Source organism: Gossypium arboreum, chromosome 3 (assembly GCF_025698485.1).
Source record: "Gossypium arboreum isolate Shixiya-1 chromosome 3, ASM2569848v2, whole genome shotgun sequence".
Lineage (NCBI taxonomy): Eukaryota > Viridiplantae > Streptophyta > Magnoliopsida > Malvales > Malvaceae > Gossypium > Gossypium arboreum.
The window spans coordinates 138233029-138503363 of record NC_069072.1 but is presented as its reverse complement, the minus strand read 5'-3'; the positions used below and the strand labels follow the sequence as shown (position 1 = coordinate 138503363).

Here is a 270335-nt window from a genome sequence, read left to right as displayed (position 1 = left end):
CTTGTCACTCTCTATTGGCAGGCTAAAGCATTTAAGATACTTTGAGATTTCAAGAACTTACATATGTAGATTACCAAAGACATCAGCCAGCTCTACCATTTGCAGACATTCAAGATTATTTGGTTTTCAAGGGTGCTTGCCTGAAGGGACGGAACTACTTGTTCCAGTTACTAACCAATTTGGTCTGATCTGGTTGAACTATGTAACGTGACATCCAATCATCCATGTCGTAATAAACTGACCAACCTGTGAAGCACAAGCATTGGTGGTGTGAGTTCCATAGTCAAATCAGGGGTGGTGATGTCCCATTATCTTCAAACATCAATTCATCACAGAGAGGCTAAATTTCAGTATCCTAACAGGCTAAATCCCAAAGTTCTCAAACCTTCATTTTCAATGGCCTGTCTTAAACCAAAGTTTGTAGTAGCCTTTAACAGGAACAATGGAAGCCTTCTTTGCTGCTTATAAGAATGTACAAATCTCCATAGCTTGATGTTCCTTTTCTCTTATGTACATAGCTTGATGTTCCGTTTCTCTTACAGCTTCTTGTGTAATGTATATAATTTCAAACATATGTGCATCTCCTTGAATTGAAATGATAAACAAGAAGAAACTTCTCTTGGTAAAGCCTTCAATATAGTTTTCCCAACAGCCCAAGCTCATGAGAAAAAAGAAGAAAAATGTTATCTGGTTTGTAACATGGATTTAGTCGATCTCGAACAGGTTTCCATTTCTTTTTTAAGTTTATCCTAATTGTGAATATAACTGACACTAAGCCAATCAATGGATCGCTGATAAGTATATTTAGATTAGGCACACATATCATGTCTTGTTCATTTCTTCTGGAGATGATGGGGCTTACATACTTCATAATTGATCAATCAAGAAAAGACATGAAAGAATCGTACAGGTATTAAATATGACATTTACTCTGTATATGTATTATATTGCAGATTGGGTAAAAGTTAAGGGACCAATTTTGATATTAACCTTAAATCTTATATAAAGGTACGGAAATACGAAATTACTTGTCTCTTTTCACATTTAACACCAATTTTTTGCATCACTAGCCTTTCTACGAAAGCATTCTTCACAGCCACACACGACAGTCGTCAGCGTGCTCAGCTCAGCTTCCCGGACCTCCTCTATACTCAAGTCTTCAAAGTTTTCTCAGAAGCCAGACATAAGCTAGTGAAGCCGAACCACAAAACAAAAGCGAAAAACGCTCCGGTTCCTATTGCCGGCCGTCGGACAGGTCTGTAGTTTTCTTACCTTATGGCGATGTGTGTGGAAGACGGGATCAGTAGTTTTCCTGATCATATTCTTTTTCATATTTTGTCTTTCCTTCCCATTAAAGAAGCAGTTCGAACCTCTATTATTTCAACCAAGTGGAGATACCTCTTTGCGTCAATTTCTACCATTAAATTTGATGGTTATTTAATGCGTGGTTTGACTGACAGAAATGTTGACAGCTTCAAGAACTTTGTTGATAGGTTATTGAAATTCCCCGATCAGGTAAGTTTAGATTGCTTTAGGCTAAATGATATTGTTTCATGGAATGATAAAGATCATAATTTTGATGTTTCTGGCTGGATATGTGCTGCATTGTGCCGTGGTGTTAAGGAAATTGATTTGGACTTAAAGAATCTTGGGGATACTTTACCAGCTCTTTTATTCACTTGCCACTCACTGGTGACACTGAAATTGGATGCAGTAGGTTCTGAGATTAAGGTGCCATCTGACGTTTGTTTAGGGAATCTGAAGACTTTGCAACTTAGAAACTCGGTACTTTTCGGTGATTCCATTCATAGGTTAATTTCCAATTGCCATGTCTTAGAAGATTTGGCTTTTATTGAATGTGGTTTTGATAATATAAGTGAGGTCAATATCCAAAGTCCTTCGCTTAAGAGATTGGTTTTAGAGTTTGATGTGACAGAAGGCAGATATTTCAATTATGTGGTGGTGATTAATGCTCCCAATCTTGTTTATTTTCAATATCATGCCGCAGTAGCTAAAAGTTATACTTTGAGTACCATGAAGTCCCTAGAAAAAGCCGATATTAGCATCTATCAGTTTGATTCCATTGATTGTGAAACAAGTGCAACTCATCTTATTCAAGGAATTTGCAATGTATGGTCTCTAAGTTTAACCATTGATGAAGTGGTTAGTAAACTTAGTATTCATGTGTTTGTTTTTCCTTTTAACATTATATAATATAACTTCATATGATAGCTCCAAGTTTATGTGTGTGCAGATTTTCAGAACAAGTCGACTTCCTATATTTCACAACCTTATTGAATTCAAATATCTTGGTGTTGGTTTTAATGGGAGAGAAACTTGGCTTGTGGAGTTTCTACATTGTGTGCCTAATCTAAAGACACTTACCCTCAATTTTCCGGTATGAAGTCTTTGTCATTGTTTTAGTGTCAGTTACATCCACAATTACAAAAAACTTTAAAAAAATAGAAAGCATATTCGAGATCACCTAAATTCATGGTACAAACCAAATAACTTTTCTTCTTTTTTCATGAGTTTAGGATGATGCGGGAACTCGATGGAAGGCTTTGCGTATGAAAGTTCCTTCTTGTTTGTCATTTCACCTCAAGGAGATTGAAATTTCATACTTTGACACACATATGATTGAAATGGTTAGTTTTTTCTTGGATAATGCAATGGTTCTGGAAAAGCTCATAATAAGTATGGCTGCCCTGACTTGGAGACAGAAATGTGAAGCGCAGAACAAATTATTGCAGTTACTAAAGCGTTCAAAGAAATCTCTAATTGTGATTTTGTAGTACTGTTTTATATTATGGTTAGAACTTATCAGTGTCTGGTTTGGTTTTGTATAGATGTCTTGTTTGTGATATATATTTCACTAATGGCAATACAGTATATCTGATGGTTGGTTTATATCCATGTGTGTATGTATATTTATGTAGCTTTTGAAATTGATATCTTAACCATTGAGGAACCAGCTAGTTAACTTTGTTTTTCATGTCAGTGTATTGAGTATTGAATATCTTAACATTGTATAATAGTTTCAAGCTTTTGTATACAACTTCTCCAAACGAGTCTCGATCCAGTGCTTGCATGTCATAACCTTTTCGAATTGGAATTTCATAATGAGGGTGCTGATTGGAGAGGAACTTGGCTTGTGGAGTTTCTACATTGCGATCTGGTATGAAGTCTTGTTCAAGTATTTGTATTCGTTGCAATTTACATTCACAATAAAAAGAAATCGAAAATATGTTCACAAACCAGATAACATTTCTCTTCTTGTTTACCATCGAGTTTAGGCTGTTACGAAAACCAGATTACTTGCCTCTGCATGTCTAAGTTCTGTGGTCATATGTAAGTGTCCTAATTTGATCTCCATTCCAATATATGGCATATCAGAAAATCTATTGTTCAAAAGCCATATTCTTTTCCAAAAGTACATTAACTGCATGTTTCTTTTCGAACCATTTCTTACCTGCATGTGATTTTGTGATAAACAAAGTGAAACAACACTGCATGTGATTTCCATTTATGCATGGTTTAACAAATGTTTCGATTTCTGGAACTACATGTTCCAGTGACTAACCAATTTGGTCTGTGCTGAGACTCGGCATCGGGTGACTTCCATGTCGTAATAAACTGATCAACCTGTTAAACACAAGCATTGGTGGTGTGAGTTCCATGGTCAAATCAGGGGTGGTGATGTCCCATTGTCTTCAAACATCAGTTCATCACAGAGAGGCTTAATTCCAGTATTATAACTGGCTAAATCCCAAAGTTCTCAAACCTCCATCTTCAATGGCCTGTCTTGAACCAAAGTAAGAATGAATGTACAAATCTCCATAGCTTGATGTTCCTTTCACAGCTTCTTGTGTAATGTATATCATTTCAAGCATATGTGTATCTCCTTGAATTGAGATGATAAACAAGAAGAAACTTCTCATGGTAAAGCCTTCAATCGACTTTTCCTAACAGCCTACACTCATGAGAAAAAAGAGGAGAAATGTTATCTGATCTGTAACTCGGATTTAGGTGATATCTAACATGTTTTTCATTTCTTTTTAAGTTTATTGTAATTGTAAATGCAACTGGCACTAAAACAATCAATTGCTTGCAACAAATACGGGTACTTGAACAAAACTTAATACTAGACCGACGATTAGTGTCTTTAGATTAGACACATTTATTATCTTGTTCATTTCTTTTGGAGCGGCTTACGTCACGGGCCAGTTGTGATCATTGTATAAAATGCGTCTCATGGAGGTCAATCGGTTAGATAAAGTTTAAAATTGTTACAATTTAGAGTTTTGTAGATATACTACGGCCCTCTCAAAAATATAAGTAGGTCACCCAATATTTAAGATTTTTGTAATTTTCCCTTTGTAAATATACTATAGCCCTCTAAAAATATAAATAGGTTCCTCCAATATTTTAATAGTATTAAAATATAATTTAAAAATTATTCTAAATAAAAATAAAAGGAAAATTTTCTTGAATAAGTTAAATTATTCATGATAACTTTTAAATAATATTTTTATTAAATAATAATTTAATATTTATTTAATATTTTACTTAAAATAATAACATGTTATAAGTAATATAATAATAATATATATAAAGAAAAGAAAAGATGAATATATTTTTATCATTGTTTTTCTTTATATTCGTGCCTAGCTTTCCCATCATTTTTCCACCAAATTTTAACTATAAGCTATGTTTTTTTTCAAATTTTTCAAGATTTTGAATATTTAAACCTTGTTTTTTATATATATGTACTAATAGTTTTTATTTTATTTTATCAAGTGTATTAAAAGATGTCATTAAAGGATATTGATATAAGCTTATAAAATTAAGTGAAATATGTATGTTTTTAGATCGAAAATAATTAAGAGACGATTTCTAGTTTGTTCGAAGTGTAAAAACGAAACAAAAGTAGCTAGATGATGTTATAGTAAGTTTCGGCCAAAGTGAAGGAGAGAAAGAAAACCATAGTTACTTTGTTATTTAAAATTATATCAAATGATAGCTTATAAAACAATGAGTATTCTGGTGAAAACGAAATAAAAAATGGTTAACTGAGTCGAAAGTTATATGAATTTCGGACCAAGAAACTTAAGATCTCAACTTGATAAACCATGTATATTCAAGCTGGTCATCAGTAGTTAATTTACTATATCTAACTATATTAGTTTTATTTTTATGAATTTTGAATGATTTAATTAGTATTTAAAAGATTATGTTTCGAATTGAAAACTATGATTTCAATTATAAAATTAGTAAATTCTTAATTTTGATTTTAAATTGAATTTGAATATTATGATTTGAATGGTTGAGCAAGCACAAATATGAGTATGTTTGATTAAACGTAAATATTGTATATTACCAATTTATGATTTTATATTTTACGGTACATCATTCACCATGTTATCTTTAAAAAAAAAATTTTCTGGCTTTGTCTTTGTAGCTAATCTTTGAAAAATGAAATTAATAGCCTAATGATTTAAACAAAAATTTATAACTTAAATGATAACTTTTGAATAATTTAGGGATCATTTTTAATTTTTAAAATTAAATGACTAAAATATTAATTTATTAATAACTTAATGACCGTGGTGTAATTTGCCTAAAAGAAACTAAAAAGGAAAATAAACAGCAAAACAAATGTACGGGACAGCAAAATATCCCCCACCAAAAGTAAGAACAGATCCATTGACCAATAAAATACCCTAAACCATCCACCTGCTCCCAATTTGTTTATTTTTTTCATTTTCACCTAATAATGGAAGGCGGTGGACCACCACAGGCGGCGGACACTGAGATGGCGGAGCAACCCAACCCACAAAACCACCAGCAACAGCCGCCACAAATGGCAATTGGGTTGGAGAATATCCCGGCAACTCTTAGCCATGGCGGGAGGTTTATTCAGTATAATATATTCGGTAACATTTTTGAGGTCACTGCTAAATATAAACCTCCTATTATGCCCATTGGTAAAGGAGCCTATGGTATCGTATGGTAAACTCAGCTTTCTGATTTCACCTTAGTTATTTGATTGGGTTTTGTTAATTAATGAAATTATGATTTAAATTTTTTTCCCGATTTTTTTGGGTAGTTCTGCGTTGAATTCCGAGACAAATGAACAAGTGGCGTTGAAGAAGATAGCGAATGCTTTTGATAACAAAATTGATGCTAAGAGAACTCTTCGTGAGATCAAATTGCTTCGTCACATGGATCATGAAAACGTCAGTGAGTGGAAATTGCCCCCCTTTTTTTTAAAAAGAAAGGATTTAATTCGATACATTTGTTATTAATCCTTTCTGTATTTGGTGTTTATATTTCCCTCCTTTTTGGCTGTGTTTTGGCTGTTTTAACGTTGTTGATTGATGGCTATGTTACTCAAATTTAGGTGTGGATGTGGATATGGGTGCATTTGTTTTTTAGCTAAAGTTTTTCATATATTTGAAGTATCATAACCTGTTTTGGTTTACATTTTGAGGTGTTGAATATGTGCCCGACATAGGTACTTTAGCGAAAAACCAAAGATTTGAAGAATCATAGGTTTATTAAGTTAACTTTAACTCGAGAGTTCAACAGGTTAGAGTTAATAACGTCTCATAATGACGAATGAGCTATGCGCAGGTGTTATTTCATATGAAAGTAGCTTATTTAATTCGTTAGTCTCATTCGTTTCTGCTTTGCATGGACATAACTAATACTTTTTCTATAATTATCAAATACACTCAATGTGCATCATGTTAGTTGTGAACGATTCAAGAGGGGAATTGCAATGATGAGTATTAGTTTATGCTGTTTTACCGCATTTGCAAACCTTGAATGAAGAACAGGGATTTAAGAGCTTTTCTATGTTACCTTAGCAGTTGGGTTATATTTAACATTAAAAAGCTTCAAAGCCCTTAAATTGTATTACCAAGTTGTAACAGTGTTGTTTGATCTTACAGTGGTTACATTAATCTGATTATTATGTATAAATAGGATCCATGTAGGTAAACATATCATGGAGGCCGAATTGCATTTTGCCCCCTCTACTAAAAAAATGAGTAAAATAGTCTTTGTATGTTAGGTTAAATAGCAAACTAGACCTTCTGTTAAAATTCCATCCATTTCTGTTGTTAAAAATTGGTATTTGTATGTTAACATGAGTTACACGTGGCATGCCATGTGTCACTGTCTGGTTATACCATCAACCGTGTCAGTTTTAACAATATATAAATGATTGAAATTTTTAATAGAAAGGACCAATTTGCTCTTTGTTCTAAGGTACATGGATTAATTTGCCCAATCTGACTCCTAGTACAAAATCTCTATGGTACTTTTACCGATCCATGTATAAGTCTTCTTTGGGCAAAACTTGATTGTTCAATTGTTCAGGCTGATGAACACTCTTGTCAGATTTGTGTTTGCTAATGCCAATGTTAGTGCTAGCAGTTTTTGTTTGAACGTCAGCTTTCCCATCTAAACCTTGAAATTATATGATTATAACTTTTTATTTCTTTGTACCAATTCTTTTTTCTGTAGTGATGAATACACAGAAACAAGTATTATATTTAGAGAGAGACACACATAGGAGTGCAATCTCGATTTTGTTATAGTTTTGAGTTAGTCTCATTTGGATTTTTCATTGCAGGTAGTTGCAATCAGGGATATAATCCCGCCACCAAAGAGAGAATGCTTTAATGATGTTTATATTGCATATGAGCTGATGGATACTGACTTGCATCAGATAATCCGTTCTAATCAAGCTTTATCAGAAGAGCATTGTCAGGTTCGAATGTAATCATTCAGTTGCTTTTTATGTTAAGAATTATATTCCTTAAATCACTAGTTTATATTGTATGTGATGTCTATATTGCATATGAGAAGTTTGAAGTGTTATGAAGTTGTGTAGATTCTGCCTTGTTCTGAGGAACAATGACCTTGGTTTTAGATCGGAATGATTACTGAAATTGAAATGATAACAAAAAACAAAAACGAAGACATGTAGTTTTCGACCCCTTTATTTTCTTAGGTCTCTAGTTTAAGGCACCAAAGGCTTTGTACATAGGATTACGGTTGATTCAAACAATTTCGAAGGAAAGCATTGCAAAAAGTAAAGCAACCTTCTTTCTATTAAATGATAATTTTATTTATTTGTAATACGAAGTTCTAGTAATTTTAATCTTATCAAAATTTGAACTTGAATAATGAACAAATGGCTAAAAGCAACACCATTTCTAACATAACTGTCTCTAACTAATGGCCTCTTTTTTGTGTTCTGCAGTATTTTCTTTATCAAATCTTACGCGGGCTGAAGTATATACATTCTGCAAATGTTCTGCACAGGGACTTGAAACCTAGCAACCTTCTCTTGAATGCTAATTGTGACTTGAAAATATGTGATTTTGGACTGGCTCGTGTCACCTCCGAAAGTGATTTTATGACAGAATATGTTGTCACAAGATGGTATCGTGCACCGGAACTGTTGCTAAACTCTTCAGATTATACTGCAGCTATTGATGTATGGTCAGTAGGTTGCATTTTTATGGAATTGATGGATCGGAAGCCATTATTTCCTGGACGAGATCATGTGCATCAGCTGCGATTGCTTATTGAGGTAAATTCTTTTTATCCTCCAACCAGTATAAAATTTTCTGAAATTCAAGCAAATAAGTTGCTAAGTAGGTTCACACGATAAACTAATAAAATGCTTGTAACGTTTCACCATGAATGATTGACTCTTTGCGTGCAGCTGATTGGCACCCCATCAGAGGCTGAGTTGGGGTTTTTGAATGCAAATGCCAGGAGATACATCCAGCAACTTCCTCTTTATCACCGACAATCTTTCACCGAAAAGTTTCCAACCGTCCACCCTTTAGCTATTGATCTTGTTGAAAAGATGTTGACATTTGATCCTAGACTAAGGATTACCGGTGAGTTCTTATACTTCTTTTTCAATTCTCTTATGAAAGTTCGCCAATGCATGCAAAATAGTCACCTTTTTTTAAGTTAATTTTTTCTTGCCTCTAGCTTATTCCATCTTGCAATTCTTTTCACTCTTGAGTTGGGAATCAGGTAAAAGTACCATGAGGCTCTTCTATTCAAAAAAGGGGTAAATTAGTCACTGTATGTTAGATCAAAGAGTAAATTGGTCATTTCTATTAAAAATTGCATCTTTTGTACTGTTAAAAACTAAGTTGACTGACGGAATAACCAGATGTGACTTGACGGAATAATCAGATATAGACATGTGGTGTGCCACATGTACCTTATGTTGGCGTACATGAACCAGTTTTTAACTGTAGAAATAGATGAAATTTTTAATAAAAAGACTAGTTTGCTCTTTGATCTAATGTATAAGGGCTAATTTGCTCATTTTTTGAGTAGAGGAAGAAAAATGCAATCTGGGTCCTACTATAGGGGCCTCCATAGTAATTTTACCTTGGAACTCATGTACCATGCTTCTGTATATGTTGCAGTTGAGGATGCATTAGCTCATCCTTACCTATCATCGCTGCATGACCTAAGCGATGAGCCTGTCTGCATGACCCCATTTAACTTCGACTTCGAGCAACATGCATTAACCGAGGAACAGATGAAGGAGCTAATATATCGGGAAGCGCTTGCATTCAACCCGGAATATGTGCAACCGTGATGATTTACATGCCATCTATTCTTCAATCGGTGTGGTTAAAAATGCTTTATGATTGGCTCCTTCCTGTATATATGTTCCATCCATGACGGGATGAAATCTTGAAGGGAGGATAACTTTAATTATTGGCAGAATGCGGGAAACTAAAACAGTTCTGTTGGTGTTTTGTAATGGCTCTCTTGATTTCTTTTGTTGTTTAATCCGAGCGCTGGATATGTATTTAATATGAATATATTTAATTCTTTTAAAGGCTTTTTGTTTACTTGAAGGATCTTTGGAAAATTATACCTTTTACCCTTGTCGAAAATTAATAATTTAATTTAATTATTTTTAATATGAAATTTGTTTCTATTTGCTCTATGGACGTTTGAATCTGAGTAAGTTTTATGGTTGAACATTTGGATCAAATTAGAAAAATAAATGTAAATTATATTTAAAGATATTAAACTATTAATAAGTTTATATTTTGGTCATTTAATTTTATAAAATTACGAAATAATCATTAAGTTATTTGAAAGTTTTATTCAAGTCATTGAACTATTTGAAAGTTTTATTTAAATCACTTGTTAAGTTTTTTTTTCCTTAAAAGTTCGATTAATAAGTTTCAAGTGACGAATCAAAGACCGATATGGTGGATTAGTATCCATCAACGAATGGAAAAATATACTTTAGATCTAAGTTGATCTAACAATTAATGTTAAAAATTAGAGGAAAAAATTGTTTGAATTTTAATTTGCAGCTTGGTGATATTCAAAATTATTTCATAAAAAAAATTAGGTTAGAAAAGAGAAGGGAATGAAAACCTTCGAATGGTGCAAGCAGTGTAAACAGGGAATGCCATGGTGAATTATACAAAAACTTTCGAATAGTTCAGCGATAATTTTGTAACTTTCAGAAGTCAAGTGATAAAAACGTAAATTTGTTAATAGTTTTAGTGACTTTGGATATTCTTTACCCAAAAATAAAAGCCTCAAACTCAACCGACAACATCACCAGCAACCGCCACAGCAAATAGCTGTTGGGTTGGAGAATTCTGCGGTAATTCTTAGACACGGTAATAGGTTTCTTGGGTTTGATATATACGGTAACATATTTGAGGTCACTGCTAAGTATAAACCTCCTCTTGAACCCATTGGTATGGAGGGCTATGGCATTGTATGGTAAACTCTTCTTCTGGTTCTGTGTTGAATTCCGAGACAAATGAAGAAGTGGCATTGAAGAAGCTAGCGAATGCATTTGATAACCTAATTTATGCAAAGAGAATTCTTCGTGAGATCAAGATGCTTCTTCAAATGGACCATGAAAACGTGTGGATAAACACACACCAACACTCTCCCTCTCTAAGCCCTCCTAGTATCATCTTCTTCCTCTCCTCCACTACTAAAGCGCTGTTAGGATCAGTATTTGATTATAACTTGTCCTTTCTTTGTCCTGATTCTTTTTTCTCTAGTGATGGATACACAAAAACCTTGAGAGAGACACATGTAGAGAGAGCAATATCTCTTTTGTTATCATTCTGAGTTAGTCTCATTTGCATCTTTCATTACAGGTAATTGCGATCAGGGATATAATCCCACCACCCAGGATAGAATGCTTTAATGATGTTTATATTGCTTATGAGCTGATGGACATTGACCTGCATCAGGTAATCCATTCTAGCCAAGCTTTATCAGAAGAGCATTGTCAGGTTCGAATGTAGACATTTGGTTGCTTTTTATGAAGTTGTGTATACTCTGCCTGGTTCTGAGGAACAGTGACCTTAGTTTATGCTGGATATTTTGTGTTTCTTCCGTATTTCCTCTATCAAATTTTACGTGGGCTGAAGTATATACACTCTGCAAATGTTCTTCACAGGGACTTGAAGCCTAGCAACCTTCTCTTGAATGCTAATTGTGACCTGAAAATATGTGATTATGGAATGGCTCGTGTCACCTCCGAAAGTTGTTTTATGACAGAACATGTTGGTACAAGATGGCATCGTGCACCTGAAACTGTTGCTGAACTCTTCAATTATAGTGCAGCGGTTGATGTATGGTCAGTGGGTTGCATTTTTATGGAACTGATGGATCGGAAGCCATTATTTCCTGGAGGAGATGATGTGCATCAGCTGCGATTGCTTTTGGAGGTAAACTCTTTTTATCCTCCAACTAGTATGAAACTATCTTAAAAACATATAAGTTGCTAAGTAGGGTCACATGAGTATTTTAGAGAAAAGAAAATAGACGTAATTTCAAATTTAACCCTTTATATTTGCAACTTTTATTAATTTGACCCTTATTCTTTTTTTATAGTTAAATTTGATCATCAAATTTTAAATAAAATTATTATATAAAAAACAAATATAATAAATGCCTAATAAGATAAATGTTAAAAAAAAAAAAAACTAAATTCAACTCAAAACATCCTGTTCGATGGGCCCATGCTACCCTTCACCTCACATTTTCCGAGCTTTTCTTTTTAGGTTTATTTGAAAGATTTTTTTAAAAATATTGTAAGGACTAAATTAAATTAATCAATTTATTATTGAATAGATCAATTTAACCTCTATACTATTAAAAAAATAGAATAAATTTAAATTGTAATAAAATTAACATTTACTATATAAAAATATTTTCAAAAATATTTTTCAATTACAGTTCAATTCAAAACAAAATATTTTATCTACAGAACTATAAAAACCTCAAAAATATTAATGATGTTAAACAATAAATATTAACTCTATTCTAATTTAATATTATTTGATTTTTTAATAATTCAAGGACTAAATTGATTCATTTAATAATAGAGATACTAATTTCATCAAATTCTTATAATTGAGAGACCTCTTAAATACAATTACCCTTTTATTAATAACAAAGGGATAATATCCAATCCCATACTTCTCAATAATTAATCATTTAACGACAAACGTCAACCATAAGACAATATAAACTCGGACATACGAACACTCAATACACATACACACATACATGCATACCATTAAGTCTTCAGACAGGACCTCATCAGCTTGTTGAGCTCTTCTTTTTCTTATCATAAGACAATATAAACTCAGACTTACGAACACTCAATACACATACATACATACATACATACATACCATTAAGTCTTCAGACAAGACCTCATCAGCTTGTTGAGCTCTTATTTTTTGTTGATTTGCTCTTCTTTTTCTTCTTTCTTCTAGATTTTGACTTCAATATTCTTGATCCTTTCTCTTCATCATCGCTACTCGAAGATTCTGAGGACGATGATGAATCAGAGTCAGAAGAGGAGGAGGAACTTGAGCTACAGTCCCAAGACTTCACTTTTGACCGCTGCATAACCTGAGGCTTAATCGGTTAAACTGAAAAATGAATGGTTTAATTGATACCATAAAAATAGAGAAGCGTGGAGCGGATTAAAAAAACTAGTCGAATCTGGTAAAAATTGGTTAAAAAACTATTTGAACTGGATTTAAATTAACTTAAATATTTAATTATGTTTTTCAACTACAAAATGAATGTTTTTTTTCATTATTATTTATTTGTGTATATTAAATTTTAAATTTTTTGTAATTTTTATTTTGTAAATAATTGAATCAGAAATTATACAAATTGAACTGAAAACTAATGGTTTAATTGGTTTGACAATCGATTTAATTATTAAAACATTGGTAATACTTTGATGCTAATATTTAAATATGGACACACGACCGAATATTTTATGCACGTTTACTCCGAATTTTCATTTTTCTTGAAGTATTAATGTCTAAAACTAGCATAATATCCATATTCGAGACACGAGGATACAATCCTCTTTAAAGAAAAAATAACATACACAAATATATGCCATATCCAACACTCATTACAAAATCAGAGCTTTTACATGTCTATCAATAAAATAAATCAATCAAAACCCAAAAAGGTAAACAAGTGAGAATAACCGTAATAAAAATTAAATAAGCTTAAAAATGTTATAAGTTTCTATACTTTTCAACAATTTGAAATTTAGTTCTTAGATTTTTATTTTCAGGAATTAAATTTCTCTACTTTCCAGATTTTAAAAATTAGGTTTAATTGTTCACATTGCTAAACTTTCTTTTGTTAAATTCTAGTTAATTACGATATTTTTTAATTATATGGCTACCAATTGAGGGTTTTAAAAAATAATCAAAATGCAAATTTAACTCAAAAGTTTTGTAGTGTTACAAACTAGATTTGAATTTTGAAATTTAAAAATAGAGAAAATAAATTTTGGAAATAAAAGTATAAAGAGCTAAATTGCAAATATTTAAAAAATACAGGGAATTATGAAATATTTTAACCTTGAAAATACATAAAAGGAAGAGAAATTGTTTGAAAATATGGAAAAGGTACAAACCATGGCATCTTCCATGTCTTCAGGTTCAGCAGAAGAGCCATGCTTTGGTCTTTGCATAGCTTTGTAAGCTTGGTTTTTCTCCATTTTCAGATTTTAGAAACACCAAATAAACAATTTGCTTAGCCACACAAGGGAAGAAGAAGAAGAAGAAGAAGAAGAAGAAGAAGAAGAAGTGAAATTGATTCAAGGGAGACCTTTTTTAGAAATGATATTTATGGAACATAGAAAATTATAGTTCACTCATTTTTTTAATAGCTATCTACAATATTCAACAAGTATGGACCATACACCACTTAATCAGAAAATATATATTTCGCTTAATCAGAAAATATACATTTCGTTCCCTAGCTAAAACCCAAATAAATAAGGATAAATGATGACCAATTTTCATAAGTTTTTATTTTGGCCATTCGGAAAATTTTCTATCATTTGAGGCACTCTCATTACTATTTGTTTTCATTTTAGTCACTTTATGATATTTATGTTAACAGAAGCCGAGACTATCCTAGTGACTAAAATGAAAACAAATAGTAAGAGGAGTGTCTAAAATGATAAAAAAAAGTAAATTGAGTGTCTAAAATGAAAACTTATAAATTGGGTGACCATTTGTGTAGTTTACCTAATAAATAAATAATAAATAATAAATAATTTTTATTCACTCTATTTTAGGCATAATGATAAATTTAGACTTTAATGCTTACATATTTTGTTCATTTGTCTTTATTTTTTGAGTTAAATTTGACCATTAACTTTTAAAAAAGACTTAAAATCGCTATTTTTAACGAAAATGGCGACTAAAACATTAATTTCTTTTAACAATGTTGGCATGACAATCCACCTGATAGTCCACGTGTACTTCGTGCTGACATGACACTATTTTATTTTATATGCACATCAAATAATTTAAATTAAAATATTCAAAAAATAAACAAAAATTCAAATTTCAAAAATATAAAATTTTAAAAGTTAACATGAAATACACGTGAATCGTCATGTTTAAAAATTTAATGTTTTAATTAGTATTATTAAAAAGAATAATTTAACTCTTTTTAAAATATGTATTTTTATTTATTATAAAAATTTACGATTATTAAATATATTTAATAAAGATAATATCTAAATTGATATAATGAAAATAGTATTGGATTAATTCAAAATCATACATAAATTTAAAATACAAATAAATTTCAATAGTTGTGGATGCTACGGGATGTTGAAAGGTTTTTCATTCATTGGACCGACCATAAATGAAATTTATTGCAATACTGACAAATTGAAGAAAATATGAAAGTGATAACATTATTGATTTTATATATACGTGTATGATTTAAATTTATTGTATTTCTGTGGATTGAGTTTTAATTTAATTAGTATGAGTATTATTATTAATGTAAGAGAATATAGATTTAGATGCATTGAAAAATATTAAAAAATTATTATATTACATTACAATTATATAATTTAGAAGTATATTTTACTTTTTGTATATTTAATTTTGGAGAAAAATAGGTAATTTTAAACTATTTCACTTTTTAAAAAATATTGATTTATCATATTTCAAAATAATGTTAAAAACAAAAAGTTAGAGTAAAGCTTCAAAGTTTTTAAAAAAAATAGAGATAAATGGTGAATTTTATGCTCCTAATTCTTTAAATTCATATTTCTATACTTAGGAAAGCATTTATGAGCAAAATGAGTGAAAATCGGAAAATCGGAGTAAGTTTCAAGAGCCACACTGGCTGTGGAAATAACGAATCGCGCTCCAAACAGCTGAAAAACGCAATTTTTAGGTTTTTCAAGTATTCTAGGACCTATATATAACACAAATAAGAAGATGTCATAGAATACTCAAGAAAATAACTCGAAAAATATCATTGAATCCGATTCTGAAATATATTTCCATCAAGATTAAAGACTCCCTTTTGATTTCTTTGAAGATTATTAGCATTTTCTTTGTTTCTTGTGGTTATTTTTTTCGCTAGATCAAAATCAACAACAAACAAAGCTGAAGAGAAATAAAAACCAATAGCGCAAAATGATGCCAGACCAGTCTGTGAACAGAAACCAGGACACGAAAACAACACTGCACACAAGACCCCCCTAAACTCAACAGACTCATCCAATAACATGCTACCAGACTGTTAAGAAACTGCTCAAAAACACCCCTCCACACCCACAAAACAAACAACAAAATAAAACACAAACAATTCACCTACAAAACAGCCAGGAAAGAAAAACGCACAAATTACCACCAAGCCTTGAACATTTTCTGCCTTTTCAGACCAGCGGCCGCCAATGCAAAAGCCATCGCATTACCATGCTTATCCACTCTAGAAAAAGAAACATTACCAATAATAGACACCCTTGACTCGATATCCTTGAAAATAGAGACCATCGACCATGGTCTCGAACATTTGTTCTCGAACCAGCAGAACAAGTTCGAAGAGCCAACTTCAATGGATAAAGAACACGAGCCCTTCCACCCCATCTCTATAAAGACTTCCAATTCTAAACAAACCGCCCCCACCTCCGCTGCACTTGACTCTCTCGCTGCACATGGACCAGAAAACACAGCCCTAACCACCCCTTTCGAGTTTCTCAACACCCCACCGCACCCGACATCCCCCTCACTTTCCACACCACTCACGTTAAATTTAACCCCTCCAAAGCACGGAGGACACCAAAAGCTACCACCAGACCCGAATTTCTTACCACCACTCCAACTTCTAACAGGACAGACCCACTAAATTTTCTCATCCACTTTCAATTCATCATACACCGCTCTAATCCACATCAAAGCCCGGATTTTCATAAGAAATACCAAATTGGACATTTTAGGCCATCTTTTTTCAAACACCAGCTCATTCCTTGCAAGCCACACCGACCAGCATGCTGCAAACACCGAAATAAGCCATAAACTCTTGACAACTTCTTTATACGAGACATTATTACAAAAAAAGAAAAAGTCCGAGAAATCGACAAATGGTCTCCACTTCACCTCCCACAATTCCAAAATGTTTCTTCAAAACCCCGCAATGAAATTACAATTGAACAGAAGATGTTCCAAAGACTCTATTTCTCTCTCGCACCACGGGCACCTATTCCCCAATTGACCAAACTTCACCTCACTTTTGCCAAGAAACTATTTTGTGGGAATATGATCAATTGATACCATCCATAAGAAACTTTTTACTTTAGGCGGCACTTTTAAATTCCAAATCCTGTCGAAAGCAAACCGAAAAATTGCCGTTTCTGCACATATCAACAACTCTGATAATTTCCTCACTAAGAACTCCCCTTGCTTATCGTGAACCCAAATTAACCGATCCTCCACCTCGGGGATCAACACTATACAACTGACTGCTTCCATTAATTGAGAAACCATGATAACCTCCCTATCCAAAAGACGACGGAAAAAGAAAATAGCCCAATCGACTCTTTAAACCCATTGGACTTTGAAAAATCCTTAACAAAGCAAAACCACTCTTATTCAAAGATAATCAAAACAACCTTGGAAATTCCACTCTCAGCGGCTTATCACCACACCATATATCCTCCCAAAAAATTATTGAATTCTTGTTTCCTACAAACCAGCGAAAAGACTCATTCCCCACCCACTTAGCCACTTTCGAGTCTTTCGCATTCTCTATAATGCCCCTCCATACCACTGACATGTCATTAAAATTGTTCGTTCTAAATCGCCAATTTTGAACAGTAGTACCATACTTTGCTACAATGATCCTTCTCCATAACACTTCTTTGTCCATCGCGAATCTCCAGATTCATTTGGCCATAAGAGACTTGTTTTTAACCCTTAAATCCACCACACCTGCACCCTCTTAACCTTAGGCATACAAATCTGTTTCCACTTAACCTTTGCCAACTTCCGCCGACCCCCAGCACTACCCCACAAAAAAATTCGTCTAATTTTATCAATTTTATTAATCACTGTGACCGGTGCTTGAAATAACGACATAAAATAAATAGACAAATACGAAAGCACAGAATTAATGAGCACCACTCTACCAGCCCAAGAAAGCGACCTACTATTCCATCCCGATAACTTCCTCTCCACTCTATCCACAATACCGTTCCAAGATGAGATATTTTTAGGATCCGCACCTAAAGGAATGCCCAGATAATTGAATGGAAAAACTCTAATCTTACATTTACAAACGGCAGCCATTCGACTCAAAAATTCCTCATCCACACCAAAACCAACCAAATAAGACTTCCCAAAATTAATGCTTAAACCAGAAAATAACTCAAAACATCGAAGAATATACTTCGAATTTCGAACCACTGCCTCCTCCGCCTTGAGGAATAAAATAGTATCATCTGCAACTGAAGATGGAAAATCGACCAGGAAGAATGTCCTTAACCCCCTCAATCATCCCCAATTCCTCCACCTTCTTGAACAACAAGTGCAAAACTTCCTTAACCAGAATAAATAAAAACGGGGACAAATGATCCCCTTGTCGAAGACCTCTATGCAATCTGAACTCATTAGTAACCGTTCCATTAACTAGCATCACAGCCCTCGTCAAAGACACACACTCCACCATCCAGCCCGTCCAACTCTCACCGAAACCCATCTTCAACAAGATTAGTTCCAGAAAATCCCACCTCACGCAATCGTAAGCTTTAGCAAAATCCAGCTTAAACAACAAGTATTCCTTCGCTCCACCTTTACGCCTAATCGAGTGAATCAACTCATTAGCAATCAAAATGCCATAAAAAATTTACCTACCCCGAATAAAGGCACACTGCGAGTCACTGACCACCTCCCCAATGACAACACATACTCTTCTAGCTAGTACCTTAGCGACAATTTTATACAGTGAACTCACCAAACAAATCGGTCTAAATTCTGAAATATCCTGCGGATTATCATTTTTAGGTATCAACACAATAAAAGACGAATTAATACTCTTTTCCAATTTACCGGAATTAAAAAACTTAACCATCATCTCAAATAAATCCTCCTTAACAACCTCCCAACATTTTCTAAAAAAACATAAATTGAATCCGTCCGGACCCGGTGCTTTGTTTTCATCGTAGCTCCACACCGCCTCCTTAATCTCCTCCATTGAGAAGGGTTTCTCCAAGCTCGTGACATCAATATCCCTCAGCCTTTTAAAATTAAAATCCAAATCCATACTCCACTTCCTCGAGTGACAGCTAAAATGATTTCTAAAAAAGTTAAACATTTTTGCCTTCAAAGCCTTTGGATCACTAAGCCACTCGTTTCCAATTTTCATACCATGACAGTCTTTCTTTTAGCTTTAAACTTAACTGCTCTATGAAAAAAAGCTATGTTTGAATCTCCCACCTTCAGCCATGTCATTCTCGATTTTTGCCTCTAAATAGACTCCTTGAATCTACTAAACACTCCCAATTCAAGATTCAAACTCTTCAACTCTTCCAATTCCAACTTAGAAAGATCTCTAACATCGCTACACTCATCCAAGCACCTAATTCTAGCTTTGATTTCATTAAACCTTCTATCTAAGGTATATCTTTCTTCCCCATTCCATTTTCTAAGGACACCTTTGAGTTTCTTCAATTTTCCAGACACCTTACCATTCAAATAACCCATCGAACCCCATTTATTTCTGATAATACTCATACATTTCTTATTTTGAACCCACGCATTAAAAAACTTAAATGGTCTTGGACCCCAATCGGTAGAGCCATGCGATAATAAAATTGGGATGTGATCCGAAACAGAATGATTTAAACCCTGCTGCTGAAAATCTTTAATCTTTTCTAACCAAACTTCGTCCACCAAAAATCTATCCAGTCGACTCTTCTTATTATCCGGACCATGCCAAGTGAATTTTCTTCCCAACAGAGGCAAATCTACCAGATTACATTTATCAATGAAGTTCAGAAAATCTTTCGACCCTCTTAATAAACCCACACAATTGCTTCTTTCACTTTTGTTCCTAATTGCATTAAAATCTCCCCCACAACCCAAAATTTTATGGACCTCTCTTTAACCTCTAATATTTCTTCCCAAAAAATTTTCTACTCACTCAACAGATTAGGAGCATACACATTAATCAAAACCCCTTCCCACCCCTCCACACACCATTTCCCTTCTAACACAATAAATCGATTAGAGCGATATTCCTTTTTCATTATAAAACTCGATTTATCCCATATTGTAATAAGACTTCTCGAACGACCCACTGCAGCAACAAAACGAAAATTAAAATTATCATCTCCCCAAATTCTTCTAACAAAAACCTCTGACACGTCTACAAGCTTAGTTTCTTGTAAAAAATACACATTCACCCCTTGTATTTTGACTAATCTGTTAATCGCCTCAACTTTTCCATTAGTACCCAAACCCCTAATATTCCACGATACAATTTTCATAAAACCAATATAAATTCAACCACACTATTCTTCAGAACAACACAAATACTCACCTGAATTGTAAGTGAATGCCTCTAACCTAGATCTCCTTTACTGTTGCCCCTCAAGTCTCATCAATAACATCTCATTCATGTCCTTACACCTTGAGCCCCAATTTGTTCCCTACTTCCCAGGTTTGCTTTGCCTCTCTAAGGATAACCTTTTTCCTATTGCTCAAATTCGAATCAGACAAAGAAAGATTCACCACTTTATCTTCGCTCACAAACGCAATACTGCTCTTATCCTTTCTCCTACTTCGATCTCTTCTTTGAATTTTTTTGGAGGACAGCACCCCGTCTTGAATAGAGCGCATAGACCTGATTCTTTTTTTAAACTGTTTCTTTTTCCTCCTGCTTCTAATTGTGTTATAAAATTCCTTTTCTAACTCCTGACAAAAGCCTCAGTCCTCTATTTCAGGAATTACTGAATTAAAATTTTCACCTTGGGGACTCTGATCTACAACAGGTAAAATTTCCCCACCCAAAGGATGCCCATCTGACCTAGGTAAGTCCACCCTTTGCTCAACAATTGCTAACCATCTTGACCCTCACTTAGACCTAAATCCGACGCCAAGCCCATATTGGCAATATCGTCGCAAGCCCGATCCATACCATTGTGTAGCCTGCTAACACCCAATTCAACTTCAGCTTCTAATGTCATGCTGGCTTCTTCAATATTTAATTCCCCCACAGCCCCTGACATGTATTTTCCACACTTACATTTTCAATGATGTTATCTATTAATGATACCGACGAAACGATTCGGGTTCCATCCCGTCCCTTCTCCAGCACCGAGCCAAACTTTGGTTCCAACTCCGATACACTCTCCTCAACCACCATCTGATTCCCATCCTTCTTCAAAACATAATTTTTTATATCATCCAACCAGCCTAACTCCCTAACACTTACTGGAAACCTAACATCACCCATCTCCAATAAAACCATCTCATCAATCTTCTTTGCCGCGAAATAGAAATAAGCATTTCCATTTTCTCAAAGTTATTTGATCCTAACAAGTTTTCTCCCATCGATACCAAATTACCCCACTTTCCAGCTATCCTTTTGAGTATCTCATAGTTCCAGCAGTGCATCGGGACCCCAGAAACCTCAATCCATGTAATTCTTTCTGAAAACACCAATCTTTCGGACTAAGGTTCGATATTTATAAAGAACTCTTTCAAGTACGACCACTCTCTCTGCTTCAATATTTCCCACAATTCTTCATCTTGAATCTCTAAGAGAAAATAATTCCCTTGAATTCTCTTCACACAAATCTCACCAAGGCCCATTCGTGCAACTCTATTAGCTAAGCTCTTCAGTTCACAAAACGATGCCACTTCCCCCACCAAGCATTTTTGAAACTTCCATAGCAGCTCATCCTCTACATGACCTTGAACTACTTCTGCCATTTTCAAACCCGCCGCGCCCGAGCTATCACCTAAACAACTATCGAGCAAATTCCGTCTCCTCGTATCTTCTAATTTTTCTTTGCCTACCTTCCCTCTTCCTATATACTCCACCCTTTCCTGAATAATACCTTCAGAATTCAAAGGGTTATGCTGCTTGGAAACCCTTCTCCAAATCGTCCTCCTGCCTTTGAACCTCGCAAACTTCACCCATATTCTATTCCCAAGGAACACAAAGCCATTCAATCTCGAAATCGCCCTACTAGCATCCGAATAGTTGTCATATCGCACAAAACCAAATCTCATACCCCCTTTGCTTTTTTTCTCCGGGATGAAAGCATCTACCACCTTTCCATGGTAGCTAAACAGAGCTCACAACCCTTTCCAATGCATGGACGCCGAAATATTGGACACAAACACGGTTACCTGGAAACCTTCAGAAGCCATGTTGACGCCACGTTTGGTTACTTTGATCGATGATCTCTCAAATAATGAGGTATATCCCTCACCCTTTCTTTTTCTTCTAAAAACTCTTCTGTTTCTTGTGGTTATACTGCCTTTGAGTTGTTTTTATTTACTATCATAAACTAATTTTCTAAATACCTAGGGGGATGAACCTTAGGATGAATTCTGTTATTTGATTTCTATTTTTACGCAATAAATACTTGGATCTTGTTCTCAATTATGTGTGCTTAATTCTTGATTTAATATTTCTAGGCTATTAATCCATGTTTGCTGTGCTTAAATCAAAGGAGGAATGGATCCTGTTTGAGAGCAGATCTAACATAATTGAGTGGAGATGCATGCAATCTTAGAAATAGGACAACATAAATATATCAGATTAGAGTCAAATCTAACAGGGGGATTCATAAATCGATTTAATGCGACAATAAGGGTTTTAATTAGAAAGAAATTTCAATGAATTAATCTAGAGTCAGTTGCTCTTAGTCTTGAAGAGAGATATTAACATAATTTTAGGGATTTCTACGGATCAAGATACTAAGTGAAGAAATTGCGTAATATAGATTGATAATGATAAATGAAGTTTAGGTGGATTCTTTCCTGGGTTTTATCTCGCTTTTTGATTGTTAATCGTTTATTTTCTTGATTTGTTCTTTGCTGTGTTCTTTAGTTAATTAATTTAGATAATTTTAGTTTTAATCAATCAATTCAATTTGTTGGTTAAATAATAGAAAAAATGGTAATTTCTAGTACTTTTAGTCCTCGTAGGAATGATATCTTTACTCACCGTAGCTATACTATTAATTGATAGGTGTAATTGCCTTAGTAAGATTTTTAGTTGGTTTTGTTGGAACATTTTCAAATATTTATAGTGTTTCAATAACTATAAATGAATGGGTGTAATTAATAAAAAGATTATATTATTTTATTTTTTGAAAAGAATTATAACTATTTAAATAATATTATTTGAATAGTTATATTTTTTGATTAAATAAATAATTATGTATTTATTTTAAAGACGTTAGAAAGACACCTATTGATGAAAGATGTCTCTATGAAGAGACATGAAAATTCCTATAAATAGGAATGAGATTTCATTTGAAAATCATACCAACAAATTCTAATATTCTTTCTTTTCTTCCTTCATTTTCTAATATTATTAGATTATTTTATAAAGTATTACTGCAGAAATCCTTTATAGAAATTGAGTTCCTTGTCATACATTGCTTAGTATGTAGTGGGTTATTCTCGTCAGTGCAAAACGCAAATAGCCATTGGCTTCATTGCATCCTCGAGGTTAATTTGCTTGAAACTCGTTTGCACACCGAAGATAGGTGGGGGCGAATATAACCTTAAAGATAGTGGCTTGATACATGCCTTGGAGCCTTATCCTATTTCTTCTTCTGTTCGAGTTCCGTTCGTGTGTTCAAGATTTTTCTCACCGGAGATTTGTACTAATAGGTTTACGACATATCAACTCTTTCCAAAATTTGATATAACAAACACATATGTCATGTCTTGTCAACTTTCTATTTGCAAATACCACTTATAAAAAAAAAAAGTAGTTAATGGATATATTTAATGACTGTTGTTTACATTAAGACTAAAATTTTAAAATTCAAAAAATATAGCAATTAAGAATCATCCTATTGGAAAACATAGATTAAATCTATAATTTTATGCACAGTACAAGACTAATATCATAATTTAACGAATCCTATTTAATGCTACCATTGGACCACAAGTATAATTTCAATTTTGAAATAAAAAGATTAAATTTGATCATATTAAAGTACAAAGAATGAATCACAATTTTTTTATATTACATATATAATAACATTGAAACACAAATCTCAACTGAACTAGAATCAAGCTTCGGCATAATAAAGCTACCAAATTATTTATTCATTTATTCTCATAATGGAAGTGCATGACATAGTTAATAATAAGACATCAGACAAATAGTGCTTCTTCCATGAAGGAAACACCGATTCATTTATTCATTTATTCGCAACACCCACAAATCTTGAAGCTTCCATGGAGTTGTGGGGTTTTTCTGAATTCAAGAGCTGAGAGGTTCTTCTTTGGTCTCATATTGGATGTTGTAGTAATTAGTACCGGTGAAAGTGTTACCAATAACATCAGTTGTGACAACGGTCCCATTATAAAGAGTGTCTTTTTGAGTGAATACGAAGGGAACATCACACATGCCATGGCTCATCATTAGATACACCGTCACCTTAGTCATCGGTTTCACATAAACTTGGTGGTTAACTTCCATCATGGTGGCCGTCGTAGTGGTCTCTCCCCACTCGATTCCTGTTTCGTATTCGGAAGATATTTCGACACCCGTTTCGCTGATGAATGGAACCCTGACTTGGAAGGAGACTTTGGCTTCAAGACCAAGAGTAAAATGAGCTAGCCAAGTACTGGTGCTGGTCTCTGTATAAGAAAGTTTCACATCGAATGTGTTGGCTTGATTGGTCCTGTTGGTGGCGGAATTCTTGGCCACAAGAACGACCTGTTCGTTATAGACCCGAGCATTTTCGGTGTCGTATCGGAAATTATAAATCGTCCTTGACAACACAGGCTCTTGAACACGTAGGTAGGCTTCTCCAGTAGTAGAAGGGACGGCTGCATTAAGGCAACTGGTCTTTCCCTCGTCTGTGAGGCGCTTGCAGAACATTTTGTTGCCTAAGTTGAGCAGAGCTATGGTCTTGTTATCGACTTTGAATGCACGAAACAGAGTGTCCTTATCGGTGCCTTCAGTGTCATCAGAATCCGCCCAAATCCAATTCGGGCTACGTCTCCAGAACTAATCGGAAGAAACCGGCTTGAACCGGATGTCTCCATTCTTCATATAAAAAACCTCCATTGGCACAGATCCAGCACCAACATCCCCACTCGAGAATTCTAAATATGGGTGACCCTCGATCTCGGTAAGACAAAGGAACATATCATTGCTTCCTTCGAAAGCAACGTACCGAGGCAGAATCACCAATCACTCCCAATCAATAACTTCGAAGATATCATACTGATTAGCTGCAACATGACTGTTGTTTGCCAACACGCCACGACTGAGTTCCGATGTAGCCAACGGCCATAAGCATAAATAGCAACCAGATTGAACATGGACAAATCGATAATTTTTGTATACGGAGTCTTCCAAGATAGGCTTGAACAATGTGCACGACTTCTTGGACTGGTCTTCTTCCGGTTTCTTGGCGGTTATAGTAATCCAATACTCTTCCATTGGGTTTCCGGTGATGGAAGGATTACGAGTTCGCTCCAAGTATTTGTTGTTGGTACAGCTCCTTATGTGCACCAGCCCATCTTTAGCAATCTCCACTTCGAATTTTGCATTTGCGCTCACGACCGTTGGTTCGGTGAACTCGGCGTACCCGTTGTAGTTTCCGTTGTCGTGCTTGTAGCCAAGGTATGTTTCGGCATCGGGGGATTTGAGTACGATGAACCTTGGCAATGACATTTTGAATAACAAAGTTAACTCTCTCAATCTAGTGCGTATGCTTTGGTTTACATTAAACGTCAAGGGCTTTGCTTTTTATAGATAAAACTTGTTGGTCTTTCATTTTGGTAATAATGCATCCAAATCTATTCCCCACTGACCACCTTTTTTTAAGTCCATTACAACTCATTAATTATTATTTTAATTTTTGTCTTTTCTAAGACATGTTTTTATTAAATTCACATTTTAAGTAATAATTTTGCATATGATAAATGTTTAGTAAAAATAATTTAATTTAATTAAAAATAATCGAATCTTTATGCATTAAAATGTCCAATCAATTCAGCAAGGAAGACTAATTGAAGTTTTATTGCATTTCTAAAAGTAAATAAAAAAAATTCTAAAATAGGGACTAAATTCCTAGAATTAAAAATATAGAGATTAAATTTTAAATTTGAAAAGAGTAGAGACTTATTGTATAACATCTCGCCCGATGAAGCCCTAGTACTCGAGTGTTATTTTGGAAGTAAGAATTTCGGAAGGTAGAGTTTCGAATAGGTTCAGAGTAAGTTAGGTGTTGGATTTACTTTAGAAGTTGGAGTTTATGGGTATGCCCCTGGGTGAAGCCCTTGTTAGGCGAACAAGTCAAAAGGAAGTAGAGTAGTGCGGTTCAATTCGCCCAAACGATGCTTTTGTCGGAAAGATTGGGCGAACAATTAACATTGGAGCATTGAGTGAAGACGTCTCCGAAAGTGAGAAATTTCTAAGAGAGGAACTTATTAAAGTGTTAAGGAATATTTGAGTAATAGGGATAATGTCAAAAGGCATTGTGTGATCGAGTTTGGCTAGAAATGGTGTTGGTTATGTTCTAACAAGATTGTTAGGAACGAACGATGGACTTGACCTGGGAATGTTCATTTATACTCATAATGGTAGATTGCGGAACACATTTCCTTACAGTTGTAAACCACTCATATGGCAGATAGAATAGAATTGTGACATGTGATGTGTCGTAAACTAACTAAAAATTTGACTAAGGCAAGTGCATCTATCAATTAATAGTATAACTATGGTGAGTAAATATATCATTCTATAAGGCCTAAAAGTACTAGTAATTACTGTCTTTCTATTATTTAATCGATAAATTGGAGTGATTGATTAAAAACTAAGATTAACTAATTAAATAAACTAAAGAATGCAATAAATAATAAATGAGAAAAATAATTGAGTAAACAACCAAGAAGAAAAACAATACCCAGGAAAGAATTCACCTAGATTTCATCTGTCATTATCAATCTAAATTACGCAATTTCTTCAATTAGTATCTTGATTCGTAGAAATTCTTAAATTATGCTAATATCTCTTTTGAGAGTAAGAGCAACTGACTCTAAGTTGATTAATTGAAATTTCTTTCTAATTAAAACTTCTATTGTCGCATTAACTCGACCTATGGATCCCCATATTAGATTTGACTCTAATTCAGTAGATTTATGTTGTCCTATTTATAGGATTGTATGCAACTCTACTTAATTATACTAGATCTACTCTTAAACAGGATCTATTCCTCCTCTGATTTAAGCACATCAAATATGGATCAACAGTCTAGAAATATTAAACCAAGAATTAAGCACACATAATTGAGAATAAGATCTAAGTATTTATTGTGTAAAATAAAAAATCAAAAGACAGAATTTATCATAGGATTCATCATCCCTAGGTATTTAGAAAATTAGTTCATGCTTGCAAATAAAAATATCTCAAAGACATTATAAACAAAAGAAATAAAGAAACTCATGATAATCTCCAAAGAAATCAAATAGGAACCTTCAATCTTGACGAAAATCTATTTCAGAATTGGCTTCAATGGTGGTTTTTGAGTTGTTTTCTTGAGTATTTTATGAAGCTCACTCCTATCTTCTTATTTTTATCTTATATATGTTTTAGAATGCCCAAAAAACCTAAAAAATCGTGTTTTTCCACTATTTAGGGTGCAATCCCATGTAAACGACATGACCTGCCACATGGTTGTGTAACAGCCTATGTGTGACAACCCGAATTAGGGCCTAATCGGAATAGTGGTTTCGTGACCACAAATCTGATATAGAAATAATTTTTTTATAATTATTTTGAGGTTTATGATATGATTTCATGATTGAGTGAAAATTTCGTGATGAAATTCTATGCATTAAGTGCTTAAGTTGAGATTAGGGACTAAATCGAATAATTTGCAAAACTTGTGTTCTAGAAGTTTTTAGTATGAATTTGCTTTGGAATATTAATTGGGAGGTCTTAAATAGAAATTTGACCAATTTCTAAGTTTATGGACAAAAATTGGACATGGATGGAATTTTGGGAAAGTTTAGTAGTAAGGGCATTTTGGTCATTTGTATTGAAATAAAATGGGAAAAATAACACAAAATTGGTCATCTTCTCAATTAGTTGCTGCCGAATTTTGCTCTCCTCCATAGCTAGGGTTTCTTCAATTTTCAAGATTCATAGTAAGTGATTTCAAGCCCTGTTTTTAATGATTTTTATGTTTTTGAAATCCCGGTAGCTCAATTTAGCTTATGTTAGCAATAATTCAACCTAGGGTTCATATTTGGAAAAATACCCATAGGTGAAATTTGTGTATTTTGGTGTTTTATGTTAGAATATGAGGTTTTAAATTATGTTAGACAACTTGTGCTACTCGGTTTTGAGTGAAAACGAGTAAAAGGGCTTAATCGGTAAAAATACCTAATGTTCATAAGTACATGTTAGAGTGAGAATTTGATGTTTTTATAGAAGAGAAAAATGTTTAGCATGTCATAAAACATAAGAATAAGGGCTGAAATTAAATTTCCGAGCCTAGGGGTAAAATCATAATTTTGTAAAAGTTAGGGGGCAAAAACGTAATTTTTCCATAATGTGATTTTTGGATTGAAATAAATAGTATGAGTGTTAAATGAGCTAAATGTGTTGTTATAGATCAAGAAAGACGTGGAATCGATCGTGATCGGGGAAAAGAAAAGCTTTCGAACTAAATCATAACATTTCTAAAGTTTTCACCTAGGTAAGTTCGTACATGAATAATTTATCGATTTTTTTATGTTATTTTATGTTGTTATCATATGAATTGGTGACTGTCCATAGAATGATTAAAAGATGGAAACTTGCAAATTTAATTAGATTATGAATAAGTGTTAACGGTGAAAAAGGAAAGATTTTTCGGTTGAACCTTCGGAACAGGAACAATACGAATGACCCATTGTGAATACACGTGTGTAGTACTAAGTGCAGGCTACTACGTGTACCATACTGTTAAGTCGCATGTGTAGTACTAAGTGCAGGCTACTATGCGTACTCAATGACTTCGATCACGTGTGTAGTACTAAGTGTAGGCTACTATGTGTATCAGATGGTGAGGTCACGTGTGTAACTAAGTGCAGGCTACTATGCATCTCAGATATCTTCGACTATAAGTGTGGAAAGGGGAAATATGTGTAAACAATGGTATATTTGTTATTTTTCCGTTGAGTTCAACGGGGAAAATCGATAAAGTGGTAATATGTGAAAGTTATTATAAGGTGGATATGTGCAAATTTATGTTTATGAAAAGTTAGGAGCTATGTGCTCGATAATTGAGTGAATTCTGGTATAACAAAAAGGACTAGGTGAAATTATGCAAGAGTGAATGTTAGAAATAAAACAGTGTTGGACAGCAGTAGTTACATGATTTTAAAAATTTACCAAAAATCGTGGAAGTTGAATAAAAATGAGAATGATATATGAAAATAAAGCTTAATGAGTCTATTTTCACATAAAAGAAACGGGGAGCAAAAGAATTCTATATTGTGTGATATTTGAATTCTTGTGAAACAGGGTCTGAATGAATTTGAGATCCCATGTTCTGACTTTAGGAATTCACCATAAATTGTAAAAAAATTATTAAGAGTCATAATTTACATGCATGGATTCCTTATTGAGTCTATTTTAAAGGGAAATAAATGGTATGGTCGTTGGAATTCTGTACATGGAGAAATTTGGTTCGTAGTGCACAGGGGTCAGAGTAGTTGTACCCTGAAACAGGGGAGACTTTAACTAATAAACTGTACTAATTGACCCGACCAAAAATTTTAGAAAAAAAATTAGTAAGTAGATATATGAATCTAGTTTCAGGGAAAATTTATGGAATTAGATTTCGAGTTTTTTAGCTCGAGATATGATTTTTTTAAACCGGGACTCCAGAAAATAGCCTGTCCTGAATATGTGATTATATACTAGTATGATTGTTTTACTTTGATAAATTGAATATTAATTTCGTACTTACTTACTAAACTATATGCTTACCTTCTTTTCTTTTTCTTGTCTTATATAATTACTAAGTCAGCTCGAGATTTGGAGATCGTTGGAGACCCATCCACGCTATCAATACTTTTTGGTATTTTGTAAACACTATTTTGGAATTATGGCATGTATAGAGGGTTGAATCATTTTGTTATGTGTCATAATTAATTTTTTTTAAAATATTACTTTTCAAAATTTGATAATTTACTTGTACTTATGTATATCTGTTAATGTTATCTATTTATGTTCAAGCTAGAGGAATTAATTACGTAAGATCAGGTAAATGGGTAAATTCATGTTTTCGTGATCTGTAATATTTCGTACCATGTTCCGGCTTAAAACATGGGTAAGGGGTGTTACACTGTGTGGGTCATATGGCCGTGTGGAAGGGGTCAGCCCGTGTGACTCCTGTAACTTGCTCCGATTTTGGGGTTTTCGCTCAGTTCTCGCTCCTTTTGCTCCCAAATGCTCTCCTAAATATAAAAATATGAATTTAAAGGATTAGGAGCATAAAACTCACCATTTAAATCGAATAAGCATCCAAAATCGCATTAAGAAAGGAATTAAAACATGGTAATTTTAACACTTATCAAATATCCCAACATTTAAGCATTCGCTTGTCCTCAAGCAAAATCCTCAACCCACAATCAAGTTAACCTCCCACAATTTATTGTTTTTACCAATAATGTTTTAGATTTTAGGACAACCCATAGATAATCATGCATTGAAAATTCAATCAAAATGACACTAGAGAACACAAGCAATCGAAGCAGTGATTTTTAAAGCATAAAAACATAGGCACCTCCCTTATCTCAATGTTTGTTTGTTTTTTTTTTTTTAGAAAACATAGACTAAGATATGTTCAATGTTTGTTTTTCTTTTTATCATTTGGATCACATTATAATGAAATCTTATTGCAATTATCATTTGGATCACCCAATGATGAAATATTAAACATTATAAGAAACAAAAGATTGAGTTAAATTTTCTTTTCGATTTGGTTGACACTTTTTTAACATAATTTTACTCTATTTATTTGATGAAAATTTACAATATGAATTCCATTTGCTAGAATAATAAATTCAATTGCTTTTTAAAAAATTAAATTATTAACCCAAGATTTAATAGTACTAACTTGACTCTTTTAATGTCTAAGTTAATCTTCTTTCCCATTAGTTATATTTCCATGTTAGTCATAAATTAACTCATTTTTCAACTTTAAAAAGTTAATCTTAACTTATTTAGTTTAAATCTCAACTCTAATTTTTCATTCAAGATAAATTAAGGCTATCAAATTGTTAGAATTAAGTGACCCAAATTCTTATTTAAATAAAATACGATGGAAAATAAAATAAAAGTAAAATCCATATAGAACTAGACTTCTTTTATTTTATTTTAGAATAAGGTTTTTTAAACCTTATTAAACTCCATCTATTTTATATTGATTAGGATAAGGTGTTTCAATCCTACTAGAATATGGCTTTACAAGCCTATAAATAGACATAGTCTATTCCTCTTGTATTGATTCAATTTTTCGACATAGTGAATTTTCTTCTCCTCTGCCCGTGGTTTTTTTCCCGTAAGGGTTTCCACGTAAAATTTGTGTATTCTTTATTTTTATTTTTTTATTTTTTATTTTATTTTTTTCACAAATTGGTATCAGAGCTTCCGGGTTATTCATTTCGATCACGGTAATGGCGTCTTTGAAGTATGAAATTTCGCTGTTGGATCGCAACACCAGATTTGTGTTGTGGCAAATTAAGATGCAAGCAGTTCTTGCACAGATGGATCTAGAGGATGCCCTGCTAGGGATAGATAAGATACCTTCGACATTAACAGATGAAGAGAAGAAGCGTAAGGATCGAAAGGCGTTAACACAATTACATTTGCATTTGTCCAACGAAATTTTGTAGGATGTGATAAAAGAGAAGACTATCGCTGCATTATAGAAGAGGCTAGAACAAACATGTATGTCGAAAACTTAACAGTGTTTAAAGAAATTCTCTAAACTTGGAGGCCATGGAGGTTCAGTATGATAAGGAAGATCTAGGGTTGATTCTACTTTGTTCGTTGCCCCCGTCTTATTCAACCTTTAGAGACACGATTTTATATAGCCGTGAGTCTCTCACAGTTGATGAGGTTTATGATTCTTTAACCTCGTATGATAAGATGAAGCATCTTGTGGTTAAACCCAACTCTCAGGGAGAGGGTCTCATTGTTCGTGGGAGACAAGATTAGAATGCTGATGATGATCGTGGTAGGACACAGGAACAGAATCCTCGTGGTAAATCTAAAGGTAGATCGAAGTCTTCAAACAGAGGTAAAACTTGTAACTTCTGCAAGAAGAAAGGGCACATTAAATCTGAGTGCTATAAGCTATAAAATAAGATTAAAAGGGAGGCTGCGAATCAAAAGCGAAAACAACCAGAAAATTCCGGTGAAGCTGATGTTGTAGAAGATTACAGCGATGGTGAACTTCTAGTTGCTTCTATTAATGATTCTAAAGTAAGCGAGGAATGGATACTTGATTCAGGCTGCACCTTCCACATGAGTCACAATCAGGATTGGTTTACAACTTACGAAATAGTATCTGAAGGTGTTGTTTTGATGGGAAATAATGCTTCGTGTAAAATCGCAGGTGTTGGAACAGTTAAAGTTAAGATGTTTGATGGAGTTGTCAGAACATTTAGTGAGGTACGACATGTTCCAGAATTGAAGAGAAATTTAATTTCGTTGAGTAGTCTTGATTCAAAAGGGTACAGATATACAACTAAAAGTGGGATTTTAAAGATTTCCAAAGGTTCCCTTGTTGTGATGAAAGGGCAAAGAAAAACTTCCAAGTTATATGTTTTGCAGGGTTCTACTCTTACTGGTGATGCAGCTGTCGCTTCCTCTTCCTTGTCAGATGATGATATTACTAAACTTTGGCATATGCGCCTCGGGCATATGAGTGAGAATAGCATGGTAGAATTGAGCAAAAGAGGACTTCTTGATGGGCAAGGAATTTGCAAACTAAATTTCTGTGAACACTGTGTTTTTGGGAAGCAAAAGAGAGTTCGATTCACTAGAGGAATCCATAACACGAAGGGAATATTGGAGTATATTCATTCTGATCTGTGGGGGCCATCCAGAGTGCCTTCGAGAGGTGGAGCTAATTATATGCTAACCTTTATTGATGATTTTTTCAGAAAAGTTTGGGCGTTCTTCCTAAAACAGAAAACCGATGTGTTTTCTGCATTTAAGTCTTGGAAAATTATGATTGAAAAACAGACGGGAAAACATATAAAATACCTCCGCACAGATAATGGCTTAGAGTTCTGTTCTGATGAGTTTAATAGATTGTACAAGTCAGATGGGATCATGAGACACTTGACATTTCGTCATACTCCACAGCAAAACGGCGTTGCAGAACGAATGAACAGAACGATCATGGAGAAGGTTCGATGTATGTTGTCAAATGCCAACTTATCGAAGTCATTTTGGGCAGAAGCAGCGTCTACTACATGTAACACTCCTTACCCGAGACTGTTGCCAGAATCGAGCACGAGGCATTACTAAACTTATTCTATCCCTTAAATAGGTTTAAATTGTTTATTTAAGCATTTCGGAATGTGCTGCCATTCTGCGTCGTGAGTCGCCTAAAATTCATATCTTGAGTTCAAACTCGAAATTAAGATCCGTAAATTTTTCCTGAAACTAGACTCATATATCTATCTACTAATCTTTTTCATAGATTTTTGACTTGGCCAATTAGTACAGTTTATTAGTTAAAGTTTCCCCTGTTTCAAAACTCGACTGCACTAACCTCTTGTTACTACGAACCATGTTTCTTCCTGTAAAAATTCATATCACTAAGCCGTTTGTTTCTTTTAAAACTAGACTCAACAAGGATTATAACCATATAAATTATACCTTCTAATTAGTTTTTACAATTTATGGTGAATTTCCAAAGTTGAAACAGGGTTCCAGAAATCGCTCTGACCTTGTTTCACTAAAACTCAGATATATCATGAAATATAATACCTTTACCTATTTTTCTTATTCCATAAGAAAATAGACATAATAAAATTTAATTTCATATATTATTCATCTTCAAACTATGTTTATACAATTTTAGTGATTTTTCAAAGTTACGTCATTGCTGTTACTTGAATCTGTTTTAGGTTACTTTCACATTTTCATAATTTTCATGTGATAATCACCATTCAATCATACATATTAATAAACATGCATATCATCGGCCATTTTTATTAGCTAATCACCAGCAAGTATTTACACATCATTCATTGTTCATATTATACCAAAAGTGGCTAAGTTTCTATACATGCCATACACAAAACAAAACGTCTAATTATACCGAGTTATTTCTTTGATAGTGTGATCGGCCTCCGACGTTTCCTTCGATCCCGAGTGGCTAGATAAGTACTATAAGAAGAAGAAAATAAAGAGATTAAGCACTAGGCTTAGTAAGCTTACAAGCAAATAAATCACAACATTCAACATAATGGATAATTATGCATAATATCATCTAACATCATAAATTTCTTTACTTCTCAATTTCTATCTTCTTCTTTATTCCCTTACCTTCTTTCTTACGACCTTTCCTTTTCATAAGTATAATCTACTTTTCCTTTGCTGTTAATTCACTATAATTTAACTCGTATCCTGACCCGTTGAACCACTCGGAATACTAAGGATACTAGGGTCGTTCTGCTATCAATATCTCGCCAATGCCATGTCTTTGACATGGACTTACATGAATTATTCTGTCTCCAATGCCATATATAATATGGACTTACATGGCTCAATCCTGTCTCCAAAGCCATATTTCTCATATGGACTTACATGGCTCATTTAGTTCGTCTGTCAACCCTAATATCCTAACATTCCTAGGGTTCAACCGGCTTTCTAACACTTTTCCTCTGTCACTTCACCTTAAATTCGACTTTAAATATTTTCATAACATAAATATATAAATGCTGGAAATTGACATAATAATGTAAAATAAAAGAATATTGCATTTATTTACTGTAAACTTACCTCGATACAAAATGTGACTAAACTTTACAATTTAGTCCTTTACTTTTTCTTTTCCCCGATCTACTCTCGAATTTCACTCTTCTTGATCTATAATAGCAAATTTAGCTTATTTAATATCAAAATTTATCAAAACAACCCTTTACTCAAACTTTGGCAAAATTACATTTTTGCCCCTAAACTTTCACATATTTGCACTTTTGCCCCAAGGCTCGTAAATTAAAATTCATCCTATTTTCTTATGTTTTATGACATGCTGATCATTTTTCCCTTCTATGGCAACATCAAATTCACACACTAACATGTACTTATGACTATTAGGTATTTTTACCGATTAAGCCTTTTTACTCGTTTTCACTTAAAACCAAGTAGGACAAGTTGTCTAACATAATTTAAAACCTCATATTCCATCATAAAACATCAAAATACACAAATTTCACCTATGGGTATTTTTCCAAATTTGATTCCTAACTTAAATTATTGCTAGCATAAGCTTTATCGAGCTAGGGACTTCAAAACGTAAAGATTATTAAAAGCGGGCTTGGAATCACTTACTATGAAGCTTGAAAGTTGAAGAAACCCCAGCTATGGAGAGAGGTAAGGTTCTGCTGGTAACTTGAAGAAGATGATACAATTTTATCATCTTTTTTACCTTTTTATTAATGTTAATAACCAAATGACCAAAATGCCCCTCCTTACTAAACTTTCAAAAATTCCTTCCATGTCCTAATTTTGTCCATGAACTTAAAATTGGTCAAATTACCATTTAAGATCTCCTAATTAATATTCCAAAATAATTTCATACTAAAAACTTCTAGAATGCAAGTTTTGCAAATTATTCGATTTAGTCCCTAACCTCAATTTAAGCACTTTATGCATAGAATTTTATCCCGAAATTTTCACACAATCATGTAATCATACCATGAACCTCAAAATAATAATAAAATATTTTTTATTTTATTTATTTTTTTTACCCTGAATTTGTGGTTTCGTAACCACTGTTCCGTTTAGGCCCTATTTCGGAATGTTACACTACATGTTTTTTAATCAACCGATCTCCATTCGTTGCCATTGAAAAAAAGACTCCACAAGAGGTATGGTCTGGTAATCCTGCTAATTATTCTAATTTAAAGATTTTTGGGTGTCCTGCGTATGCTCATGTTGATAATGGAAAATTGGAACCGAGATCCATTAAATGCAATTTTCTTGGTTATAAAGCTGGTGTAAAAAGGTATAAGTTATGGTGTCCTGAAAATAGAAAAGTTGTGATTAATAGAGATGTTGTTTTTGATGAAACTGCTATGCTACCTAACTTATCTCTTAAAGACTCTTCCAATAAAGAAAATCAAAAGCAGGTGGAGTATCAGATTAATACAGAGTCAACTCCTCAAGCCAGAACAAAAATTGAGAATAGAGTTGCTTCTTCACCACAATACTCTATCGCCAAAAGCAGAACTAGAAGAGAAATTAAACCTCCAACGACGTATGTCGAGGCTAATCTGGTTACTTATGCTTTAAATGTGGCTGAAGATATAGATGCGAATCAAGAGCCATCTAATTATTCTAAGGCAGTTAGCTGTGAAGACTCAGAAAAGTGGATGTTTGCTATGCAAGAAGAGATGGAATCACTCTACAAAAATAGAACATGGGACCTTGTGAAACTTCCTAAAGGTAAAAAGGCTGTTCGTTGTAAATGGGTGTTTAAAAGGAAAGAAGGGACTCTAGGAGTTGAAGAACCCAGATATAAAGCAAGGCTTGTTACAAAGGGTTACAGTCAAATTCCAGGAGTGGACTTCACAGATGTGTTCTCTCCAGTTGTTAAGCATAGTTCAACTCGAGCTTTGCTTGGTATTGTGGCCATGCATGATTTGGAGCTTGAGCAGATAGATGTAAAAACTGCATTTCTGCATGGAGAACTTGAGAAGGATATTTACATGCAACAACCAGAGGGTTTTATAGTCTCAGAAAAAGAGGACTATGTTTGCTTGCTGAAAAGTCCCTTTACGGTTTGAAACAGTCACTAAGACAGTGGTACAAGAGGTTTGATTCCTTTATGACTTCTCATGATTTCAAAAGAAGTAGTTTTGACAGTTGTGTTTACTTTAAGAAAAACAGTGATGGTTCTTTTGTGTATCTACTTCTTTATGTTGATGGCATGTTGATAGCAGCAAAAGATAAATGAGAGATAATAAATGTCAAAACCCAACTAAGTAAAGAATTTGAGATGAAAGATTTAGGACCAGTAAAGAAGATACTTGGAATGGAGATTCTCAAAGATAGAAAAACAAGTAAATTGTACCTAAGTCAGAAGGGGTACATTGAGAAAGTTCTTTGCAGGTTCAATATGCAGAGTGCTAAGCCTGTTAGTACTCCTTTAGCGGCCCATTTCAGACTTTCGTCAGTTTTGTCTCTACAATCAGATGATGAGATTGAGTACATGTCACATGTTCCATACTCTAGTGCAGTGGGATCTCTCATGTATGCTATGGTTTGTTCACGTCCAGATTTATCATATGCACTCAGTGTAGTTAGCAGGTACATGGCGAATCTTGGTAAAGAACACTGAAAAGCAGTTTAGTGGATTCTAAGATACTTACGAGGTACTACTGATGTTTGCTTACAGTTTGGAAGAACTAAAGATGGAGTCATAATGTATGTTAATGCTGATTTCGCTGGAGACCTTGATAAAAGAAGATCTCTCACAGGTTATGTCTTTACAATCGGAGGTTGTGCAATCAGTTGGAAAGCCACTTTGCGATCTCTGATCATTGTCTACCACCAAGTTGAGTACATGGTGATTACTAAGGCTTGTAAAGAAGCTATTTGGTTGAAGGGACTCTTTAGTGAACTCAATGAAGACCTTCAAATCAGCACAGTATTTTGTGACAGTCAGAGTGCCATCTTTCTTACAAAAGATCAAATGTTTCATGAGAGAACAAAACACATTGATGTTCGATATCATTTTGTTCGTGATATTATTGCTCGTGGTGATATTGTTGTGAGCAAATTAGTACTCATGAAAATCCTGCAGATATGATGACTAAGTCACTTCCTATAACCAAGTTTGAGCATTGCTTAGACTTGGTTGGTGCTCATTGTTGAAGTTAAACCCTTAAGGGGTTTTATGGAAGAGGTGGAGAACTTGTTTATTGAAAGTTCGCGATGAAGAACTTGTTTATTGAGAATTTGTGTCAAGGTGGAGATTGTTAGAATTAAGTGACCCAAATTCTTATTTAAATAAAATACGATGGAAAATAAAATAAAAATAAAATCCATATAGAACTAGACTTCTTTTATTTTATTTTAGAATAAGGTTTTTTAAACCTTATTAAACTCCATCTATTTTATATTGATTAGGATAAGGTGTTTCAATCATACTAGAATATGGCTTTACAAGCCTATAAATAGACATAGTTTATTCCTCTTGTATTGATTCAATTTTTCGACATAGTGAATTTTCTTCTCCTCTACCCGTGGTTTTTTTTCCCGTAAAGGTTTTCACGTAAAATTTGTGTGTTCTTTATTTTTATTTTTTTATTTTTTATTTTATTTTTTTCACACAAATTAATGCAACTTTCACATTATATGTAGGTGGTGAGGAGAAACAGGTGCCTCGTTAAAAAACCACTCTTTATATGTATTCGAGTGGAAATGTAATTTTTTATGATTTCATTGTGAACGTGGTTTATATGTCTCGTACCTAAAATCACATGGACTCCTTTGCAGTCCATCGTAAATCACAAATTAAAAAATACGTCGACACATGGAAAAACACCTGTTTGTTGCACGTTTAGCGATAGGAGTTGAAATCAATAAAAATAAATTTCTTATTTAATAATATAAATATTTATAGATAACAATGAGTAAGATTAGCTTTACAGGGATTAGTTATTGACTTGAATCCGTCAATTATCGCAAGAACTAAAATAAATGTGTTTCCTTTGTGAAAGTCTATGTATGAGTGTGTGCATCTACTAAATTAAATGAATGCGTAGTTTCTTTTAATTATACATTCAATCCTATGATAAATTGATCATAATTGCATGATATTCTATGATAAATTAGTTATAATTATTGACGAACCTTCAATAATTAAACTCTTTCAACATTCTCGATAATTAAGATAAACACCATTGATTACTTCCTTTATCGATAAATAATCCTACAAGAAATGGCTAAGATTCAATTTACCAATAGCATGAGACTCAATTCTTGTCGGCAAATACACAAACAAGATTCGTTGAGACAAAATCATATATCCACATAATAATTAATTTCATACTAATTTCATCTTTGGCCCAAAAACAAGCAAATAATAGAATACCACAAAGAGAAAGCGTACCTACAAAAAAAAAAACTAATTTGTGTAATGGGCACGTGCTTTCTTAAACTACCCATAAAAATTATATTCTGGCTTTTCTATAGAGAATATCCACCAATAACTTCCATAGAATGAATAATTGGTCCGAATACTAAAAACAACAATGCTTTTGAATAAGCATGGGTAATCAAATGAAATAAAGCGGCTTGATAAGACCCCGTATACCTAGAGCTAACATCATATAACCCAGTTGTGATATTGTAGAATAGGCTAAACCCCTCTCAATATATTTTTGAGTAAGGGCTAAAGTAACCCCTAACAATACCGTTATTATACTTATAAAAGATTTTAGATTCATTAAGTAAGGTACAATTATAAAAAGAGGAAGAATACGGGCTACAAGAAAAATTTCCACAGCTACCATAGTGGCAGCATGTATAAGAGCCAAAATAGGAGTAGACCCCTCCATGGCATCAAGTAACCATACATGAAGAGGAAATTGCGCAGATTTAGCAACTGTGCCGGCAAATAATAAAGAGACATATAGAGTAACAAATAAAAAATAGACCTCATTATTATAAATCAAATTATTAAATATTTTGAACATATCATGAAATTCGAAACTTTTCATTATCCAATAAAAACATAAAATTCCTAATAATAAACCAAAATTACCTATCTTATTAGTTACAAACGCTTTTTCACAAAAGCGTTTGCCGTAGCGGGTCATATAATCCAAAATCCTATTAAGAGATAAAGAACACATTCGAACTAATTCCCAAAAAATATAAATTTGTATAAAATTCGAATGACATACACAACCGTGCTATTCGCCACAAGAATTAGAATCAATTGAACAATTAAATTCTAATTCTAATTGATAAGAAATGTATGTCATCTAATATGGGTTCTATATTCAAAGAAACAGGCTTGATTCGAAGCACGCCGTCATTGTTGACGAAAAGCTCCATTGTCATATTTGGGTCGCTAATATTACTTGATGAAAACTGCAAAAAGGGGTGACGCTCCATGTGATGAAGACGAAGATAGTGAGTGTTATATCCTTTGAATGCCACATACCTTGGCAAATCCAACAGCGACTCCCTGTTGATGATTGTGAAGATGTCATCGGAACTAGTGTTGTTGTTGGCCAACACGCAACCACTGGTACTTAGGCATAAACGGCATTTTGAGTGGACATGCATAATGCGGACAGTATCTGTAGTTGCAGTGCCCATCAGTATAAGCTTGAACAATGTGCAGGAGTCCCTGGATTGGTCTTCCTCCGGCTTTTTAGCAGTTGCAGCAATCCAGTATTGGCGTCCTCCGTCGGATTATTTCGGACTCCTTCCCAGTATTTGTTGTTACGACAGCTCCTTATGTGCACCAAGCCATGTCCAGCAGCCGCCTCCTCCACCTCAGATTTTGCATATGAACTTGTTGCTTGAGTTTCTGATGAAAATTTGAGATACCCATCACCCGCTCCATTTCCATCGATAATGCCCAAATATTCCTTGTTGGATTTCAGCACTATAAACCTTGGCGCAGCAAATGACATTTTGTTCTCTCTCTGTTTTTTTCACTCTTATGCTTATGCTTATTCTTTACATGAGCTTCGCTACTTATAAACAGAACTTAATAGATAGCCCTGAGTTAATTACTATGATTCTTATGCGTTTGAACGCAAAACGAAAAAGGTGGTGGCAGTGGGAAGAGACAATAGTCATTCACAATATTATATTAAAATTTGTGTAGGATAAGTTGAATGAATCACATCAAACTGCTTCATCAATGGGTAAAAAAACTTGTAAATAAATACTATTATATTTATTTAAATTAATTTCAACACGCATCATCATAATTTAATTCAATAAATTTTCTTAAGATATAATTAAAATAATTTTTATATTATATTAATGCATAAAATTATATATTTAAATAAAAATATAAATCAAACTTTAAACTTACCTTAAAAATTAAATCTTAATACCAACTTTCTCTATTTTAATATATTTCTTTTTAGTTGTACGTGAATATTAATTAAAATGTTGTATTTACAATTAGATATTAACTTAGAACTTATAAGAAATATAAAATTAATTTGGTCTTAATGCATGATTTAATTTTAGAACTTTCGTAAGTTCTTATGAGACTCAAAAATTGACCATGATGCATATTTGGGTAAAAAATGGGGCGTTACATTAAGTCTCAAGACCATTCCATTGGGCATTAGACATCGTATGATTGCTAAACTCAACTCCTACATTGAATCAAATCAGAGGCATGTTGATAGACTCTAAGCAAAGGCCAAAATGGTAAAGAAAGTTATTGACAGGCAGAAGGTTCTGCATGCCGATTTCCTGGCTGTCTCGGAGATATCTATTGCTGAGGAGGAGAGATGAGGATGCTCTTGAGGGGGAGTTTTTCCGATGATAGTATGTTGATTTTTTTTTTTAGATTTATTTTGGATGACTATAAATCTTTAAATGCTGCTTGATCTTGATGCTACTATTGATGAAGAAATTTTTTTAATGGGTGATTACTGTTATTGCATTATCTTGTTTCTTTAGCTTTCTTCGTTATAATTATTGTTAATTGATTATTGATGCACATTCAGCACTAAGCATTAATGGTTAATTTAGTTAATATAGTGTAACCTTTAATCTTATATTGTTAGTTAAAAGATAGTGTATCGTTGGAAGCACCAAAAATAACCTATCCCTATAAAATAACGAAAAGAATAGTATAAGGGAAGTAGAGTTAAATCCTCAGGGACTGAATTTGCACAACTTTTTGTTCCTCAAGATCCCAAGCACAGTCATGCCCAAGAAAAACGGCATACCTAAAGAAAATAAAAATAAAAAACAGAATTAAAAATATGGACAAATTGAGATTGTATAAGTTGAAATTGAAATTGTAAAAATAAACAGGATTGAGAGAAGGGATTCTTCGATTTGAGGGGTTCCAGCCTTCAATTATCTCGATCCTCCTTAGGTTCAATCCTAGGCTTTAGGTAGTCCTTCTCATGATAGAATAAGCCAGTTATGGGCCAAAACACGTCCACAAAATCATTTAAGACATTGCCCAATTATTTTGTTTGAAAAGATTTACAGCTCCAAATAAGACAAATTACATTACCTATTATACCTCCTGTCGATGTGCTAGAGAAAGTGGCTACTTCCTTTGGCACTTCAACAGTCACTTAAAAGCATTGTATGTTACTGATAGGTCACTAGATGAACATTTTATAAGTTGTCATAATGGTATATAATAAGGGAGAACTCAGTCATAGTACTTTAATGGAATGACTCCATAACTAAATAATGTTGTAATTAATAGACAAAGAGTTTGATTAGTGCTAAAAGTAACATATTTTAACTTCATTCTTAATGCATTTTTGGGTGATTAGTTTATGTTAATTGTGAATTTTATGCTCATAATCCTTTAAATTCATATTTTGATGCTTAATAGAGCACTTGGGAGCAAAAAGAGCGAAAAACGAGCGACAATTAGAAAACCAGAGCAAGATACAGGAGCCACACAGGTTGGACCATTCCACACAATCATGTGATCCACACGGCCATGTGGTAGGCTGTGTCGATTTCATAATATTTCACACCGAACTTTGAAAAAATGTGATTTAGGTTTTTAGGCATTCTAAAACGTATATATGACAAAAATAAAAAGATAGAGGGGAGCAGTCATAAAATATTGAAGAAGACAACTTGAAAAACACTGTTGAAGCCGACTCTGAAGCAGATTTCCGTTAAGATTGAAGATTCCTAATTAATTTCTTAGGAAGTCATCATGAGCTTCTTTAGTTCTTTTGGTTATACTGTCTCTAAGATGTTTTTATTTTTGTTAATCTTTTAGAAATTATTTTTATTATACTAGTCATTTTTTATAATAATTAAAATTTTTTAAAAATATAAATTATATATTCATGTAATTACAAATTGTGCTATCAAAACATGACATAGTGAATTACAATGTAATTACACTCTATCAGTCAAACACGTCGAGAGAATTACAATTCTTTGTAATTACTACGGTATTAATGACACATTCACTCAATTACTCTACTCTGTCCAAATAGACCCTTTAATGAACAATTAATTGCTCTCAATACTCTATATAAAACCTATATAATTCTATATAAGAGTTTCGAGACTTGGATAACATACTTGAGATCAATCACAATCCAATCTCTTGTTAAACAATAATGAAAATAGCAAGATGCAATATACTAATAAGGGCCAATATAAATTGAATTGTTTGGAGATATGTCTTCAATGTTCTCGATCCAATTTGCAGAATTCAAGAGATTTGATATGTAAGATCCAATTTGATCCAATTCTTAAGATGTGTTTCTCCAAATGGATTGATCTTCATTGATGGACTTTAATACTTTCAAAATATTAGTATTTGTACAGGCCCAAATTTGCCCGGCCCAGACCCAACAAGCCCAAATAAAAAACAAAACGAAACCAAATCCCTAATTAAAGCCCAAACCCTAAACAGGCCCAAAACTAAACCCTTGCCCACTACAAAGCCTAAATCAGAAACAAAACAAAAAAAAAACCTAGCGACTTGGCGCATGACCTTCAACCGCCAGACAGACCCACAGACATCTTGCCACGCATGCACTGCAAGGCACAAGAAAACAACAGCAAATAGAAACAAAAAACAACGGAATAGTAAAAAAGAGGGCTTGTATTTTTTATTTTGGATTATTGTTCGGCTATAAAGCCATTCCTTTCATTTTTGTAAAAGAGGAGAGAAAAAACGATTGTTGAATACACATACAAAGTAATCAAAGAGAAGAAGTAGATATTTCAAGGTGGTTCTTCGATTCATACTCTTTTTTTGGGGTTTTATTATCATTTTTTGCTTTTGTAGATAAAATTTTTAGTAAAATACAAAAGAGGAGAAAATTTACCTACGTTTTGGGGGTTTCAGACTGGTGCCATGGCGGAGGCGGAGGCGTCAAATGCCGATGAATGCCGAAATCGGCTAAGACCGAGACGCAGTGGCCATCGTCTCTCTCTCTCTCTCTTCTCCCTTTCTTTTTCCCTTTTTCAATCTGATGAAATATTTAGGACTTAGGGTTTTTTTTCTTATTAATTGACAACATGAAATGGTGTAGTTTATAGCATGCATTGGTAGCCTTGAAACAACACCGTTTCAGCCTATTCAACCCGATCCGGCTCTTGGCCTTGGGATCCGTGCGCTTCTGGCGGAGAGGGGATAATTGCGTGATAAGCCCTCTTTTTTTGCACGGCCATTCAATTGCGCATTGCTAGTTTTACTTAATTTTAGGAATCTAGCCTTTTAATTTGGGTATGTTTGCACTCTGGTCCGTGTCTCAGTGTTGTGTCTTGGGACTTGGGTTATTTTTTGTTCTAGTCCCTGTACACTTTCACGCATCGCGCATTGGTCCTCATTTTATTATCAGCAGTTTATTTCATTTGTAATTTATCCTTTTTATTTTAATGTGATTTCCATTAGGTTTTTTTAGATTCATTTCATGTTTTTTTATTTCATTCGTGTTTATTTATTTGTATTAATCGTATTATTTGTATCCTTTGCTTACTTATTTATTGTAATTTTGGTAATCGTATTTTCACATTTTGTATACTATTTTATATAAATGTTTTTTATATATATACACTATTATATTGATATATATATACATACTTTATAATAAAGTTAATTTTATTTCATTTCATGCATACTATTAATCTCATATTATTTTATACATATAATTCCTTTTAAATTTATTCTTATATTTTATTACATAATCCTACATAATATATCTTTTAAATTATTATTATGTAAGTATATATATTTATTGATAACTATATTTAATCTATACACATTATTAGATTCACGATTTTATACCTATAGTCTTCTTTGTACAATGAGTTTGAGGTTTTTTAATCATGTTATTTCAATATTTATATGATATTTCTTTAAATATTCTAGATATATTTGTACATGTACATTTTTAATTAAAGTTTGTAATCTATAATGTTTATTATTTTAAAGTGCTTAATATTATATATATGTGTTGAGCTATTTATATATTTTTAATCACCATTTTGTAGTTCATTTTTATACCATATTATTTAAAATATTTATATAACACTTGTTCAAATGTTTCATGTATATTTGTTTATGTATAATAAATAATTTAATCCTATATACATATTTAGTCCCATGCTAATTTATTTTACAAATTCTTTTAAATTTATCTATATATATTTTTTATGTATATGAGTCATTTTTTTAGAACATATTTTATTACATATTGTTTTGATTTAAAGTCTCATATTTAAATACTATTTTTATATGTATATATATTTGTCAACATTAAATGGATACATCATCTTCAAAATGTTTATGCCCATTTTTGACTCAAATTTCCTCTTCCATAATCTTTATTTTAATAATTATTTATATGTTTGTAGTTTTGTCCATATTTTTTTGCGTATCATGTGTGTTTTGTTGTTTTTATTGTTTTATAAGTTATTACATTATATTTTCGATTGGTGCTTGGTGTTGCTATCTTAATCTTCTTTTATTCATCTCGGTTTAAGAACTTGTTAGAGCTTTTACTTTGATTCGTTTCTTTAGTTATACCTCTAGCATTCACAATCTTGATTGTTAATGTGTGGATGTGAGCTTAATATTATTTTACGCATGTTAATTTTGCTTTTATTTGTTTACTCATTTTTATACTATTTTTGTTCATTAATAAAGTTTGCTACCCATGCATATTATTTCATGTTTATAACTTCGACTTTCACTCGCAATTGACTCGTTGAGATTTTAAACTTATTAATCCAAACTAAGTATTCCGTTTTATTTCAAGTCGAATTAGTGCGTTTTAATCTAGTTTTATAACTATTCATTCAAAAATTCTTTAAAAAGAAGGCAATGTTCGATGTTTGGCAATTCAGGGAATCGTGCCCTATCGTGCTGGGTTGCAATTTCTCGTTTGTTCAAAATAATCGAATATCCCTTTAGAATTTCACTCATGTTCCCTAAATTCTAAAATAAGGCAATGTTCGATGTTTAGAAATTCGAGGAATTGTACCCTACTGTGTTGGGTTTCGATTTTTTCGTTGGACTAAATAATTGGGCATCCTTTTGTGATTTCGACGTATAAACTTTTGGAAGTCGAAATTTATTGTGTTTTCGAGGGTATAAAGGATCGTGTCTTATCGTGCTGGATGTGATGCTGCATGCCTTTGAAACGAGAAAATTTTGACAAGCAACTTGAACCATTCAAATGCTTCAAAAGGAACCACATCTCAAAAACTCTTTTAGATCTCAGACATAAGGGCAATATTTAATCATTTTGTACCAATTTTGGGAGTAATGAGGGTGCTAATCCTTCCTCATATGTAACCGACTCCCGAACCCGTTTTCTCAAATTTCGTAGACCAAAATCGTTGTTTTAGTAAACCAAAATGTTTTATTAAAATGACCAAACTCCTTGGTGATCCAATCACACCTAAACAAAAAAGGATTGGTGGCGACTCCATTTTCGTTTTTTTAAAGTCGATCCCTGTTTTTTCTAAACTTTTAAAAATGGTTTCGACAGTATTGATTATATCTCAAAATTTTAGTTTTAAAAATTGCCAACTTTAAATAAGGGCAAGTAAGTTGTTTGTGGTAGCGATTGACCAAAGCATGTACTTCCATCAGCCACTTCAAAAAACTTACCTCAACTTAGTTAAAGGTAAATTCTCAGTTTTGATTTATGGGGTTTGATCATCGATGCATGATATCCTATGATAAATTGGTTATAGTTGTTGACGAACTCCTAACAATTAATCTCTTCTTACCTTCTCGATAACCAAGATGAATACCATTGATTACTTCCTGTGTCGATAAATAGTCCTATAACAAACGAATAAGATTCAATTTACCAATAGCATTAAAATATAAAGAGACTCAATTCTAGTAAACAAACACACAAACAGGGTTCATTCAAACCAAATCACATGTCCACATAATAATTAATTTCATACTTCGACATGCACAATCATGCTATTCGTCATAAGTACTAGAATCAACTGAACAACTAAATTCTAATTGATAAGACAAATATGTCAAGCTATCTAACATGAGTTCTATATTGATAGAAATAAAGTTTTCCTAAAATTCTAGTCCCCAACAACGATGCTAAAAACTTGATGATCATGAAACTAACTAAAAAGTTGACTAAGGCAAGTGCACCTATCAATTAATAGTATAACTATGGTGGGTAAATATATCGTTCCCAAGAGAGTTACAAATACTAGTAGTTACTGTCTTTCTATTATTTAACCGAATAATTCGAATGATCAATTGAAAAATAAAATTAACTAATGTAATTAACTAATGAATGCCACAAAAAATTACGAAAATAATTGAATAACAACAAAGAAATGAAACAATACTCAGGTAAGAATCAGCCTATATTTTATTTGCCACTATCAAATCAAATTACACAATTTCTTTACTTAGTAGCTTGATCCGTGGAAATGCCTAAATTATGCAAATGTCTCTTTCGAGCATAAGAGCATCAGACTCTAGGTTGTTTAATTGAAATTTCTTTCTAATTAAAACCCCTATTATCACATTAAGTCGTGCTGTGGATTCCCCTATTAGATTTGACTCTAATCCGGTAGATTTATGTCGTCCTATTTCTAGGATTGCATGCAACTTCACTCAATTACCCAAGATCTAATCTTAAACAAGGTCTATTCAACTACCGATTTAAGTACATTGAACATGGATCAATACTTTAGAAATATTAAACCAAGCATTTAGTACACATAATTGAGAATAAGAAACTAATTATTTATTATGTAAAATAAAAATCAAACGACAGAATCCATCATAAGGTTCATCTCCCCTGGGTATTTAGAAATTAGTTCATCCTCGAAAATAGAAACATACAAGATACAGTACTATAACCAAAAGAAATAAAGAAACTCATAATAACTTTCTAAGAAATTAACTTGGAATCTTCAATCTTCACGGAAATCTGCTTCTAAATCGAGTTCAATGATATTTTTCGAGTTGTTTTCTTGAATATTCTCTGACAACTCCCCTCCTATCTTTTTGTTTTTCTTTCATATATATATATATGTCTTAAAATGCCTGAAAAACCTAAAAATCACGATTTTTATTGTTCGGTGCACAATCCTGTGAAATCGACATGGCCTACTACACGCTCGTGTGGTCTGGCTGTGTGAAATGGTTCAGCCGATGTAGCTCCCGTAGCTTACTCCGATGCTCCGGTTTTCGCTCTTTTTGCTCCAAAGTGCTTTATTAAGTATAAAAACATGAATTTAAAGGATTCAGAGTATAAAATACACAATTAACATTAAATAATCACCTAAAAATACGTTAAAATGTGATTAAAACATGTTATTTTTAGCACTTATCATCAACAAACTTGGATATTTATAATTAAAGCAAAAATATATAAATAACAAATAATATAGAAAAATTAAAAATAAATTAGATCCCACGAATTTAAAAAAATCAAAATATCGAAAATTGTTTGATTAAAAAAAGAGTTTAACAACCCATGAAAAAACAAACATAAAAAACAAAATAATATTAAACTTGGCTATTTGTGATTCTAAACTTTTAAAGCATGCATATAAAAAAGTACCCCTAATGAATTCAAGAGCCAATCCTGTCACATTCGCATTATTATTTTCGTATTATACGGTATGTGTTTGCTTTTAGGTATGAGACACAAAAAACCACGTTCAGAATGAAATCATAAAATAGTTATACCTAACCTTTAGTTGTGTCTTCCATAAAAAATATATATCACAAACCCTAAACATATTTCAAATTTAAAGTAATTCTCTATATTTTAATATTAAATAAAGTACTAATCACGGGAGTTAGATGAGATAATAAGGATCTCTCCTACCTTAACCAGTGCTTGAGGGTTCGATCCTCATCCTAGGTATGGAGCAGGTTTAAAACTCATGACCAATATCTACCCCTTAATGGACCTACAAAATGCATAAGATTAATTAGTTATTAAACTCACTCCGATATTAAATAAAGTGCCAACAATGAGTATCTTGATTACATTACTTTCCAAAAACGATTTTTCTTTTTCAATTTTGTAATTTTCGTGGCATATCATATTAGCAAGTATCATGGTACTTTATTACTATAATGTATTCGTCTTATTCTATTGTTGTTTAATAGGGATTGATATAGATCTTCTAATGTTAGCAAGTCTCGAAATAATCTTTATTATTGAGAGATTTTTTTAAGTTATTGTACTGAGATTAATATTTCTCACTAAGTTAGACTCTACATATATAGCGAAACTGAGTTGGGTAAATAACTCTTTTATATTATGTTTGTTTACAATTCTTATTGAGTGGTGTAGGAGTACCCACCCTTTTATCACTCTTTCACACACTTGGCTTGATTCTTAACAACTTTTACAGACTAAAAATAATGAATTGTTTGTGTGAGCATAAGTTTACAAGCATAGCGAATACATCATAAGTTTGATTATATAGAAATTCTAGTATCATGTTTTAAGGTTTATTGTCTCTTTCTACTAAACTTGGCCACCACTTTTTTGGTTTTGTGTTCAAATACATAATAATCATAATAAACTAAGGACATAGCTATTATTTGGATGTTTTTATTTTCAAGCATGAACTAATTTTCTAAATACCTAGGGGAGATGAACTATATGATGGATTCTGTTGTTTGATTTTTTTTTACGTAATAAATACTTAGTGTCTTATTCTCAATTATGTGTACTTAATTCTTGGTTTGATATTTCTAAATCATTAATCTATGTTCGATGTGCTTAAATCGATCGTTGAGTAGACTCTATTTAAAAGTAGATATTGCTTAATTGAGTGGAGTTGCATGCAATCCTAGAAATAGGATGACATAAATCTATTGAATTAGAGTCAAATCTAATTGGAGAATCTGTAGTAAGAATTAATGAGATAATAGGGGTTTTAATTAGAATTTTTTTAAATTAATCAACCTAAATTCAATTGTTATTATGCTCAAAAAAGATATTTACATAATTTAGAGATTTCTACGGATTAAGGTGCTAAGTAAAGAAATTGCATAATTTCAATTGATAGTGACAGATGAAATCTAGACAGATTCTTTCCTGAATATTGTTTTGCTTCTTGGTTGTTACTCAATTATTTTCGTGATTTATTCTTTGTCGCGTTTGTTAGTAGTTAAATTAGTTAACTCTAGTTTTAATCAATCACTTAAATTATTCAGTTAAATAATAGAAAACAATAATTACTAGTACTTGTAGTTCTCCTAGGAACAATATCTTTACTCACCATAGTTACACTATTAATTAATAGGTGCACTTGTCTTAGTCAAAATTTTAGTTAATTTCGTGATACATCACTTGCCATGAAGTTGTTCTATTGATTTCACTTAGAATCTATGGAAGAAATTTGAAGTTTAAAGCTTGAAAGGATAGGAAATGAAGGAAAGGGACTAAAATGAAAGAAAAATGAAACTTGCTATAGAAAGGGATGAAGGTGGTGTGAATGAGAAAGAAAGAAAAACAATGATGGAGGATAATGCCAAATGATGGTGAAATGAGTTTTGTAGATCTATCCAAAAAATATCGACTAAATTTTTATATTTTAAATTACTAATAAAAAAAATCAAGTCATCATCGTCCAAACAAGTGAACCACATTGCAATTTATTTTCATCCACAAACTCATGTACCCATTTGGGTTAAATTGCTCTTCAAGTCCTTCCTATTTTTTCATCTAATTAATCTAGTTATTTCTTATTTCTAATTTTTACACTATTACCCAATACTTCTCACACTTTTACAATTTAGTTCATACCTTAAATTAATTTCTCTTTATTTAAAAATCCTTTTAATTTCTTATGACATCCAACTACCTTCTCCATTAATAATAAAAATCTTATTTTATCTACTTCAAAAGTTCTAACACTTGCACAATCCGAAATGATACTATTCTCATTTGGGGTATTAAAGATATTATATGTATGATATACATTAGGATTACTTATTATAATTGTTGAAGAAGTTGATATTTTTCATTGGGCTAAACTTTGTAAATGTAGGAAACCAAATTAAATAAACAACTTCGTTTTATTGTTTCTCTTAGTATAAATTTAGCGAATACATAATAAGTTTGATTATATAGAAATTCTAAAATCAGGTTTATTGTCTCTTTCCACTAAACTTGCCACCGCTTTTTTGGTTTTGTGTTCAAACACAGGCTAGCTATTAAGTTCTGTCTATAAATAGTGAAGCTCATGTAAAGAATAAGCACATAGAAAGAGAGAGAGAGATCAAATTAATCGATAGTTAGAAATTGCTGCTGCCTAAAAATAAAAACAAAATGTCTTTCGCTGCGCCAAGGTTTATAGTGCTGAAATCCAAGGAGGAATATTTGGGCATTGTCGATGGAAATGGAGCGGACGATGGGTATCTCAAATTTTCATCGGCAACACAAGCAAAAAGCGCGTATGCAAAATTTGAGGTGGAGGAGGCGGCTTCCGGACATGGCTTGGTGCACATAAGGAGCTGCCGAAACAACAAATACTGGGAACGAGTCCAAAAGAATCCGACGGGTGGAAATTCAGACTGCCTATACTGGATTGCTGCAACTGCCAAAACGCGGGAGGAAGACCAATCCAAGGGCTCCTGCACATTGTTCAAGTTTATCCCTGTGGACACTGCAGCAAATACTGTCCGAATTATGCATGTCCAGTCAAAATGCCCTTTATTCCTAGGTACTAACCGCTACGTGTTGGCGAGCAACCACTTTTCCGACGGTAGTTCGGATGATACCTTCACAATCATCAACAGGGAGACGCTGGATTTGCCAAGGTATCTGGCATTCAAAGGAGATAATGCTCAATATCTTCGTCTTCGTCACATGAACGGTCACCCATATTTGCAGTTTTCATCTAGTGATATTAGCGACCCAAATGTGGCAATGGAGCTTTCCGTTAAAAATGACGGAATGCTCCTGATCAAGCCCGTTTCTTCCGATAAATATTGGAGGGACAGCATGGGTTGGATTTGGGTAGATTCCACCAACACCAGTGATCGAAACACTTGGTTCCGCCACTTTAAAGTTAACGACAACACGATAGCTCTCAGCACCCTTCGCAACAATGACTTTTGTAAGCGCCTCACAGCCGATGGAAAGGATGATTGCCTTGATGCATGCATCCCCACCATTACCCAAGAAGCCCGACTTTTGGTGGAAGAGCCAGTCATGGAAAGGCATATTCAGGGTATCAAATATGACCTTGATAATCGGAGGGTGCTTGAGGAGACTGTCATGGTTATGTGCGCGAATACTCACAAAAACAATACCTCCCATTCACAGTTTTATGAAGTGAAATTTTCTCTTCAAAATACTGCCACTCGCACTTGGAAGGATAATCTTTCACTCAAGCCAGGACTGAAAGCCACCTTTGATGTCCAACTTCCATTATTGGTTGATGGGAAGACTAAACTATCAACGGAACTTCATGCAGGATACGAGTTTGGAAAGACCTATACCAATACCTCTAAAATGGAATTCACCCACAAAGCTGAGGTGTCTCCCATGAGTAAGATGACCGCAAATCTGGTTTCAACACTTGGTAAGTACGATATTCCCTTCACCTACATGCAAAAGGACACTCTTTATAATGGGAAAACTGTCAAATATGATGCGCAAGACGGCACTTACACCGGTTCTAATTTCTACAACACCAGACTCGAAATCAAAGAAGTGCCGCTCAGCTCTTGAATTTCAGAGCAACTATACAATATTTACTATAGATGATAGTGCTTGTTTGTTTGTTATCCGTGTGTGTACTAAATTAAATAAGACTGTGTGTGTAGAATTCTGAGTTTGGTCAAATAGGTGTACTCTTTTTCCACTTTTTGTATGTATACATATAAAGAGTGGTTTTTTAATGAGGCACCTTTAAAAATAATGTGTTTCCTTTGTGAAAGTCTATGTATGAGTGTGTGCATCTACGAAATTAAATAATGTTTGTATTTCCTTCGTACAGGCAGGTGTGTGTTCATCTACTAAATTAAATGAATGCGTATTGTAGTTTCTTTCAATTATACATTCAATCCTATGATAAATTAATTATAGTTGCATGATATTCTACGATAAATTAGTTATAATTGTTAACGAACCGCCAATAATTAAACTCTTTTAATATTTTCGATAATCAAGATGAATACCATTGATTACTTTATCGATAAATAATCGTACAAGAAATTACTAAAATTCAATTTGCCAATAGCATGAGACTCAATTCTTGTCAGCAAATACACAAACAAGATTCATTGAGACAAAATCATATATCCACATAATAATTAATTTCATATTAATTTCATCTTTGGACCAAAAACAAGCAAAGAGTGGAATACCACAAAGAGAAAGTGTACCTACAAAAAAAATAATTTGTGTAATGGGCACGTGCTTTCTTAAACCGCCCATAAAAATCATATTCTGCTTTTCAATGGAGAATATCCATCAATAACTTCCATGAAATGAATAATCGGTCCGAATACTAAAAACAACAATGCTTTCGAATAATCATGGGTAATCAAATGAAATAAAACGGCTCGATAATACCCCATACCTAGAGCTAATTACATTATATAACCCAGTTGGGACATTGTAGAATAAGCTAAACTCCTCTCAATATCTTTTTGAGCAAGGGCCAAAGTAGCCCCTAACAATTCCGTTATTATACTTATTAAAGATTTTAGATTCATTATGTAAAGTATAACTATAAAAAGAGGAAGAATGCGGGCTAGAAGAAAAATTTCCATAGCTACCATAGTGGCAGCATGTATAAGAGCCGAAATTGGAGTAGACCCCTCCATGACATCAAGTAACCATACATGAAGAGGAAATTGCACAGATCTAGCAACTGTGCCGATAAATAATAAAGAGGCACATAGAGTAACAAATAAAAAATGGACCTCATTATTATAAATCAAATAATTAAATATTTCGAATAAATCTTAAAATTCGAAACTTCCCGTTATCCAATAAAAACATAAAATTCCTAATAATAAACCAAAATTGCCTATCCGATTAGTTACAAATGCTTTTTCACAAGCGTTTACCGTAGCGTATCATATAATCCAAAATCCTATTAATAGATAAGAACACATTCCAACTAATTCCCAAAAAATATAAATTTGTATCAAATTCGAACAGACATACACAACCATACTATTTGCCACAAGTATTAGAATCAATTGAACAATTAAATTCTAATTGATAAGACATATATATCAAGCTATCTAATATGAGTTCTATATTCAACAAATCTGAATATTTATAGTACAAATATCAAAGAATATTAAAAAAATTAAAAATAATATAGAACCCACAAACTTAAAAAACCAAAGCAAGGAAAATTGTAACACCCCTAACCCGTATCCGCTGCCAGAACAGGGTTTCGGAGCATTACTACCATTTACAGATCACTAAAAAAAAAAATTTAAATACTTACCGATTCAATGCATCATATAAATTTATATATTACCATTCAATCAACAGTTTGACAGTTGTATAAGCATCAAACAGCAACATTGTTAGTATACTTGCACATATCTCATATAAATTCAACACTGATATACCTATTTTCTCGACATATCGCACTTGAGTTTAATAATAGTCTCAATTACATAATTTCCTTGTATCAACATATCAAAGATAATCATATATGTACATGTCATGAAACATATCATGCTCTTACCGTTTCTTCATAAGCATATATCATTCATTTCATTATATCAATATTTCATGCTCCATCATTTCCATATATTTTATGTATATTTATTCGGTAATAGTTTATATCAAACTTAACATAAATTATATTTCATGTACTTATACTTATTTCGTTTATCTATCTTCATAATTATTTCATATAACCATTAGTCATCGATACATATTACACGAATATCAATTGTTCAACAGATGCTAGGCGTCTCCCATCCACGGTCTTATTTATCTTTGACATGATGCCATAGTGTCTTTCAACTATGGTCTTACTCATTTTCTGTCATGTTGCCATGGTATCTTTCAACCATGGTCTTGTTCATTTCATATCATGTTGCCATGGTATCTTTCAACCATGGTCTTACACATTTCATATCAGGTTGCCATGGTATCTTTCAACCATGGTCTTACACATTTTATATCGGGAGCACACTCCATGAACCTCATCCTTGCAGCGGGATTACCGGTCGGGCTAAATCCCCTGCAACATAAACTCATAGAGTATTGTCGGGATTACCAGTCCAGGCTAAATCCCCTACAACGACAATTACTCTAATGAGCTTGGATCTGAATTACCAGTCCAGGCTAAATTCAGACCCTAATTCGGATTACCCGTCCGGGCTAAATCCATTTTACACATATTCTTCGGGAGGGCTATATCAGGATAGGATCTCCCGTCAAGCTAGATCCTTTTACCGTCAATTCCTTTTAGAGATCCATCGAATTTTCCTTTCATTCAACCGGATTTCTTCCCATTTTATCAAATATATCAATGTTTTATAAATTTTTATACAATGAACATTCAAATCATATTCACATCAATAACATACAACCTCAAGCATTTCAGAATATAATTCAAGTTACACGAACTTACCTCATTGATTGCTCGTGTTTATTATTTCATTATTCGATATATTTTCTTTTCCATGATCAAGTCTCGTATTTGTGTCGTCCGGATCTTTATAAATAAATTTGATCATCATTTTCATTCATTTCATATTCTAATACATTTAATTAATGCTCTAGGCAAAATTACCATTTGCCCCTAAACTTTAATTAATGACGATTTCATCCTTAGGGACAGGAAAGTAAAATTCTTGCAATTTAATCCTTATTTCTAACTATTATTCTCATATATATTGATAACAGTCCATGAATTCTATAAAATATCAAAATTTTCCATAATTTCAACACTTTTCAATTTAATCCTAAAACATGTTTTCCCCGATCTTGAACTAAATTGATAATTTCGTTAAATTTTTGTAATTTAAATAATAAAATAATCTATTTCATGCAATTTAGTCATTTCGACATTTTTACAAAATTGCCCATAAAATTTTACTTTTATTCAATTTAGTCCCTGAGCCTAAAACATGCAAATTAGCCATGCTAGATGAATATTCATACATATTTTCCTCCTCCTCCTCTCCATTCCACATCCTTAATTTATATAACATACAACAAGTAACATTATCAATAATTTCACTATTTACTTATATGTACATTCAAAACTGTCCATTTGCGTCATAGTCACTAAATTATTTATATATTAAGATACAGAACTCGAAATTAAGATCCGTTAATTTTTCCTGAAACTAGACTCACATTTATTCTTATCATAAAATTTTCAGAATTTTGGTTTAGCCAATTAGTACATTTTATTCATTAAATTCACCCCTGTTCTGCTGTCTGACAATTCTGACCCTTCTTCACTAAAATTAGTTATCTCCTTTTACAGAATTCAAATGATGTTCTAGTTTGTTTCTAATAAAACTAGACTCATTCAGGATTCTATAAATATAAATTTAAGCCTCTAATTATTTTTCTTCATTTTTTATTATTTTTCAAAGTCTGAACAGGGAACCTGAATTCATTCTGACCTTGTCTCACAAAATTCATTATATATCAAAATTTACAAATTCATTTCTTACACTGTTTCTTCTATGAGAAACTAGACTCATTAAGATTTAATTCAATATTTTTTTCATCTTCTAATTCAATTTATAAAATTTATGGTGATTTTTCAAAGTTAGACTACTGCTGCTGTCCATAACTGTTTTAGTGCAAGATATTAATTACCATGTTATAACACCCTTATTTTCTTTTTCTACACCATTTCTCATCACTTTCTCTTATTTTCTCTTCACTAACATATCAAGAACATAGGACCTTATGTAATAAAACTCTACTATAACATTATTTCCATGATTTATCAACAATAACAAACTTAAAAACATATTGAAATCTTGATGTACTTACCTTATTCTCTTGATACCAATCTTTAACTTGATTCTCTCTCTCCTCCAGCTTCTATTTCTTGAATCCAACTTGATATTCTAACTCCCCATGTTCTCCTTAACATTTTCTCTCTTGGTAGCTATGGAAATTCATTTGATTTTTGGGTGAAAATGGTGAATTTTTGGTAAAAGACCAAATTGTAAAGAAAGTAAAACTTTCTTTCTTCCTCTCTTTCTCTCACGTTAGTTTGCATGGAAAGGAAAGATGATGAAAATTCTTCATCTTTCTTTCCTTATATACTAAATAAATAATAATAAAATAATATTAAATATCTCATAAAATATTAATAAAATAATATTTATCTAATTAATTAATTTAAAATATCATTAACATAATCATTACATCCTAGAATTCTCTCTCTTACTAATTGACCATTTTGCCCTTCATGATCTTTTAGAATTTCATCCTTGAGTCATCATTTAATTTGGTAAAATTGCAATTTAGTCCCTCATAGTTCTTCACTTATTCAATTTGGTCCCAATTCATCCATTTTCCTTAGTTTCTAGATCATTCTACCCTTAAAATATTTACACTATTGGTCCTTCAACTTTTTCATATTTACACTTTAACCCTTTAAGTCTTGAGTATTTACTCTTAGGCAACAAAACTTTTCTAACTTTTACAATTTAGTCCTTTCCTGAATCAAGATATCATAATTTACTTCCCAATGTTGCCATAACTCAAAACTTCCCTTTTTATCACTTTATTTCCTTATTTTATTATATCAAGGATAATATATTACTGTAAAGATTTTCAAGGTATTACAAAAATTGTTTGATTAACAAAAGAGTTTAGCAGCTCTTAAATTGAATTAAAGGACGTCTAGACCAATAAGTATTTTAGAGGCTTTTGCACTGGCAATAGTAGGGGTTAAGCATTCGGATGCCTTTAAAGCATGGTGGTGAGAGTGTTGAAGAGAATGTGAGTATTGGTCTTTGTTTGATTAGTTGTTCTATTTCTGCTACTATGTATTCAGTTAAGGAAATTTTGCAAAGTTGCTTTTATTAGCTTTGGTACTACAGTTTATTATATGCTACAAGTTTTTGAGACTGGAATGGCTTGGATCCTCCATGGCCTTTTTCTGTATTTGTTAATGATTGAGAAAAAAAAAAGTAATTCAGAGGATGAAAACTCTTAATAATGATAGGTTGGTATTGGCTTGAGCTTTTAACTTGTGGAACTAAAGTACATCAGTTCGACTATATATGTCCTCATGTAATTTGAAAATGTTAAAATTTTATATTTTTAAGTAGAAATTTAGTGGGATTTGTGCTGACATGGATAGTCAGGACGAAATCAGAAAAGTTTTTGAGCGGGCGAAATTAGATTATAATTTTTATCGTTTTAATAGCTTGTATCTTTTATTGTACATTTCTTTATAGAACTAATTATGAAGTTCAGTAAATATAACAAATTTAATTAATCAATATGAGTTATTAAATTAAATTAATTATTTTATCATGAGTTATTAAATTCAAGTAATCAATTTATAAGTTTGTGAGGTTCGAATTCATAGTAGAATGTTTAATTAGGGTTTATTGAATTGATATATTTAATCCTAGTAATTGAAGATTATTTTCATTTATTAAAACATAAAAAAAATTGATGTGGAATTTAATTATCTTATTGAAATAATATTTTAATAAGATAATTTTATTTAATAAATTATAATTAATATGTTTGCTTGTATAAAATAATTATAATTTTACTTGAAATTTTGACAATATGCTCTTTTAGAGAACTAATTTAATAAAGAATATACTTCATAACTATGGTTGTTGCTTTTATAAGTGGAAAATTATTATAAATGGTTAAAATAAAATATTAAAAATCGATTTTACTAGAAAGTTGGTTGTTATAGTGAAATGTATTTTTTTTTTTGTAAATTAAAATAGCTTTAAGCGACATTGTTAAGAAAACGCATCAGTTCCTTTTACAACCAATATAATTTGCTTGAACTAAATCCCGTACCGAATAAGATGGTTCTTCAAACAGTTGGACCTGTGTGAAACTTGTAGCCGTAACTTTAACCATATGGTCGGCAACTATATTATGAGCTTTTGGAATATGACGTATACAAATCTTCCAACTTAAATGTATCATTCAATGAATAGAGCATAGTTACAACATCTTATTATCAGTTGAACCCCATGTGATGGCCTGGGTTCAAGTCGTGCTAGTCGCGTTTGTTGTTCAGGCATTACCTTGTCATTAGCTCTCCACCCTACACGAGTGAACCGCTCCAAACCTCCACCATCTTCTCTATTTTGTTGAAATTTTACATCAATAATTGATGTGTTGAGCATCAACTCACTATTTAGATCTAGTAAATAAAATGCGACTCTTCCAACAATTGATCAAAATTACTTGCGTTCACATGATAAAATTTGATCTAAAACAGGTTAGTCTCTACTATTCAACATACCCACTGTGTTAGTGTGGGTTGGTCTCTTGCCAAGCAGTGAACTCCACTATATTTCGAGCTATTATTAATACATACGTATGTGTAAAAAGAAGGACCCTTCTCCATATTTGAGAGCTCTGCATATGAGAGAGCTCCATCATGTGTTAGTGTGGCTTTATTGCTTGAAAACTCATTGCTTCCATGGAAGTAAATTTCTTTTAACTGGATTGCCTCGAAGTTCATATTTTGCTGATTGAGTTTCAAAACAACACACTCTGGACACTATATTTAGAGTATTTGAGCACACCACACACAAATCTCTTTATTTATTCACATATCAAAAGTACATGATATTTACATGATAAAAATAAAAGTGCACAACACACATTGGCTTCCATGAAAGAAGCACAGTTTTATTTAGTTTCGTACATACACACACCCTGCCTGACTCAGATCCTGTCGTGCCTTCCCCGTAGCAGTAGTTGCTTAAACGGAAGAGCTGAGTGATTCTTCTTTGGTTTGAAAGTTGAGACTGTAGTAATTAGAACCGGTGTAAGTGCCGCCTTGCACTTCAGATATGACAACGTTGCCATTATAAAGAGTGTCCTTTTGCATGTACGTGAACGGAACATCACATGTACCATTTATTGCAGTCAGATTCACTGTCACCTTAGTCATCGGAGGCACAACAACTTTGTGTACAACATCCATCACAGAAGTCACTGTCTTGGTATCTTGCCATTCAAATCCTGTCTGAATTTCGCCAGATAACTCAATGCTCCCCTCAAAAATTTTGGGAAGGCCGAATTTCATGGTAGCTTTTGTCCCTACCTTTAGTGATACATTAGCCTTCCAAGTACGAGTGTGGGTGTCTGTGTAAGAAAGTTTCAGGTCTAAAGATTCGGATTTCCGGGTATAGTTACTAGCAGAATTCATCGCAATCACAAGTTTGCTTTCGTCGTAGATCCTGCAATTATCAAGATCATACTTGATATTATAAATTTTCCTTTCCAAAACAGGCACTTCCACTAGAAGCTGGACTTCCTTTGTAATAGAGGAGACATCTGCGTTAAGGCAATTAGTCTTTCCCTCCTTACTAAGGCTCTTGCAGTAGTTATTGTTGCCCATATTGCGAAGAGCTATTGTCTGGTCGTTAACTTTGAAGGGTCGAAACAAGGTGTCCTTGTTGTTGCTGGTAGTGTCATCAGAATCCGCCCAAATCCAATTCGGACTCCGCCGCCAAAACTTATTGGAACCAGCAGGCTTGATGCGAATGCTTCCATCATTATTCATGAAAACCTCCATGGTCACACCCGCATCACCAATATCACCAGATGAAAATTGCAAATACGGATGACCCTCGATCTGACGAAGACAAAGATACTGGCCATTGTTTCCTTTGAATGCCACATGCCTTGGCAAAAAGACGAGCGTTTCCCAATCAATGATTGTGAACATATCACGGGAATACTCATCGAGGTGTTCGGACGTGAAGAGGTTGGGAGTTTCACGTATTACCCATAAATATTTTCTCGATTGCACATGCACAATTTGGACTTCATTTGCTGCATCATCTACAGAGATAAGCTTGAACAATGTGCATGACTTCTTGGATCGGTCTTCCTCCGGCTTCTTGGCGGTCGCGGTGATTCTGGTTTCATCGGAAACCAAATATTTGTTGTTGTGACTGCTCCTTATGTGCACTAAGCCATCTATGCCACCGCGTTGAGCAATCTCAACCTCAAATTTTGCATATGGGCTCGCAACCCGAGTTTCAGAAAATTTGAGATACCCATCTTTATAATCTCCCTTTTCATGGTCAAAGCCCAAGTATTTGTTATTCTGATGGGATTTGATCACGATAAACCTTGGCGACGCAAATGGCTTATTCGCAAGCAACTCCCAGTCAATGACAGTGAAGAGATCACAGGAATTACCATCGAAAACTTTGTAGTTTGCCAACACACAGTTATTAAACGTTGGAGAATCTACCCACCATAAGCATAAATAGCAACCTGACTGCACATGCATAATTCGGATCTTATTTGTTGCAGTGTCCACCGGGATAAGTTTGAACAACGTGCACGACTCCTCGGATCGGCCTTCCACCGGCTTGTCGGCTGCTGCAGAAATCCAATACTGCTCTGTTGAGTTTCCAGTGATGGAAACATTTTTGACTCGTTTGCAGTATTTTTTGTTGTGGCAGCTCTTTATGTGCACCAACCCATCTTCCCCACCGCATTTGGCCCTTTCCACCTCAAATTTTGTGTATGGACTGAAAGCCAAAGTTTCCGAAAATTTGAGATACCCATTACAATCGTAACTCTCATGCATATAGCTCAAATATTTGTTCCTCGCCTCACATTTGAGCACCATAAACCTTGGCGACGCAAATGGCTTATTCGCAAGCGACCAGTCGATGACTGTGAAGAGATCACAGGAATTACCATCGAAAACTTTGTAGTTTGCCAACACACAGTTATTAAACGTTGGAGAATCTACCCACCATAAGCATAAATAGCAACCTGATTGCACATGCATAATTCGGATCTTATTTGTTGCAGTGTCCACTGGGATAAGCTTGAACAACGTGCACGACTCCTCGGATCGGCCTTCCTCCGGTTTGTCTGCTGCTGCAGAAATCCAATACTGCTCTTTTGAGTTTCCAGTGATGGAAACATTTTTGACTCGTTTGCAGTATTTGTTGTTCTGGCAGCTCTTTATGTGCACCAACCCATCTTCCCCACTGCATTTGGCCCTCTCCACCTCAAATTTTGTGTATGGACTGCAAGCCAAAGTTTCCGAAAATCTGAGATACCCATGACAATCGTAACTCTCATGCATATAGCTCAAATATTTGTTCCTCGCCTCACATTTGAGCACCATAAACCTTGGCCATGCAATTGCCATTTTCACTACACCTCTCTCTTTCTCTCTTTTTTAATCTAAACTTGAGCTGATAGATGAGTCCCTACCAATTAGCTTCTATTTTGTTTCTTTCTTGCTTATGCTTACCACAACCTTCTAGACCTCACAATTTATAACTAAAATTTTGTTGCTATAATTTATCACATTCTTTCCCGCATGTTCAAGCAAAGTACCAAAGGAGAGACCAATAACATCTTTTCAAAGTAAAAACTATAAAGTAAAAGTGAATTCTGGCATAGCAAAGTAGTCAAGTAAAAACAAATAAAATAATTTTTGTTCCTAAACTTGACAACTAGGTTGTTTTGGTTCTTAAATTTGGATTTGTCAAGATTTGATGATGTGACTTGTGTTATTGGAACAAGTTTAGGTTAGACAGATTGAGAACCATTGAAATAATGGTCCGAAAAAAGGGATTGGACGAATTAACTCGAAAACTACTTAAAATTGATTAAAATAAAAAACCGAGACAAAAAGCAACAATTGAACAAGTTGAATTGATTTAATACTTTTTTTATTTTTTAAAAGTTTATGAATTTTTAAATAATTAATTAATTATTGTTGGTCCAGCAATTGAATCGATTGAACTGACTGAATCAAGAATCATTGATTTGACCTATTCAACCATCAATCTCGTTATTAAAACATTAAATGTGAATTCTATGACATAACGATGTAGAATGCAATCCATAAACATAATATTACATCTATGTTACTGTGCTTTAATTGAGATAGTGTTGCTGATTTGGGAGAGCATATATCCGAGTGATTACGCTTTGATTGTTATTGATGTAATAGCCATTTTCAAGGAGTTAGTTTGTATGCACTTTCACGCTATATTAGCAAGCTGAAATTGATATATGTTTTGTGGCTTATCTAGGTTTTGTAAGAGAGCTTATTGAGTACATTCTAATTTGTTCATTGATGAATTATTTTTTGTGAGAGAGTGCAGACTATTATTGTAAACATTGTTGAAGTGTTTATTACACAAATTCTTTAAGTACAAATGTGAGATCTCTATACTTGGGGAGTGATAGAGTGTGAACCCCTTGTTGTATTGAGCATTAAAGATAATGAAATCACTTGCTAAATTAAGCTCTATAAACGTAAAGAAACCGAACTGGATAAATAAACCTTTGTATTATTTAAGTTTTTATTTTCACAATCATAGTGACCGCTGCAATATAATACTTCCATTGTAATTTTCATTTTGAGCAAATAGATACTTAAGATAGCAACATACGAGTTATAATTACTCATATTCTTCTCTATTAAATCGGTAAAAATAAACTAAAATAATAACAATTAAAGCAAAGTAAATCAAGTATTGAAATATTTTCTTTGAACTAATAAAATGCTATATTTATAACATTAATAAAATGTTAATAGGAAGGAATTTATGGAATCCAACATTTTCTTTCTTTAATTTATCCATTTCTTTGGGCATGATTAAGCAAAGGACAAAAGGGGCAGACAACATAATTTATTCACTAAAGAAAAATGTAATTACAAGACATTACATCTTTTTTAAAGTAAAAATTACATATTCTCACTTGTAAACTAAGTTTAAGTGACTCCCATGACATAACTAAAGTAATTCCGCAAGGAAAATTGGTCGGGTAAATTGAAGCATTAAAAATTTAAATGTTGAAGAATTCGTATTCAATTAGATTGTTTAAAATTAAGTATAAAGATTTTTTTATAAATATAATTTTAAATCATTTAAAGGTAAAAGTATTTAAAAATAATATTGAAAAGAAATAAAATAAAATAAAAATAATAAAAAATATTCTACATTAAATGATAAGTAGCTCTTTATCTATTTATAATTTTCACAATTTATAACTAAAATTTTGTTTCTATAATTTATCACATTCTTTCCCGCATGTTCAAGCAAAGTACCAAAGGAGAGACCAATAAGAAAATGCAATCCATAAACACAACATCTTTTCAAAGTAAAAACTATAAAGTAAAAGTGAATTCTGGCATAGCAAAGTAGTCAAGTAAAAACAAATTAATAAAATAATTTTTGTTCCCTAAACTGGTAACTAGGTCTACTTTGTTTTTAAATTTGGATTTTATCAAGATTGGATGATGTGATTTGTGTTATTGAAACAAGTCTATTTGAGAACTGATTGAAATAATGGTCTGAAAAAAAGGGATTAGACGAATTAACTCGAAAACTACTTAAAATTGATTAAAATAAAAAATCGAGACAAAAAGCAACAATTGAACAAGTTGAACTAATTTAATACTTTTTTTTATTTTTAAAAAGTTTATAAATTTTTAAATAAATAAATAATTATTATTGGTCCAGCAATTGAATCGATCGAACTATTGAATCAGGAATCATTGATTTGACCTGTTCAACCATTGATCCTGTCATTAAAACACTAAATGTGAATTCTATGTTATTGTGCTTTGATTGAGAGAGTGTTGCTGATTTTGGAGAGCATATCTCCGAGTGATTGTTCTTTGATTGTTATTGATGTAATAGTCATTTTCAAGGAGTTATTTTGTATGCACTTAAATGCTATGTTAGTAAGCTGAAATTAATATATGCTTTGTGGTTTGTCTGGGTTTTGTAAAAGAGCTTATTAAGTACATTCTAATTTGTTCATTGATGAATTGTTCTTGTGATAGAGTGCAAACTATTATTGTAAACATTGTTGAAGTGTTTCGTATCCAAGTTCTCAGGGGGGATTTGGAGTTGAGTGTTATCATCTTTAGGTACAAATCTGAGATCTCTATATTTAAGAAGTGATAGAGTGTGAATCACTTGTTGTATTGAGCATTAAAGATAGTGAAATTACTCACTAAGTTAAGCTCCGCAGACGTAGAGAAACCGAACTACATAAATAAACCTTCGTGTTCTTTGAATTTTTATTTTCACAATCGTAGTCACAACTGCAGTATAGTAATTCCAGTGTAATTTTACATTTTAACCAAATAGGATAGCAACATATACAAGTTATAATTGCTGATATTATTCTTGTAAAAATCTATCGAATCTTCAAAATAATTGTTTATAATATTAATAAATTGTTAATAGGAAGGAATTTATGGAATCCAACATTTTCTTTCTTTAGTTTATCCATTTCTTTGGGCATGATTAAGCAAAGGACAAAAGGGGCAGATAACAAAATTTATTCACTAAAGAAAAATGTAATTCCAAGACATTACATCTTTTTTAAAGTAAAAATGACATATTCTTACTTGTAAACTAAGTTTAAGTGATTCACATGACATAACAAAAGTAATTTCTCAAGGAAAATTGGTTGGATAAATGAAAATTAAGTATTCAAAATTAAATGTTGAAAAATTAGTATTGAATATTAGATTATAAAATCAGTTTGGTGTATTATTTAAAATTAAGTACGAAATATAATTATATTTTTTATAAATGTAATTTTTAAAATTTTGAAGTTAAAAGTATTTAAAAATAATATTGAAAAGAAATAAAATAATTTAAAAATATTCTACATGATAAATAGCTCTTTATCTATTTATAATTTTTCATGCTTTTTCATTGAAAAATTAAATCTGTTTTTTATTATGGTTTATCATACATGTATAAAAATAAAATCAATCAAAATATTAATTTTTTGTTGATTTGATTTTCAACAAGTTCTCAAATAATCTCTAAATTAAAGTAATTAAGTAAAACATATCTAAAGTACGGTGTGCAAAAAAATTTCTAAACCAAAAAAATTGAAGTGAACTGAATTGAGAAAAGCGAACTTTTTCGATTTATTCAGTTTTCATGTTCGGTTTAATTGATTTATTTGGTTGGTTTTTATTTTGACATTTTTTAAACCGATTAAGGCCATAACCCATAAGACCAAAAGTCCATAACCCATTTACGTACCTAAATTCAAATTTAAATTGATCCAAATACTCATTAAAACTTAATATTTTTAAAAGCCTAAACCCATTAATATTTAAAACTCAATTTTTGTATGATGTTCATTTTAAAAAAATTATTTAATATATAAAAAACCTAAATTGATAGGTACTGGTTAAGAATATAGTAGAAGACATGGAAATTGTATATTAGTCATGTAAGAAAATTAATATTTTTTAATTCATTAAAATTATTTGATTTAATTTTAATATTTTTAATTCAAATACTCATTTACTCTTCCTAGAGCTCCAGTAAGTTGAAAGTCCACTTGTAATTTTAAAAACTACAGAGCCAGAATATATGGCACTTTCAAGGGTTGTTAAAGAGGCTGTTTGGCTTATTGGATTGTCAAAAGATTTGGGAGTAATTCAAAGTCACATAAATCTTTATCGTGACAGTCAGTGTGCTATTCACTTGACGAAAATTGTGTTTGCCATTCAAGAACTAAACACATTGACATATCGCTTTGTGCAAGAAATCTTTGAAAAAGGAAATATTTTACTTCAAAAGATTGCAACAACTGAAACTCTTGCAAATATGATTACCAAAGTGGTAACAATAATCACTGCTTAAACTTGATTAATATCCTGCATGTTTAAACACTTACGGATGAATCACCTCTCAAGAGTACATTTAGAGGCACTATTAAAGATGACTTCATCAGAGATGAGGAAGGGAAGACACTGAAAGTTTAGTGAAATATATAACTCGCCAAAGATGGAGATTTTTTGTGTTTGGTTGATTTTACTAAGCCACCTCTTACCCTCTATATAATAGGGGAGGGTATAGGGGCAAAACCAAAAATTACCTAAGGATGGAATTAAATTGTATATTTTTACGATAATAAAAAGTTATAATTTCACTATTTTAATAGTCTATATATTTATAATTTTATAGGATTAAATCTAATTTTTATCAATTTGAGGGGTCAAAATGTAATTTTATCATTACTAATTTAAAATTTTATAAATTATAAAAGAGCCTAAATGAAAAAAAAAATCATTTTAGGAAGAACCGAGGCCAATGGCAGAACTAAGGTTAGGCCATTTATAATTTATAAAATTTTAAATTAGTAATAATAAAATTACACATTGGCCTCTCCAAAATGATAAAAATTTGATTTAATTCTTTAAAAACAATTTAATTTCAACCAAAAAAATTTTTCTAACTCCACCACAGTCGGGGCCCCAATCATCCTCTATCTTTGCCATTGAGAGGAAGTGATAAAATTTAAACTCGTGCCATCAAGTATCAAACAAAAACTTTAATCATTGTTCCAATTAAATCTTAGCGAAATTGACCAAACTATTGTAATCAAGGCAACAAATCTTCGCCATCGAATATTAACTCAAGATTGGTCATTATATATTATTTGACTTGCTTTAATATTCATAGTTTGAACTTCAGCTCTAAAATTTATAAGATCTTAAGTTAATATATTATAAAATTATAGGTTGGCCTTTAGAAATATTAGAATTTTGAATCAATCTTTCTGAAAATCATAAAATATAAATGAAAAATATATAGATTAAAAATTTATTTGCTGAATGTTATTGGTTTTATTGTGTCAACTAATTTTGGATTTAATATTTTTTGTTCTTAAAGGCATGGCAGTAGCTGGCATTGTTTGTAATTGGCTTTATATTAATAAATTCTCTCCATTCCTGAAAAGGGAAAAAAATTTATAAAAGTGAATGAGACAAAAAATGATTGTTAAATAGATGATTTAAACGATTGTTAAATAAAATCATTCATTAAATGAGTCTCTAGAAAGTAAAATTGATAAATCTGAATTGTATTAACAAATATAATTTGTTGATTTCTTTCCTTGCCTTACTCTCTTTTATAATTTGTTTGTTAAACTATCTTGTTTCAACTTTTGTTTAAACATCAGTTGGGACATCGAATTGAGATAAGGAAAAAAGGAAAAAATCAAAACTTTTTCAATTGGTACCGGAATAAATTTCAAGAGATGTTTGAAAGTGATCCTATGTTTAATTTGCAACCATGGATACGAATGTAGTTCAGTTTACTCAATCCCCCTTACTTCTTGGTACAAAAAATGATTCATATTGAAAGGTTCGTATGAGGACTTTCATCACATTCATTAATGAAGCAACTTAGGAAGTTATTGGAGATTGATGTACTCGACCCTTTGTGGCAATTGCTAGTGGCACCACACGTCTTAAAAAAGAAACAAATACGCTATCGAAGAAAAAAAAAGCTACTCACGAAAATTCACAAGCTCTAAATGACATTTTCAGTGGTGTTAACTTGGATAAACTTAAAGTCATTTCTATGTGTGAATTTGCTAAGGATGCATGAACAATCATACAAAATCAACATAAAGGAAATGATGCTATGCGAACGTCAAAATTTCAGATTTTAACGAGCGTGTTTTATCAATCATGCGTAGCTGCACTCTTCGAAAGCTGTTGAACTTTGACAATTAGCTGGATTAGATTTTTCTAATATACTATTTTAAGTCTGATTGCTATTTAAAGCTATTTAAAACTAAACCTTGAAGCTGCGAAGCAACTAAATTTAAAGAAATTGCAGGCAAGTTTTATGAATTTTTAGAATATTTAATATTTATTAATATAATATATTTAACATTTATTAGTATAAAATATTTTTTTTTATAAAATTTTAGCCGACAATTTTATTACTAAATTTTTCGTTTCTTCTCTGTAATTCTTTCTTCCTTACCGTCGAAATTCCAACATACTCTAACGATATTTTTGTTAAGGGTCTTATGGGTCATTACTGATCCAGCTTGGAGCCAAAGTTCGCTGAAGTTTTTGCGGTCTGTGAAGCTCTTTCTTGGTTGAAGGCTCTTTGTATGGATGGTATCATGATTGAGAGCGACAACCTCCAAGCGATTTTGAAGCGAGTTGATGACGATGTCTCTGGTTTCAATGTTTATTTCGGTTCTTGCATCTGATCAATTCCATAATTTTTTCTTTTGTTGGACGCGACAGGAAGCAAGGCAGCTCATATGTTTATGAGAGTAGCCTTATCTTATGAAAATAGAAGATGTTTGGATCAAAGTGTAGAAGGTAAGTCGGTCGGCTTAAGACTTAGTTTTTATCCTCTCTTTTTATCAGTTCATGTTCTTAATTCGCCTAATGAAGTTATTTCCCCATAAAAAAAGAATTTTATTATTATTATACATATATAATAAAATTGAAACACAAATCTAAACTGAACTAGAATCAAGCTTTGGCATGATACCAAATTATTTATTCATTTATTCTCATAATTGAAGTACATGACATAGTTAATAATAAGATAAACAGACAAATAACAGAAAAATAGTGCTTCTACCATGAAGGAAACACCAATTTATTTAGTTTAATTTATAAAGTACGCCACACACAAATCTTCAAGTTTCCATGGAATTGTGGGGTTTTTCTCAATTCAAGAGGTGAGAGGTTCTTCTTTGGTATCATATTGGATATTGTAGTAATTAGCACCAGTGTAAGTGTTACCAATGACATCAGTTGTGACAACGTTCCCATTATAAAGAGTATCTCTTTGAGTGAATACGAAGGGAACATCACACACGCCATGGGACATCAATAGATACACCGTCACCTTAGTCATCGGTGGCACTTGAACTTGGTGGTTAACTTCCATCATGGTGACTGTCGTCTTGGTCTCTCCCCACTCGATTCCTGTTTCGTATTTGGAAGATATTTCGACTCCCGCTTTACCGATTAATGGAACCCCTACTTGGAAGGTGGCTTTGGTTTCAAGGCCTAACGTAAAATAAGCTAGCCAAGTACTGGTACTGGTCTCCGTATAAGAAAGTTTCACATCGAGTGTGCTGGCTTGAGTGGTACGGTTAATGGCAGAATTATTCGCCACAACACGGACTATTTCGTTATAGACTCGAGCATTTTCAATATCGTATCGGAGATTATAAATCTGCCTTGACAACACAGGCTCTTGAACCATTAAGAAGGCTTCTCTTGTTATAGAAGGGACGGCTGCATTAAGGCAATTCGTCTTTCCCTCGGTCGTGAGGCGCTTGCAGAAATTATTGTTGCCCAAGTTGAGCAGAGCTATGGTCTTGCTGTCGACTTTGAAGGCACTAAACAAAGTGTCCTTATTGGTTCCTTCAGTGTCATTAGAATCCGCCCAAATCCAATTCGGGCTACGCCTCCAGAACCGATCGGAAGAAAGCGGCATGATCCGGATGTCTCCATTCTTCATATAAAAAACTTCCATTGGCACAGATCCAGCACCGACATCCGCACCCGAGAATTCTAAATATGGGTGACCCTCGACCTGGGTAAGACGAAGGAACATATCATTGTTTCCTTTGAAAGCAACGTACCGGGGCAGAATCACCAACGACTCCCAATCAATAACTTCGAAGATATCATCGCCATTAACCGCAACATGATTCTTGTTTGCCAACACTCCACGACCGAGTTCCGATGTAGCCAATGGCCATAAGTATAAATAGCATCCAGATTGAACATGGACAAATCGACAATTTTCATATACAGGGTCTTCAAAGATAGGCTTGAACAATGTGCATGACTCCTTGGATTGGTCTTCTTGCGGCTTATCGGCGGTTATAGTAATCCAATACTCCTCATTTGGTTTTCCGGTGATGGAAGGATTATGAGTTCGCTTCAAGTACTTGTTGGTGGTACAGCTCCTTATGTGCACCAGCCCATCTTTAGCAAACTCCACTTCGAATTTTGCATTTGGGCTCACGACCTTTGTTTCGGTGAACTCGGCGTACCCCTTGTACTCTCCCAACTAATTAATTAATATTTTAATTTGTGTGATTATGCCTCTTTGCTAAGACATGTTTTTAATGTGTACCAAAAACATTAACCATTATTCAATTTAGAACCATATTTTTTTAAAAATTTTAGAAATGCAATAAAACTTTATTTCAATATATATATAATATATGTTAAATTAATATGAATGCTTAAATGCTTTGAAATTTATAATATATGAATTAATAATGTATTAAAACTTATTTAAATATAAAATATTCTAAATTGGATTATATTATGAAATATATGATGGATTACACAAATTAACAAGTTTTGAGAGGTATAATTTTTACTCAACTTCTTGTTGTTATTATAAACATTGATAATGGCGGCAGAACAATTGCAAAGTAATAAGAAAAGAAAAATAAGAACACACTGATTTTATATAGAAAATTTTTTTGGAAAAAACCACGGCTAAAGAAGAAGAAATTCACTAATGGTGAAAATCAAACAAGGAATTTCGACTACATATATTTAAGGGTTGAAAAACCCTGTTCTAATCAAAATTAAATAGAAGAAGTATAATTGTATACAGATTTAACTTGTGCGGTATGGCCCATACCGCGAGAATCCCTCGGTCCTTCATTTCCACAACCCTTGGGGATTAAGATTACACAATCTTTTAATACTTTTCTTTTGTAGTCCATTCAAAAAGTGAAATTATTATTTAATATTTTAATAGTGGTTTTTTAAATTTTACAAGTGAAATTAAAAAAAATTATCATGCCTTTTATTTATTTTTTAGTTTTTAAAATATTTTTTTAGAATAAATAATAATTTGGTAAATAATTAAAATTGAAAAGGACAGGGAAAGAAAAAAATTCAAAGTTGAAACAGTGTATTCCACGTGGGGTTTCTCCATCAATCAATGACTCGCGATTGCTTTTACTTTGGGATAAACTAACTTTTAATCTTTGAATTTGATATTTTTTTAATGTAGTCCTTAACTTTTTGGTTTACTTTAGTTTTAGAATTTGATAAATTTTTTAATTTTAGGTCATGTGATGACATTATAATATGATATTTTACTATGTTATCACTTAAAAATATATTTTTCTTTCTGTTTTAGGAATTTTTATCTGTTCTTGTAACACGTTTTTTTAGTCTTGTTTATACAAGTAACTTTAGTTTTACAAGTGATTTTATGAATGATCTTGTTGTCGTCCTCTCTAATTTGGTAAATGCTCTAATCTTTTTTAAATTTTTACTCGCCGCTTTGGATCATCCATCGTTGATTTTTTTATCGCATTAAGTGCTTGCAATCACTCTATATATGTCGTGCTTGAATTGTGATAAAGCCAATTGTCAACAGGTCGGGTCATGATACTGAGGCTAAAGTCTTTGTTGTGTTATTTAAGCTTGTCTTTCACTATCTACGATGAGTGTTTGTTATTTTTTTCTTTAAATTATATGATTCCCTTTATTAATTAATAAACTTACCTTTAAATATATATGCTTTTCTATAAAGATTAGATAATAACATCACTCCATTTTAGAATACAAAATCACGGATCAAATTTGTGAAATTCTAGTATTAATGTAGACAACAAAAAAAAATCAGAGATTAGGTTGAGATATTATTTAATTTGCTGGCAGGTAATTTGTAGGAGGCAGAAAGAAAAATCAAAATAGAAACAGTGAGTATTCCGCAAGAGTGATCAGTGACGATTTGGATTAGATCTCAATTAAAACGCCTATATTACATTTCACGTGTTGTGTAAAAATAATGCTTTTAGATCGATAGTTAAATAAATTAAATTATCGGTTCATTTGATATGGTAGGATTTTCGATTCATTATCAATTTTTAGAAAAGAAAATTCAAAATGGAAACAGTGAGTATCGAGTGATCAATGATGCGTTTTTCCAACTGCTTTTGCTTTTCCTGAGTGATCATCTTGCTGCTTTCTCCTACTTTTCTACCATATTTCTCTTCTGCTTTACCCAAACTCTGTTGAATCTCACCTTCTTTCATGTATTCTTCTGTTTTTGATACCGACACCGCCTCGAGATTATTACGTAGAAAATTTTTTTGGGAAAAATCACGGCTAGAGAAATTGAATAATACAAAAAAAGTTTCGACTACATTTAAGGGTTAAAAAATCTTATTTTAATTAAAGTCTATTACAAGAAATATAATTTTATATGGATTTAATTTATATGGTATGGTTCATATTGCTGGGATCAACCCTCGATCCTTCACCTTCTCAATTTTTGGGGATTCAAATCACATAATCTTTAATATTTTTCTTTTTAACATTAGTATTAGTAGTTTTTTTTCTACTCTAAATTATTCAAGTAATTAATGAAAAAATGTAATGCTTTTAAAATGGATTGATGATTCAACTAGTTAAATTGTAAGTTTAATCAATTTGACTTATATTTGTTTAATTTAAATTTAATTAAAATATTATAGAATTATAAAATTGATTTAACTAATTTTTAAAATTAATTTAATCGGTCGACCTACGTCACACATCAACTGGTTTTTTTTGTCTTTTTGGATCAATTTTTTATTTTACCGATTTGGTTTTGAAAATACTTTGGTAAACATTTTAGACAGATGGAATGACATCTGTTCTAAGGAGAAAGAATTGTATGAAACAAAGATATTATCCCTTTCTAATAGTTTTATGCTACATCAGTATTCTTATCTTAAATTTGAGAATTTTAATTTGGATTTTATTTTTTTAGGATGAAAATGCTGAAATTTAAGATAAAAATATTAATGTAACATGAGACTATTGAAAAAAGAATACAAATGACATGGCGTTACTGTTTTATACCATCTTTTTCTATTTTCTAAGTTGAGTGTTTTGATTGATGAGTGTTACGTACAAATGATGTTTGTATTTGCGTTTGTACAAGTGTTACTTTTTTCTTTTTCTTTTTTTTGTTCAGTGTACAAGTGTTACTTGAACTAAGAAATGTTTGCATGAATGAAATTTGAAAAGTTTTGTTTTTTATGGCCAGAAAAAAGACAAACATGTTTTATAGTTTATCTTAAAAAACCATCAAACAATTGAAGAAAAACATAGCACACGCCCAGCATCATCAGTAAATAAATATAAAAAATATTGGTAAAAGATGCATATTGAGTAAATTAATTATTAAATATTAAATATTAAAATAATATAGTATAAATATTTTTAAAAATTTAAAAATTAATAGGACGAGTCTAAAATAGATTTGGATTAATCTTTAGCAAATATAGATGGGTTTGAGTAAAATTTTAAGTTTATATTTCGAGTTGAACTAAACTTAAACAAATATGAAGTATAATAATATTATACTTACACTCAACTTAATTTAACCCATGAACACATTTAACCGTGTGCTATATTTTTCTTGAATTGTTTGATGGTTTTTGTAAAATAAATTATAAAATATGTTTGTTCTTTTTCTATATATCTTCAGTTTTCAGTCGTGCAAACATTTCATAATACAAGTAACACTTGTACAAACACAAACACAATCAACACTTCCTAGTCTCACACATACACGTAACACTCATCAATCAACCACCCAACTTACAGCAGATGGCATTCCATCAGTATAAAATGTTCATCAAAGAGGATACTTTTCGATATTTTCAAAATTAAATCGATAAAATTGAGAATTGATAAAAGTATTAATTAGACAAGATAAAAAATTATTTTATCTATAATGTGTGAATCAATACAAATTGATAAATAGTTTTTAAAATTAATTAAATTATGTTTTATAGTTTTATAATATTTTAATTAAATTTGAATTAAATGAATAAATCGAATTGATTGAGTCTATAATTTGATTAGTTCAATTATTGATCTGTTTGAAAAACAATACATTTTTATCTTTAATGACTTGAATAATTTAGAGTAAATAACAAGGAAAAGGAATAGAACAAAATTGAATAAAAATTATACCTCTCAAAACTTGTTCCATCATATATTTCATAATATAATAATATATAATCCGATTTACAATATTTTTATATTTAAATAAGTTTTAATACTTTATTAATTCATATATTATAGAATTTCAAAGCATTTAAGCATTCATATTTATTTAACATATATTATATTTTTTTGAAATAAAGTTTGATTGCATTTCTTAATTAAATAAAATTTTAAAATAATAATTGAATCATCGTTAAAGATTGGATGTATTAGGATTAAGTAGACACCCATAGAGGTCAACACATATCCTATTATAGGGTCAACACGTGTTTCCTGAACAGGAGTTCTCCTGCATGGTGATGCTAAGCCATGCAGGCAAACTATAGATCAATGAGCTATACTTTGCTAGCCGGGTTGTGGGTTGGTATACGAACCGGGTCGATTTGATAATTAAGTAGAGGTGAATACCATAACAATTTGTCTCCTACTTGGTCGAAGAAGAATTACAAAATGACCCTTTTGAGATCTGGTATGTGCGTGACATGGGGACTTTGAATGAAGCTTGTTAGGTACACCTCTTGTATAAAACTTGTCGATTACGCTTTGCCGCTCAATAACTTGCTGATATATAGTTCATCTGCATGGGTTTGTACCACCATACAAGTGAATTTATATTAAAAAAACACGTGTTGATCTTATAATAGGATACGTATTAACTTGTATGGGGTCTACTTAATATTAATATGTCAAATTATGGAACTATGGCATATAAATAATAAATTGGCTTTAAGAATAAGACATACAGAAACACTAGTATAAACGTTGGAATCGTTCAATATCCCATTGAATATTCATGGTTCACCTACATTTCAATCATTTGGGAGATACCAAATAATGTACCATTTACTTTTTTATAATTTGGATCACACAATAATGAAATTTATTGAAATATTAAATGATAGAAGAAAATCATATCCATTATATTAGTCAATGGATGATTGCAAGGGAGTCTCTCGTTGTGAATTTGACATGGCAATTACAATGACACATAGGCATACACCGTGGAAAAAAGTTTAAGTTAAAATATGTCATAAGTTATTATATTTGTCATGTATTTGGAATTTAGTCCATATTAGTTAATGGATGGTTGTAAGGGAATATTTCAAATTTCGAAATTCAAGTCCAATTGTTAATAATTTTGTTTCGTTAATTTTATTTGTGTGACATTTCAAAATATCAAAAATACTCATTTAGAAGCAATGTATTTAATTAAAATAATCTAAACAGAGTTAACAATTGAAGTTGAATTTTGAAATTTAAAAATATAGATTAAATTCCTAGAAATAAACATACAAAGACTAAATTTCAAATTTGAAAAGAGTACAGAAACCTATGATATAATTTAACCAAAAGTTTACATTGCGGAGAAAGAGGTCAATTCTAGATGTAATATAGACAAATATGATGTAATACCCTACACCTGGCCTAAACATGATGTAACACCCTACACCTGGCCTAAACGTTATGGTCGAATCTTGAGGAATTACAATAACTTATTAAAAAGTTGAAATCATATTCTTGTAGTAAAACAATGTTATCTTTGATAAATTGTTTTTTTTTCCAGTTTTAGGGAAAATTTTTGTTAAAACCATTTATTTTCAGATTAAATGAACACTTTATTTTGCAGCGGAGTTTTCTAAGTTATAAAGCTTTGAAAATCGTGGTTTGATTTGTAAACAAATAGTTTTGCATATAAAAATATTGTTGGGGATTTAGGCACACTTTATCCAGATGAAGTATGAACTTCAACCTGAACTTAAACAACAATGTAATATATCCGGATGAAGAATGAAGAAATAAGAGCTGAGTCTTGAGCAACAAGGCTCGTAGCTTGTGGAAGAAACAAACAGATTTTGCAAAGGAAAACAAGAACAGAAATGAAAGCAAAAAATGGAGCATAAATTGAATGAAATTCAATATTTTTCATTAAGAAGAAACATTGGCATATAGCCATTACATATATCAGTCATTGACTGATCAAAACGAGACAAACATCACCTAATGCTTACCTAATACCACTAGTTACATGGAAACTAGAAAAAAATAACTTGTACACATAAACAAAGCTTATTTATCAGCTCAATCACCACTTAATTACATCAATCATGAATCTAACATAGTTCTAAATGAACTAGAATTCATTACACCAACTAAGGTAACAAAAAAAAAAAACAAAATGGAACTAGATGGCAGTAACTGCACTCGATCTTACTGCTCCTCGATGGCTTGGTGTGCATAGCCAACCTCTTGATGCTACATGCTGACCAATCTTCAACACTCCTCCTTGGTTAGCATGTTGCATACTCCCATTTGCTTTCTTAGTTTGATAAACCTTGACACTCTAAGGGCTTTTGTGGAGATATCAGCAACTTGTTCCTCTGAATTGCAATAAATCAACTCCACCTCTCGAGCTTGTTCTATCTCCCTTACCACATGTAGCTTGATGCTAAAATGTTTGGTTCTACCATGGAAGACAGGATTCTTTGCAATTACAACAGCAAGCATGTTATCACAATAGATCTCTGTTGCTTCCCTTTGATGTAGGTTCATATCAGCAAGGATTTTCCTTAGCCAAATGGCTTGGTTAACTGCTCCAGCAACACCATATATTCAGCTTCTGCTGTTGATTGAGGCACCACATTTTGCTTCTTCAAACTCCAGCAAAACATTGCTGAACCAAGTGTAAATGCATAACCTGAAGTGCTTTTCATGTCATCCTTTAAACCAGCCCAGTCACTGTCAGTGTAGCCTATCAGCTTCAGATCTTCACTTCTGCTAAATTGTAATCCATAGCTCAAGGTGCCTTTGATGTACCTGAGCACCCTTTTTACTGCTCGAAAATGCTCTTCATTACAACAGTGCATGAACCTTGAGAGTAAACTTACAGCAAACATGATATCTGGTCTAGTTGCTGTCAAATACAATAAGCAGCCAACTAAACTCCTATAGGCAGGCTCACTGACCTGTTCATGATCTCCTTGACTCGATGGCTTCATTCCAACAGCCATAGGTGTGCTTGTTGGCTTGCAATTCTCCATAAAGAATTTTCTTAGAATTTTTGCAGCAAATGTCTTCTGTCCCAAGAAGATTCCACTGTGAGTTAGTTGCACCTCCATTCCAAGAAAGTAAGTCATTTGCCCCAAATCTGACATTTCAAACATGTCTTTTATTTTGGCCTTGAAATCAGCCAGTATGTTCTGGTCTCCTCCTGTCACTAAGAGGTCATCAATATAAAGGGACACAATGAGCTGTGTTTCAGCTTGTTCCTTTTTAACATAGAGTGTTGGCTAACTCATGCTTCTTTGAAATCCCAAGCTGAGCAGGTAGCCATCGATTCTGTTATACCAGGCATTTGGTACCTGTTTTAAGCCATACAAGGCTTTCTTGAGCCTGTAGACCATGTCTTCCTTGTCTATCACTATGAAGCCTTGAGGTTACTCAACATAGATCTCTTCTTCAAGAAAGCTATTAAGAAAAGCAGACTTCACATCAAGCTGGTGGATTTTCCACTCCATCTGAGCTGCTAAGGCAACTAATAGCCTGATGGTGTCTAACGTGGCTACTGGTACAAAGGTTTCCAAGTAGTCCAGGCCATACTTTTGGCTAAAACCCTTCACAACTAGCCTAGCCTTCAACTTGTTCAAGCTGCCATCTGTATTGTATTTGGCTCGATAGACCCATTTCACTCCAATGACCTTCCTGTTGGTTGGTCTTTCAACCAATTCCCACGTTTGGTTCTTTTCAATCATGGTCATCTCATCAACCATTGCTTGTTTCCAACCTTCATGTGCTTCAGCATCTTCAAAGTAGCTTGGTTCTTCTTGTGCAACATGAGCCCTCTCATAAATCTCAGCCAGGGTCATTGTACCCCTGACTGGTTCATCATCAATAACCATATCAGGAACATTTTGATCAGATTCAAGCTTATCTGCCATGAGTTCTTCAGAAATATCCTCAGGTTCATTTGTTTCTCAGTTCCAGCATACTTTTTCATCAAAGATCACATCTATGCTTACATGGACTTTGTTTGTTGAAGGATCTAGGATCCTATAGCCTTTCTTGACCATGCTGTATCCCACTAAAATGCCAGCTTGAGAATTTTTGGACAGTTTGTCCCTTTTTACAGCTGGTATAAGGCTGTAGCATAGGCAACCAAACACTTTTAGATGAGCCAAAGATGGCTTGAACCTAAACTAGGCCTCAAATGGAGTTTTGTGAGTCAAGGCTTTAGTTGGAAGCCTGTTTTGAAGGTACACAACAGTGTTGACTGCTTCAGCCCACATAGTCTTGGGCAAATTCTTTTAAAATAGGAGACATCTAGCCATATCCATCAGACTTCTATTTTTCCTTTCACTCATCCCATTCTGCTGAGGTGTATAAACATTGGTGAGCTAATGTTTGACACTAGTATCATTGCAAAGAGCTTGGAACTGAGCTGAGGTATACTCAGCTCCATTATCTGACCTGATGGTCTTCAATTTGCAGCCTGTTTCTGTTTCAGCTGTAGCTTTAAACTTCAAGAATACTTGAGCTACCTCAGACTTGTGCTTCAAAAAGAAAATCCAACAATATATGGTACTATCATTAATGAAAAGAATGAAATACCTATTGCCATTGAGTGATTCAATTTTCATGAGGCCACATACATCAGTGTGCACCAGTTCCAACTTGTTTGATGCTCTCCAAGTTGTGTTTGCAGAAAATAGGAGTCTGGCTTGCTTTCCCATTTGACAGACTTCACAAACATCTTCATTTTGAACTGACTTGGTAAAGTTTTCAACCATCTCCTTACTGACCATTTGAGCCATCGATCTAAAGTTGGCATGACCAAGTCTTTGATGCCAAAGCTTGGAATATTCTGTGGAGGCAACACAGGCTAAGTGTGAGTCACCTGACCAGTTGACTTCAAAATATTTATCAGTCATACTGACTGTCATGAGGCTTGTTCCATTTGAATCAGCAATTTGGCACTCCTGGCCCTTAAACACAACTGAGTAGCCCTTTTCAAGCAGTTGAGCAATGCTGAAAAGGTTCCTGTCAATCTCAGGTGCCAGCAGCACATTTTTTATGATTTTATCACCTGTGGAAGTACATATTAGCACATCCCCTTTTTCCTTCAGCCTTAATAAACTGACCATTCCCAACTTTTACTTTGGTTTTGCAACTTCTGTCCAAAGTCTTAAAAATAGTTGCATCTAGTGACATGTGATTAGTACAACCACTGTCCAACAGCCATCTGTTTGGGCCCTTGCTCTGACCAGGTAAGCATGATACAGCAAAGACCTGTTCTTCATGGTCACTGCTGTCTTCAGCCATTCGAGCTTCAACATCCTTGTGTTGTACTTGGTTTTGCCCAGGTCTGCCTTTTTCTTTGCAGACCTTTTAAACATGGCCCTTTTTCTTGCAATATTGACACAAGGCATCTGGTCTAAACCAACATTTGGCCTCTAGATGACCAGGCCTTTTACAAAATCTACAAAGTTGATCTCCTCTTCTTGCAGCATCAGGCTTAGGCCTACTTCTCCAGTTCTTCTTGCCTTTATAGGCTGAGGTGCTCGATGTAACGCCCTCACGCCCGAAACCGTCACTGGAGTCAAGCTCGAGGTGTTACTAAACTTATCTTACCTTTTAAACAACTCTAAACCACTTATTTTAATTTTTGGAATAAACTATTTTTCTGCATCATGGTTACTTAAAAATTCATTTCTCGAGTTTCAAAACTCAAAATTAAGATCCGTAAATTTTTCATGAAACTAGACTCATATATCTATCTAGTAATTTTTTTCTAGAATTTTTGACTTAGCCAATTAGTACAGTTTATTAGTTAAAGTTACCCTTATTTTAGAATTTGACTGCACTGGCCTCTACTTACTACGAACCACTTTTCTCTTTGTAAAAAAATCATATGACTATACCGTTTCTTTCTATTAAAACTAGATTCAATAAGGATTCTATCCATATAAAGTAAACCACCTAATTATTTTTGTAAAATTTATGGTGAATTTATAAAGTTGAAACAGGGGATCTAGAAATCGCTCTAGCCCTATTTCACTAAAACTCAGATATCTTATAAAATACAAAACCTTTACCTGTTTTGCTTATCCATATGAAAATAGACACAATGAGCTTTAATTTCATATATTATTCACCATCAACCCATGTCTCTACAATTCCTTGTGATTTTTCAAAATCACGTTATTTCTGATACTTGAATCTGTTTTTAAGTTACTTTCACATTTTTCTTAGTTTTCATGTGATAGTTACTACTTATTCATACATACTATTAAACATGTATATCATCAGCCCTTCTATTAGTTAATCACTAGCAAGTATTTACACATCATTCATTGATCATATCATATCAAAAGAAACCAAGTTCCTATACATGCCATACACAAAACAAAATGTCTAACTATACCAATGTGATTTCTTCGATAGTATGATCGGTCTCTGACGTTTCCTTCGATCCCCGAGTGGCTTGATAAGAACTATAAGAAAAAGAAAATGAAGAGAGTAAGCACTAGGCTTAGTAAGCTTACAAGAAAATAAATTACAACATTCAACATAATGAACAATTATACATAATGTCACCTAGCCTCATAAACTTTCTTTACTTCTCATTTTCTACCTTCTTCTTTACTCATTTACCTTCTTTCTTACCTGACCTTTCACTATTCATAAATATAATCTACCTTCCCTTTTGCCGATAATTCATTGTAATTTAACGTGTACAATGACCCATTGAACCACTCGAAATACTAAGGATACTAGGGTCGTTCCTGTCTATCAATATCCTGCCAATGCCATGTCTTCGACATGGACTTACATGAATTATTCCTGTCTCCAATGCCATATATATATATATATATATATATATATATATTATGGGCTTACATGGCTCATTCCTATCTCCAAAGCCATATATTTGATATGGGCTTACATGGCTCATTTCTATCCTGTCCTGTCCTGTCAACCCCAATATCCTAACATTCCTAAGGTTCAAACGGGGCTTCCTAATGCTTTTTCTCTGTCACTTCGCCTTTAATTCGACTTTAAATATTCTCAAGAAAAATAAGTATATAAATGCTGGAAATTGACAATAATAATTTAAAATAAAAGAATATTGCATTTATTTACTGTAAACTTACCTCGTATGCAAAAATAGCTACTTTTACCATTTCGTCCACAACTTGGTATTTTCCCCATTTTAGCCCGAATTTCAGTTTTCCTTGCTTTATCATTTAAAATATAGTCTAATTAGGACTCACATTATTCAAATTGACCCAAAATCATATTTTGGAAAAATTACAGTTTTGCCCCTAAACTTTTACATATTTATACTTTTGCCCCAAAGCTCGTAAATTAAACTTCAGCCAATTTTCTTATGTTTTATGACATGCTGATCATTTTCCCTTCTATGGCAGCATCAAATTTACACTCTAACATGCACTTATGACTATTAGGTATTTTTACCGATTAAGTCATTTTACTCGTTTTTGCTTAAAACCGAGTAGTACAAGTTGTCTAACATAATTTAAAACCTCATATTCTATCATAAAACACCAAAATACACAAATTTCACCTATGGGTATTTTTTCAAATATGAACCCTAGGTTGAATTATTGCTAGCATAAGCTTAATCGAGCTACCGGGACTCCAAAAACGTAAAAATCATTAAAAACAAGGCTAGAACGGACTTACAATCGAGCTTGGAAGCTTGAAAAACCCTAGCCATGGTTTATCCTTGCTATATTCGGCCATGGGGTTGAAGATGAGCAAAATTGGCTTTTAATTTTGTATTTTAATTCATTTTACCCCTAAATGACCAAAATGCCCTTACTACTAAACTTTCCAAAATTCCATCCATGTCCAATTTTGTCCATAGACTTAGAAATTGGTAAAATTACTCTTTAAGGACCTCTAATTAATAATCTAATTCAATTTTATGCAAAATACTTCTAGAACACAAGTTTTGCAATTTATTCAATTTAGTCCCTAATTTCAAATTAAGCACTTTATGCATAGAATTTCTTTACGAAATTTGCACACAATCATGCAAACATATCATAGACCTCAAAATAATAATAAAACAATTTTTTCTACCTCAGATTTGTGGTTTCGCAACCACTGTTCCGTTTAGGCCTTATTTCGGGATGTTACATTTCTCCCCCCCTTTAGGGATTTTCGTCCCCGAAAATCTTACCTGTGAAGAGATTTGGGTACTGTTTTTGCATAGCCTCTTCGAGTTCCCATGTAGCCTCGTCTACCCCATGTCTATTCCATAGTACTTTCACAAGTGCAATACTTTTGTTCCTTAATTGCTTTACCTCTCGAGCTAGAATCTTTACCGGTTCTTCACCGTAAGTTATGTCTGGTTGAATCTCAACCTCTGTCTGAGAAATCACATGTGACGGATCTGAACGATAACAACGTAGCATAGACACATGAAATGCATTATGAATCTTCTCTAACTCAATCGGCAAAGCTAACCGATATGCTAATGGTCCGACTCTCTCAATCACTTCAAACGGTCCAATAAAACGTGGACTTAGTTTGCCTTTCTTGCCAAATCTGAGAACTTTCTTCCACAGGGATACTTTCAAAAAAAAACTTTGTCACCAACTTGATACTCAATCTCTTTTTTCTTCAAATCTGCATACGACTTTTGTCTGTCTGAGGCTGTTTTCAAGCAATCTCTGATGATTTTTACTTTCTCTTCTATTTCCTTAACTAGATCAACCTCAGAATCGATTTTCCTTAAGCTCATCCAATACAAAGGTGTGCGACATTTACGTCCATACAAAGCTTCATAAGGTGCCATCTTCAAACTCGACTGATAACTATTATTGTAGGCAAACTCTACTAATGGTAAATATTTTTTCCCAATTGCCTTGAAATTCCAAAGACACAAAGATCTAAGCATATCTTCAAGTACCGAATAACTCTCTCTGACTGACCGTCGGTTTGAGGATGGAAAGTTGTACTAAAACTCAACTTTGTGCCTAAAGCCTTCTGTAATTTCTTCCAAAATCGTGAAGTAAATCTTGGATCTCTGTCTAAAATGATCGATAATGGTACCCCGTGTAGTCTGACTATCTCTGAAATATACAACTCAGCCAACTTGTCAAGTGAATAATCCATACGAACTGGGATAAAATGAGCCGACTTCGTTAACTTAACAATCACAACCCATACTGCATCTTTCTTTCTCGGTGTAAACGGCAATCCTATCACAAAATTCATAGTAACTCAATCCCATTTCCACTCAGGGACTAGCACAGGCTGCAATAAACCCGAAGGTACCTGATGTTCGGCCTTTACCTACTGACAGATCAAACATCTAGAAACAAACTCTGAAATGTCCCTTTTTACTCCTACCCACCAGTACATTTTCTTCAAATCATTATACATCTTTGTACACCTGGATGAATAGACAAAGAACTACTATGTGCTTCCTGTAAGATCTTTCGAATAAGCTCATCATTCTTCAGTACGCATACCCTGTCTCGGAACATCAAACAACTGCCAGAACTGATCTGAAAATCTGACTCTATATCCGACTTACACCGATCTCTTTTGGCTAACAACTCACTGTCATTTTTTTGAGCTTCACAAATTTCTTCAAGAAACATCGGTTTAGCTCTCAACTCAGCTAAGATAAAACCATCATCTGATAAGGCTAGACTAGTGTTCAAAGCTCTTAATGCAAATAAAGATTTCCTACTCAAATCATCAGCAACAACATTTTCCTTACCTGGTTGATAATTGAGCACTAACGCATAATCTTTAATCAACTCTAACCATCTTCTTTGCCTTAAATTCAAATCTTTTTGAGTAATCAAATATTTCAAACTTTTGTGATCAGTGAATATGTGGCACTTCTCACTGTACAAATAATGTCTCCAAATCTTCAGCGCAAAAACAATGGCAGCTAGCTCTAAATTATGTGTCGGATAGTTCTTCTCATGTGGCTTTAGTTGTCTAGAGGCATAAGCAATTACCTTCCCTTCCTGTATAAGTACACAACCAAGTCCATTCATGGACGCATCATTGTAAATCACAAACTCCTTACCGGTTCTAGTTGCATTAAACAGAGCTTTAGTCAACAATGCTTTTAACTTGTCAAAACTCGTTGACACTTCTCATCCATTCAAACTTGACATCCTTTCGCAGCAATCTTGTCAGCGGGGTAGCTATCATGGAAAATCCCTCTACAAATCGCCTATAATATCCGGCAAGACCAAGAAAACTTCTAACTTCTGATACATTTCTAGGAGGCTTCAAATCAACAATGGCTAAAATCTTGCTCGGATCAACCTTAATACCTTCACCTAAAACAATATGTCCAAGAAAACCAACTTCTCATAACCAGAACTCACTTTTGCTGAACTTGGCATACAACTGATTATCTTTCAGAATCTGTAAAACTGTTCTCAAATGCTCTGCATGCTCAGTCTCATCATGAGAATAAATCAAGATATCATCAATGAACACAACTACAAACTTATCCAAGTACGGTCTGAAAATCTGGTTCATTAAGTCCATAAAAATGGCAGGAGCATTAGTCAAGCCAAATGGCATCACAAGGAACTCATAATGACCATACCTAGTCCGGAAAGCAGTCTTCAAGACATCTGACTCTTTGACTCGCAACTGATAGTATTTGGATCTCAAATCTATCTTGAAAAAACACAGTAGCTCCCTTCAATTGATCAAACAGATCATCGATTCTAGGCAATGGATACTTGTTCTTTACTGTTACCTTGTTAAGTTGCCGATAATTTATACACAATCTCATCGATCTGTCATATTACCTTGTTTCAATTTCAGGAATTCCTTTCTCTTCTAGTCAATAAACCTCTGATTGATGTACTTTTTACGAAATTCCTCCTGACAGAAATCCCAAGTGACCCTCTCATTTGGTACAACTGATACAAGTGTCTTCCACCAGTAATAGGCTGAGTCTCTAAGAAGTGATACTACACATTTCATACATTCCTCGGGTGTACAAGATAATTCATCAAAGACTCTGATAGTATTTTCTAACCAAAATTCTGCTCTTTCTGCATCATCATCTTTTATTGCTCGGAACTCTTCTGCCCCTTGTTTCCTGATTCTATCAACTGGTGGCTTTTCTCTTATCACTGTACCTATGACTGGGGGAGCTTGAGCTACATGGGTAGCCTGAGAATCATGAGGGGGTGGAGGTCTAAGCTGCGGATTCGCATTTAACGAACTCGGCAAACAAATCATTCAAAGCTTAGAAGAGAGCTTCTCGAGTCACTCCTCCCTGATTAACTGTTACTGGCCTATTCTCAGATGGCGCTACCCCTTCCGCGAGAGCAAGCACATTACTTTCTACATCATCATCACCAGCTCGCTCGGGATCCATTATAATAAAACAAAATATTAAAAAATTGTCAGGAGCCGTCACACTATCAAAATACAGGTATGGCATGTATAGCTAGACTTTTACTCACACTAACTGTTCCGAGAACCGACTAAACCTACTCTGATACCAATAAATGTAACGCCCCCACGCCCGAAACCGTCACCGGAGTCAAGCTCGAGGTGTTACTAAACTTATCTTACCTTTTAAACAACTCTAAACCACTTATTTTAATTTTCGGAATAAACTATTTTTCTGCATCATGGTTACTTAAAAATTCATTTCTCGAGTTTTAAAACTCAAAATTAAGATCCATAAATTTTTCATGAAACTAGACTCATATATCTACTAATTTTTTTCTAGAATTTTTGACTTAGCCAATTAGTACAGTTTATTAGTTAAAGTTACCCCTGTTTTAGAATTCGACTGCACTGGCCTCTACTTACTACGAACCACTTTTCTCTTTGTAAAAAAATCATATGACTATAGCGTTTCTTTCTATTAAAACTAGATTCAATAAGGATTCTAGCCATATAAATTACACCACCTAATTATTTTTGTAAAATTTATGGTGAATTTCTAAAGTTGAAACAGGGGATCCAGAAATCGCTCTGGCCCTATTTCACTAAAACTCAGATATCTTATAAAATACAAAACCTTTACCTGTTTTGCTTATCCATATGAACATAGACACAATGAGATTTAATTTCATATATTATTCACCATCAACCCATGTCTCTACAATTCCTTGTGATTTTTCAAAATCACGTTATTTCTTATACTTGAATCTGTTTTTAAGTTACTTTCACATTTTTCTTAGTTTTCATGTGATAGTTACTACTTATTCATACATACTATTAAACATGTATATCATTAGCCCTTCTATTAGTTAATCACTAGCAAGTATTTACACATCATTCATTGATCATATTATATCAAACGAAACCAAGTTCCTATACATGCCATACACAAAACGAAATGTCTAACTATACCAATGTGATTTCTTCGATAGTATGATCGGTCTCTGACGTTTCCTTCGATCCCCGGGTGGCTTGATAAGAACTATAAGAAAAAGAAAATGAAGAGAGTAAGCACTAGGCTTAGTAAGCTTACAAGCAAATAAATTACAACATTCAACATAATGAATAATTATACATAATGTCACCTAGCCTCATAAACTTTCTTTACTTCTTATTTTCTACCTTCTTCTTTACTCATTTACCTTCTTTCTTACCTGACCTTTCACTATTCATAAATATAATCTACCTTCCCTTTTGCTGATAATTCACTGTAATTTAACGTGTACAATGACCCATTGAACCACTCGAAATACTAAGGATACTAGGGTCGTTCCTGTCTATCAATATCCTGCCAATACCATGTCTTCAACATGGACTTACATGAATTATTCCTGTCTCCAATGCCATATATATATATATATATATATATATATATTATAGGCTTACATGGCTCATTCCTGTCTCCAAAGCCATATATTTGATATGGACTTACATGGCTCATTTCTGTCCTGTCCTGTCCTGTCAACCCCAATATCCTAACATTCCTAAGGTTCAAACGGGGCTTCCTAATGCTTTTTCTCTGTCACTTTGCCTTTAATTCGACTTTAAATATTCTCAAGAAAAATAAGTATATAAATGCTGGAAATTGAAAATAATAATGTAAAATAAAAGAATATTGCATTTATTTACTGTAAACTTACCTCGTATGCAAAAATAGCTACTTTTACCATTTCGTCCACAACTTGGTATTTTCTCCATTTTAGCCCGAATTTCAGTTTTCCTTGCTCTATCATTTAAAATATATTCTAATTAGGACTCACATTATTCAAATTGACCCAAAATCATATTTTGGAAAAATTACAGTTTTGCCCCTAAACTTTCACATATTTACACTTTTACCCCAAAGCTCGTAAATTAAACTTCAGCCAATTTTCTTATGTTTTGTGACATGCTGATCATTTTTTCCTTCTATGGCAGCATCAAATTCACACTCTAACATGCACTTATGACTATTAGGTATTTTTACCGATTAAGTCATTTTACTCGTTTTTGCTTAAAACCGAGTAGTACAAGTTGTCTAACATAATTTAAAACCTCATATTCTATCATAAAACACCAAAATACACAAATTTCACCTATGGCTATTTTTCCAAATATGAACCCTAGGTTGAATTATTGCTAGCATAAGCTTAATCGATCTACCGGGACTCCAAAAACGTAAAAATCATTAAAAACGAGAAAAGAACGGGCTTACAATCGAGCTTGGAAGCTTGAAAAACCCTAGCCATGGTTTCTCCTTGCTATATTCGGCCATGGGGTTGAAGATGAGCAAAATTGGCTTTTAATTTTGTATTTTAATTCATTTTACCCCTAAATGACCAAAATGCCCTTACTACTAAACTTTCCAAAAACTCCATCCATGTCCAATTTTTGTCCATAGACTTAGAAATTGGTAAAATTACTCTTTAAGGACCTCTAATTAGTAATCTAATTCAATTTTATGCAAAATACTTCTAGAACACAAGTTTTGCAATTTATTCAATTTAGTCCCTAATTTCAAATTAAGCACTTTATGCATAGAATTTCTTCACGAAATTTTCACACAATCATGCAAACATATCATAGACCTCAAAATAATAATAAAATAAATTTTTTTACCTCGAATTTGTGGTTTCGCAACCACTGTTCCGTTTAGGCCTTATTTCGGGATGTTACACTCGAGGCTGCTTTGGCCTTGGCTTGGAAAGCACCCTCCTGGTGCTCTTCTATCCTGCTGGCTCTCCTTTGCTCCTGAGCATAGAGGGAATTAATGAGTTCAGTTAGGGTGATACTTGCAAGATCTTTCGAATCCTCCAAGGATGAGATTTTTGCCTCATATCTTTCAGGCAATGTTGAGAGCGCCTTCTTCATAATCCTTGCCTCGCTAAACTGTTCTCCTAGCAAACTTATGTTGTTCACAATAGCCATGATTCTATCTGAGTAATGCTTCACTGTCTCTTCCTCCTTCATCTTCAAATTTTCAAAATCTCTTCTTAAGTTCAACAATTGCTGCTGCCTTGTCCCCTCTGTGCCTTGAAACTCCTCCTTAAGCTTGTCCCAGGCCTACTTTGGAGTCTCACAGGCCATGATTCTGGTAAAATAAACATCAGACACACAGTTCTAAATACAAGACATGACCTTATGCCTTTTGGTCCACTCATCTGCGTGTTGCCTGATTTGAGCCACTGTGGGATTTGCTCTGAGTGGAGCTGGCTCTGCATCCGATTTCACAACTTCCCACAGATCGAAGGCCTGTAAGTAAGCCCTCATCTTGACAACCCATATGTGGAACCCTTCACCATTAAAGACTGGTGGTGCTGTAGGAGGAAAGCCTGATGAATCCATTCAGTTTAAGATTCAACTACAATAGGTCCTCTAAGATGAAAGCTCTAGATACCAATTGTTGGGGATTTAGGCACACTTTATCCAGATGAAGTATGAACTTCAGTCTGAACTTAAACAACAATGTAATATATCCGGATGAAGAATGAAGAAATAAGAGCTGAGTCTTGAGCAACAAGGCTCGTAGCTTGTGGAAGAAACAAACAAATTTTGCAAAGGAAAACAAGAACAGAAATGAAAGCAAAAAATGGAGCATAAATTGAATGAAATTCAATATTTTTCATTAAGAAGAAACATTGGCATATAGCCATTACATATATCAGTCATTGACTGATCAAAACAAGACAAACATCACCTCAATCACCACCTAATTACATCAATCATGAATCTAACATAGTTCTAAATGAACTAGAATTCATTACACCAACTAAGGTAACAAAATGGAACAAAATGGAACTAGATGGCAGTAGCTGCACTCGGTCTTACTGCTCCTCGATGGCTTGGTGTGCATAGGCATCCTCTTGATGCTGCATGCTGACCAATCTTCAACAAATATAATAATAGTTAACCCGGAAAAGCAAGTCAAAGACGAGAAGTAAAATCGAAAACGATTTACAGTACAAAAGTCTGAACAGTCGAATATTAACACAGTCTTTAATTTTAACCAATTTCATATTATAACACAATGAGTAGATTTGTAAACAAATAGATTTTTCTAATAATACTGTTTTAAATTTGATTGCTTCACTTTTTGATTCGCCGGATAGTGTCATACGGAATAAGGTGTTAATGACGATGTGGAGTATTTGGTTCTTTCGAAACAGGTTTTGTTAGAAGAATGAGTCTATATCGGCTGCTGTTGTTTTATCTTTCGACATATCCAATCTGCAGGATTGGTTGAGTGCAGAATCGGTGTTTGATATAGCTCAATGTGTTGCTGGTCACCTGCCTAATGTTACTGGCCGTCGCCTGAGCAGTGGTGGCCGACGGTAGATGAAGCCGCCTGAGAATCGACTGAAACGCAACGTTGATGCAGCAAGTTTTGGGCGGATCAGTTGACTAGCTTTGTAGCAGTGGTGAGGGACTCTAACGACGTTTTTGTTAAGGGTAATACGGGTCATTACTGAGCCAGCTTGGAGCCAAAGTTTGCTGAAGATTTTGCGGTCTGTGAAGCTCTTTCTTGATTGAAGGCTCGGTATCATGATTGTGAGCGACAACCTCCAAGCGATTTCAGCTCTGAAGCGGGTTGATGACGATGCCTCTGGTTTCAGTATGTTTATTTCAGCTCTTGCATCTCAGTTTCATAATTTTTCTTTTTGTTGGACGAGACAGGAAGCAAGGCAGCTCATATATTTATGAGAGTAGTCTTATCTTATGCGACCCACTCTGAATGGAAAAGTCATCCTTCCAATCATTCCTTTATTTTAAACCATGATTTTATGTTTAATTTAGACCATGAAAGTAGAAGATGTTTGGACCGAGAGTACAAGGTAAGCCAGTTGGCTTAGAACTTAGTTTTTATCCTCTCTTTTATCAATTGCTGTTATTAATTTAGCATCATGAAATTATTTCTCCGTAAAAAAAGATTATTATTTTTTATATTACATATATAATAACATTGAAACACAAATCTAAGCCCAACCAGAATCAATAAGCTTTGGCATAATAAAGCTACCAAATTATATTTATTCACTTATTCTCATAATGAAAGTAATTGACATAGTTAATAATGAGATCACAGACAACTAGTGCTTCTTACATGAAGGGAACACCAATTTATTTAGTTTAATTTAATTAAGTATGCAACATACACAAATCTTCAAGCTTCCATGGAGTTGTGGGGTTTTTCTCAATTCAAGTGGTGAGAGGTTCTTCTTTGGTATCATATTGGATGTTGTAGTAATTAGCACCAGTGAAAGTGTTACCAGTGACATCAGTTGTGACAACGGTCCCATTATAAAGAGTGTCTTTTTGAGTGAATACGAAGGGAACATCACACGTGCCATGCGTCATCGATAGATACACCGTCACCTTAGTCATCGGTGGCACATGAGCTTGGTGGTTAACTTCCATCACGGTGGTCGTTGTCTTTGTCTCTCCCCACTCGATTCCTGCTTCGAGTTTGGCAGATATTTCGACACCCGCTTTACCGATTAATGGAACCCCTACTTCGAAGGTTGCTTTGGTTTCAAGGCCTAACGTAAAATGAGCTAGCCAAGTACTGGTATTGGTCTCTGTATAAGAAAGTTTCACATCGAGTGTGTTGGCTTGAGTGGTACGGTTAGTGGCAGAATTCTCGGCCAGAACAAGGACTTTCTTGTTATAGACTCGAGCATTTTCAATATCGTATCGGAGATTATAAATCTGGCTTGACAACACAGGCTCTTGAACCATTAAGAAGGCCTCTCTGGTAATAGAAGGGACTGCTGCATTAAGGCAATTTGTCTTTCCCTCGATCGTGAGGCGCTTGCAGAACTTATTATTGCCCAAGTTGAGCAGAGCTATTGTCTTGTTGTCGACTTTGAAGGCACGAAACCGAGTGTCCTTATCGGTGCCTTTAGTGTCATTAGAATCCACCCAAATCCAATTCGGGCTACGCCTCCAGAACTTATCGGAAGAAACTGGCTTGAACCGGATGTCTCCATTCTTCATATAAAAAACCTCCATTGGCACAGATCCAGCACCAACATCCGCACTCGAGAATTCTAAATATGGGTGACCATCGACCTGGGTAAGACGAAGGAACATATCATTGTTTCCTTTGAAAGCAACGTACCGAGGCAGAATCACCAACGACTCCCAGTCAATAACTTTGAAGATATCATTGCCATTATCCGCAACATTTTTGTTGTTTGCCAACACGCCACGACTGAGTTCCGATTTAGCCAATGGCCATAAGCATAAATAGCATCCAGATTGAACATGGACAAATCGAAAATTTTTATATACAGAGTCTTTCAAGATAGGCTCGAACAATGTGCATGACTCCTTGGATCGGTCTTCTTCCGGTTTATCCGCGGTTATAGTAATCCAATACTCCTCATCTGGTTTTCTGGTGATGGAAGGATTATGAGTTCGCTCTAAGTATTTGTTGTTGGTACAGCTCCTTATGTGCACCAGCCCATCTTTTGCAAACTCCACTTCGAATTTTGCATTTGCGCTTACGACCGTTGGTTCGGTGAACTCGGCGTATCCGTTGTACTTTCCTTTGTCGTGCTTGTAGCCAAGGTATGTTTCTGCACCGGGGGATTTGAGCACGATGAATCTTGGCACTGACATTTTCAATAACAAAGTAACTCTCTCAATCCTGTGCTTATGCTTTGGTATACATTAAACCTCAAGGGCTAAGCTTTTTATAGAAAAAACTTATTGCTCTTTTTTAGTAGTTCTTTTTAAGATTTTTTCTTACAACTTCGTGCCAATTAACATTACAGCCCACTTGTTCTTATTGATGTAACCTACGTTTCAATAATTTTGGTACACATTATAAATGGAGTAGGAGATGACTATTACAGGGTTTAAACTAATCTTTTAAGATGTGAATTTAACCACTACTCTCTTATATTTGATATGTATAAACGTTGGAATTTATCAATATCGTACTGAATATTTCTGATTCACCTCCATTTGAATATTTTAATAATGATTGATTGGTTCTTAGCTCAATTGACATATTGGTATCAATGTAAAAAGATGTGAGTTTGAGTGTCTTAAAACACATTATCCTTCTATTTATAAGTTGGAGATTAAATTTCAATTTTAAAAGAAATACTAGAGACACATTAAACTTATATATTTTTTATTATTTTTTAAAGAATGAATCATCATACGAAATCTAAAGGATTCACATGAAACTGCTGAAAACCAAAACAAAGGTTGATACGGAACATTAAAAGGGAGTATACGCATAGCTCCGCCATTCCCCCTTGTCAATGCTTAACAATCATTGTTCATTTGTTTGGAATTCCATTGTTAGAATTTGAAAAAATCTTCAAAACAGTAGAATAATATTTGTTACGTAGTAGTAAATAGAAGAGGAACGAGATTTTTTTAATTGGGTAGCTTATGAGCTTTTGTAAGCTTGTATAATACCCGTAAATGTTTATTTATTATGTTGTTTACTTATAATGTTCATATTGAATGTTAATATGGATTGAAATTGTGTCTATTTTAATCGTAGTTGCTTCGGCAATGAATGCAATACACAATAGCTAAAAATTCAATGATCGGGTCGGGTATAGGGTATTACACCTACATAACTTTATCTCATTATGTAAAAATGGATACTCTTAGTCACGTCATGTTATCACCTAAAAAGTTTTTTTTTACAAAAAAAATAAATTTTAAATGATTATATGATGCAATATCAAAGTGCTACGACATCACATAGATCTAAACTGAAAAAATTTACCAAATTTCAAAACTAATATGAAGAAAGAAATGAATGATTAAATTAAAAAATAATAAACTTTTATCCAAAAGAAAAAGCAATAAATTGAATATAATAGAGAATTTCATGACTTGCTTGATATATGCAATTGGTATGAAATTGAGCTGGAACATGTTGAATTACATATTACATTGATTATTGTTTTCTGAAATTAGCATGTTAAAGCATAAATTGAATGGAATAATGAATTGGAATTTGGTTACCCTATTAGCTGTTCAGACTATATCGGATATAGTTGGCATGCCATAAGGATAGAGTATTGAGTAAAGCCACCATTTTCGGGCAATCCGGGTGGTAAACATTATGTATTGAGTCATTGTTTTCGGGCAACACGGGGTAACAAATTAATAGAGTTGAGAAAACTATTATTGTTAAGCAATCAGGGGTGATATTATATTTTGATATAGTGTCGTCGTTGTCAAGTAACCTGAGGTGATAGATCCGCGTAACCATATCGAGTTTGTGTCTAGTTAATATAAAAGAATTGATTAAATGATAATGAAATGAAATGTTGTTGCAATATGAATTGTGATATTATTCGGTTGAGTTCAGAATGAGCCTTGGGGGCCGAATATGTATGAAAGAGCTATGAAGAGTTCAAGAGAATAGGAACTTATGAATTAAATGCTAATAAATTGAATGTTATATGAGAAAATAGTATAAAGAATCATTATGTTAAAACGAATATGAGCTTAGACATATGAAATGAATATAAATTTTCATCAGTTGGACTATGATTTGAATGTATGCATTGCATGAATTTATTTTATATTGATTTGAATTGTAGAATTACCATTGAGAAATTTTCTCATAATAGGATAAAAATCCCGGATAAACCACTCATCCCCTGATTTACTCCCAAAACTCACTACTCAACAACTTCCACAGAATTTCAACTCAACCGAAACTCTCATCATTAACAGCAAAAATAATCTCCCACGCTCACACAGAGCGTGAGATTCGAACTGTAGACTTTCAGCATACCAACACATCCCTTAACCACCAGACCAGCAAGCCCATTCTAATAATGTCTTACAAATATTTTAATATAAGTCCGCCGAAGAAGTATAAGGCTTAAGTCAAAAAAAATACCCAAAATTTACCAAAGATAAAGCTTGAACTTGGGACCTCTCACACACACTTAAAATACCCAACCATTGAAGCAAATTCCTAATTGTATCGCATTTTCACAAAAGCTGAGATAAGAATTGTTGGGCATTACAACATTGCACTCCTAATGGGAGAACACAAGTTCGAACCTTAAAGAGGAATTATTGATAAAGGCAACCACGAATCTTTTACATGGACCAAAAAACATACATGAAAGATACAAAAAAATATATCCATAATGATTACGAAATAGAATAGGCTTACATAACTTTACATTGTTATGTAAAATCTAGTAAAACGCTAAAGATGATGGAAAAAGCAAAAGAGAGTTTTCTCAACTTGGTTCATCAAATTTTTTGGTCCATATTAGTGCTTGAATTTGACAAATTTCCTTAATTTTAGTCTATGGAATGATGTGATATTCTTAGTTGCATCATGTTATCACCCAATTTTTTACAAAAAAAAAATTATTATTTTTAGATAATAAGAGATAATATAAATGCCACATCTTCACATTAATATAAACTGGAATGAAAAAGATTCCAAAAAGTACTGTGTAGAAAAGAAATTTAAAAAAGTTACCTTTTATCCAAAAGCAAAAGCAATAGCAATGAGGCGTCATTGATCGATGGTGGAACACACTTTTCCAGCTTTGGATTTTGTTCTTTCTTATGGTCCCTAGAAATTAGGTGATGGAGCCCTTTTTATTTTTTTTCCCTCCCACTTTCGATATTCTATTCATATAATAATAATGATGATAGGATATTAATTCAAAATTAGATGATATGCGGTAGTCATTTTTATTTAAAAGTTCACTTTACTTTCAACAATGTTTAAATTTATTATTTTATTCTTCCTAATCCCTATGGTTTCCAATTGTATTATAATATCAAACATTTAAATATCTTAATATAATTAAACATGATTTTTCTTCAAAATTATTGATACATGAAATATTTTAAATTTTAAGTATAATGATACGCGATACTTAAATAATTTAATATAATAATAAATGATATTTAAATTAATTTTAATTTTAATTAGTTAATATAAATAACAATTTTGATAATTTCACTTCAAAATCTACCAGTCATATACTAAAAATACTTAAATCTTAATTATTATTTTTGAGTAGAAAAACACTTTTGATTGTAATTTGGTATTTCTTTTGGGATGAAAAATACCTTTAATACCTTTTGGGATTGTAATGTTTTGATTACCAAAGGTTAAATAGTTACGATATAATGATTAATGTTATAGATTTGTTACATTTTGGTCACTGAATCATTAACTACCTTTAATGGTTTAACGACAAGTTTGATGTGGCATATGATATGATCACTAGCATTATCAATTTGTTGCATTTTAGTCATTGATTCTTTAATTGCCATAAAAGTGTAATGACAAACTAATATTGCATTTTATATAATCATTTGAGATGAAAACTTCAGTATAAATTGCTCAACTTCTATCTATTTGTGTAATTTACCTTAAAAAATTTTCAACTTAACCTAAACTTCTCATCTCAATGACCAAAATGTAACCAATTGGAAATGTTAGTAACCATATCTTCAACATAAAAACTTTAATTATAAATTTACTCTAATGAAAGAAATTTAGGGGCATACCCCACTTCAAACTTTTTTGTTTCCTTAACATCTATTAGTAAATATTATAATTTTGTAGATTTAAATATGGATTTTCCTCAATTAAAGTTGTACTTTTAAACCTAGATTGTCCACAAATAAAACAAAACTCAATTCTTAGATCCAACCTTTTTTTTTTCATTTTATTTATTGTTTATAACTTACATTTCTTTTTGGCTAAAAAAACATTTATTTGTAAATCCTTCAATGATTCGTTTGTTTCCAACAAGAAAAAGCTTAGGAACTTGATACACATGCTTCCCTAAGGCAAGAATAGCACCAAGTTTTTATCTTTAAATAGCTATGCCCTTGTGGTTTAGGGCAAATCAAAGCATAAGCACAAGAGTGAAAAAAGCCATCGAGAGAGACACTTTGTTCGTGAAAATGACATTGCCAAGGTTCATCGTTCTCAAAACCCTCCGTGCCCCAACATACCTCGGCTACAAACACGACAATGGCAACTTCAATGGCTATGCCGAGTTCACCGAACTCAAGGTTGTGAGCGCAAATGCGAAATTCGAAGTGGAGTTCGCTAAAGATGGGCTGGTGCATATAAGGAGCTGTACCAACAACAAATATTTGGAACGAACTCATAATCTTTCCATCACCAAAAGACCAAATGAGGAGTATTGGATTACTATAACCGCCGATAAGCCGGAAGAAGACCGATCTAAGGAGTCATGCACATTGTTCAAGGCTATCATGGAAGACTCCGTAAATAAAAATTATCGATTTGTCCATGTTCAATCTGGACACTATTTATGCTTATGGTCATTGGATACATCAGAACTCGGTCGTGGCGTGTTGGCAAACCACAATCAAGTTGCGGCTAATCGCGATCATATCTTCAAAGTTATTGATTGGGAGACGTTGGTGATTCTGCCCCGCTACGTTGCTTTCAAAGGAAACAATAATAGGTTCCTTCGTCTTACAGAAGTTGAGGGTCAATCGTCATTAGAATTCTCGAGTAAGGATGTTGGTGGTCACTCTGTGACAATGAAGGTTTTCTATATGAAGAATGGTGACATCCGGATCAAGCTGGTTTCTTCCGATATGTTCTGGAGGAGTAGACAGAATAATATTCAGGCAGATTCTGATGACAGTGTAGGTAACGATAAGGACACTCATTTTCGTGCCTTCAAAGTCGACAGCAAGACCATAGCTCTGCTCAACGTCGGCAACGAAAAGTTCTGCAACTGCGAGCGCGACATAACCAGGGTAATGACCGATTTCCTTGCTGCAACCGACACTTCTATTACTAAAGAAGCCTACCTACGTGTTATAGAGCCTGTGTTGTCAAGGACGATTTATAATGTCCGATACGACACAGAAAATGCTCGGGTCTATAACGAAAAGGTCCTTGTTGTGGCCCAGAATTCCGCCACTAACCGTACCACCCAAGCCAACACACTCGATGTGAAACTTTCCTATAGTGAGACCAATACCAGTACTTGGCTAGCTCCTTTTACACTAGATCTCGAAACCAAAGCTACATTCCAAGTCGGGGTTCCATTCATCGGTGAAACGGGTGTCGAAATATCTCTCAAATACGAAACAGGAATCGAGTGGGGAAAGACCAAGACGACGACCACCGACATGGAAGTTACGCTCCAAGTTAGTGTGCCGCCCATGACTAAGGTGACGGTGTATCTTAAGATGACTAATGGCACGTGCGATGTTCCCTTCGTGTTCACTCAAAAAGATACTCTTTATAATGGGACTTTCGCTACTACTAATGTCCTAGGTAACACTTTCACCGGTACTAATTATTACAACATCCAATATGATAGCAAAGAAGAACCCCTCACCTCTAAACCCCCCAACTCTAGAAATTGTGAAATAATTTAAAATGAAAATTTTAAAATGAAAATTTTAAAAATATATTGTAAAAATTTTTATTTTAAAGTTTTAATATAAACTATTATTCGCACTCATTTTTTTTAGTTTTATTTTTATTTTAAAAATTATGTAGCAACGTTTTATTTTTTTTAATTTTTATTTTAAATTATGTCATATAACATTTTACATGACATTTAATGATTAAGTTAATGGTTTCAATAATAGAAGGATACCATCAATAGTTTGGGGATATAATTATAAAGTTTTGAAGTTTGTGGACTAATTTAGAATGAAAATCATAATTGGAAGATTTCTAGTACAATTAATTCTAACTCTTAAAGAATTTTGTGTTTTTGCTATGTTTTGATTTTTTTTAATTTGCAATTTTGGTCCCACGTAACTAGAGTTGATCATGGGTCAAGTCGGGTCAGTGCAAAAAAAAATCAAGCCCGTTTTTTAGGCTTAGGTCCAACCCGGCTCGAAAATGAGTTTAAAATAACGATATTCTATTCATATAAAAATATCGATAATAGGATATGAAAGTCATTTTTTTTATTAAAAAGTTTACTTTTAAGAGCCTTTTATTTCAACAATGTTTAAATTTATTATTTTATTCTTCCTAATTCCTATGGTTTCCAATTGAATTATAATATCAAACATTTAAGTAATTTAACATGAAATATTTTAAAATTTTAAATATAATTGTAGGCGGTATTTAAATATTTTTATGAATTTGGTTAACTTCTGACGTCAATAGATTATATTTCTAAGGTCGGAAACAATTTATATAAATTTCCAACGTTAGAGACCAAGTGACAAATAGGTTACATGTTCATGATTCTCAATTAGTTGATTAGCTATTTAATGGCCATTTGATGTTGAGTACGTATTTTAATCATGTACTTGTATGTGTTTTGTATCTTTGAGTAGAGAGAGTGGATAAAGGAAGCTTAGCAAAGGAGAAAGAAGAGATTCTAAAGTTGAAGCATTGAAGAGGACATTCATATTTTTTATTACCATTGAAGAGTAAGTTCACTTGGAATATATTATACTTATTGATTCTTAAGTTAATATAAACCCTAATATAATTTATATTCATGACACAGCCATTTCTCTTCGTTATCAGAATATAACAACCAATAAGTGAGCAAAAAATACGATGAGGATTAGTGACTATTAGACACCTCAAATTAGTCGATCCTGCTGAGCAAATAGCCATGTTGAAGAGTTTAAAGCAACCAAAAAAGAATGATGTCGAGTGGCTCGATGCTATAACGATCCATATTCTCTTGTTATTCAGCTAATCCTTGTACTAACTAAGGTGAAGTTGCCAATGGAGATATAAGATAGCTCCATGCACCCAACTGATCACCCGAATCATCTCAGATCATTCCATTAACTTTGGAATTAATGCCTCTAACCCAATCTAGTGTTGTATCTTCCCCACACAATTTTATAACCCCCCATTTCAAGAGCTGCAAAGTAGCATCCAAAACTTCAACAAGCTTAATGTCCAAAACACAAAATTCGAAAGAAACACTATGAGAATATATAAGACAATTCCACTAATGACCTTAGAAGTCAAGTACTCTAAACTTTAAACTTTATAACCTTTAAAACCACTCTGCTTTATTTTTCACTCTCCCTAAACCAATACCCCAATTTTAGCATCAGAGGGTTCCTCAAAGTACAAACTCTAATTCCTTTTACCCATTTTCTCATTTTGCAAAACAATTAAAACATTAACACGATTTATCGTCACAAACCGACTTTAATATGGACATATCCAAGATATAATGCATAAGGAAATTGAATATTAAATATTTCGCTCATTTTGAAGTGTATTTACCAATAACTAATTGACGAATATGATACGATTTTTGTAAATATTGGCTGTTGTGCCATCATGGCAAATTTATACTCACTAATAATTGTTGGGTGCAATAGTAAAGCACATTGCACTCTTAAGGAGAAAACACAAATTAAAACTTTAAAAATAGAATTATAGGTAGGGACAACCACGAATCCTTAATATGGTTCGAAAAACATATATAAAAGATACAAAAAATAAATATTCATAGTGACTACAAAATAGAATAGGCTTGTACAACTTTACCTCGTTACGTAAAATCTAGTATAATACTAATGATAATGGAAAAAGTAAAAGAGAGAAGGCATCATTTAGTCATTGAACTCAAGTTTTCTTGACTTGGTTCATCAATATTTTTGGTTTATGTTTGTGTTTGAATTTGTTAATTTTTTTCAATTTTGGTGTATGTGATAACATGATACAATATAAGTGCTACATCCTCAAATTAACTTAAACTGGAGTGGAAAATAGATTCTAAAAGTAATGTGAACAAAAGAAATTTGAAGATTAAATTTAAAAAAGTTACCTTTTATCCAAAAGCAAAAGCAATAGCAATGAGACGTCATTGACTGATGAAGGAACGCACTTTTCCAACTTTGGATTTTGTTCTTTCTCATGGTCCTTAGAAATTAGGTGATGGAGCATTTTTATTTTATTTTTTTCCTTCCACTTGGATTAATCCACATTAACGGGGTATGTATTTTAATTTTACAAGATTAAAAATTATTTTTTAATAAATAGATTACATAGTTATTCTAATGCCTCGAACCATTTTTCTTCTTTTGCAAAATAATTGAAACGTTAACACAATCTATTGTCACAAACCAACCTTAACAGTGACATTATCAATGTATGATGCATAAGGAATTTTTTTTTTTTTTGCTCAATAATAGTAGAACACTATCATAGAACAGAAAATAACATACAAAAATATCTCATAAACACCACCTATCCCCAATCAGCCAAAAAGAACCACTCATAAAACAGAGCCTATCAAAAACACCAAACAAAAATGAAATTCCCTCCAAAAAATCTCTCTCTGATCAACAGACACAACAACCAAACAATGATAGACCACCCAAACAATGAAATACCCTCTAGACTCATACCAAAACACTCCCCAATTCTCAAACATTCTAAAGAAAACTAAACCCAGCTCACCACCAAGCCTTAAACAAACAAGGCCTACGCATACCAACAGTTGCTAGTGATTCAGCCATTTCATTCCCGTTTATATTAGCAATAGAAAATGATATCTTTCCAACACAGGCAATCCTCCTTTCTAAGTCTGCAAATATAGCTCGTTTCGACCAAGGTCTCCTTGTTTTATCCAGAACCCAGTTAAAAACCAACCTCGAGCCCATTTCAACAATTAAAGAGCCTCCCTTCCAATCTAACTCAGAAAAAATGTCCAACGCTGTAATGACAGCTCCTAATTCAGATGTGACAGCATCACAAGCGTCACAAGGGCCCGAGAATATATCTCTAACACTACCTACCGCCTCATCACGCCTCCACAGCCCGAAGCACCCTCAGAAGCAGTTCCACTAACGTTAAATAATAGCCACCCATGTGGAGGAGAACACCAACCTCTCGAGCCAGATACATAAGGAAATTGAATATTAAATATGTTCATTCATTTTGCATTGTATTTATTAATGATTAATTGACGGATATAATATGATCTTTGCACATATTGAATGTTATGCTAGTATAACAAATTTATATCTATGAACAAGTGTTCAGTGCAATAATAAGATACATTACACTTCCGATGAAGGAATACAAGTTTGAACATTGCTGAAAATACATTAAATTAAAAATATATTTTAATTTGGTTATGTAAAAATTTAAAGATTAAATTCAAAAATATATTTTATCCAAAAGCAAAAGTAGTAGTAATAATAAAATATATGATTATGATAAGATTATGAAAAGGATATTGATTCAAAATTAGCGGATATGCGGTAGTCAATTTTATTAAAAGTTCACTTTAAGACTCTTTTTTCCAACAATGTTTAAATTTATTGTTTTATTCTTCCTAATTCCTATGGTTTCCAATTGTATTATAATACCAAACATTTAAATAATTTAATATAATTAAACATAAAATATTTTAAAATTTTAAATACAATGGTACGTGATATTTAAATAATTTAATATAATAATATATGAATTTTAAATAATTTTTAAATAGTTAATCTAAATAACAATTTTGATATTTTCACCTCAAAATCGACGAGTCATATATTAAAAATACTTAAATCCTAATAACATTAATTCTAATTACTATTTTATAGTAATTGATTTTTCATGAAGGAATACATAATGGTTACCATAAGATAAAATAGGATCATATTGGGAGAACGGATTTATCCCAAAAAGATTAAAGATATCTTATGACAATAACACACTTATAACAAGGTCATTGGATGAGCACTGGTTATGTAGCTTTCATAATACTATGTAATAAAGGAGAGCTCTGACACGATATTATAGTGGAATGACTTCGTAATTAAATAAGTTTATAATTAATAGGTAAAAAGTTTGAACTTAATTATCAATTGTTTGAGCCCTAATTACATATGTCAAATCGATTCCTCCGCTAGCTTGTTGAAACTAGAAATGAATTGCTTGTAGAATCAAATGAACAAAAATGGATAGATTTGATAAAATTAAAGAAATGGGTCACATTCGCAAATGAATGTGTTTTCTTCTGAGTATAGAAATTATTTGAGAATTAATTTAAATTTTTCAAATTATTATTTAATTAAATAATTGAAGTTTGAAAATAAAATTAAAATAATTAGTCATTGTGGATCTATTGAATATGGAAATTAAATATATTTCCTTGGAGATTCTTTTACGATAAAGTTGGCATGACTTTAACAAAATTAGAATTGGATTGAGAAAATTATTTAATTGGAAATTAATTTATCTAATTAAATTAATTAATTAATAATATTTATTTTGAAAAATAGAAAAAATTTATTGGGTTAGATTAAATTATAAAGTGTTGTTTTAAAAGTCTAAAAAGCACATATAATTGGACCCAATACAAAAGAGGCTTGAATCCCCTCATAATACATATGAAGGGTGACACACTCTAGTAAAATTTACTGGGGTTGTCACCCCACCTCTTTTAGTTCAACTAGAAGACTAGTTTTTCTATTAAATAAATAGTATTTATACACTACTAATTAAACCAGATTCTCCTATCTCTCCCTATAAATAGATAGTACTAGTAGAGCTATTTACAATAGTTCACATAAGTTTTCAATTTTTTTTATTCTGTAAGAAAATAGTGAGAATTTATTTTCTAAGTATAAATTTTATTTTCTGGGAATAATAATTCTGTCAGTTTCTATTTAGAGAGAATTATTTTCCTACTGAAAGTAATAAATCATTTTTTATTCTGTGTTTGGTTCGTGATTATTTGAGCCCACACTTGAAACAATTTATGGTACAAGAATAGCGAAGAAGGTCATTCGGTTGAAAGTTGGGAATGTCTAAGATCCTGTTCGCATAAAGCATAGATACTTTTTAGGAAAGAAGTATTATCACAAACCGACTCAATTTTTAAAATTTTAAATTTTTTATTATGACAAAAAATCGATTTTTAAGTAGGATTTTTTCAACAATTGATATCAGAGCCAAGTTGTGTTATGTTTATAGTATAAATCGGTACTGAATTTTCTCTCTTTTTTATGTTTGGTTAATTTTTTATAATATGTGGCATTCTTATAAATATATGCATGTTTTGGGTTATATATGTGAATGAATGTATTTTATTTTTATATATATTTGAAAAGAAATTTTGTCAAAATTATAATTCCTAGAATTTTGATTGGATGTAATTTCAAGTTTTAATAAATTTTGGGAAATTTAATTATATCATAGACTATCATCTCCATGTAGATCTTATTTTATTTATTTTAGAAAATTTAATGTGAATCGGAAACGGACTTAAGGTTTACATAACCAAATTTTTTGGTGAATCCCAAGAACTGAGACTCATCCAGAATTGATTGAGACAGCACGAACCCAACCCAGCCAACAAACAAAAGACCAGAAAAGGACCAACCGGTAGCGGTCTAACGATAGTGGCTAGCAATAGCTCGATGGTAATCGACGACGATGGTCGATGACGCCTGACGGTGGAAATGGCGACAGAACAACGATGACGACATTGATGTCAACTATGGCAATGACAGAAATTCATGGTGGTGATAGTGATTCAACAGTAGATCCCTTCAATGCTTTTCAAGTTATTTGTGTTTTTGGGAAAACCTAAAAACCAGGATATTTGGCTTTCACTCAAAAGACCCAAAGTATATTTTAAGGTAATAGTTGTAATTTTTATTTTCTATTTTTTTAGGATGTAATCATGAAAATTTAGGTTGGTCAGAGTCATTTAATTTTATGCTTTTCTATGATAGTATGATAATATTTAAATTGACTGAAGAGTATGTTCATCCATATATATGATAAGCATATCATATAGTTTGGAAAAAGAATGTCACGTGACATTTTAATAATTCGTGAACAAAACTAGAAACAAAAATCTTGCATGTTTTTATAAGTTTAAGTGGGAAAAGGTCTCTAAACAAGACCTACGGCCTCCACTAATGGTCTCTTGTGATGGCATGACAATTTGTTGGCCCTAAGGTAGGTATTGTCATGTGGATTTCATTTAGAATATTTCCTTAAAAGAGATAACTATCTTGTGATAGCATATGATAATTTGTAAGCCTTGAGGTAGGTATTGTAATGTGGAATTCACTGAAGAAATTTGCTTTTCTTTTTTTATAGAAGAAAACTAATCATATATGATACTCATTGAGATTGTCCCAAGATAACTCATTCGCAGCACATGGAATGATAAGTGTTAAGTTGGTGATTATATATTCAAAATCATTATGCTTAAGTTAGAAAGATGGACAAACAAGAAACGATTATTAGTACATGTGAATACCTAAGAGATTAGGTTCATGTATTAATTAGATGGAAATCTATGTTCTTACTAGTTGATTTAGATTGCCCCAAGGTGACTTAATTTCATGAGTGTAGAAACTATCATTGCAACGACTTACAAATGTTTTCATGGTTTAATGTAAGACACATACATCACCTTATCGCATATCGTTTGTTGCAAAAGGTTTTAATATTTTCTTAATATAAAGATATTAATGAATGGATGTTTTATTTTTAGTTCGAAAAGGGCACCTACTCTCTTACTAAATATACCCACTAAGAACAAACTAAATGGAAATAATTATAATGAATGAAAAAGGAACCTCATGATATGAAAAAGGAACCTTATGATTGTCCTAAGCTATGCGAAACTCAAAACAGTTATTGATATAAATGTGTTGGAAAAAATCCGATTCAAAAATGATTTTCCTGCACAGCAAAAAAATAAAATTTTGAAAATCGAGTTGGTTTGTGATATTTATAGCAATACAATTTTTCCCAAAATCGTACCTATGCTTTGAGCAAGATGGATCCTAAATGTTTCTGGCTTTTAACCAAACGGTCTTCTCCGCTATTCTCGTATCACGAACTACTTCGAGTGTGGGCTCGAACAATTACGAATCAAATACAAAACTATAATTTTTTTTTTACTTTCAAAAGGAAAGTAAAACTTTTTCACTACTTTCTGGCAGAAAAGCAATATTGAAAACTTAAGTGAAACTTGAGTTTCTCTTATTGTTGTGGTGTGTCTAAAGTCCTACCAGTGCCATCTATTTATAGTGAGAGATGGAAGAATCCTAGAACATAAAAAATATTTATTTATTAGAAAAACAAGTTCCTTTATACTACTAGGGAAAATGGGCGACAAACCCAGCTAAAAATACAAGGGTTGTCGTTCCCATGTACACATTGTGAGGGGATTTGGGACTCTCCTTTATTGAGTCTAATTATATGTGCTTCCTAAACTTTGAACATAGCAATTTATAATTTAAACCAACCCAATACATATTTTTTTTATTTAATAAAATATATATTATTTATTAAATTAATTTAAGTAAATAGATTTTCCAATTAAATAATTCTCTAAATTCAATTTTAATTCATTGAAATCATAACAACTTTATTGTAAAAGAATTTATGAAAAATATATTTCATTTTCTACATTCAATGGATTTCACAATGACCAATTAATTTAATTCTATTTTTGAACTTCAATTATTTAATTTAAATAATAATTTGAAAAACTTAAATTAATTCTCAAATCATTTCTATATTTAGTGAAAAACCACATTCATTTCTGAATGTAACCCATTTATCTAAGTTTAACATTTCTGTCCATTTTTATTCATTTGATTCAACATGCAATTTATTTATGGTTTTAAAGAGCTAGCGGGAGGACTGATTGGCCATATGTAATTAGGGATTAAATGATTTATAATTAAGTTCTAGTTTTTTGCCTATTAATTATAAACTCATTTAGTCACGAAGTTATTCCACTATAGTATCGTGACTGAGCTCTCCCTCATGACATACCATTATGAAAGCTACTCGATCAGTGCTAGTCCAATGACTTTGTCATAAGCGTGTTACCCTCATAGGACGTCCTTAATCGCTTTGAGATAAGTTTGTTCCCTCAATATGATCCTATTTTATCTCATAGTAACCATTACATCTTCCTTCATGAAAATTCAATTACTATCAAATAGTAATTAAGTCATTCATCACAAAAATGAACAACATATGGTCGTGTTTACTTTTCATCTATCATGTAATGCCATTAAGAGGAAATTATTTACCCATTTCTTGGGCTATAAATTCCACTATTGTGAATTATGCTACATACTGTAAAAGTCATATACCCAATGCACCAGCTTTTAGTTCCTTATATATTTGAACTTAAGCTTTTACTTACATCAAAGTATATAAGTCATGCATGCACAGTCCATCATCCACTCAAGATTAAGGTATGCCACACCATGAATGTCACCATTGAATCAATACATAAACAGGTTTAGGATCTATTCTATTTAGGTCATGTTCGATGTATTATCTGTCCAGTCAATCACAACTATGTGTCTATCTTCTAGGAGTCATTCGCTCTAATACTCAAGACAAATCACCTCCTCAATTGGACTTGATAGATAACATATTAGTCTTGTAATCGGGTACTCATTTCCAATTAGATTAAGGACATGTTTAGGTTCATTTACTAATATAAGTTGTCGTTCGGTGTTACAAGCCGGCTACATAATATCGCTTAGTATTAGTTAAACATTAGATAACCAGTAAGCTAATATTTGCTTCCATTTTGCTTTGCATACAAAAAACCATTGAGGACAATATGAAAAGGGTATTAATTTAATTCATGAATAATTTTTATTAAACCAATCTATTCGAAAAAATTACAAGTATATGAATGAATATACTACACTTAGGGCACCAGATCAAAAAAATGCCCATTGGCTACTCATGCTGAGGCCAGAAATCATTGGGAGAACTCTGATGAAATAGTTCGTTACTATATATTGGCAAGCGTAATCAACACCTTTTATAAGCAACTAGAAAGTTGTAAGACTGCCAAAGCGATTCTATACAAAATATAAGACATGTTTGGTGGTCAAGCTATCTTGGTTCTATAGTTGGCTATAACTAGTTTGATAAATGCTTAGCAGAAATTCAGCACTTCAATCAAAGACCATGTGATTACTCTTATGAGTTACTTTGTGGAGGCATGTCACGAGATTATTGAATGATGTGCAAGTGTACTCAATCGTCAAAAAGTAATAAAGTAGTGAGTAAAAGAGTTATCGTCTCAACAGGAATTGTATATTTAAGTTAATAGTTGCAAAATTAACAATTAGCAAGTTGGTGATTAAAAACAATGATAGTGAAATGAGTTAACTAACTAGTTTAATTAAAATTAACTAATTGCGAAGATATAAACACGGAATATAAGATAGAAAATACTAACTCAAATTTTAATCACAATGGCATGAAAAGCTAAAGTAATTACTTCCCCGTTAACTTAAGATTATTAAAAACAATGTTAAAGGATATTATAGTGGTCCCGTGGCAAATTGGTGATTTACTAACCAAATATTACATGTAGTAAGCTGATCGTGAATGTCTAACCTTTTAGTTCCTTTTACACATGTCTATGTCTAATTAACTTAAGGTTACATATTCAAGCATCATACCTAAAGGTTATGCAAGGTAACAATATTTATCGATATAATTACTAATTTGATTATTAAGAAACCAAACATGCATCATTCAAATAATGTGTCCATTAATTATCATCTTTTCAAATCAATAGATTAATTCATAAACTTACCCAGGTTATTGATGCATAAGCAAACATGATCGTGATAATACTTAAATGAGTAACACAACCAAATGTACAGAGGATTAATAAGTAAACTAAAGAACCATAATTAATCTAACCTCAACAAAATTAAGTCATAATAATTAAATTAAATGCAAAAGAACAAGTTGAAATCATGTTTATCAACACTGGACAAAATAAAATATTAAAGGAAGGAAAACTATAAAGCCAATTTTTGTGGTTTTTCGTGGTAATGCTCATGTTGCTCCTCCTCCTCTCTTATCCTTTGTGTTTCTACTAGGCACAAATGCTTCCAAGATTATCAAAATTAAAGACTCTCAATGTCTCTGAAATGCTCTCTCAACTCTATGTTGTGTGGAACTCAATTGTGTTATGAGATGTTTGTCCTTCTCCTCAAGCATTTGCTCTTATTTATACTAGTGAGCACCCCTTCTCCCTTTACTATTTTTGGCATCTCACCCTTGATTTTCTCCTTTTAGGTAGACAATTTTCTTGATTTAAGAGAGAGAGTGGACGATTTGCTTGATTCAAGGGAGAAGGTGGACGATTTTGCTTGATTTGTGGAGAAGAGTTGCTTGATTTTCTCCATGGATAGTTAGTGGTTGCAAGATTCTCTCTATGGCTGATTTGGTGGTTGTAGTAGGTAGAGACTATGTCCCATGGTCAGTTTGGGCTCCCTTCTCCAACACGGTTTAGGCCATCTTTGATATGTAGACTTGGTCTTCATGAATGGTTTGAAGCCTTCTTGGATGCTTTGGGCCTTTTGGACATCCAGGCTTGTAATTCCACTTAGCATTAGGTCAAGAGAAAGCTATGGAGTCCAATCATGCTGTATTGGGGCATCTAAAGTGCATTTTTCTATGCTTGACCCCGTTGGTCCAAGACTGCAGCAATATTGCGGCATTGCACATCAATATGTGAATTTCAAGTCTTCATTTCTTCCTAATGCACCAACCACCTTCGAAGATAAAGAAATCACATATTTAGCATAGAAATCAACCAAGGTAACAAATTTGTCCTAGTATTACTCAACAGACAGAAATATAGTAAAAATTCAAAATTTGCTATCACCCACGCATCATTTACATGAATTATCAGTCTAAAAGTACCAAAGATAACTCTATATTCTAGAGTTATCAAGATCGTTAATAATGAGGCCAATCTAGACTAGAACACGTAAACAAAGATGGTATTGAAAAGCTTGTCCAGGGGCTTTGTAGACTTTAGGGTCGCATACAACTTGGGAACAAGAATTTGACGCTTACACAATTTATGAATGAGTTACAATCTTATGAGTTGATGTTGAATGGGGTCAACCAGTTCGAAAAGAATAAGCAAACTTAGTGGTTGCTTCTTCCTCTAAAGAGAAGGGAAAGCATGCTAAGAGAAACAAGGTTAAGTCTTATAAGCCACCAAAAGTGGAAAAGAATAGAGCCAATAAACCTAAAGACTTATCTAAGTTTAAGTGTTTCTTTTGCAACAAGAAAGGGCACTTCAAGGTTAATTGCAAAGAGTGGAAGGATTACTTAGCCACTAGGGGCAAAGCTATAGAACTCTTTATTATAGAAATTTTTATGTGTTATCAATTACATTTGTCCATGGCCATGTATCATCCATCAAGGTTAGAGAGCTTCTCCCTTCAATTTTTGTTAAATTTTTCACTCTCCCTAAACTGTTGCCAATTTAAGCATCAAAGGGTTCCTCAAAGTACAAACTCTAATGCCTCTAACCTATTTTCTCCTTTTACGAAAGAATTGAAACATTAACACAATCTATTGTCACAAACTGACCTTAAGATTGACATGTCCAAGGTATAATGCATAAGGAAGTCGAATATTAAATATTTCATTCATTTTGCAGTGTATTTATCAATGACTAATTGGCAGATATGATATGATCTTTGCAAATATTGGTTCTTATACCATTATGGAAAATTTATACCCACTAACAAGTATTGGGTGCGATGGTAAAGTATTGCACTTCCAATGGGAGAACACAAATTCGAACCTTGAAGATAGAATTGTTGATAAGAACAACCACGAATCTTTAACATAGACAAAAAAACATATATGAAAGATACAACTTTATCTTGTTATGTAAAATCTAGTATAATGCTAATGATATTGGAAAAAAGCAAAAGAGAAAAGGGTTTCATTAATCTTAAAGTAATGTGAACAAAATAAATTTATAAGATTAAATTTTAAAAAGTTAGGTTTTATCCCAAACCAAAAGCAAAAGCAAGAGCAAAAGTAGTAGTAAAAAAATATATATGGATATGCGCTAGTCATTTTTATTAAAAGTTTTACTTTAAGACTCTTTTCTTTCAACCATGCTTAAATTTATTATTTTATTCTTCCTAATTCCTATGGTTTACAGTTACAACCATAATATCAAACATTTAAATATTTTAATATAACTAAACATGAATTATTTGTAAAATTATTTATACATGAAATATTTTAAAATTTTAAATATAACTATAAGCGATATTTAAATAATTTAATATAATAATATATGAATTTTTAATTAATTTAAATTTTAAATATTTTTAAATAGTTAATATAATTAACAATTCGATAATTTCACTTCAAAAACGACTAGTCATATACTAAAATACTAAAATCTTAATTATTATTTTTGAGTAGAAAAGCTCTTTTAATTACAATTTGGTATTTCTTTTTCGATGAAAAGTACCTTTAGTATTTTTTGGGATTGTAATGTTTTGATTACCGAACGTCAAATAGTTACAATATGATCACTAACGTTGTCTATTTGTTACATTTTAGTCGCTGAACCATTAACTATCTTTAATGGTTTAACGTCAAGCTGATGTGGCATACGATATGATCACTAGCATTATCAATTTATTACATCTTAATCATTGAGCCATTAATTGTCATTAAAAGATGTAATGGAAAGCTAATGTCACATTTTATATCATTATTTCATATGAAAGTTTTAGTATAGATTGCACAACTTCCATCTATTTGTGCAATTTACCCTAAAATTTATTCTAACTTGACACAAACTTCTCATCCAACCAGAAAAAGCTTAGGAACTTGATACACATGCTTCCCTAAGGCAAGAAAAGCACCAAGTTTTTATCTTTAAATAGCTAAGCCCTTGAGGATTAGGGTAAATCAAAGCATAAGCACAAGAGTGAAAAAGGCCATCGAGAGAGATACTTCGTTTGTGAAAATGACATTGCCAAGGTTCATCGTTCTCAAAGCCCCCGATGCTGAAAACTACCTCCGCTACAAACCCCGCAATGGCACCTACAAGGGCTACGCCGAGTTCACCGCAACGACGGTTGTGAGCGCAAATGCGAAATTCGAAGTGGAGTTCGCTAAAAATGGGCTGGTGCACATAAGGAGCTGCACCAAAAACAAATATTTGAAACGAACTCACACCGGAGGACCAAATGAGGGGTATTGGATAACTATAACCGCCGATCAACCGGAAGAAGACCAATCCAAGGAGTCTTGCACATTGTTCGAGCCTATCTTGGAAGACTCTTTACATGGAAATTATCGATTTGTCCATGTTCAATCTGGACATTATTTATGCTTATGGCCATTGGCTACATCGGAACTCCATCGTGGCGTGTTGGCAAACCACAATCGTGTTGCAGATAATCAGAATGATATCTTCAAAGTTATTGATTGGGAGTCGTTAGTGATTCTGCCTCGGTACGTTGCTTTCAAAGGAAACAATAATAAGTTCCTTCGTCTTACTGAAGTTGGGGATCAACCGTCATTAGAATTCTCGGGTAAGGATGTTGGTGGTGACTCTGTGACAATGAAGGTTGTCCATAGGAAGAATGGTGACATCCGGATCAAGACGGTTTCTTCCGATAGGGTCTGGAGGAGTAGCCCGAATCGTGTTTTGCTGGATTCTGATGAAACTAAAGGTGACGATCAGAACACTCATTTTCGTGCCTTCAAAGTCGACAGCAAGACCATAGCTCTGCGCAACGTCGGTAACCGTTTGTTCTGCAACTGCAAGCGCGACATAAACAGGGAAACGACCGATATCCTTGCTGCAACCGACCCTTCGATTACTAAAGAAACCTACCTACGTGTTCTAGAACCTGTATTGTCAAGGACGATTTATAATTTCCGATACAACACAAAAAATGCTAGGATCTATAAAGAAAAGGTCCTTGTTGTGGCCCAGAATTCCGCCACTAACCGTACCACTCAAGCCAGCACACTCGATGTGAAACTTTCCTATAGTATGACCAATACCAGTACTTGGCTAGCTCATTTTACACTAGGTCTTGAAACCAAAGCCACCTTCCAAGTCGGGGTTCCATTCATCGGTGAAACGGGTGTCGAAATATCTCTCGAATACGAAACAGGAATCGAGTGGGGAAAGACCAAGACGATGACCACCGACATGACAGTTACGCACCAAGTTCGTGTGCCGCCCATGACTAAGGTGACGGTGTATCTAAAAATGACCAATGGCACGTGCGATGTTCCCTTCGTGTTCACTCAAAAAGACACTCTTCATAATGGGACCTTCGTTACAACTGATGTCCTAGGTAACAGTTTCACGGGTACTAATTATTACAACATCCAATATGATAGCAAAGAAGAACCCCTCACCTCATGAACCCCCCACCTCTGAACCCCTCACCTCTGGAAATTCTTATTTTGTGAAATAATTTAAAATAAAAATTAAAAAAATATTTTTATTATATTTATTTTAAAGTTTTAATATGTTAGAGTATGTAGATGTGATTAGGCAAGTGCAAGCTGTTAGTCTGTTATCAAGACTGGTATTTCGTTATAGGTTGTTAGCAGAAGTTAGCCTATGTCTCTCATGTATATAAACCTCATCTTTGTAGTGATACAAACGGATTAGTAATATAAAATACTATTTCAATTAAATTCTCTTTTATTTCTCTTAGTTTTTCATTTAATAGAACTACTAACATAATATAAACTATCATTCGCACTTTTTTTTTTTAGTTTTAGTTTTTTATTTTAGAAATTATGAAGCAATATTTTATTTTTCTTTAAAATTTTCATTTCAAATTACATCATATAACATTTTACATGACATTTAATGATTAAGTTAATGGTTTCAATAATAGAAGGATACCGTCAATAGTTTGAGATATAATTATAGAGTTTTGAAGTTTGAGGATTAATTTAGAATGAAAATCATAATCGGAGGATTTCTAGTACAATTAATTCTAATTCTTAAAGGATTTTGTGTTTTTGCTATGTTTTGATGGTTTTCTTAATTTGCAATTTTGGTCCTACGTAATTAGAGTTTATCATGGGTCACGTCAGGCTAGTGCAAAAAAATCAAACCCCTTTTTTATGCTTAGGTCCAACCTGGCTCGAAAATGAGTTTAAAATTTTATTCAAGCCCAGCCCGGATAAAAAATGCTAAACTCAAGTTCGGCCCACATTAATTTTTTAGATTATTTTTATATAAAAATAAATTTTAAAAATATAATAAATCAAATAGACCAAAAACATTAAAATAAATATTTTCCAGAAATTGAAAATACAGATAAAAATCTTTATACTTAAATAACATTAACATAGTTGTAACTTAACAAACAAATACCTCTAGAATAATATCAAAATTAACAATACAACAAGAGTTATATAATATCCAAATAATAACAATAAAATAATGGCAATATAACAGTGAAATTTTCTCAAAACAACATAATTGTAACAAAAAAACAACATAATAGCAATAAACAACAGCAAACATCAACAGAATTTCTTTTGTCAAATTTGGGTTAGGCCTGGCCAAAAAAGTCTTGCTTGAGGCCCTGCTGATTTTCTAATTGTCCAAGCCATTTTTCGGGCTTATATTTTTGCCTAATTCTTTTTACTTTTTAGATAGACCTTCAAGCTTGAACGGATAACTCGATCCATGATTAGGTTTATACGTCATAGGTATAAGATTCTTTCGCCGCTTAATTAATCTTTTTTTGACTTAAAATTAAAACAATCTTATTTGCTTGCTGTAAGAACCTTGACCCTTTAAATGGTATAATATTCTTTTAAGCCTTAACCCTTTATTTAATGAAAGAATTACATTTTTGGTCCATCCCAAATATTAATAAGTCAATTAGTTGTTTTAACACAATTTTTAGATTTAACTCCAATCTTTTTTAATTATAAGATTAAAATAAAAAAAATTAAAACCCAAAGGGAATTAATTGAAATTTTACAAAATTTAAGTACAGGGCCCTGCTACCCCTAATTCACCTCTGGTTGGAGAGAAACATGCATTAAGCTATCAAATATAAATGTTAGTACCAACAGCTTTAAACAAACAAGTGATTAAGAGGTAAAAGAATCAAACTTTAGGTAAAATGTTAATATAAAAACTCATTTTATTTAAACTTAATTAGAAAGTAGATAAATATTAGTATAAAATTTATTATTTATTATTTTTAAATGATAATATAAAGTGTTGAGGCAGTTTTGAGAGTAGTTACCTCCATTGTTACAACTATGTTGGTAATTGCTCAGGTTTCATAACTTATTTTATTTGTTGGCATGACCAAAATGTTTTAACTATTTTAGTGCATCTTTTTGAAGATTTTGTGCAGCCAATCTCATTATTATAATTGGAGATGAGATTGGGTCAAGCAAGATTAATTTTTAAGGATTGTAAGATGATCTACTTATCGTATATATTGAAATACGCAATCTAAGAATATATTAGCTAATTTTATGAAGGTTTATTTCAATACTTTGTATCCTTATATTATGGGTATTTGATTTGATGAGATTAGTATAGATAGGATAAATGGTTACTTTGTGTACTTAGGTTCGTACTCTAAATATGGAAGGACTGTTCAACCTTGAAATAAGTAATTGTGTAGGAGCTGTTATGAGAGCAATTACAACTACACTTGACACTACTCAGAAATTATAACTTGTCTTATTTGGAGTTGACAATAATTTTAATCAAATCAATTGGGCCATGACTTAGATGATTTTTTGAACTTGTGTTAACCCATACTTAAAGATCCATTTTATGGAGCAATAAATCTAGAACAACCTAATTTTTAATGGCACCAAAAAGACAGTTTTAAAATCTCATTTTTGTAAATTAAGTCTTAATATTTACAAGACTAATATAGAAATATATTAAAGTTTTGTCTAGTAATTTTTCCAAATTGATAGCTAACTAGGGTATAAAGACTAAATTATAAAAATTTAATCGTTGTAAATTTTTAATTGACCAAAAACTTAGAGACTAAAATTTAAATTAGTCAAAAGTTCAAAATGATAATTAAACCATTTTGAGTAAGTGTTAGTGGAACTGGATGATATGTGTATTATTAAAATGATTATTAATTAATTAAAGTTAAATAAATAAATTAAAACATCAACATGTTATAAAAACCAATTTTGGTGGAAGGAAAGAGAAAATTATCTTCATCTTCCGCCTACAACCCGTCCACCTCCACAGAAGAGAAAAACAAAAGCTTCCAAAAGGTTATCAATTTTCGACCATTAGGTATTGTAATTAAATATTTTTTTTATAATTTTTATGTTTTTAAAGTCACGGGAGCTTTATTTAGCTAACACATGTATCAATTTGTAAAACTGTTAAAGTTTTAAAAGTTGTCATTGTTAATTTCTTAAAGAAATTGGTGTTAAATTGATAGATTTTAAGCTTAAATTGTAAAAATGATTAGAGTATAAAATTTAATTGATAGTTTTGAGCATAAGAACTACAGTGAATAATTTTTAAAATTTTATAAAACTAATAATTTTGAACATAAGGACTAAAGTGAATAATTTATGTTCCCTATTGTCGAATCACTCTCTTTTTTCTTATTAGTAACTATGTCATGAACTCTTTATTATGAAAATAAATTAATAAAAAATAAATTGGCGTCAAGTATTTATGTGAGTTTGTTTGAGATTTGGGTTTTAATGTTATTGCATAAGTAAAATAAAAAAAAAAGTTATTACATAATCTGAACTTGAACCATAAAACAGATATAAAAGATACAAAAAAATATATCCGCAGTTATTACGAAATAGCATAAGCTTACTATAACAACCCGAATTTTAGTGATATTAGAAAATGCAGTTTTAGTATCCTGTTTCCGTAAATCGAGTCCATAGATTAGAAAATGAATTAAGTACTTAAATTGCAATTAACCTGAGGTCTAAAACAAGAATTAGACCATTTAAAAAATGTGATAGTGCAGGGTTGGATTAGCCATGTCATTAGCTTAATTAAATTAAGATTTAATTAATTTAAAACATGTTTAATTAAAACTAATTAATTAGGTGATACGCCTTCAAAAAAAGGGGCCGAAAGTGTTGGAGCCTGTTTTTTACTTCCCTATTGCCCCAAGAAAGTAGGTGATAGAGCCTGTTTTTGACCTCCACTTGGATTAATTATTTGCCAAATTAATGAGGTATGTGTCTTAATTTCACCAGATTAAACATTAAAACACTATTTTATAGTAGATGTGTCATGTGAGTCATATTTTAATGTTAAATAATAATTTTATTTTTTAAAGAAAAAAAAAAGACTAGGCTGGTGGCATGACTTCTATTATGTTTTTCTTTTCTGCAAAAAGTTTCTCCCACTTTCGATATTCTATTCATATAAAAATAACGATAATAAGATATTAAAGTCATTTTTATTAAAATAAATTTATTATTTTATTCTTCCTAATTCCTATGGTTTCCAACTGTATTATAATATCAAACATTTAAATAATTTAACATGAAATAATCAGGCACCAAAAAGAAATGAGGTCGAGTAGCTCGATGCTATAACGATTCATTATCTCTTGTTATTCAGCTAATCCTTGTACTAACTAAGGTGAAGTTGGCAATGGAGATATAAGATAGTTCCATGGACCCAACCGATCACCCGAATCATCTCAGATCATTCAATTAACTCAGAAATGTCTCTGACTCAATCTAGTGTTGTATCTTCCCCACACAATTTTATAACCCATTTCAAGAGTTGCAAAGTAGCATCCAAAACCAAACCACAAAATTCGAAAGAAACACTATGAGAATATGTAAGACAATTCCACATAATGACCTTAGAAAGTCAAGTACTCTAAACATTAAACTCTATAACATTTAAAACCACTTTGCTATAAATTTCACTCTTCCTAAACCAATACCAATTTAAGCATAGGAGGTTCCTCAAATTACGAACTCTAATGCCTCTAACCCATTTTCTCATTTTGTAAAACAATTAAAACATTAATACGATTTATCGTCACAAACCAACTTTTAACATGGACATATTCAAGGTATAATGCATAAGGAAATTGAATATTAAATATTTCGTTCATTTTGAAGTGTATTTACCAATAACTAATTGACGAATATGATATGATTTTTACAAATATTGGCTGTTTGTGCCATTATGATTTTTATCCTAAAGCAAAAGCAACACGTCATTGACTGATGAAAGACCCCCCTTTATTTATCATGATGATTACTTATAATATTAATATTCAACGTTAAAATAAATTGAAATTATGTCTATTTTAATTGTAATTACTTCAATAATAAATATAATATATTATAGTTCAAATTCGGTAATTAAGTCGAGTATAAGGTGTTACACCTACATAACTATTCATAATAAATAAATTATATAATTATTGTATAGTATGTGTCATTAAAGTCATACTTTAATACTAAATAATAATTTTATTTTTCAAATAATAATAATAATAATAATAAGACTAGGCTCGTGGCGTAACTTTTCTGCAAAAGATTCTCCCACTTTCGATATTCTATTCATATAATAATAATAACAGTAATAGGAAATTAATTCAAAATTGGCGAATATGCAGTAGTCATTTTTATTAAAAGTTCACTTTAAGACTCCTTTTTCCAACAATGTTTAAATTTATTACTTTATTCTTCCTAATTCCTATGGTTTCCAATTGTACTATAATATCAAACATTTAAATAATTTAATATAATTAAACATAAAGTATTTTACAATTTTAAATATAATGCTACGTGATATTTAAATATTTATTATATGAATTTTAAATAATTTTTCAATAATTAATATAATTAACAATTTTGATATTTTTACTTTAAAATTGACTAGTCATATACTAAAAATACTTAAATCCTAATTATTATTTTTAAGTAGAAAATCACTTTTAATTACAATTTGGTATTTTTTTCGATGGAAAGTACTTTTAGTATCTTTTAGGATTGTAATGTTTTAATTACGAACGTCAAATAGTTACAATATGATCACTAATATTGTCAGTTTGTTATATTTTAGTTGCTGAGTCATTAATTATTTTTAAGATGTGGCATACGAGATGATCACTAGCATTATTAATTTATTACATTTTAGTCATTGAACCATTAATTACCATAAAGATGTAATGGAAAATTAATGTGACATTTTATATCATTATTTCACATGAAAATTTTAGTATAGATTACACAACTTCTATACGTGCAATTTACCCTAAAATTTATTCAACTTGACACAAACTTCTCATCCAACCAGAAAAAGCTTAGGAACTTGATACACATGCTTCCCTAAGGCAAGAAAAGCACCAAGTTTTTATCTTTAAATAGCAAAGCCCTTGAGGTTCAGGGTAAATCAAAGCATAAGCACAAGAGTGAAAAAGGCCATCGAGAGAGATACTTCTTTTGTGAAAATGACATTGCCAAGGTTCATCGTTCTCAAAGCCCCCGATGCTGAAAAGTACCTCCGCTACAGACCCGGCAATGGCATCTACAAGGGCTACGCCACGTTCACCGAAAAGATGGCTGTGAGCGCAGATGCGAAATTCGAAGTGGAGTTCGCTAAAAATGGGCTGGTGCACATAAGGAGCTGCACCAAAAACAAATATTTGAAACGAACTCATAACCCTTCCATCACCAGAAGAGAAGATGAGGAGTACTGGATTACTATAACCGCCGATAAGCCGGAAGAAGACACAAAAAAGGAGTCATGCACATTGTTCAAGCCTATCTTGGAAGACTCTTTACATGGAAATTATCGATTTGTCCATGTTCAATCTGGACACTATTTATGCTTATGGCCATTGGCTACAGGGTATCTCAACCGTGGCGTGTTGGCAAACCCCAATCGTGCTGCAGATAATCAGAATGATATCTTCGAAGTTATTGATTGGGAGTCGTTGGTGATTCTGCCTAAGTTCGTTGCTTTCAAAGGAAAAAATAATATGTTCCTTGGTCTTACTGAAGCTGGGGAACAGCGTTTAAAATTCTCGTGCGGGGATGTTGGTGATCACCATGTGACAATGGAGGTTTTCTATAGGAACAATGGTGACATCCGGATCAAGCCGGTTTCTTCCGATAGGTTCTGGAGGAGTAGCCCGAATCGTATTCGGGTGGATTCTGATGAAAACAAATGTAAGGATAAGGACACTCATTTTCGTGCCTTCAAAGTCGACGGTAAGACCATAGCTCTCCGCAACGTCGGCAACGAAAAGTTCTGCGACTTGAAGGAAACGTCCGGTGACCTTGCTGCAACCGTCCCTTCGATTACTAAAGAAACCTACCTATGTGTTCTAGAGCCTGTGTTGTCCAGGACAATTTATAACCTCCGATACGACACAGAAAATGCTCGGGTCTATAATGAAAAGGTCCTTGTTGTGGCCCAGAATTCCGCCACTAACCGTACCACCCAAGCCAAGACACTCGATGTGAAACTTTCCTATAGTGAGACCAATACCAGTACTTGGCTAGCTCATTTTACACTAGGTCTTGAAACCAAAGCCACCTTCCAAGTCGGGGTTCCATTCATCGGTGAAACAGGTGTCGAAATATCTTCCAAATACGAAACAGGAATCAAGTGGGGAAAGACCAAGACGATGACCACCGACAAGGAAGTTACGCACCAAGTTAGTGTGCCGCCCATGACTAAGGTGACGGTGTATCTTAAGATGACCTATGGCACGTGCGACGTTCCCTTCGTGTTCACTCAAAAAGACACTCTTTATAATGGGACCTTCGTTGTAACAGATGTCCTAGGTAACACTTTCACTGGTACTAATTATTACAACATCCAATGTGATAGCAAAGAAGAACCCCTCACCTCTGGAAATCGGAACATCAACGTATTTTGTGAAATATGTAAAATAAAAATTTAAAAAATTATTGTAAAAATTTTCATTTTAAAGTTTTAATATAAACTATCATTCCCGCTCATTTTTTTAGTTTTATTTTTTATTTTAGAAATTATGCAGCAACATTTTACTTTTTTTTAATTTTCATTTCAAATTATATTACATAACATTTTACATGATATTTAATGATTAAGTTACTGGTTTCAATAATAGAAGGATACTGCCAATAGTTTGGGGATATAATTATAGAATTTTGAAAGTTTGAGGATTAATTTAGAATGAAAATCATAATTGGAGGATTTCTAGTACAATTAATTCTAATTCTTAAAGGATTTTGTGTTTTTGCTATGTTTTGATGTTTTTTTAATTTTCAATTTTGGTCCTACGTAATTAGAGTTTATCATGGGTCAAGTCGGGCTAGTGCAAAAAAGTCAATCCCGTTTTTTGGGCTTAGGTCCAACCCGGCTCAAAAATGAGTTTAAAATTTTATCTAAACCTAGCCCGAATAAAAAATGCTAAACTCAGTTTCGACCAAAGATTAATTTTTTAGATTATTTTATATAAAAATAAATTTAAAAAATATAATAAAACAAATAGACTAAAATATTAAAATAAATATTTTCTAACAAATTAAAAATATAGATAAAAATATTTATACTTAAATAACACTAATATAGTTGCAACTTAACGAAAAAATACTTCTAAAATAATAGCAAAATTAATAATAAAATAAGAGTTATATAATATTCAAACTATAATAAAAAAATAGTAGCAATAAACAAAAAAACAACATATAGCAATAAACAACAACAAACAGCAGCAGAATTTTTTTTGTCAAATTTGGGCCAAGTTCAGACAAAAAAAGTATTGCCTAAGACTCGGCCTGTTTTCCAAACAAACTTTACTTTTTTGTCCAAACCTATTTTTTAAACTTACATTTTTGCCTTCGGACAGACCTTCGAGCTTGAACGAGTGACCCGACCCGACTTATGATCAAGTCCATACATAATAGGTATAAAAATCTTTCCCCACTTAATTAATATTTTATTACTAATCTTTTTTCGACTTAAATTAAAACATTATTATTTACTTGCTATGAGAACCTTAAATGGTATAATACTGTTTTAAGCCTTAACCCTTTATTTAATGAAAGAATTACATTTTGGTCCATCCCAAATATTAATAAGTGAATTAAATTAATAAGTTGTTTTAACACAATTTTAGATTTAACCCCAATTTTTTAATTATAAGATTAAAATAAAACTTTTAAAACCCAAGGGGAATTAATTGAAATTTTACAAAATTTAAGTACAGGGCCCTGCTACCCCTAATTCACCTCTGGTTGGAGAGAAACTTGCATTAAGCTATCAAATATAAATGTCAGTACCAACAGCTTAAAGAAACAAGTGATTAAGAGGTAAAACAATCAAACATTTTAATTCAAACAATCAAACTCTAGGTAAGATGTTAGTATAAAAACTTATTTTATTTAAACTTAATTAGAAAGTAAATAAATATTAATATAAAAATAATACTTATTATTTTTAAATGATAATACAAAGTGTTAAGGTAAAAACAAATTCGAACCTTGAAGATGGAATTATTAGTAAGGGCAACCACAAATCTTTAACATAGACCAAAAGACATATATATATATATATGAAAGATACAAAAAATATATCCTTAATGATTAAGAGATAGAATAGGCTTACACAACTTTACCTCATTATGTAAACTCTAGTATAACGCTAATGATAATGAGAAAAGTAAAAGGAGCTTTCTCCTCTTGGTTCATCAAATGTTTTGATCTATATTAGTGCTTGAACTTGATAAATTTTTTCAATTTTAATATATGCGATGATGTGATATTCTTAGTTGCGTTATGTTATCACCTACTTTTTTTTATAAAAATTATTATTTTTTAAAGTGACAGCATGATACAATATAAATATTACATTTTCACATTAATCTAAATTGGAATGAAAAAGATTCCAAAAGGATGTGTAGAAAAGAAATTTAAAAAAATTACCTTTTATCCAAAAGCAAAAGCAAAAGCAATGGAATGAGGCGTCATTGATCGATGGTGGAACACACGTATCCAGCTTTGGATTTTGTTCTTTCTTATGGTCCCTAGAAATTAGGTGATGAGCCTTTTTTATTTTTTTTTCCTTCCACTTGGATTAATTATTTGCCACACTAACGGGGTATATGTGTTTTAATTTCACAAGATTAAAAATTATCATTTTTTTGTAAAACACTGTTATAAAATTTTAAAAATAGACATGATGATGTTTTAATTTCACTTACAAAATTAAAATAATTTCGTTAATATCTATGCTATATAAATCTCAATTTAATTATTAAATTATTTTTATTTTAATAAAATATAAATAATAAATTAAGGTTATTTTATCTTTTTATACAAAAATTGAAAAAATATATATATTTATAATAAGATTTGAATTCAAGACATCAAATGTATAATATCTCAATTTTATCATTTCAATCAAAATAATATTTATTTTTATATCAATTCATAATAAATTAAATTATTGTTATGAAATAATCAAAAGAAAGAACAAACTACAGAGAAAATATTAATACAAGTTTTGATTCATCTATTTATAGACCTTCTAATGTAATACCATCCCTTAAATTACAAAGAAAAAATAGAGGTTTAATTATAATATAAAACACTACCATAATAAAGTAATATTTATAACAATTACATAATTATTACACTAATATAATACATGTGTGTCATAATTTAATATTAAATAGTATTTTCCTATTTTAAAGAAAAAAAAAGACTACGCTCGTGGCATAACTTTTATGTTTTTCTTTTTGGGATAAATATTAAAACTACATATGAACTATGATTTAATGTGAAATTATATACACGAACTTTGTTTTTGTTCAATTTTATAAATAAAATTTTGATTTGATCCCATTCTTGTAAATTATTAGCACAATTATTAATATAACATCATTTTATATTTATATATTGCATACATAAATAATTATATTTATCTAATATTAAAATAAATTAATGTATTTATTTCTTCAAATATATATGATTAAATCAAAATTAAAATTTTAAATATGCAATTGAGTTACAATTAAAATTTCACATATATAATTACATCAAATTAAATTTCATATATAATATTATACATATAATTTTCAAATTTATCCTTTTCATTTTCTGCAAAAGATTCTCACAAATTTTAATTTGATGTTTCTGATTATTTTAATTGTACGTCTCCTCCCACTTTCAATATTCTATTAGTATAATAATGATGAATTAAATTTTTATAAGTAATTTAACCAAAATTATGTTTAATTAGAATTTAGAGACTAAACTATAAGGTCCAATCATTATAAATTAGAAAATAAATTAAGTACTTAAATTACAATTAATCTGAGGTCTAAAACAACAATTAGACCATTTAAAAAATGTGATAGTAGACGGTTGGATTAGCCATGTCATTAGCTTAATTAAATTAAGATTTAATTAATTTAAAACACGTTTAATTAAAACTAATTAATTAGGTGATAGAGCCTGTTTTTTACTTCCCTATGGCCCCAAGAAATTAGGTGATAGAGCCTGCTTTTGACTTCCACTTGGATTAATTATTTGCCAAATAAATTACATAATTATTGCACTAATATAGTATGTGTGTCATGTTAGTCATATTCTAATATTAAATAATAATTTTATTTTTTAAATAATAAAAAAAAAAGACTAGGCTTGTGGCATGACTTTTCTGCAAATAGATTTCTCCCACTTTCGACATTCTATTCATATAATAATAATAACAGTATAGTCAATTTTTATTAAAAAGTTCACTTTTAAGACCAACAATGTTTAAATTTATTATTTTATTCTTCCTAATTCCTATGGTTTCCAATTGTATTATAATATGAAACATTTAAATAATTTAATATAATTAAACATAAAGTATTTTACAATGTTAAATATAATGCTACGTGATATTTAAATAATTAATATATGAATTTTAATTAATTTTTAAATAGTTAATATAAATAACAAATTTGATATTTTTACTTCAAAATCGATTGAGTCATATATTAAAATATTTAAATCCTAATAATTCTAATTTTGATTACTATTTCATAGTAATTGATTTTTAGTGGAGGAATGATATAGTAGTTACTATGAGATAAAATAAAATTATATTGGGAGAATGGATTATCCCAAAGATATTAAAGATATCCTATGAGGGTAACACACTTATTATAAGGTCATTGGACGAGCACTAATTAAGTAGCTTTTATTATAATTTGTAACAAAGTAGAGCTCAAACACAATATTGTAGTGGAATGACTTCGTAACTAAGTAAGTTTACAATCAATAGGAAAAAAGCTGGAACTTAATTATAAATTGTTTGAGCCCTAATTATATATGTCAAATCGGTTCCTCTGCTAGCTCGTTGAAACTAGAAACGAATTGCATGTAGAATCAAATGACAAAAAATGAATAGAAATGATAGAGTTAGAGAAATGGGTCACATTCGCAAATGAATGTGTTTTCTCACTGAGTAATTAGAAATGATTTGAGAATTAATTTATGTCTTTCGAATATTATTTAATTAAATAATTGAAGTTCGAAAATGAAATTAAACTAATTAGTAATTGTGGATCCATTGAATATGAAAATTAAATATATTTCCTTAGAGATTCTTTTACGATAAAGTTAGCATGACTTTAACAAAATTATAACTGGATTGAGAAAACTATTTATTTGAAAAACTAATTCATCTAATTAAATTAATTAATAAATAATATTTATTTTAGGTTAGATTAAATTATAAAGTGTTGCTTTAAAAGTATAATAAATACATATAATTTGATCCAATACAGGAGATGTCCGAATTTCCCTCATAATACATGTGAGGGGTGACACACTCTAGTAAAATTTACTGGGGTTGTCGCCCCACCTCTTTTAGTTCAACTAGAAGACTAGTTTTTCTATTGAATAAATAGTTTTTATGTAATACTAATTCAACCAGGATTCTCCTATCTATCTCTGTAAATAGATAGTACTAATAGAGCTATTTACAACAGTTCACATAAGTTTTTAATATTTTTATTCTGTAAGAAAATAGTAAGAATTTATTTTCTAAGTATAAATTTTGTTTTCTGGGAATTATAATTCTGTCAGTTTCTATTTAGAAAGAATTACTTTCCTACTGAAAGTAATAAATCATTTTTGGTTCCGTGTTTGGTTCGTGACTATTTGAGCCCACACTCGAAACAATTTATAGTACAAGAATAGCGGAGAAGGTCATTCGGTTGAAAGCTGGGAATGTCTAGGATCCAGTTAGCATAAAGCACAATTCCTTTTTAGGAAAGAATTATTTCTACAAATGTCAATCCCAAATATAATAAGTCAATTTGTAACAGTTTATTTTTTAGTGGTGTCAAAAACAGTGATTTTAGGACCACAACTCCAACGTACCGGTTCGTAAATATTAAATAAATAATATTTACGAGGTCATTAATGTCGTATTAAAATTTGATTATAAAATTTTAACGTTTAGTTAGTTAATTAAGTAAAATGGACTAAATCGTAAAAAATGTGAAAGTAGAATTCCATTAATTAAAAGGGTTAAATGTCAATTAAAGGGTAAGGTAAGGCATCTAAATGGTACCATTTAGGAGGTTAATGGACGGTTTTGAGACTTTATTAGTTCAATTTTAAGTGAAATTTTAAAAGGGCAATTAGGTAATTTATTAAATAAACTTTAATTACATTGAAATTAAATATGAAACATATCATCTTTCATCTTCATCATCCCTTTTGCCAAAAAACCCTAGAGCAGAAAAGAGAAAAATTTATTAGCATTGCTCCATTATTTGGTAAGAGTTTTGCTACCGGTTTTTAGTAATTTTTATGTTTTTGAGTTCGTATTAGTTTAATATAACTAGCCCAAGGATCAATTCATAGAACTGTTAAGCTTGATAAATTTTTCCATTGAAGATTTGAGTTGTTCTTGATTGATTATGGAGGATTTTGAAGCTTTGTTATTAAATTTGATTATTTTGTAAGTGATTTTGATGATTTTGATGTTTAGGGATTAAATTGCTAAAGTGATAAAACTGAAGGATTTGATGTGAAATGGGCCGTAATGAGAGCTATTAACTTTCTGTTGGTATGGGTTCTTAATAAAAATGGGTAAATTGCATGATTAAGGCCTAGGGACTAAATTAAATAAAAATAAAAAGTTAAGGGTAATTTTGTAAATTGTCAAAAAGGACCCAATTTCATAAATAGCCTGAGTTTCTGTTGATTTAGTTAATTGAATGAAATTATTATTTTATATCAAGAACGTGTTGAAAATCGAGGAAAGGAGAAAATAGCTAATTAGTCCCTGCACTTCCGTTGTTGCTACAAATCAATCTAGTAAGTTCATTAAGTTAAAGTTTAATACATTTTTCTTGATTGCTTGTTATATATGTATATATGTATGTATATATATATTAAATCGTTGAGAGTTCATGATGCACATGTAATGAATCATTGAGAACCTATTGTACAGGCCAATTTTAGGCCCAAAACCCATACCCATTAACCTAAACAACCAAGCCCACTAAGCCTAACCCATTAGCTAACCCTAAAGCCCAGTACTAAACCCACCAAACCTACCCTCCGACTCAAGATTTAGAAACCCGAACCCTCTTGCCCATACCGTCGACACTCCCACCACTAGCTCCACCACGCCCTGCCACTACTGTTCGCCCATGCCTGCAAGAAACACACTAAAAGAAAACAATATTAGATTAATAGTGACAAATGGTTATAAAAACCAAAGGGTAATACTTTGTAAAGGGTTGGAGTTTTTGAGAATACAGAGAGTTCAAAAAAAATTTTCGATTAAAGAAACAACAACCTCTAATATTCACAAGCAAGATAGTTTGAGATTCAAACAAGCTCGAAAAATGTATAATATCGGAAGGAAAACAAAAGCAAACGAAAAGGTTATCTTTTATTTTTTTCGATTTTCATATATTACATTTTTATTTCTTTACTATTAGTGAAAATATAAAACATATATATTGAAACTAAAAAATAAAAAGGAATAAAAATAGAACTTTTACCTTCCTACCATCATGCGTGGTGGCAGCCACGCCAATGGACCTCCGTGGCCGTCCAAGTGATCAACCCCCACTGACGAGCCCTCTCCTCTCCCCTCTCCCTCTCCTTTCTCCCTCTCCTTTTCTCTCTTTTTTTTTCTTTCTTCCCCTTCAAATGATTTATTTTTCAGGTTTTTAGGCTATTTATAGCCCAGTAAAACGGTACCGTTTTGGTACCCAGATTTAAACAAAAGAACGACGCCGTTTTGATGCGGGTCGGGTCGACCCGACCCGTCCGGCCAGGGTCCGCGTGTTTTTGAAGCGGAAGGGCTAATTGCGCGATCGGCCCTTCCGCATTTTTGCTATTTTACGATCAGGTTTTTAATATTTTAATTTGGCCCCAGAGTTTTTGCCCGTTCATCAATTTAGACCTCCGTCTTTGCGCGTTTTGGTAATAGAGAATATTGCATTTTTGGTCCTCGTTGTTTTCACGCGTGTCCATTTTAGTCCTTTATTTCTTTATCCCTTTTTAAATTCGCCCTGAAATTCTGTTCTTATTCCGATTTAATCCTTTTTCGTTTATTTTCCCTTTTTTTTACATATTACTAATATTGTTACTATTATTTTTATTAATATATTAATTTTTTAAAGTATTATTATTATTAATGGTTGTTGTTTCTAGTTTTAGCATTATTATCAATATTGATATATGTATATTATATATGTATATATTCATACATTTATATGGTACTATTTCAATTACTTTATTTTAATATTATTGTTATATCGTATTTGTTTTTATATATTTCATTATTATTTTTGTGTTATTATTAATATTATTAGATGTTGTTTATTCCTAATATGTATATTACGTAAATATCTTAGTATCATACTATATATATTTTTATACATGTTATGTATATAAATTTTCTATATTATATGTTATACATATTTTTTATATTATTAGTTATATTTTGATATACTATTTTATGTGTGTTTCTATATTATATCATATATTTCTAATCTGTTATTTATATATATGCATGTATGTACTTACGAAATATGCTAATGGTTTTCTCTTTCATGTTATTATTTCTAATGTATGTGTATATTTCTATATTTATATATTATACATATATATTTTTAATGTTCTTTATTGTATACTTCTTTACTATTCATACATTTGTATGTATGTGTATATATCTTTTATATTATTAGTTATGTATTCTTTACTATTTCATGTATATTATTATATATGTACATTGTATATGTTCATATTAAATATATTATGTATATATGTATATTTCTCACGCACGTTACGTACATACTTTTAATATCGCTTTTTATATATACGTATATTTATTGTTTTCTCGTATCTTATACTATTATTACATTTAATCTTGTATGTATTATTGTTGTTTTCTTATGTTCTTGTCACACTCGTTGTTCGCCTCAATATATTTCTAGATCCTTTAATTATCTTTATTTCGCATCAATTTGCTTAGCATTATTTCGAAAATCTTATTCTTGTTTTTAAATAAGCGAGGCAATATATCGATGTGACATTAGGCCGCGAGTTTCATCGCTATGTTGGATGGAATTTTTAGGCCCGTGTTAACACGGTATATCCTTCTCAAAATAAAAAATTGAAAGTTTTCGTCTTTTGAATTGGATCACAATTGAATATTACTTTGAACTCATATTTTGAAAATCAAGACAACACTTGTTTAGGAGATACCAATTTTTAGGCGTCGCGAGGGTGCTAATACCTTCCTCGCGCGTAACCGACTCCCGAACCCTAATTTTTCTCTGATTTTTAACGTGGACCTCAACTCGGCCTTTTTCCTCGTTTTTAAAGAGATCTAATAGGTGTCCGATCACACCTATGAAAAAGGTTCGGTGGCGACTCCCTGTTTATTTTAAAAGTCAAACGTCAAATTTCAAACTTTTTTTTCAATAAATCGCCACAATTTAGCGACCCGAATCCATAATTTTTTTTACGTTGCTACACCTATTTACGAATGGATATAACACTGATTGATGTTAAGACTCCTGAACAGGTAAACATAAGATCGAGCTCCTCTGATATGCAAAAAAAAAAGGGTGTGGTGTATGTAGATTTGGATTAGCTGGAGATGGGATGATAATTCATGTTTATTCATGTTTACCTAATTATATCGATCTCCAGCATTTGTTGCGGACTATCGAGTTTTATTTAGGTTTATCTGGTGTGTTTACGGGGGCAGTCGTTAGCCGATGTAGTCGTTGAGAGCACCAAATATATCCTATCTCCTGCAAAATAATGAAAAAGAACAGTAAAGAGGAAGTAGGGTCGAATCCTCAGGGACCGGATTGCACGAATGCTTGTTTCTCGAAATCCTAGGCAAAATCGTAACCAAGAAAACTTGCGTTCCTAAAAAAAGTAAAAAAAATAGATTTTTAAAGTTTTGATCTGAGAGTGAAATAAAATAAAAATGAAATTAAAAGTTAAATTGAAATTTCAAAAATTAAAAGTAAAAATAAAGTTGAGAAGAAGATTTCTTATGGTGGATTTCTAGCCTCCGGTTGTCTCGATTCGCCCTGGATTCAATCAATGGCTTTTAAGTGACCCTTCTCAAGCAAAGTAAGCCAGTTATAGTGGAAGAGGACACCTACGACCACCAGCTCCAAGAATTTAGACTTAAGATTTGGCGGAACCTGACTCTAGCCAATAATTGCTTTTGTGGGACTATCTTCTGCTAGATCATCACTTCCCAATGACGAATACCAATCAATTTTGTCTCTTGAACTCGTCAACCTCTGACGTAGAAAGCCAACGAACTGACTGTGCAACCTTCCCCAAACGTACAAAGCGTTCGTTCATTGCATAAGTTGAAAAGATCACCTATTATCATTAGCCTTCATGCTAGGCACTTAGTGCCGAGACGTATTATTGGTTGGATTACTCCTATGAGCGTTTGGCGTGATTCGGATATGTGGACGGAAATTTAAATGTTGGAGTTTAGCAGAGAGTTTATTCATTAACTTATTTTTTGAGTTAATTGTTATTCTAGTAAGATTTAATTTATAGTAAGGAACTTATTAAGCTTCATAAAGCTTACTTGTGTATTTGATCTCTTGTAGATACCGTTTTTGTGGATAATCAAGCGATCAGATCATCTTAAAGACTCATATTATCTCGAGAACTCTTTGGTAGATTTTGTGATCATTTTGGCTTATATGACATGTAATAAGGCCATGTACATGTTAAAGTTGCTTCTTAATCACGTGTGATATTTTGTTGTGCTTGATGTTATGAAATGGTAAAAATCATATTGAATAATGGTAATTTGTATGGTTGGTGTGTGAATGATGATTTGTAGGTGTAATATATATGATAGTGGTTTGGAATGGATAACACTTTGTGACTTCAAGAATGACACCTTGTTTGGGTATTGGGTGATTAAATTTGGTATGTTTTGGTTGCTTTTATTTGTGGGTACTTCGTTGTGAACATGCTAAATGAATTAGTATGGGTACCTATGCATAGAGTTGAAAATCAAGCTTGAAATTGGTCATTTTTTGGTACACACGACCTAGGACATGGGCTGTCACATGGCCATGTGATGCACACGGGCAAGCCACGCGGGTGTGTGCCCAGGGCATGTTGAAAAGCAGTATAAGTGCAGTTCTCACACGACATGCGACACAGCCATGTAATCTAAATCAGAGAGTTATACGGTTCATACACACAGACGTGTGAGAGGTTGTACATGAGCATGTGGGATGGCTACACGGCCATGTCTGAAGGCACTCAGTCTAAGCTCTGTCACACTGCCTAGACACACAGCTGTGTAACCCTATTTGAGAAATTTTTACTTTTGTCCCAAATTTTCTATATTTACTCGAATTGGTCCCTAATTGTTTCTAAATTATTTTTAAGGTCTCAGAAGCTCGATTAAGATCCATAAATGTGTGATTGGTGTGTTTAAAACTATAGGTTTTGAAAAACTATAATTGCAAAAATAGTATGTGACATCATGATGTCAAACATTTCTCGTCGCAACGAGGGTTGGACTCCAAGCTACAATGCGACTATAAACCTCGTCGGGAAGCTAGCATGTCACATTGTGACAAGAAGCTATCTCACGTCATGGCATCAACCCTATAATTTGAATTATTCAGAATTCAATACCAATTTGATCTCGGATTAACTTATGAGCTTTCGTAAGCTTGTATAATACCCGGAAATGTTTATTTATCATGTTGTTTACTTATAATGTTAATATTGAATGTTAAAATGGATTGAAATTGTGTCTATTTTGATCGTAGTTGCTTCGGCAACGAATGCGATACACTATAACTCAGACTCAGTGATCAAGTCGGGTATAGGGTGTTACACCTACATAACTTTACCTCGTTATGTAAAAATGTAATACTTTTAGTCACGTCATGTTATCACCTAAAAAGTTTTTTACAAAAATATATAATTTTTAAATGATTATATGACCCAATATTAAAGTGCTACGACATCACATAGATCTAAATTGAAAAATTTACTAAATTTCAAAACTAATGTGAAGAAAGAAATGAATGATCAAATTATAAAAAAAAAGACTTTTATCCAAAAGCAAAAGCAATAGCAATTTCAACTTTGGAATTTTTTACTTCCCTATGGCCCCGAGAAATTAGGTGATAGAGCCTGTTTTTGACTTCCACTTGGATTAATTATTTGCCAACTTAATGAGGTATGTGTTTTAATTTCACAAGATTAAACATTATCATTTTTTGTAAAACATTATTTTAAAATTTTAAAATAAATGTTTTAATTTCACTTATAAAATTAAAAACAAAACACCTTTAATATCTATATTATATATAAAGATTTAATTAAGTTTATGTCATTTATAATTAATTCTCAATTAAATGCTTAAATTATCAATATTTTAATAAAATATAAATAGTTAATTGAAGGTTATTTTTATCCTTTGAACACAATAAAATTTGAAATCAACACATCAAGTCAATTCAGCCAACATAGTAGGTGTGTCATTTGAGTCATATTTTAATGTTAAATAATAATTTTATTTTTTAAAGAAAAAAAAAGACTAGGCTCGTGGCATGACTTTTATTATGTTTTTCTTTTCTGCAAAAAGTTTCTCCCACTTTCGACATTCTATTCATATAAAAATAACGATAATAGGATATTAAAGTCATTTTTATTAAAATAAATTTATTATTTTATTCTTCCCAATTCCTATGGTTTCCAATTGAATTATAATATCAAACATTTAAATAATTTAACATGAAATAATTAGACACCAAAAAAGAATGATGTCAAGTGGCTCGATGCTATAACGATCCATTATCTCCTGTTATTCAGCTAATTCTTGTACTAACTAAGGTAGAGTTGGCAATGGATATATAGGATAGCTCCATGGACCCAACCGATCACCCGAATCATCTCAAATCATTCCATTAACTCAGAAATGTCTCTGACCCAATCTAGTGTTGTACCTTCCCCACACAATTTTATAACCCATTTCAAGAGCTGCAAAGTCGCATCCAAAACCTCAACAAGCTTAATGTCCAAAACATAAAATTCGAAAGAAACACTATGAGAATATATAAGACAGTTCCACATAATGACCTTAGAAGTTAAGTACTCTAAACCTTAAACTCTATAACTTTTAAAACCATGCTTTGCTATATATCTCACTCTCTCTAAACCAATACCAATTTTAGCATAGGAGGTTCCTCAAATTACAAACTTTAATGCCTCTAACTCATTTTCTCATTTTGCAAAACAATTAAAACATTAACACGATTTATCGTCACAAACCGACTTTAACATGGACATTTCCAAGGTATAGTGCATGAGGAAATTGAATATTAAATATTTCGTTCATTTTGAAGTGTATCTACCAATAACTAATTGACGAATATGATATGATTTTTACAAATATTGGCTGTTTGTGCCATTATGACAAATTTATACCCACTAGTAATTGTTGGATGCAATAGTAAAATACGTTGCACTCTCAAGGAGAGAATAAAAGTTAAAACCTTAAAAATAGAATTATTAGTAGGGACAACCACGAATCATTAACATGGATCGAAAAACATATATGAAAGATACAAAAAATATATATCTATAGTGATTATAAAATAGAATAGGCTTGCAAAACTTTATCTCGTTACGTAAAATTTAGTATAATACTAATGATAATGAAAAAAGCAAAAGAGAGAAGGCAACATTTAGTCATTGAACTCAGGTTTTCTTAACTTGGTTCATCAATTTTTTAATTTACATTAGTACTTAAATTTAACAATTTTTTTAATTTTGATCTATATAAAATATGATACTTTTAATTGAATCATGTTATCACCTAAATATTTTTACAAAATAGATGATCACATGATACAATATAAGTGCTATATCCTCAAATTAATCTAAACTGGAATGGAAAAAGATTCTAAAAGCAATGTGAACAAAAGAAATTTAAAGATTAAATTTAAGAAAGTTACCTTTATCCAAAAGCAAAAGCAACACGTCATTGACTAAGGAGTCCCTTTATTTATCATGATGATTACTTATAATGTTCATATTGAATGTTAAAATCGATTGAAATTATGTCTATTTTAATTGTAATTAATTCGACAACAAATGCAATATATTATAGTTCGAATTTAGTAATCGAGTCAAGTATAAAATGTTATACTTATATAACTATTCATAATAAATAAATTACGTAATTATTATAGTAATTATTATATTAATATAGTATGTGTCATTAAAGTCATATTTTAATACTAAATAATAATTTTATTTTTCAAATAATAATAATAATAAGACTATGCTCGTGGCATGACTTTTCTGCAAAAGATTCTCCCACTTTCGATATTCTACTCATATAATAACAATAACAGTAATAGGAAATTAATTCAAAATTGGCGGATATGCGGTAGTCATTTTTATCAAAAAGTTCACTTTTAAGACTCCTTTTTCCAACAATGTTTAAATTTATTATTTTATTCTTCCAAATTCCCATGGTTTCCAATTGTATTATAATATCAAACATTTAAATAATTTAATATAATTTAACATAAAGTATTTTACAATTTTAAATATAATGCTACGTGATATTTTAAATTATTAATATATGAATTTTAAATAATTTTTCAATAATTAATATAATTAACAATTTTGATATTTTCACTTCAAAATTGATTAGTCATATACTAAAATACTTAAATCCTAATTATTATTTTTAGTAGAAAAGTATTTTAATTACAATTTGGTATTTTTTTCTATGAAAAATATTTTAGTATCTTTTAGGATTGTAATATTTTGATTGCGAATATCAAATAGTTACAATATAATCATTAACATTGTCGATTTGTTACATTTTGATAGCTGAGTCATTAACTATTTTTAATGATTTAACGACAAGTTGATGTAACATACGATATGATCACTAATATTATCAATTTATTACATTTTAATTATTAAACCATTAATTGCCATAAAAATATAATGAAAAGCTAATGTCACATTTTATATCATTATTTAATATAAAAATTTTAGTAGAGACTGCACAACTTCTATTTGTGCAATTACCCTAAAATTTATTCAACCTGACAACAAACTTCTCATCCAACCAGAAAAAGCTTCCCTAAGGCAAGAAAAGCACCAAGTTTTTATCTTTAAATAGCAAAGCCCTTGACGTTTAAAGCATAAGCACAAGAGTGAAAAAAGCCATCGAGAGAGATACTTTGTTTGTGAAAATGACATTGCCAAGATTCATCGTTCTCAAAGCCCCCGATGCCGAAAACTACCTCTGCTACAGACCCCGCAATTGCACCTACAGGGGCTACGCCGAGTTCACCGAAACGACGGTTGTGAGCCCAAATGCGAAATTCGAAGTGGAGTTCGCTAAAAATGGGCTGGTGCACATAAGGAGCTGTACCATAAACAAATATTTGAAAGGAATTCATAAACCTTCCAGCACCGGAAGTCCAAATGAGGAGTATTGGATTACTATAACCGCCGATAAGCCGGAAGAAGACCGATCCAAGGAGTCATGCACATTGTTCAAGCCTATCGACTCCTTAGATGGAAAATATCGATTTGTCCATGTTCAATCTGGAAACTATATATGCTTATGGCCATTGGCTACATCGGACCTCCGTCGTGGCGTGTTGGCAAACCACAATCATGTTGCAGATAATTCTCAGAATGCTTTCGAAGTTATTGATTGGGAGTCGTTGGTGATTCTGCCTCGGTACGTTGCTTTCAAAGGAAACAATAATATGTTCCTTCGTCTTACTGAAGCTGGGGATCCACGGTCTTTAAAACTCTCGTGTGAGGATGTTGGTGATCACTGTGTGACAATGGAGGTTTTTTATATGAAGAATGGAGACATCCGGTTCAAGCCGCTTTCTTTCAATAAGTTCTGGAGGTGGAAGAGTACTGGCCAGAATCGTATTTTGGTGGATTCTAATGAAGCTACAGCCAACGATAACGATAAGAACACTCATTTTCGTGCCTTCAAAGTCGACGGTAAGACCATAGCTCTGCGCAACGTCGGCAGCGGAAAGTTCTGCAACTTCAAGGGCATCGTAGGCAAGGAAACGACCGGTGACCTTGCTGCAACCATCCCTTCGATTACTAAAGAAACCTACCTATGTGTTCTAGAGCCTGTGTTGTCAAGGACAATTTATAACCTCCGATACGACACAGAAAATGCTCGGGTCTATAACAAAAAGGTCCTTGTTGTGGCCCAGAATTCCGCCACTAACCGTACCACTCAAGCCAACACACTCGATGTGAAACTTTCCTATACTGAGACCAATACCAGTACTTGGCTAGCTCATTTTACACTAGGTCTTGAAACCAAAGCCACCTTCCAAGTCGGGGTTCCATTCATCGGTGAAAGGGGTACTGTCGAAATAGCTCCCAAATACGAAACAGGAATCGAGTGGGGAAAGACCAAGACGATGACCACCGACATGACAGTTACGCACCAAGTTCGTGTGCCGCCCATGACTAAGGTGACGGTGTATCTAAAAATGACCAATGGCACGTGCGATGTTCCCTTCGTGTTCATTCAAAAAGACACTCTTTATAATGGGACCTTCGTTACAACTGATGTCCTAGGTAACACTTTCACCGGTACTAATTATTACAACATCCATTATGATAGCAAAGAAGAACCCCTCACCTCTGAACCCCCACCTTTGTACCCCCACCTCTGAACCCCCACCTCTGGGAATCAGAACATCACCTTATTTTTTCAAAATGAAAATTTTAAAAATATATTGTAAAAATTTTCATTTTAATATATTGTAAAAATTTTCATTTTAAAGTTTTAATATAAACTATCATTCGCGCTCCTTTTTTTTTTAGTTCTTGTTTTTATTTTAGAAATTATGCAGCAATACTTTATTATTCTTTAAAATTTTCACTTCAAATTACATTATATTACATTTTACATTACATTTAATGATTAAGTTAATGGTTTCAATAATAGAAGGATATTGTCAATAGTTTCGGGATATAATTATAGAGTTTTGAAGTTTGAGGATTAATTTAGAATAAAAATCATAATTGGAGGATTTCTAGTATAATTAATTCTAATTCTTAAAGGATTTTATGTTTTTGCTAAGTTTTGATGTTTTTAATTTGCAATTTTGGTCCTACCTAATTAGAGTTGATCATGGGTCACGTCAGGCTAATGCAAAAAAATCAAGCTCGTTTTTTAGTCTTAGGTCCAACCTGGCTCGAAAATGAGTTTAAAATTTTGTTCAAGCCCAGCTCAGATAAAAAATGCTAAAGTCAAGTTTGACCCGCATTAATTTTTTTAGATTATTTTTATATAAAAATTAAAAATATAATAAATCAAATAGACTAAAAATATTAAAATAAATATTTTCCAACAAATTAAAAATGTAGATAAAGAATCTTTATACTTAAATAACACTAACATAGTTGTAACTTAAAAACAAATACATCTAGAATAGAAAAATTAACAATAAAACAATAGTTATTTAATATCCTAATAACAACAACAAAATAGTAGTAATATAATACTGAAATATTCGCAAAACAACATAATAGTAACAAAAAAAACAACATAATAGCAGTAAACAACAGCAAACAGCAACATAATTTTTTTTTGTCAAATTTGGGCTAGGTCTGAGCCGAAAAAGTCTTGCTTGAGGCCTGGCTGATTTTCTAATTGTCCAAGCCCATTTTTTAATCATGGAGCAATAAATCTGGAACAACCAAATTTTTAATGGCACCAAAAAGACGGTTTCAAAATATCATTTTCGTAAATTAAGTCTTAATATGTACAAGACTAATATAGAAATATATTAAAGTTTTGTCTAGTAATTTTTCCGAATTGATAGCTAACTAGAGTATAAGGACTAAATCATAAAAATTTAATCATTGTAAATTTTTAATTGACCAAAAGGTTAGAGACCAAAATTTCAATTAGTCAAAAGTTCAAAATGATAATTAAACCATTTTGAGTAAGTGTTAGTGGATGTGGATGACATGTTTATTATTAAAATGGTTATTAATTAATTAAATTTAAATAAATAAATTAAAAATAAACATGTTATAAAAACCAATTTTGGTGGAAGGAAAGAGAAAATTCTCTTCATCTTCCACCTACAAACCGTCCACCTCCACAAAAGAGAAAAACAAAAGCTTCCAAGGGTTATCAATTTTCGACCATTAGGTATTGTAATTAAATCTTTTTTTATAATTTTTATGCTTTTAAAGTTATGGGAGCTTTATTTAGTTAGTTCATGTACTAATTTGTAAAACTGTTAAAGTTTTGAAAGTTGTCATTGTTGATTCTTAAAGAAATAGGTTTTAAATTGATAGATTTTAAGCTTAGATTGTGAAAAATGATTAGATTGTAAAGTTTAATTGATAGTTTTGAACATAAGGACTAAAGCGAATAATTTTTAAAATTGTTATAAAATTGTGGTATGAATAGAAAGTAGTGGGTCCCTAAGGGATGTAACTGGAATCAGTTTTAAAATTAAAATTCAAAATTGAAAGATATTGTTATTACGATTTTAGGGACTAAATTGAATAAAATATAAATTTTTAGGGTTTCAAAAATGAGATTATATAGGTTCATACATGGCATAATATATAAATGTTTGGTATTGATGAATTGAATGGAATACTGTATAGATCAAGAATTGGATCAAATCAGAGATAATTGAGGAAAAGTCAAAATTGTAGATTAGTCCCTGAAGTTCAACTTGTTTGGTGTTTTGATCTGGTAAGTTCATATGAAACTTACTACTTTATTTTATGTCATGTTGAATTATATTCTGTTTCATTTATGTGTTAGATTGAAGTGAACTAATGAATTTGGCACTAATGACTCGAAATGGACTGAATTGTAAATTCATATTAATATTGGTTATATGTAAACAAAATAAGGTGTAAATGAGATTGTCGTTGATAATGTCATTTATGCGGAAATGATGCCCGAGTGAATTTAGTAAAATGTTAGGATACGTATGGCATGCCATTAGGTTTATATATACAATTAATTAGGGATTTTACATGTTATCATGAGATCTAACATTTGTTGCAGATTCTCGAATTATATGTATTGTAGGTTTAGTCCGGATGGGTAACCTTAACATAATATCAGCTTGTGTGAGCAATCTGGTTATAATGCCAACTTGTATGAGTAACCCTGAAATATTGTCAGCTTGGGTGAGCATTATATTCTCATGTATCCGAGTCTGTTCTACTATAGTTCCATCAGGCGATATTCAATTAATTGGAAAAGGAATTTAAATAATGAATTGAAAATGAAAGGGTATTGATGATACTTGACATATAGGTTCCTATATAATTTTGTTTTAAATGTTGATAGTATTTACGATTAAAAAACATAACTAACGAATTCGATTTGTGGTGATATTGTATGTAGAGATATATCTTAATGTGCCAAGGAAAGTTAAATTGGTTTCCAATTAGAATAATTATGTATGCCTTATTGATCAAGGTATGCTTAAGTTTCCAATGGAACTTACTAAGCATATTATATGCTTACCTTGTTTATTTTTCATTTTCTTTGTAGATTGTCACTTTGCGAAACACGTCAAATCGGATTATCTCGAAACTCACACTATCCTCATTTCGGTGGCTTTTTGGTCACTTTGAGTCTAGTACTGTGGGATGTACTTTTTGTAAATAATATAAACTACTTAAAAGTTGGGTTGTATTTTGTCTTATTTATTCAAAAATAGTTATATTAGTCTCTGTATGTTATATCAAAGAGTAAATTAGTCTTTCGATTAAAAATTCTATCTATTTTTACTATTAAAAATTAGTCTTATACGTCAAACGTCGCACACCATATGTAACTATCTAATTATTTTTTAATCACGCTAGTTTTCAATAGTAAAAATGGATGAAATTTTTAACAGAAAGAACCCAATTTACTCTTTCATCTAACGTACAAGAACTAATTTGTTATTTTTTTTAATAAATGAGGTAAAATGCAATCTAACTCTTAATATAAGAACTTTTATGATACTTTTACCTTTATACAGAAACATTATATCGATACTTTATATTATAAATAACACTAAAACTCTCCATTTATTTCCTCCTGTCGATTTTAAGATAATTTGATTAATTGTTGGTACATTTTTATTAATTTGTGACAGCCTTTGTAATGAATGTATTCATTTTTATATATGTGGAATTGAGTGAAATCGAGTTAAAAATTTTGAATTAATTGAGTAGGTGAGTGTTATTTTATTATTTAAAATTAAATTTTTTAAATAGAGTTGGGTGAAATAAAATTTAAGTTGAGTTGAGTTCAAATATATTTGTTCGAGTTGAATTATTTTTAAAATTTAAAAAAATCAAATTAAAACATTGTTGACAATATGGCCAAATTAAGCATAAATTTGAAAAATATATATTTAAAAATTTCTTTCAAAAACAAATAATAGGCTTTAGTATGACAAACTTGATTTAGTAATTTACTTGTTTAAGGACTCGAATTTATCATTATGAATATTTGATAGATTTTTAGAAAATTGTACATATTATTTTTTTGAATTTTTGAAGTTTTTCTATTTTTTTAAGGCAGACTTGCTCGTTTTGAAATTAACAAAAGATTTGAAGAGGTTTTACACCAATTTAATAATTAATTTTTTATTATATAAATTAAAAATTTAACTCAATTTAAACTAGAACAATTAAATTACTTATTCAAATTTATTTAAAAACCAAATAACTCAATTCCATCCGCTCAAAAAAATTCTCGAATGGAGTAAAATTTTGCTTCAATTATGTTGTGGATTCTCGGGAAAAAAATGCACATATTACATGCAGATGCAGATACAAATTCAGCCCATCCATAGATAAGTCCCCAATCTCTTGTCACTTTCACAATCAAATCCCATACATGCACCCATGCCTAGACCAATATGGCTATCGTGATCTTCATGGAAGATTATCAAATTTACGTTTGTTGTTTTCCTCTCTTGTGGTCCGAACAATTATCAAATTATTATTTTGATTTTTTATTTAATACACTATTTTTATTATATTTTATAAAATAACACACATTATATATATTTATGATAAAAGCAAATCACTACCACACATTATTAACAAGTAATGTAAGTATGAGTTTGGATGGACGGTACAATGCGATGCGGTGCGTTTAACTTACTTTTTGTCTCACATTACAAGATTACTATAATATATAATCTCACCGCTATCGCTATTTTTACAATAACAGCAAATAAATACACCGTCTGTCTAAACCCAGCCTAGGTATAGGGTAAATGTTGGGTTCATTGGCACCATTATATACTTTCAGTGAGTTTATCCAACTTTCCATCCGTATAGGCAATTAAAGTGTGGGAAATTAATGTTACAAAATTGTTAATAATTTTATATTTTGGTCACTTAATTTTAAAACATTATAAAATGGTCATTGAGTTATTTAAAAGTTTTAATTTAAGTCACTTGACTATTAAAATCATTGTTGCGTGGCCTTCTTTATTCACATTGCATGTATCAATCAAAATTTCTTCTTCCCCTTCTCTTTTATAGTTTTTTTGTCATGAAACGACGTTGAATGTTACAAATTACGAACCAAAATTCAAACAGCTTTTTCCTTTAATCTCCTAGACTGATCATTAGAACACTAGAATATGAATATATTCTTCTACTCGTCGATGGACACTAATCTGTTGTATTAATCGTCAAATCCATTGTATTAATCGTCAAATCGTTGCTAGAAACTCGCTAACTGAATTTTTTTGAAAAAAAAAACCCTAATAGACCAGTGATTAAATAAAAACTTTTAAATAGTTCAATAATTATTTTTAACTTTTAAAGTTGAGTAACCAAAAAATAAACTTACTAATAATTTAATGACATTAAGATAATTTACCCTTAAAATATTTAAAAAGCAAAAAGATTTTTTTTTCTAATGGCTCTAATTTTCTGGCACAAATTTCAAGAAAAACAGCTTAGAAGAGTAAGTTCTTGTGTATAAATAGGCTAAGCTCATGAGATTTTAATAAACCAAAAGCATAGCCTTAAAAACACGTAAGAAAATGTCATTGCCAAGGTTCATCGTGATCAAATCCATCAATGCCAACGCGTGCCTTGCCTTCAAACAAGACGATCCCTATGAAGGCTATGCCGAATTCTCAGAATCAATGGTTACGGGCCCAAATGCAAAATTCGAAGTGGAGTCAGCTAAAGGTGGACTGGTTCACATAAGGAACTGTATTAACATGAAATACTTAGAACGAACTGAAGAGGGTTCCATCTCTGGTAAAGCAGATGAGCGGTATTGGATCACTGCAACAGCCGAGAAGAAAGAAGAGGACCAGTCCAGAGAATGGTGCACCTTGTTCCAGCCACTGGAAGAAGACTCGGTGAATAAAACTTACCGGTTCATGCATGTTCAATCAGGCTGCTATTTACGCCTACGCCAAACCTATTCCTCGGATATTACTGCCGGGGTGTTGGCGACCAGCACGAAGATCGATGCTAATGGCAACGATGTATTCAAAGTTATCGATTGGGACACGTTGGTGATTCTACCTCGGTACATTGCGTTCAAAGGAAACAATGACATGTTCTTGCGCCTTGCCGAGATCGATGGTCACCCGTATTTACAGTTTTTAGGAGAGGATATTGGTGAGGCGGCTGTGGCAATGGAGGTTTTCTATACTCCCAATGGCGACATTAGGATCAAACCGGTTTGTTCCGATAAATATTGGAAGCGTAAACCGGATTGGATTTGGGTTGATTCTGATGATACTAAAGGTAACGATAAGGACACGTTGTTTCATCCCTTTAAAGTTGATGGTAAGACAATAGCTCTTCTCAGTTTAGGCAACAACATGTTCTGTAAGCGTTTCACAAGTGAAGGGAGGACGAGCTGTCTCAGTGCACGCATCCCTTCTGTTACCAAAGAGGCTTACCTAAATGTGGTGGAGCCTGTGTTGTCGAGAAAGATCGAAAATCTCCGATACGATACCGAGAACGCTAGGGTGTATGATGAAAAGGTCCAAATTGTGGCCAAAAATTCAGCTAGCAACCATACTAAACAATCCAACACAATGGACGTGAAACTTACCTATACAGACACCACCACTAGTACTTGGAATTCTCATTTTTCACTAGGTCTTGAAGCTAAAGCTAGTTTCGAATTCGGCATCCCGCTGATCGCGGAAGGGAGTGTTGAGGTATCTACTAATGTTGAAACCGGGATTCAATGGGGAGAGACCAAGACAACGACGACCGTCATGGAAGTTAACCATCAAGTTCATGTGCCCCCGATGACTAAGGTGACAGTGTATCTATTGATGACCAGAGGCAAGTGTGATGTTAACTTCATGTTCACTCAAAAAGACACTCTTTTCAATGGGACCGTCGTCAAAACTGATATCGTAGGAAACACTTACGTCGGTTCTAATTACTACAACGTCCAATATGATACCAAAGAAGAACCACTCACCTCTTGAACGCTATTCCTAGTAAGGCCATGAAAATAACAAGCGAGGAGCTTGAAGACTTGTTCAATTAAGCTGAATAAATTTGTGTTTCCTTTTGTCGAAGCACTCTCTGTTTTCTTATTAGTAACTATGTCATGTACTCTTTATTATGGAAAAAATTTAATAATAAAATAAATTGGCATTATTATGTCAAGTATTTATGTAAGTTTGTTTGAGATTTGAGTTTTTGGTTTTATATATATAATACTTAAAATTATTTATAGTCTTTTACCTAACTCTTAAATAAGAGGATAAAGACGTTTCAATACACTCGAACTTAAGTCCTCTTACACTGACAACAATATCGATGTCAACCGAATTAAAACTCAATCAACTTAAAATTTGAGTTTTTAAATTAAATCTTCTTATCACTCGACTGTACATGCCAATTTTGCCAACCCAAACCCAACAAATTACTACCCATTACAAACAAACTAATACCCACTAACCCACTAACCCAATATTACCAGCCCAATACCTAACCCTAAGCCCAAAACAACCCAAGACCCAAATCAGAAAAACACCCAACAACCCTAACCCCTATTCCCACTTGTGCCGAACCTACCCCCACCTGCCTTCTGACACCAGCACTGGCCACCTGCTCCACCGTGCCCATCCCCTGCAAGATGAAAGGAAGCACGCAAACAGCAAATTTAGAAAAAATAGACAGTGAAAACAGGCTATAAAAGCCATGAAACAAAATGTAAAAAGGGTTCTTTTTTTTCCTTTCATTCGGCAGTAAGAAAAAACACAAAAATAAGAAGTAAAACATTCAATTTCAGAGTCAACATAGTGATTCAATCAGCGTTTAAATATAGAAATAGCATCCAGGCAAACAAAAACACCAAGATCGAAGGATTAAAAGCTTAAAAAACCCTAAGGTGATTTTTTTTTTTTTTCTATTTTAAGTTCGATTTTAAGCCTTTTTTTTACTTGTATATATATTAAAACATATAAAAACTAAATAAAAAGTAAAAATAAAGAAAAAGAGGCAACTTTTTACCTTCTCCGGCCACCGTGCACGGTGGTCGGCGCCGGCGCCGGCGAGCCTTCGGTGACCGAACGGTGGCCGGCTTCCCCCACCGGAAATCGCCCCATGCTCCCCCTCTCCTTTTTTTTTTCCTTTCCCCTCTTAAAGTGATTTTTTTTCAGGATTTTAGGCTATTTATAGCCTACCAAAATGGCACCGTTTTGGTGCCCAAATTAAGCCAAAAACGGCACCGTTTTGGACCCCGGTCAGGTTGACCCGACCCGCTCCGAACAGGATCCGCGAGTTTTTTAAGGGAGGGGTTATTTGCGCGTTTAACCCCTCTGCTTTTTAAACGTTTTGCAATTAAGTCTTGCGTTACTTCTAATTTGGCCCTGAAATTTTGCACGGTTTTCAATTCAGTCCAGTTCAAAACGGTACGTTTTAGAGGCGCAGATTTATTGCGCTTTTGAACCCTCCAAGTTACGCGCATGTTATAATTTCGTCCTTTTCTTTAGTTTTTATTTCAAATTGGCCCCAAAATTTAATTTTTAATTCAATTTCATCCTTTTTTTTACCTTTTTTTGTTACTCTACTTTAATTTATTATTATTATTATTATTATTATTATTATTATTATTATTATTATTATTATTATTATTATTATTATTATTATTATTACTTCTAATGTGCCCATATTATGTATTGTACTATGTATATATATATATATATATATATATATTTATATGTTACGTACTTTTAATATTATATTTATATATATTATTATGTATATTTTTAATATGTATGTATTTGTGAAGTATTATCAATAGTTTTTATTATTATTAGTTTCAAAATGTATATATTGTGTTTATATTTTAATACTACGCTATTATGTTTTTGTATTATGTATGTATATTTTAAATATTATATATGGAGTATTTCTAATGTTATTTATATATACGTACGTATTTTTATCGCATAAATATTTTTATTTATCACTTCTAATGTATATATATATCGCATATGTTTTATATCGTATATTTCCCTTATTTATTTTTTATTAGTTATATGTTTTTTATTATTTCATGTACATATCTTTATATCATCTTTATTATTATTAATCTTAATACATGTTTTTATATGTATATATTATGTATATTTTAATATTATATTATATGTACGTACTCATATTATAGTGTTTTTAGTTACATATTTTTGTACTATATTATTTTATTAGTTTTGCTATTATTAGTATTAGTTTTAGTTTTAATAAATATTCTAATATGTATATATATATACTTTAGTATCATAATTATATACTTTTATACGGTCTTATGTACATATATTTACACGCATATTTTCTTTTATATACATTTTAATATCATATATGTATATGCTTTTTACTATATTAGTTAGTCTTTTTCCTATTCTATATATATATATGTCAAATACTATGTATAGTATATTTATGACTCTATTACTATATATATAGTATATTTATGACTCTATTACTATATATATTCTATGTACACACTTTTAATATTATTATTATGTATATATATTCGTTGTTTTTATTTCATGTTTAATATTATCATTATTTACGTTTAATATCGCATGCATGATTATTGTTTTTAATATTAGTATCATATTTATTATTTGTTTTAATATATACCTGGCACTTTTATTTATTTCTATTTCATATCAATTTGCTTTGCATTATTTCGAAAATCTTATTCCTGTTTTCCGATTAATTTCAATGCATAAGGCAACATATCGGTTTAACACCAAGTCGTCAATTTCATCGCTATGTTGGGTAAACATCAATCGGCTCGTGTTAAAACGGTATATCCTTCTAAAAAAAAATCAAAAAGATTGAAAATTCTTGTCTTTTCAAACGGATCACGATTAAATCTTATATTGAACTCGTATTTTTGAAAATCAAGACAACACATGTTTATAAGATACCAATTTTGGGCGTCGCGAGGGTGCTAATACCTTCCTCGCGCGTAACCGACTCCCGAACCCTAATTTTTCTCTGGATTTTAACGTAGACCAAAACTCAGCCTTTTATTTGTTTTAATAAGAGATCTAATAGGTGTCCGATCACACCTAGGAAAAAGGATCGGTGGCGACTCCCTGTTTATTTCAAAAATCAAACGTCAAATTTTAAACTTTTTTCAATAAATCGACACAATTAGCGACCAAGTTAAGCAAAATTTTTTACGTCGCTACATCGACTATTTTAGATTAAAAAAATAAACGAAATGTATTACAATAATATTAAATGATAAAAGGGAAAGAACAGAATATCCACATTTGTCAAGTAGACATTGTTGTCATCTCCATATTCTGGCAAACAAGATATTATTAAAGTCATATCCATATTGGTAGATGAATGCGACAACTAGACATTAAAAGTTGCACCCATATGGGTCCATCAATTAGCACATTTTATGAATATGAACGACCCTGAATGTTGCAATCTCCAAATCATGATCTTAACAAATGGCATCAAATTGTAAATTTTATGTTAGTGTATTAAACTATAAATATTTTAATACAATTTTTTTTATCTTTAGCCCCAAATTTTTTAATTTTATTGTTGAATTCGCCTTGCATATACATGTTTATCTGAATACAAATGTACATATATATTTGTAATTTGTATTTAGTGAGATTTGAACCCATGTATTAATATATATAGGAATTGAATGCTAGATCAAATGGTACCCCAGTTCCCGTTCAACTCCTATATAGATTATAGCAGGGAGATCTTGTCAAATGCAAATTGTGATTTTACTATGGGTGCAAACACTCCCACTTCATGAACTTGAAGAGGCTCAATCTAAAAGTAGGAGACAAATTCTAAAAACAAAATTGAGTATAGACATCTCAAATCCAATATCGTTATTGAAAGAATCTGTTGTTCCTCAACGGATGACACTTTGAAGGCTTCTATTAAAGCTGCAAAATTTCTCATATATTGTGATATGGTGATTTAGTAGCAGGTGGCCTTGCACAATTGAGCTTAGGCGAAGACTATAGTAACTATCGGGTGGAAGGTGTTCTCCTTTCTGTGGCTCTACAAGTGGATGAATTTGACATAATGTATACAAGTAAAGGGTTAAATTATTGAATTTTTTTTTAAAATTAAGATCAAATTAACAGAATACATAAACATTTAATGATTAAATTTGCTATTGTGCCATTAAAAAAAGACCCATCAGTATTCCATTAATGATTTAATGAAAGAGTGACCAAAAATTCCAATGTTGATAATATTGGTAACGAAGTGGAAAATTTTCAAAGTTAAGTAATCAAAACAAAAACACGCTAATATCTAAATTACCATCGATTCAATTTACCCTAAATATTACTACTAACACAAAAAGAAATCAAAATTATAATAAAAAATAAAGAAAATTTACTATAATATCTCTCATACCCCCGAAGTCTTCAACATTCAAAGCACCATTTTCCTTTAGTTTCTGTTCTTTTTTATTTTACATGAGAAAATTTTATAAATTCAACATATCATCATTCACTCAATTTTAAAAAAATACCCAAATTGAACAACAAATCACACAAATTAATCTATTAAATGGCTTTCTTCCCATCTTAGCAGGCATAGAAACAGTAGAATCCACACTCAAATTCCCCAACGATTGCAATGTTTGATGCTTATCTAACCCCCTTTGTGACCTTGAATCCTTGCCCGAAAACAATGACGACCCTTTACTCCATTTGAACGATCCGACCATCCCTTGCGTTAACGGGAATGAAAGTCGCCTCTTCGATTCGTTCTCGGGTGTCCCCATGAACCTCTCTTTCATGTTTCCAAGAAAAAAAAGAGAAAGTATTATGTTATTGGTGGGATGAAAAAATAATTAAGCACTAAAAGTACTTTTGGAGAGGAAAACCTAAAAATTTTATCTTTTCTTTTTCTGAACACTTTTAAAAAGTCAAAAATTTCAGCTAAAAGCAGTTTGTTTAGCACAACTTTTATTTTAAAAATACTTTTAGAGTCAGAAGTATTTTTTTAAGCACTACTAAACAAGGCATTAGTAATTTACTTGTTTAAGGACTCGAATTTATCATTCTGAACATTTTGTAGATTTTTTAGAAAATTGTGTATATTATATTTTTTTTGAATTTTTAAAGTTTTTCTATTTTTTTAAGGGACGACTTGTTCGTTTACTAAATTAATAAAGAATTGAAGGGATTTTTAAACCAATTTAATAATCAATTTTTATTAAATAAATTAAAATTTTAACTTGATTTAAACTCGAACAATTAAATTATTTATTAAAATTTATTTAAAACCAAATAACTCAATTCCATCTACTAAAAAAATTTTCGAATTGAGTAAAATTTTGCTTCAATTATGATGTGGATTCCCGGGAAAAAAATGCACATATTACATGCAGATGCAGATACAAATTCAGCCCATCCATAGATAAATATTGAGGCCATGATTTAGAGATAAGTCCCCAATCTCTTGTCACTTTCACAATCAAATCCCATACATGCACCCATGCCTGGACCAATATGGCTATCGTGATCTTCATGGAAGATTATCAAATTTACGTTTGTTGTTTTCCTCTCTTGTGGTCCAAACAATTATTGAATTATTATTTTGATTTTTTATTTAATACACTATTTTTATTAAATTTTATAAAATAACTCACATTATATATATTTATGATAAAAGCAAATCACTACCACACATTATTAACAAGTAATGTAAGTATGAGTTTGGATGGACGGTGCAATGCGATGCGATGCATTTAACTTACTTTTATCTTACATTACAAGATCACTATAATATCTAATCTCACTGCTATCGTTGTTTTTACACTAACAACAAATAAATACACCGTTTGTCGAACCTAGCATAAGTATGGGGTAAATGTTGGGTTCATTGCCACCGTTATATACTTTCAGTTAGTTTATCCAACTTTCCATCCGTATAAGCAATTAAAGCGTGGGAAAATTATATTTAATGTTACTAAATTGTTAATAATTTGATATTTTGGTCACTTAAGTTTAAAAAAAATAAAATGGTCACTGAGTTATTCGAAAGTTTTAATATAAGTCACTTTGACCGTTAAAATTATTGTTGTGTGGCCTTCTTTATTCACATTGCATTATCGATCGAAAGTTCTTCTTCTCCTTCTCTTTTATAGTTTTTTTTCATGAAACGACTTTGAATGTCACAAATTTACGAACCAAAATCCAAACAGCTTTCTTCTTTAATCTCCTACACTGATCATTAGACATTAGAATCTGAATATGTTCTTCTACTCGTTGATGGGCACTAATCTATTGTATTAATCGTCAAATCCATTGTATTAATCGTCAAATCGTTGCTAGAAACTCGCTAACTGGATTTTTTTGAAAAAAAAACCCTAATAGACCAATGATTAAATAAAAACTTTTAAATAGTTCAATAATTATTTTGTAACTTTTTAAAGTTGAGTAACCAAAAAATAAACTTACTAATAATTTAATGACATTAAGATAATTTACCCTTAAAATATTTAAAAAGCAAAAAGATTTTTTTTTTTCTAATGGCTCTAATTTTCTGGCACAAATTTCAAGAAAAACAGCTTAGAAGAGTAAGTTCTTGTGTATAAATAGGCTAAGCTCATGAGATTTTAATAAACCATAAGCATAGCCTTAAAAACACGTAAGAAAATGTCATTGCCAAGGTTCATCGTGATCAAATCCATCAATGCCAACGCGTGCCTTGCCTTCAAACAAGACGATCCCTATGAAGGCTATGCCGAATTCTCAGAATCAATGGTTACGGGCCCAAATGCAAAATTCGAAGTGGAGTCAGCTAAAGGTGGACTGGTTCACATAAGGAACTGTATTAACATGAAATACTTAGAACGAACCGAAGAGGGTTCCATCTCTGGTAAAGCAGATGAGCGGTATTGGATCACTGCAACAGCCGAGAAGAAAGAAGAGGACCAATCCAGAGAATGGTGCACCTTGTTCCAGCCACTGGAAGAAGACTCGGTGAATAAAACTTACCGGTTCATGCATGTTCAATCAAGCTGCTATTTACGCCTACGCCAAACCTATTCCTCGGATATTACTGCCGGGGTGTTGGCGACCAGCACGAAGATCGATGCTAATGGCAACGATGTATTCAAAGTTATCGATTGGGACACGTTGGTGATTCTACCTCGGTACATTGCGTTCAAAGGAAACAATGACATGTTCTTGCGTCTTGCCGAGATCGATGGTCACCCGTATTTACAGTTTTTAGGAGAGGATATTGGTGAGGCGGCTGTGGCAATGGAGGTTTTCTATACTCCCAATGGTGACATTAGGATCAAACCGGTTTGTTCCGATAAATATTGAAGCGTAAACCGGATTGGATTTGGGTTGATTCTGATGACACTAAAGGTAACGATAAGGACACGTTGTTTCATCCCTTTAAAGTTGATGGTAAGACAATAGCTCTTCTCAGTTTAGGCAACAACATGTTCTGTAAGCGTTTCACAGGTGAAGGGAGGACGAGCTGTCTTAGTGCACGCATCCCTTCTGTTACCAAAGAGGCTTACCTAAATGTGGTGGAGCCTGTGTTGTCGAGAAAGATCGAAAATCTCCGATACGATACCGAGAACGCTAGGGTGTATGATGAAAAGGTCCAAATTGTGGCCAAAAATTCAGCTAGCAACCATACTAAACAATCCAACACAATGGACGTGAAACTTACCTATACAGACACCACCACTAGTACTTGGAATTCTCATTTTTCACTAGGTCTTGAAGCTAAAGCTAGTTTCGATTCGGCATCCCGCTGATCGCGGAAGGGAGTGTTGAGGTATCTACTAATGTTGAAACCGGGATTCAATGGGGAGAGACCAAGACAACGACGACCGTCATGGAAGTTAACCATCAAGTTCATGTGCCCCCGATGACTAAGGTGACAGTGTATCTATTGATGACCAGAGGCAAGTGTGATGTTAACTTCATGTTCACTCAAAAAGACACTCTTTTCAATGGGACCGTCGTCAAAACTGATATCGTAGGAAACACTTACGTCGGTTCTAATTACTACAACGTCCAATATGATACCAAAGAAGAACCACTCACCTCTTGAACGCTATTCCTACCTAGTAAGGCCATGAAAATAACAAGCGAGGAGCTTGAAGACTTGTTCAATTAAGCTAAATAAATATGTGTTTCCTTTTGTCGAAGCACTCTCTTTTTTCTTATTAGTAACTATGTCATGTACTCTTTATTATGGAAAAAAATTAATAATAAAATAAATTGGCATTATTATGTCAAGTATTTATGTGAGTTTGTTTGAGATTTGAGTTTTATATATATATATAATACTTAAAAATTACTTATAGTCTTTTTCCCAACTCTTAAATAAGAGGATAAGACCATTTCAGCATACTTAAACCCAAATCCTTTTATACTGACAACAATATCGATGTCAATTTAAAATTTGAGTTTTTAGATTAAATCTTCTTTATCACTCGACTATTTTAGATTAAAAAATAAATGAAATGTATTGCAATAATATTAAATGATAAAAGGGAAAGAACAAAATATCCACATTTGTCAAGTAGACATTATTGTCATCTCCATATTTTGGCGAACAAGATATTAAAGTCATATTCATATTGGTAGATGAATGCAACAACTAGACATTAAAGTTGCACCCATATGGGTCCATGAATAGCACATTTTATGAATATGAACAACCCTGAATGTTGCAATCTCCAAATCATGATCTTAATAAATGGGATCAAATTGTAAAATTTTATGTTAGTGTATTAAACTATAAATATTTTAATACAATTTTTTTTATCTTTAGCCCCAAATTTTTTATTTTATTGCTGATTCGCTTTTGCATACAAATGTATATATATATGTTTATCTGAAAATAAATGTACATATATATTTGTAATTTGTATGTAGTGAGATTTGAACCCATGTATTAATATATATATATAGGAGTTGAATGCTAGATCAAATGGTACCCAAGTTCCCCGTTCAACTCCTATATAGATTATAGCAGGGAGATCTTGTCAAATGCAAATTGTGATTTTACTATGGGCCAGACACTCCCACTTCATGAACTTGAAGAGGCTCAATCTAAAAGTAGGAGACAAATTCTAAAAACGAAATTGAGTATAGACATCTCGAATCCAATACTGTTATTGAAAGAATCTGTTGTTCCTCAACGGATGACACTTTGAAGGCTTTTATTAGAGCTACAAAATTTCTCATATATTGTGATATGGTGATTTAGTAGCTCGTGGCCTTGCACAAATGAGCTTGAACGAAGACTATAGTAATTATCAGGTAGAAGATGTTCCCCTTTCTGTGGCTCCACAAGTGGATGAACTTGACATGATGTATAAAAATTAAGGGTTAAATTTATTGAATTTTTTAAAATTAAGATCAAATTAACAGAATACAAAAACATTTAATGATTAAATTTGCTATTGTGCCATTAAAAAAAGACCCATCAGTATTCCATTAATGATTTAATGGAAGAGTGACCAAAAATTTCAATGTTGATAAAATTGGTAACGAAGTTGAAAATTTTTAAAGTTAAGTTATTAAAACAAAAACACGCTAATATCTAAATTACCATCGATGCAATTTACCCTAAATATTACTACTAACAAAAAAAATCAAAATTATAATAAAAAATAAAGAAAATTTACTATAATATCTCTCCATACCCCCAAAGTCTTCAACATTCAAAGCACCATTTTCCTTTAGTTTCTGTTCTTTTTTATTTTACATGAGAAAATTTTATAAATTCAACATATCATCATTCACTCAATTTTAAAAAAATACCCAAATTGAACATCAAATCACACAAATCTATTAAATGGCTTTCTTCCCATCGTAGCAGGCATAGAAACAGTAGAATCCACACTCAAATTCCCCAACGATTGCAAAGTTTGATGCTTATCTAACCCCCTTTGTGACCTTGAATCCTTGCCCGAAAACAACGACGACCCTTTACTCCATTTGAACGATCCGACTATCCCTTGCGTTAACGGGAATGAAAGTCGCCTCTTCGATTCGTTCCCGGGTGTCCCCATGAACCTCTCTTTCATGTTGCCATTGGCTCTCGCTTTGGCTTTAGCTGACACTGTTGGTGTCATGTAGTTTGGGACCGAAAACGGTGGGCAACTCGTGAGGCTGTCGTCGTCTTTGAGTGGTAAGTTTGATGGTGAATTGATTATGGTAGGTCGGGGTCGTGAATGCTTTGAGTTTAATAACCCTGAGTTGGTTGCTTGCAGCACAAGTTTACTTGGAGGTGTTGGTGTTTGCATTGGCCTTGTGGTGGGGAGAATGGTGGACCTTGTCGATTTCGGTGTAGGGATGTCAATGATGTTATCGAATGTGAACTGACTGGATTGTGGCCTCGGACTAGGCTTTAATTCGGAGTTTGGCCTTGGTGTAAATTGGAAGGTCTTTGTGGCTTGGTTTTCGGGTAAATCGGTTGGTGCTAATCGACGTTCTAACCAGTTCCACCACCATGGGAATACACCGGACCGAATGTTGGGTACACCTGTGTGAGGTGATTTCATTGCATCTTTCCATAGCTGCAAATGAACATGTAAAATATACGAACTTTACAACATTCCCGAATCCAGGTCGAACTTAAAACTGGACCAGACTAGTGAAAATAGAGTACCTGGTGAGAATATGCATACGCCATGGCCCTTTCTCTTTTGATGACTGCCTCCACCTTTCTCTGCATTCTTGCCTCGATTTCTTCCTTTGTCTGCAAGCTATCATCCCAGTTTTCATTCCCTGTCTCGGACTAATCCGACATCCAACTTAAGTTACTCGTTGTAATACCGATATATTGAGCAAATATGTACAAAACAAACCGAATATACGATCTCATAGGAAGAGGGCAACCAAGGCCGATCACAGTCAGTTTTACAGTTCATTTCACTTTCTTAACACAAATAAATACCTGTATAAAAGCTTTCAGTGACACGAACGGTTGGATTTCAGGGCCATCTCGATATTTAACAAGCTTTAACTTACTTAAAACAAAACAACACTAAATGCATGCAATCATACACAAAAACTTAATACCTGGCCAAAGGTCAATTTGCCGATGTCGGCCTCCTTGTCGTTCTTAAACTGAGCTTGACGTCGTGCTTGATTTTCTAACATTTGGATCCGGCGTGACTGAATCTGAGACTGAACTCGAACCAAAAGCTGCATATATTTCATGGCCGTAATAGTTTGACGTTTCACATTGTGACCTCTCACAACTCCTTGAAGCCTTACGAGGCCTTTCAAAGCTCTAAAACTTCTCCTTGCCTGTATTACAAGTTTCTAGATAATCAAGTTCAGATATCAAACATCGGTAAAAAACATATCAACGGAAGGGGAAAGTGACTACATATGCACCAGACTTGCATAACAAGTAACTTCGCACATCGGCATTCATTGTAAAGTCCTTAAAAACGAGATATCTTTAACAGAAACTGCCGAATTTTTAGCATTGTTTGCAATGTCAGAGCAGTTGTCTCCGTGAATCCGGACTCGGAAATTTTAGTTATTAATAAGAATAAAGGACCTTACCATGTAACCCCGATAGGCTGCTTGAATCTTTGTAGCTGAAGCATGATGGTTCCTTAACGTTGGTTCCAGTCTAGGACGAACAAGCCTAGGAGGTCCTGCTCTCGGCGAAGCAGCTCTTGGAGGTGGAGGCAGAAACGGAGAAGCAGCTCTAGGTGAATTGGCTCGTGGAGAAGAAGCAGTCTTCGGAGAAGCAGCCCTTGGTGAGGCAATCCTTTGAGAACGAACACGAGGAGACGCAGCCCTAGGAAGCATGAAAGGTGGTGTTCTAAGTTGATCCGGTGGTGTTGAAGGCCGGAACGATAGTTTCCGATCTCTTTCAGCCTCCCCGAGAATTTTCTCGATACTACTCGGTTCCCTAAACAGGGGAATGAAGGAATTAGCTTCTCCATGCTTGTAATTTGCTTGACCTTTCTTCTTCCTTTCTTTACCGCCCTTTTTGTCCGATTCCTAAAACGATTCATCGAAACAAAACAAACCGTAAATATTCCGATTTTACGACATACATGCTGCACAACAATCTATTAGGACATAAATCTTAATAGGTCACATACATAACAAAACCGACTTCAACCTTAAAAACATCGAAATACCGACTTACAATATCTAGCTTCCCCTTCGAATTCGATACGAAAACTCTTTTGATTGCAGAAAACCAACTTCTTTTCTTTCCCATACTGCCAGCATTACTGAAACCGAAGAACGAAAACTCTGCAGGGCCAAATTCAATGCACCCGAAATATATCGATACCGTCGATCTGTATACACACAAGACACAATCATAAACCTTTTAAGACAAAGAATTCAAGTTCTCAACCATGAAACATGATGGAAATGCAGGTAAGAACGACCCGAACCCAAAAAAAGAGAGATGTACCTTACAAAAAGAACCCACTCTTCTTTTCTAGCCTCCCTCACCTTTCTTACACAACATACTTAATGTTCTAAATAAATTTTGTTACAAGTTCCTAGCCTGTTTTTCATTTTCTACTTTTGAAGGGCTTCGAAAAAATTTTTATACCAACTTTATTTTCTTTCACTTTGGCCCCCAACTTTCAGCTTTTGATGGATTTATTAATAATTATAGCATTAAAATTGAAAGGGGAAATGATTAAAGGGGGTTGGGTTAGTGTTTGATGAAATGATGAGGATGATTATAATAATAATAATTAATATAATGAAATAGAGTAAAAAAGAGAGAATAAAAGGAGGTGGTTGGCCAATTTCTCACTCAATGTATTGTTCAACTACTTTTAGAAGGGCTTTACTTCATTTGGAAGACTATCTTGTAGTTGATAGCAACTATAACCGTTAAGTTTGGTACTCTTTCCCTCTTCTTTATTATTATTATTATTATTATTATTATTATTATTATTGTGGATTTTTCTTATGATAATTATTATGGAATATTGGATGGATACTAATTTTTATGGGTTTTTTCTTATAAAAAATAGGTTGGAATATTTCATAAGTCCTTGTACTCTTTAAAATTTTAAAATTTAGTCATTGTATTTTTATTTTTAAGAATTTAGTCCCCTTATGTTTCCTATTTCAAAATTCAGGTCCAATTATTAACATTGTTAATTCTTTTTCTTTTTTTGGTTAAATTTGTTGGTTTGCCATTTTGAAATTTAAAAAAATACTCCCTTGGTAGCAATGTTAACTAGGAGCAAAGCTAGAAATTTTGTTTAGGGGGCTGAGATAAGATTATAAAATTTAGGAGGATCAAAGCTAAAAAAGTTGTACTAAAAAAGTTTAAATTGAATCCTTAATTTTTTTGAAAGGACTAAAATTATAATTTTTTTTCATTTAATCAAAGAGATTAAAATCAAATCTTTTAATTTGGGAGGGCCTAAAAAGCAATTTGACCATTTAGCCAATGGGTCAAGGCACTTACATGCCCACCTTGGATACAACCCTGTATGTGACTACAAAAATAAAATTGTAATGAATCTGAATTTAATAAAATAGTATTATTAACCGTTGAATCTAAATTTTAAAATCTAAAAAATAAAATAACTAAGTTCTAAATTTTTGAAGAGTATAGAAACTTATGACATATTTTAACTTTATATTAATTAATTGTGTTACTATTATTAATTATTATATTTTTAATAGTTAAATAATTATTCATACATAAATTCTTTTTAACTATATTGAGGGAAGGTCGATTCCTTCTAAAAAAATTTTCAAAGTGTCGTCCATCGAAAGTCGATGGACTCCTCAACGGATTGGTATTATCTTCAAGTTAGGTTGATGTTTTGTCTCCCAACTTAATGAAGAGCTTGAGTGGCTAAATTATCTAAAGAGACGACGACTTCAAAAGTGAGAATAAATGTCACCTTCCAAAAGAAATGTAAACATTTACTTATAGGAAGATTCAAATCTTATCATAATTTATTTATAAAAATATAAAAAAACTCCTCAAAATAATATAATTTATTTTATTTTAATAAAATTAAAAAAAACAAACACTAATAAGTATAGGTCCACATCTTGACTAAAATGTGGCAACCAACTAAATGAGTGGCTTTTAAATATAGTTAGACATATAGAGATATAGATATGTACAATTGTTTGCCCTTCTTCTTCTTTTCTTTTACCTTATAATATTTTTATTTTTTTATGAAGTTTTTAATATTAATTTTATTATAAGTTTTTATTTATTTTATTTTTATATAACATAACCTCTTCTCATCTCTTAAGTAGAAGTGTAATGCACTTCAACGTATTCAAATCAACGCTCTCCCGCACTAACAACAATATTAATATCAATCAAACTAACACCCAATCGATTTTTATGAAATTATTTAAAAGCTTTTATCAATAATAAATACATTAATATAATTATTGCTATAATAATATATTTTAATTGTAGGTAACAACTAAGAAGCAATGATCTTATATCCCATACACTAAAAATGATAAATAAAGAGTGAAGTTAAAATTAAATAAGGTTGTTGATAATAATGATTGATACAATGTTGTAAAAAGCCTTGTATAGCTCAATTGTATTTAGATTTTATAATTCCTATATTTTAATTTAATAAATAATTAATTAATATTATGTTTTTTACATATTTATATTTTTTATTAAATTAGTTTTTAATTGATAATTTTTTATTTTTTAAATTTAGATTCTTTTAATTAATGACGTAACATGATGTTAAAAGTGTTATATCATCGTACTTTAATAAAAATTTAAATTTAAAAATTAAATTGAGAAAAATATCAATTTTCAAAATTTTTACAACTTACTAAATTCAGGACTAAATATTAGTTTATTCTATGTCTAAATCTAATGGCATCAATTCGACGGTCCCTTTCTTGTGAGCAGGAGCGTGTTCAGCACCTGCCATTCATTGCGGTGGGGCTAGGCATTACATTTGTCTTGTAATAAGAAAAGGGAATGGTGGAGTGTGGTGGTCTCATTATCATGGGTGAGGATGCGGGACCAGATTGGATCAACATAGTCGTAAAATGATGAAGAATATAATTATAAATTATAATTAAATATATTAAAATTTTAAATTGTACCAATTCAATCTTAATTCGACTGATGTGGGTATTATTATCAATATACGAAGACGTGAATTCGAGTGTACTGAAATACATTGTCCTCTTATTTATAAGTTGGGAAATAATTATACGTAATTTTAGGTATTGGTATTTAAATATTTAATATAAAATATTGCAAAGGGTTAATTACGTTAAATATCCTCCAAATTATAAACTAAATTCTAAATTAGTTTTCAAATTTTAAAATATTCTAATTAAATTCTCAATGTATTAATATTGTATCAATCAGATCCTTATATCAATCTATCAGTAATCTAAGCGTTAAATGTTAGCTCAATTTTGACATGAAGCAATTTTAAAACACGTGAATTAAATCTAAATTATACATTGATTAGTACACGTGTTTACAATTTGAGTCATGTATTTTGAATATATTCTACAATAAATGCAAATTGCATTTAATGCCTAAATTGATTGGTAGACTAATACAAAAATCTAATTGATACAATATTAATTTTTAATAACTAAATTGAAATGTTTTAAAATTTAAAGATCAAATTTAAAATTTAAGTGATAATTTGAGGGTTGAGTAAATTAACCCTAATACAAAATACATGAATATAATATGAATAATAAATATGCAAAGAGCACGTAAGAGTAGTGTGCAAAACAATTTACGTGGCACAAGACATGTTTGTAAATTATGTGTCAGACATCGCTCAACATTCCCACCAGTATGTTAGGATCTCCAAAGAAATATTAAAAATAATATTTGGATAAACCTCGTGTTTGCCTAATAATTAAGATGTTTATCATATTAGATATGATCTGATTTCAAGTTATATTAATCGTGTTACTATTTTTATAACTCACCAAAAAAATAATATTTGGATTTACCATTTTAACTTATTTTTAAAAAAAATTAAATAGTCATCGAATGTATTATATAAAAAATTTTAATAATTATTTTAATAGTATTTAATTTTTAAAAGAATAAAAACATATTTTTATGGAATAAAGTAATATTTAGTTTTAAATTTGGTAATTTTTAATTTGATCTTTAAATTTTTTTGTTTTGCATCGCTTTTAAAAATTGATATTTTTTTAATTTGGTCCTTAAACTTTGATTCTATTCAAGAGTGACGATATGGCACTCTAAGATTGCGTGATGTCTTCACTTAAAAATATAAAATATATATCAAATCAAAAAATTATTAGGAAATTATAATTTTAAAAATAGGTGATGACAATGCCATGTCATTGTACAACGAAATCCAAATTAAGTTTAACAAAACATGTTAAATTCAAATGATTAAAATATGTTATTAGTCTCATACTTTGACAAAATTTGAGATTTCATCTCTATACTTAAAAATTAGAAATTAAGTCCCTCGCTTTTTATTTAAAATCTTAGTCTAATCATTAAAATTATAATTATTTTTGTCAAAATTTGTTACTTTAGCATATAGATTAAGTTATCTCTATATAACACGGCATATAATTAACAGAAAATAAACATGTTAAGTTGACAAATTTTAATAAAAACTACCCATTACAAGAATGACCGGACTAGAGTTTTTAAATTTAAAAGTAAGAGGATTAAATTTTTAACTTTTAAAATACAGGATTAAATCTTAAATTTTATAAAATAGAATGACTAATAACATATTTTAACCATATTCAAAAAATTACCAAATTGAAAGAAAAACATCATATTATTTTTAAAAGAAAATATTGAAAACGTGTGGATTAATTAAAAATAGTGACGTGATAGATGTAGGGTGAAGTGTCTTTAAATCATTATACGAAAGTGGTATCCTAATATAGATTCTGATTACATCATGAAACATATATTTTTTCCCTTTTATTACAATAAATATGGGGACACCATTATAATAGAAAGATATAATGTTGTTGTCATGCCACAACATAGGACGACAACTACATATTGTTTTGTTTTGTTTTTCTATTAATAATATCTATTTTTAAATGAGATTTTAAGATTTTGATTGTTTAAATAAATTCATGTCTCAATTAATACTATTTTTGTTGTAATTAATAGCAAATTACATTAATAGTTATTTAACTATAAAAGTTACAAAATAGTCATTTAATAAAAAATTTATCGTCAAATTATGAAAAGTTATAAATTGGTCTCTCAACTTCTCTTTTTTGTCACCAATTGATTAACGTAAAAATGGGAAACACATAAAAATTTAATATAGTTGGGTGATCAAAAACGATAAAATTGAATAGTTAAGTGACAATTTTGTAACTTTTCATAATTAAGTGACCAAAAACAGCATAATTGGGTGACAAAAATTAAACTAGTCCACAACTTGCCTCACTCAAAAAAGTTAAATTGTTCAAAAAATAAAAGTGTAGGGACTAGTTTTAATAAATGATAAACATAGAAAAGCTACGTTAAAAGTAATAGAGAAGGGAGGAAAACAGAGGGAGAAGCAGAAGAGAATGGAAAATAAAGAAAAAAAGAAGGAAAGTTAAAAGAACATAAAAGAAAAAATTAAATTGCTCAAAACAAAAAAAAAATAGAGACCGGTTGTATAAATTAACCTAATTTTTTTGTTTGAAATGATGATTTAACGTGCCACATCAACTTACCGTTACATCATTAACGGTAACTAATTACGACTCAGTGACTAAAATGTTACAACGCGATAACGTAAGTAACTAAAACGTAACATTTTAAACATAAATGACTAAAATTTAACTATTTTAGTAGTTTACCCTTTTTTTTTAATTCATATATTCTTTGTTTATCTCTTTAATGAGATATATACCATAGGCCTAATTATGGTATAATTGCAAGGGCGGTCTAATTATAGTTTTAGACCTTTTAAATATGTTTAAATTGAGATATAAATTCTTTACTTTGATTTTTCATATTGATCATACAATCAAAGTCACATAAAAATTCAATCAATCATGTTCGATCAATAATTAAATGCTTAAAGATTGTTTAACAACCTGGACCTACTAATAATATTATAAAAATATAGGATCAAATCTCAAATTTTAACATAATAAAAGTACTAAAACCAATAAAAATTTTACTTATTTAAGGTTGAGTTGTATAAAAGAATTTAAAAAGAAAACAAGATTTATAGTTTTTAAAAACAATAATCCTAAAGAATTATTTTATTTCTTCAAAAAATATTTTATAATAAATAAATATCATTACAAAAGAGTTAGAAGAGAAAACATGATGAAGCTAGTTGTCAAAGTGTTTGTAATAATAATAATAATAATAATAATAATGGGTACATGATATAGATTAAGCAACTACTATCCTTCATTTACAATTTTTAGCATATGGTTTTGTTTAGAGTGGCGTATAAGCAATTTGAGTGATCCAAAAGTATAATTATTTTATTATGTACTTGTTTAAATCGAGTTACTCGTATCGGTATTGGATGAATCTAAATAAAAATTTTGTAATTTGAATTATCTCGATTTGAATTGTTATTTAATAATAAAAATATTTATTCGATTACTAATATAATATTATGCATTAATTTTGAATATTAATTTAGGCAATTGAGTTGGTCAGTTACTATAATATGATATATGGATAAGTCTATTTGATTCAATGATCAATACGTAAATTCATCAAAATATTTAATCCAAAAAGTTAGTATATAAATTCGACTCTTTCTCGAAGAGTCGTATATTCTTCTTATTGATCAACGATGATTATAATATTAGACAATCTCGTCATATATTTAATCCCGCCCAGATATGAATGCAAGCGACATAGTTGTATCTTCAACATAGCTACATGTCTTTTCGGAAGACGATTGAGTCCCCCCATCTTTTGTTCTATTCTCAAGTCCCTGAACTTATGAAGTCTCGTTTCTGTAGTTGGTCAATTTGTTAACATATCACTGAGCCAGTTTTTATTAACATAGTGACACCAAGCCATTATTGCGGGCCGCGCTACCGAATCAGCGGCATTATTTTTTATACCAACAATTAAGAATTGTTTTCCTTTACTTGCTGCATCAAAAACTACATTACAAGCTTTTGATAAAAAAACAAGCGATTCTAATAAGATTAACTTGAAAATCAAGTTTGGACCAAATCAGCACGAAGAAATTTCCCTCTACTCATATCAATTTCAACCGACCCAGCTCTCAATCTAATCAGTCCGGTCCAAACAATGCATATCAATTTCAAAGGCTACATTATGTACTCTCTACACCTAATCTATATTTGGACGTGTTGTTTTTGTTCTTGTCTTGATTGGTTAAGCGAATCCTAGCCCTGTAAACAGTCTTTCCCTCTACACATCATTAACATTAAAAAGCAATGAAGACTGGAAGATCGACAAAGACCCAGATTGGAAATTGATCAAATACATCAAAAAATCTATGAGATTTCACTAACATTCAAGTTGTCCTTAAAAAAAAGCAACACTAATCACCACTTTCAGCATAGTTTTGCTGCAAAGAAAGGAGACCGGTTTCTTCTTGTTTCTTCTCTGGTTTCTGCTTCAGAAGAAAGATATCACCGACGGCTTGGATGGAGCTTTAACTAGACGACTCCCCGAACCACTCGGACCTTCCTTACTTCTGGAATCATCAGGCAAACTAGCTTTTGTCAAAGCATCTGTGGGTTACTTGAAGACACCTTTCTCCTCTTTAAGCCATCATTGCCACTCGATAAAAGGGTCGAATCCTCGTATGTTATCCTTGAAACAGCTTCCTTTGGCTTCTGGAAATTTGATTTAACGAGGGCTTCTTCTATTTTATTTTCCTTTTCTGCAGGAGTGCGTTGTTGCAAGGCCTCCAGCATTGATTAATCTACGCTCACCGTAGCATGTGTAGACTTCATAGATTTCATCTCATCAAATGCAGCAAGGATGTCCATCTCTCTTTTCGAATCCAACGTTCAGTTCTCCAAAGATTTCATCGCATCACCCATTCCTTGAGATTTCCTTTTCTGTTTCTCTTTCTCCACTTCCTCATCTTCAGCACGCCAAGGTTCAAAATTTATTCTTGCACCCAATTCAGCAACATAATTTTTATCTTGCGGATCAGTCTTTATCGTCATCTCAGCAGGGCACTTGGTGCATTTGAAATAAAACCTATGCATTCGGATTCCCTTATATGTCTCGCCGATAACATCTTCTTTGCGGAAATTGAACTTAGTGCCTTCACATATATAATTTCCGCATGTATTACAACGTATGCTCATCGGAAGCATCGACCGAACCTTCATCTATTGATTCTTCGGCTGCTGAGCCCTCGGAAGCTTCGACAGATCGAGGTCCGGCGAGTATTATTTGTTATTTTTTAAATTTAAATCCAAAATATATTTAAATTCAAAATATACCTACATAAAAATTATATATTTTATCAAAAACCTAACTAGTATGGGCTGAATAATCAACTTGGACTTCGTTAATTGGGTGGGTCATTTGCTTAAACTCGAAAGTTCACTCGAAATTTGAAAAAATTTAGGTAAAAAAATTAGGCCCATTTAAAATATAAGTCTAACTCAAGCTTAAACATTCAAGGTCTGAGCTCAACCTGTTGTTTACGTTTGTAATATTTTATATTATGTAATTTATAATACGTAAAAATTAAATTTATATTAAAATGCTGCTATAATATAAATATTAGAATGTTATAAGATGACTATACTTAAATTTTTAATAAATAATAAATAAAATTATTAATATTAAATTAAAATAATATAAATATATTTTTAAAAATTAATATTAATGGGCCTAAAATGAGTTTGAGTTAACCATTTGTAAATACAGACAAATTTAAGCAAAATTTTAAACTCATTTTTTACAGTTAGACTAGACTTTGGTAAGTATAAAATATCTTAATGTCATGTTCAAACTCGATCCAGTCTAATCTATAAACATCTCTTATCCAAATAAGTACAATTAACATTGAAATATTTTCATGAATTGATTTGAACTAGAAATTGTTGTTTACGTGATAAAAATTTTTTAAATTTAATTATAAAATATCAATATTTAAAAACAAAATAGACAAAAATTAAAGCAAATTGTTATGACAATATTGTCATAAAATAATTTAAATCCACATAATACTAGAAACTTTTCAACAACATTTTAAATTAGTGATAAGAGTTTATATCTTTGGATAATAAAATAAAATAAAATGTTAGAATACAAAATTTACATTTTGATCATTTAATTTCAAGAAGTTACAAAATGGTCATTGAACTATTTAAAAATTTTCATTTAAGTCATTAGGTTTTTAAAATCGTTGTTGTATGGTCTTCTTTATTCGCATCGCCTGTACCAATCGAGATATCTCATTCTCATTCTCCTTCTCTTCTACACAAAGTTATTTGAACCATACTAGATTGATCGATTGGACCAAGAACTGATCAAGGTATCAATCCAGAGAAGGGCATTAAACTGGCTGACTTGGGAAGTTAAACCAAAATTTTAATATATATTTTTATTTTTAATGAATTTTTAATATATTATTTAATCAAACTAGATGGGCTGGTCGAATTAGTCTGATTGGTTGAATTGGAAAACAGATGGTCTGATCAGTTTGACCACTGGTCTAACTCTAAAAGCCTTGCTTTTACAGTTCATTTTTTTTTAATGAAACAACTTTGAACACCACAAATATTGGAACCAAAATTCAAATAGCTTTGTTTTCTGATCTCCGAAATTGATCGCTAGATCGACTTGAATTTGGGGTACGTTCTTTTACTTGTCGTTGAGTACTGATCCATCATACCAATTATCAAATCGTCACTTAGAGCTCGTTAATCGCGCTTAACGACCCAATGACTTAAATAAAAACTTTTGATAGTTCAATAACTTAAAAGAAACCTATTTAATAACTATTTTAAAACTTTTTAACTTTAAGTGATCAAAACATAAATTTATTCATAATTTAGTACAAACTGTTTAAAACTATCCGTAATCTCACACCAACCCTTCAATAAAAAGATAAATACGTTTCAACATGTTTAAACTCATATTCTCTTGCATAAACAAAAATACTAATACAAATTATTGATTATCGAATCAAATTAAACTTAATATGGAGATCAAGATTACAAGCTTTTGATGTTGCACTAATCGAGTTCTCTGAGTTTCTTCAACAAAAACAAAACTAATGGTGTTTATGCTTAGTTTACTTTGAAGTAATTTTCTTCTTTCTATCACAGAAAAAAAATAGTGAAATGGAAAAAGAAAAAAGTCAAAAAGGAAGATTTAACGATCCTCCATAGCCATAGCCATGGCCATAGCCATAGCCTGCTGACATACTAGGCTTTTAGAGGGTGAAAAAGACATTAGTGGGGTTTTGTTTTCACCTTTAATTGAAATCATTTTCCCCACTTGGATGTAAATTCAAACACCGATTTATGTTTGAGTAAAATTAAGAAAATTATAAATATTTGGATAAAATTTATTATAATAAGTTGGTGTGTATGCGATGAAATTGAAGACTTATACATGAAAATAAAATTAGGTAAAAAAGTTAAAAATTTGAAATTTGACCCGTTGAACGGTTTATAGAATGTAAATTTAAAAATTATTGTTACTCAAAACCAATTAGAGTTTTATTTTTATTTAATATATAATTATTTTAAATTTTTATTATATAAAAATAAATATTTTATATTTAAAATGTAAAGATAATTTAAACGTTTTTGAATTTTTTTAGAAATATTTATGAAAGAATACTTTAAAATTTTGTTAAATAATATTTAAAAGCCTTAAAACAAAGCTCATTTTGTCAAAATAAATCTAAAAATTCAAAACAAAAAATTAATATAAAAAACCGAGACACGAATCGAATTATGATTGATGGTTCAAAATTTCAAAAAATTCGATCAAGCTGAACTATTATCACCTCTACATGATAATTACGTATTATGTAGGGGTAGCATCAAGGAGGGCAAACAAGTGCCTTGGCACCCCTATAATGGGTTGTTAGACCAAATTAGAAAAAGCTACCAAGTTCCGAAACTAGAGTGAACAAAAAAAAAGTTTAGATACTAAAATAGACTTAGTTGCTAAGTTTAAAGTAGCGATGTTCATAGGATGTTCATAGGCTGGGATGAGATAAATTTAGGCTTGGTTCCAAATAAAGGTTTTAGGCCTGAACCTGACTCGTTCAAACTCATCCAAATGACCCTTTTTTGTTCAAATAATAATAATTTAATTAAATTTAAATTTAATTATAGAATATATAATTATTTGTGTAAACTATTTTTATTAATTATATATAGTAAAATGTATTGAGTTGGATTAGACCGACCCAAAGTTGAAAAATATAAACTCAAACCTAATCCATAAACATTTCTAGGAACAAAAATCATATTAATACTAGATTTATAAATCATGCAAAAAAAATCAAAATCATTAGGTTCTAATTGATAAGGTTTGATTTTATTTAATCAAATTTGGGTCAAATCTATACTTCTATTCTAATGTTTTAGATTCTTATTTAAATTAAGATTCTTATTGATTTAATGTCACCTTTTATTCGAGTCTCAACTCAATGAAAAAATTACCAAAAGCTCCTTATTTATACAAAGCAATAAATATTATTTCAAAGATAATTTTATCTTTTCATATAAAATCTAGAAAATAATCGTACATGATAAAATTCAATCCAAAACAAATTAACGCTAATATTATGAGCTAATTATGAATTTGCATCAAATTGACTTTAAAACTCAAATTAAATACTAAAATGTTAACACTATTATCTTCATATACCAAAATGTATAACTCTTATCAATTGTATATTTTTACGATAGAAAAATATAATTTTACCATTTTAATAACTTATATCTTTATAATTTTTAAAAGATTAAGTCAATTTTTTATCACTTTTGAAGGGTAAAGTACAATTTTATCATTACTAATTTAAAATTTTATAAACTATAAACAACCTAAATAAAAGAAAAATCATTTTAGGAGGTCGGAGCTGCTAACCCTTGGATTCGCCATTAAATTTTAATATGCCAACAAGGGTTTAAACTCTGCTCATTTCATATTTTTGTTCTAAAAAAGGTTTTAGATAATATATTGAAGGACCAATCTAATTTTATTTAGCATGTAAATATATAGTAAAAAATGGGATAAAGCAATTTAGTCCTCAGACTTGAACTTGACAAATTTAATCACCTTGGTTCTTAAACATTTTTTTATCGACGGTAGTTTTAAAATTTGATTTTTTTTTAATTTAGTTCATAAAATTAGATTTTGTTAAAATATGATGATATGCCATTTTAAGATTGTACTACATCATCATTTTGATTTTTATTAGGCTTTATATAATTTTTTAAAATTTATAAATGATTACATGACACAATTTTATAGTGTCACGTCATCACATTTTCACATAACCCAAATTCATGGATTAAATTAAAAAATTATCAAATTTCGAAATTAATATAAAAATATAAAAACTAAATTAAAATTTTTAACAAGTTCTGTTAAATATGACTCCTATTTTCGGTCAAATTTGAAAAATAATCTTTCAGTTAAACTCTATTTATTTGTTTTAATCAAACACTGATTAATTTAGATTATTTTATTATTATTTGACCTATGAGTTTAGAGAATTTTGTGTTTACGTTTTTAGGGTTTTTTATTTTCGGGTTTTCGGGGTTTAGTCTTTATCTTCATCTTTTATACTATTTGTTCTTTTGCTATTATAGTTAAATTATCTTTGCCCGTGGTTTTTTATCCTCTTTTGAAGGGTTTTTTTACGTTAAATTTGTGTGTTCAATTTCTTAATTTATTTTACTATTTTTCTTGTTCGTTGCTTAATCGGGTCGATCCTAACAAGTTCAAAATAAAATTTCTTAATTTTCTAATTTATAACAACTTCAAATCAATTTAAAGTCTATTCTATCTTCTTTTAACAATGGCAAACATTTTCAAAGCTTAGGTTTGAAGAAGCAAAGGAACCAAATTAGAAACAAAGAATAGGTCTTTCTATTCGAATGTAGACTTTTTATTTTTTCTCACATTAGAATCATTGAAAAGTTTATACATGCATTGACAATTCATAGTTTTGTGGAACAAAATCATACCCAATTTTGAACACTTCTATATTAGGGAAAATAGTCAAATATTAATTCAAATTTAATTATTAAATCGAGCCCGATCTCAAATGACTTATATTATTAATCGAACTAAATTTATATATTAATATTCAAATCAAATAGTTCATTAGTCCAATCAAGATTTTACATTAAGTTTTAATTATAACTGGTTTTAGATTATAGTTTTTCTCATTTAGGTATTTAAATTTTTTGATAAAAATAATACTTAAACTATCAATTTTATTTCATTTTACTTAATAAGTGTACAACAGACAATAAAAACATGCCACATGTCATGGTCATATTGGTTGGTATCGTATTTTGGTAAAATAAAGTATATTTGTGACAAGAATAGGTTTTTAATTTGATTGATAAACCTCAAGAGTATAATATATTCCTAAATAGAAAAATATATAATATATTCTTAAAAGATAATATCTCGTAATAATATTTTAATAAATTGTTAGTCCAAGTATCACTTTTGACAAAAAGTCATAATGATAACCCGCATAGCAATCCACTTATACTTGATTGATATGACACTATTTATCTTATATATCACATCAATAACTAATTTTAAAAATATACAAATATTTAAAATATTCAAAATTATAAAAATTCATAAAAATTTTAAAATTAACTTCAATGTTTAAAATTTTAATAAAACAAATAAATACACACATAAAACGTGACAAGATTCTAGAATTTACCCATAATTTGTATTTTTCTTTATATTGTATAAATAAAACAAATAAGATTCCTAAAATTGTCCACCGTTTGATTTTCATTGGGTTAATTTAACTTTTAGTCCTTAAACTTGATAACTAGGTCAATTTTGATACTTAGATTTCTTTTTTGTCTACTTTGGTGTAACTAAGACTATTTTGGTCCCAAAATTTGGCAAATGTAAAAGTTTTATAATGAGTTATTTTGATTTTTTTTTTAAATTTAGGTGATGATGTGATACGATATCAAATTTTCACGTCATAAAATTTTAATGGAATCCAAATTTAGAGATTAAAATGAATCTAATTGTCAAATTCATGTAACAAAATAAACAAAAAAAATGAAATAGGACTTATTTGTTAGTGAAATTAAAAATAAGTCGTGAGTCGGGGTGTTCATTGGTTAAAACCGAATTAATCAATCGAACTGGTCTAATTCAGTTAATCGGTCGGTGGCAGAATTTAGTTCAATAGAGGGTCAATTAATAATTTTTTAAAATTTTAGTTATCGGTAATTTTTTTTAATTATGATCCTCAATCTTTCAAATTTAGTTAATTTGTTGTCTTGAGATGAAAAAATCATTGAACTATTAAAATTCTAAAGATTCTTAAGAATATGAAATTTTAAATTTCTATGTTTTTTTTAAATTTTTATGAAATACACGAAAATCATCACATAAGTTATCAAGTCAGTGCAATTAAAATTTTAACAGTTTACTGAATTGGTTGATCCAAAAAAAAATGACTAAATCTAAAACATTCAGGGCCAAAGTGATTTAAAAAAAAAAGAATTAGGACCAAAATGATAAAAAGATAAACAGTAAGGACTAAATTTATAGTTTTATTTATTATTGTTTTTTTGGATAAACAACCCATTAATCAAAGTAAACTATTATCTCTTTTAGTCTCTTTCTTTCATTACATGCGAAGGCTGCTTTTCAAAGCTTTACAACTTTTAAATTCGCGGCACCAAATTACCCCTCAATTTTATCAAAACCACAAAATAAACATGCACAAACTCACTTTAATTATAGAAAGAACGGAAGTGCAATTCCGTCACTAAAAATATCCAATAACCATAATTTTTTCCAGTTAAAGGCCAAGTCCAAAAGTCTCCATCTTTGACTCTTTAAATTTTTTTCTTTTTAACAAAATTACAAATCAAAGAACCCTAATATTAAACCCTTTTAAATTTTAATCAAAATGTTGAATAAAGTGTTTTTAATTTAGTTTTGTAATAGTGATTACTGAAAAAATTAGCAAAGAGGAAATTTTTTTTAGGGATCAAATATTTTTATGATGATTGAAACGGCGGTGGTGGTTGATTATTTGGTGCCGTCGTGGTGGGAGGTCAAAGTGGCGGTCGCGGCGTCGGTGTTCGTGATCGTTTCTTATTGGTTTTTTGCATTACAAGGCAAAGATGGTGACGGCGGTGATCGATCGCAGGTTTCGGAGAGTTCTGCTGAAGGAATTCTTGACGATAAAGAGAAGGTCAATTCTTTGACTTTTTAAAGAAAGAAGTATTTTCTTTGAAGGTTTTGTTTTTGTGAATTCTATTTTCTATGAATTATGTTTTGATGTAGATGATGACATTGAATGTAGGAAAATCCGAGCTTTTTCTTTTTGGGTTTAATTTTTTCTTCATTTATTAACAATTATATCTCTATTTTTAAGGGTAAGTTTTTAAGTGTTTTTATTTTGGTTACCAATGGCAGTTAGTCAACGTCAATTTAGTTACTTATTTCTTAATTTTGTTAGTTTTAGTTTTCAGTAAAGTTTTGTGAATTTTGTTTTCTTCATTAATAAGAATTGAACTTGCTTCCTTTCTTTCTTTCGTTAAAATATGTCAGTGTAAGTTTTAAGCCCTTCATGCTATTGGTTTCTTTAACTGATGAGTCTAACACAAGTTCAATTCATGTTTCTTATTTGATGATAATTTTTGTAGCAATTTTTTTCTTTATTAATGGATAATATATGTGTAACTTGTTTTCAGTTTAAAAAGGTTCTTTTTCTGTGAATTTTGATTTGAGTTTTCTTTTTAGTCTTATTCCTATTTATATAGAATTTTATAGACTTTTGTAGGCAATATGATCTTCAGTAGAGTACATATGTCCAGTGTGATGTATAACTTACTTAGTTTCTTCTGTGTTGTCTATTAATTATTGCTGGTAAAATTCACATGAAGTATCGATGTCTGTCACTGTCAATTGATAGTCTTTTCTATCTGTGTCAGAATTCTCCTCCATTACTTGGTTAGCCATATTTACAGTTCACTACCTGTCTCTGTGCAATACCGAAGAAGAGTAGGGGTCACTTGTTTTTGCATGTGACTTCTCTAAGCAAGTTTGGCTGAAAGTTTGGTTGACTTCATCTTTTGATAGAACTTCCACAAGTTGGGATTTCCTTTGATGGAGGGCAAAACAGTCTCTATGCTTTAGTATTACATGGTTTATCTGATACTTTCTGTGTACATGTGTGTGTGTTAAATGCATTGCTAAAGCTGTTATAGTACTCAATCCCATCTCTGAAAACATGAATATTGTCAATCTTATTTTATTGCAGTACAAAATGGAGCATGCGCTCTTTTCATGGAGTAATTTTTCACTTCTTTGACATGCAGTTGTGCACTTATTTTGTAGATAGTCCAGTTGAAAGGAGATGTCCAAACTAATTCTCGATATCTAATCAAGGTACTTTGGGAATTTATTTCATGTGATGCAACTTGTTCCGAACCCAAAATGAGATTGCTTCTGCTCTGTTTTTAAGGTGGAATTGCTGGCAGCTAAGAATCTTATTGGTGCTAACTTGAATGGCACTTCAGATCCTTATGCTATCATTACTTGTGGTTCTGAAAAGAGATTCAGGTTAGATGTTTATGTATTTTCTTTTCTTTTTTCATTACAAGTTTCTGAAGGTTGATGAATTCAAGCTATTTTAGCACTACTGGTTATCTGAGATTAAGTTTTTTTATGATTACAAATAAGCAATATAAGTGGCATGCATGAGAAGCACTTGCGGGGGAAGGGAGCATTACCTTTCTTTTTGTCCTTATCATATTATTAGTTATTACCATGTCACCTTGTACTTTGGTTTTTGGTTTATTTTGTCTTTAGTACTTTTATGTTTGCTCCTTAGTAGTTACCTGTTCGTGAGGACTTTTGAACTTATTTGTTAAGTTCTCCTTTCAACATTGTTGTTTGTTCACGATTTTAGGTCTATAGTTGCATTTTTGGTTCTTTGAGGGAAAACTGTCTATGGTATTTGAGGTTATTGTTAAAACTAAAAGGGCAAATGGGCAATTACTGTTCTGGGGGTCTTTAAACACTTATATCATATGGCTTCATGATCATTCTTTCAAGTTGCAGTGCTTTTATGTTTGTAGTGTTTATATGGATTTTTTCTGTTTAGTAGGTTATGAATAAGACTATAAGAGTGTAGGTTTTTTGCCAAATGATATTCCATGGCATTTTTTCTTGTAGACTGACATTATTGCTACTATAGGAGCTCTTAAAAAGCATATATAATAGTTCTAAATAAACAAAACAACTGATCTTCAAACAAAAATGAAAATGGACTTTAGTGCTTAACAATAGTTCGCATTTGGGAACAAATTCTGCATTATACATGTGTACATTATTTTCCTGGTTCATGTTGAGTTGATGAAATTTCAACCGCGGTTAATGAAAATCCCTCTGATATTTCCAGGCTTAATAACAAAGAAAATGCTTATGACGTAAAACTAGTGAAAGAGTTAAGTACTGATGTATAAAGGATGGTGTTGTTTCGTGTTTACCCGTTGGTCTCAGGGATTATGATATTGGTAGTATAGTACAATATGGTTCCATATATATGATACATCCATGAGTCCTTTTTTTTAAAGTTTTCATGATAGATGTACAATATCTCCATTTTGTCACATACCTAAGAATTTAATTGTCTTGCTGTTGCAGTTCGATGGTTCCTGGTTCAAGAAACCCCATGTGGGGAGAGGAGTTCGATTTCTCTGTAGATGAGCTTCCCGTACAGGTTTACAACATAATTTATTCTCATTTTAGACTTGTATTTGGAGATTTTCCATTTTGCTTCTTCTAGGAACATTATGGTATATACACCCTGTGGATCCAATTTTGTAATCCGGAGCAGCATTATAGTATTCTTCCTGCTTTGATGTATATTTTGTCATTCCTGAGGTAAACTGAGAGTTCTCTTGGACTACCAGATGCATAGCAGCTTTTGAACTATGGTTTCAACCTATATATTTATGATGGTTTGAATGATTTTTCTTCCAAGTTTTAGAGAGAAAGGTTTTTGTTAAGAAAATGTACTTTTCATCCTTTAGATTCTTTGATGTTCATTTTATGTGGGTGTTCCCTTGCTTAGTCTCAAACTAGTGATGAGAAACACTTTTTTTGTGTCTTTCTCTATGTGTAATGCCTTTTAACCTTTATATTTTCTGTACGGGGCTTTTATATAATGAATATCAACCATGCTTTAGAATAAATTGTTCAAAATTCTTTAAGCATCAAGGCTTTATTTTCAATTGGACTTATACTTTGATCCTTGGCTGTACAAATTTTACATTTTGTTGCTTCTACAAAGTTGCTGCTGCAAATTGTGATTATATCTTTGCTTTCCAAAGTCATGTAACCAGAATGTTCCTAATAATATAACTGTCAGTATTCCTCTCCTGATTCTTGGCATTGTCATCAAAAGGAATTTTATTTGCAATAATTTGAATACTGACTTGCATAATTATTGAAAAAAAGAGAAGTGAGATAGTGTAATTCAATTAAGGATGTATGTGGAAGAGAAAAATAAATGGAGACACTTGTGTTAACAGTTTTTATTTTCTTGTGTGGCATGGTTTGTCTAATAGAATCCTTCTTACTCATGCAGATAAATGTGACAATATATGACTGGGATATAATTTGGAAGAGTGCTGTTCTTGGTTCAGTTACAATTCCGGTTGACACTGAAGGTCAAAGTAATGCAGTATGGCATACCTTAGATAGCACATCTGGACAGGTTATATTTTATTCCCAAGTTTCATATTTATCATTTTCTTCTGGCTCCTGTACAATCTTTCTTCTTGTAATTATCATATAAGGCTTCACTGCTTTTCAGGTCTGTCTACATATCAAAACTATAAAACTCCCCGTGAATTCCAGGTATATTATTCATCTTTCAGTATATATATAAACACATCTTAAAATGAAATATTTGTGTTAAGCTGCTTGTTCTATGTTGGCCGCACATAATGATAAATACTGGTGGAATTATTTTTATTCTCTCAATATGTCATTGAATAACTGGAGAGCTTTTACTAACAGGGGTATGAATGGATATGCTGGAGCTAATACTCGAAGAAGGATTTCTTCAGATAAACAAGGACCTACTGTGGTTCATCAAAAGCCAGGGCCTTTACAAACAATATTTAAGCTCCTTCCAGATGAGGCAAGTTTCTTAGATTGTATTTGTAAGTTTTATTTATAAATAAATTGGGCATGATATGGTTGTACTAACAAATAGGAGTTCTAGGTAATCCCTTTTAATCACTTCAGGCCTTGGGTTATCTAACAGGCATTTTCTTTCAGGTTGTGGAGCATAGTTACTCATGTGCACTTGAGAGATCATTCTTGTACCATGGTCGTATGTATGTCTCTGCATGGCACATTTGTTTCCATTCTAATGTGTTCTCAAAACAAATGAAGGTTAGGTTGTAATTTTGGTTAATAATTTACCAAGGTTTAGCCTGTTGAATTTCAGTAACCCTGTCAAAATATATGCTGAATTAATGGCAATTTTACCTACAGTAGAATCCAGAGACATGTAAACTTTCACATTAAAATCTCCCCATCTTCCTTTTCTAAAGGCAAAAACAATTGAACTATATAAAGATAGTAAAAGAAATAGATTTGACACCTTCTATGGCATTATAAACCGAAAAGAGATGTTCAGTGTTTCAAATCTTAACAATCCTTTTTTTACATGACAGGTGGTGATACCATTTGGGGATATAGATGAGGTAAACTTTGTTCTTCTGATAAGTTAGTTAAAGTTAGTTCTGTGATATTAAAAAAAATTATTTTATAAATGTTACATGAATTGACTTGACCATGGTGGAGATTATTTTTTTTAATTTGTTTATGCTTATAATTTTCATTTGGTTTATGCAGATTCGTAGAAGTCAGCATGCATTCATTAATCCTGCAATAACAATTATTCTTCGCATGGGTGCTGGTGGGCATGGTGTACCTCCATTGGGGAGCTCTGATGGTTAGCAACTATATTCTTTTTACTAAATTCTTGGAGGCTGGTGGGATTTATATTTTTTAATATCTTGAACTAAAAGAGGATTGTACCTCAGTGATTTTATTTTTCTCCATCAACATGACATGAAGATCATTGTTGACAATTATTCTTTAATTTTTTTTCTTTTCCTAGTTTGGTGTGATTTATTGATGCCTGCTTGAGTTTACAAAATGTGAGGTTTTTGGCTGCTTTATGGGGATAAATTTTGGCCAATGTACTGGCATTTAGCTGATTTCATTTTTCATGTTGGCTCTCCCTACTTTTAGATTGCACTGCATTAAAGTTTTATGCATAATTGAGCTCAAAAAATAGTTCATGGAGGGAAAATTATTATGGCTTATTCATAGGTGTTTATTTGTTTCATACGTGTTTCTCCTTAGTTAATGGGCTGAAAGGTTTTTTGACTGTGGAAACAAGAATGTATTTGTTGAACAGAAGAGGAGTAGAGGGAAGCATCAAGACATGTTTCACTTGTGCATAGCATGATAGATATACTATTCTCTAGCAATCCAATGATTTCATATTCTGAATAATCACTCTTCTTTATCATTTAAAATTATGCTCACTTATGGTCATTTGTACGGGTTTGTGTCTTACACGCTAGCGCCTTTTGCTTGCTCCATTCAGTTATGCATTCAGAGATCTTTCCTTTAAAGATCTCTATTATTAATTGGGAAGAGTTAGTTCACTTTACAAGAGTGAGAGCCTGGTCTTAGCATGAAACCAGTAAAAGAGTGTTTATAATTTTTCCTTTGTCTATTTCAGGTAGAGTCAGGTATAAATTTGCATCATTTTGGAACCGGAACCATGCATTAAGAGCATTACAGCGCGCATCAAAGAACTACCATACAATGTTGGAAGCTGAAAAGAAGGTTTTCTTGCCTTTGCTCTATGATTTGTGAATTAACTTTTGTTGAACTGTAGTCTTGATTATTATTATTTTGATATGATCAGAGGAATTAGTTTTCTTCACATCCATAGAAACAGCAAAATTTGGTAGCTGAAAGCTTTTCTTACTGCCAAAGAAGGGGTATTTACTTTCCATTTAGTATTAATTTTGCTAGAATCTTGTTGACATTGTCTGGGAGCTGGTAAAGATGACAGGATATTGGAAAATGTTAGTGCAGTAAATAGTTATTTCTTGGCCAAGTAGTAGGAAAATGTTGGATTATACATTGAGTTGGATTAAAAATGTAAAGAAGCAAGAACATATTGGGAATAAGTGGATGGAAAGATTGTGAAAGCTGAATTGTATAAGATTTCCTTTTCTAAATGATGAAGTATAGTTTTTCGGGGGCACTCTTTGAACCTGTGAGGTGCTCAATGATGTATTTCAACTACTCAGGAGTCTGGAATAGGAAGTGATATGGTTGGACCAATGAGAATGTGATGGGTGAATACATTTGTCTGTGAACTCAAATATAATGAAAGCTTATTTGTTGTTGCTATTGCTATTTGCTTTTGTGGTAACAAATTTATGTTTAAAGTAAAAGCTAGAGAAATGATGTATGGATATAAACTAAAACTATGTGAAGGTTTGAACTTCCAAGTAACTTAGAGATTGCTGAACTTTCAAAAAAATATATTTTTAACTGATTATTTTTTGGTTGAATTAGTTTATTGTAATGATTATTGGAGCGCTACACGGAAAGATCCTTTTTGTAGGGCATACCTATATAGGTGTAGCAATTTCTTCAAGGTATTTCATTATTTAGCTTAGCAAATATAAAATGTTGTGTAGATAATTGTCAGTGATGCATATACTGGTAGGACAAAACTGAGACCATTTGATTTATAATAATGCCTTTGTTTCAAATATCCTTGCTTGTATTTATGTGTAAATTTTGTCCTTTTAAATTGATTTGGGGAATTTTTATTTGATTTATTTTGTCCGTATGTAGGAAATAGCAGAATCAGCATTGCGTGCACACAGCAGCTCTATTAGAGGTAGTAGAAGGCAAGCTACGGCTCCCAAAGATAATGCATCTAAACCTGAAAAATCACAAGCTTTTATCAAAGAAGAAGTTCTTGTTGGTATCTACAATGTATGCATCTTATAGTTTCCAGCCTTTTCCGGTTTTATTATGTTGTGAATTTGTATTTTTATGATTCTTGAATGTTTCTTGCAGGATGTATTTCCGTGCACTGCAGAGCAGTTTTATAATTTGTTATTAAGTGATGACTCTAGTTTTACTAATGAGTATCGTGCAGTACGGAAGGATACAAATCTTTCGGTAAGCTAAGATCATTTAGTAGTTCCCCATGCTTATTCTATTGAAAATGTCTTGAAAGTTTGTACCAACTCTCCTCTGTTATTTTCAGATGGGACAGTGGCACCCTGCTGATGAATATGACGGCCTAGTGAGAGAGATAACATTCAGAACCATTTGTAACAGTCCCATGTGTCCTCCAGACACTGCCATGACAGAGTACCAGCATTCCATTTTATCACCCGATAAGAAAAAGCTTGTATGATTTCGTTCTTATTCATTCCGTCAATTCTTATTTAATGATCTCAGTCTCTCAGTTAAAAATTCATTTCCTGTGATACTTTGGCCTATTTTTTATGTTGGTTTTATGTTTGTTTCATTTAATTGAATTTAGTCAATTTTGTCTCTTCTTGTAGGTTTTTGAAACTGTACAACAGGCACACGATGTTCCATTCGGCAGCTACTTCGAGGTAAGTATTAGCTGGATATTTATGTTTTCAGTTCCGGTGGCAGTTCTAAGTTCGAACTTCTAGGAAGAGCAATTTGCTTATGATTTTTATGTCCCGCTTTTGTAATTACCAGATGTATTGGACATCGTTTTATTTATGTGCTGTACCAGGTACATTGCAGATGGTGTGTGGAGACCAATGGCGAAAATTCGTCCATTCTAGATGTCAGAGTGGGTAGGTTTTCTGTTGGCTTTTCATCTCTTGAAAACGTTTTCTAATACAAAGATCCATTGGTCCTTGCACCACACAATAGGGTAGCCCTCTCCCATCCTGCAAAATCCACCCGTCATTGCGAAGGGTTCAAACCGAGACTTCCAGATCAGTCTTAAGTTCTAGCTTCTAGGGTGTCCCCTTGGATACATCTCTTGACAAATATTTCCGGCAGCATTAGCTCTTCTCCTAGTCGAACTCTTTTTCGAAGACTGTCTTTCAATTTATACCGATATGAAATTTAGTTGGCTAATGCGACAGACAATGGTGAAAGTAAAGAACATCCAAAGCACATCCTTTCCCATTAAAGTAACTTAGTTTTCACTTTTTTTTTCATTTTCTTCCATCTGAACATCACTGAATTTTATCGACGGCATTGTCTCAATTTTTGCAGGTGCACATTTCAAGAAATGGTGTGTGATGCAATCGAAAATTAGATCAGGCGCTATCAACGAGGTTGGTATATCTTGAACTATGCTCTTTGCTGATCACGATCACGAATCCCATTCTTCCAAAAACTTTTTTTTTTCATCATTCTCTTAAACATTAAAGGTCAAAATTTTAACCATTTTCCGGCTTTCCATCCAGTACAAGAAAGAGGTAGAGGTGATGTTAGACGTCGCCCGCTCTTATATCAAATCACATACAACCGGTGGTGAGACCAATAACTCATCATCCTCACCCCCAGTTACACAACAAGGTATCAGCTAGCTAATAAACTCTTTGATTTTATTGTATAATTCCTTTTTTCTTTAATACAAGTAATGTAAGAATTATATGTAGAGGTACCAAGGTTTTTGCAATGACCTTGGGTGTATAATGTAACTTAACCCTTCTTTTTCTTTAAGGTTCTTGTAATGCAGTTTTAACTATAATGGTGGGCTAATGTCAACCTTAATTTTCACTGTCAGTGAATATATACACACTGTTTCTTCCTTATTTAATTTATATGTAAATGAAAAAAAGTTACCAAAATTGTGTTCTTTTCTTAGGATGTGATATGTAATATGCTGCTTAAACTCTATGTTTTTAGGGATGGTAACAAGACTAATATATATGTCTGATTTCGAAATTTTATATAATATTTTATAATATATTAATTTTGCAAAATTAAATTAATATATACTATAAATCTTATTATAAAATATTATAGAACTAAATTTTATAAAAAGGGTTAACATAATAATACCTTGTAATTGTTTTCATACTTGAATTTATTTGAAATTGCTTTCACATTAAGATTTGAAATTTTAAATTTTCAAAAAATTTCAGAGATTAATTTAGACAAAAAAAAATTTCAAATTCAATGTAAGAGCAATTTAAAATTTCAGTAACATTGATGAGTAAGAAATTGGGTTGAGATCCCAGAGCTGCTAATTAGTAAAACAATAAAAGTGCATAAAATTGAACTACTAATTATGTTTCATCAATATACATGTGAAACCCACAAGTTTCCAATAATACAGATGTGTTCGCCGGAGCTATGAGGCAATCAAGGATATCTGAAACAATCACCCCAAAATTCCTAACTTTTATAAAAGTTTATAACTCCGTCACGACGGTGCAATACCATTTCCGATTACACAATTCTCAAATATCATAGACTATACCAATTCCGCCTACCATCATCATCCTATCTATGTCACAAAGTTTGGCTGTGAAAATGAAAGCTTCAATTGAATTGTGAGATAACCTTGTCAAATTTTGGAGATGTGGTCTTTATCGGAGCCCAAATATCGGCTCCATTGCTGCGAGCAAGTCCTACAGTACACGAGATCGGCGCAAGGCATAAACCTCGGTTTCTCAAGTTATACTGATCATCACCCTGGAAAGAGAAAGAAAATTTTAAATCGAATCCAAAATCGGAACTTTCGAACTACTATCACTGACCCTAGCTTGTATGTCTCTAGTGTGTCGGATACTTTTATATCTCTGTGTTACATATTTTTAATGTCTCTGTGTGTAACGGAGTCCATTTAATGCTAACCTGTAAACTATTTGTTGGCATGGTTTGGAGATACGGAGCACTCAACACCTGAAACCATCCGAAAAGAACAGAAAAACCGAGATTTTTTTTTAGCTAAAATTGCCATTTGTACGGAAAACGGTTTTCTGCATATCGTAAACATCTCCAATGACATGAGCGATCATAAGTACTCGAAAATTGGCCTTCAAGAAAACTAAATAATTGAACAACGGATAATACAAGTAAACGTAGGCAAGAAAAACAGACCTTAACTTGTTCGTGAAGAAATCGTATGTATCCCTTTGCCTCGAGTAGGACGGAAGCTGTATCCGTCTGCAACGAACCAAACATTACTTCACAGTTATGGCAAACTGACAACTCCATTAAAGGCCTTAATAAACACTAAAAGGAACAAATATAGCATCAATAATCGGATTATTTGTGGATTCAGAATATTAGACTCAACTTTCTGACTCAATTTTCCCCAGAAACAACTGACAGAAGTCACCATAAATGTAAACAAATTAATTGCCAACGCACCTTTCCGTATGGCGAAACAAGTTGCTGCAGAGCGGCAATCCGTTCACTGACCTGATCTTTTTTCTCCTATTCCCGGAAACAGCAAAATAAGATTAATATCAGTAACAAATACATAGAGATTATATATAAACACAAGCACACGATATTTCTAACTACAAAATGAATGCCGAAGATATATAAAACTGAGAACAGACAGAACTAAAAACCTTTGTGGCCTTCTGCCGTTTCGATGCCAAAGACGTAAACCCAGTATGATCAACAGAAAAAGGGCTCCGTTTGTTTTCCATCATCGTTCCAATATCAATCACTTCTTCACTAGTTAAAAACAAGAAAAATAAAATCACCCAACCGAAATAATAACACACGACAAACAAACTTAGCTATCTCACAAATCCGATTTTATTCATCAACGTCGAAAAACACCACAAAACATTCATTACAAATAGTATAATATCAAATAATCAAACGCTTTTCGACTTCAAAACTAAAAGCACGATACTAATTCGACATGAAAGCTCAAAAATAACTAAAAGGACAATCTTAAAAGGCAAAAACAAAAAATACCCAAAGATTAGAATCCAGCAAAGCTCAAAAATAGTGTACGTTCCTTTTGCCTTGTACATTGCATATATATATATATATATATACACACACATACATACATATATATATTATGGCAAAAGGCCATGCGTGTTGATATTATTAGTTGACCATCAATGGAACATATATTTTAATCAAAGAAACTACATTGTTTCGACTCTTTACTCGTGTCAGACACCCCTATCCGACAATATTTGTCATATTTGGACATGAAAACGAGAATATAAACCCTACTTCCGAATGCTCATATGCAACACTCACACTTAAATCCGAGTAATATATACCAAAACAAGCATCAACATGGAAATACAAACAATTTATGTATAAGAAATTAGCAGATAATTATCCATTTACATTAATTTAATCACAACAACGTAATTTAAAACCAAAAAAAAAAACAATATCAACATATTTAATTATATTAATTTGTAGCCTTACAAACAGACAACCTGTTGCAAGAATCAATGAACAACACAACAACCTACAGACATTAAAAATTGAAAAAAAAGGACAAAAATTAAGTTAAATTAAAATATTTCATGGAATAAAAGAATAAGTCTATATATATACACTATCATCTTGATTAATCAAATTGGATGGTGGATGAAGCTCCAAATTTCAGTCTAATATACATAATATAAAATAAACTTAATTTCAAGGACCCTTTTTTACTAAAACAAGTATGCAAATTTGCATTTCTAATCCTTCTAGTTCCTTCAATTTAATTCCAAATAATAACGTAATGAAACAAACCCATGATAGGAAATACAAATAAGAGATAAAGCAACTCACCAAGAACATAAAGCCTGCATTTGCAAAGCAACTCAAAGCACAAAATCTCAAAGTTCTTTATACTATAAATTGAGAAGCTTTGAAAGCAAAAAAAAAAAAAAACCTTTTTTTTTTTTTTGAAGTGAAAGCCAAAGATTAAGGCTTTATGATTCAGTTTTTCAACAAAAACCCAAAGCCCAAAAGGCAAATTTTTTTGTTTTTCTTCACCATAGCATTAAAAACACCAAACTTTTTTTTTTAGTTAAATATTGAAACTTTTTATAGTATTGAAAGAAGTTGAAAACTTTAATGAAGAATTTTTTTTTTCCTTAAACCCCAAAATAGATGAAGGCTCAAAGAAGTTGAGAGAGTATCTATATGGAAAGGGAAAGGCTTTGGTTTTTTTTTTTTTAAGGTTTTTAAAGCAATAACTTATAAATATTATGAGAAAAAAAAAGAAAATGAAAAATATGTGAATTGATTTGTTCTTTCTTAATATTTGACAGCTAATATCCAACCATTTAAAGAGCCCAACAAATTAATTTTCTTTCTTATAATTTATGAAAATTATTAAAATAATATTCGATAATCACATTAAAAATCGAATTAAGCATTTAAAAATAAGATTTTAATAAATATCATTTTTATCTCTCCATCCAATAAATATTTTTATTGAATTTATTTCAAATTTGGCAGTTTTCATTAACTTATTGCTATATTTTTCTAATTTTATTTTAACTAATAAATTAAAATTACACGAAAAAGGGATACTGTTGTGTTTCTAATTTGGCGGGAAATCGTTGTCTGAAAATGAGGGTAGTTTTGGAAACACGGGTGAGTTTGAAAATCACTTTCTCCCGTATCCACAATATTCGCTCTAACTCGCACTCTTCTGTCAAGATTTTACACGTGGCTGTCTTATTCAAGGGACGTGAGGTTCAGTAGTTGAGTGAGAAGAGTGGGGAAAATGTTTACAAAAAAAGTCCACAAAAGAGATTAGATGGGGTGGGACCCACACGGTTTTGATATTTAAAAGAAGTCATCTGTTTTCCTCATAAATCCAAGCCTATTCAGTACTTTTCCTCAGTACTTTGGTTCTTCCTATTTTAGCAAACCAAAAAAAGTGAATTTTAAATTAAATTAAATTATATTATATTATATTATATTACTATTTTTAAATATTTACTATTTATATATATAAATATATCTTAATTATATATATAAATATTTTTGTATCTAACTATAAAATTTAAAATTATTAATTAAGTTTAAAATAGATGATTAAATTTTTATTATTAAATATAATTATAAAAATAAAATATTAAAACTTTGTATTAATTGTTATTGGTCGGTACATGATTATATTGGCTAAAATAGACTAAACTCGGAACACAACAAAATGATCAAAATATATTAAAATTTTTTATCAAAATAAAACCATAAATACTTGGTATCGATTTAAGACAAAACGATGTCTCTCAACCGAATACTGATTGGCATAATTTAAACATATTATATATTTATATGATTAATTTTGTATAAATTATGTCACTTTTATATTGTATCCAAATTTGATAGTTGTATATCGGGAAAGTCTTTAAATTATGCATACACTTTAATTTAGTGTGAAATTTAATTTGTGAATTTTAATTTAATTTTAAAAAGTTGTACGCATTTATAAAAAAAATCAACTTATTTTTATATTAAATCAATATAAGTATCTGTTTATGTCATATGTAAATTGAAGCAAATTATATTTTTATGTATAATATTACACATTTAATCAAAATTAATTTATAATTTTAAAATTTATCTATTGTATATTTTATTATTTTTGTAAAGTTTGTATTGCAATTTTACATAATATTATATAGTTGATAATTGTTTTATTATTTCTAAATATACTCTAATTTTATTGTAAAAATTTTAAAAAATTCATGATAGAATGGTAGATATTATTTCTAATAATATATATATATATATACTTAATATTTCAAAGTGTACAATTTATTGCCTTTTTATTATGTAAACTCAATCAATTAGTAAAATAACAATTTTCAATAAAAGAAGTAATACTATTTTACAGGCCGAATAAATTTTTAAGGGTCCGAATGAAATTTTAATTTTTATAGTCATATCTTTATATTTTTAAATAATTAAATCAAATTTTATAATTTTAAGAAAATTAAAGTAAAATTTTATTTTTACTAATTTAAAATTTTAAAAAAAATCAAAGGTCTAAATAAAAATTTTCCATTTTAGGGGCAAACAGGTCCTGCCAGCCCCTATATCCGCCTATGCTATTTTAGCTCAATTTTCTTTAATTATGTCAAAACCGACATGATTATTTATAAGAATTAAATTAAAGATAATCGAATGAATTTTTAAAATTAATATCAAAACATAACATGATTATTTATGTGAAATAAATTAAAGATAATGACAATGGTGTGTAAAATTCATGCAATAGTGGCAAATCACTTTTTTTAATAATTAAACTAAACATGTGCAAATGTTTTTTTTCCTTAATTTTTCCTCTACTTTTATAAGCATTAGATTTTTGAGGTATAGGGTAGGTCCATAATTGAGATTATGTTGACAACATGTGATTTTTGGTCCAATAATTTATGTTCTAAAATTCAATCAAATGCCCAATGGTATAGCTTAGACAAAAAGTTCTAGGTTTCAAAATAGATTTTATCAGAGTAAATACATAAATTGTGATGAAAAAATCATAATCTTAAAAGTTATTTTGTCCTGATCGATATAAATTGAAATGGACTCGCCCTTCCATAGTTAACACAATACTTCTAAATTCGTATACCCGAATGAAAAAGATGGAACTTAAAATGATTGCTCTTCTTGTAAAAGTCGGGAAATAATATGAAAGAAACTCGGGTAAACCATATTAGGTTCAAATCTCAGGAAAGATTTGAGGGGTCACAGATGGTCCAACTTAAAATCCAATCTCCTAGATAGACTATCGCACTATTGTAATTTAGTAAAACAATGAATTTTTAGAGAGCAAGAACGAAAGAAAAGAAAGAACTGAGTTCTATTATTTTTTGTGTTGTAAAAAATGAGTAGAATAACCTGCTATTTATATTGTTTTTAGAACGGACAAAATGATAAAATAACAGTGTCAATTTCTAAAAATAGTAGAGGATTTTTCTGATTAATTAGACCCAACTATGAAAGTTTTTGTACCAAGAGTTTTGAATTGTATTTTATCTTTTTTACTCAAAAAATGAGCACGAGGCACACATGGCACGCCACATGTCACTTTTTGGTTATTTCGTTAGCTACGCCAATTTTTAACTATACAAATGGATGAAATTAACAAAAAATGACAAATTTACTCTTTGATCCAATGTAAATGGGCTAATTTGCTCATCTTTTAAGTAAAAAGAGCAAAAATGCAATCTAACTTCTAATACAAGAACCTCTATGATACTTTTACTCAAACTATATCATATGAAATATTTAGGGGTGAGCATTAGTCGATTAAATAAATTGATACAATTTATTTGTACAATTTATAAATTAATTTCGTATAAATGATTTTTGAAAATTTTAATTCTAACTCATTTAACACTCGCAATGAAATACACTAATGTCTTAAAATTATATAATACAAATTATTAATAAAAAATAACTTAAAAAATATTATGATATATAATAAAATTAGTACAAAATAAGTGCATGCACTACCAAATCTAAAATTATTTGATGAGAAACATAAGTTGGCTTATATATTTAAATTTAATTTTATCATTAAAATATTGAAAATGCTTTTAGTATTTAAATTAAAATTATATTATTCTATACTTTAAATGGAATTTATTTTGTTTTTCCCACCTAAAATAATTTTGTATAATTAATGAAATGAGAAAAAACTGAAAAGAGAGTGATTATTTATGAGCAGTAATGATTTTGTAATTTTTCAAAAGGACAGGTAAGGGAGTTGGTGGAACATAGACTAAAATAAAGCATGATTCAATGTTTTTATCGGTCTAATGTGAAATTATTTCTGCTTTTATGATATGAGGTCACCAGTGTTCCTAATTTTCTTTTTTAAATGTTAATTTTAATATGATATTATCAAGGGATTTTCAATTTTTTTTAGAAATTTTAAAAGTGTTGCGGATTGATTTTTAACTCGATCGATATGAATATTGTTGTCAATATAAGATGATGTGGGTACGAGTGCGCTGAAACGCATTATCCTCCTATTAATGTGTTAGTGAGGAGTTGTAGGTAGTTTTAAGCATTGTGTAAAAGAAAACATATATGATCAGAACCTACAGTGAAATTATGTAAAGAAGTTATAGATTTAGTCTTTGTGCTTTTATTTGATCAATTGAGTCTTAACTCGATTGGTATAAGTATTGTTATCAATATAAGAGAACGTGAGTTTGAATGCGCTGAAACGCATTAGCCTCCTATTAATAGATTGGTGAAGGGTTATGGGTAGTTTTAGGCATTATATAAAAGAAAACAGATATGGTCAAAACTTATAATGAGATTGTGTAAAAAAGTTATAGATTTAGTCGTCGTGTTTTTATTTGATCACTTTTAATCTTATACTTTTCGAATTTGTTACTATTGGTCTTTATACTTTTGAAATTTAGTCTGACCCAAATAGTAACAATTAAATTCATTTCGTTAAATTCAGTTACTAATGTTGTAGTATGTGTATAGTTAAATATTTAGTCTGTTTTTTTTTAATTAAATCATTCTAAGTCTCTATATTTTTCAAGTTTTGAAATTTCAATTTTGACACAAATGATAGTTATTAATCCATCAATTGAATTTTTAGTGAGTAATAAGTAGAAATGAAAAGCTGACATGACATTACACATAAAATAATATGTTTGGCACATCATATTTTAAAAATAGCAGAACTTTATTTGATGACTTTAATGGCAACTATTTGGTCAAGACTGAAATTTTAAAATCCGAAAGATACAGAACCCACAATTCTTACAACGTACAGGGGCTAATGGTAGAATTTAACCCTTTTTCAATAAGTTTGATATTGTTTTTGATTGAGATTTTATCTCTCGAGAGTAATTGAGGATACCTGAAAAATAGTCAAGTTCAATCGAGTGAAAGCGTCTCGTTGGGATGAATCGTGTGTGATACACGATTACCTACCAAAGAATATAAGCATTTACATTTGGTAAAGTTTGAACTCATGCCCTATAATGTACTATGTTATCATGTAGGCAACTTAAATTTTGAGTATATTTAAAATGTCAATTCGAATAAGACATAGAGCATGTAGGGTACTTACGGGCAACTTAAAATCTAAACAATATTTTAGAGTATAGAATTATGGGAAGTATGCTACCACTTGGGCAACTTTCGTTGATCTCACCATCAATTTAGGTATTAAATATCAAATTAGATTTAATATAAAGCATATTTAAAATACATAGATTAATTTATAAATGTGTGTGTATTTATTGCATAAACAACTTGAATTTGAAGTATGTAAAAAAAATAAAATTTTTCAAGTTCATTTTCTTGTTTATGTTCGGATTTGTAGCTACTTTTAATAACAATATTGTCTTCAGTATTTTGAACCTATACAGTTTATATAATGTTATTAAGGCACGTGTTTAGACAATGTTATTTGGATAGGCATGTGTAGATCCGCCTATTTTAAACCTGTATATTTTAAATAAATATCTCAATCCTCTTATCAATAATTCTGATTTCACTCTTGATTAGAACACGACCAGGCTATTATTTGGATTATTTATTATTTGTTTATGTGCATTATATTATCTTAGAGTTCTTGATCAGGGATGAGTAAAATCTGATTCAATTCAAAAATTTCGATAAGAAATTCAAATTTTGCAATTAAATAGTTCGAGTTATTTGTATAAACTCGAATAAAAATTAAAATTTCCAGTTTAACTTGAATATAACTACACTTATCTGAAAATTTGAAAAAGAAATGGTAAAACTACGTCGTTTTTAATAAATGTTTACCTTTTCTAAAGTTAAAAATCAAAACCATTTACCATTAAGTTAAAAAGCAAAACCAATATATTGTTTATGTAATTAAATAATCTTGTATTTTGCCTACCAGCTAAATAATCGTTTCATGTAAACACAACAGTGAGTATAAATAATAGGATTTGTTAACTCGACTCCAATAGACTCAAAATTTTTTGACTCGATTTGATTCAATTCAAAAAAATTTCAAATTGAGTTCGATTGCTAAAATATGATTTGTCAACTCGACAAACTCGAAATTCTTTTATTCGATTTGATTCGACTCAATCGAATACTCACTCCTATTCTCGCCGTCACTAATATGTACAATTGAATAATATTTTATTTAATTTATATTACAAAATTATTATGAGATTTATAATAATTTATGTAATTAAATAATGAGTTATATATATAAATCAACAAAACTGGGTTAGAATTTGGATAACCTTATAAATTTTGTTAGAATTTATTTTAGGAGTGAAAATTGATTTATAAATTTTTAAGGAGTCAAAATATAATTTTATCATCATATTAATTTATTATTGTTAAATTTTCAAAGGACTAAATTAAAATTTTATCATATTTGAAGAGGATAGAAGGCGATTTTACTATTATATTAACTTATAATTTCAAAATTTTAGATGAATTTTTTACCATTTTGGGGTCAACTCTTGTTTATCCCCTTAGTGTTTGTCCCTATTATGTAACAATGGTGTCGTGAGTTCATTTTCAATTTAAATATATGAATTAATTATACTAAACATATTAAATTATAGTTTGAATTTTAAATATTAACTTTGATCTAATATATAACATATTAGATGACGTCACCTATTAAGTTTAGACATGTCACATATACTATATTATCAAATGATGTATATGCCACATGTAACAATATATCTAGTCTATATCATCCAATTTTAGTAGCATTATAAAAATGAACTAAAATTGAATGACGTGACCTATTAGATTTAGATACGTGACACATGCTACATCATTGAACGGTGTATATATCACATAGAACAACATATTTAGCTCATATTAATTGATTTTAAAGGAATTATAAAATAAATTAAAATTTGTGGCTAAATCCAAATTCAAGTACAAATTTAAAGCCAAAAAAACTATATATACTAAGAATATTTAACATATTTTCTGGATAAAAAAGTACCAAATTAACATAAACCAGAAAAAAAAATTCACATCGACCCAAATTACAAAAAAATTCCAGAAATTATCCTAGACTGATATTTATTAGGGAAAGAAAATAGGAACACAATACGACGTCGTTTGAATGGAAGTGGTTAGCAATAGTATGTAGTAGCCGACTCCCATAGACGGAGCGGGCAAGTTTTCAGTAGCTGATTTGCAAGTAAAAAAGGTTCAGCCAACGGCAGCACAGATCGCCCGATACGACGTAGGTTTCTCAATCCGATCAGTAATTTTTTTTTGTCTTCTTCATAAAGTTCCATCTTTTAGTTCTCAAGAAATTAAAAACCCAAACTTTTTTTTTTTTTGCGTTTAATAATTTTTTTAGTTTTATAGTAATTTAGCTCGAATCAAGTAGCTTTCAATTTATTTATTTTTAATTTCCTTTTATCCAATTTGATTGAAAGATTGATTATTTATTTTGTTTGAAGTCATATGCATATAATTGTATCTGCTTAATGTAAATTACGAATGAAGTTCAGTTGCTATTAAAAAACAATGTGCTTGAATTGATTCTGACATTGGGTTTTTGCAATTTTTTCTTTTAATTATCTAAGCATCCAATGGCGGCAGCTGTGGAAACTTCACCAGTTTTAGAGATTTTAGGTACTTAATAACTATGCTTCTTTTCAGAATTGGGTTAAATCGCTATTTGAGGTTTGAATTTGACAGTTTTTCCCACAGGGTCTGAACTTTCTTTTGTCCAAGTTAGGCCTTGAACTAGGCAACTATTCTCATGTGGGAGTTTGGACTTCTTTTGGTCCAAGTTAGTCCCTGAACTTGTACAAAAAAAAAAATTCAGGTCCTAGGAAAGAGCCACCGAAAGTATTTAACCCTTTAGAATTTATTCTCTGTATATAATTTGCTAATTTTTCTATTATTTTTATTGAATATTTGTAGTTCGAGAACCGGATGGATATTCTATCTGGAATGGACCTCCATTCAAGAATAATAATCAACCTGGGATTAAGCTTGAAAAAGTTCCTTGCAGTAATGCTAAGTATAGTGAGGATGGTTCAAGGATTATGGTGACAAAAACTGACTCTGCTATTGGTATTTATGATTCCAACACTTTGAAAGAGATAAGATGTTTTCAAATCCCCAATGTAGTCGCTTCGGCCTTGTCTCCTTGTGGGGCTTATCTGCAAACCTTTCAGAAATCTACTACGCCGCAGGAAAAGAATGTGGTCTTATGGAGCATAGAGACCGGGGATCCTGTTTATGAGCAGTTCCAGAAAAACATGACAAAAGCTACATGGTACCATATATGAACATATACATATATTGGTTGCACACATTACATTATTTTAAGTGTACTTACTTGTAAATCTGTGTCTCAGGCCATCAATCCAATTCAGCTCCGATGAAGCTGTTGCATGCCGGCTTGCTACAAATGAAATACAGTTTTTCGATGCTGCTGATTTCTCTAAAGGAATTTCGCATCGGCTAAGAGTTCCTGGGGTGGCTGCAGTGGAGCTTTCCAGAGCTCCTGGGTCCCATGTGGCAGCATTTGTTCCAGAATCTAAGGTCGGTGTTTCTTTCACTTCCGTTGGTTTCTTATAATGAAAGAAAGCGCCTGAGAAGTGTCTAGGACTGGTATCATCTTGTCCCGGATTAGTAATGTTCTGATGATTTGTTAACATGATGTGTCTTGAACTTGAACATCGACTTGTCTCATTTGTGGAAGTGAAGGAACATGTCGAAGTTAGTTAAAAGAGTATAATAAATACTATATGATTTGATTGTATAGATTCAGGGTATTTCTTTTGCGAGACTTGAATAAAATGTGGACTTTTTTGTGTTTACATGCTAAGGATGTTAGATACTGATAACTGATGAGAAACGAGTAATGCAGCTTTAGTAAAGCATGTCTTCAAGAGCTAGTATGTAGGAAGTGTTCACATATAAAAGTGCCTTGAAGTTCTGGGACTGATATTTTTTGTGTTGTAAATTGGAAATGATTTAATTACCTCCTGATTGTAGATGTACGTGACACGGGAGCCTAACTTTTTACACTTTCGATAAATCTGGGTTTTGTTTTTCTGTTTTGTAGGGGAGTCCAGCTAGTGTCCAGATATATGCGTGTGCAAAAGAGTTGCAGAGCCAACCTCTAGCTAGACGAAGCTTTTTTCGATGTTCTACTGTGCAGTTACATTGGAACCATGGTTCAACCGGACTTCTAGTTGTGGTTCAATCTGATGTTGATAAGACTAACCAGAGCTATTACGGAGAGTCGAAGTTGCACTACCTTACAACTGATGGAGCCTTTGAAGGACTTGTTCCCCTTCGTATGTTCTTGCTTAAACTTCTGCTTTTTTTCCCCTTCTTCACCATGTACAATTTATTGACTGTGTTACCTATATTGGCAGGTAAGGAGGGGCCTATTCATGATGTTCAATGGTCATATTCTGGGAAAGAGTTTGCTGTTGTTTATGGATGTATCCTTTTCTCGTCATAGAAGACATGACCGGGTGTTCAACTCTTGGTTGATGATTGGATTTTGATTTTTATCAGGGCTACATTTAGCTAGTGTGTTTATGAAATGTAATGGGATTTGGAGTGATATAGCATGCACTTTTGATACCCCGAGGTAGGCTATTTATGAATAGATCCTCTAGTGTAGTACATACAAATCATATTTATGAATTATTTAAGGGTAATTTACACTAGTAGTCACCCAACTATTAATAAATTTCTTTTTCAGTCACCCAACTATTCAATTTTTTGTTTTTTGATCGCCAGTTGGCTAACGTAAAAATGGAAACACCCAAAAATCCAAGTTAGTTGGGTGACCAAAACATAAAAGATTTAAATAGTTAGGTGACCATTTTATAACTTTTCATAATTGGGTGACCAGAAAAGAAATTTACTAATAACTTTTCATAGTTGGTGACAAAAAAAACTAACAGTTGGGTGACTACTAGTGTAGTTCACCCATTATTTAATTTGTTACATATAATGTGTTGACATGTAAAACAAGGGTATCCGTATATAGTGTATGGTAACAAGGGTTAGCGTTTCACTTCATTCTTTGATGAATCCTTTCTGCAACTGTGCCCCTTGACATACTTTCAGTTATGCCTGCTAGTGCAACAGTATTTGACAAGAAGTGCAAACCAGTACATGAGCTAGGATCTGGTCCTTACAATACCGTTCGATGGAATCCGAAGGGGAAATGTATCCTTTTGTAAATAATTCATAATATTCTTCCTATTTACCTTGTCTCATGAGCTTTAATTAACTGTTCATTGTACTTTTTGACTATACATATTTGTAGCCTTAAGTCTATGATATACAGTACTGTGTTTGGCCGGTTTCGGTAACTTGCCTGGCGATATGGTATGTATACACTTTATTTGCTGTATGTATTCACCTGGTGGAGTCAAGTTTGGTATTTGGGTGGTTCCTGTGGATTTGTTTCTCCGAGTCAGTTGACCCTTTTTCTTGGAGGGTCTTTGGCTTATATCTGCCTTCTGATATTTACATTTTGGTCCTTATGTTCTATTCTCCACTTTTTCTTTTCGCTTTGAGCTAGTTTGTCTTTGTTTTTTTTTCCCTCGTTTCCTTCTAAGGAAGGGACAATCTTTTGGGTTTTGTTTTTTCTTCTCATTAGGCCTCTTCTCAATGAATTGTCCTGCCTCCCTCGTTCTTGATGGAGCTAAAGTTTAGTTTTATGCTTCAGGCATTTTGGGATATTGTAGACAAAAAGCAGCTTGGAACAACTAGGGCCGAATGCTCGGTAACAAATGAGTGGTCTGCGGATGGATGCTATTTCATGACTGCTACAACAGCTCCCAGACTCCAAGTCGACAATTGGTATGTTGATTGTTGATGTTTTCTTATAATGAGGATTTAGCTGTTTGCGGCTGCGAGTTGGTTCATTGGCTGAATTAGAGACCGAGTTGTTCTCTTTTAAAAACCAAATAGACTAGTTAACCTCAGTATTTCAATGACTACGGAGATACTGTTGTTAAATGAAAAAGTACTAACATCCGTGCTATTATGTCTCCGTATTTTATATGAATAGAATGATCTATGTTCTTTCCTCTCTTTAGAAACCATATATAGACGATAGTGATATCGTATCTACCATTTGACCCAAGTCAAGAGTAACCATTATTTACCAAATAGTTTATTTACTAATTTCCGATTTTCTTGTTTTTGAAGTGTTAAAATTTTTAACTACAATGGATCGTTGCTCTTCAAGAAGATGTTTAACAAGTTGTTCCAGGTGAGCATCGTGATTATTTAGTGCTCTTTTCATGAATTGGTTTTGTATGCACTTTTCATTACTTGATATTCATCATGCAGGCTGATTGGAAGCCGGAGTCACCAGATAAGTTCGGTGAAATTGCTGAACTTATAAAGTCTGTTGGTTCTGTGAAGATTGAAGAAACCAAATCACAAGGTTCTATTTCATCAAATTCTCTAATGTATTTTAATTCGACATTGGATTGAGTTCGGACCATACTTGTACTTGAGTCCAATTAACTTAGATTTGATTATTAAATTCTCATTTGTAGATGTGTTGATGTTGTTTTACTCCTTTTCCAGGACAAGGGTCAACCACCAAAAAGCCTGCATCGGCTAACCCTCCTGCACAGAAGCCTGCTGCTTATCGTCCTCCACATGCTAAGAATGCAGCGGCAGTTCAGGCAGAGGTACTTCTCTGACAAGTCTTTAAGATAACGATTTGAATGAAATGCAACGTATAAACAAAAAACTAAATGATGAGTTCACTAAACAGTAAAAACACTATTAGCGAGACACTATCAATACAGTATAATACAATGACCCTCTAGTTGAGGATTAGTTACAGTGTCACCCTGCAAACAAATACTTTTTGGATTGTATAACCTATATTATTCCGATTTTTCATTTTTCCTTGGAGTATCCATGTTTGATCTGTATTGGACCGTGATACGAAAATATGACCTCTGAGGCTTCTCATTCTAGCCAACTTGCCTTCTGAAATATCTTCGATATGATATTCCTATGTTTTCAATTTCTTTTTGTAAGTCCAAAAAAAAGAAAAATCTTTTCGTAATCCTGACTGTCTCTATCATTGTGTAATTGCAGTTGTTCGGAGGGAGTTCTACAGGGTGAGTTTTCTTTCATTATAAATTCCGTGTCTAACATCCATGCCGGTCTTTGATTTCCGCATTTTCCGATTCTCACATGTGTGCTCTAATAATGTAGAGAAATGAGCAAGAATGCACTCAAAAACAAGAAGAAGAGGGAGAAACAGAAGGAGAAAAAGGCCGCCGAGGCGGCAGCGGCATCTGGTGCTACATGAAAAATTTGCAGTTTTAGCCTAATTACCAATCAAACTATTTAGACCTTGATGCTTTGCAGTCACCATTTACCAGTTTTGATATGTAGCATTCGTTTCTGTTTTCCTATTTTTTCTATGGGAAAGAGAGAACTGAGTACACATATATTGTTGTTTATGCGCTAGACATAACAATTTTTCACTTATCATAATTGTTTTTAAGATGTTATATATTTATTAAAAATTGACACATTGATAATTCGAGTTATATAAATTTGACATGTTCACAATGGGTTGAATCTCATTGTTCATACCTGGACATATTATTCCAAGCAACTAATGTTGAAACAAGGTCGGACAATGATATTTACAACAATACTAAAGCTTAATGTTTATCCTTTTAATTTAAGAACATATCATGGTATTATTAAAGAATAAAATAATTATTTTAGTTAAAAATTTTATTTATTTTTACTGTCAAAAGTTAATGTAAACGACAAAATAACCAGACAACTTATACATGATATTTTATATGTATTTCATATTAATATATATAGACCAATTTTACCGATAAAAATAGATAGATGTTTAATAGAAAGACTAGTTTGTTTCTTAATTTAATGCACAATGATTGAATTGCTCATTTTTTAGTAGAAGAGGTAAAATACAATCTAACTCTTAGTATAAAGATATCTATGATGCTTTTACTAACATCCCATTTATGTTCTGCAGCAAACCTTTCAGCTTTTGTCTGCATTTTCACTGTATTTCCATGATCCTTTCCCTGCCATTCATGTTGAAGGTACAAATCTATCCCTGGAAGACCTGAGAAACAAAGATAACAGTTAATACTGGTAGCAAAGGGTTGCTATTTTTTGGGAGCAAAAGAGAAAATTTCTATTTATTTGTAAAGTACAAATCAATAAACCAAAGAAATGACCAACGAAGTGTTGGGGATAACGTAAGGCACATTCAGGGGCGAAGCCGGGGGTGGCATGGCCCTGGTCCCCCTAAAATGTAAAATTGTTATTTAGGCCTTTAAAATTTTTAAAAAATTTTAAATTAGTAAAAGTAAAATTGCACTTTAGCTCCTCTAAAATTATAAAAATTTAATTTAATCCTTTATAAATTATAAAGATATAAACTATAAAAAATTAAAATTTCATCCGCCCCTAAAAAATTGTTCTGGCTTCGCCCCTGGGCACATTGCACTTCTTAGGAGAGAAACACAAATTCAATAACATTGTTGGGAGGGGAAACTACGAACTCTGAATATGAATCATACAAAACAGAAAAAAACAGCCAACAAAATGGGGTTGTACCTTGATGAGGGAAGAACTTCGCAAAACACACTGCTCCAGTATGGCGTACGATAACAGGTCTGAATGAAAGGGCTGCTACCATCAGCCACGGAGATTTGAACTGTATGCATGAATTTCAGGATTTAACCTACAGCTCCATCAATGCATAAGGAAAACAGGTATGAATGGGGTGGATGGAAACATTAATTGCTAGAGATAGCTATTTTGCCACTAAGGTTTGAAGCTGAATGCACGAATTGCAGGTTTCATATGAACTTTACAAAAGATTATAACCAAATAAACCAGCACTAAATTTTACAAAGCTCCAAATCCGAGAATACAACTCCAAGAATATATGTGGCTACTATATAAACCCAATAGTGTAAATTTTAAACTCTACTGCCAGTATATTATAAAATATCCTTTTTTTAATGGTTCCTAAGAGGTATGTTAATGACAAATTATTTTGTTTATCTGCATTTACTCAAACTGTTTTTTTCGAACAACAGAGAGGATATTACGTCCTCTATTGTGTCTAATCTCCTCTATAGGACATCATAATTCGAGATGCAAAAAGGCTTCATCTAAAGATATAGTTTAAGTTGGTATGCATCTTCATAAAGGTGTATTTGAGGGTAACAAGAGTTTACCTTTGAGTTGAAAGATCTGCAGGTGATTTGCAAAAGAAATAGTTGACATTTGGCTTCTTTGGTCTTTACTTATCTTCAAGAGCCAACTCTTTGTGTTCTATTTCTAAGTATGGGATATGTGCAATTTTGGGCCAGTCCCAACCATTCTTCTCTTCCAGGCGTCCTTGTAAACCAGGGCATCTTTTGATTACCAGACTTTGGAGTGTAAGGTAATGTATGCCTGATGGTAGCGATTGCAACATTGGGCAACTCACGATACTTAATTCCTCAAGAGAACCAAGGGACACCAAACCGGAAATGTCCCTCAGTCGTTCACACTCCATAACATCAAATCTCTGAAGGGAAGTCAGTGATCTCAGGTCCAAAGACAATGACATCAGTCTATCACAGTACAGAATACTCAAATGTTTAAGAGAGGAAGGTGCTTGGTTATTCTCAAATAGATGATCCAAATTATCACAATCGTAAAATGTCAGTTTCTCGATAGAGAAGTTTTTAAAGTAACAGGTTAAAAACTTGAGCTTGAATTTTTCTACCACCAAAGAGCAAAGCGATGGTAGATGGACTACTGAGTGCAGTAGCATCTCATTGCTGTCACAAAGAGCTAAGCTTCTAAGATTGGGTATAACTGGCAACACAGTCAACCTATGACATCCTTTGACCACAAGTTTGTCAAGGCAGGGGAAAACTTCAAGTGACAGGGGACCAGAAGATCCTTCTATACTCGGCCATTCCTTCAAGTTAGGCATATCATATATTTCAAGCTGTTCCAGGCAAGGGAATCCTCCATCCCCATAAAATTCAAGGCCTATTAACTGCACTTCAGACATTCCTTTCAAATAGAGAAACTTAAGGGAAGGTAGCTGTCCAAGCGGTGGAAGTGTTTGACAACTGCAACTGATTAATGAAATACTCGACAGATCCCGAAGACCCCAGTTCATCCATGATGGAAACCTGGAACCTTTGTATCCTTTTAAACAAAAATCCCTTAGGTTCAGGGGTGGGTAGAGGTATTCTAGTATTTTGGCAGACATTTGAGCACTCATAACACCACTGTGGCCCCAAGATAATTCCAATGAGTGAATGCTTACTTTCTTAAACAGCTCTGCGCCTTGTGCTTCTGCCTCCTTAGTCACATTTTCAAGATTCTTAATCTCTAGTCTCTCTTTAAGGTCCAGCTCACTCAATTCATTTAATTTAGCACTATCAGATTGCTTTCCAAGAACGAATGTTGGCAGCTTCTCAAGAAGCCTCAACTTTTCAATCCCTGAGGGAAGATAAGTCAAAGAGCAGCATGATGAAACACCGAGATTTACCAGACTTGTCAACTGGGGGACAGTTTTGGGCAACTCTTCAAGGTTGTAACACTCAGAGAGTTCCAATGTCTGCAAATACTTCAAGTTAATGATGGTTTCTGGTATCTTTCTTATATATGTGCGAGATGCATCGAGGTACCTCAAGTGTTTTAAAGCCCCAAGAGAAACAGGCAACTCAGAAATGCCGCTTTGGCTAAAGTCCAACACGTGCAGGTGGCTAAGTCTAGAGAATATCGTATCAGGGATACTGTCAAATTTACTCGATATGAAAAGCAAAGTCCGCAGGTCTTCTTTATTACTCAAATATCTTAGTTGTGTTGACGGCTCAGATTCAAATACCAAGGAGCAATGATGAAATTCTTTAGAAACAAATTTCGAACTTTCAGGTCCCACAACTGAGCATGTAGTCAAACTAACAGTCAATACAAAATCATACACTACATCATGCATTCTGCAAAACATGTTGCCAGATTCATCTCTTACAATGTCCTCAAAAAATAAGCGTTGCAACAAATTCATAAAGCAGTCCTCCGCTATGTCCTCAAAAAATGAGCCACTTGTTTGCAGAAAACCCTCAGATTTCCACAACTGCAACAATTTTTCCTTACTGATCCAACATTCTCTTGGGAATATTGAACAATACGCGAAGCATAGTTTCTGATTGGATGGTAAAAGATCATAGCTGAGGCGCAGAACTGGCAAAATATTAGAAGTATAACTATACTTTTGCAGCGCCAGTAAAGCAAGAGTAGCAGCAGATAACCAATCGCCCATTTCTCCATTATAGGGCAACAAAGCACCAAGTACTTTGACAGCAAGAGGCAACCCCCCACAATGCGCAACAAGAATCTTGCTAATTTGTAACAATTCAATATTCTGTTTTTCCTCTTTTTCTTCCCTGGGTAACAATGCCACCTTCCAAAGCATATCCAAACAATCTGCATCATGCAAAGGCTGCAAGTAATACAAAGGCATGCTACCTAAACTATCTGCAACTTCAACTGAGCGAGTCGTGATTAAAACAGTGGATCCAGGAGAACCCACATTGAATGAGTTTATTAACATGAACCATAGATCCATCTCCTCAATACACAAATTATCAAGCACAACCAAAAATCTCTTCCTCAGCAGTTCCCTTCTAACACCATTCCTCAAGTCAACCAAGGTCGTAAATTTTTTAGAGCAAATTGCTTCCCCAATCCTTTCAACATTGAAACGAAGACCATTTCCAAGAGAAACCCAATATTTGAACCTGAAATTACGCCCTAGTGCCTCATCATTGTAAACCAGACGAGCTAGTGTTGTTTTTCCCACTCCTCCAGCGCCTACAATGGATACCGCCCGACATATCTCCTTGGCCTCGCTCAATAATAAACTAATCACCTTATCCCTATCCGTATCCCTACCCACAATTTCAAGTTCTAGACCTAAAGAACTAGTTCCAGATCCAGAATTCAATCGAAAATAAAGATCTGGTCCCCAATTACTTTCCAGTGGCCAATTGCCTTCTCCGGCGAGTGTGGCCAACTTCTGGAGCACATTCGCTATCGGACGCCGGTCTCCAGTTTTAGTGAAGAAACCAAAACAACAGCTCATTAGTTTTTGATTCCTTACCTTGCGTATTTGCTGTTCATAGTCATCCAACAGATAACTCAATCGGTAAGCTAAACGTTTGACTTCAGTCAACCACAGTTTGATTTCCTCCGCCATTTCGAACCGCTGCTCCGCCACTGTAGTTAAGTCTTTGACTGCCGCCACAACACTTCGCGACCTGGTCAAGATCTCGTCGCCGCCGCGGCCGCCGCCAATTGAAAGGCAAATGGAATCCAACCTATTGAGAAGCGATTGGAGAAGGGGTGACACAATTGAATCCGCCATTAAACCCTGTCTCTAAATTACAGTTGAATTGGATTCCCACTATGGAATATCCAGTAAACCAAAGAATTTGAATTTAGCACCATATTTACATTAACTAATATTACCGAAAATGATAAAAAAGTGTAAATTTACGAAACTGCACTTTCTATTCTTAGTAGCTTAAATTGAACTTTGGTGTAATTAAACTTTTCTTTTTGGATAGAATCGTCAAACCATATTATATTTTCAAAGCAACGCTAGTTAAATAAAATTTCAGTTTAATTATTCGTGTCGGACGCTACAAAATTGCGCTTCTGAAATTTTAGTCCTTTAGTTGGCTCTGGTTTTCACCAACTTCGCTGATTGCGGCGGCCGGCGGTTGTTTATGGCTTGAGCTGAAACTTTACGGTTAGTTCCGCCTTTATCTAGATCTATCATTTCCTCTCTTTCTTTTTTTTTTCATTTCTGAATTGTTGAAATCAAATTAAATTCGTTTAGTTTCACTTATATTTGACTTTGATTTCTATGTATTATTTTTAGATTTTTTTTTCCGAAGGGATTCTTGCCTCGGCCTGGTCTTCGTGGAAAATCAGATTTGTTTGAAGCTATTCTCGGTCAGTAATTCAAGGAAGATAATTTGACTTCATCCGTCTGGTAAATTATTGAATTTTTTTTATGTTAATGGAAACAATGTTAGATGACTACTTCTATCCATAATCACTAACCTTGAATGAGAGGATCCATGTTCTCCTTATTGTTGTAATAACAATGGAGCCACTTTGAGCCAAAAAATTAATGTAAATAATTGAATTTTGTTAAGGTGAGAGCGGAAAAATTTTCGAGGTGTTATCTGCTGGGAGTCGACTGACCTCTCAATGAGTCGGTATTGTTCCCAACAGTGCTCTCTGGCGGAGTTTTGTCTATCCACTCTGATGAATGCCCGACTTACCTAGCCCAAGTGGTAGCATAATTGCACATAAATTCTTACATTTGCTTGGTAGGTGATCCTCCACCACCAATGGTCCGTTTCAACGAAATGCTCTCGACTCTGGGAAGAGCTTCAGTGCTTGAGGCTGCCTTTTTTGTTAAGGGATTTCTGACTCTTTCAAGAGAAATCTTCTTCTGTAAATCTTTTTTGGGCCTGCCTTTTTTAAACGAATGATGAACCTTTTAAATCTGTTTGTCTGGAAAGTTTCTGATCTTCTATAAAACCAGAAAATAATGTTTGGGTAAACTACAAAAATAGTCACTTTTGTTTGCCTCATGTTAGTTTTTAGTCACTCATGTTTGAAATATTACGTTTTAGTCACTTATGTTATTATTTTGTTACGAAGTGATCACTTTTCCGTTAAGTTTTGTTATCTCCCTAACGGTAATCCTACGTGGTAGTCCAACTAGATATTACTGAATCTGCTAATACGTACTTCATCCAGATAAAGTATGTATTAACAGATTCACTAATATGATTATATATATATATTTACGCATGTATCACATTACAAAAACAAAATTTTAAATACTTATACATAATAAAATATGTATCTCATTACAATAATAGTTATTTTCCAAATAACATATCGTTTTATAATTTTATTTCTTATTTAATATTTTAATTTATCTGGATGAAGTATGTATTAGCAGATTCAGTAATATCTAGTTACACTGCCACGTAGGATTATCGTTAGGGAGATAATAGAACTTAACGGAAGAATAATTACTTCGTAACAAAATAATAACATAAGTGACTAAAACGTAACATTTCAAACATAAGTGACTAAAATGTAACATGAGGCAAACAAAATAAACTATTTTTGTAGTTTACCCATAATGTTTTTTAAACTTGTATCCCCTAATAAACTTCAAAATAGTACTTTATGGTTTATATTAATCGCGGTTTAATGTAATGAATCCGAGGTAGAGAAAATTGAACATTTATCCAAACCGAACAAGCCCTGTGAGAGTAGTTACAAATTATTTCAGGTTTTTGCTTGATACTAGAGTTGATGGCTTTATATGGTTTTAATTTGGTGGCTTATTTTCTGCAGGTGAGATGGATTGTAGGCAGGATAACGGTTTTTCACATGTGGTTTCCTGGTGTAAAAAAATCACGGGTGCAAAATACCGGAAAAAGATTTATCCGGCACTTAAACCAAAGACTGAGTATCTGTTTGATCTACGAGATTCGGTGAAGGAAGAAATGATCAAAGAATTAATGGTTGGGACAAAGCGAACAAAAGAATTTCGAGAATGGCTGATCAAGGTGAGCGAGTTTGAAATTAATGCAAGAGAATTACTGCAGTTTCATGAGAAGACTTCGGATAACTTGAGGTTTTCCAAGAAACGACCACATGCTGATTTGATGAATGTGCTTGATGAAATCACCCGTCTCTTGGAGAGTTCTCCGTTGCAAAGGGCAACTAGAACAAGGAGTTCTTCAATGATTGAGGGCAAGAGCTTTGGACTTGCTGAAAGAACTTCAAATGCTTACTTGAGGAGCAAAACTGAAGATCCCCTTGACAAGTATCTAGAAGATGGAAGATCTTGTGCTACGGGGAAGGAAGTTGAAAGGGATAAAGAGATACCACTTATTAAATATGGTAGGAAGTTGCGATTACAAAGAAAAGTTGAGGGAGATCAGAAGCCAAGAATAAGGACCAGAAAAAGAGGATCATCTCAGGCGGAGACCAAAGATGGATCAACTACAACAGTTGGATCAATGATTGACATGGAAGCTCCTTTATCTGGTAATTCAGGTGCTTTTTGGTCGGAATCTTCATTGATTACAAGCTCTTCATTGCCATCGGATAGTGTAGACCTCAAGACAAAGTCTGAGGAGGTATCATCTTCACTAACCAACATCTTACCAACTGCTGGACACGAGATTGAACTTATTTCTTTTGAAGAAGAAGAAGAAGAAGAAGAAGAAATGAAACCATCTCTGCGACCTGAAATTTTTAAGGCCGTGCTTAATGAAATTGAAGAAATTTCCTCCAGTCATGAAACAGAATCTGAGACTAGTTTACCAGCAGCAAGTCAAATTCCTGAATCACTAAAAACTGTCAACCAATCAGTTGAACCTCCTATTGAAGTGGGAGCATTCATCTCTCCCCAAAGAGAGATAATCTCGGTAGATACGCTTTCAGTAGCATCTTCGGAAGAGGAAATTCTACTTACTGATGAAGTGGAGACTAAGGGTCCTAGTCAAACTGACGCCAAGACAAATGTTGAGCACACTGTGTTGAAGATTTTGGAATGTTTGAGCAATGATACAGTCAGAAGAATTGGTGTTTATGGCATTGAAAGGGTTGGGAAGACGACTGTGCTGAAAGCCTTTATTGCTCATCCCCAGATAAAGGACATGTTTGATTTGATCATTTGGGTGACAGTATCAAAATACTGGAGTATAAGGAACATGCAGGATGAAGTTTTAAGGCAATTATCAACAGATTTCAAGTCTGAATCTGAAAATAGAGAAGAATTGTTCCGATCTTTGGAAGGCAGGAAGTTTTTGCTTGTTCTGGATGATGTCTGGGAGAGTATAGATTTAGAAGCAGTCGGTATTCCTGATCGTAGCTCGGAAAATGGCAGTGCGATAATACTGGCAACTAGGAATTTGGAGGTTTGTGATAACATGCGTTTCATAAATATGATCGAAGTTGGAACTCTTTCTAATGAAGAAGCATGGAAGCTGTTCTGTGAACAAGTAGGTAGAGTTGTCAACATACCAGGTATCCTGCCCTTTGCTCGGGTTATCGTTGAGAGGTGTGGTGGTCTGCCTCTGCTGGTTATTGTCACTGGAAGAGCTCTGTCAGGGGAAGAAGATGTCTTTGCATGGGAGCAAGCATTCAAGCAATTTTCAGGGCCTTGTGGAGATCTAAGAAACCGAAATGACGTAATCCAATTGTTAAAATTCAGTTTTGACCGATTGGAGGTTCATGACATTCAGAGTTGCTTCCTTCATTGTGCTTTTTTTCCTGAAGATCAAGAGGTTAATATTTCTGAATTTGTTACATATTGTATCGAAGAAGGTTTGATTGCCGGGAATACGGCTGATGCATATAAGAGGGGCCATGAGATAATTACTGTTCTCGTACATGCCTTTTTGTTAGAAACTACTTCCAGTTCTTCCATCATAATGCATGATATGATGAGAGACTTGGCACTGGCCATTTTGTTGCAGGAAAAAGGCAGCCAATTTCTGTTGAGAGCTTACTCAAAACCGGTGAGCCAAGAAAATCATTCATCGCTTATACTACGTGAAAGCCCCGAGAACAATAGATTGTTTATTCCCGATGGTTGTCAATTCATATTGAGAGCCGGTTCAAGACTGACCCAACCACCTTCAGTAGAAGAATGGGGAAAGTCTAGTATGATCTTTTTGATGGACAATAATTTGTCCGCTTTACCTGAGAGCCCAAGGTGCCCTGGACTTTTGACACTGTTTCTTCAAAGAAATTTCAGGCTCAGAGTGATACCCGTGTCCTTTTTCGACTGCATGCCTTGTTTGAAAGTGCTAAACTTGTCAAATACCCGAATAAAGTCTCTGCCAAGAACAATTTCAAAACTTGTAAGCCTGGAAACTCTCATCCTTCGTCATTGTGAACGCCTTTCTATGCTTCCCTCTGATATTGGATCCCTCAAACTTCTTCAAGTACTTGATCTTAGAGGCACTGAGATCAACTTATTACCTGATGAGATCCGTGAACTATCCTCTTTGACATACTTTGATATATGCTTCTATGGATCTATCAACCGAAGTGAGCATCTTAAATTGCCACAAGGCTTGATTTCTAGTGGGATAATATCGAGGCTCAGTACATTGCAATCACTCGGGATTAGGGTGTGCCCAGGAGATGAGCGGTGGGACAAATGTGTCAAATCCATCATTTACGAGGTAAGTAAATTGACGGGGCTAACTTCTCTGTCTTTTTATTTTCCGGAAGTAGAGCTTCTTGAACTGTTCCTCCAAAAAAGTGCAGCCTGGATTGATCAATGCTTAACCGAGTATAATTTTGTGGTTGGCCGTGACATCAAGCGTATTGTCTCTCGAGTTCCACAATACGTGGAGCTTGATTATGATCAAACAAGCCAACGCTTGAGATTTGTTAACGGTGAGAAGATACCTGATGCAATCGTCAAAGTACTAGCATATTGCTCAGCTTTTTATTTAGATCATCACCTGGACGTAATCAGCATATCGAAGTTCGGGATTGCCAACATGAATAAGTTGAAACACTGCATAGTAAGTGAGTGTCCCACAGTTAAAGCTGTTTTGGACGATAAGGAATTTACCGAGGTTGTATTTCCATGCCTAGAGCACTTGAATCTTCACTATTTGTGGAATTTGGAATACATCTGCAACGACCTTCTTCCTGAAGGAAGCTTCACTATGCTACGGATCTTGTATGTGCACGCATGTCCAAAGTTGAAGTACGTCTTGAAAAGCTCCATGCTTCGATTCTTCTTGAACCTAGAGGAGTTGATAGTCGATGATTGTACAGCAATCGAGAAGATCATACTTGACGATGATATGACCACTGAATTGAGTCACATGTCGGATTCCAGTTTCAAAAGACTAACTCTTCACTACCTTCCCGCATTAGTAACCATTCGAGAAGGTGTTTGGCCCTCGTTCGAATATATCAGTGTATGCAACTGCCCTAATTTCAAGAAAATCAATTTAGATTCCAAGTCGAAACACACACTGAAGGGGATTAAAGGTGAGAAGGATTGGTGGGATTCATTAGAATGGAAAGAACCTTCTCTAAGCATACATTTCAACGACTTGTTTACTCTAGTTTCTGAGGATGATATATGAGGAGATAGTATCAATTGATGCTATTTTCATCGCTTGAGTCAACGATGTGTAAGAATAAAAAAATTTTACCTGCAGAAAATAAATCAAGGCTGAAGAGGTATTGTCTACTTTTCCTTTTTTCTTTTCCAGGATTATGAAGCATTTATATTTATTTGAAATTCAAGCATGCTTATATAGTAGCTGAATATCACTTAGCAGTGAGTACCTCGTTATTTCTTCTTCATATTTCCTAAAGTATCCATGTACGGCACATTTTCGCAAAAATTGGGTTCCTGTTAACATCGACAAATAGTAAAAAGGTAATTATTTGATCAACTCTTTGGTAAAAGTAACATGAGAGCTCCTGCTCCTGTATTAGGAGGTCGATTGTATTTTGCCCGTTTACTAAAAAAGAGGCAAATTAGTTCTTATATATTGGATCAAAGAGCAAACTGATCTTTCTATTAAAAAAATTCATCCATTTTTTCTATTAAAACATGAGGTACAAGTGGCACGCTACGTCATTGTCTGATTATTCTGTCAACCACATCATATTTTAACCGTACAAATTGATGAAATTTTTAACCGAAATGACTAATTTGCTTTTTAGTTTAATTTATAAGGACTAATTTGCCTAATTTTTAGTAGAAGGGGTAAAATGCAATCCGATTTCTTGTATAGGGGCTTTGATCGTACTTTTATTCAATTCTTTTCATCTAAATTGTGGTTGGTTCAATGTTTCATGGTTTAGCATGCCTTATTTGATACTTTGTTTTATTTTTCCATGCATAACTTTCCAATCAAGATTATTGATAATTCACCTTGTTTAGGTCACTCCTTGGGGAGCTTTGAAATTCCTTGCTGCACAGAGTTTCCGGCAGCAAATCAGCTCTTCACACTGGCAAACAAAGAGAAAGGCGGAAATAGCAGTCCATTGACAACCAGTGCTATTGGTATAGCGAATGCAAACAATTAGAGGTAGCCTTTTCTGGAACAATTGCCGAAAAACAGAACTACCATTGTAGATAAAACTATTGCTTCCTTCCCAATTCCCTCATGGGTTGCCCGTAATGTGTTAGAGGAAGTAGACAAACAACCATGGCAGCATCACTAACAACACTTGCATCCGTTGACAGTCGATTTATCGGAATTCCGGAAAGGTATGGGTCAAGAACTAATATTTTTTGTTCTCGATACATCTAGACATGTCGAAGCCCTGAATTGAGGGTTTAAAGACCGTGTTATATTTGGAACTTTCTCTGATTATTTTGCCTTCCATGTATATAATTTGTTGTCATTTTGAATTAACTTAATACAAGGAACATGTTTTTGTCCAATTCTTTAAAATGGGGTTGTTTAATATTTTTTTTAAAAAATGATTTTAGTGTTGAATAAAATGTAAATTGAAAAATACTACACTTAAATACGATTAAATTTGACTGCTATGTTGAGGCAATAACAGTGCCAAATCAATCTTTTATTTTATTTATTTAATAATATAATAATTAAATCGATTCATTTAATAATAAAAAACTAATTTAATTTAGTTTGTATAATACAAGCATCACCTAAGTATTTTAACCTAAATTATAATATATATTTATATATATGACTACTAATCAAGAACTTAACGAAAGTCGAAGGCTTTTTTTCTTTGTAGGTATTGCATGTGCATTATTGTTTAAAATGACTTTCGAAAATTTTGATTTAAATTTTAAATATGTACTTAATTGATGTCACAAGTTAATTTGATATCAATAAAATTATTAAAATTAATTTTAAATAATTAATTTATATTGTTATAGAATATTTCTGAATTTTCATATATTTATATAAAAATTAATAAAAAGGCAACAATTTTAAATTAAGATAATATGCAAATAATACTATTTAAACTCAAAACGTCAAGAATATTAAATTTTTCCATCCACCTAAAGCCTCGATATGATTCTATACGATAATTATTATAATCCAATTTTATTTTTGTACATATTACATATGTGTTGTTATTATTAATTTCAAACCATACACTTTATTATTTATTTTATATTATTTTTAAACGCATACATATATTCTAAATATATAATTTCTACACACATACATGTGTAACAAAATTTCTAATATTATTAATTAGCATGAAAAATAATTAAAATATATTCAAATTTGTTGTTACTCACATTGACATTGTAATTATTAAAAAATCCAAAAATAAATTTTAAATTTCTTAAAGAATTTTTATTGAAAATATGAACAACTATTTTTTTAAATTTTATATACCTTTTGAGTTTTTATTATGTATTTTTAAATACTAAAAATAAGAGTTAAATTGATAAAACTATTAATATTAAGTACAAAATGAATCATTCTACCTTTTCTATAATTTCCAAATTTATTAAATAGACTAATAACTTAAAATTAAAAATTAAAATTAAAATTAAAATACAAATATCTCTTACATATTTAAACCTCATTCCCTTTAATTAAAAAAATAATTCATATATACTATAATAAAATTTATGGATTTTATAATAAATATAATACCCATCCATAAATCATCTTGGTCAGTACTTATAAAATTCCTGACTGAATGTGTATATATATTTGGTTAAAATATGTTGTTAGTTTCTATACTATAACAAAAATTAAAATCTAGCTCTTATATTTGAAAAATTAAAAGTTAAATCCTATTTTTTATTTAAAATCTTAGTTTAATCATTAAAATCGTAAGTATTTTCTGTCAGAATTTGTCAATTTGGTATATGATTAACATGAAGTAAATATGATAAGTTGACAAATTTTGATAGAAACTACTGACAATGATGATGGTCGGACTATAATTTTTAAATTGAAAAAGTATATGAACTAACTTTCAAATTCTAAATAAGTATAGGGACTGACAACATAATTTAACCGATGGGGTAAACAACACCAACCTCGGTATCATCCTCAGAACCACCGTGATTATCGTCGGAAATTTCCACAACCGGCGAACCAAATTCAACATTATTATCCAGAAAACAAAGCAAGAAAACCAGGACCAAACAACACAAAACCATAGGAATTGGTCCAAATATCCACAAAAAAAGAGGCAACGAGAAATAAAAGCCACGTAATCCCAACGACCAAAAATAACTTCCACGGTTCACAATCGTCGCCACGTAATCCGCCGTAAGACAGTGGCGGAACTGGTTCTCCGTACTCTTCTTCTTCGGTGGTATACAAACTAGTATACTCGCATGGCTATAGTACCTTATAGATTGTATATTCAATAAGAAGACCACCATAAAACAAAGTAACATAGCAAAATACTTGATCGAAAAAACCCGGTGACTTAAATCTCCGACATCGATCGCCGATTTCTCGCCGGCGTTACTCGTCATTAATAACGCGATGAGCGAACTTAACGTTATTGCCGTCGAGGCTAATACCGTTGATGCCATTATGTTGTTACGTAAAGTTTGAACTGCTAAGACACCGTTGCCCTGTACATCCTGTGAAAAAAACGAGGATTTAATTTCAAATAAATTCAAAAAATATATATCGAGTTAATGATGAAGAACAGCCACGAACCTCCATCATGCAATGAACCCAGAATCGGCGACTAATTGCATTAATGCCGATGATAGTTTTGATAGGGTATTTGATAACACGATGAAGAAGCCATAGATGATAAACAGTCATTATTAAAAGACCTATTGGAACTAATATACAATCAAGATATCTAATCTCCATAGCCTTGATTATTGATGAAGAAGAAGAAGATTATTTTTTTCTTTTTTCTTTTTTGAAGCAAACAACAATTTTTTAATTATATTATTTCCTTAATGAAAGGAAATAATAGTTGAAAAATAATGTGTCAATAATTTTTTCTTTTATTTTGATAAAAAATTTAAATTATAAATAAAATTTTTGATTCTAAGAAAATGAGTTGAAATGAATTTTAAATAGAAATTTTTCTAATTTAAGAGTGGTATCAAATATTAAAAAATATTTATATTTATTTCTAAATTAAATTAAATATTAACTTAGTCCTCGATTTTTTTTGTCAATTTGATTTTTATTTTTAAAAAGAGTCAATTTGATTTTTTAATGGAATATTTATTAAAATATTTTTTAAAGATACTGGTGTTTGCAACTTACGTGATAGTTCACGATACTTTATACTCATATAACATTATTTGACTTATATTCCACGTCAACAAATAATTTTAAAATTATAAAAATAAATATATATAAATTTAAAATAATTAATATGAAGTATGCACGAATTATGTTCAAAAATTAACGTTTTAGTCAATATTTTCGATAAAAAATTAATTCGACTCTTTGCCGAGAGCTAAATTTAGCTTTTAAAAATGAAATAAAAGCCAATTTGACAAAAGATATAAATATTAAGAGTTAAAATTGTCATTATACCTGTAATATATATATTCTTTTAAAATTATTTTATGATACACAATATTTATCTATACAAATTTATATTTGATGTATTCACATGTATAATTTTTAAGAGTGAAGTCAGAATTTTTCCTAGAGAGCCAAAATTAAATTATAAAATTGAGGAATGGTTGAAATATAATTTTATTATTATTTTAACAATTTTTTTTAGGGTTGAACTATAATTTACCATTTAGAGAATCCCAAAACGTAATTGTATCATTGTATTATTTAAAATTTTACAATATTTAGAGGAGAAAAACTACAAAATTACCTTTTTCTTTTTTTAGTCAAAGCGTCTGCATGCCCTTTGCACTTAAGCAATACGTGTAATGTGTAAGACAAATGGCAAATATCTAACTATGCCACTTATGCAAGGTTTTCTATTTTTCTGGAGAACCTTTATATATAAGAGTAAAATATTGATTTTAAAATATCGAGGAAACATAAACATGTAAATATTATAACCACTTCATACATATCTTTTAAATAAAAAAAATTATCTGATCTCGTTTTACCTTTATTAATATAAAAAATTTCGTGTTGATTTAATGGTCAAGGTGTTATCATTCTAAATACAGTTTCATTTCGAGTCGTGTTAGTCACGTTGTTATAAAGATTTTGCCCTCTATAATTCACCAAGAAAAATATATAAAAAAATCAATATCATTCATAATAGATTACTTAAAATTCATTAAATGGTTCGAATTTAACCATTATCGATAAAGGTGAAGGTTAAATGTGACAATAATTGTTCATCGACCCAAAGTTAGCAATTTATGTTACAATGGTAAACTACACTTAATGTCATTAAACTATTAGTAAGTTTACGTTTTGATTATACAACTTCAAAATCAGGGACGAAGCCAGAAAATTTTTTTAGGGGGGCCGGATGAAATTTTAATTTTTTATAGTTTATATTTTTATAATTTGTAAAGGATTAAATTAAATTTTTATAATTTTAGGGAGGCCAAAGTGTAATTTTACCTTTATTAATTTAAAATTTTTAAAAAATTAGGGCCTAAAATGAAATTTTCCATTTTAGGAGGGGTCGGGGCCCATGCCAGCCCCCCTGACTACGCCCCTGTTTAAAATGTTACAAAATTAGTTATTGAACAATTTGAATATTTTTATTTAAGTCATTGGGCTGTTAAAATTGAAAGCTCTCATTCTCCTTCTCTTTTAAAGTTCAAAATTTTTTCATGAAACAACTTTGAAACGTCACAATCTTACGAACTAATACATATGATACGCAATATATATATTTACAATTCTTTTATGATAATATCTATATATACGAATTTATATTTGATGAGTAAAATATTTAGGGTGAAGCCAGAATTTTTACTCAAAGAGTGGTCAATTGTACTTTTACTATTGTTTTAACTTAAAATTTACAATTTTAAAAGGATTAAACTATAAATTCACCATTTTGAGAGCCAAAATGAAGGTTTTAAAATATTTATATGTTAAGGAAAAAAAATTTATTTATAAACATGAAAATAATATAATAAAGATAATAAAATATTTTTAATTTCATCAAATTATATTTGGGGAAAAAAACTCAATACAGAAACTGTCTGCGAAGCATTACATTACAATAACATTGTCTACGAACCGATCAAGGCCGACCCTCAGAAAACATCATAAAATGGCCCCATTAAAAGGGAAAATTATGAGGTCAAATTTAAAGAAAAGGGGCAATGAAGCCCAAAGTTTTCCTGGAAAAACACTTACAACCACAAATGTCTAGCAAAAATATAACGTTTTTTGGCCCAAAAAAGAACAAAAATATAACATTTTGAACCTTATTCTAAATTGATGTTTGGGTATAGGAACAGAGCAAATATAAAAAAATCGAGGCAATGTTCTATCGGCGAGCCTAGTTGTCAGCCACTTCGATGAGTGTTGTCTCGTAGTCATTCGGAGCTACGAAACCGTGGAGATTCATGACGGTTGCAGCCACGTTTGCAAGTCCACCATTCGGAGCATCACTGCGGAATCTAACACCAGGTGCCAATCCTGGACCTCCTATCGCAATAGGCACCTAATTGAAACATCCATAATATACATCACAAATTCAGAACCTAATATGATTTCGATAATGCGACCATTCATTGTTCTTTGTTGCAAAAAGAATAAGATATTGGAAACTTACAGGTTGACAAGTGTGGGAGGTGAGTATCTGGAGATCTCCATTCTTGTCGAGAAGAGGTTCCCCGGATTTATTTCTCTTCACCATGTCCTCGGCATTACCGTGGTCTGCAGTCACAATGTATATTCCGCCAACTTGTTCTATCGCATCGAGGATCATCTGCACCAAGCAATATGATCAAGAAAAGCCTTCGTACAAGACAATGCATGCTTTAGAACAATATCGGATATGAAAATACAACTCAAGAATAGAACGACTTCGGTATAAATGTAAAAAATGGATGATGCATTCGTAGTAAGAAGAGAAAGTGATATTGATTTCCGATGAAAAATATCCCGTCAGCATCATATGAATAACTAGTGTGAAACACGACTGATTACAATTCATTAGAATGCTGTAAAATCATTAGAAATTTTTGAAGTAACAATTAAAGAATGAACTCAAGCCATTGTACCTTGACAGCTTCATCAGCAGCCTTGCATGCCACAACCGTAGCCTCGATATCTCCGGTATGACCCACCATGTCACCATTTGGTATGTTCACACGTACCTAAACAACAAAAAAGTTAAAGGTCAACCGGTTCAGTTTTGGTTTCAGTTAGAATAATCGGTTTTAATAGATTAAGTTTGGTGAATTGTCAGTTCTTGAATTTTACTCCATTAATAATCACCTGGTCAAATTTCCCACTCAGAATAGCATCCCTAGCCTTTTCACCGATCTCCAATGCCTTCATCTTAGGTTGAACATTGAACGTAATGCCAACATCGCTCGGGATTTCCACATATTCTTCCATTTGAGGATTGAAATACCCGGAGCGGTTCCCGTTCCAGAAGAAAGTGACATGGCCAAATTTGACAGTCTCACTGCCGATAAACAAACAAAGCATTTAACATATTGAATATTTCAAGGAAATGGGAGGTACGGATTATAATGAGTTGTCCTAAAACGCACCTGCAGGCAAAAGTACGGACACCATTATGCACCAAATATTCACCCGATGTTCTATCAATCTCTGGAGGAGAAACAAGGTAGCGACTTGGAAGCTTCAACTCGCCATCATACTGAAGCATTCCAGCATAACGGATTTTAGGGACCCGTACACGATCAAATTTGTTGAAATCTTGATATTCAAGTGCCTTAGCAAGCATAACCATTCGATCTGCTCGGAAGTTAATGGTAACAACAGCATCACCATCTACTATCGGACCCACAGCCTTGTTGTTATCATCAACGATGACAAAGGGAGGTAAGTACTGGTCATTGGCATTTTCTCTCAGTTTCTTTACAGCTTCAATGGCATTCTTAAACTTGTGTGGGGCTTCACCGAGAACTTGAGCGTCCCATCCTCTCTTAACAACATCCCAATCATTCTACGAAAAATCCAGTCACAAAAGTTAGCTTCTTAATCAATTCAAATGAATCTTTTAGATCTTTGACAATGATTTCTCACCTCATAACGGTCCATTGTGACATACATACGGCCACCACCAGATGCGATGCGGGCATCTACACCTTTTTCACGTAACTTTGCAAGGTCATTCTCGAGAATCTCCACAAAGCCTACACTCGAACCATCCAAAACATCACGACCGTCAGTGAGAACATGAACACAGATTCTTTTAGCACCACGCTCACTAGCTCCCTTCAGCAACAACTGCACAAAAAGATTTAAAAGAACAACTAATTAAACTTAAAGAAAGGAAATGAATTCATTAAGGAAACCAAGAATCACCAAAAATTACCTGCAATTGATCGAGACGGGAGTGAACACCTCCATCGCTAAGTAATCCGATCAAGTGAAGGGTACCCTTCTCAAAAGATTCACTTATATACTTAAATCCTTCACCATCATAGATCTTCCCCGAGGCAAGAGCAAGATCAACAAGCTTAGCCCTATGGTTAAAAATGAATTAACACGTTAGAACACTTGCAGCACAGTTAATTTTCCATCAAGATAGCAAGCATATCCATCCATCCATACATACACATCACACACACACACACATATATAAAGCAATAATCAAAAAAATAAGCTTACCCTTGAGCGAAAATGCGGCCTGCACCGAGAGCATTGTGACCAACTTCACTGTTTCCCATGTCATCCTCTGTTGGAAGCCCTACAGCATTTCCATGAGCTCGGATTAATCTCCATCTGTCCGGGGCACCCTATATTCAATAACATCAATTTCAATCAAAATATAAGTCTCATAACAGAATCGTATAATGTAAATCCTTTTATTAATCAAAAGATTGTAATAATGTCCATATGAAGAAAAAAAATACTTACAGTTCCCATAACTTAAAGCAAACATATATACACATTTTCCCCAAATTGCTGGAACCAACTAACATATACAGGTTAAATTGTGCTGTTAGTCCCTTGTATAAAATTTGATATTTGGTCCCTATACTTTAAAAGTTAAAAATTCAGTCCTACTTTTTTCAATTTAAAAATCCTAGTCCAATCATTATAGTCATTGATACTTTCTACCAAAATTTGTCAAATTAAAATGTGAGTATAGCCTAATCAAAACTCCAAGTCGACAATTAAAAAAAAAAAAAAAGAATTACGATTTTAATGTATAGAATTTGAGATTTGGTCCCTCTACTTTAAAAGTTAAAAAATCACTCTCCTATTTTTTCAATCATTAGCCATTGATAGTTCCTGTCAAAATTTGTCAATTTGACATGTGAGTATAGCCTAGTTGACAAATTTTAAGAAAAAATAATTAAGATTTGAGTGACTGGGCTTAGATTTTTAATAAATGAAAAAAAGGACTTAATTTTCAACTTTTCAAGTACAGGGACAGGGACTAATCTCAAATTTTGTCAAAGTACAGGGACTAACAGCATATCTTAACCACATATATATAGTTCGATTCTCTGTATTATCAGTCAACCAAATCAAACAGTCATCTCATTAAATCTCAATATTAAAACACAGGCTAAAAAAAACCTACTCTAAAAACAAGATTGAAAGCTTCATTTTCATAAAGAAACGAGATCCAAACCAACCAATACCATTAACAAACTATTATCGAATAAAAAACCAAGAAAATCCCAGATCTAAAATCACAAAAACAAATAGAATCTTAAAAGAAGAAAAAGGGCGGGACCTGTTTGAGGGAATCCATGGTGGGTGTTTGAGCAACATGGATACAATTGTATTGATCTGGTTTATATTCGCCCCAACCATCGAGGACCACGACGGCGATACGTTTTCCCTTTGGAAGCTTTGGGTGGTCCTCTAATTTAAACGATACTTGTCCTGAACTCGCCATTGTTGTTAAGCTTCGAATGTTTGTATTTTAATTAAGATTTGAATGAAGGTTTGATGATGGTTATATATAATAAGGGAGAGAAAAAAAATGGAAAAACGAGAGGAGAAGACGGCGGCGAGAATAGTGAAAGGATTCAAAGATTTTGACCTTTTAAACTAAACTGGTGGCGTAGAGACAAAGCATGGCAGTACCACGTGATTACACACATCCATAAAATTTTTTCTTTTTTGAAAAATCTCTCTCTCAACGTAATCATCCTCGCCATGAAACAAAAATATAATTAATCACCTTCAACCTACTCTAATTCATGTCTTCTTCTTAACAATTTTAGATGTTGACAGACTCTTATAAAAATTTAATTTAATATTTTAAAATTATTTTAAAAATTATAAAATATATACTATAAAAAAATAAAATTTCATTTGGCTCCTCTAAAATTTATTCCAACTTGGCCCTAGTTTTCTTATATTGATAATTATACTCATATTAATCGAGCTAAAACTCAACGGTCACATATCTATAATCTTATAAAATTATAAAATTATTAAAACGAATAATCACTTATTTAGTCATTTAAATTAAAAATAAAGTCATTTTAGCTCTTTATTTAATTTTTTCTTATTTTGACTCTTAAACTTGTATTATTTATTAAATCATCTCAAATAAATAAAAAATTAGTATATATTAACTTTGTTTGTGTGACATCTATGTGGAAGTCCACGATATGCCACGTTAGCAGTTAATTTTTAAAAAAATTATAAAATATTAAAAATGGTAATTTTATACTTTTATATTTTATATTTTTAAATTTTTATTTAAAATTTTAATTAATTGTTAACGTAACATCTATTTGTATGAGTTAGGAAAGTTAACAAATAGACAAAAATTTAAATAGAATAATAAAATGACTTTTTTGTGAAGTTGAAAGGCTAAATTAGTCATTATATATATAATTTTAACCCAAAATACCGTGCATGATATATATTTAACTTTAATTTTATCGTGATAATCAAAACATCAATAAATTATTTATGTAAATTTTAATAAATATATTTGTTATGTAATTTTTCACTCACGAGTAGTTCAACAAATATAGTTTTTTTTAAAAATTTAGTATTATAAATAGAGGAGATTTATAAATAAATACATGATTATAACTACACATAAAGAGATTTGAACAATTAAACTTGAATGTTTAAATCTGAAACCTTAGTGTTTTCATTAAATTTTATTATTTAAATTTTGTACATTATGATTCTCGTAACTTCAATTTTATTATCTCAATCAAAACCTAAACTACTAATTATATTATATTTAATTACTTTAAAATATTTATATTTTTTATATAATACAATATTAAATTCACGCACTTAAACGTATATACTTAAACTACCACACAAATAAAATCAGGGGCGAATTTAGAGGATGGCATGGCCCCAACCCTTCTTAAAATGTAATATTACTTTTTAGGCCCTTGAGATTTTTTAAAATTTTAAATTAATAAAGATAAAATTACAATTTAACTCTCTCTAAAATTATAAAAATTTAATTTAATTATTTAAAATTATAAATATATAAATTATAAAAATTAAAATTTTATCTAACCCTTTATAAAATTATTCTTGCGTCGCCCTAAAAATTATTAATTACTTATATTAATTAGAATATAGTGAACATCTTTGATCAGCGGGTCAAATGTTGGGTTGTTATAATATTTATATTATATTATTATAATATATTTTGAAATATTTTGATATTATGTTATTTTTATGTATTTAGTGTTTAATAATAATCACAGTGTATGATAGAAGATTCTAGAAGTTCAAACAAAACACAAATAATATCCCCATTTTTCCAACGGTTCAAAAGGAAGAAGGGCGGAAAGTGACGCCAACAGCAGAGGAATTACCGAGAAATATCGTTGAAAGTGCTATTAAGGATTAATATATCATTTAGGACTTAAATTTATTTTAATATTCAATTTGGTACTTAAATTGTGTTCCAAAGTTCAATTTACTATTCATACCAAACGGCATCATGCTGTTCAATAAATGCTTGACATGTGTGCTCGATATATACTTATTCTCGTTGAAGTGTAAATATGAGAGCATGAAGTATGAGCCTTCAAAAACTAAATATGAAGGACCAAAACCACAATTTCACCAATTATAATTACACTGTTCAATATCTACATAAAGAAAAAAATTGGAAAATAAGGACACGGATGTTGGGACCCACTTATAATATTTTCCACAACCTAATCTTCGGGCCGAAGTAGTCACTGCTTTATTAAACACTTACTATATGCTCATTTCCCCCATCAAAGCAAAGCAAAGCAAAGCAAATCATCCGTTTGTGCCTTCCTATCCACGCAATGAACAACCCCAAGCGCAAAGGCTATGGCTTCAAGCCCTCCGAGCAAATCCTCATGGGCTATCTCCGAGACCGAACACTGTTCGGCCGTGATTACTTGGTCCAAGACATCATCGACCTCGGTCACGATATTTGCAACTATGATCCATGGGATCTACCTAGTATGTTCCCTTGTTTTTGTTTTTCTTTTATTCAATTACTTACTAACATTCTCTCTAAATTCGATTCTTTCTATTCGTAGGTTGCAATTCTATCACACCGAATGATCCGGAAAGGTTTTTTATTTACCCGAAAACGTATAAGTATGCAAACAGTAAGTCCAAGGTGATCGGTACGCCTACCGGACAAGTACCGAAAGGTGAACAACGGCAGCTGATGATAAATCGAGCTACCAAGAACGGAAAGTGGAAAGTCTCGGGGGATCGAGTTAATGTAAAGTCTAGTGATGATACTGAACAAGTGATTGGTATTAAGACAAGGTTGTATTTCATGCACAATAGCTGCCCAAACAAAACAACATGGGCGTTATATCAGTTCGAACTGGTTGATATTGATCCTTGCCAAGTAAGTTATTCCTTAAACTCGAACCGATTTTCTGTTGCGTTGCGTATATTGTAATGAATTTTTCTTCTCATTGATTTTTGTAGGATAAATATTTTCTTGGTAAAGTGATAATGAAAAAGCCAACCAATATTTCAAGTAACAATATAGACGATCGGATCTCAATTCCGCAGGCTAGTTAACTTCAATTCGTGCCAACAATGGTGACTAATTAAAATACTACACATCGAGTTTATGTTTTATGTATATTTCAGGTTCGAGTAGAACTTGGTCCGGAGCCATCAGTTGAAACCCAAGTAACTAATGAGTACGAGTGGACTCAAAGTGAACAAACTAATGAATTTATAACATCCTATCCAGTTTTCGACAATGAGAACTTTATTGATGACGGGAATGAAGTGATCTCCTATCACCAGTCACAAGTAAGAACACTTTTCTCGGAAATCTTTAAAATACTACACATTGAGTTTATGTTTTATGTATATTTCAGGTTCGAGTAGAACTCGGTTCAGAGCCATTAGTTGAAACTGAAGTAGCTAATGAGTACGGATGGACTCAAAGTGAACAAACTAATGAATTTATAACTCCCCGTCCGGTTTTCGACATTGATGATGGGAATGAAGTGATCTCCAATCACCAGTCACAAGTAAGAACACTTTTCTCGGAAATTTTGAAGTTTAGTTCATTTAATTCATGTAATTACTGTTAAAACGTGTCTCGAAATCTGTAGATAAATATGGAGCTAATTAGAAGCTTGGAAGTACCTAATATAGGTATTGAGGATCAAAACCAATCATACAAGAATATTGGGATCGATAATGATCGAACAGTCCCCGATGGAAGCAATCAACATAATATAGTTGCAGCTGCAGAGAACGAAAGCTCAATCTTGCCTTCTAATTTACAGGACCATCTAATAGATTTTATAAATCAAATGGTGAGTTACTTTTATATTGTTCATCAAAAAACAGGCATAAAACATGTTGAAAAATCTAATATTTGCTTGTTCATTATGATCCAGGAATGGTCCGACTTATACAACTTATGCCGCCGTAAAGATGACGGGCTTTTTCTCGACGAGTTGTTTGACGAGCCGCAAGAACTCGGACCACAAAATCAATGTGGTATTAACCAGCAAGTTGCCGCTGGTGCTGAAATAGAGTGCACCAATTTGCCCCCTTTGGATGTGGCTGAATCTTCCTACTCGACGGATTCAGTCCGTAAAAGATTGGCCATGGAGGTTGAAGGATCGGGCACCGGTGTAGAAACTGAATTGGCTCAACAACAAGCAAAGAGAAGTAGATCATAAAGTCTGTGTTGCTTATCTCCCGTATTTGATTAGTGCTTATAAGTCGTAATGTTAGACCCATCCTCTTATAAGTTAGTTTTCGAGGTTGGGTTTATGTTTATTTGACTTGGGTTTACGTTGCTTGAATTACAAGTTAGGTTTTGAGGTCGTGTGTTTCGATATGTTTCGACTATATATATGGACATCTATAATAGCAAAGTGTGGCTTGCTTGATATGCTTTTATTATATATATATATATTTATATATATAACACGTAATTTCTTGACATTTGTTGATGCTGTAAGAGAAAAGACACAGAACCATATAGTGGGGAGCATAACAAACTAAAGTGGCAAAAGAACAATAGGTTAGTGGTCAAAAAGGAAGAGAATAATGAAAAAAAAATGAGGGTTAGAAAAAAAAGCATAAAAGTTTGCAAGTAATTTCATTCAAGAAAAACAAAATGTCACATTTTTAAGAGATTAAAGAAAAAAATAATATCAATGTTGCCGGCTAAGTTCTAGCTCGATTGATTTTAGTATTATTGTCTACGTAAGAGGACGTGAGTTTGAACGTGTTGAAACACATTTATCCTCCTATTGTAGGGTTGGAGAGTGACTATGGATAATTCTAATCAATTAGTATAATAATAATATATATCAATGTTCGATGGATCAATACTTTTTATGTTGATTAGTTATAGGGAAAATGACGAATAATTTACATTATTTAAGTCAAAAAAATAAATAACGGGTTCAAAGCTAAACAATTATTTTTCATTAAATTTACAAGAAAATAACGTCTCATTAAAAAAAAATCAACTTTTATGCCAATTAGTTATAAGTGAAGTTGCAAATGATTTAGCTTTATTTAAGTTAAGAAATTAATTCTCGAGTTCAAATATAAACAATCCTTTTCCTTCCTCTAATTAAAATAAAAAAATCTTTATAAAAAATAATGCCATAATTTATTGAAATAAATAGCGTAAAAGTATCATAAAGGCTCTTATATTAAGAGTCATATTTCATTTTGTTTCCTCTATTGAAAAAGTGCAATTAGCACTTGTACATTACATAATAGAGTAAAATAGTCATTTCTGTTAAAATTTTAATCCATTTGTACTGTTATAAACTGGTGTGCCTGACGGAACAACCAGACAGTGACGTCATGAGTTCCTCTTATTGATGTGCAAAGATAAATTTTTAATAATAGAAATGGATGAATTTTTTAATAGAATGACCAGTTTACTCTTTGATCTAACGTACAAAGATTATTTTGCCCATTTTTTTTTGAATAAACGAAGGAAACTATAATCTAACTCCTACTAAAGGAACCTCCATGATACTTTTACCAATAAAAGGAAAAGTCTTGGTGTATGGTGTTGATAGTAGACGATACATCTATAAGTTTTTTTTTATTATGTATATGAACAACTAAGATTGTTTAAACTGGACTAAAATTTGACCGGATAGGTTGGACCAAAAATTGATTGAGGTGTGGGTTCGGAGAAAGATATTGAACTTGTTAACTCAGAAATCAATATAGACTAGTTGAACTGAATAAAAAATTGATTGAACTGGATTTTTAATATTTTTAATAAGTTATTTAATTAAATAGGATGCACTGAGCAAACCGATTAGATCAATAATCTATTCGCCTGACCAATTCGATTATCGATTTAGTTATAAAAAACTTTCTCAACAAGCATAAAGGCAAAGAAGCTTTGGACGCAAGTAAGGTAAGAGTTGAGTGTTATTTTTTCTACGAAAAGATTGGGATGAAGATAGGGATATATTAGAAGCAAAATTGGTGCCCAAGAAAGACCTTTTTACGTGTGTTTCTAATATAAGGACAACCATATTAGTGGGAACATAACAAACTAAAGTAGGCCGAAGAATAATTTGGAAAAGGCCAAAAAGGTAGGTGGGTGGCTAATGGCAATTTAAAAGAAGAATCATGAAAATCTCAAAAGAAGAATACTAGTGAATCAGACTATTCATGTCAAAGGTGGTAGGAAAAAACTGTTTGAATTTTGGTTTATAAATTCGATTCATAATTTTTAAAGTTATTTTATGAAAAAAAATTGAATTTTGGAAAAGAAAGAGAATGCGAATTTTCGATTGATGCAAGTGATATAAATAGAGAAGGTCATATAGTAATGATTTTATTAGCCTAGAGACTTAAATGAAAACTTTCGAATAGTTTAATGATTATTTTGTAATTTTTTAAAGTTAAATAGCCAAAATGTAAATTTACTAATAGTCTAATGACCTTGAATGTAATTTACCCTAAAAAATTGATCCAACCGGTTTATTGAATCGAATTATTAGAGGATTTGAAAAATCTAAAAAAACCGACCCAACAAAAGCAAGCTCAACCCAACTCTTCGCTTATTGAATTTTCTAAAAAACTTTAGGTCTGCCCAAAATTTCGTGATTCTTAGCCCAAAAATATTGAATTTTAATTTTCTATTTACTGTTTTATTTTCTGATTTAATTTTAAATTTATTTTCTTTGAGCCCTAGGCAGCTAAGTATTGCTTCATCTACTCTTTCTTCTCCTTTAGCCGTGAGCCTTTGCTTCATTGAAGCTCTAAATCTCTGCTTTGCTTGCTGCTGCGGTAGTGATTTGTATCGATTTGCTGCTGCTGTCGGCTCCGGTAATTTCTTTTTTTTTTTTAAATTTTATTCGATAGTGTTAGAATAAGTAAGCACATGGTATCTATGTTGTTTATGAACCTTAGGCTTCTTCTTAAGTGAATATTGATTGATAATTTGATGCATTGAAAGTGTTGCTTTAAAACAAGAAATTTCACAACAGGATAAACCTATTGAAACTATTTGTTTTTACTGTTTTAAGGTTTTAGCAAATTTGCAAAATTGATCGATTATCAGTGTCAGTTTTTTGTTAGCAATATGCAATATGAACACACACACACACACACACACACACACACAGATGTATGTATATAAGGGTTGATTTGCAAGTCAATGGACGTGACTGATTTTCATGCAATTATTTGTATTTATTAAAATATTTAGATTTTTTTTTTAAGATTTTCAACCGGTTAAATAGGGAATTAATGGTTTGATTGGTTGGATTACTAATTTGGTCCCATTCAACTAAACCCTAATTCTCTCTTTTTCATTTATGTATTTCCTTTTTCAGGATTACAATAAGAATGGACAAGTTTCATCAAACAGATTGCGTTGAAATTTTATCTCAAATTAAGCATCAAGAGAAGCTGCTTAATCTCAAAAGAAGGTTCTTCCTCTTCTATCTTTTCTTTAATTTCTTGCCTATTAATTTATTCTCTTTGATTTCTTCAATATATATACTTTTCTTATAATTCTTCACAATTCTGAAAATTAGCTAGTAATTTGTAATATAAAATATACTGCTGGTCTTTTTATTTATTTATTTCTTGTTGAAACAAGTTAAAGATCGTCCTTTTTCTCAGTGCATATATATATGTGTGTGTGTGAAGGGAATTATGTTGTTTCTTGTAAGAATGCATACTAGAAAAGCCAATTCAAGTCGAATAGGGTGCTAGTGTTGCAGTCTTGAATGTTGATTCTAGTGATGTTATTGGAATGTATTTCATATTGTTATAGAAAAATGCTTTTGGTGTATTATGGGAGTTATGTTTGTATTGGAACTCAGAACTGAGTTACTCAGTTGAGATCTTTTACAGGTGGTTGATGGGACTTTCGACTTCCAGGTCGAAAAAGAAGCAATTCAAGGAACCTGAGTTTTTCAAGTGCAAGTAAGTTGGAGAGCTTACTTGTACTTATATTTGTTATTGTTGTTCTCTCCTGTAATGTTAATCAATGTGTTTGCATTCGGTTCTTTATTCCAGGACTTTGCCTGAATCTTTTCTGAGGGAGAATGATGTAAGTTAATGCAGCATTCTACTATAATGGTGGATGTTATGTTCTTTACTTCCCTTAATTTGCTACTATAAATATGTTCTTCCTTTAAAAAAATTTGTATTATGTTTTGCAGATGTTCTCTGAGATTATTAAAGCTCATGTTCAAGATGCCTTCGGAGCAAGCAATTCCAGAAGAGGAAATCATGTAATTCAAGATGATGTCCAATCATTTGATGCATCCAAGATAACTGGAGTTCTTTTCTCATATCTCGATGCTTTGACTAATGATGGGCTTCACCTTATTGTTATGATACTTTCAGGTGGCTCAGGAATGATTAAGAAAACTCAGTGCGAAATGAAAAAAGCTATTAGAGAATCTTTGCCAAGCTTTTTGAGCAATAAAAACCTTGAGCATGAACAGAAGACCTCTATTATGCAGCTATATAAAATTCTCAATGACCCTAAAAATTTCCGGAACAATACTATGAAACCGATGACTCCAACATCTCTGTTTCATCATGCTGCTGCAATCCAGGTGCTGGATGGGTTAGAGGATTTGCCTTTCCAGACCTTGATTGCAATGGATAGGAAGCTTAGTTGCGTCAAAACTGTGCCCCAGTTAAAGACACGTGAACGGGGTCAGAAACGGAAACGTTTAGTTCAGAAAGTGGGTAAAACCGCTAGAAGGATGCTTATGGATCTTGATGGAGAGGGGAAGCTACAAGGGCCATTAGCTAAAGCATTGGCAGTAGCCGACTTATCACTAAACCTAACTACGGGTTGTCAAAATTCCTCCACGACAAGCTTTCTCCAATTCACACCAGAAATAGTAAGCTTGCAGAATGATATTGTGAAGGCTATTTGGACTCTTAAGACGAAGGCTAGATTCCCAGAGCTGAAAGCCTTACAGCTTTTGTTGGATCCAAATATTGAAATAGCAACTCGTTCTTTAAGAGGAGCAATTATAGATGCATTAACAGAGTTCCTCTTTGAGTGCAGTGATATGAATACAATTCCCAAGTCTTTCTTAGAAGCACTTTCTGTTATTAACAGAGATTCCCGATCTTTGCCAAACAAGATTTCCCGATCTTTGCCACATCAAAGCTTCCTAAAGGATGAAATTGAAGAAGAGGTGGAATGTATACTCAGTGTGAGTGCTGAGATGAAACAAATTTTTTGGGACTTGCTTCCTGATCACGAGTTGGATGAGGAATTTGCTGATGCCTATGGGGAAGCTTTAGAAGGAAGTGATGATGATAGTTGTATTGAGGATAGTGGTTGTTATGAAAATGATTGGAAAATGGTGAATAAGGACTTGGAGAGTTGTATGTCCCATTCTGTCAAGTCAATTGAGAGAGATGAGGTTATACAGGACGTGAAAATGGATCCAGAATATGCCTCGAGTAATGCGAAAAGTAGCGAAGATAAAAACAGAGTAAAGAACAAGGCCCCTTTCAGTTCACCAAGAGGAGATTTAAATAGCCGATCAATTGAGAGAGATGAGGTTGAACAGAAGATTGGAGTAGATCCAGAAAATGCTTCGAATGAAAGGTTTGCAGACAACAAAACAAGCAAGTGCAGAAATCGATACCTTGCCATCCAAGAAGCATGTGATGAAACAAGTTTGGTTGCACACAAACTAATTGGTCGGTTACTGGAAAAGTTTGCTAAGGAGCAGGATATGGATTTAGATTGGAGTGATAGCTTGTATCTCGGAGGTGACTCTTCAACTCAACAACATATTCAAGGACAAGGTATCGAACTTCTTTTCTGTCCCCACCCTTGTTTCTCCCCTCAGTCGAGCTTTATAAACCATGTGCTTACTCGGCCAAATTTTCCAAAAAACTGTTAACATGAGCATATTGACTATCACGCAGTTTTAGACTACATTGACTTCAATGTTATATAAAAAATAGTTTCCCAATGTCTAATTGCTTTATATGCACTTTCTTCACCTTCTACGATTCATAGTAAATAATACTCCACTTTCGCTATTCGTGCAGAAAAGAAGCAGAAATTGACCGAGGAAGACATGGGAGATAATCTTATCGGAACACTGAAGGAGCTTATGCCTTTTGTTACAAAGAGGTATTTTTCTTATCCATGCTTATTCCAGTATATGACTTCTCGGTTTATTGATTCTTCAATCCTATCTAATCTATTAGCCCATATTTTATCAACCAAACCCTTGATATTGAGATGTAAACTGTCATTTGTTTGCCGCAGCCTGCCAGGGCATCAAAATCGAAAGAGTTGATGGAGGCAAATTTTAGGTGCCCTTTTATTATATCGGCCCAGATTTTCTATCGCATACGTGTTTATTGATTCAACACAACCTATTCAAATTCATTTATTTGAGATGTGGGTTGGCTTACAAGGATAACAAAGCAAACACATTCACATGTCTTAACTGATTCATTGTACAGAAAAGTAATTGTTGGTCAGTGATGAGGTAAGTTATGATCATCTTGCTTGCAAATCCGGGTCCCCATCCAAACGATGCGCTTAGGTAATCGAAATTTTGGAAAGCTGAGATCTATATATTGTTTCACATTCATTCGGAATTCAGAAATATTCATTTCTTTTAACATGTACCAATTGTTAACGAGTTCTCTCTCCTTGATAGAATGCTCGTGGAAAGAATTAAGAAAGCAATAGTTAGTTACCCTCAAAAGTTTGTTGTCAATTAGTGTATACGATGTCATGTTTATGTTATTTTCTTGTATCGTAATCGTTTTTACGATATTATATGTTTTTCAAAATTTTGGCATGTTAATGCTATGAGTTGTATAGATTTAGACACATTCATGGCAATTTGCACACTCAAATTCTTAAATGTGCAATGGTATTGGTTTTTCATGTGATAATGCTTGAATTAAGCTAAACTCAAATTTGACCTTTGCAATGTGATGATCAACCTACTAACCTCCATTTTTGTAGGATTGACATGATAATTAATAAGTTATTATACATGGATTTGAATAAACGATGCTACAACTACAATTATAACCTATATTATACAGACTTGGGTGAATGGCAGATAAAGGTATTTCTAAAATACAACATACAAGGGTCGGATATTGATACTTAAATAAAAAGTTTTGTGTAACATAAACTATAACTATGATCTTATTTCTATTGCTCCCTCCTAACATATACAACCCTATACAATTTAATAAATATAATCTATGCTCACATCTTCTTATCCTTTCATGTGTGATGGGAAATCAAATGAAGCAATGCGTGAATGCAGAAGCCGGATCGAGTTCAAAAAACTACTATGAAAGACTGATGATTGATAGCCGAGGAGCATCAGCATATCTGCTATGAGTTACGGGATAAGAAACAATTGCTACTGCTAGAACTGCCCATAGTACAAGGTACATCTCGAACTTGAAACTTAACGCTTCGAGTTCCGACATACTCCATTATTTCCAGACACTCGTGTAAATCCGAGTCGCTAACCAACATTACCCATTCCCCTTCATCATCTAAATAGTTCAGTTGGAATGTCCCGTTTTGAACTTTGAACCTTTTTGCAACTTCTTCATATACTTGGAAGCATCCTGCAGATGGCTCAAACTTAAAACGGACTGTATTTTCTTTGTAAGTAGCTTTTATGGTAATTTTCGAGCTGCTATCAACACAAGTTTTCATTCTAGAATATTTGGCTTCCATAGATTTCTCAGAGCTTGATGAACTTCCATGTAACCTTGAACCAGAGACATTTGAAGTGTCTGTCATGCTTGAAGAAGTATGTTGGCGGTTATATTCATCAATCCCATCATCACCTTCCTTTCGGGTATCCATCTCATCGGTAGCAGCTAAGGAGCTTGAGTTCAGAGACACGAAGTGGCAGTCGGCAATCTCTACTTTCGGATTCCCCTTGTTCAAGCCCCACATGTTGTCTCCTTGCCGGAAATACGACCCAATAGTTGCATTTTTGGGACAAATCCAAGATGCAGCACCGGCAACCGACTTAGAGTCCTCACTACAATCATTTAAAGGGACAATAGATTTCTTTACTTCTTGACAGATACTTGGAATGAGCAGACTCCTTGCAGCCTCGTTGTTGTTTCCACCAAAAGAACACTCGTTTTCATCCCACTTAACCACTGAATCCTCTCCATCAAGGCAAGATGCTAAAGGTGCTGATGATTTCTCGTGATTGAAAGCTTCGGATATTCCGATGGGAGGGTTTTTGTTTGAGAACATTAGTGTTTTCTCGGGATTATGTTCTTGGATAACAGTCCCTGCCGCAACAAATTCTCCTGTGGCCGGGTCGAACTTCAATCCTCCATCAACTCCTTGCACAGAGTCTAGAACAGTTTGTATCTTTTTCAATGACCGATTCACCTTGTTAATCTTGCGAGACGGCCATCTTGAGATACCGTGTTGTCTGCATATCCTTTTCAGTGTAGTGGGGCAAACTACAAGAAGCAAGGACCAGTTTCAAAATCATATTATTACCGAAACCCGAAATAGATCCGAGTATATAGTGACTATGTGATGCATATAGAACTTTAACATCGAAGCTTACCACCGATGTTTTTTGCAGCATCCTTCAGACTTCCTGAGAAATACTGCTGAAGAACACTGAAGCTCACATTTTTTTCTGTTGTACTTCTCTTTTGCCTCGGCAGTCCACTGATTGCCTATAGATATAGGTACCAAGGAATTACTTAACAACATAAAGAATATATGTTGTGTGTGTGTGTGTGTGTATATATACATGCAAACAAACACACAGATTTGAGATCATAAAATGCTCAGTGAACCAAAAATCAGGACTTCTATCGATAATACACGAAGGGAAAGAATGTTTGACACAATACCTTTTCAGGAGGACCATCAGCTTCCTTTCCATCACTTATTGAATTAGATTCATTAAAGGGAATGCTATGATTGGAATTCATGTCACTATCAGCAGATAATGCTGTTTCTGAGCTCCTCTGAGACATAGCCATTGGGGGGAAGGTCGGGACCGTTACACTCTGAAAGTCAAATTTTGACCGTTCTCCGACAATTTCTGCATCTGAAACAGTTCTCAAAGTCCTACAGATTCGTTGCATGGTGCCCGAGAGGTTATTCAACAAGAGTTGTTGTTCCAAACTTCCTTTCATGTTAATAGGAAGAAAAAGCTCGAGTATATAATCATCATCACCGGTGTAGGTGCTTCTCAGCCGGATTGCAACTGCAGCATTCAGGTTAAACTTACGAGCATGATGGACGAGTGGATAACCACTTACGTCATATGTCTTTACATCTGCAGAGAAGAACGGATGATTGGATTGAAGTGCTTTTCCGGCTATACCTTGTCCTCCTTCGAGATAATGTTCCACACATGCATGCACAAAATCTTGCATCTCTCTTTCATTAACGTAACAGGCTGTATCTTCGATACATAAAACACACTTCCCATCCCAACTCTTATTACCCTCTCTAACACGCATTTCTATATATTCATTCTCAGCTTCCTCGGTGTAATTACAAGGAATCCATGTTAGAGCCAAAGGTAAGCTATGCGCATGACATACAGCTCGTAAAACATCAGTTATTTCAGCTAAAACAGCTCTCTGATTCTTTGAGAGGCACTAAGAACAAAAAAAAGGAAAGACCTTAGAGAAAAAGGAACTGCATTGCCTTATTTGTTCAGGTGACATGCATATACATATACATATACATATACATATACAGGTATTAACATACCTGTGGAAGAAATCGAGGACGAGCAATGGTCCTTAAATTCACAGCCTGCAGATAATAGAGATCAAGACATATTCCATGATACCAGCCATAAAAATTTTAATATACAGTTGAGAACCTCATAGTTCAAACATTTATAACCAAAACATTCAGCATACAGCAATAGCATAGCACCTAAATGAAGATGTTAGCTATAAAATAAATTTTCATTTTTAACATTGTAAATCCAAATGTTCAGCTTAATTTCAGTGTGAATACGCATGATTTTGCAGTTGCATAAAAGGGTAAAATTTTGTACTGCAGGACACAGTTACCAAATTCTTCGTGTTACATAACTTTTTTTTACCTCCTTGATTATAGTCTTCTTTATGTCATCTTTGCAAAGGGTTTAAGTTCTCAAATAAGCTAATAACGTAGCTAGGCCGATGATGTTGATATGTTGTGAGAATTATGAAGAGAAGGAAGTGGGTATTCATTTCAAACTTGAAAAACACAAACTTGAACTACTATAGAAACAGAAATAATAGAAACTAACCTCGAGAGCATGGCAGACATGCTCCATTTCTGAATGAAAATTGGGTTTCTCTTTTGTAGTCACAAGTTCGAGCACAGCACAACAAGACATCTCAGGAGGCTGAAAAACCGGTAAGCCAATAGAACCACGGACTTCATGATTGACGGCATGTGTAATCCGCAAGTACTCAGCCTTACTGTAATGGATTACATTGGAAGTCCACTCAGGAACTCTAGATAAAAAAACACGACCCGGAAGCCCTGGAAAAGAACCCGGTTTCTGTTCTGCAGAGAAGGTATACGTCCTCGAAACTTCACGATAACCTAAAAGCATCTGGTCTAGTAAATACGGCTGATCTGAGGTGGTCAACATGTACTGATCTCCATGCTTAATTGGAACCCAAACTTGTGCCAAAATGCCCTCTCCGGATAAATCCTTAAACAAGGACAGTGCTCTAAGCATCTTCTCATCAAGTGATCGTCCAATTGGCCTAGATATTAACAAATTACCCAAATATGAAGTGTCATTTTGCTTGTTACCATCAGTATGCTGTCTAACACCGAGTTCTACACCTTTGGAATCCACAGTATTACCGAAGTGTTCATCTGTTTTCAGGAACACCGTTCTGTCTGCACAATTATAAGAACTATCCATTCCACCTAATGCATAACCAGATTCAACATATGTACTAGAACTTTGTCCTATACTATTTGTTGAATCAAAAGAGGCATGTGACATGGATGGATATGAAAAGAACCCAAAAGAGGCAAACATCTGATCTGTAGTTGCACTGCTACTACACCAACCACCATAAGCATCCAAGTTCATGAGCTCTGAATAGTTAAAAGGATCCTCGAATAGCAAATTTCGGGTATTGCCACCAAATTGTTCGCCGACCTCCATTTGTGTTCTCGGAGGAACCCAATAGCCATCCCCCTTTTCTCTAGATGAAAAGGGGTACTCCATTTCAAAAAAAAAACAAACCAAAACAACTTCCAACTAAAATCAACAAATGCTAGAGTTCTACGAAAAAGAATTCACTCAACTGGACAATTCGATCCTGAAAAGCTTTCCCTATCTTCTTCCCAAAACCCAGGAATTTCCTCAACAAATTCATCTATTTTCAGACTTTTTTCAAACACCAACCTCAACCTGGAAAACCCACAAAGAAAACCCAAATTTGAAGAAAGATATATACATACATATATATATATATAAATAAATAAACATATAATACCTAACCAAAAATAGAGACAAAATTTGCAATTACTGCACATCCTAAGTTAATTCAACCATTATAGTTCCTAAAAATAGTAATAGAAAGCTCAAGAACTGACCTCAGAGGGGGAAAACAAAGATGACAGCCAAAATTTAAGTCCCCAAAGCTGCCGCAAATTCTGCAAGAAAAATCCACAATTTTCAATCAATATTACTCACAAAACCCACCTCAGATTCATCCATTTATAGAAAAAAAAATTATATCAAAATTTCAAAATAAAAACCCAGAAAAGAAGTACCTACATCAAGAAGATGAAATGAGAATTTAGGTGAAATGAATCGAATATCAAATTCTGAAGACCAAGTGATTCCCAATCAAAAAATTAACTTACTGAAAATACCATGTAACAAAGTAAGATAAGAAATTGCTGAAATTAGTAAAATTTTCCATTTAGTATTATATCCAAAGGAAATTCAAGTGAAACGAAATGAACTGCAAATGATATTCCAAAGAAAAAAAGAAAAAAAATTACTGACCTATGGAATCTAAAGCTCCATAAAATCTCTAAAGAAAACCCAGATATGTAGAGGAAGAGAAAAAGTTCCTATAAAGGGAAATCTTAATAACTGGTTAACGAGATTTCAAGTAGTAGAGGAGAAAATTGGAATTCTATTAGAAGGGTTACTAAAACTGGAAAGTTTAGTTGAAAAGCTGTTTTAATTTAAGGTTTTAGAATATAATTGATGGTTGAAAGCTTGTCTTTGCTTTCTTTGTTTTTTTTTTTTGGTTTTTTATAATTGAAATACATGAGTAATTAATTAAATAAAATCATTGCTTTTAAATAATTTTTAAATATAAAAATATTAATAGTTGATCTTTCATCTCTCATTATTTTTAATTTTTACTCGTAAGAGAGTAAAAATTGTAGTTATCTTTATACTATCGATCCCTAGTTAGATTGATCATCACTTATGTTGCTCGTTCTTTCTTGTCATTATTTTAATAACTACAATTAAAGATAATTTTATTGTTCATATATCATTGTTACAAAATATATGTTCATTTTGGAACTTATCATTTGCAAAAGAAAAAAAAACCAATAAAAAATAGTCTTGTTTTATAAAACCAAAGTAGAATTCGGTATCTGAGTTTGACCTTTTTTTTAACGAGGTACATTTGTTATTTTCTGTTTCAATGCAGTACTTGTATATGACAAAATTTACACATTTTGGTACCTAAAAGTAATAATGTTAACTTTTTAGTAATTAATTCGGGTTTTAGAGTTGATTTGATGAAAATCTATAATTAGATAATAATATTAGCACTTATGTCATCAAATCAATCTTAAAACTCAAATCAAATCATGTCGATCTTATTGTATTTGACAAAATTAAATGTAAAATTAAATAATTTCACAATTAACACTAAAATTATTTTTTAACAAAATCATGAAAAATTGAAACATGTAGTAATATTAGTATTTAACTTTCATCAAATCAACCTTAAAATCTGAATTAAACATTAAAAGTTAGCACCCTTACCTTTGGATATCAAAATATATAATTTTTTTCAAATATAAATACCAAATTGAACTAAAAATAACATTGATACAACGTTAAAAAAGTATCAAACTCGAGTACCAAATGAATTATTAAGCCTATAATTTTAATTAATTAATATGAGAATTGTTTTTCTTTTGACATAGAAACTAAATATAGATCCGAGAGTGAAAGTATCATACATGCAGAAAAAAAAAAGTAAAGAAAAAATATAACAATAATTTCTTTCAAATTTCAAAAATTCGAATTCACATCCATTCTTTGAGTCCAAAATAATACATCAATCATTGTTTTTTTTTTTTATGTAATCTTCCACGGTATATATCAAGAAAGATACGACGACGAAAATGAACCATGTCTTCTTGTTTAAAAAGAAAGCAATCACCATGCGTAAGACAATCACCATATTTCATCACGAATACCCCACAATCAACCGAGCTTTACATTGCAGTACAAAAGAAAAAGAAAAATTTGTAAGATAACAAGTAAATAAAAGGTTGCAAAACTATAGGTAAAGAATAATACTTACTTTTTTTGCTTTGGGATATCATTACGCACTATAAATGGCCATTTATTTGCATCAATATAACCAAGCTTCGGGAGTAAGAAGCTTGTGAACCACTGTAATAATACTTTAACATGGTTTTCGAAATGGTAAGATAGTATCAGGGAAGATGGATCTGGATCCAACCATGAAAACTTTTTTTCCTTGATATCAACATAGAACAGAACCCAATGTGATGATAAGCACAATGGTAAAAACAACTGCAATTACAAAAAAAAAAAAAAAAAAAAAACAGTATTACATCTGTTCTTGTTAGTTACAATTAAGGATTTAAATAAAATTTTATATTTTCGGTTTGATTTTTTCTATTATATCGTAATTGAAAACAATTTATCGTTTGCATTCACCAACATAATTTAAATCTTAATTATAAGCTAAAAAGAAATTTCTAAAAAAAAAAATCAAAGAGCTTACTTTATGTACACCCCTTAGCTTCTCAGCTTTAAACCAATTTAATACTTCAAGTTCTGACCTGCATCCTTTTATCAACTGAGCCTAACAATTGCAAAATATTGGGGACTTCATATATATAATGATTATAAAATAATAACAATTTCAATTTCAAATATCAATAGATTAATTTTGATAAGATACAAGTTCTTACAGCTATTTGAGAGTCTAATGAATAGTGATTGATGTATGTATTTGAAAATTCATCAGATCTCTTCTTAAGCAATTCAAAGAAAGCATTAACAACCTGCATTATAATATAAAAAATTAACATTATTGATTTATCTACAATAATATTTATACTAGATTGCAGACATGATAATTAATGCATGACACAAATATATGAATTGCCAAATTGATTTATACCCGATCACTATATATTTGATAATTACTTACCGAATCATTAATATAACACTCTTTTCGAGTTTCATCACTTTGAGGCACCATGAGTAAAGGTGCCAATATCTCACCTTGGAATTTAAATTTTTTATCTCGTCCAATCAATTTTCTGTGAAACATAAATTTCTTTATATAGTTAGATTATAATAATCATTTCATATTACAATATTAACACATCAAAACTAGCAATATACCCATTCAACTCATTCCTTTGCCATTTATCTAGCCGTTTATGCTCCTTGCTAGTAAACCTTGAGAGTAAATATGCCTTAATATCCTATAAGAGTAATAACCAAATAAAACCATTAATATATGAATAACTACAAAGGAATGTCTGTATATATAGAACCAAAGAAATGAAGTATGAACCTGTTCACACCATGGTCCTTGCTCCTTCAATGTTGCTTCATCTTCAGACTCAGAAGATGAACTCTGAACCTCATCCGATTGATTATTATCGAATAATGGATCATTGTTCACAATTTCAATTACGACATCAACATTTTTTTCATGATTAGGTTCTGTAATAAGAAACTTTGCTTAATAAGAAACCAAATTAATTTAAATTGAACTAGATAAGTGATAAAAGGATCAAATAAAGAACTTACTTCCTATTGACGATTCCAACCTATTTTCATTGCAAACCAAAGCTTTCATGATCTCTGCTTTTTCACCAATAGACTCTGAAGAAGAAAATTGTGGCTCCATCCAATTGTCAAAAGATAGACTAAAGTCTGGCATTTCAACAATTCAATTGATATCAAGTTAAATAAGTTTAAGTAACACAATAGATAATAATGGTAAGTATAGTTCAACAGTTTAATTAATTTCAAATTGAAAAAAAAAATATTTTTGTTTGAGTATATGTATCAGTCAAATACTCATATCGACACTAACATTCGAGTCTAAGTAACATAGTAATTAATAAGAAGTATAATTGAATTACCATTGTTGTTGGAATCTTTAGCAATGTCTTCGGTATTAATAGCTTTTTCAAGATTCGAAGGTTTGGAATTTTTTACTGGATGAGAGTCCTCATCCATCTTCCTTTTCCTTTTATCCTATGAAATGAAAATGGGTTTAAGGGAGTTTAATTCTCATACTATATGAAAAAAAATTTTCAATGGAGACAGCTTCTAATCATAATTCATATACAATGTCTGAGTATGGATTGTATGAAACTGTGATTCCACGTCATCTTTCTCTCTTTAGTATGGATAGACATGACGTGTAATCACAGTTTCATACAATCCTTTCTCACAATGCCTACCGTAATTTGCATGGGTTCATGATTTTCTCCATCATCTGTAACAACAAATCGACTATGTTAAGTGATATTATGTAATACTAAAGAGCCGAGAAGGCCTTCTAAGTAAAGTGTAGGAAAATATAATTGAAGGATCTAAACACATTAGGAGTTAAGACTTACTTTCTTTTGGAGTTTCCAACCAGTTTTCACTGCATACCAAGGCTTCCATGCTCTCGGGATTCAAGCTACTGTAGGCTGGATTATTGATTATGGCACTAATACTTGAGCATGGTGTGGAAACTGATATCGGAATTGCAAGGAAATCTCGAGCCATCTTTGCAAGTATTGGAAACCTTTGAGATTTATCACACCACCAACCAAGTATGTCAAAAAATGCTCCGTCCATGGGAAGTAAAGGTTCATCTAAGTAAAGCTCAAGCTCTAGCTTCCATGGGGCCTCCTCATTAAAGTTGCTTGCAGATGCAAATTTACTCAAGGAGTCCAAAATACTATCATTTCCAAGCCCTATTGTTGAACAATCGAAATCATCGAAGACTGAAGCAGATGTAGTTAGGCTTTTGGCTTCACTGGCATATTTATAGTAGACATCCCGAAGAACTTTATGAAACTTGTTCAATTGCATCTTACTGACATGGCCATAAATCACCCTATAGGAGAGCTCCACAATTTTAAATTTTAACCTTGGATCAAGAACAGATGCAACAGCAAATGCCAAATTGCATAAGCTCCAATAGTGGTCGAATTTCCTCTTCATCAATGTAACAAATGAATGACAGCTTTTTTCCAACTGAAGAAATTTCTTGTATATGTCGCAAAGCTTTGGAAAGTACAAACTTACAGGAAGGCATTGAGATCCTTTGATATCATCAAAGCATTTCAAACAACTCTGTAGAGCTACTGCATTCTCCCATTCCTCCATTGTTGGGTTTAGTTTAAAATTTTCATCAATTTGCTCCAGTTTACAAAAGATTTCTCTTGATCTCAAAGCACTATCAAGTACGTCAAAGTCTGATTCCAGCCTGAAAGAAAGATCATCCCAATATTTCCCACCATGTAGCTTCACTTGATCTACAGCTTCTTGGAATTTCAATTTTCCTTGTCTTGTTTCAGTGACATATTCAATGGACTTCCTTAACTTAAAAAGTATGCCATCCATCTCACGGAACCCATCCTCGAGAAGTGTGAAACTTATGAGCCAATGATTTGAAGAAACAGAGCCCTGGTCACTAAGACAAATTTCTTTTATCTGATCAACCATACTGTCATTCAAAAAAGAGTTATCCACGGTTATGGAGCATACTTTGTTGCTTATATTCCACTCCAAAACCAAGCTCCCAATAATTTCGCCTAAAGCCTTTGTGTCATTGATATGCTCCAAAGTTTTCAAGGCAAGAATCTTCCTCTTTAGTTCCCAACCATCATCAATAAAATGTGATGTCAAAGAGCAATAGGTAGTCTTTCCAGAATTGTTCTTCCACAAACTCACTGTCAGATTGAATTTACTAGCAAGCTTATCAAAATACAGCTGATGTTTCTCCTTCTCTTCGTCATAAATGTGATGTATATAAGATAAAATATCTTTGGATTGAAACTCAAACATGGGTTGCAAACCTTTCAAAAAATTCTTAAAGGTTTCTTGTTCAGCCATATCCAAAGGACATTGAAGCTTAATCATCATTTTCACAAGATCCATGTGACTCCTTTTTTTATCAAACCTCAAGCTTCCTTCATTGGTATCAACTGGAAGTATCAACTGGCTTTCTTGATTTTGTTTCTTCTTACCAGGACATACTTTCAAGTGGTTATTCAAGTGTGTGGTCCCACTCTTGCTTGACCCTGTAAGCACCTTGGGGCAATGTTTGCATTTGGCTACTTGTTTTCCATCTTCTTCAAACCTATCAAAGTGATCCCAAACCTTAGACCTCAACTTTCTCTGTGTGGCTTTTGAGGGTTTCTCCTTAATTGCTTTTACAATCTCAGGGTGACCATTGGGAAAAATCTGAGAAATTGAGAATAAATCATTTATACTACATTATATAATTTAAGCATAAGACCACTGATTAAACTTTTTATATTTAAGCATACATATTGACAAGCTATTCCCCTAATAACCCCTTTTTATCTTAGGAAAAAAAGTAAAATTAAAAAAATGAGGACCAAAGTACAATCATTTTACCCTTTTTTACTTAAGCAACTTTCGTGATGCAACTTTCTCCTTACAGGATTTTTGGAACTAAATAGATTAAAAAACACTTGATTTTAAGTTTCAGACCAATGAGGTCCTCCTAGTGTGTTAGAAGGAGCTGCAACAATCTTTAATGAAGAATGTATAGGTATTGGCGAGGCAAAATTTGGAACCACTCCCCTCTAAAAGCAAATGATATTATCATCATTAGAACCATGAATGCTAATTTATGATTAATTTGGTGTTGAAATAATAGAATAATATATAAGACAATGTAATTACCTCCACATTAACCCCGTTTATTTCTACTGCATCAACGTCCTCTGTTTCTTCAGCTATTATCAAACGCCTTGATGTGTTCGAAGATGTTGGAATGTTTGAAATAGCTTTTTTGGTGCCTGCAACCTTTACTGTTACAAACTTTTTCTCCATATGTTTCAAGTCATTGAAGATACGAGGAGCAAGAGATTTTGATGTTTCACTCTCCGTTGCAGGCCAATAAAATTCTACTACATAAACATCATTACTTGTGTAACGATTTTGTAGACAAATTGCAACAACAACATCTATGTCATATTGCTTTACAAATACCGGATATGGATTGTCTTCACCATCAAGGTTAGTAATAGAATGGTAGCCGTACTTTGATTCAAGTGCTTTCTCAATAATGGTTTGCTCAATCTCATATTTGCCGAAATACATCTCATATTCACATGAGTGCATAAATTCAAAAGAGTTAAAATCTTTCAAATAACAAGAATTACTTTGAATTAAAAAAGTATATTTCTTGTTTGGATTCGACATAGTTTGATTAATATTAATTTTAGAAGCCCATGTTATAGCCCATGAAAATTTATATTTACAACATAAATGGTTTAGTATGTCATATATCTCAGCAAGGGCAGATACATGATTCAATGCCAAACCCTGTAATTATTAAATAAGAAACAATTACCAAAAACAAATTTTGAAATCGCACTCTAAATGAAAATAATTTTGATATTGTACTCTTAGTTTGATAAAAGAAATAAAATTAAAAGGTGATTTTTTTTTGTAAATGTAAAAAATTAAAAAACATAATGTTATAATTATACTTATTCAAACAAATTTGATTCTTTTATACATAAAAATGTATTCATAGATTGGATTCAACAGCATTTCAAAAATAAATTAAAAACTCATTCAGTTTAATCTAGGCTACTTGAAATAGTTCATTTTATTATTTTAAAATTAAAATATTTTTATATTAATATTAATATTTTTATAATTGAATTTTAATTCTAATTTTTATTATGAAAAATTTAATTCGAGCCAACGTGAATTTTAATTTGGCTTAAGAGTATAAAAAACCCTCAAACTTTTTTAAAAAGAAAAAACAATTAGCCCTTCCTTTTTCTTGCACTCAATTGAGCACTCGAATTTTCAAAATATATTAAAAAGGCCTTCAAATTTCTTCAAAAAAAGCAATTAAGCTCTCTACTTTTTTTACACTCAATTTGGTACTTGAATTTTCAAAATGCATAAAAAAAACCTTGAAAAATTTTCAAAAAAGCAATTAAGCCCTTGCTCTTATTAAAATTAAAAAATTATAAAAATAATAAATTTTAGAAAAATTATTAAATTTTAATAAAAACTTAAAAATTAAAAGTTATTAAAAATTAGAATTTTTTATAAAAATCATAAAAATAAAAAATTGTAAAATTTTATAAATATCATAAAAATGACATCTATTTTTTTAATTAAAGTCATCACGTGTCATAACACAAATAATACATGTGGTGAAAAATGATAAAAATAAAAATCAATAAAATTATAGAAAAATTTTAAAATTATAAAAAATATATTTTTTCTAATTTTAATAAATTTTAATAATTGAATTTTTATTAAAATTTAATAACATTTATAGCTTTTATTGATTTTAATTTTTATAATTTTTCCTAATTTTAATAAAACAGAGACTTAATTGCTTTTTGAAAAAAATTGAAAGTTTTTTTTGATACATTTTAAAAGTTTAAATACCCGCTGCGGCAAGCGCTTATCAAAAAGCGTTTGTAACTAATCGGATAGGCGATTTTAGTTTGAGTGCAAATATATATAAAAGTTTAATTTTTTATTTTTTAAGAGACTATAAAATAATTAAATGTAAAATTAATACCTCCAGAAATGGTTGAAGAGGCGGAAGAGGTGATGGAAATGGATTGAAACCTACGAAGAAATTTCATTACAATTACTCAGCGTAATGATAAACAAAAATAACTTTTATCCGATAAATAAAAAAAAGTTAAAGGAAAAGACCATTGAAGAAGATTTATTATAAAATTAAGGATGAACAATTAGCTTTAATTAATTTGGTCAGTTTCTGTTTAATAGAACTTATATTTAATATATTATTAAACTATAATAATGTCATGAAATTATATTTTTAAACTTAAAATAAATTATAATATTTAATATATGATTAAAAAATACTATAATTAAGATAACTTTGTTTTGCATATGCAATAAATGATTGATTAATGGCAGTGTTGAGAATTTTCAATTAAATGAGTAATTCCGTTAATCTATATATTAATTGAAAAAATGAAAAAGAAAAGTACCTTGTCCTAACTTATCCTTGCTGGAATTGAAATTTAAGTGCTCTTCTTCAACTTTGGGTTTCCATGCCGACAAGAAAAACATTCGACATCCCTCCTTACCTAAAATCAAACACTCTTCTTCCTCCCCCATTATTCCTAACAAATCTTCATCCTCAACGCTAAGAGTATCTTTCCTGTGGTTTAATGGAATTCGACTAAAGCCAGCCATTGAAAAGAGATGTTGCCATTCTGTCAAAGTTGGGTGCCGCCTAATTACATTATTACCTTCCCATGCCTCTATGTTGCAGTCCCACTCATACTCCTCTTCAAGAAAAAGTTCCAACTGCGCCCAGAAATCAAGAGTCTTCAAGGAATACTGAAATGAATCCTTGAAACACGTCAAGAAATTGGAGTGGGTATGATTGGAATAAAAGTCTAGCATGATTACAATCGTCGGATTTATCTCCTTCAATCTTACCAACTCTCTCTCCATTGCTTTTGCATCTCTTACCATCTTATCAAGTTTAAATTTATAGTAAACCACCACCATTTCATCTTCTCTTCTTTTGAAATCTATTTCAAATTCATCCGCTTCTGCCAAACTATTGGCATAAACCACTTTCAACTCATCCTCCAACTTTACATTAACTTCCTTGGCATCCTTAGTCAAAAACTCCATTTGGTGTGAGAACTTTACATGTTCTTTTAGAAATGGTGGAAGTATGTAACTTACACGGACGGGTAGAGGATCGCCGGAGAAGGTCGGTAGTGTACGAAGAACTGAATTCTGAGAATCGTAATACGGGATGGAGAAATCAATGAGGTGGAATCGCCTGTTTCCCATCAAAGCATTCTTTTCCATTAAAGCACCATGGATGACATTTTCTATGACGCCATTAATACGGTTGCTGTTATAATGATAATATGGTGAAGGATCCACCGGGAAAGTTAAGTTGGAAGAAGCGGGATGCAGTCCGTAGGCTCGGCGAACCAGAGCGTCCGCAAAGTATTTCACCACTCCGCGTTTATATAGGTAGAGTCTCTCATCAGCAAGAATCAAGATGTTGTGAAGGAACTTATCGGCGCTTTTCAGATCCCCATCTTCAATAGCTTCAGCACAGGATAGTAACAATCCCAAGGCGGTGTCGATGTCGATGTCAAAAAAAGAAGAAGCCATGAAAGAAGGTGAGATTCAACAGAGTTTGGGTAAAGCAGAAGAGAAATATGGTAGAAAAGAAAGTGAAAGCAGCAATGATTGATATGTATAATTCAGGAAAAGCAAAAGCAGTAGGGAAAGCGCGTCATTGACCAGTCACGCGGAATACACACTGTTTCTACTTTGACTTTACTTTTTGCTTCCTACAAATAATCTGCCTGCAAATTAAGTAATATCTCCTTTTTCCTTCCATTATTTTCCTCTCATTACGCGTTGGTTCTAAAAAGGTTGGTTTTAATATTTAAACATTAACACGATATATTGTCACAAACCAACCTCAACATTAACATTCCCAATGTATAATGCATTAGGAAATCGAATGTCAAATATGTTCATACATTTCCCAATCTATCTATCAATCACTAATATATTAATATTTGAACTTCATAATTTTTATATTTTTAGTTTTGGCTTACGTGATAATGTTGTATTTTAAAATTATATCACATCATTATTTAATGTTTTTTTAAATATTCTTTAAGTGATGGCATGACACAATATTATATTGTCATGTCATCACATGAATTTAAGAAAAATTATCAAAAATTTTTTTGGTGAAAAACAAAACTTAACTAAAATAATTACCTAAATCTTTAATAATTACTTACCCTATCATTTCAAGACTTGCTTAGAAAAACATCAGACTCTAAATTGTCTCCTCTAGACAATTTTAAATTATGCACTATATTGAAATTTTAATGGTTCTCCTAAAATTCCAAGATAGACCTTGAAACACAAAGAAGTTTTTATTTTTTCGTATGTGCCATACTAACAAACCAAAAATAATAGACCAAGTCACCCTTTTCCCCAACGTCCATCCAGAATTTTCTAGGTTTGTTTGACCCAAGTTGAGAGGTTTCCCACCAAAAAAAAAAAAAACAGCGACCAGCAATTTCTTAGCACAAAGTACTTCAAAATATTTTTAGTATCCGGGCAATCCCTAAGGATATGTAAAATATTTTCTATCTCATGGTGACAGACTGGGCAGGACATACTTTGTCCAATACCCCTTCATACACGTCCTTGATTGATGAGCAATCTTTATTTATAAACGAGCCATGAGAAGAAGCGAACATGATGCAATCCTTGATACTTCCAGACGGCTTTTCACTTAGAATTTCTTGTGTCGTATGTATATACTTTTAACATATGATATGCACTTCTTACTAAAAAGTTGCTGTAAAGGGAAATCTTAGTAACTGATTAACGAGATTGCAGGTAGCAGAGGAGAAAATTGGAATTCTATTAGAAGGGTTTCTAAAACTGGAAAGTTTAGTTGAAAAGCTGTTATAATTTAAGGTTTTAGAATATAATTGCTGGTTGAAAGCTTGTCTTTGCTTTCTTTGTTTTTTTTTCTTTTGGTATTTTTGAATTGAAATACATGAGTAATTAATTAAATAAAATGATTGATCTTAAATAAATTTTAAATATGAAAATTATTAATCGTTGATCTTTCATCTCTAATTTTCTTTAATTTTTACTCGTAAGAGAGTAAAAATTGTAGTTATCTTTATACAATCGATATACAGTTAGATTGATCATCACTCATGTCGTTCGTTCTTTATTGTCATTATTTTAATAACCACAATTAAGATAATTTTATTATTCACATACCATTGTCACAAAATATTTGTTCATTTGGAACTTATCATTTGCAAAAGAACAAAAAAATACCAATAAGAAATAGCCTTGTTTTATAAAGTCAAAGTGGAATTCGGTATCTGAGTTGAACATATTTTTTAACAAAGGTACATTTGTTATTTTCTATTTCAATGCAGTACTTGTATATGACAAAATTTACACATTTTGGTACCTAAAAGTAACAATGTTAATTTTTTAGTGTTTAATTCGGTTTTTAGAGTTGATTTGATGAAAATCTATAATTAGATAATAATATTAGCACATATGTCATCAAATCAATCCCAAAACTCAAATCAAATCATATCGATCTTATTGTATTTGACAAAATTAAACGTAAAATTAAATAAATTAACAATTAACACTAAATTTATTTTATTAACAAAATCATGAAAAATTAAAACATGTAATAATATTGGTATTTAAATTTCATTAAATCAACCTTAAAATCTGAATTAAACATTAAAAAGTCGACACACTTATCTTTGGATATCAAAATATATAATTTTTTCAAATATAAATACCAAATTGAACTAAAAATAACACCGATACCACATTTTAAAAAGTGTCAAACTTGAGTACCAAATGTATTATTAAGCCTATAATTTTAATTAATTAATATGAAAATTGTTTTTCTTTTGACATAGAACCTAAACATAGATATGAGAGCAAAAGTATCATACATGCAAAAAAAAAAAAGTAAAGAAAAAATATAATAATAATTTTGTCAAATTTCAAAAATTCGAATTCACACCAATTCTTTGAGTCTTAAATAAGACATCAATAATTGTTTTTTTTTTTAATGTAATCTTCCACGATATATATCAAGAAAGATACGACGACGAAAATAAACCATGTTTTCTTGTTTAAAAGGAAAACAACCATCATGCGTAAGACAATCATCATATTTATCACGAATACTCCACAGTCAACTGAGCTTTATATTGCAGTACAAAAGAAAAAGAAAAAGAAAAATTTGTAAGATAACAAGTAAATAAAAGGTTGCAAAGCTATAAATTTTTTGCTTTGGGATATCATTACGCACTATAAATGGCCATTTATTTGCATCACTATAACCAAGCTTCGGGAGTAAAAAGCTTGTGAACCATTGTAATAATACTTTAACATGGTTTTTGAAATGGTAAGATAATATTAGAGGAAGATGGATCTGGATCCAACCATGAAAACTTTTTTTCCTTGATATCAACATAGAACAGAACCCAATGTGATGATAAGCACAATGGTAAAAACAACTACAATCACAAAAAGAAACAGCAAAATATTACATCTGTTCCTGTTAGTTACGATTAGGGATTTAAATGACATTTTATATTTTCAGTTTGATTTTTTCTATTGTATCGTAATTGAAAATAATTTATCGTTTACATTCACCAACATAATTTAAATCTTAATTATAAGCTAAAAAGAAAATTAAAAAAAAATCAAAGAGCTTACTTTATGTACACCCCTTAGCTTCTCAGATTTAAACCAAAATTAATACTTCATGTTCTGATCTGGATCCTTGTATCAACTGAGCCTAATAATTGCAAAATATAAGGGACTTCATATATATAATGATTATAAAATAATAACAATTTCAATTTCAAATATCAATAGATTTTGATAAGATACAAGTTCTTACAGCTATTTGAGAGTCTAATGAATAGTGATTGATGTATGTATTTGGAAACTTATCATATCTCTTCTTAAGCAATTCAAGAAAGCATTAACAACCTGCATTATAATATAAAAAATTAACATCATTGATTTATCTACAATAATATTTATACTAGATTGAAGACATGATAACATTGAACACAACATGATAACTAATGCATGATACAAATATTTGAATTGCCAAATTGATTTATGCCCAATCATTATATATTTGATTAGTACTTACCGAATCATTAATATAATACTCTTTTCGAGTTTCATCACTTTGGGGCACCATTAGTAAAGGTGCCAATATTTTACCCTAAAATTTAAATTTTTTATCTCGTCCAATCAATTTTCTGTGAAACATAAATTTCTTTATATAGTTAGATTATAATAATCATTTCATATTCCAATATTAACACATCAAAACTAGCAATATACCCATTCAACTCGTTCCTTTGCCATTTATCTAGCCGTTTATGCTCCTTCTTAGTAAACCTAGAGAGTAAATATGCTTTAATATCCTATAAGAGTAATAACCAAATAAAACCATTAATATATGTATAACTACAAAGGAATGTATGCATATATAAAACCAATTAAATGAAGTATGAACCTGTTCACACCATGGTCTTTTTCCTTTTATCCTATGAAATGAGAATGCATTAAGGGAATTAAATTCTCACTCTGAATGAAAAAAAAAATTTAGTGGAGACAGCTTCTAATCATAATTCATGTACAATGTCTGAGTATGGATTGTATGAAATTATGATTCTATGTCATCTTTATCTCTTTCTAATAGGAAAATGACAAATTAGATTTTTTCTCTTGATTTTTAACTTTTTCCTCTTGACAAAATTCAAATCTAATTAAAAATTCTAAAAATTAAGAGGAAAAATTTTATTTATCATCCTCTTATTGGAAAGGAATAGGGATGTTTTGTAATCACAATTTCATACAATCCTTTTATCTCCTTCATTTGTAACAACAAATCAACTATATCAAGTGATATTATGCAATACTAAAGAGCCGAGAGGGCCTCCTAAGTGTAGGAAAATATAATTGAAGGATCTAAACACATTAGGATTTAAGACTTACTTTCTTTTGGAGTTTCCAACCAGTTTTCACTGCATACCAAAGCTTCCATGATCTCAGGATTCAAGCTACTGTAGGCTGGATTATTGATCATGGCACTAATATTTGAACATGATGTGGAAATTGAAACCGGAATTGCAAGGAAATCTTGAGCCATCTTTGCAAGTATTGGAAACCTTTGAGATTTATCACACCACCAACCAAGTATGTCAAAGAATGCTCCATCCATGGGAAGTAAAGGTTCATCTAAGTAAAGCTCAAGCTCTAACTTCCATGAGGCCTCCTCATTGAAGTTGCTTGCAGATGTACATTTACTCAAGGAGTCCAAAATACTATCATTTCCAAGCCCTATTGTTGAACAACTGAAATCATCCAAGACTGAAGCAGATGTAGTTAGATATTTGGCTTCACTGGCATATTCATAGTAGACATCCCGAAGAACTTTATGAAACATGTTCAATCGCATCTTACTGTCATGGCCATAAATCACCCTATATGAGAGCTCCACAATTTTAAATTTTAACCTTGGATCAAGAACAGATGCAACAGCTAATGCCAAATTGCATAAGCTCCAATAGCGGTCGAATTTCCTCTTCATCAATGTAACAAATGAATGACTGCTTTTTTCCAACTGAAGAAATTTCTTGTATGCATCACAAAGCTTTGGAAAGTACAAACTTACAGGAAGGCATTGAGTTCCTTTGATATCATCAAAGCATTTCAAACAACTCTGTAGAGCTACTGCATTCTCCCATTCCTCCATTGTTGGGTTTAGTTTAAAATTTTCATCAATTTGCTCCAGTTCACAAAAGATTTCTCTCGATCTCAAAGCACTATCAAGTATGTCAAAGTCTGATTCCAGCCTGAAAGAAAGATCATCCCATAATTTCCCACCTTGTAGCTTCACTTGATCTACAGCTTCTTGTAATTTCAATTTTCCATGTCTTGTTTCAGTGACATATTCAATGGACTTGCTTAACTTAAAAAGTATGCCATCCATCTCACGGAACCCATCCTCAAGAAGTGTGAAAGTGATGAACCAATGATCTGAAGAAACAGAGCCCTGGTCACTAAGACAAATTTCTTTTATCTGATCAACCATACTGTCATTCAAAAAAGAGTTATCCACAGTTATGGAGCATACTTTGTTGCTTATATTCCACTCCAAAACCAAGCTCCTAATATTTTCGCCTAAAGCCTTTGTGTCATTAATATGCTCCAAAGTTTTCAAGGCAAGAATCTTCCTCTTTAGTTCCCAACCATCATCAATAAAATGTGATATCAAACAGCAATATGTAGTCTTTCCAGCATTGTTCTTCCACAAACTCACTGTCAGATTGAATTTACTAGCAAGCTTATCAAAATACAGCTGAAGTTTCTCCTTCTCTTCGTCATAAATGTGATGTATATAAGATAAAATATCTTTGGATTGAAACTCAAGCATAGGTTGCAAACCTTTCACAAAATTCTTAAAGGTTTCTTGTTCAGCCATATCCAAAGGACATCGAAGCTTAATCATCATTTTCGCAAGATCCATGTGACTCCTTTTTTTATCAAACCTCAAGCTTCCTTCATTGGTATCAACTGGAAGTATCAACTGGCTTTCTTGATTTTGTTTCTTCTTTCCAGGACATACTTTCGAGTGGCTATTCAAGTGTGTGGTCCCACTCTTGCTTGACCCTGTAAGCATCTTGGGGCAATGTTTGCATTTGGCTACTTGGTTTTCATCTTCTTCAAACCCATCAAAGTGATCCCAAACCTTAGACCTCAACTTTCTCTGTGTGGCTTTTGAGGGTTTCTCCTTATTTGCTTTTACAATCTCAGGGTCACCATTGGGAAAAATCTGAGAAATTGAGAATAAATCATTTATACTACATTATATAATTTAAGCATAAGACCACTGATTAAACTTTCTATAGCTATTCCCCTAATAACACTTTTTATCTTAGAAATTATAAGTCAGTTATCAACTAGAATATATGATATTAACAAGGAAGAATAAATAATTACCTGGTTATGAGGTCCTTCTAGTGTGTTAGAAGGAGCTGCAACAACTTTTGATGAAGACTGTATAGTTAATGGCGAGTGAAAATTTGGAATCACTCCCCTCTAAAAGCAAACGATATTATCATCATTAGAACCATGAATGCTAATTTATGATTAATTTAGTGTTGAAATAATAGAATAATATATAAGACAATGCAATTACCTGGACATTAACCCCATTTATTTCTACTGCATCAACGTCCTCTGTTTCTTCAGCTATTTTCAAAGGCCTTGCTGTGTACGAAGATGTTGGAATGTTTGAAATAGCTTTTTCGGTGCTTTGAACCTTTACTGTTACAAACTTTTTCTCCATATATTTCAAGTCATTGAAGATACGAGGAGTAAAGGATTTTGATATTTCACTCTCAGTTGTAGGCCAATAAAATTCTACTACATAAACATCGTTACATAAGTAACGATTTTGTAGACAGATTGCAACAACAACATCTACGTCACAATTCTTTGCACGTTGGAGATACATGTAGTCGTCTATGTCAAACCTAGTAATAGATGGTTCAAAATGGTAGCCGTCCTTTGATTCAAGTGCTTTCTCAATAATGGTTTCCTCAATCTTATATTCACATGAACGCATAAATTTATAAGAGTTCAAATCTTTCAAATAACAAGAATTACTTTGAATTGTAAAAGTATATTTCTTGTTTGGATCCGACATAGTTTCATTCATATTGTCAACTTTAGAAGCCCATGTTAAAGCCCATGAAAATTTATGTTCACAATATAAATGATTTAGTATGTCATGTATCTCAGCAAGGGCAGCTACTCGACTCAATGTCAAACCCTGTAATTATTAAATAGAAGCAATTACCAAAAGCAATTACCAAAAACAAAATTTGAAATCACAAAAAATAATTTTGATATTGTACTCTTGGTTTGATAAAAGAAATAAAATTAAAAGGTAGTTGTTTTTTTTATTCTTAATTGTAAAAAAATTTTAAAAAAATTATGTATAATTATATTTATTTAAACAAATTTGATTCTTTCATACATCAAGAGGTAAGTTGGATTGAAACGCATTGCACAAAAATAAATTAAAAACTTATTTAGGCCTAATCTAAACTACTTGAAATAATTCATTTTTTAGTTTAAAATTTAAAATATTTTTATATTAATATTAATATTTTTATAATTAAATTTTAGTTTTAATTTTTACTATGAAAAATTTAATTTGAGCCAATGTGAATTTTAATTTAGCTTAAGGGTGTAAAAAACCCTCAAACTTAGAGAAAAAAAAAACAACGAAGGCCTTCTTTTTTTTGCACTCAATTGAGAACTTAAACAATCAAAATGCATCAAAAAAGTTCTCAAATTTCTTCAAAAAAAGCAATTACGCCCCTACTTTTTTATTCAATTGGGTACTTGAACTTTCAAAATGCATAAAAAACCCTTCAAAATTTTTCAAAAAGTAATTAAGCCCTGCTCTTACTAAAATTAGAAAAATTATAAAAATAATAAATTTTAGAAAAATTATTAAATTTTAATAAAACTCAAAAATAAAAATTAGAATTTTTATAAAAAAAATTGTAAAATTTTATAAATATAATAAAAAAAGTGACCTCTAAATTTTTTCAATTAAAGTAAATCACGTGTCACAAGACAACGTCACATGTTATGAAAAATGATAAAAATAAAAATCAATAAAATTATAGAAAAATTATAAAATGCTTCTTTTGGTACAATAATTTTTATAAATATTTTTATAAAATTTATATTTCTTTACATTTTGTATAATTTTCTTACGACTTTATAAAATTTTATATTTCTATATATTTTATTTTTATTTTTATTTTTTAATAAATTTTAATACTTGAATTTTTATTAAAATTTAATAATATTTATAGCTTTTATTGATTTTAATTTTTATACTTTTTTTCTAATTTTTAATAAAAGCAGGGACTTAATTGTTTTTTTGAAAAAGTTTGAGGTCTTTTTGGTGCATTTAGAAAGTTCAAATACCCAATTAACTGCAAAAAAAAGGTAGGAACTTAAATTTTTTTTTAAGGTAGAGACCATAAATAATTCGATGGAAGAGATCATAAAATAATTAAATGTGAAATTAATACCTCCGGAAATGGTTGAAGGGGCCGAAGAGGTGATGGATATGGATTGAAACCTACAAAGAAATTCCATTACAATTAGTCAATGTAATGATAAACAAGAATAACTTTCATCCAATAAATAAGAATAAGTTAAAGGAAAAGACGATTGAAGATGATTTATTATAAAATTAAGGATGAACGATTAGCTTTAATTAATTTGGTCAGTTTCTGTTTAACTGAACTTATATTTAATATATTATTAAACTAATAATGTCATGAAATTATATTTTTTTAAACTTAAAATAAATTATAATATTTAATATATGATTAAACTAATACTATAATTAAAATAACTTAGTTTTGCATATGCAATTTATGGTTAATGGCAAAAAAGAAAAAGAAAGGTACCTTGTCCAAACTTATCGTTGCTGGAATTGAAATTTAAGTGCTCATCTTCAACTTTGGGTTTCCATGCCGACAAGAAAAACATTGGACATTCCTTGTAACCTATAATCAAACATTCTTCTTCCTTCCCCATTATTTCTAGCCAACTTTGATTCCACGTTGAAAAAAAATCATTTAGGGGATTTACATTCTTAACAATAAGGTCAATACCTTTCCTGTGGTTTAATGGAATTCGACTAAAGCCAGCCATTGAAAAGAGATGTTGCCATTCTGTCAAAGTTGGGTGCCGCCTAATTACATTATTTCCTTCCCATGCCTCTATGTGGCACTCCCACTCATACTCCTCATCAAAATAAAGGTCCAACTCCGCCCAGCAATCAACAGTCTTCAAGGAATACTGAAATGAATCCTCCAAACATGTCAAGAAATTGGAGTGGGCATGATTAGAATAAAAGTCTAGCATGATTACAATCGTCGGATTTATCTCCTTCAATCTTACCAACTCTCTCTCCATTACTTTTGCATCTCTTACCAACTTACCAAGTTTAAATTTATAGTAAACTACCACCATTTCATCATCTCTTCTTCTTTTGAAATCTATTTCACGTTCATCCACTTCTGCCAAAGTATTGCCATAAACCACTTTGAACTCATCCTCCAACTTTACGTTAACTTCCTTTGCATCCATAGTCAAAAACTCCATTTGGTGTGAGAACTTTACATATTTTTTCAGAAATGGTGGAAGTATGTAGCTTACACGGACGGGTAGAGGATCGCCGGAGAAGGTCGGTAGTGTACGAAGAACTGAATTCTGAAAACTGGAATACGGGATGGAGAAATCAATGAGGTGCAATCGCCTGTTTCCCATCAAAGCATTCTTTTCCATTAAAGCATCATGGATGACATTCTCTATGACGCCATTAATAAGGTAGCTGCCACAATGATAATATGGTGAAGGATCCACCGGGAAAGTGAAGTAGGAAGAAGCGGGATGCAGTCCGTAGGCTCGGCGAACCAGAGCGTCCGCAAAGTATTTCACCACTCTGCTTTTATATAGGTAGGGTCTCTCATCAGCAAGAATCAAGATGTTCTGAAGGAACGCATCGGCGCTTTTCAGATCCCCATCTTCAATAGCTTTAGCGCAGGATAGTAACAATCTCAAGGCGGTGTCGGTGTCGGTATCAAAAACAGAAGAAGCCATGAAAGAAGGTGAGATTCAACAGAGTTTGGGTAAAGCAGAAGAGAAATATGGTAGAAAAGTAAGTGAAAGCAGCAATGATTGATATGTATAATTCAGGAAAAGCAAAAGCAGTAGGAAAAGCTTGTCGTGACGCGGAATATTCACTGTTTCTACTTTGACTTTTCTTTTTGCTTCCTACAAATTACCTGCCTGCAAATTAAGTAATATCTCCTTTTTCCTTTCATTATTTTCATTTTTGAGACTTACAGAATCAGATTAACCAGTTATTACGCGGTTCATGTTGGTTCCAATAAGGCTGGTTTTAATATTTAAACACTAACATAACCAATGTTTAATGCATACGAAAATCGAATGTCAAATATGTTCATACAATTTTTTTTTTCAGTGATTGCGTAACATAGCATTATATTGTCATGTCATCACGGGAACCTAAGAAAAGTTATTAATTTTTTTTTTTGAAAAACAAAACATAACTAAACTAATTGCCTGATATTTTAATAATCACTTACCTTATCATTTCAAGATTTGCCTAGAAAAACATCACACTCTAAATTGTCTCCTTTGGGTAATTCTAAATTATGCATTATGTTGTATTATTTTGCTCAACTCACCGAAATTTTAATGGTTCCTCTGAAATTTCAAGATAGACCTTGGAACACAGAGATTTCTATTTTTCCATATGCTCCATACTAACGAACCAAAAAGAGTAGACCAAGTCACCCTTTTCCTTAACGTCCATCCAAAATTTTCTAGGTTTGTTCTGACCCAATTTGAGAGGTTCCCAGAACAAAATAGTGACTAGCAATTTCTTGGCACAAAGTATTTCAAAATATTTTTAGTAATCAGGCAATTCCTAAGGACATGTAAGATATCTTCTAGCTTGTAGTGGCAGACTGGACAGGACATGCTTTGTCTAATACCCCTTTGTACACGTTCTTGATTGGTAAGGGGCCTTTGTCTGCAAACAAACCATAAGAAGAAGCGAATACGATGCGGTCCTTGATACTTCCAGACGACTTTCCACTTAGAATCTCTTGCGTCCCACGTATCTACTTTTAACATATGATATGCACTTCTTACCGAAAATCCTCCATTTGTTGTATGTATCTAAAAGATTCTATCAAGGCTAGCTAGAGGGTGTGGTGGAGGGATACTTGCGATCCTTTTGACAACTTCTTCTTGCAGTCGTTCCTTAAAAGCTTCCATATTCCATGCTCTATCCTTTGTTACCATATCTTTAATAAAATAGTCTATGATGGGCCTATCCGTGACAAGGACATACACTTTCAACGGTCCTACTTTTGGGATCCAAGAATCCTCTCAATAGTGGACTGTTTGTGACATTGCAACACAGAGCTTGGATGTCACAACACGGTAAACAAAAAATCAAAAGAGCATTTGGCATTGGTGTTGCGACACAACCATAAGGTGTCGCAAGCTAGCCCCGAAGATATGCCCTAAGGAGTAGACTATCATCAGTGTTGCGGCACAGGCCAGAGGGGGTCGCAACACATACGTGACGAGGTCACTTAATGAGCTAAGGGTATTTTGTCCACACAATGAACTTAAACGCAAAATAGTCAGCCAAATTAGGTCAAGGATTAGTGGCCAAACCTAGGCTTATAAATAGAATTGCTCTGAACAATTTATGAACAACTTTTTACTTATTTTAATTTTACTTTCAATTGTAATTTAGATTTCGTTTCAGTTGTAATTTTTAGTTTTCTATTTCGTTCTTTGCAGGGATCGACTAGTGGCAAGATGTGGTGCTGCTTTCTCTCTAATTACAGCTCGCGGGAGTACCTGGTGGTTGTTGGTAGAAGTTTTGGGAAAAATAATATATATGTATAAAAATGAAAAAAAACGATTTCCATCAAATTCCAAAGAGTTCAAATATACAATCTTTCACACACACATATATATATATATATATATATATATATATATATATATATATATATATAAAAGAAGTTTTCAGAAATGAATCATATTTTCTTGTTCAAAGAACATCATATTTCATTAGGAAAACCCCAAAATCTATGGAGCTTTACATTGTAGTACAAAGGGAAAAAAAGTGTAAGATAATAAGGAAATAAAAAGTAGCTAGAAAAGCTGTATATTTTGAAAGATGAATACTCACTTTTTCTGCAGTGGAATATCAGTACTCTCTTCAAATGACAAACTTTTGCATCATGATAACCAAATATTGACAGTAAAAACTTCTAAACCGCCATAACACATTAACAAGTTTTCTGAAATGCCAAGAAATTATTCGAGAAGATGAACTCGAATCCAACAATGAAAACTTGTAGTGAAATATATTTTAAATATATGATTTTATATATTTAAATTTGTAATGATTATATTTTAATAATATTTTAAATATAGATTATATATTCAAGTTAAATTTTACAAATAATTTATATTAATTACTAACAAATATTTAATAATGAGTTATACTATTTTTTATATTCTTATTAAAATATAATATTAAAGAATTTAAACATTATTTAAATATATATTTTATTACATAACATCAGCTGTAAAATAAATATTTTATTTCTCAAAAATAATTTTTAATGGAAAATAATTATAACTCAACTAAAAGTTGGCAAAATCTCATTCTATTGTTGAGTCATATACATTGCTCGTCACCTTTAACCATTACACTTCAATGTAGAAAATAAGTATAAATCTAAAGATGAAAATACTATATGTGCATGCATAAAAAAAATTCAGATTTAACACAATTAACAATAACAAAAAGTTCCATCAAGTTCGAAATAACTCTTTTAAAAGAAAATACACATCCTTTAATCTTGGGTCAAACTTATCTATTTTTTACTATGCAATCTTCCACGATATATATCAGGAAAAATACGAAGTCGGAAATGAACCATGTCTTCTTGTGTAAAAGGAAAGAACTCATCATGCGTAAGAGAATCACCATATTTCATCACAAACACTCCACAATCAACTGAACTTTACGTAGTAGTAGGAAAGAAAAGAAAAGAAAGTAAGATAATGAGTAAATAAAAGGTAAAAAAGCTACAGATTTTTGAGAGATGAATGCTTACTTTTTTTTATTCTGGAATATCAGTGCATACTATAAATGGCCATTCTTTTACATCATTATAACCAAACTCTGGTAGTAGGAAAGTTGTAAACCATTGTAATATTATTTCTTTTTCAACATTAAAAGACATTCAAGAATATGGTCTTGGATCCAACCATGAAATCTTCTTCTTTTTGGTATCGACGTAGAAAAGAACTGTTATGATTAAGATTTGTTAATTAGTTAGAAGTTTGTTAGCAGTTAGTTCAATTATTTTTCTTGTATATAAACAGATATAATGGCTTTTACTCATTTTTAATTTTTGAGAAGTATTCTTCAGATTCCATTTCTTAACATGGTATCAAGAGCCACAACTTAAGGGTTTCTTGGGCTGTTTTCAAATTTCTTTTCTCTCTCTCATTTTTTTTACGTCAATGGAGGCCACCATTGATTTCAATCATCCGTTGTATCTTCATCCTTCTGATACACCTGGGATTGTTTTGGTGTCTCACCAACTCGTTGGCATTGACAACTATAATGTCTGGAGCTGATCTATGCGAATCGCTCTTCTTGCTAAGAATAAACTTGGATTTGTTGATGGAGACAGCAAGAAAGAGGATTACGCAGAGGAATTGCAATCACAGTGGGAGCGGTGTAATGCAATCGTCTTGTCCTGGATTCTTAACTCGGTTAGCAAGGAACTTTCTGCCAGAATAGTATTTGCCTCCAATGCTACTTTTATTTAGAAAGACCTCAAGGAGCGGTTTGATAAAGTGGAGATCTAGGGTTTACTTTCTCCATCGTGAGATCACCACTTTGCATCAAGGTGGGATGACGATTTCAACCTATTTCATGCATCTAAAGCTTCTGTGGGATGAGTATCATATTCTCGTTCCTTTTTCGGCTTGTGAATGTGAGATTTCTCAGGATAATCTCAAGCATCTGATTCAACAACGACTCTTCCAGTTCCTCATGGGCCTCAATGAGACATACTCTGCCATCCTTTCTCAAATTTTGCTCATGCAGCCGCTTCCTTCAGTCAATCAAGCATATTCGATGCTTGTTCAAGAGGAGTCCCAGCGGACTCAACTATCGGGACTTGCGCCATTCTCTGAAGCTGCCGTTATGCTTTCTACTGCTAATGGTGGTACGGATCGTCGGTGATTCAATGGTTTGTGTGATTTTTGTAAGATTCGGGGTCACAAGAAAAAAAATTATTATCGGCTCATTGGTTATCCAGCCGATTTCAAATTTACTCGAAAGAAAGGACCTTCAGGGTCCATGGCAGCTAGTTCCAGCATTACAGAGTCTGATCTGGTTCTGGATCAACAGATTCACCTGGTGTTCTTCCGGTTGCAGCTCCGTCATTCACATCGGAGCAGTATTCTCAAATTTTGAATCTGTTGAACAAGGTCTCCTCTGTTGATTCTTCTGCGAATATAGCAGGTATATCCCACTGTCTTTCTGTTTCTGAGGATTCTCCTAGTTGGATACTAGATACGGGGGCCACAGATCACATGATATCTGATTCTCAGAGTTTAATATCTTCAATTTCTTGTGCTAGTAGTTCTCGCTTTGTTCATCTTCCTAATGGTAATATCGTTCCTGTCAATTCTGTAGATTCTTATGTCTTTGATTCTGATCATTCTGTCACTTATGTCCTCCATGTTCCCCATTTTAAGCATAATCTTCTTTCTGTGTCTAAATTAACTCGTGATTTCAATTGTTCTGTTACTTTCTTTCCTGACTTCTGTGTTTTACAAGGTCTCTTTGATGGAAAGATGAAGGGGATTGGTAAAGAATCTCGCGGGTTATATTTGTTTGATTCTTCAAGTCTAGCTTCTGGTTTGTCTTTTCCAGTTTCTTCTGGTTCTCATTCGTTTAATATTCATTCTATTGATTGTATGCACTCTGTGCTCGATAATAATACCAGTCTTTGGCATGCTCGTTTAGGACATGTGCCTTCTTCTAAATTGCATCATGTTCTTTTTCTGCAATCTTTATCCTTTGATGATAATTTGATTCATTCTTGTGCTGTGTGTCCTTTAGCTAGACAAACTCGTCAACCTTTCTCTAATAGTGTGACTAGGTCTGCTAAGCCTTTTGATTTAGTTCATCTTGATATTTAGGGCCCTTATAGAATATCAACTCATAGTGGCCATAAATATTTTCTGACTATTGTGGATGATCATTCTAGGATGACCTGGATATATTTGTTGAAGCATAAAAGTGAAGCTCTTCTTTACCTAAAACAATTCATTCACCTAGTTAAAAATCAATTTTCTGCTTCTATAAGATACTTCAGAAGTGATAATGGTTCTGAATTCTTTAATTTAGAGTGTTCTTCCCTGTTTACTGATTTGGGGATTATACATCAAAGCTCCTGTGTTTACACCTCTCAGCAAAATGGGGTTGCTGAGAGGAAACATCGGCATCTCCTTGAGGTTGCTAGAGCACTCAAATTTCAGTTTAAAGTACCACTTAAATTCTGGGGTGAGTGTGTCAAAGCTGCATGTTATTTGATAAATCGATTGCCTTCTTCTGTTCTTTATAATAAATGTCCTTTTGAGATTCTTTACAATAAACAACCAAATCTCTCTCATCTCAAAGCTTTTGGCTGTTTCTGTTATGCCACACAAACTCCTTACAAAGACAAATTCTCTCCCAAAGCTATACCTTCAATCTTTATGGGGTATTTACCCACTCAAAAGGGGTACATTCTGTTCAATCTTGAAACAAAATCTTTTTTTGTTAATAGGGATATGAAGTTTCATGAATCTGTTTTCCCTTTTCATTTTGCGCCTACAGATAGTTCTATATTTTTTCCACCACAGTTGCAAATCTTGGATTCTGATTTTTTACACCTTTCTCATTCACCTGTTTCTCTTTCCTCTAACTCTCCTTTACCACCTACTCCAGATTCAAATCCAGCCACTGCACCTTCATCCACTTCACCTGCTTCAACACGTATTCCAGGTTGTTCGTTTTCTCCACATGTTCCTCTACGTCGGTCCTCTCGAATTTCTAAGCCATCAAATTGATTACATGATTTTATTACTTCTACTGGTCCTTCTTCTAGTCAGTTTCTATTTCAAATCATATTTCTTATTCCCATTTGCCTACTCATACCCAGTTGTTTTTGTCATCCACTTCTTCTTTGGTTGAACCTAAGTCTTACTCTGAGGCTATTCAAAATCCAGCCTGGATCAAAACCATGGAAGAGGAGATTTCTACTTTAGAATCAAATAACACCTGGTCTGTGGTTCCACTACCTTCGGGAAAGTTTCCAATTAGCTGTAAATGGGTCTATAAGATCAAGTACAAGGCATCTGATGATGTGGAACGGTTTAAGGCTCGCCTTGTAGCCAAAGGTTATAGTCAGAAGGAGGGTGTCGACTATGGGGACACTTTCTCTCCTGTTGCTAAACTGGTAACTGTGAGAGCAGTTTTAGCATTGGCTTCTATTTTCCATTGGCCCTTATTTCAGATGGATGTCTTCAATGCCTTCCTTCAAGGTGATTTGTGTGAGGAGGTTTATATGGAGTTGCCTGCTAGTTTTTGCAGTCAAGGGGGGAACACTATTTGTAGACTGCAAAAGTCTCTTTATGGGTTGAAGCAGGCTTTCAGGTAATAGAATCTGAAATTGACACAAGCATTGGTTTCTGCTGAATTTCAACAAAGGAAGTATGATTACTCTTTGTTTACAAAACGACAAGGAGGCAAGGTAGTTTTGTTACTCATTTATATTGATGATTTGGTCATAACTGGAAATGATGAGTTTTTGATCAAGGAGTTAAAATAGATCCTAAATCAGAATTTTAAAATGAAAGATTTAGGCGAGTTGAAATATTTCCTAGGATTGGAAATTCTGAGATCTAAAGATGCAATATTTCTGAATCAGAGAAAATATGCCTTAGAATTAATTGCAGACAGTAGGATAGGAGGAGCTAAGTCTGCCACAACCCCTCTTGAGCAAAATACAAAACTTACAGCAATCGAGTATGATCAAGGAATAGGACAAGAAGAGAAAGAAGATTCATTACTGCAAGACAAGACTGTTTACCAGAGGCTAATAGGCAGATTGCTATATTTAACACACACAAGGCCGGATATAACATATGCTGTTCATTGCTTGAGTCAATTCATGCAATATCCTAAGGTCTCACATCTGAATGCTGCACTAAGGGTGGTCAGATATATTAAAAATAGTCCGGGGCAGGGAATTTTATTAAGTTCTTCAAGCTCTTGTCACCTTATTGCTTTTTGTGACTCGGATTGGGCCTCATGTCCTATGTCCCGAAAGTCAGTCACAGGTTTTTGCATAAAGCTGGGGAGTTCCTTGATCTCTTGGAAAGCAAAGAAACAAAATACAATTGCAAGATCATCTGCAGAAGCAGAATATAGAAGCATGGCAGCTACAGCTTCAGAAATTGTTTGGCTAAATGGATTGCTAGAAGAATTGGGAGCGAACTTGATCAAGCCATCCAAGTTATTTTGTGACAATAAAGCAGCTTTACAAATTTCAGCTAATCCTATTTTCCATGAACACACCAAACATATTGAGATAGACTGCCACTTCATTCGAGAGAAGATACAAGAAGGGCTGATTCAAACTGAACATGTTACTTCTGAAGAACAGTTGGCTGACGTGTTGACCAAAGCTCTGGGAATTCAGCAACGTGGTTATTTGGTTACCAAGTTAGGAGTTAAAGATGTCTTTCAACCTCCAACTTGAGAGGGAGTGTTATGATTAGGATATGTTAATTAATTAGAAGTTTGTTAGCAGTTAGTTCAATTATTTTTCTTGTATATAAACAGATGTAATGGCTTTTACTCATTTTTAATTTTTGAGAAGTATTCTTCAGATTCCATTTCTTAACAAGAACCCAATGTGCTGATAAACACATTGGCAGAAACATCTACAATCACAGATCAAAAAAGAAGAAGAAAACAATTATTGTCGATAAATCAACGATTTAGATTACGATTGGTTTTCCTTACTGTAATGTAAAAAATTACATCTATTACTTCTATAATAATGAATATAATTAAAATTCCAATCACATTACAAACTATAATGAAATTTTAAAACATGTAGCAAAGGCTTTTGAGCTTACTTTGTGGACACCTCTTAGCTTCTCGACTTTAAACCAATCTAATACTTCTTGTTTTAATTTGGATCCTGTTATCAAGAAAGTCTGATAATTGCAAAACATATATAAGTTAAATGGTTCTTTCTATATAATCCTATATAAGATATTAATAATTTTAATTCGAAATGCCAACAATTTTTTATAATATTAAAGTTCTTACAACTATCTGAGCATCAAATGAATAGTGATCGATGTATGTCTTTGAAAACCTGTCAGATCTCTTCTTAAGCAATATGAAAAAAGTACTAACAACCTACATATAAAGTAAATAATTAATATAATTGGTTTATCTGTATAGAACCAATATACGAATTAAAAAAAAATTTATAGCTCAATCACAATATATTTGATAAGTAATTACCGAATCATCAATATAGTACTCTAACTGAGTCTCATCACTACGAGGCACCATGAGTAAAGATGCTAGTTTCTCGCCCATTAATTTAAATTCCTCGTCTCGTCCAATCAATTTTCTGTGAAATAAATTAGATTGTTTGTGAAACATAAACTATATATATATATATATATATATATATATATATATATATATGTAGCTATATAATGGCATTTCTTATTCCAATATTAACTCATCAAAACTAGCAACATACCTACTCAACTCACTCCTTTTCCATTTGTTTAATCGTTTTTACTCATTCTCTGTAAAGCTTGAAACTAAATATGTCCGAACATCCTATAATAACAAGAAAATAAAATTCACAATGTAAGAGCACTAGTATATGCATAAAAGTAAAGGAATGTATATAAAAAAATTGAAATAAAGTATGAACCTATCTACGCCATGACCCTTTCTCCTTCAATGTTGTCTCATCATCAGACTCGGAGGATGAGCTTTGAAACTGATCAAATTGATTATTGTTCAATAATGGTTCATCATTTGAAATTTGGATCGAGGCAGCAATGTTGCTTCCATGATTAGGTAAGATTATAAACATGAATGCATGTGATGATATATCATGCTAGATGTTAAAGTTGGCTTGGTTATGATGATTGAATTGTTTGGTATATGTTTGCAAGCATTGGTGTAGGTTGTTGGAAAAATGGGTGAGAAAAAAGGCTTGGAAAATAGCCTTATTTTGTCCACACGAGTAGACACACAGGCATGTGTCTTGGTATGATGAAATTCATGTGGTTTTGTTTCTCAAATTTGAGAAACAAAATGCTTTGAATTGATCACGCATGCCAAAACCACATGCTTGGCCATGTGTCACTGCAGCTAAGACACATGCCTGCAGTGTTCACTCTGGTGGACAAAATAAGGCTATTTTTCAAGCCTTATTTCTCACCCATTTTGCCAACGACCTACACCAATACTTGTAAACATATACCAAACAATTCAATCATTATAACCAAGCCAACTTTAACATCTAGCATGATATATCATCACATGCATTCATGTTTATAAGCTTACCTTTTTATAAACATACATGCTTAACACAACTCAATCAAACCATACTAAACACATATGTATTTATCATGATATAACCAAAACAAACCATTACTAGCCATTCCAATGGCTAGATTACATACAACCATTTACAAGCCAACAATTGGTCAAGTTAGCCTATACATGCCATTATATCAAAATAAGTTTACTATTTATATCAAAACGAACAGATGGATAGTGTGATGATACTCCGACTGATCTCCAACATTTATGAGCTTCCGAGCACTATAAAACAGAGTAAAATAAACCTAGTAAGCATTTAATACTTAGTAAGTTCGTATAACAGGAACTTAACTTACCATTTATAATAATTTATAATAAACATACAAAACATGCATCCAAGTCATTTTGGCCAATTCCCTAATCACATGCACTTATTCAACAAGTTAGTCATGTAAATAACATAAGTTTCAAGCCAATAAATATGAGCTCATCAAGCTAGAAATTTCTATCTATTTCAGGAACATTTGAGATATAAATTCATTTAAACTCATATTTCTCATTCCGGGAGTTTATATCCATTGAATCATTGAAATTTCGATGGATATTCTAGTAGTACACACAAGGTGCACAAATCAGTAATTCGTCAATTCATGTTCAGGGGCACATAATCAAGAAGCACACTCTCGAGCCACATATCAAGATGTTCAGATGAGCCATGTAACAAGACGCTTATCCGGGCTAAACAGGAAACTCATAAGAGTTTTAATTAGGGAGCTCATAGAGCTTAACATGTAACTCCGAAGAGTTATTATCAGAGAGCACGAGATAGCCATTTAACAGGGATTTCAAGCGAGCTTAACAGGATGCTCATAAAGAGCTGCGTTTGTGTCCGCATATTATGCAAGATCACAACGGATCGAATCATGTAACAGGACGCTCACAAAGAATTGCAGTAATGCGTAACACATACAGAATCACTACCGATCAGAAATGCTCGCAGGAACTAAATAACAGGATGCTCGAGAGGGCTTTTAACAGGATTGCTTGTCCAAGCTATATTTTGTCCGCAACATATGTAGGACCTCATTCAATATGGAAAACCATATATCCATAGAAATTCATTATTTAAACGGAATTTAACATTTTCCAACATTTTTCGAACATATGATTATTTCATATTCTTATAACATTCATATAATTTCATATAATCACATACTACATTCAATTCAAGCATAAACATATAAATGCAATTTGGTTACACGAACTTACCTCGATAGTCATTCGTATATGGAAATCTACTAATCCGTTACTTTTTGTTTTCCTCGCTCCAATTCCATATTTGTTCTTTCCAGATCTATGTAAATGAATTTAATCATCAATTTATTACATTTCATATTCTATTGGATTCAATTCACATCCTAGGCAAAATTATCATTTTGCCCTTATACTTTTCATAAATGACAATTTCGTCTCTAGGCTCGGAAAATGAAATTTAAGCAATTTAATCCTTATTTCAAGCCTAACCGAATTTTACATGTCACAATAACAGCCCATGAATTTCACAAAAATCAGAATTTTTTCTTAGGTTTTACAATTTTTCAATTTAATCCCTAAATCATGTTTTCATCAAAATTCACTTTGTAAAAGTTGTTTATTGTAAAAGTTGTTTATCTATCAACAACATTTCATTTTCTACCATAAATTTTAAAATTTCAGTATATTCATCCATGACAAAAGTTCTATACTTTTATATCTTTGCAAATTAATCCCCAAAATAGATAGAATAAACTATTTCGATCTCAAAAATATAAAAATTACTAAAAACGGACAAGAATTCATACTTAATTAAGCTTGATTAGTTTCCTTTCTCTCTCCTAGGGTTTCCATGTATTTTTGGTGAAGAAGATTATATAAAATGATGTTATTTGATATTTATTTTATTTATCATCTTTAATTATTTAACTTTCCAATTTTATCCTTTTCTTTTTCTAATTTTCCTTGAATGAATCACCAAAAATATCTACTAACTTTTCTTCAGTGGTCTAATTACCACATAAGGACCTCTTATTTTGAATTTCATAGCTATTTGATCATTTTAGCTACTAGAGCTCAACTTTTACATTTTATGCAATTTGGTCCTTTCCCTAATTAAATATAATATCGGTAAAATTTTCTTATCACAATCTTCATACATCTTTCCTATCATCATGCAAATCATGCAATAATATTAAAATAAATTTTCTTTCTGGCTCGGATTTGTGGTTTCAAAACCACTATTCCGATTTCACTGAAAACGGGCTGTTACAAGATCAATTACCATTGTTGTTGGAATCTTTGACAATAACTTCGATACTAATAGCTTTCTCACAATTCGAAGGTTTGGATTTTTTTCTGACACAAGTGTCCTCATCCAACTTCCTTTTTCCTTTATCCTATGAATTGAAAATGCATTAAGGTAATTCAGTTTTCAAGGTATATGAAAAAAAAATTCAATGGAGACAGCTTTTACTCATAATTTATGTACAATGCCTACCATAGTTTGTGTGGGTTCATGATTTTCTCCATCATCTGTGATAGCAAATCAACACAGTTAAGTGATAAGATAATGTAATACTAAAGAACAGAGTAGACCCTAAATAAAGTGTAGCAAAATATAATTGAAGGATCTAAAGAAATTTAAGAGTAAAGACTTACTTCCTTTTGGAGTTTCCAACCAGTTTTCACTGCATACCAAAGCTTCCATGCTCTCAGGATTCAAGATATTGTAGGCTGGATTATTGATCGTGGCCTTAATATTTGAACATGGTGTGAAAATTGATACCGGAATCGAGAGGAAATCTCGAGCCATCTTTGCAAGTATTGGAAACTTTTGGGATTTATCACACCACCAACCAAGTATGTCAAAGATTGCTCCATCCTTGGGAAGTAAAGGTTCATCTAAGTAAAGCTCAAGCTCTGACTTCGATGAGGCCTCGTTAAAGTTGCTTGCAGTTACAAATTCACTGAAGGAGTCCCAAATAGAATTATTTCCAAGCCAATTGATATCATCCAGGCCTGAAGCGGATGTAGTTTGATTTTTGGTTTCATTGGCATACTCATTGTAGACATTCGTAAGAACTTCACGGAACGTGCTCAATTGCACCTTACTATCATGGCCATAAATCACTCTATATGAGAACTCCACAATTTTAAATTTTAACCTTGGATCAAGAACAGACGCAACAGCTAATGCCGAATTGCATAATCTCCAATAGTGGTCGAATCTCCTCTTCATCAATGTAACAAATGAATGATTGCTTTTTTCCAACTCAAGAAATTTCTTGTATATGTGACAAAGCTTTGGAAAGTACAAGCTTACAGTAATGGATTGAGTTCCTTCGATATCATCAAAGCATCTCAAACAACTCTGTAGAGCTGCTGCATTCTCCCATTCCTCCATTGATGGGTTTAGTTTAAAATTGACATCAATTTGCTCCAGTTTACAAAAGATTTCTCTTGATCTCAAAGCACTATCAAGTATGCCAAAGTCTGATTCCAGCTTGAAGGAAAGATCATCCCATGATTTCCCATCTTGATCTATAGCTTCTTGGAATTTCAATCTTCCATGTTTTGTTTCAGTGACATATTCAATGGACTTCTTTAAATTAAAAAGTAGGTCATCCATCTCACGAAACCCATCCTCAAGAAGAGTGCAATTGATGAACCAATGACTTGAAGAAAGGGAGACTAGATTACTGAGACAATTTTCTTTTATCTGTTGAACCATACTGTCATCCAAAAAAGAGTTATCCACAGTTATGGAACATACTTTACTGCCTATATTCCACTCCGAAACTAAGCTCTGAATAATTCCACCAACAGCTTTAGTGTCATTGATATCCTTCAAAGTTCTCAAGCCAAGAGTCTTCATCTTTAGTTCCCAACTATCATCAATAAAATGTGCTATCAAACAGCAATATGCTGTCTTTCCACTATTGTTCTTCCACAAACTTACTGTCAGATTGAACTTACTGGCAAGCTTATCAAAATACAGCTGAAGTTTCTCCTTCTCTTCCTTATAGATGCTACGTATGTAAGATGAAATATCTTTCGATTCAAACTCAAACATGGGTTGCATATCTTTCACAAAATTCTTGAAGAATTTTTGATCAGCCATATCCAATGGATATCGATGCTTGATAATCATTTTCACAAAATTCAAGCGCCTTTGTATTTTCATTACTGGACAGTGGTAAATCAAATGGTTTTTCATGTGTTTGGTTCCCCTCTTCTTTTTCCTTGTAAGTTCCGTGGAGCAATGTGTACATCTGGATTTTTCTTTGCCCGTTACTACGTCTAGACACTTAACAAAATCCTTCCAAACCGCAGACGTCAACCTTGCCTGTATGGTTTTTGGAAGTTTCTCCTTATTTCCTTTGCCAGTCTTAGGCCTCAAGTTTCTCCGTTTGGTTCTTGGAACTTTCTCCTTATTTGCTTTGCCAATCTCAGGGTCACCATAGGAAACAATCTAAGAAAATTGAGAATAATAAATCATGTATACTACTTTATATAAGTCATTTGATCTTTGGAACTAATTAGATTGAAAAACACTTGATTTTAAGTTTTAGACCAATTAGATGGATTTAAATGTGAAAGATGAATAATTTGAGTGTAAAAAAATAATTAAACTAACATCTTTCATAGAGAAATTATAAATCAGTTATCGACTATAATATGATATTAACCAGGAAGAATAAATAATTACCTGGTTATGAGGTCCTTCTGGTGTGTTAAAAGGAGCTGCAACAACCTTTGATGAAGAATGTGTAGGCATTTGTGAAGGAAGAGTTGAAACCACTCCCCTCTAAAAGCAAATGATATTATCATCATTAGAACCATGAATGCTAATTTATGATTAATTTAGTGTTGAAATAATAGAATAATATATAAGACAATGTAAGTACCTGGACATTAACCCCGTTTATTTCTACTGCATCAACATCCTCTGTTTCTTCAGCTATTTTCAAAGGTCTTGCTGTGTCCGAAGATGTTGGAATGTTTGAAATAGCTTTTTCGGCGCCTTCAACCTTTACTGTTACAAACTTTTTCTCCATATGAGTCAAGTCATTGAAGATACGAAGAGCAAGAGATTTTGATGTTTCACTCTCTATTGCAGGCCAATAAAATTCTACTACATAAAGATCGTTATTTGTGTAACGATTTTGTAGACAGATTGCAACAACAACATCTATGTCATATTTCTTTACATCTACCGGATATGGATTGTCTTCACCATCAAGATTAGTAATAGATGGTTCACAATGGTAGCCGTCCTTTGATTCAATTGCTTTCTCAATAATGGTTTGCTTAATCTTATCTTCACATAAATGCATAAATAGATGAGACTTAAAATCTTTCAAATAACAAGAATTACTTTGAATTGAGAAAGTATACTTATTTGGATCCGATATAGTTTCATTCATATTGTTAACTTTAGAAGCCCATGTTAAAGCCGATGAAAACTTGTGTTCACAATGTAAATGATTTAGTATGTCATGTATCTCAGCGAGGACAGCTACTCGATTCAATGCCAAACCCTGTAATTATTAAATAAGAAAGAATTACTAAAAACAAAATTTGAAATCGCACTCTAAATGAAAATAATTTTGAAATTGTACTCTAAATGAAAATAAATTTGAAGGTCTTTTTAATGTATTTTGAAATTTTAAATACTTAATTGAGTGAAAAAATAAAGGGTTAATTTTTTTTTTAAGTAGGGACCATAAATAAGTGATGGAAAGAGTCTATAAAATAATAAAATGTAAAATTAATACCTCCGGAAATGGTTGAAGAGGCGGAAGAGGTGATGGATATGGATTGAAACCTACAAAGAAATTCTATTACAATTAGTCAGCATAATGATAAACAAAAATAACTTTTATCCAAAAATAAGTTAAGGAAAAGACGATTAAAGATGATTTATTATAAAATTAAGAATGAACGATTAGCTTTAATTAATTTGGTCAGTTTCTGTTTAACTGAATTTATATTTAATATATTATTAAACTAATAATGTCATGAAATTATATTTTTTAAACTTAAAATAAGTTATAATATTTAAATATGATTAAACTAATACTATAATTAAAATAACTTCGTTTTGCATATGCAATATATGATTAATGGCAAAAAAGAAAAAGAAAAGTACCTTGTCCAAACTTATCGTTGCTGGAATTGAAATTTAAGTGCTCTTCTTCAACGTTGGGTTTCCATGCCGACAAGAAAAACATTGGACATTCCTTGTAACCTAAAATCAAACATTCTTCTTCCTCCCCCATTATTTCCACAAACCTGTCAAACTTATCAATAAGATCAATAGCTTTCCTGTGGTTTAATGGAATTCGACTAAAGCCAGCCATTGAAAAGAGATGTTGCCATTCTGTCAAAGTTGGGTGCCGCCTAATTACATTATTACCTTCCCATGCCTCTATGTTGCAGTCCCACTCATACTCCTCTTCAAGAAAAAGTTCCAACTGCGCCCAGAAATCAAGAGTCTTCAAGGAATACTGAAATGAATCCTTGAAACACGTCAAGAAATTGGAGTGGGTATGATTGGAATAAAAGTCTAGCATGATTACAATCGTCGGATTTATCTCCTTCAATCTTACCAACTCTCTCTCCATTGCTTTTGCATCTCTTACCATCTTATCAAGTTTAAATTTATAGTAAACCACCACCATTTCATCTTCTCTTCTTTTGAAATCTATTTCAAATTCATCCGCTTCTGCCAAACTATTGGCATAAACCACTTTCAACTCATCCTCCAACTTTACATTAACTTCCTCCGCATCCCTAGTTAAAATCTCCATTTGGCGTGAGAACTTTACATATTTTTTCAGAAATGTTGGAAGTATGTAACTTACACGGACAGGTAGAGGATCACCGGAGAAGGTCGGTAGTGTATGAAGAACTGAATTCTGAAAACTGGGATACGGGATGGAGAAATCAATGAGGTGCAATCGCCTGTTTCCCATCAAAGCATTCTTTTCCATTAAAGCAGCATGGATGACATTTTCTATGACGCCATTAATACGGTAGCGGTCATAATGATAATGTGGTGCAGGATCCACCGGGAAAGTGTAGTAGGAAAAAGCGGGAAGCAGTCCGTAGGCTCGGCGAACCAGAGCGTCCGCAAAGTATTTCACCACTCTGCTTTTATCTAGGTAGGGTCTCTCATCAGCAAGAATCAAGATGTTCTGAAGGAACTTATCGGCGCTTTTCAGATCCCCATCTTCAATAGCTTCCGCGCAGGATAGTAACAAACTCAAGGCGGTGTCGGTGTCGATGTCAAAAAAAGAAGAAGCCATGAAAGAAGGTGAGATTCAACAGAGTTTGGGTAAAGCAGAAGAGAAATATGGTAGAAAAGTAAGTGAAAGCAGCAATGATTGATATGTATAATTCAGGAAAAGCAAAAGCAGTAGGAAAAGCTTGTCGTGACGCGGAATATTCACTGTTTCTACTTTGACTTTTCTTTTTGCTTCCTACAAATTACCTGCCTGCAAATTAAGTAATATCTCCTTTTTCCTTTCATTATTTTCATTTTTGAGACTTACAGAATCAGATTAACCAGTTATTACGCGTTGATTTTAATATTTAAACATAACACGATGTGTTGTCACAAACCAACTTCAACATTAACATTCCCAATGTATAATGCATAAGAATATCGAATGTCAAATATGTTCATACATTTCCCAATCTATCTA

The 270335-nt window shown here is 32.1% G+C and overlaps 31 protein-coding genes, 2 long non-coding RNA genes and 2 pseudogenes across 52 annotated transcripts; 14 read left to right on the top strand and 21 right to left on the bottom strand.

The window, feature by feature from the left end:
• The first annotated feature begins 1011 nt into the window (after positions 1-1011).
• LOC108475110 (putative FBD-associated F-box protein At5g56700) lies at positions 1012-3058 on the top strand. Of its 3 annotated transcripts, XM_053026095.1 has the most exons (4): positions 1012-1515; positions 1624-2163; positions 2255-2398; positions 2538-3058. In XM_053026095.1, the coding sequence occupies exons 1-4, from the start codon at positions 1276-1278 to the stop codon at positions 2793-2795; spliced, it is 1182 nt and encodes a 393-aa protein (XP_052882055.1). In that variant the 5' UTR covers positions 1012-1275; the 3' UTR covers positions 2796-3058. The 3 variants fall into 3 exon arrangements, with proteins under 3 accessions (XP_052882055.1, XP_052882054.1, XP_052882053.1); XM_053026094.1 differs by having other exon boundaries at positions 1012-2130; XM_053026093.1 differs by having other exon boundaries at positions 1012-2163.
• Positions 3059-5634: 2576 nt separating this feature from the next.
• LOC108474392 (mitogen-activated protein kinase homolog MMK1-like) lies at positions 5635-9984 on the top strand. Its single transcript, XM_017776298.2, has 6 exons — positions 5635-6012; positions 6110-6239; positions 7643-7780; positions 8276-8608; positions 8744-8924; positions 9471-9984. The coding sequence occupies exons 1-6, from the start codon at positions 5777-5779 to the stop codon at positions 9644-9646; spliced, it is 1194 nt and encodes a 397-aa protein (XP_017631787.1). The 5' UTR covers positions 5635-5776; the 3' UTR covers positions 9647-9984.
• Positions 9985-10561: 577 nt separating this feature from the next.
• LOC128290468 (uncharacterized) lies at positions 10562-11838 on the bottom strand. Its single transcript, XR_008280329.1, has 2 exons — positions 11629-11838; positions 10562-11540 (listed from the first exon to the last, which is right to left on the bottom strand). It is a non-coding gene; the product is annotated as an uncharacterized LOC128290468 (long non-coding RNA).
• Positions 11839-12468: 630 nt separating this feature from the next.
• On the bottom strand, positions 12469-14326 carry LOC108475611 (uncharacterized). 3 transcript variants are annotated; one of them, XM_017777592.2, is made up of 2 exons: positions 14000-14326; positions 12469-12954 (listed from the first exon to the last, which is right to left on the bottom strand). In XM_017777592.2, exons 1-2 carry the CDS (start codon positions 14081-14083, stop codon positions 12766-12768), a joined length of 273 nt encoding a protein of 90 aa, XP_017633081.1. In that variant the 5' UTR covers positions 14084-14326; the 3' UTR covers positions 12469-12765. The 3 variants fall into 3 exon arrangements, with proteins under 3 accessions (XP_017633081.1, XP_017633079.1, XP_017633080.1); XM_017777590.2 differs by having other exon boundaries at positions 12469-12969; positions 14000-14271; XM_017777591.2 differs by having other exon boundaries at positions 12469-12963; positions 14000-14261.
• A 10025-nt stretch (positions 14327-24351) lies between these two features.
• Positions 24352-25245, bottom strand: LOC108475108 (uncharacterized). Its single transcript, XM_017777105.1, has 2 exons — positions 25159-25245; positions 24352-25104 (listed from the first exon to the last, which is right to left on the bottom strand). Exons 1-2 carry the CDS (start codon positions 25243-25245, stop codon positions 24352-24354), a joined length of 840 nt encoding a protein of 279 aa, XP_017632594.1.
• Positions 25246-25290: 45 nt separating this feature from the next.
• LOC108475107 (uncharacterized) lies at positions 25291-25776 on the bottom strand. Its single transcript, XM_017777104.1, has one exon. It carries the CDS (start codon positions 25774-25776, stop codon positions 25291-25293), a length of 486 nt encoding a protein of 161 aa, XP_017632593.1.
• Positions 25777-39323: 13547 nt separating this feature from the next.
• On the bottom strand, positions 39324-40677 carry LOC128290629 (NAD(P)H-quinone oxidoreductase subunit 5, chloroplastic-like; annotated as a pseudogene).
• An 11171-nt stretch (positions 40678-51848) lies between these two features.
• Positions 51849-53255, top strand: LOC108475106 (uncharacterized). The gene has a single exon (XM_017777103.1). The coding sequence runs from the start codon at positions 51849-51851 to the stop codon at positions 53253-53255; it is 1407 nt and encodes a 468-aa protein (XP_017632592.1).
• A 519-nt stretch (positions 53256-53774) lies between these two features.
• LOC128290628 (NAD(P)H-quinone oxidoreductase subunit 5, chloroplastic-like) lies at positions 53775-54709 on the bottom strand (annotated as a pseudogene).
• Positions 54710-70213: 15504 nt separating this feature from the next.
• LOC108475105 (uncharacterized) lies at positions 70214-78084 on the bottom strand. The gene is made up of 2 exons (XM_053026362.1): positions 77839-78084; positions 70214-71569 (listed from the first exon to the last, which is right to left on the bottom strand). Exons 1-2 carry the CDS (start codon positions 78082-78084, stop codon positions 70214-70216), a joined length of 1602 nt encoding a protein of 533 aa, XP_052882322.1.
• Positions 78085-78101: 17 nt separating this feature from the next.
• On the bottom strand, positions 78102-78935 carry LOC108475104 (uncharacterized mitochondrial protein AtMg00810-like). The gene is made up of 2 exons (XM_017777101.1): positions 78894-78935; positions 78102-78800 (listed from the first exon to the last, which is right to left on the bottom strand). Exons 1-2 carry the CDS (start codon positions 78933-78935, stop codon positions 78102-78104), a joined length of 741 nt encoding a protein of 246 aa, XP_017632590.1.
• Positions 78936-92178: 13243 nt separating this feature from the next.
• On the bottom strand, positions 92179-93603 carry LOC108475103 (uncharacterized). Its single transcript, XM_017777100.1, has one exon. It carries the CDS (start codon positions 93601-93603, stop codon positions 92179-92181), a length of 1425 nt encoding a protein of 474 aa, XP_017632589.1.
• A 4311-nt stretch (positions 93604-97914) lies between these two features.
• Positions 97915-99378, top strand: LOC108475102 (uncharacterized). The gene has a single exon (XM_017777099.1). The coding sequence runs from the start codon at positions 97915-97917 to the stop codon at positions 99376-99378; it is 1464 nt and encodes a 487-aa protein (XP_017632588.1).
• Positions 99379-112757: 13379 nt separating this feature from the next.
• LOC108475101 (uncharacterized) lies at positions 112758-114176 on the top strand. The gene has a single exon (XM_017777098.1). It carries the CDS (start codon positions 112758-112760, stop codon positions 114174-114176), a length of 1419 nt encoding a protein of 472 aa, XP_017632587.1.
• Positions 114177-120228: 6052 nt separating this feature from the next.
• On the top strand, positions 120229-121689 carry LOC108475100 (uncharacterized). Its single transcript, XM_017777097.1, has one exon. It carries the CDS (start codon positions 120229-120231, stop codon positions 121687-121689), a length of 1461 nt encoding a protein of 486 aa, XP_017632586.1.
• A 14841-nt stretch (positions 121690-136530) lies between these two features.
• On the top strand, positions 136531-138000 carry LOC108475099 (uncharacterized). The gene has a single exon (XM_017777096.2). It carries the CDS (start codon positions 136531-136533, stop codon positions 137998-138000), a length of 1470 nt encoding a protein of 489 aa, XP_017632585.2.
• A 5370-nt stretch (positions 138001-143370) lies between these two features.
• LOC108475098 (uncharacterized) lies at positions 143371-144792 on the top strand. The gene has a single exon (XM_017777095.1). It carries the CDS (start codon positions 143371-143373, stop codon positions 144790-144792), a length of 1422 nt encoding a protein of 473 aa, XP_017632584.1.
• A 6693-nt stretch (positions 144793-151485) lies between these two features.
• LOC108475096 (uncharacterized) lies at positions 151486-152606 on the top strand. The gene is made up of 2 exons (XM_017777094.2): positions 151486-152100; positions 152163-152606. The coding sequence occupies exons 1-2, from the start codon at positions 151486-151488 to the stop codon at positions 152604-152606; spliced, it is 1059 nt and encodes a 352-aa protein (XP_017632583.2).
• Positions 152607-154463: 1857 nt separating this feature from the next.
• Positions 154464-157543, bottom strand: LOC108474710 (protein IQ-DOMAIN 14-like). The gene is made up of 6 exons (XM_017776710.2): positions 157259-157543; positions 156983-157139; positions 156385-156831; positions 155890-156120; positions 155477-155605; positions 154464-155384 (listed from the first exon to the last, which is right to left on the bottom strand). The coding sequence occupies exons 2-6, from the start codon at positions 157055-157057 to the stop codon at positions 154644-154646; spliced, it is 1623 nt and encodes a 540-aa protein (XP_017632199.1). The 5' UTR covers positions 157058-157139; positions 157259-157543; the 3' UTR covers positions 154464-154643.
• A 7262-nt stretch (positions 157544-164805) lies between these two features.
• Positions 164806-165251, bottom strand: LOC108475095 (uncharacterized). Its single transcript, XM_053026404.1, has one exon. The coding sequence runs from the start codon at positions 165139-165141 to the stop codon at positions 164812-164814; it is 330 nt and encodes a 109-aa protein (XP_052882364.1). The 5' UTR covers positions 165142-165251; the 3' UTR covers positions 164806-164811.
• A 6448-nt stretch (positions 165252-171699) lies between these two features.
• Positions 171700-180844, top strand: LOC108474424 (BAG-associated GRAM protein 1-like). The gene is made up of 18 exons (XM_017776335.2): positions 171700-172208; positions 173357-173407; positions 173484-173581; positions 174668-174743; positions 175614-175742; positions 175842-175885; positions 176048-176171; positions 176312-176428; positions 176713-176742; positions 176894-176993; positions 177795-177901; positions 178931-179074; positions 179159-179263; positions 179352-179498; positions 179656-179709; positions 179859-179922; positions 180353-180414; positions 180547-180844. The coding sequence occupies exons 1-18, from the start codon at positions 172014-172016 to the stop codon at positions 180667-180669; spliced, it is 1770 nt and encodes a 589-aa protein (XP_017631824.1). The 5' UTR covers positions 171700-172013; the 3' UTR covers positions 180670-180844.
• A 491-nt stretch (positions 180845-181335) lies between these two features.
• Positions 181336-184258, bottom strand: LOC108475447 (transcription factor bHLH153-like). 2 transcript variants are annotated; one of them, XM_017777415.2, is made up of 6 exons: positions 183857-184258; positions 182671-182774; positions 182465-182530; positions 182192-182257; positions 181946-181993; positions 181336-181783 (listed from the first exon to the last, which is right to left on the bottom strand). In XM_017777415.2, exons 2-6 carry the CDS (start codon positions 182752-182754, stop codon positions 181631-181633), a joined length of 417 nt encoding a protein of 138 aa, XP_017632904.1. In that variant the 5' UTR covers positions 182755-182774; positions 183857-184258; the 3' UTR covers positions 181336-181630. The 2 variants fall into 2 exon arrangements, with proteins under 2 accessions (XP_017632904.1, XP_017632903.1); XM_017777414.2 differs by having other exon boundaries at positions 182671-182779; positions 183857-184256.
• Positions 184259-191014: 6756 nt separating this feature from the next.
• On the top strand, positions 191015-196584 carry LOC108476147 (eukaryotic translation initiation factor 2A). The gene is made up of 14 exons (XM_017778261.2): positions 191015-191261; positions 191611-191659; positions 191954-192311; positions 192394-192580; positions 193107-193341; positions 193423-193491; positions 194129-194230; positions 194352-194392; positions 194736-194869; positions 195221-195284; positions 195365-195461; positions 195608-195714; positions 196133-196155; positions 196253-196584. Exons 2-14 carry the CDS (start codon positions 191617-191619, stop codon positions 196347-196349), a joined length of 1557 nt encoding a protein of 518 aa, XP_017633750.1. The 5' UTR covers positions 191015-191261; positions 191611-191616; the 3' UTR covers positions 196350-196584.
• Positions 196585-196887: 303 nt separating this feature from the next.
• Positions 196888-201702, bottom strand: LOC108476374 (putative disease resistance protein RGA1). 2 transcript variants are annotated; one of them, XM_017778576.2, is made up of 3 exons: positions 198277-201702; positions 197648-197774; positions 196888-197150 (listed from the first exon to the last, which is right to left on the bottom strand). In XM_017778576.2, the coding sequence occupies exon 1, from the start codon at positions 201468-201470 to the stop codon at positions 198342-198344; it is 3129 nt and encodes a 1042-aa protein (XP_017634065.1). In that variant the 5' UTR covers positions 201471-201702; the 3' UTR covers positions 196888-197150; positions 197648-197774; positions 198277-198341. The 2 variants fall into 2 exon arrangements, with proteins under 2 accessions (XP_017634065.1, XP_017634064.1); XM_017778575.2 differs by having other exon boundaries at positions 197648-197747; positions 198277-201701.
• A 27-nt stretch (positions 201703-201729) lies between these two features.
• Positions 201730-208583, top strand: LOC108474366 (disease resistance protein At4g27190-like). Of its 5 annotated transcripts, none has more exons than XR_008280327.1 (5): positions 201730-201857; positions 201990-202063; positions 202270-202446; positions 203495-207364; positions 208077-208583. XR_008280327.1 is itself a non-coding variant. In XM_017776272.2 (4 exons), exons 3-4 carry the CDS (start codon positions 202386-202388, stop codon positions 207265-207267), a joined length of 3834 nt encoding a protein of 1277 aa, XP_017631761.1. In that variant the 5' UTR covers positions 201730-201857; positions 201990-202103; positions 202270-202385; the 3' UTR covers positions 207268-207452. The 5 variants fall into 5 exon arrangements, 1 of the variants encoding a protein (XP_017631761.1); XR_008280326.1 differs by having other exon boundaries at positions 201990-202103; XR_008280328.1 differs by lacking the exon at positions 202270-202446.
• LOC108475094 (uncharacterized) lies at positions 208073-210978 on the bottom strand. Its single transcript, XM_017777093.1, has 3 exons — positions 210817-210978; positions 210180-210737; positions 208073-208234 (listed from the first exon to the last, which is right to left on the bottom strand). Exons 1-3 carry the CDS (start codon positions 210976-210978, stop codon positions 208073-208075), a joined length of 882 nt encoding a protein of 293 aa, XP_017632582.1.
• A 2230-nt stretch (positions 210979-213208) lies between these two features.
• Positions 213209-217449, bottom strand: LOC108476273 (2,3-bisphosphoglycerate-independent phosphoglycerate mutase). Its single transcript, XM_017778436.2, has 9 exons — positions 216956-217449; positions 215878-216005; positions 215582-215732; positions 215290-215493; positions 214791-215209; positions 214510-214702; positions 214293-214388; positions 213842-213997; positions 213209-213730 (listed from the first exon to the last, which is right to left on the bottom strand). Exons 1-9 carry the CDS (start codon positions 217118-217120, stop codon positions 213566-213568), a joined length of 1677 nt encoding a protein of 558 aa, XP_017633925.1. The 5' UTR covers positions 217121-217449; the 3' UTR covers positions 213209-213565.
• Positions 217450-219394: 1945 nt separating this feature from the next.
• On the top strand, positions 219395-221576 carry LOC108475093 (NAC domain-containing protein 86-like). The gene is made up of 7 exons (XM_017777092.2): positions 219395-219654; positions 219735-220057; positions 220141-220227; positions 220309-220476; positions 220545-220700; positions 220785-220991; positions 221076-221576. The coding sequence occupies exons 1-7, from the start codon at positions 219495-219497 to the stop codon at positions 221361-221363; spliced, it is 1389 nt and encodes a 462-aa protein (XP_017632581.1). The 5' UTR covers positions 219395-219494; the 3' UTR covers positions 221364-221576.
• A 2114-nt stretch (positions 221577-223690) lies between these two features.
• On the top strand, positions 223691-227990 carry LOC108476109 (uncharacterized). 2 transcript variants are annotated; one of them, XM_053026092.1, is made up of 8 exons: positions 223699-223759; positions 223868-224001; positions 224511-224606; positions 225037-225108; positions 225202-225235; positions 225348-226968; positions 227218-227302; positions 227441-227990. In XM_053026092.1, the coding sequence occupies exons 3-8, from the start codon at positions 224524-224526 to the stop codon at positions 227469-227471; spliced, it is 1926 nt and encodes a 641-aa protein (XP_052882052.1). In that variant the 5' UTR covers positions 223699-223759; positions 223868-224001; positions 224511-224523; the 3' UTR covers positions 227472-227990. The 2 variants fall into 2 exon arrangements, with proteins under 2 accessions (XP_017633690.1, XP_052882052.1); XM_017778201.2 differs by having other exon boundaries at positions 223691-224001.
• Positions 227991-228263: 273 nt separating this feature from the next.
• LOC108476107 (protein NLP9-like) lies at positions 228264-233357 on the bottom strand. Of its 3 annotated transcripts, none has more exons than XM_053026090.1 (9): positions 233190-233357; positions 232952-233043; positions 232772-232831; positions 232481-232586; positions 231456-232377; positions 230924-230968; positions 230050-230808; positions 229755-229869; positions 228264-229644 (listed from the first exon to the last, which is right to left on the bottom strand). In XM_053026090.1, exons 4-9 carry the CDS (start codon positions 232549-232551, stop codon positions 228539-228541), a joined length of 3018 nt encoding a protein of 1005 aa, XP_052882050.1. In that variant the 5' UTR covers positions 232552-232586; positions 232772-232831; positions 232952-233043; positions 233190-233357; the 3' UTR covers positions 228264-228538. The 3 variants fall into 3 exon arrangements, with proteins under 3 accessions (XP_052882050.1, XP_052882051.1, XP_052882049.1); XM_053026091.1 differs by having other exon boundaries at positions 232956-233043; XM_053026089.1 differs by lacking the exon at positions 232952-233043 and having other exon boundaries at positions 233190-233356.
• Positions 233358-234424: 1067 nt separating this feature from the next.
• On the bottom strand, positions 234425-240676 carry LOC108475870 (zinc finger BED domain-containing protein RICESLEEPER 2-like). Of its 4 annotated transcripts, none has more exons than XM_017777833.2 (12): positions 239364-240329; positions 237056-238895; positions 236897-236931; positions 236573-236687; positions 236235-236360; positions 235996-236147; positions 235821-235903; positions 235624-235735; positions 235382-235474; positions 235192-235272; positions 234742-234977; positions 234425-234650 (listed from the first exon to the last, which is right to left on the bottom strand). In XM_017777833.2, exons 1-12 carry the CDS (start codon positions 239883-239885, stop codon positions 234497-234499), a joined length of 3549 nt encoding a protein of 1182 aa, XP_017633322.1. In that variant the 5' UTR covers positions 239886-240329; the 3' UTR covers positions 234425-234496. The 4 variants fall into 4 exon arrangements, with proteins under 4 accessions (XP_017633322.1, XP_052882045.1, XP_052882044.1 ...); XM_053026085.1 differs by having other exon boundaries at positions 234742-234920; positions 239364-240311; XM_053026084.1 differs by having other exon boundaries at positions 235192-235266; positions 239364-240308.
• A 420-nt stretch (positions 240677-241096) lies between these two features.
• On the bottom strand, positions 241097-243117 carry LOC108475092 (DELLA protein 2-like). Its single transcript, XM_053026088.1, has 2 exons — positions 241679-243117; positions 241097-241286 (listed from the first exon to the last, which is right to left on the bottom strand). The coding sequence occupies exons 1-2, from the start codon at positions 242832-242834 to the stop codon at positions 241207-241209; spliced, it is 1236 nt and encodes a 411-aa protein (XP_052882048.1). The 5' UTR covers positions 242835-243117; the 3' UTR covers positions 241097-241206.
• Positions 243118-245836: 2719 nt separating this feature from the next.
• Positions 245837-253128, bottom strand: LOC108476445 (zinc finger BED domain-containing protein RICESLEEPER 1-like). Of its 3 annotated transcripts, none has more exons than XR_008280319.1 (7): positions 251777-253128; positions 251393-251442; positions 249475-250110; positions 249276-249374; positions 247269-249108; positions 246154-246245; positions 245837-246048 (listed from the first exon to the last, which is right to left on the bottom strand). XR_008280319.1 is itself a non-coding variant. In XM_053026083.1 (6 exons), the coding sequence occupies exons 1-6, from the start codon at positions 252972-252974 to the stop codon at positions 246238-246240; spliced, it is 3831 nt and encodes a 1276-aa protein (XP_052882043.1). In that variant the 5' UTR covers positions 252975-253128; the 3' UTR covers positions 245837-246237. The 3 variants fall into 3 exon arrangements, 1 of the variants encoding a protein (XP_052882043.1); XR_008280320.1 differs by having other exon boundaries at positions 245837-246042; XM_053026083.1 differs by having other exon boundaries at positions 245837-246245.
• Positions 253129-260983: 7855 nt separating this feature from the next.
• LOC128290465 (uncharacterized) lies at positions 260984-262304 on the bottom strand. Of its 2 annotated transcripts, XR_008280323.1 has the most exons (4): positions 261971-262304; positions 261791-261873; positions 261343-261655; positions 260984-261227 (listed from the first exon to the last, which is right to left on the bottom strand). It is a non-coding gene; the product is annotated as an uncharacterized LOC128290465 (long non-coding RNA). The 2 variants fall into 2 exon arrangements; XR_008280322.1 differs by lacking the exon at positions 260984-261227 and having other exon boundaries at positions 261296-261655; positions 261971-262300.
• A 349-nt stretch (positions 262305-262653) lies between these two features.
• LOC108476444 (uncharacterized) lies at positions 262654-270038 on the bottom strand. Its single transcript, XM_017778668.2, has 9 exons — positions 268778-270038; positions 268404-268453; positions 267534-268166; positions 267335-267433; positions 265285-267097; positions 265124-265158; positions 264908-265022; positions 263860-263944; positions 262654-262872 (listed from the first exon to the last, which is right to left on the bottom strand). The coding sequence occupies exons 1-8, from the start codon at positions 269934-269936 to the stop codon at positions 263889-263891; spliced, it is 3960 nt and encodes a 1319-aa protein (XP_017634157.1). The 5' UTR covers positions 269937-270038; the 3' UTR covers positions 262654-262872; positions 263860-263888.
• Positions 270039-270335: the final 297 nt, after the last annotated feature.

Excerpts from the sequence above, each read along its gene's own strand:
- LOC108475094 (XM_017777093.1), bottom strand. The coding sequence starts at position 210,978 with ATGGAGATTAGATATCTTGATTGTATATTAGTTCCAATAGGTCTTTTA. Across the intron at positions 210,738-210,816 it reads GGGTTCATTGCATGATGGAG|GATGTACAGGGCAACGGTGT; the intron begins GTTCGTGGCTGT and ends TTTTTTTCACAG. Across the intron at positions 208,235-210,179 it reads GTTCTGAGGATGATACCGAG|AAAAGGCTACCTCTAATTGT; the intron begins GTTGGTGTTGTT and ends CAATTGTTCCAG.
- LOC108475108 (XM_017777105.1), bottom strand. The coding sequence starts at position 25,245 with ATGTTCCTTTGTCTTACCGAGATCGAGGGTCACCCATATTTAGAATTC. Across the intron at positions 25,105-25,158 it reads CTGGATCTGTGCCAATGGAG|TTCTGGAGACGTAGCCCGAA; the intron begins GTTTTTTATATG and ends TCTTCCGATTAG.
- LOC108475096 (XM_017777094.2), top strand. The coding sequence starts at position 151,486 with ATGTCATTGCCAAGGTTCATCGTGATCAAATCCATCAATGCCAACGCG. Across the intron at positions 152,101-152,162 it reads AGGCGGCTGTGGCAATGGAG|CGTAAACCGGATTGGATTTG; the intron begins GTTTTCTATACT and ends TAAATATTGAAG.
- LOC108476445 (XM_053026083.1), bottom strand. The coding sequence starts at position 252,974 with ATGGCTTCTTCTGTTTTTGATACCGACACCGACACCGCCTTGAGATTG. Across the intron at positions 250,111-251,392 it reads CCCTTCAACCATTTCCGGAG|GGTTTGACATTGAGTCGAGT; the intron begins GTATTAATTTCA and ends TAATAATTACAG. Across the intron at positions 249,375-249,474 it reads TAAATGGGGTTAATGTCCAG|AGGGGAGTGATTCCAAATTT; the intron begins GTAATTGCATTG and ends GTTTGCTTTTAG.
- LOC108475104 (XM_017777101.1), bottom strand. The coding sequence starts at position 78,935 with ATGGTCTACAGGCTCAAGAAAGCCTTGTATGGCTTAAAACAG. Across the intron at positions 78,801-78,893 it reads CCTTGTATGGCTTAAAACAG|GAACAAGCTGAAACACAGCT; the intron begins GTACCAAATGCC and ends TATGTTAAAAAG.
- LOC108475105 (XM_053026362.1), bottom strand. The coding sequence starts at position 78,084 with ATGAACCTACATCAAAGGGAAGCAACAGAGATCTATTGTGATAACATG. Across the intron at positions 71,570-77,838 it reads AACTAAGAAAGCAAATGGGA|TTGGGAGAGTACAAGGGGTA; the intron begins GTATGCAACATG and ends TTAATTAATTAG.
- LOC108474710 (XM_017776710.2), bottom strand. The coding sequence starts at position 157,057 with ATGGGAAAGAAAAGAAGTTGGTTTTCTGCAATCAAAAGAGTTTTCGTA. Across the intron at positions 156,832-156,982 it reads CGAAGGGGAAGCTAGATATT|GAATCGGACAAAAAGGGCGG; the intron begins GTAAGTCGGTAT and ends GAATCGTTTTAG. Across the intron at positions 155,606-155,889 it reads GCAAATTGACCTTTGGCCAG|TCCGAGACAGGGAATGAAAA; the intron begins GTATTAAGTTTT and ends ATGTCGGATTAG.
- LOC108475106 (XM_017777103.1), top strand. The coding sequence starts at position 51,849 with ATGTCTTTCGCTGCGCCAAGGTTTATAGTGCTGAAATCCAAGGAGGAA.
- LOC108475098 (XM_017777095.1), top strand. The coding sequence starts at position 143,371 with ATGTCATTGCCAAGGTTCATCGTGATCAAATCCATCAATGCCAACGCG.
- LOC108476147 (XM_017778261.2), top strand. The coding sequence starts at position 191,617 with ATGGCGGCAGCTGTGGAAACTTCACCAGTTTTAGAGATTTTAG. Across the intron at positions 192,312-192,393 it reads AACATGACAAAAGCTACATG|GCCATCAATCCAATTCAGCT; the intron begins GTACCATATATG and ends TCTGTGTCTCAG. Across the intron at positions 194,870-195,220 it reads AGACTCCAAGTCGACAATTG|TGTTAAAATTTTTAACTACA; the intron begins GTATGTTGATTG and ends TTGTTTTTGAAG.
- LOC108475870 (XM_017777833.2), bottom strand. The coding sequence starts at position 239,885 with ATGTCGAATCCAAACAAGAAATATACTTTTTTAATTCAAAGTAATTCT. Across the intron at positions 235,736-235,820 it reads CAAAGGAATGAGTTGAATGG|AAAATTGATTGGACGAGATA; the intron begins GTATATTGCTAG and ends TATGTTTCACAG. Across the intron at positions 234,651-234,741 it reads GATATCCCAAAGCAAAAAAA|CTCGGTTGATTGTGGGGTAT; the intron begins GTAAGTATTATT and ends TGCAATGTAAAG.
- LOC108474366 (XM_017776272.2), top strand. The coding sequence starts at position 202,386 with ATGCCCGACTTACCTAGCCCAAGTGGTAGCATAATTGCACATAAATTC. Across the intron at positions 202,447-203,494 it reads TAAATTCTTACATTTGCTTG|GTGAGATGGATTGTAGGCAG; the intron begins GTAGGTGATCCT and ends TATTTTCTGCAG.
- LOC108475095 (XM_053026404.1), bottom strand. The coding sequence starts at position 165,141 with ATGAAGGTTCGGTCGATGCTTCCGATGAGCATACGTTGTAATACATGC.
- LOC108476444 (XM_017778668.2), bottom strand. The coding sequence starts at position 269,936 with ATGGCTTCTTCTTTTTTTGACATCGACACCGACACCGCCTTGAGTTTG. Across the intron at positions 267,098-267,334 it reads CAGAAGGACCTCATAACCAG|ATTGTTTCCTATGGTGACCC; the intron begins GTAATTATTTAT and ends CAATTTTCTTAG. Across the intron at positions 263,945-264,907 it reads CAAAGATTCCAACAACAATG|ATCTGGAAAGAACAAATATG; the intron begins GTAATTGATCTT and ends TCATTTACATAG.
- LOC108475447 (XM_017777414.2), bottom strand. The coding sequence starts at position 183,876 with ATGCAGGCTTTATGTTCTTG. Across the intron at positions 182,531-182,670 it reads AACGGCAGAAGGCCACAAAG|GAGAAAAAAGATCAGGTCAG; the intron begins GTTTTTAGTTCT and ends TTCCGGGAATAG. Across the intron at positions 181,784-181,945 it reads TGCCAACAAATAGTTTACAG|GGTGATGATCAGTATAACTT; the intron begins GTTAGCATTAAA and ends TTCTCTTTCCAG.
- LOC108476109 (XM_017778201.2), top strand. The coding sequence starts at position 224,524 with ATGGACAAGTTTCATCAAACAGATTGCGTTGAAATTTTATCTCAAATT. Across the intron at positions 224,607-225,036 it reads CTGCTTAATCTCAAAAGAAG|GTGGTTGATGGGACTTTCGA; the intron begins GTTCTTCCTCTT and ends GATCTTTTACAG. Across the intron at positions 225,109-225,201 it reads CCTGAGTTTTTCAAGTGCAA|GACTTTGCCTGAATCTTTTC; the intron begins GTAAGTTGGAGA and ends TCTTTATTCCAG.
- LOC108475103 (XM_017777100.1), bottom strand. The coding sequence starts at position 93,603 with ATGTCAGTGCCAAGATTCATCGTGCTCAAATCCCCCGGTGCAGAAACA.
- LOC108474424 (XM_017776335.2), top strand. The coding sequence starts at position 172,014 with ATGATGATTGAAACGGCGGTGGTGGTTGATTATTTGGTGCCGTCGTGG. Across the intron at positions 176,429-176,712 it reads TGTTCTCAAAACAAATGAAG|GTGGTGATACCATTTGGGGA; the intron begins GTTAGGTTGTAA and ends TTTACATGACAG. Across the intron at positions 179,264-179,351 it reads GGAAGGATACAAATCTTTCG|ATGGGACAGTGGCACCCTGC; the intron begins GTAAGCTAAGAT and ends TGTTATTTTCAG.
- LOC108475100 (XM_017777097.1), top strand. The coding sequence starts at position 120,229 with ATGACATTGCCAAGGTTCATCGTTCTCAAAGCCCCCGATGCTGAAAAG.
- LOC108475101 (XM_017777098.1), top strand. The coding sequence starts at position 112,758 with ATGACATTGCCAAGGTTCATCGTTCTCAAAGCCCCCGATGCTGAAAAC.
- LOC108475611 (XM_017777590.2), bottom strand. The coding sequence starts at position 14,083 with ATGGAGAAAAACCAAGCTTACAAAGCTATGCAAAGACCAAAGCATGGC. Across the intron at positions 12,970-13,999 it reads AAGACATGGAAGATGCCATG|CCTCAGGTTATGCAGCGGTC; the intron begins GTTTGTACCTTT and ends TAACCGATTAAG.
- LOC108475093 (XM_017777092.2), top strand. The coding sequence starts at position 219,495 with ATGAACAACCCCAAGCGCAAAGGCTATGGCTTCAAGCCCTCCGAGCAA. Across the intron at positions 220,228-220,308 it reads ATCGGATCTCAATTCCGCAG|GTTCGAGTAGAACTTGGTCC; the intron begins GCTAGTTAACTT and ends TGTATATTTCAG. Across the intron at positions 220,477-220,544 it reads TCTCCTATCACCAGTCACAA|GTTCGAGTAGAACTCGGTTC; the intron begins GTAAGAACACTT and ends TGTATATTTCAG.
- LOC108475099 (XM_017777096.2), top strand. The coding sequence starts at position 136,531 with ATGACATTGCCAAGATTCATCGTTCTCAAAGCCCCCGATGCCGAAAAC.
- LOC108475110 (XM_053026093.1), top strand. The coding sequence starts at position 1,276 with ATGGCGATGTGTGTGGAAGACGGGATCAGTAGTTTTCCTGATCATATT. Across the intron at positions 2,164-2,254 it reads GTTTAACCATTGATGAAGTG|ATTTTCAGAACAAGTCGACT; the intron begins GTTAGTAAACTT and ends ATGTGTGTGCAG. Across the intron at positions 2,399-2,537 it reads CACTTACCCTCAATTTTCCG|GATGATGCGGGAACTCGATG; the intron begins GTATGAAGTCTT and ends TCATGAGTTTAG.
- LOC108475107 (XM_017777104.1), bottom strand. The coding sequence starts at position 25,776 with ATGTCATTGCCAAGGTTCATCGTACTCAAATCCCCCGATGCCGAAACA.
- LOC108475102 (XM_017777099.1), top strand. The coding sequence starts at position 97,915 with ATGACATTGCCAAGGTTCATCGTTCTCAAAACCCTCCGTGCCCCAACA.
- LOC108476107 (XM_053026090.1), bottom strand. The coding sequence starts at position 232,551 with ATGAATTTGTTGAGGAAATTCCTGGGTTTTGGGAAGAAGATAGGGAAA. Across the intron at positions 230,969-231,455 it reads ATGTCTGCCATGCTCTCGAG|GCTGTGAATTTAAGGACCAT; the intron begins GTTAGTTTCTAT and ends TATTATCTGCAG. Across the intron at positions 229,645-229,754 it reads TGCTGCAAAAAACATCGGTG|TTTGCCCCACTACACTGAAA; the intron begins GTAAGCTTCGAT and ends TGCTTCTTGTAG.
- LOC108474392 (XM_017776298.2), top strand. The coding sequence starts at position 5,777 with ATGGAAGGCGGTGGACCACCACAGGCGGCGGACACTGAGATGGCGGAG. Across the intron at positions 6,240-7,642 it reads GTCACATGGATCATGAAAAC|GTAGTTGCAATCAGGGATAT; the intron begins GTCAGTGAGTGG and ends TTTTCATTGCAG. Across the intron at positions 8,925-9,470 it reads TCCTAGACTAAGGATTACCG|TTGAGGATGCATTAGCTCAT; the intron begins GTGAGTTCTTAT and ends TATATGTTGCAG.
- LOC108475092 (XM_053026088.1), bottom strand. The coding sequence starts at position 242,834 with ATGGCTTCTTCTTTTTTTGACATCGACATCGACACCGCCTTGGGATTG. Across the intron at positions 241,287-241,678 it reads CAAGGATAAGTTAGGACAAG|GTTTCAATCCATTTCCATCA; the intron begins GTACTTTTCTTT and ends ATTTCTTCGTAG.
- LOC108476374 (XM_017778576.2), bottom strand. The coding sequence starts at position 201,470 with ATGGCGGATTCAATTGTGTCACCCCTTCTCCAATCGCTTCTCAATAGG.
- LOC108476273 (XM_017778436.2), bottom strand. The coding sequence starts at position 217,120 with ATGGCGAGTTCAGGACAAGTATCGTTTAAATTAGAGGACCACCCAAAG. Across the intron at positions 216,006-216,955 it reads CCATGGATTCCCTCAAACAG|GGTGCCCCGGACAGATGGAG; the intron begins GTCCCGCCCTTT and ends TATTGAATATAG. Across the intron at positions 215,210-215,289 it reads TCACAATGGACCGTTATGAG|AATGATTGGGATGTTGTTAA; the intron begins GTGAGAAATCAT and ends GATTTTTCGTAG.